This window comes from Podarcis cretensis, assembly GCF_951804945.1.
Source record: "Podarcis cretensis genome assembly, chromosome: 13".
NCBI lineage: Eukaryota > Metazoa > Chordata > Lepidosauria > Squamata > Lacertidae > Podarcis > Podarcis cretensis.
Genome location: NC_137182.1, coordinates 57,287,050 through 57,563,593, shown reverse-complemented (window position 1 = coordinate 57,563,593; position 276,544 = coordinate 57,287,050). Strand labels below are relative to the sequence as shown.

General features: G+C 49.9%; 17 protein-coding genes and 2 long non-coding RNA genes across 44 annotated transcripts in view; 10 read left to right on the top strand and 9 right to left on the bottom strand.

Moving 5' to 3' along the window:
- LOC307201468 (uncharacterized protein) overlaps window positions 1–5,308 on the bottom strand; it is an 18,147-nt gene extending 12,839 nt beyond the window's left edge. The window contains exon 1 of the mRNA XM_079950704.1: window positions 5,197–5,308. Coding sequence (XP_079806830.1) covers window positions 5,197–5,293 — 97 coding nt within the window. The 5' untranslated portion in view covers window positions 5,294–5,308. The remainder of the gene's footprint in view (window positions 1–5,196) is intronic.
- A 1,513-nt stretch (window positions 5,309–6,821) lies between these two features.
- On the bottom strand, window positions 6,822–38,274 carry LOC307201939 (NXPE family member 3-like). 3 transcript variants are annotated; one of them, XM_079951492.1, is made up of 6 exons: window positions 38,004–38,139; window positions 14,238–14,390; window positions 10,311–11,038; window positions 9,078–9,151; window positions 8,632–8,844; window positions 6,822–7,785 (listed from the first exon to the last, which is right to left on the bottom strand). In XM_079951492.1, the coding sequence occupies exons 2-6, from the start codon at window positions 14,316–14,318 to the stop codon at window positions 7,256–7,258; spliced, it is 1,626 nt and encodes a 541-aa protein (XP_079807618.1). In that variant the 5' UTR covers window positions 14,319–14,390; window positions 38,004–38,139; the 3' UTR covers window positions 6,822–7,255. The 3 variants fall into 3 exon arrangements, with proteins under 3 accessions (XP_079807618.1, XP_079807619.1, XP_079807617.1); XM_079951493.1 differs by lacking the exon at window positions 38,004–38,139 and adding an exon at window positions 14,519–14,835; XM_079951491.1 differs by lacking the exon at window positions 14,238–14,390 and having other exon boundaries at window positions 38,004–38,274.
- Window positions 38,275–38,451: 177 nt separating this feature from the next.
- On the bottom strand, window positions 38,452–57,548 carry LOC307202162 (glypican-6-like). Of its 7 annotated transcripts, none has more exons than XM_079951888.1 (10): window positions 56,977–57,544; window positions 48,685–48,843; window positions 47,830–48,140; window positions 46,457–46,537; window positions 45,217–45,382; window positions 44,631–44,761; window positions 43,619–43,759; window positions 42,959–43,095; window positions 42,273–42,448; window positions 38,452–39,408 (listed from the first exon to the last, which is right to left on the bottom strand). In XM_079951888.1, exons 1-10 carry the CDS (start codon window positions 57,224–57,226, stop codon window positions 39,128–39,130), a joined length of 1,833 nt encoding a protein of 610 aa, XP_079808014.1. In that variant the 5' UTR covers window positions 57,227–57,544; the 3' UTR covers window positions 38,452–39,127. The 7 variants fall into 7 exon arrangements, with proteins under 7 accessions (XP_079808014.1, XP_079808019.1, XP_079808013.1 ...); XM_079951893.1 differs by lacking the exon at window positions 56,977–57,544 and adding an exon at window positions 49,869–50,143; XM_079951887.1 differs by lacking the exon at window positions 38,452–39,408 and adding an exon at window positions 40,776–41,511 and having other exon boundaries at window positions 56,977–57,547.
- Window positions 57,549–82,511: 24,963 nt separating this feature from the next.
- Window positions 82,512–90,033, top strand: GAL3ST4 (galactose-3-O-sulfotransferase 4). Its single transcript, XM_079952024.1, has 4 exons — window positions 82,512–82,766; window positions 85,270–85,439; window positions 85,632–85,953; window positions 88,579–90,033. Exons 2-4 carry the CDS (start codon window positions 85,327–85,329, stop codon window positions 89,395–89,397), a joined length of 1,254 nt encoding a protein of 417 aa, XP_079808150.1. The 5' UTR covers window positions 82,512–82,766; window positions 85,270–85,326; the 3' UTR covers window positions 89,398–90,033.
- Window positions 90,034–97,183: 7,150 nt separating this feature from the next.
- Window positions 97,184–109,815, top strand: TRAPPC14 (trafficking protein particle complex subunit 14). Its single transcript, XM_079951933.1, has 11 exons — window positions 97,184–97,836; window positions 97,943–98,038; window positions 98,140–98,269; window positions 98,417–98,503; window positions 99,378–99,498; window positions 100,482–100,632; window positions 102,527–102,609; window positions 106,411–106,574; window positions 107,165–107,319; window positions 108,213–108,406; window positions 108,736–109,815. The coding sequence occupies exons 1-11, from the start codon at window positions 97,441–97,443 to the stop codon at window positions 108,887–108,889; spliced, it is 1,731 nt and encodes a 576-aa protein (XP_079808059.1). The 5' UTR covers window positions 97,184–97,440; the 3' UTR covers window positions 108,890–109,815.
- A 2,844-nt stretch (window positions 109,816–112,659) lies between these two features.
- On the top strand, window positions 112,660–122,813 carry LOC307202119 (uncharacterized protein). The gene is made up of 6 exons (XM_079951805.1): window positions 112,660–112,747; window positions 115,360–115,872; window positions 116,071–116,146; window positions 116,399–116,481; window positions 118,851–118,977; window positions 120,402–122,813. Exons 2-6 carry the CDS (start codon window positions 115,399–115,401, stop codon window positions 122,567–122,569), a joined length of 2,928 nt encoding a protein of 975 aa, XP_079807931.1. The 5' UTR covers window positions 112,660–112,747; window positions 115,360–115,398; the 3' UTR covers window positions 122,570–122,813.
- Window positions 122,814–128,340: 5,527 nt separating this feature from the next.
- On the top strand, window positions 128,341–134,923 carry LOC307202310 (uncharacterized protein). Its single transcript, XM_079952194.1, has 3 exons — window positions 128,341–128,745; window positions 132,136–132,262; window positions 132,864–134,923. The coding sequence occupies exons 2-3, from the start codon at window positions 132,229–132,231 to the stop codon at window positions 133,454–133,456; spliced, it is 627 nt and encodes a 208-aa protein (XP_079808320.1). The 5' UTR covers window positions 128,341–128,745; window positions 132,136–132,228; the 3' UTR covers window positions 133,457–134,923.
- Window positions 134,924–136,752: 1,829 nt separating this feature from the next.
- Window positions 136,753–148,092, top strand: LOC307202140 (uncharacterized protein). Its single transcript, XM_079951855.1, has 6 exons — window positions 136,753–136,830; window positions 142,108–142,520; window positions 142,673–142,754; window positions 142,960–143,042; window positions 144,909–145,035; window positions 146,008–148,092. The coding sequence occupies exons 2-6, from the start codon at window positions 142,125–142,127 to the stop codon at window positions 147,486–147,488; spliced, it is 2,169 nt and encodes a 722-aa protein (XP_079807981.1). The 5' UTR covers window positions 136,753–136,830; window positions 142,108–142,124; the 3' UTR covers window positions 147,489–148,092.
- LOC307202139 (uncharacterized protein) lies at window positions 140,415–189,569 on the top strand. 9 transcript variants are annotated; one of them, XM_079951854.1, is made up of 7 exons: window positions 178,860–180,671; window positions 181,173–181,879; window positions 183,510–183,928; window positions 184,084–184,165; window positions 184,373–184,455; window positions 186,282–186,408; window positions 187,221–189,569. In XM_079951854.1, the coding sequence occupies exons 3-7, from the start codon at window positions 183,527–183,529 to the stop codon at window positions 188,615–188,617; spliced, it is 2,091 nt and encodes a 696-aa protein (XP_079807980.1). In that variant the 5' UTR covers window positions 178,860–180,671; window positions 181,173–181,879; window positions 183,510–183,526; the 3' UTR covers window positions 188,618–189,569. The 9 variants fall into 9 exon arrangements, with proteins under 9 accessions (XP_079807977.1, XP_079807979.1, XP_079807973.1 ...); XM_079951852.1 differs by having other exon boundaries at window positions 183,510–183,943; XM_079951851.1 differs by lacking the exons at window positions 178,860–180,671; window positions 181,173–181,879; window positions 183,510–183,928; ... (2 more) ...; window positions 186,282–186,408; window positions 187,221–189,569 and adding exons at window positions 140,415–141,001; window positions 162,728–163,158; window positions 163,299–163,380; ... (1 more) ...; window positions 164,865–164,991; window positions 166,264–168,233.
- A 4,277-nt stretch (window positions 189,570–193,846) lies between these two features.
- On the top strand, window positions 193,847–262,552 carry LOC307202165 (uncharacterized protein). Of its 7 annotated transcripts, XM_079951900.1 has the most exons (7): window positions 256,466–256,612; window positions 257,985–258,457; window positions 258,654–258,735; window positions 259,087–259,169; window positions 259,961–260,087; window positions 260,745–261,600; window positions 261,685–262,552. In XM_079951900.1, exons 1-7 carry the CDS (start codon window positions 256,555–256,557, stop codon window positions 261,746–261,748), a joined length of 1,743 nt encoding a protein of 580 aa, XP_079808026.1. In that variant the 5' UTR covers window positions 256,466–256,554; the 3' UTR covers window positions 261,749–262,552. The 7 variants fall into 7 exon arrangements, with proteins under 7 accessions (XP_079808029.1, XP_079808031.1, XP_079808030.1 ...); XM_079951903.1 differs by lacking the exon at window positions 256,466–256,612 and adding an exon at window positions 193,847–194,013 and having other exon boundaries at window positions 258,039–258,457; window positions 260,745–262,552; XM_079951905.1 differs by lacking the exons at window positions 256,466–256,612; window positions 257,985–258,457 and adding exons at window positions 252,361–252,417; window positions 255,214–255,636 and having other exon boundaries at window positions 260,745–262,552.
- On the top strand, window positions 193,986–198,306 carry LOC307202315 (uncharacterized protein). Its single transcript, XM_079952198.1, has 2 exons — window positions 193,986–194,129; window positions 195,950–198,306. The coding sequence occupies exon 2, from the start codon at window positions 195,971–195,973 to the stop codon at window positions 196,544–196,546; it is 576 nt and encodes a 191-aa protein (XP_079808324.1). The 5' UTR covers window positions 193,986–194,129; window positions 195,950–195,970; the 3' UTR covers window positions 196,547–198,306.
- LOC307201690 (ceramide-1-phosphate transfer protein-like) lies at window positions 200,407–207,001 on the bottom strand (the record flags this gene model as incomplete). 2 transcript variants are annotated; one of them, XM_079950989.1, is made up of 4 exons in its annotated part: window positions 205,279–207,001; window positions 204,822–204,913; window positions 203,386–203,576; window positions 200,407–200,941 (listed from the first exon to the last, which is right to left on the bottom strand). In XM_079950989.1, exons 1-4 carry the CDS (start codon window positions 205,379–205,381, stop codon window positions 200,407–200,409), a joined length of 921 nt encoding a protein of 306 aa, XP_079807115.1. In that variant the 5' UTR covers window positions 205,382–207,001. The 2 variants fall into 2 exon arrangements, with proteins under 2 accessions (XP_079807115.1, XP_079807116.1); XM_079950990.1 differs by having other exon boundaries at window positions 204,822–204,910; window positions 205,279–206,999.
- LOC307201346 (transmembrane protein 176A-like) lies at window positions 208,556–217,823 on the bottom strand. 2 transcript variants are annotated; one of them, XM_079950454.1, is made up of 7 exons: window positions 217,674–217,823; window positions 215,881–216,161; window positions 212,569–212,676; window positions 211,592–211,645; window positions 211,025–211,240; window positions 210,762–210,872; window positions 208,556–208,848 (listed from the first exon to the last, which is right to left on the bottom strand). In XM_079950454.1, exons 2-7 carry the CDS (start codon window positions 216,118–216,120, stop codon window positions 208,762–208,764), a joined length of 816 nt encoding a protein of 271 aa, XP_079806580.1. In that variant the 5' UTR covers window positions 216,121–216,161; window positions 217,674–217,823; the 3' UTR covers window positions 208,556–208,761. The 2 variants fall into 2 exon arrangements, with proteins under 2 accessions (XP_079806580.1, XP_079806581.1); XM_079950455.1 differs by lacking the exon at window positions 212,569–212,676.
- LOC307201909 lies at window positions 218,748–227,071 on the bottom strand. Its single transcript, XR_013832786.1, has 2 exons — window positions 226,959–227,071; window positions 218,748–219,889 (listed from the first exon to the last, which is right to left on the bottom strand). It is a non-coding gene; the product is annotated as an uncharacterized lncRNA (long non-coding RNA).
- Window positions 223,669–227,613, top strand: VMO1 (vitelline membrane outer layer 1 homolog). The gene is made up of 3 exons (XM_079950496.1): window positions 223,669–224,662; window positions 226,153–226,274; window positions 226,913–227,613. The coding sequence occupies exons 1-3, from the start codon at window positions 224,480–224,482 to the stop codon at window positions 227,214–227,216; spliced, it is 609 nt and encodes a 202-aa protein (XP_079806622.1). The 5' UTR covers window positions 223,669–224,479; the 3' UTR covers window positions 227,217–227,613.
- On the bottom strand, window positions 228,461–234,138 carry LOC307202313 (transmembrane 4 L6 family member 5-like). The gene is made up of 5 exons (XM_079952196.1): window positions 233,862–234,138; window positions 231,358–231,438; window positions 230,065–230,204; window positions 228,815–229,007; window positions 228,461–228,607 (listed from the first exon to the last, which is right to left on the bottom strand). The coding sequence occupies exons 1-5, from the start codon at window positions 234,033–234,035 to the stop codon at window positions 228,590–228,592; spliced, it is 606 nt and encodes a 201-aa protein (XP_079808322.1). The 5' UTR covers window positions 234,036–234,138; the 3' UTR covers window positions 228,461–228,589.
- On the top strand, window positions 237,132–247,134 carry LOC307202171 (uncharacterized protein). Of its 2 annotated transcripts, none has more exons than XM_079951919.1 (6): window positions 237,132–237,204; window positions 238,806–239,300; window positions 239,480–239,561; window positions 240,254–240,336; window positions 241,059–241,185; window positions 244,059–247,134. In XM_079951919.1, the coding sequence occupies exons 2-6, from the start codon at window positions 238,899–238,901 to the stop codon at window positions 245,135–245,137; spliced, it is 1,773 nt and encodes a 590-aa protein (XP_079808045.1). In that variant the 5' UTR covers window positions 237,132–237,204; window positions 238,806–238,898; the 3' UTR covers window positions 245,138–247,134. The 2 variants fall into 2 exon arrangements, with proteins under 2 accessions (XP_079808045.1, XP_079808044.1); XM_079951918.1 differs by having other exon boundaries at window positions 238,806–239,315.
- LOC307202375 lies at window positions 241,121–255,975 on the bottom strand. The gene is made up of 3 exons (XR_013832864.1): window positions 255,656–255,975; window positions 251,871–251,936; window positions 241,121–241,217 (listed from the first exon to the last, which is right to left on the bottom strand). It is a non-coding gene; the product is annotated as an uncharacterized lncRNA (long non-coding RNA).
- Window positions 262,553–262,750: 198 nt separating the features above from the next.
- ZMYND15 (zinc finger MYND-type containing 15) lies at window positions 262,751–276,303 on the bottom strand. Its single transcript, XM_079951880.1, has 14 exons — window positions 276,192–276,303; window positions 274,633–274,971; window positions 273,150–273,378; window positions 272,452–272,607; window positions 271,390–271,550; window positions 271,090–271,245; window positions 270,206–270,292; window positions 269,060–269,176; window positions 267,984–268,072; window positions 267,285–267,386; window positions 265,526–265,655; window positions 265,278–265,336; window positions 264,331–264,491; window positions 262,751–262,998 (listed from the first exon to the last, which is right to left on the bottom strand). The coding sequence occupies exons 2-14, from the start codon at window positions 274,967–274,969 to the stop codon at window positions 262,815–262,817; spliced, it is 1,968 nt and encodes a 655-aa protein (XP_079808006.1). The 5' UTR covers window positions 274,970–274,971; window positions 276,192–276,303; the 3' UTR covers window positions 262,751–262,814.
- Between the last annotated feature and the right edge of the window lie 241 nt (window positions 276,304–276,544).

Below are 276,544 nucleotides of genomic sequence, written 5' to 3'. Positions count from 1 at the left end.
TAGGGGCAGCTCTGACAGCACCCCATAGTCGCCTTTGACTGGACTTAACTGTCCAGGGGTCCTTTACCTTTACCTTACCTTTGCGAATTTATGTAAAAATCAGGGTTCAAAGTTTGATCCTTGTCAAATTTCCGCATAGAAAATAGTGTCAAGATTAGTAAATATAATTCTCTAGAAAACATCAAAAAGCAATTAAGTTGTAAAAAATATGCCCTGTTATGGTTCATAGAATCATAGAATCATAGAGTTGGAAGAGACCACAAGGGCCATCGAGTCCAACCCCCTGCCAAGCAGGAAACACCATCAGAGCACTCCTGACATATGGTCGTCAAGCCTCTGCTTAAAGACCTCCAAAGAAGGAGACTCCACCACACTCCTTGGCAGCAAATTCCACTGTCAAACAGCTCTTACTGTCAGGAAGTTCTTCCTAATGTTTAGGTGGAATCTTCTTTCTTGTAGTTTGGAACCATTGCTCCGTGTCCGCTTCTCTGGAGCAGCAGAAAACAACCTTTCTCCCTCCTCTATGTGACATCCTTTTATATATTTGAACATGGCTATCATATCACCCCTTAACCTCCTCTTCTCCAGGCTAAACATGCCCAGCTCCCTTAGCCGTTCCTCATAAGGCATCGTTTCCAGGCCTTTGACCATTTTGGTTGCCCTCCTCTGGACACGTTCCAGTTTGTCAGTGTCCTTCTTGAACTGTGGTGCCCAGAACTGGACACAGTACTCCAGGTGAGGTCTGACCAGAGCAGAATACAGTGGCACTATTACTTCACTTGATCTAGATGCTATACTCCTATTGATGCAGCCCAGAATTGCATTGGCTTTTTTAGGCTGCCGCGTCACACTGTTGGCTCATGTCAAGTTTGTGGTCAACCAAGACTCCTAGATCCTTTTCACATGTACTGCTCTCAAGCCAGGTGTCCCCCATCTTGTATTTGTGCCTCTCATTTTTTTTTTGCCCAAGTGCAATACTTTACATTTCTCCCTGTTAAAATTCATCTTGTTTGTTTTGGCCCAGTTCTCTAATCTGTCAAGGTCATTTTGAAGTGTGATCCTGTCCTCTGGGGTGTTAGCCACTGACTGACTGACAGGTGTCATCTGCAAATTTGATCAGGATGCCCTTGAGTCCATCATCCAAGTCGTTGATAAAGATGTTGAATAAGACGGGGCCCAAGACAGAACCCTGTGGCACCCCACTAGTCACACTTCTCCAGGATGAAGAGGAACCATTGATGAGCACCCTTTGGGTTCTTTTCACCCTTTGTTTATTTCCCATGCTTTGCGCATTAGTGTACAGACATTAAAGTCCATTAATCATTCCCCCGTGTCTCTTATTTGAGGATTTTTTCCTCCCACAACTAGGTCTGCGTGCTGTTTGCTCCATTTGGTCTATGACATTTGGATGCTCATCTTCATCAATTGATAGACTCCTACCTTCAGGAGCACTGTCTCCCTCCCCCACATTAGTCAGTTTAAAGCCCTCCTGATGAGGTTTCTGAGATTTTTGGCAAAAACATTCCTCCCAACCGTTGTGAGGTGCAGCCCATCGCTTGCCAGAAGTCCATCTTCAAGAAACTGCAGTCCGTGATCTAAGAATCCAAACCGTTCCTGTTTACACCATTTGCGAAGCCAGCTGTTCACTTCCACTATTTTCCCCTCTCTCCCTGGGCCACGTCGTTCAACTGGGAGGACAGATGAGATGACAATTTGTGCATTTAATTGGTTCAATCTCCTGCCCAGAGCCTCATAGTCTCTTTTGATCTTCTGGAGGCTATTGCTTGCAGTGTCATTGTTTCCCACATGAACCAAGAGGAAGGGGTATTTGTCAGTGGGTTTTATGATTCCTTGCAGTCGTTCAGTTACATCTTGGATCTTAGCCCCGGGGAGACAGCACACTTCCCGAGACATTTTGTCAGGCCCACAGATCACTGCTTCTGTTCCCCTCAGTAGGGAATCCCCTATCACCACTACACGCCTCCTCTTAGGTTTGGTCGGGGTTCTTCCGTGAGCTGTCCATTCCAAGGTCGCCTGCACATTCCCTGAGGACTGACTTTGCTGCTCGTCTTCATATACCTGATCGACTGTAATGAGGGAGAGATCCTCAAATGGAGTCTGCTCTTCGTCTTCCATGCTAGGGGAGAGGACCTCAAAGCGATTGTGTAATTCTAAACAATCAGAGCGAACCCTGGGCCTCCTACTTCTTTGAGTCACGTTTCTCCATATATCTGGCTCCTGTGTTGGTGAACTAGCCTCCTTCTCAGGGGAGTCCCCTGTCTCCTCCTTGGTGGAGACGGTGTGCTCTGTTGCTTCCAAGAAGAGCTCCAGCTTTTATCCTACATCTACACTCTATTCCCAGCTTCTTAATTTTCCTCTCAACCTCTTCCTTTTTTTCTCCTAGTGTTTCTCCCTCTAACGTCCAAAGCCTGCCCAAGCCTGCCCTGGATTTTATTTACCATAAATTAACTAATTACAGATCAGAAATCTGACTTTTCCAAGGAAGCACCTTCTTTCACGGAACTGTCTGATATTATTGAATATTGTGGGTCCCCAGTTTGAAAAGTAATAAATGGGTGGCTAAAGGCAAAATTCTTTTAATTCACTACTAAATGCAGGAAACCTCCCCCAGTGTATCACAGTGTTTTTTTGCCCTGGGGAGCAGGCAGAAACCAGAAAGCCCCTGAAATGCAGGAATCTTGTGCACTCAGACCTCCAACTCTGATATTAAGCCTCTTAATAGATAAGGTTCTATCCCTCAGGTACATCTATCCCAGTAAATATTCCTATTGATTTTTAATTGCATTTTAGTTCCTTCTCTTATTCTTTGTACTTTATTGTATTACAGTTTGAATTGTGTAGCATATGGTAAAATACAATGTGTAAGATATAAAACAAGCAATAAAAATGCAAGGAAAGATCACACAGCATCTAACAAAGAACATGGTAAAGGCTGCAATAAGCTGAACAAAAGTGGTCTGCTAAATCCCTCAGCCATTTTCAAACAGCCCATGAAGAGAGGAGTTTGGGAACCCTTCCTGCCATAAGCTTCTTTGAGGACTTTGGATGGGAAGTAGCAGGCAAATCTTTTCCATGTATCCTTGTATCTCTGTCCAGCTGTTGCAGCTCAGGATCTTTGTGAATAAAACAGGCATCTCCTTCTGTCCTAGTTTGGGAGCGTTACTTGAAAGGGGTCAAAGCAGACACCAGCAGGCAGGGGTGTAGCCTGGGGGTGTCAGAGGGGCCATGGTCCCAGGCACAGTTTTTTGAGGGGCCATGAAGCAGGAGCCCCCTCCATGCAGGCGCCATGCTGGGGGCCTGCATGGGACCCCTTGCTCCATGCCCACCAAGTGCTGTGTTTGCTGGGGAGGGGGGGGCAGCACAGGGCGGCCCTGCTTGGCTCCAGGGCAAACGGTCACTCTGGCAATGAGGGCAAGGGTGCCACCACAGGCTCCTCCACCCTCTGTGCCCCTGATGCGCTCACACCCCCTCCCCTGGCACACGCACCCCCGGGTGCCAGGAACGCACGCTCTGCTGCTGCCAGCAAGTGTGAGCGGAAGTTTGAGATCAAGTTGCTGTCCTGGCTGAAGCGGAGCAGGTCTGGGCGTGATCAGGGCTGGCTGGGTGATTGTCTGGGAGCCATGGTCCCTTCCAGACCAGAGCACAAGAAGAGCCCTGCTGCTCAGACCAGAGATTTGTCCACAAACCAGACAGTTTGAATGCTCAATATGCAGTTCATTGAGTTGTTCTACCTCCCTAGTTAGGGGCAGCAATGCTTCTGAACATCAGTTGCTGGAAGCCACCAGAGGGAGAGTGGCTTTTGTTCTCCCATCCTGCCTGTAGGTTTCCCTCTGGGGGCACCTGGTTGGCCGCCGTGAGAACAGAAGGCTGGACTAGATGGGCCCCTGGCTTGATTCAGCAGCCAGGCTCTCCTTAGGTTCTTAAATAAATAGGAGGAGGAGGAGGAGGAGGAGGAGGATGTTTCATTTCCTAATATGAAGTCTTTGGTTTGAAAAGCCCTTTATGTATTGACAAAGCAATTAAATTATTCTGAAAGGAGAAGGTATTCAGTATATGGTCCCTCTTGGGGAAAGAGACGGAAAGGATTAAAACTTCTCACACAGTGTGAATAGTTACAGATTGGTAGCCGTGCTGGTCTGCCGTAGTTGAAACAAAATAAAAAATTCCTTCCAGTAGCACCCTAGAGACCAACTAAGTTTGAAAGGAATTTTTTAATTTTGTTTCGACAAAGGCTCATCCACACTTGGCTTAAGCCGTGATTTCGAGTCACAGGTCCAAGATGTTCTTCTTACTGTTGAATTGAAACAAACGTCAAAACATATTCTTTTACCTCCTCATAGGGCTTCATTTTCCATTTATTTCCTTCCTCTTGTATTAATTTTTCATACATAACCCAATTTTTGCTCATATTCATCTTTTTCAAGTGTTAACTTGAAAACTTTCAGGCTGTTTATATTTTGATGCAGATGTTTAGATGCAGGCCCTCCACTAATCCTCAGATGATGAAAATAGGGACATTTCTTTCTCCCAACTGACCCTCCTCGATGCCAATTTTTTGTTCCTCCCCCTGTAGAGCATTTCCTATCAGAAGAAGGGTGAGTGCCACCAGCACCACACCAACAGAACCCAGCACAGACACCCTCCACCATCCTGAGAAAACCCCTTAATTCTGATTTGATTTGATTGGTAAATTTACAAGAAGACAAACACTCAGCAATAACAAAATTTTAGAAAGGGGCAAGATTAGACACGGATGCACAAAGCTTTTCTTTTTTGAAGTCAAAATTCCTTGTACTCCGCTCTTTCTCCCTTTAGTCCCACCCAGGGTGGCCCTTCCCTCTGCCTGCTGCTCAGAACCAGTATGTCATGCAGGACTGGGCAGCGGCAGCCTCTCCTCCTCCTTCCCTGCTCTCCAGCAACTGAGAGGAGCTGCCCAAGCTGCCAGGGGAAATAGGGATGTTCTGGGCAGTTGCGAAGCTGCAAGGTCCGGCACCTGGGACGGATAACAGGCGGTGGCATGGCTGGCACGTGTCCCGAGGGGCATGGTGCGTTGCCCATGGGGGCATGGCACACGTCCCGGGGGCGTAGCTCATGGCGCAGTGGGGGTGTGTGTGTGTCCGGGGGTGGCCGCGATGGTACCCCCCTCCCCGATGGTGCTGGGGGCTCTGCGCTCACCCCGCTCCTCTGCCAGTGGTTCTGGGATCACATCAGAAACCAGGATGGCTTCAGGACACTTGAATGGTGTGTAGATGTTAAATATTTTCTGGAACATATGCAGATGCCTTTCTTCATGGACTCATTGACCCCTGGGTGACATTGAAGGGCTTGATGTAACCACAACAGAATATTATTATTATTATTATTATTATTATTATTGTCAGGGACTCAGCGGGAGCGCAGGGAGGAGAGGAGATGGAAAGCGAGGGGGAGCAATCCGAGGGCAGCGTAGGAGAATATGACAGCAGCCCGATAGATTCCATGAGCCTCTCCAGCGAATCGGAAGATTCACAGAAGGGGGCGCCGATGGGCAGGGCAAGGGGCGACCCAAGGGGGACACCCCAGAAGCAAGGGGCCAGCGGGGACTCCCAGAGCACCAGTTGCAAATCAGGACCAGCTTCCCCACCAGAGCGTAGTGGGGGGGAGGAGTCCCAGGTGTCAGAGCCCACATATGCACCACCAGCGAGAGAAGATGAGTCAGGGTGGACCACGCCTCCATCGGAGAGCGAGTTAACGGTTAAGAGGAAAGTTGCAGGCTGGGCGCGCGCGCCAAGTTCAAAGGTACAGGCGAGCGGCACAGAAGGTAGCCCGGATAGGGAACCAGGTCCTAAAGCCCGCCGGAAGGAGGGGCAAGAATCGTCAGGGTCAGCGTCAGAGGAGTCGAGGAAGGATGAGACCCTAGCGGGCAGGAGGGCCCAGAGGAGAAAGGAATTTAGGAAGAGGTGGAGCAAAGCGAGAGTCTTAAACTGGTGTGGAGGGGGAGGAGACTCAGACAGGACTTCGCCGGTCTAAGCTCGGGACGTAGAGCTGCACGCTGCGGCTTTGAAATGGAGACTGAATCTCAATAAAGACTTTTGTACATAACTACAGCCTAGCGTTGGTCCTCTGTGAGCTGGGACCTGGAGGCAGCTCTGACAATTATTATTATTATTATTATTATTATTATTACCCCTCCCATCTGGCTCGGTTTTCCCAGACACTCTGAGTGGCTTACAGCACATTCCTCAGGGCAGGTGCCATTACCGAGAAGGCCCTCAGAGCTGGACCTCAGTGTCTGGGCAGAAGGATGGGGGTCGAGATGCTCCTTCAAGTATACTGCGCTGAGGCTGTTTAGGGCTTTAAAAGTCAGCGCCAACACTTTTAATTGTGCTCAGAAACATACTGGGAACCAATGTAGCTCTTAGGACATACTGGGAACTCAATGATGTCTCCAACATCCATTAAGTATTTCCAGGCAACTTGACTGACAGACTTGAAATATGTTGGAGAAATATGGACTCTGAGCATGATCTGATTTCCATGTGCAGCCAATTTTGTGATGTACCGGTGATGTGTGTTGGGGTGTTCTTTCTGTGACAGGGCAGTCACTCTCTGAGGGTTTAAAAATTGTAACATGCTTTTGTTCAGGGCTCCCTCACCTCCTTGCAAGGGGGGCAGGCGGGGATGAGTCTATTGCAGGGCTTGGCAAGGTTTACCTCGCCTGGGCCGGTTCACTCCAGCAGAGATCCCTCCGTGGGCTGGATTGCGTTGCATGTGCCTGTGATTTCTGGCATCTGCATCTGCGCACACAGTTTCCAGCGTCTGCACAGATGCAATTTCCAGCATTGGGAAAGCAAGTCCCCGTGCTGCGCTACACCAGTTTACCGCAGCGTGTGGGGACTTGCCAAGTGGGCGGCTCGGTTCAGGGGGGCTCATGGGACGGTTAAACGACCCCTGTGGGCCACTTGTGGCCCACGGGCCTTAGGTTGCCGACCCCTGGTCTCTTGCAACAGACCAATACAGATCAGCAGCTTGCCTTGCTTCCTTCCATTTGTATCTCTGACCACAGCAGACCTCCAGGGACCCAAAGTCCCCCCATTTTCCCCATAACATTTGTGGCTGGGGGGAAAGGGTGCCCCCCACTTTTCTGGAGGCCCCTTTCCCCACTGTAGGGGATCTTCAACCCGCTGTGCAGAGTGTGGCAAGGCATCTGGCGACCCCCGCCTGGGGCTCCTTCCCTCTCCCTCCTGGCTCAGTCTCACGGGCAGACGTAGGAGAGGAAGGAGGCAACTTCATTCCTCACCACGACTTTGCCAGGGTGGATGTTGTCGGGCAGGTAGTGGCAGGAGGTCATGGCCCAGGCATCCACAATGGCCACACGCAGGCCGGCGAACATGGCGCGCAGCAGGTGGTCCAGCTGCAGGGAGAGCCAGTCGCTGCCGTAGACAGACTTGTAGCCGGTGTTGGCCGTCTTGATGACCACGGTGGTGAGGGGGCTGCGGGCCAAGAGCTGGGCCACAGCTTGCCGCACCCGGCGCAGCCGCCGGACATAGACCTCCAGGGGGAAGGTGGTGAAGTGCGCCCAGAGTGTGAAGGCCACCACGGTGTCAGGGCCACCGCCCAGCGCATCCAGCTCGTTGGCCAGGTAGTGCAAGTCAGCCATCATGGTCTTGCCAGTGCGCAGAGGGAGACCGTGGGCACGCCAGCTCAGCACCAGGCCCCGGGTGGCTTCCACAGCCAGGAGAGGCCCCGACTGGTAAGTGACGTGGAGGTTGATCTGCTGGAGTGCTGGCAAGAGGGGCAGGGAGAGAGGGGGGACAGAGAGAGATTCAGACCCCAAACATCCCTGGGTTCTCCTGCTCTGGGTCCTGCCCACCCTCACAGGGACAGGGGGTGTAGCAGCTAGAGTAGTGGTTAGGATCACAGAGTAGGAAGGGATCCCCAAGGGTCATCTACTCCAACCTTCTGCAACTCAGGAGTAAAGTTCTGAAACTTTATTCTCTGGGCTGCACTTTTGGAATAAAAATCTACTCCCACCACACCAAACTTTTTCATTAATAAGAAATGTGTTGGAAAACCCAAGTTGGATTGTCCTCAGCATTTCTTGAGGCTCTTGCTCTCATTTGGAAAAAAAATCTATCCATATTCTGCAAATGCAAAAAATGATTTTGATGCTGTATTATACTATAATTTAAGTATTTCTCGAATTGCCCTTGAATCTTCTGCCACACTTGCTATCCTCTCCTGCTACCCCACTATGGCTACCCACACCCTTTGAGAACCCGCTCGGTTAGAGTGTTGGACTCAGACCTTGGAGAGACCAGGGTTTGAAGAGTTGCTGTATAGCTCAGTTGGTAGAGCACAAGAATCTTTCACTCAGGGTCATGGGTTCGAGACTCATGTTGGGTAAAATATAGTTCTTTGGCCCCTTCCATGCTTCTCCTAGCCCCAGCCATCCATTCCTCCTCTTTCCACCCGGCATGACCAAATGGGACCTCCCCCGTACCCCCCTGCTCATTGTCCTCTTCCCTCCATTTCTTTTTGCCTGGTCTCCTCAGCTCAGCCCTGCCTCCGGTTCCACCTGAATGCCCAAAGTGTCCCCCCTGCCACTACCCCAGGGGAGCAGGCACTCACAAGGGATGAATCCCACCAGGAACTCCCACCACTGGCGCAGGGTGGAGTCTCCAACCATGTGGACGATCTTTCCTTTCAGGCAGCTGAGGGCCGAGTCTGGAGTAGTGAAGGGCCGACTGTAACACAGCAAGGAAACCCAGGTGTCTTCGTAGTAGAAGCCCGCTGGGTTGGTGGGGGCAAGGCCAGGGCGGCACGGCTGAGGGGGTGGCGTCACTGCAGGAAAGTGGGCAAAGGAGAGAGATGGTCAGCTCCCACCAGGCCCGAAAAGTGCCACTCTGTCCAAAGAGACAGGAACTCACCATTTCGAAAGGATGTCTCCGACATCCATTATCAAGTATTTCCGGCCAACTTGATTGACAGACTTGAAATATGTTAGAGAAATATGTGACCAGGTAATAAAGGGACCAGGAACCAGCAGGGAGCAACTGACCCCCCTGGCAACTCACCGATGGCCTGCTGGGGCTTGGACAGCACCTGGATAACCGGCACACTCCCTGGGATGGGTTGGTCTGTCACAGCCCTGTGTGGACAGAGAGAAATGAGAAGTGGGGGAGGGGAAGGGGGGTCCTGCAGGTGCTGCTGCCTGGGCTGCGCTTCTCCTGGGAAACTCCTGGCTCTAGGGAAGAACAAAGGGCATCAAGGACCCCCAGAGCCCCTCCAGCAGCTGGTTCCGGCTACTGACTGACCGTGCTGGTGCATCTCCCTCAGGCACCTCCACCTGCCTCCTCTCAGCCTTTCCTACCTGCTGCTTTTACACGAAAGGGTCACAGGATGGCTTTGGAGTCAGGGCCCAGAGAGACACTCTGCCGAAGCCACCCAGGTGGCCCCTGGGAGATGGAGGGGCACCTCCCCTCCCCTCCCCTCCCCACCCTGCTCTTTGTTGTTTTTCTCCAAAAGATTCTGTTGGGGGTGGGGATATACAAAAAATAATATCAAATACATTTTGAGAATATCAAAGATAAAAGAAACAGATCTAAATAAAAACACAAACAAAAAATGAAAAAGAAAAATAGGAGGGAAAGAAAAGAAGAAAGAAAAAAGGAGAACTTCTGATTCTTTGTCTGTCGACTGCATATAAAAATTATTCAAAACATTAGAAAAGAACTGTGGAATTTTTTAAAATATATGATTACAGCAGAGAGACTCTTGTGTGGACAAAGATGGAAGTATTTATTATTGTTTAATATGGAGGTTGTTGAAGTTGCTGGAAACAAAGCTGATATGTCTGATTAGAGAAAAACGATTGCTAACGTTTATTAATAACAATAATTAGAGAACACCTTCCTTGTGTAAAAAGGAAAACAAATTAATCTATGACATTTGTGTTGGAAGTTTCGGGAAATATTGCCAGTTGTAGGTCATTCTAGAGTGAATATTTTGAATACTTTCTTTTATGTAACTGACAGCCGAAAAATAAGAAGTCTTTTTTACTTTCCCTCTGTTTTCCTCTTTTCATTTCCCCCTTTCCTTTCCTTTTCTCTTTTTGTTTTCCTTTGGTGTTTTCTCTTCTCTTTCTCTCGCTGTTTGTTTTCATCTAGTTTATTTTCTCTTACTCTGTTATGAAAATGCTTTAACAAAACCTTATTAAAAGCAGAAACAAAACCCCCACCTCTCTCTTTGAAAGACCTGTCTAACAAGCCTCCTGGGCGACTTGGCACCCTCCCCGCCGCCCCCCTCACCTTGCAAAGAAAGCCTTCTGCCTGGGCGCCAGAACGCTTTTGTAGCGCCCCGACGAGTGGCGCACAAGGGCCGCGCAAGGGTGCGCCTGGGGCCGCGCGCAGAACCAGCGCTCGCCGGTGCCCGGGTCCACGTACTGGCAGGCCGGCCCGGGCGGCGGGTGGACGTTGCACTCGGTCACCTCTTCCTTGCCCGGCTGGTCTGGCTGCGCGAAGTAGCCGGAGAAGGCGACCGTGGAGGGCTGCGAGCGGCGGATGCGGCGCAACAGCGCCACGGCCTCGCTGGAGTGGATGAGGCGCACCGCCACGCGCACGGCGCCCGCCCACAGCAGCGGGAAGGCCAGCGTGTAGGAGCCGTTGCCGTGGTCCTGCACCGTCCCGACCGCGGCCGCCTTCAGCTCCGGCGAGTGCACCTTGGCGCGCACGAAGTCGCCCCCGTAGCGCTTGAGCCGCCAGGCGTGGTCGCGCGCCTCAAGGCGCACCAGCAGCGTGTCGCCCACCGTGTAGTTGCGCAGGGCGTGCAGGAGCGCGTAGCCGCTCTTCTCCGGGCTGGTGGAGCTGGCGAACGCCACGTCGGCGGCCTCGGCGGGAGCCGGCCACGCGATCAGCTGGAGCAGCGCCTGCATCTCGCGGGCGTCTGGGGAGGGCATCGGGGCCGGGCGGGGGTCGCGCGCGGGCGGGGGCGCCGACTGGGCCCGGGGCTCCTCGGTGGCGATGATGTAGTACAGCACCTGCGGAGACCAAAGGAGAGCCGTCAGGCGGGCAGCAGAGCGGCGGAAGAGCCTGTGGCTGCCCCGGGTCTTTCCGCGCTCCCCACGATGCCCGCTGGATACGGAGGAGAGACCCCAGACCCGGGCTTTGCGCAGGGGGGTGTCTATTCCCTCTGTGCGCCAGGTGCCTCCAGTGAGGCTGAAGGGCAGATGGATGGGTGCTCCTGACAGATTTGGATTTGTATGACCTTTTTGTATTAGGCTTCTGCATTCTGGCCATCTTTTAGCGCAGTGTTTCTCAACTGGGGGCCATATGGCTCCCTGGGCCCTCCCCCAGGATATTCCAAGGGGGCCACAGATGAAAATCGTGTAAATGGGGCGGGTACGGCACGAGACTGGGGGGGGGGGGGCAGAAAGAGAAGTGAGAAGTGAAGAAAACAGAAGTGACCTAGAGAAATAAACAAGAAAAAGACGTTGCTGTTTCTTTGCAAGAAGTGCTGCTAGAGCTGCAGAACGAAGTAGCAGCCAGAGTAACTTTCAGTCAAGAAAAACACCGTTTTTGGATAAAGTGTGCAATATCTTTAAAGTTTCCACAGCTTTGGGATAAAGCAAAATTGTTTTAGTGGCGTTTCCTACGTCTTACTTAGTAGAAGAAGGTTTCTACCTGGCTTGAGCAGTCTGAAGGGCGGGAGGGGGGCAGCAGAGCGTAGAGGAGAGGGTCCCTGCCTAACCCTTTCCCACCAGCCATTATCCAACTCAATATTATTCCAGGCTGACCCTGCTTCTCCTTAGCCCCGGGAAGCAATGAGTCAAGAGAGAAGCAAGAAGGGAGGAAAGCTGAGCTCCCTCAAGGTTCAGCGGACCCCCCCAACCCTGAGGATGGGACCCTTCCCCAGCCCACTGGGACCCCAAGCCCTGCAGGAAGGAGGGGCAGGGCAGAGGGGGGCAGGGCATCTCCTGGTTAAGCTCCGCTGGTGCCCTTGTGGGGCTGAGTGAACCATGGAAGGCAGGGAGGTGCAATCCAAACATCTGAGGCTGAGGTGCGGCTCCGGAAGTGGAAGGAGCATCCATCATACTCCCAACAACCGCTTATTATATTTGCTGCAACCCAGCAGGAACAGAGTCTTCCAAGAAGGATCTGGGAAGAGCCAAAGGGAAGGAGGGGAGGGGAGTGCCCGGAGGCAGAGCTCCTGCTAACACACACACACACACACACACACACACACACACACACAAACTTCCCAGTTTCCTTTGGGGGAGGGAGCAAGAGACATTTTCTCTCAAAAAAATGACCCTGCACAAGAAGCTACTGTAAGGAAGTTTTTGATTTTATTTTTAAAGCAAAGCTACCTTTTCCATTTTTAATCTTAACTCCCAATTTGGACTGCTCTTACTTTGCTCCTCACACACACCAAACACACAGCAACACCCATCAATTCTGCAAGTCCTCTTCCTACAGAGGGAGAGGGAAAGCAGGGGGACAAATCCCCTCCTCCAAGCTCCAAATCCAGCAGGGATTCTGAGGGCAAACCACTGCAGAGTGTGTTTGACCCCAAAGGAAGAGGTTTAAGTAACTTCTGCCAACTTAGATAGAGGCACCACACGACTCCCCTCAAAGATTCCTGGATTTTGTTTGGGTGAGGGGAAATCTGGTCCAGTTGGGGGTGAACTATGGCTCCCAGGATCCTTGGGGGGAAGCCGTGTCCCTTAAATGTGCACATCCAGAACCCTGGCTGAGAAGGGCTGGAGGGGGAGATTAAGCAGCACTTCCCTCTCATCTCCACCAGTCAGTCAAGCTTTTTGCATTTCCCCCCTCCCCACCCAAGTGGCCAGCAAAGCACAAGGTCCCCCCTCAGAACTCAGAAGACCACCCAGCCCAACCCCTTTCCCCGAGAGATGGGCTCTTCCACATCTCATTCCCTTTGGCACCCAGCTCACTTGCCCCTGAAACATTATTGAGCAAAATGTGAGCACTCCAGGCAAACCAAGAAGCAGCTCATAGAATCATAGAATCGTAGAACTGGAAGGGACCCCGAGGGTCATCTGGTCTGTAAGGAATAAAAATGTCTCTTTTTCATAAAAAAGGTCAAAAGGCCTCCAATAGTTGCAGCTTCTGAGCAGAATGTTGCAACAACTCAGAAACCATAGACTCGCTTGGGGACTTATCTTTACTGGCTTGGGGTTAGAATGCTAGAAAACAGGGTGGCTTACTGCTGGAATGTGGTTTAGACACTTCAGCAGGGTAGAACTAGATAGAAATCATGTGTGCCTAAGGGGTGGTCAGGATGTGGCTTCATCGCTTGGGTAAATGCATGAGAACACACTTCCTTATTTGGTTAAAAGTAATTAAGAGTGATGGTCCCTGGATTTAGAGGGATGGGAGATGTCAATAGGGGCAGAGAGTTTAATATTTTAATTAGGCGGTCCTGATAAGACTGTAACCCCTGTGTGCCTCCACCCAATGGGGAACAGGTGATATAAACTTGTGTTTTACTAAACTGGGGTGTGCCTGCTTTTGGGACACCCAAATCTTGAAAGAAACATACATGTAATCAATAAACTAACTTTTTGCTGCTTCACCAATTTTGCTCAAATTTTTATTTAAAGGTCCCAGGACCCAGAGTTTTGGGGCCGGTGTTTTATATCTCACATAGTCCAGCCCGCTGCAAAGCAGGAATCTCAACTACAGCATCCAAGACGGATAGCCAGACACCTCTGCTTAAAAACCTCAGAGGAAGGAGAGACACCCCCCCTGAATGGGTCTTTTGTAAGTTCTTGTGGGAACTTCAGGATGGGACCCCACCCCACCCCGCTCAGGTTGCACGTCTGTCTGACACTGTCTGGCTTGATGGCGAATGCAAGTAGTGGGGCTGAGCAAGGACAGACCAGGAACAGGCCCCACAGAGGCAAGATGTCCACTCTTGACCCACATCGCCATTCCTTTTCAATCACATGCACACCCCAAAGTCAACCCCACTGAGCCCTCCTCACTCCCTGCAGGGGCTTTTTAGTTGGGGGCAACATGGCTTAGCCCAGTGACCAGCAGCATCCCCAGGAGATGCACAAACCACCATGATGCTCCCCCCCAAAAAAAACACCCACCAGCCCCTCGAAAGACTGCATCCTCCCAAAGGGCTCCATTCAGCTTTTACCCCCCACCCAGGCCTGGTATTTTTAGAGAGCATGTTACTCCCCCAGTCAACCTGCCCCCTTGACTCACCACCAGCAGGAGGGTTAGTCCAAAGCAGAAAAAAGCAGCTGGTCGGCAGCCCCCAGAAGTCTTCTTGGCCAGGTGCCTCATTGCTTCCTCTGCAGGACAGTCTGTGCTGACCGGGCACTAAGGTGGCTCACCCTCAAAGAGGCCAAGCGCAACCTGCGAGGGGCAGAGAGCAGCCCAGGTGAAGGGAGGAAGGGAGTGGAGCAGTGAAGCCCTGGGTCCAGGGACATGCGTGTCTCCCGCTCTGGACCTTGCAGTGGGACTCTGACAGCCAGGCTACGGACCTTGAGAGGAGGACTCTCCCTTCCTGCACTGGATCTCCACCTCAATGGGCACCTGCCAGGGAAGGGACTTCTGCAAGCAGATCTCCTCCTCCAGGGCCTCCTCAGAGGCCCCTTCCCAGCCCCATCTCTGGTGCCATCACAGCAACTGAGGCAGAGCCCATGGAGGAGGAGCAAGAAGAGGAGGAAGGCCCCAATATTGTCTGCAGGGCAAGCAACTCTGAACAGTTGCAGAAGGGGCGGAGGAGGAGAGGGTGTCTCCTCCTGGACTGCCTTCTCAAAAGGAGCACCTGAGGAGCAAAGCTCCATTTTCCAGGGAACGGGAAAGCCACTCCTCTGGCTGGGCAGGCAGCCACATGAGTCAATGTTGTACATAAGTAGCCAGGGCTCACCTCCTGTGGACCTCATTATTATTATTATTATTAATCTCTGAGAGGCAGGTTGGGCTGAGAGGTAGAGACTGGCTTCATGTGAGGATTTGAACCCTGAGCTGTGTGGTAATCCCCCCTCTTGCTGTGGGCAGGGGCGGGGGGGGGGGCAGAGAGAGAGAGAGAGGCCAGCAGATGCAGTTAGCAGTTAGGCTTGGCAGAAATTCAAATAAAAGCAAGAAACCTCAGAAATAATTTTCTGACAGGAAGAGCTATTCAACAATAGAACAGACTCCTTCAGGAAATTGTGGACTCTCCTTCCAGGAATTTTAAGCAGAGGCTGGATGGCCCATCTGGATGCTTGAGTTGAGATTCCTGCATTGCAGGGGTTGGACTAGATGACCCTTGGGGGACCCATCCAAATCTATGATTCTATGATTTTAGGACCCATTAAAACAAGCTGTTTTTATAACCAGCATATCCCACATAAAAGGGGGGGGGCTGTGGACTTGGTCTGGCATTCTGGGGCATCCTCAAAGCGTATCTGTCCTGGCAATGCTTGGATAGTGGCCCTGGCCCAAAATACCAGGATCAAGGCAGGTTTTTAATGTAGGTAATAAAAGGGACAGGCTGGCAGAGCAGATGTCTTGCATGCAAGAGGTCTCGGGTTCAGTCCCTGGTGTGTCTACGGAAAGCCCTCTAGAGAGCTGCTGCTGCCCGTCAGTGAAACTGATACTGAGCTAGATAGAACCATGGAATTGGGAGGTGGAAGGCCATCTAGCCCAACCCCCCCAATGCAGGATTCAAGATTGCCTGTCTCTGCACAAGGCAGCTCATGCCTACAGCTTCACCTCCAACAGGAGATCTTCCAAGAGGAAGAAATGAGTTGTTTGAGGAGGGATCAGTTTTATACTACCTGTATTTAAGAATCCATTAAGTGGATTGCAGTGTACAGTGAAAATATCGCATAACAAAATATATAATAGAAGTAAACACATACATAGCAGTTTGAAAGCAAATCTTTAAAAGATCAGATCACACAAATTCAGTCTGGATCGTAAAACAGCTAAGTCACACTTCAGAGGAAGCTCCGTCAGAGAGAAAAGATGTCTGAGGAAGCTTCTGGAAGCAAGAGCACCAGATCAGTCAGGAGAGGGTTGCAGGCGGCTGGAGCCACAGCACGAAAGCCCCAATTTCTAGCTAAGAACATAAGAAGAGCCTGCTGGGTGCTATGTGAAGAACTGACAGTAAATTCCAGGGAAAGGGATAACTCTGGAAAATGTCAAGATTTCAGGTGGCCCCTTCCAAAGTCACTCATTTAATTGTGGATAATGAAATCAAACACCAACTGACTCCTTTATCAAGTGGCATCTCTGTATTGTTGTGATTTAATCAGGGACTTGCAAGCTTTTGAGCATTAACCCTGAATGACGAATCCAGCTCTTCTTAGCTGTTGGCGATGAGCCCAAAGAACCCGCCTTGTGGCAGGTGCTAAGCATCCTCTGTGCTGCGCAATCCTGTGTGTGCTGGCTTGAAGGCAAGCCCTGCCAGACGCAGCAGGACTTGCTCCCAAGAAAGTGCACATTGGACTGAAGTCAGGCGGTGTAACATTTCCTCCTGGGCCTCTAACAGCAGCCGGCTTGGCAGAAATTCAACAGCTGAAGCTCTTCATGTCAGTGTGGTGGGGAGGGGAGCAACTTCCAACCTGAGTGTCTTGCATCATGCTCTCTGCTAGGACCCCAAATTCTTGTTCCTGGTTGGTCATCGCCAATTCAGACCCTGTTCACATCTATATGAGGGTCAAATTTTTTGCTCTGGTGTGCATGCACTGCACGGTCTGCATTTGCCATTTGACTCCCAATTCACCCCGGTTTGGAGCTATTCATTGGGAGGACGGTCCATTTATTACTGCTCTCTGCTTCCCATGAAAAACTTTTTGAAAGCCTAAAGACCATTGCTATTTTCCTAGAAAAAGAGGTGCTGGAACTCACTCTGAATGCGTCCCTTATTATCTTATAATGGCAATGGTGCCCACTTGAGAGGTGCTGGAGCTGAGTTCTGGGTGAAAGAAAGCCCTGCTAAAGACAACGTTGACAGAACCACCTCTGCCAGTATACTTGTTGACACATCAAAGAACTTCAAAAGGTTTGCAGGACAGGACTTTCCAGGCAGAGGCCATGCTGGCTCTGCTTCAGCAAGGCTTGTTCTTCTATAATAATGCTTTCCATCAGTTTTCTCTAGACAGTCATTAAGCTAACAAGCCTGTAATTTCCAAAAGCCCCACCCATGGATCCCTTTTGAAATATGGTGTTACACTGGCCACTTCCCAGTCCTCAGTGATGGAGGCTGATCTGAGGGGCCAGTCGTACATTTTTGTTTTTTAAAAAAGCAGCAATTTTGCATCTGAGTTCTTTGGAGTGGATGCCATCCAGGCACAGGGATTCATCGGTGTCTATTTTGTCCATCAAGTCTAGGACCCAGTCCTTTGCCAAAACCATCTGCCTCAGCTCCTCAGGCTCCCTTCCTGCAACAGGGACTTTGGGATAGGGACCTGTCTGGCAGCTGTGCATCAGCTGAGCTAGAAAAGAGGGAGCAGTTGTTCAAAAATATCACTAAGATCTTAAACTGCCACATTATCCCAGTTTCTCAGTTTTAGCACTTTTACCTACATCTGATGAGGGTAACCAAAATCTGCATTGTAAAGACTTGAAAGACCACCTGCTTATAGCGGTTAGGACCACCGCTAGAGTTTTGGGAAAAACTAGATGGGCAATTTTACTACTTGGTACACTGAAGCATGGGAGATTGCCCTGCTGGGAAAACTAACTGATAAGCTGAGAGTCCTCAGGGTCAAAGGAAAAAGGACTATTTCGTACCTGTTTGGTCTGACTTAATTTATTTTTTAAGCAAAGAGGAATATATTCGAAAACCCACAAGTGAATCTGGCTGATACAGTGACTTTGGGCATTTGAATACTTTCATTTACCTTCCCTTGCTATAGGGAAGGTAGCTTTGCATTCTTCAGTAAATAATTACAGTCCCTCCCTTCTGCACATTCACATGCCTTTAGTTTATTTATTTTGGTTTTATTCCATGAGACCTCCCCCCCCCCCCAGCTTTGCCTCTCCGCACTACGAGGCAACGACAAAGAGCCACCGCTGCACATTACCAAATGTAACAATTCACTGATAAATGTATCTATGTACTGGCTCAACGGGAAAACTTGAAATTCATATAAAATTCATATGAAATCACTATAGTTATGGATTTACACCATTCCAACATTGTTCTAATCAGAAGGAAAATGGCTACCAGAGGAGAAGCTTGGGATATGGCATGGGACAGCCATAATGCCTGAAGTGTGAAACCACATACTCAGCAGACCACTCCCTGGGTGATAATTGCTGACATTCTGGTACCTGAGTGGCAGACAGGTATTCATTCCGAGCCCAACAGCACATCCAACCTCAATGGATTGCACTGGGGAAAAGGAACATGTAAATACTTACCTTTGTTTTACCTAAAGGGTGTGTTAAAACCTTGGGGGGGGGCAGCTAAATGACTTCCCCAAAATCCCAAGTCCCCACCACAGCCTCTAAAAAGTAGTGTATAAAACTGTAGCAATAAGTGGATTGTATTGTAGTGTTTCCCCTGACTATCCAATATAGAATCAAATAATCACCAAAATTCAACAGTTTGCCCCATTTCCTTGGTTCCAATGGCTAATGACTCCTCTGGAAGTGGGGAATCCAGGGCTTCCCCAGCCTCCAAAATCCCTGAGGCACAGAGTCACTTACACCTCCCACCTCACAAGGGAAAAGATAACAATGGACCAGACAGATATCCCTTGATGAAATTTGCAGAAGCCAGGTGTTCACAAAGCCCATCTTCAGGAAAGGATAGGTCTAAATAGTTTTATTGAATAATGGACTCCTGTTACCATGCAAGATTCCCTCCTTCTTGGTGACTGTTACGGTAAAATCTGGGTGCGAAGCTGCTCTGCCACCCAGCTTGTCGGACTAAGTCCGCGGGTCCCTGTGGAGGAAAATGAGCTCAGCCGGAGACAGGAGCAAGCAGCAGAAGATCCAAGTTTATTGCGCAACAGGTTCAAGGCGAGATTGAACAGTGAGAAAGGGGTGACATGAGTTTTTGAAACTCCCTCCATGTCCCAGAATACAGTGCAAAACACGTCATGAATACATTAAAGAGAGGTTTGGTTACACAGATTACATCATGAATATATTAAAAGGGAGGTTGGGTTACACAGATTAACATATGGAGGAGGGAGGGGGAATATGCAGAGCTGGAGATATGCACAGATAAACACTTCCTGGGGATGAGAAAACAATGGTCCCAAATATGCATAGTCTGCCACCTGACATTGCCTGGAGGAAAGGCTGATCAGAGCGATTTGACAGGATTAGGGTCTTAACACCTTGCTTGAGGGATTATGGAGGACAGGGGAGGTGTGATGGAGTCCTAGAGAAATTGAGCAAATTGGCACATTGATTTTCTATGAATTTTATAGATTTTAGTCCCTTTTGACATTGACTGTCAGGGACTCAGCGGGAGTGCAGGGAGGAGAGGAGATGGAGAGCGAGGGGGAACAATCCGAGGGCAGCGTAGGAGAAGGTGACAGCAGCCCGAGAGATTCCATGAGCCTCTCCAGCGAATCGGAAGATTCACAGAAGGGGGCGCCGATGGGCAGGGCAAGGGGCGACCCAAGGGGGACACCCCAGAAGCAAGGGGCCAGCGGGGACTCCCAGAGCAGCAGTTGGAAATCAGGACCAGCTTCCCCACCAGAGCGTAGTGGGGGGGAGGAGTCCCAGGTATCAGAGCCCACATATTCACCACCAGCAAGAGAAGATGAGTCAGGGTTGGCCACACCTCCATCGGAGAGCGAGGGAACGGTCAAGAGGAAAGTTGCAGGCTGGGCGCGCGCGCCAAGTTCAAAGGTACAGGCGAGCGGCACAGAAGGTAGCCCGGATAGGGAACCAGGTCCTAAAGCCCGCCGGAAGGAGGGGGAAGAATCATCAGGGTCAGCGTCAGAGGAGTCCAGAAAGGATGAAACCCTAGCGGGCAGGAGGGCCCAGAGGAGAAAGGAACTTAGGAAGAGGTGGAGCAAAGCGAGAGTCTTAAACTGGTGTGGAAGGGGCGGAGACTCAGATGGGACTTCGCCGGTCTAGGCTTTAAGACGTAGAGCTGCGCGCTGCGGCTTTGAAATGGAAACTAAACCTCAATAAAGACTTTTGTACATAGCGACAGCCTGGCGTTGGTCCTCTGTGAGCTGGGACCTAGAGGCAGCTCTGACAGTAAGTCCCGTCTCCTTTAAAAACCTCGCAACGTGAGGGGGCGCAGCGAGGGGCGAAGATTGGTACTTCGCGAGCTCACGGAAGCAGCACAAGATGACTACCGAAGAACGAATAGCAACCCTGCAAAACGCAGTGACACAACTCAACGCAGAAATACTAGCGTCCAGGCGGAGAGAAGAGGAAGCGGCTGATGTCTGCAAGGATCTGCAAGCCAGGTTGGAAATGTTGACTAAACAGGGGCTACCGGGAGCCAGACCAGAGGGGATTGGGCTGGGAAAGAGAGGAGGCAGCCTTGTGTCTCATTTCGATGGGAGTCTGCAGCACTATCCTAACTTCAGAGCAGACGTGGTTTTTGCGCTAAATTTACTGGAGAAGGACTTTAGAGATGAGCAGGAGAAAGTAGGCTTCATACTAACGCATCCCCATGAAGGGTTGAATATCTCCTCGCAAGGGAAGGTACCCCGGCCAGCGCCAACAGCTGGGTACCGTACTATGCGGTGGAGGAGCACTACCTCAAAGACGAGTTCCACGCACTCTTCCCACACAGGCCCATGCCGGAGGATTATTTCGACGAATATCTTTTCACACCCACACTTTCAGCCAGCACGTTCCGGGGTTTCTCTTCAGAGGAGGACACGGCGCCGGAGACTAGCTCCCCAGAGGGGTCCCTCTCAGGGTTTGGCACAGGCGGCTCTTATTGGTGGGAAGATCAACCTGAGGTGGGGTGGCGCAGAGAACTGCCGAGCGGGCCCGCGCACGCAGCGTCACCCCAGGCGACAGGGGGAGAGGGAGTCATGGACGTGTTGGGGGAGGATCCAGGGTTCAAACACACCGGCAGAGAGATGGAAGCTGAGGAGATCGATGTCGACGAGCCCGTTGAGGACTGGCCGGATCTAACCGGCTGGAGGCACACCGCGGGGGAAGAACTGTATCCTGCACTCACGCCCACAACACTGGAGCACCCAAAACCCACGCCAGAAGAGGGGGAGGGGGGAAGGGGGGGCTTCAAGGGGGGGATGGATGTCAGGGGCTCAGGAGCAGAGGCACAGGGAAGAGAGGAGATGGAGAGCGAAGGGGAAGAATCCGAGGGGAGCGTAGGAGAAGAGGACAGTGGACCGTGGGATTCCATGAGCCTCTCCAGCGAATCGGAAGATTCACAGAAGGGGGCGCCAGTGGCCAGGGGTAGGGGGTTCCCAAGGGGAATGCCCCAGGAGCAAGGGGGCAGCAGGGACTCCCAGAGCAGTAGCTGGAAATCAGGACCAGCTTCCCCACCAGAGCAGAGTGGGGGGGAAGAGTCCCAAGGATCGGGGCCAGTGCATTCCCCACCAGGGAGAGAAGATAAGGCAGGGCTGACCACGCCTCCATCAGAAAGTCGGACAACGGAGGAGAGGTCAGATCCGGCCAGTGTCCCGGAAGAGGGAAGCAGTGACCGAAGTACTGTAACGGTTAGGAGAAAGGTCACTGGGCTGGCGCGAGAGGCAAGTTCAAATGTACAGGAGCGCGGGACAGCAGAGAATGAGGATTGGGAACTGGGTCCTAAAGCCCGCCGGAGGGAGGGGGAGGAGCTAAGCGACTCAGCGTCGGAAGAGTCCAGAAAGGGCAATGCCCCAGTGGGCAGGAGGACCCAGAGGAGGAGAGAGCAGCGTAAAAGGTGGAGCAGGGCTAGGATCTTAAACTGGTGTCATAGGGGAGGACACTCAGATGGGACTTCGCTGATCTAGGGTTTAAGACATAGGGCTGCACGCTGTGGCTTTGAAATGGAAACTGAACTTCAGTAAAGACTTTTGTACATTACTATAGCCTAGCGTTGGTCCTCTGTGAGCTGGGACCTAGAGGCAGCTCTGACACACAGTTATGACAAATGTATGGTGGTGTTATGAGAAAAAACTGCTCCTTTTCCCTTATAGGGTACCCAAGAGCCCATACAGAGTCCTTTTGTAGGTTCTCTATTGGTAGGAGAAAATAACAGAGACCAACCAGTGAATATTGAGAAGCAAAGCAGCTAGTAAGCCTGATCTTTGTTAAAGCTGTTGCAACAGGGTGCTCCCCCCACACGCAGGAGGGAGGAGGGACCCAGAACAAAGGTGTGCCCGCCCTTATATAGACTTTTTAAATTGCCCACCCTCAAACTCCAGACCACCCCCAGAAACATCATACATACATCACAGAAGGGGTGTAGCCCAGGACCACCTCCCCCAATACATCATTGTCAGAGCTGCCTCCAGGTCCCAGCTCACAGAGGACCAACGCTAGGCTGTAATTATGTACAAAAGTCTTTATTGAGATTCAGTTTCCATTTTAAAGCCGCAGCGTGCAGCTCTACGTCTCGACCTTAGACCGGCGAAGTCCCGTCTGAGTCTCCTCCCCTTCCACACCAGTTTAAGACCCTCGCCTTGCTCCACCTCTTCCTAAGTTCCTTTCTCCTCTGGGCCCTCCTGCCCGCTAGGGTCTCATCCTTCCTGGACTCCTCTGACGCTGACCCTGACGATTCTTGCCCCTCCTTCCGGCGGGCTTTAGGACCTGGTTCCCTATCCGGGCTACCTTCTGTGCCGCTCGCCTGTACCTTTGAACTTGGCGCGCGCGCCCAGCCTGCAACTTTCCTCTTGACCGTTAACTCGCTCTCCGATGGAGGCGTGGTCAACCCTGACTCATCTTCTCTCACTGGTGGTGCATCTGTGGGCTCTGACACCTGGGACTCCTCCCCCCCACTACGCTCTGGTGGGGAAGCTGGTCCTGATTTCCAACTGCTGCTCTGGGAGTCCCCGCTGGCCCCTTGCTTCTGGGGTGTCCCCCTTGGGTCGCCCCTTGCCCTGCCCATCGGCGCCCCCTTCTGTGAATCTTCTGATTCGCTGGAGAGGCTCATGGAATCTATCGGGCTGCTGTCATATTCTCCTACGCTGCCCTCGGATTGCTCCCCCTCGCTCTCCATCTCCTCTCCTCCCTGCGCTCCCGCTGAGTCCCTGACATCCATCCCCCCCTCGAAGCCCCCCTTCCCCCCTCCCCCTCTTCTGGCGTGGGTTCCGGGTGCTCCAATGCTGTGGGGGTGCATGCCGGATACAGGTCTTCCCCCCTGGCATGCTGCCAGTCCGTGACGGGTACATCGATGTCGCTCTCCTCCGCTTCCATCTCGTTGCCGGCGTGCTCGAAACCAGGATCCTCCCCCAACCCGTCCATGCCCCCTTGTTCCCCCATTTCCTCTGGGGAGTCTGCGTGCCAGGGCCCTCTGAGCAGTCTCCTGCGCCACTCCTCCTCAGGTTGAGTGTCCCACCAATAAGAGCGTTCCGCACCCAAGTCTGAGACCGACCCCTCCGGCGAGGTAGTCTCTGGAACCGTCTCCTCAGCCGAGGAGAACCCCTGAAACATACTGGCTGAGAGTGTGGGGGTGAAAAGATATTCTTCAAAATAATCCTCCGGCATGGGCCTGTGTGGGAAGAGTGCGTGGAACTCGTCTTTGAGGTAGTGCTCCTCCACCGCATAGTACGGCACCCAGCTGTTGGCGCTGGCCGGGGCACCTTCCCTTGCGATGAGATATTCGACTCCCTCTTCCCCCCATCTCGAGTCCAAAATCTCCGTCACCTCATTGAGTGGCCCCGCCCTCGGCGACCCCCCTGTCACGGGTGCGTCCCTTAGCGGACTGGGAGCTGTCCCTGGCTCCTGAAACCTGTGAGGTGCCTTGTAGGGCGTTAGCACCGATCTATGAAAGACCGGGTGCATTCTGGAACCCTCCGGTAGTGTCAAACGGAAAGCCACTGGGTTGATCTGTGCCTCGACTAGGTAAGGGCCCAGCTGCTTGTGTCCTAGCTTCTTCTTAGCTAAGGATCTGGCTGGCACTGCCTGGGCCGCTAACCAGACCCAGTCCCCTACCCGTATGTCCTCCCCCACTCTTCTGTGTTTGTCTGCTTGCATCTTGTATACGTGTTTTGCTAGGTCTAACTGTCTACGGAGCTGTTCATGGACCGCCTGTAACTCCTCTGCCAATGCCTCTGCTCCCTGTGGCTCCCCCTCCCCCTCTTTCTCTAAGCCCGGGAAGGTCCTGGGATGTCGCCCGTGGTTGGCGAAAAACGGTGTCACCCCCGTGGACACGTGTTGTGTGTTGTTGTAGGCAAACTCGGCCAGGGGCAGGTAGTCCACCCAGGTCGAGGGCTGCTGGTTGGCGTAACATCTCAGGTACTGCTGCATGACGGCGTTGACCCTCTTGTCCGTTGGTCTGCGGGTGTCTTGCCGACGCTAGGTTGACCTTGACGTTCAGGATCCCCATCAGCTTCCGCCAGAAACTCGAGATGAACTGGCGCCCCCGGTCGGACAGGATAGACCGTGGCAGGCCGTGTACCTCGAACACGTGGTCTATGAACAGCTTGGCTGTCTGTTCTGCTGTGGCCACCTTCGCGCAAGGAATGAAGTGCGCCATCTTGGTGAACATGTCGACTACCACGAGTACTGCTGTTTTGCCCCTCGAGCTGGGCAGGTCAGTGACAAAGTCCAAGGCCACCCTCTCCCACGGTTCGGACGGGGTCTGTAGCGGTTCTAACAGTCCCGCCGGCGGTCTGTGTACTGGCTTGGCCCGTTGGCAGGTGTCGCACCTCGTGACGTAATCCGCGACTTCTCCCCGCATCTTGGGCCACCAAAAGTCTCTGGCTACTAATTCCACCGTCTTTTCCTTGCCGAAATGTCCGGCGCTGGGTGCGTCGTGTAGCTGTTGCAGTACTGTCGCGCGGAGTTCATCTCCCGGTACGTAGATGGCCCCCTTGCGGAGGAGCAGTCCGTCGCGTATCTGGAACTCGTCGTCCTTTGCCGTGCCGCTGCGCACCTCCTCCATCTTGGAGCGCGCGAAGGAATCTGTTCGCAGCTCGCGCCATATCGCTTCCAGGTCTACGGTGGCTGAAGCGCATGCCCACGCCTTGGGTGCGAAAATGTGTTTGGCCGCTACCGGTGCTGCTTCCTCCAGATACTGCGGCTTCCTGGATAGCGCATCAGCCATGATGTTGTTGTCTCCGGGGATATATTCTATCCTGAAGTCGAAATCCGCAAAGAACTCCGCCCAGCGGATGTGTCTCTGGTTCAGGAACCGCGCCGTGCGCCAGTACTCCAGGTTCTTATGGTCCGTGCGAACTTGCACCGTGTGTTTGGCTCCGATGAGGAAGTGCCGCCACGCCTTGAATGCTGCATGAATGGCCAGCAACTCTCTGTCCCAGATGGTGTAGTTCTGCTCCGACTTGCTGAGTTTCCTGGAGTAGAAAGCACACGGCCTCCAATCCCCTTGTGGGTCTTGCTGCAACAGGACTGCCCCCACGGCTCTGTCGGAGGCGTCCGTCTCCACCCTCATGGGTTTGCTGGGGTTCACATGCAGCAGTTGTTCCTCGGAAGTGAAAAGACGCTTGAGTTTCTGAAAGGACTGCTCCGCCTGCTCCGTCCAGATGAACTTCTTCTTCTTGGAGCTGAGGGTGTCCGTGATGGCCGCCGTCTGCATAGCGAAACCCTTGATGAACTTGCGATAAAAGTTAGCAAAGCTGACAAACCTCTGGACCTCCTTCCGATTGCGCGGGCTCTTCGAGTCCAGTACTGATCGTACCTTGGCGCTGTCCATGGCGATTCCCTTGTCGGACAGCTTGTAGCCCAGGAAATCCACCTCCGTCATGTCAAACTGGCATTTCTCCAGTTTGGCGTAAAGCCTGTGCTCCCGTAGTCTTTGCAGGACTTCCTTGACATCTCTCTCGTGAACCTCCTGCGATTCCGAGAAGATCAGAATGTCGTCCAGGAAGCAGACGCACTTCTTGTAGAGGAGCCCCGCTAACACGTGATGCATGAAGGCTTGGAAGCAGTGGGAGCCATTTTGTAAACCGAAGGGCATAACCCTATACTCATAGGTGCCCAAAGGTGTGAACATGGCCGTCTTCCACTCGTCGCCCTCCCGCATGCGTATAAGATTGTACGCCCCTCGTAGATCCAACTTGGTGAAGATGCGTCCCTTCCTCACCGTCGCGAGCAAGTCGTCGATCTTGGGCATCGGGAAAGCCATGGGCTTGGTTTTCGAGTTTAAAATTCTGAAATCAACTACTAGCCTCTTCTGGGGCGTGTCTTTTTTCTTCACAAAGAACACAGGACTGCCCCCCACTGCTTTGGATTCTCGGATGAAGCCCCGCTTCAAATTGTGATCTCTGAACTCCCTGAGCTCTTGCAGTTCGTCTTCAGACATGGAGTACAGTTTTCCGGTCGGCAGCGTTGCCCCCGGCAGGAGGTCAATCTTGCAGTCGTAGGGTCTGTGGGGAGGCAGCTTGTCCGCTTCCTTCTCGCAGAAGACCTCCAAAAATGCCTTGTATTTGTCGGGTACCGCTTGCAGCATGCCCAGTTGTAGCTGTGGGTCATCCTCTTGCCCCTCGTCCTCCTGGTTAGTCATGATGCAATGTTCTGCGCAGTAGGAGGAGCAAAAGGTCAATTTACGCTGGTACCATGCCAATGCCGGGCTGTGCCTGTCCAACCAGCTCATGCCCAACACTATGGGCGTGTCTGACAGGTGGGTGAAATTGAAGCTGATGACTTCGCGGTGATTTCCAATTCGCATCACCATTGGCGGCGTTTGCTGTACCACCTGTCCCCCCAGCAATTCTCTTCCATCGACTGTCACTACCTTCAGGGCATCGCGGCAGGCAGGAGCGCTATGCTATGTTGCTTGATGAAATCCACTCCTATAAAGTCTGCATTGCTACCAGAGTCAATGGTAATAGGGACTTCCATGGTGAGCCCATTGGGAAGCTGGAGTGTTGCGGTGAGCTGCACCACTGGTTTGGGCGGGAGGGGGTCTGTGGGCTGTAAGATTCCTGGGGACTGCTTCACTGACTCGTCTGGCTGGGCCCCAGCGGCTCTGCTTCCAGCCAGACTTCGTCGTTTCCCTGCTGCGGTTCCCTCTGCTGAGCTGCTTCTGTTACTTTTGCTGAGGCTGCATTGTGCTTGCGGAGCCTCTGGGGGCACTCTTTTGCCATATGCTGAGCACTTTCGCAGATGTAACACTTCCTGTTCCCTCTAGGAGGCTTCACCTTGGCTGCTCCTGGTGTGAGGGCTCTGGTTGCTGACTGAGCCTTGGCACCACCTATCTCCATCGGCTCCTCTCCCCCTCCCAGTGGAGGCGTGGATTGAGCGCGCGCTGAGTCTCTGGGAAAGAAAGGAGGTGCCCTTGCTGGTGTGCGTCCCCAACGCCCTTCATCTTTGCTCCAGGGACGTTCTTCTAGCCGCACACCAATCGTCAGCGCCTTCTGGACCACCTCTTGAGTGCTCCTCGGTCTCTCCCCCCTTGCGATTTCGTCTTTCACAGCTCCGTTCAGCCCCTCCCAGAACAGGTCCCTGACGGACGCTGAGTCTTTTTCCCATCCCAGCGTGTTGACCAATGCAAAAAAGCGGGAATGATATTGCCTTACAGTGGCTCTGCCTTGTTTCAAACCGTGAATCTCTTTTCTAGCGACATCCACATCTATCTCCGATAAAAAACAATCGTCCATTGCCTTAATGAAGGCTTTTGCATTTTGGAGGGCTGGATCATTATCTCTCCACAGATTGCGCAACCACGCTTTAGCTTCTCCATGGAGATGCGTTAGTATGAAGCCTACTTTCTCCTGCTCATCTCTAAAGTCCTTCTCCAGCAACTTTAGCGCAAAAACTACGTCTGCTCTGAAGTTAGGATATTGCTGCAGACTCCCATCGAAATGCGACACCAGGCTCCCCCCTCTCTTCCCGAGCCCGATCCCTTCTGATTTGGCTCCCGGTGGCCCCTGTTTAGTCAACATTTCCAACCTGGTTTGCAGATCCTTGCAGACATCAGCCGCTTCCTCTTCTCTCCGCCTGGAAGCTAGTATTTCTGCGTTGAGTTGTGTCACTGCGTTTTGCAGGGTTGCTATTCGTTCTTCGGTAGTCATCTTGTGCTGCTTCCGTGAGCTCGCGAAGTACCAATCTTCGCCCCTCGCTGCGTCCCCTCACGTTGCGAGGTTTTTAAAGGAGACGGGACTTACTGTCAGAGCTGCCTCTAGGTCCCAGCTCACAGAGGACCAACGCCAGGCTGTCGCTATGTACAAAAGTCTTTATTGAGGTTTAGTTTCCATTTCAAAGCCGCAGCGCGCAGCTCTACGTCTTAAAGCCTAGACCGGCGAAGTCCCGTCTGAGTCTCCGCCCCTTCCACACCAGTTTAAGACTCTCGCTTTGCTCCACCTCTTCCTAAGTTCCTTTCTCCTCTGGGCCCTCCTGCCCGCTAGGGTTTCATCCTTTTTGGACTCCTCTGACGCTGACCCTGACAATTCTTGCCCCTCCTTCCGGCGGGCTTTAGGACCTGGTTCCCTATCCGGGCTACCTTCTGTGCCGCTCGCCTGTACCTTTGAACTTGGCGCACGCGCCCAGCCTGCAACTTTCCTCTTGACCGTTAACTCGCTCTCCGATGGAGGCGTGGTCAACCCTGACTCATCTTCTCTCGCTGGTGGTGCATCTGTGGGCTCTGACACCTGGGACTCCTCCCCCCCACTACGCTCTGGTGGGGAAGCTGGTCCTGATTTCCAACTGCTGCTCTGGGAGTCCCCGCTGGCCCCTTGCTTCTGGGGTGTCCCCCTTGGGTCGCCCCTTGCCCTGCCCATCGGCGCCCCCTTCTGTGAATCTTCCGATTCGCTGGAGAGGCTCATGGAATCTATCGGGCTGCTGTCATATTCTCCTACGCTGCCCTCGGATTGCTCCCCCTCGCTCTCCATCTCCTCTCCTCCCTGCGCTCCCGCTGAGTCCCTGACAATCATACATACATCACAGGGGGCGGCCTAAAACACAATCCTGAGTGTGTTGTTTATTTCCTGTCCGCCATTTACCTGATTGCATTATCTGGGTTTTGGCCACTCTTTTGTTATTTTAACTACTTAATTCCTGAACCCAGGTCACAGGCTCACCCTTTTCACACCTTAAATGTGCCCTTAAGGCAGGATTTGTGAGCACAGAGACAATGGGGAGGTTTCCCATTTTGTTTGACCTTGCAGAGAAATATTTGAGGTCATTTTGGGAGACAGAAAATGGTTTCAGGACTTTTCTGTGGGTTTCAGACATGTGATTTACAATGTTACGGTAAAATCCGGGTGCGAGACTGCTCTGCCACCCAGCTCGTCAGACTAAGTCCGCGGGTCCCTGCTGAGGAAAATGAGCGCAGCCGGAGACAGGAGCAAGATGCAGAATCATAGAATCATAGAATCATAGAGTTGGAAGAGACCACAAGGGCCATCGAGTCCAACCCCCTGCCAAGCAGGAAACAACATCAGAGCACTCCTGACATAAGCCTCTGCTTAAAGACTTCCAAAGAAGGAGACTCCACCACACTCCTTGGCAGCAAATTCCACTGTCAAACAGCTCTTACTGTCAGGAAGTTCTTCCTAATGTTTAGGTGGAATCTTCTTTCTTGTAGTTTGGAACCATTGCTCCGTGTCCGCTTCTCTGGAGCAGCAGAAAACAACCTTTCTCCCTCCTCTATGTGACATCCTTTTATATATTTGAACATGACTATCATATCACCCCTTAACCTCCTCTTCTCCAGGCTAAACATGCCCAGTTCCCTTAGCCATTCCTCATAAGGCATCGTTTCCAGGCCTTTGACCATTTTGGTTGCCCTCCTCTGGACACGTTCCAGTTTGTCAATGTCCTTCTTGAACTGTGGACACAGTACTCCAGGTGAGGTCTGACCAGAGCAGAATACAGTGGCATTATTACTTCCCTTGATCTAGATGCTATACTCCTATTGATGCAGCCCAGAATTGCATTGGCTTTTTTAGCTGCCGCGTCACACTGTTGGCTCATGTCAAGTTTGTGGTCAACCAAGACTCCTAGATCCTTTTCACATGTACTGCTCTCAAGCCAGGTGTCCCCCATGTTGTATTTGTGCCTCTCATTTTTTTTGCCCAAGTGCAATACTTTACATTTCTCCCTGTTAAAGTTCATCTTGTTTGTTTTGGCCCAGTTCTCTAATCTGTCAAGGTCGTTTTGAAGTGTGATCCTGTCCTCTGGGGTGTTAGCCACCCCTCCCAGTTTGGTGTCATCTGCAAATTTGATCAGGATGCCCTTGAGTCCATCATCCAAGTCGTTGATAAAGATGTTGAATAAGACCGGACCCAAGACAGAACCCTGTGGCACCCCACTAGTCACTCTTCTCCAGGATGAAGAGGAACCATTGATGAGCACCCTTTGGGTTTGGTCAGTCCGCCAGTTACAAATCCACTGAGTGGTAGCATAGTCAAGTCCGCATTTTACCAGCTTCTTTACAAGAATATCATGGGGCACCTTGTCAAATGCCTTGCTGAAATCAAGGTAGGCTACATCCACTGCGTTCCCTTCATCTACCAGGCTTGTAATTCTGTCAAAAAACGAGATCAGGTTAGTCTGACATGACTTATTTTTCAGAAATCCATGCTGACTATTGGTGATCACAGTATTCCTTTCTAGGTGCTCACAGACTGTTTGCTTAGTGATCTGGTCCAGAATCTTCCCTGGTATTGATGTCAGACTGACTGGGCGGTAATTATTTGGGTCCTCTCTTTCCCCCTTTTTGAAAATAGGGACAACATTTGCCCTCCTCCAGTCTGCCGGGACTTCGCCTGTTCTCCAGGAATTCTCAAAGATGACTGCCAGTGGTTCTGAGATCACATCTGCCAGTTCTTTTAATACTCTTGGATGCAGTTCATCTGGCCCTGGAGACTAGAATACATCTAAACTAGCCAAGTATTCTTGTACTATCTCCTTAGTTATTCTGGGCTGTGTTTCCTCTGCTGAATCATTTGCTCCAAATTCTTCAGGTCGGGCATAGTTTTCTTTATCGGAGAAGACTGAGGCAAAGAAGGCATTGAGGAGTTCAGCCCTTTCTGTGTCCCCTGTTTGCATTTCACCATCTTCTCCTCTGAGTGACCCCACTGTTTCTTTGTTCTTCCTTTTGCTACGAACATACCAATAAAAGCCTTTTTTGTTGCTTTTAACCTCTCTAGCAAGCCTGAGTTCATTCTGTGCTTTAGCTTTTCTGACTTTGTGTCTACATGTGCTGGCTATTTGTTTTAATACCTCTTTGGTGGTTTCCCCCCTTTTCCATTTTTTGTACACATCCTTTTTTAATCTTAACTCAGTTAAAAGTTCTTTAGATAGCCACCCTGGCTTCTTTAGGCTCCTTCCATGTTTCCGTCTCATTGGTATTGCCTGAAGTTGTGCTTTTACTATATCCCTCTTAACAAACTCCCAGCCATCATGATCTCCCTTTCCTTTTAGTATTACTGTCCATGGGATCTCACCCAGCACTTCCCTAAGTTTTATGAAGTCGGCTTTCTTAAAGTCAAGAAATTGAGTCCTAGTGTGCTTGGCTGCTCCTTTCCGCTGTATAGTAAACTTCAGAAAAGCATGATCACTCGCGCCTAATGATCCTTCCACTTCTACCCCACTAACCAGGTCATCAACATTGGTTAGGACCAGATCTAAAATGGCTGTTCCTTTTGTTGCTTCTCCCACTTTCTGGACAATGAAGTTGTCTGCAAGGCCAGTGAGGAATCTATTTGACCTTATGCTCTTGGCTGAGTTTGACATCCAACAAATATCCGGATAATTGAAGTCCCCCATTACTACTATCTCCCTTCCTTTTGCATGCCTGGCCATCTGTTCCAGGAAGGCATCATCTATGTCCTCCGTTTGGCTTGGGGATCTATAGTAAACTCCCACAATGAGGTCTCTGTTATTCTTCTCTCCCTTAATTTTGACCCAAATGCTCTCACTTTGGCTTTGAGGTTCTAAATCTTGGATCTCTTCACAGGTATACACATCCCTGACATATAACGCCATTCCTCCTCCTTTCTTGTCTGGTCTGTTTCTCTGAAATAGATTGTATCCCTCCATTATTACATTCCAATCGTGAGACTTATCCCACCAGGTTTCAGTGATGCCTATTACGTCATATTTAGTATGCTGTACCAAGAGCTCAAGCTCATCTTGTTTATTTCCCATGCTTTGCGCATTAGTGTACAGACATTGAAGTCCATTAATCATTCCCCTGTGTCTCTTATTTAAGGATTTTTTCCTCCCACCACTAGGTCTGCGTGCTGTTTGCTCCATTTGGTCTATGACATTTGGATGATCATCTTCATCAATTGATAGACTCCTACCTTCAGGAGCACTGTCTCCCTCCCCCACATTAGTCAGTTTAAAGCCCTCCTGATGAGGTTTCTGAGATTTTTGGCAAAAACATTCCTCCCAACCGTTGTGAGGTGCAGCCCATCGCTTGCCAGAAGTCCATCTTCAAGAAACTGCAGTCCGTGATCTAAGAATCCAAACCGTTCCTGTTTACACCATTTGCGAAGCCAGCTGTTCACTTCCACTATTTTCCCCTCTCTCCCTGGGCCACGTCGTTCAACCGGGAGGACAGATGAGATGACAATTTGTGCATTTAATTGGTTCAATCTCCTGCCCAAAGCCTCATAGTCTCTTTTGATCTTCTGGAGGCTATTGCTTGCAGTGTCATTGTTTCCCACATGAACCAAGAGGAAGGGGTATTTGTCAGTGGGTTTTATGATTCCTTGCAGTCGTTCAGTTACATCTTGGATCTTAGCCCCGGGGAGACAGCACACTTCCCGAGACATTTTGTCAGGCCCACAGATCACTGCTTCTGTTCCCCTCAGTAGGGAATCCCCTATCACCACTACATGCCTCCTCTTAGGTCAGCTTGGCTGCCCTCCTCCACGCACATCCCAGCTGGTCAACATCCTTCTTAAATTGTGGTGCCCAGAACTGGACACAGTATTCCAGACTCTCCAAGTGTCCCTATTTTCCAGGGACATCCCTGATTTAACCCTTCCCAGTTTCTGATTTAATCACGGAATGTCCCACTTTTCCTTAAGATGTCCCTAATTTCATTGGAGAAAAGTTGGAGGGTATGGAGTTATCTGACCCCCTAAGCTGTCTGAAGGCAATCCTGTATAGGGAAGCGGCTTTTTTAGTATTAAATGTTTTATTATGTTTTTATATATGTTGGAAGCTGCCCAGAGTGGCTGGGGCAACCCAGTATGATGTCTGGGGTATAAATAGTAAAAATATCATTAAGGGACTTCCGGGTTAGCGCCATCGGTGAATGGCGGAGTTCCTCCAACTGGAGGAGCGGGCTCCCTGAAAGTTGGGTCTTCCCACCGCGGCGAAGGTGGGGGCCCGCTAGAAACCCCAGGCGGAGGAGCCTGGGGATGTGGGGTTCGGCAGAGCGCCAAGAGCGCCTCCCCTACTCGCCGGGAAACCCCTTTTCGGGACTCCGGAGCGAAGTGGGGTGAGCAGCGCGGTGCATCGAACCGACTGTTACTTTCACGGAGGGAAGCCGCGCAGCCATCACCGGAAAGCGCTGACTTTTTCCTGATGATAATTGGACTCAAAAAATACCCGTGAGTAAAAACGGAAGATTTGATTAAGAAAACTACAAAATTTACGAATTAGGTACGAAGCGGGAAGGTCTAAACAGGAAGTCCGCCTTCCGCTTTGTAAATAGACTGAAGCAAAGACCTTATAAGCTAACTAGCCTGGAAAATTGACTTAAAGACTGAAATTTCCTGCATTCATAAACAACAAAACCCCCCTTGACAGCAGGGGAAAAGGGGGAAAAATCTCCGATTTCCTAAGCCTGCGAGGAGAGAGTAAAGGAACATAAGTCTCTGTCGTCCCAAACCTGGGGACGGGGTGTCAGGACAGAAAGTTTTGGAGATGCCCATCGATTGAAAGTGGTTTACTTTTGACAGATAGTAAAAAGAAGAAAAATAAATTAACTTTAATGCCGCTTTTTGCATTTTGTATGTTAAGGAAACAAAGTATTCGAAAACCGAAAGTAAATTTTCCTTTGTTGGATACATTTTAAAGATGGATGTGAACTGAAATTGTGTCCCCTAGAGGGAGCTTGTCAATTTGTTGCTGCAGTTTATAGTGAAACTCTACAATTCTGGGAATTAGACCGTGGGACCGGCCGCCTGACCTTGAACAGCAATGTGCTGGGAAGAAACCTTGTTGTCTGACCTTGGCAGAATAAATGCTAAGCTACAGCAGCTGCATGAGAAAATGGACTTAATGAACGAAAAGCTAGACTCTATGTCTGTTGTAGCCAGTAAATATGAACTAACAGAAAATAAGGATAAAGAAGCTCCACAACAACTAACTCAGGAAACTGGTTTGACAGGGCAAGTTCAAGGGCAGATGATGACGGAAGAGGTTGTGATTGCACTTCAAAAGATACAGATGGAGAAACCTAAAGTCCTGCATGACCAAAAGTCGCAGTACTGCACGTTTGAATATGACAGCTCTGACAGCTCTGTTTCAGGAAGTGTTTGGAGTTAAGGAAGCTTTCAGCTCTGGCGGGACTCTGGAACGGGTTGACAACTACTTCTGGAACAACTACTTTTTGGATTACAAAATTAACCTGGGGGAGTGGGACTCTGGGGAATGGGCTAGCCTGATGAAAGAAAATGGAGACTATTACTGGTTGGAGTTCCCCGGAAGCCCACCTCCCAAGGAGAAAGGGAAGAAATTATGAAAGAAACCAACAAGGGACAGGGAAGGGTGTAAGAATAAACAGGAACAAGAAAATCTGCAGAGGGAGCATGGAAGTGACTTAAGAGCCTCGGATATCAGAACACCAGATTGATGGACTGGACGTGAGACTGAAAGGACTGACATAACCCGAAACCAGGAAGAAGGGACGTTGGATAAAAACTTGAGGAGAATTTCTTTTTATTTTTGGAATTAGTTTGATATTAATGAAATAACAGGGAATTTGCTGGAAAGGAAATAATTGGCATTAGTAGAAAGGTTTGAAGAAGTATAAATATGGTTTAAATTTTGAGATTTTATGGGAAGAAATTTAAGGACTATTTGCAGAAACAGTGTAAAATCAATGGATGTTAAAATGAAGTAGGAATGAAACGAAGTGATTTCTAACAATAAGGTTAAAAAGGAATATGCAAAAAATGGCTTGATAATTAGATGAGAAATAGAATGATGTAACATGTTTAAGATAAAGAATGAAGATAAAATAAGGAGGGAAAAATTTGCTGAATTAACTATTTGAATTGGAATACAAAGGAGGGAGGTGTGAGGAAGTCATGGAAATAAGTAAATGAATTATAGGACAGAGAAAGAGGGATTTGTTTTTAATTTGTCCTTATTTTTCTGTACTTTGTATTTTTTTTTCTTTTTTTGGATTATGTAATTTCTTTTTTTGTTCTTTTTATTTTTTCTCTTTTTTCTTGGAAATTTCAATAAATATTATTTAAAAAGAAAAGAAAAGAAAAAATAGTAAAAATATCATTATGGAATGTGATGTCCCTATTTTCATCAGTGAAATGTTGGAGGGTATGGCATTCCAGGTGTGATCTGACCAAGGCAGAAGGCCTTGCAAAAACCTTTAGTAAAAGCTAAGTTTGTTTTGGTTTCACTTTGCCTCCAGCCTCATTATTCACCTCGTGCTGAATTGCCTTTTCCAGAACAGGCCAGGGAGGAAGGCATAGGTGCCAACTCTCTGGGGCCCTCGGACCCAAGCACCCACAAAATTCCCCTGAAGGGGCACAGCACCTACAAGTTTCGGTGCCAAGCTGGCACTCCTGGAGGAAGGTAAAGAGTTTGGCATCCACTTGGGGGCAAGAGGCAGCTCTGTCCTGGATGCTCTCCTCCTGAAACCAGTGTTTCAAAGATGGCCTTCCTGCGGGGACCTGCCTTTTCACTCCTACTCCTCACTGCCCTCCTCAACAAACTGCAATGTGGAATATTTGGCAGCTCCAAATAATATCACAGCCCATGCCAGTTACAACCCTAGACTTGTAAAGTTGGAAGGGACCCCAAGGGTCATCTTGTGAGGAGAATCAGAACTTACAGGGTTAAACAGTTCTGTGTGACGTCTCACATTCTGAGGCGTGGTTTGGTTCACATACGGGAATCTTTCTTTGTGTGTGAGTTTCCTTTCGTTTTTGGCTGAGAGACGAAAGGATGTCCACTCTCTTGCCGGGCTGATTTATGATGTTTTTCTTCTCATTAAAGGCTGTTGGAGATTAGCAAGAAGCCTGCATTCAGTCTGATTTATTATCCACACACAAGGCAACACTTTCTGCCACTGCAAAACTCTGCTAAGGACTCTGCTAAGAGAGCGAGAGCTCAAGTTTTTTCTATCGGCACAGGCGTCCATTGGCACAGGGGAAGCGTGCCGGGCGCCATCTTATCTCACACATCTAGCCCAACCCTCTGCAATCACAGCTAAAGAATCTGTCACAGATTCTCAAATTAGTTTCAGGAGCAAATTCAACCACATGCCAGCAAATTCAGGGTGTGCAATCAAGCCCACCTGAACAGCTTGCCAAACAAGCCCCCTTCTCCCCAGAGTCCAGGCTTTTTCATAGAATCATAGAATCATAGAGTTGGAAGAGACCACAAGGGCCATCGAGTCCAACCCCCTGCCAAGCAGGAAACACCATCAGAGCACTCCTGACATATGGTCGTCAAGCCTCTGCTTAAAGACCTCCAAAGAAGGAGACTCCACCACACTCCTTGGCAGCAAATTCCACTGTCAAACAGCTCTTACTGTCAGGAAGTTCTTCCTAATGTTTAGGTGGAATCTTTTTTCTTGTAGTTTGGAACCATTGCTCCGTGTCCGCTTCTCTGGAGCAGCAGAAAACAACCTTTCTCCCTCCTCTATGTGACATCCTTTTATATATTTGAACATGACTATCATATCACCCCTTAACCTCCTCTTCTCCAGGCTAAACATGCCCAGCTCCCTTAGCCGTTCCTCATAAGGCATCGTTTCCAGGCCTTTGACCATTTTGGTTGCCCTCCTCTGGACACGTTCCAGTTTCTCAGTGTCCTTCTTGAACTGTGGTGCCCAGAACTGGACACAGTACTCCAGGTGAGGTCTGACCAGAGCAGAATACAGTGGCACTATTACTTCCCTTGATCTAGATGCTATACTCCTATTGATGCAGCCCAGAATTGCATTGGCTTTTTTAGCTGCCGCGTCACACTGTTGGCTCATGTCAAGTTTGCGGTCAACCGAGACTCCTAGATCCTTTTCACATGTACTGCTCTCAAGCCAGGTGTCACCCATCTTGTATTTGTGCCTCTCATTTTTTTTTGCCCAAGTGCAATACTTTACATTTCTCCCTGTTAAAATTCATCTTGTTTTGCTATATGGAGATGGCAAAGCTATAGAATCCTAGAACCGTAGAGTTGGAAGGGAAGTCACCCTGGCAAGGGAGGGGTCTCCAATCAAGCATCCATGGCAGATGGTCATCCAAGGGATCCCCAAGGGTCATCCAGTCCAACGCCCCACAACACAGGAAATGCAACTGCCTGGAGGCCCCCCAAACCCTAGCCCCCCAAACCTTTGGGGGTTCCTCCACAATTCTATGATTCTAACTCGATTCCTGGGCCACTGTGGCCTGATCCAGTAGAGCTCTTTTTGGTTCTCACAGAACCTCCCCATCCAGAGGCAGTCTACCTTGATTCCTAGGGAGATTTGGCCACTGGGATAACAGGATGCTGAGCTAGGGGCCCCCCTTTGGTCTGATCCAGCAGGCTCTCCTGACATTCTTATAGGGGGAAGCCCCTTCCAGCCACACCCTGGAGCTGCTCAGCCTCACAGAATCATAAGTTGGAAGGGACCCAGAGGACCATCTAGTCCAACCCCTGCAATGCCAGATTCTGCAACTGCCCAATACAGAGATCGGACCTGCAACCTTGGCGTTATCAGCACCACACTCTATCCAGGCCTCCCTCCCCTTCCAGTCCCGCAGACCCACCCAAAGCCCCTTTGCCCACCTTGGTCTCATGCTTGGCAGAATCAGGGCCATGCACAACAGTCCTCACAGCCCTGGGCAGGGCAGGGGGGGTCGGGGGTCTGTCCACACGCCTTCCTGTCCTGGATGAGGCAGGCAGAGGCTTCTCGCTCAGCTGCCTCACGCAGCATCTGTACCGGCCTAAAGCGAAAGGGAGACTGAGGCACATGTTGCCGCCCACTATTTTCCCGGCTGCAAAGAAGTCATCTCACTTCCTCTTCCCACAACCAGAAGGTGGGGGAAGAAGAGCAGAATCTGACCCAGCCCTCGCCCTCCATCCAGTGTTTAGGGTGGGGGCAGGAAGGAGAAGGGCAGAATTGCAGAGCACAAGCTCCCACACTCCCCTCAGACCCTTCCTGGAAGCCATGAAGTGAGAGGGGGGGCAAGGAGGCCGCTGCCAGAACCCCAGGAGACAAGGCAGAAGCAGGACATCAATAAATTAAATATTTTATTATTCCATAATTTAAGAAGAAACAGATCCAGAAAATAAGACAAATTCCTTTCTGCTTAAAAAAGGGGGCTTCTCAGTGCTTTGGGAACCCCCTCCCCAATGCCCTGGAAGGTCCACAGAAGGATCGACAGCCTATGGGGTGGGGGCAGAAATGTAAGTCTGGTCCCTGCCCTAGTTGGAGGGGGCTGCCTCTTCACCTACAAGCTGCTAGCCCCCCTCCTCTGAGAGGGAGAAAATAGGGGGCAGCTGTCTGCCCCCCTCTCCCCCCTTCCCTTCACCCACCCCACCCCCTCTTAGATCCCCACCAAAAAGAGAGGCGAACTCAAAGGTATAGAAAAGAAGTGAAAGTCCATTGCTAAGCCTCTCCTTACAGCCCCCATTTTTAAAAAACCCTGGTTTCCCTCCCCAGGTAATAAAAAAAATCACCCTACAAGACTTGACTCCCAATCCCCCCCCCCCGACTCTCTTTGTCATTCCCATAAAATGAAACCCCCACCCTACAAGTGAGTGGGGGTTTATGCATGGGGGAGAATGAGAGCCCCAGCCCAGCCCCCCTTTGACTGGATGCAGAGGGAGATTCCCCCTTCCTGGTGGTGTTGGGGGAGGGGTGATGCCAGAGGAAGTCAGCCATTTGAGATGCCAAACCACTGTGGGGGTCACCAGCCCCCCAGCAGGAGGAGCAGGAAGAGGGGGGAAAAGACCTTGGCTTGCAAAGTGGCCCCTGTGGGGGGCAGCCCAGCCCCACTGCTAGGCCGCCCCCCACTCTGGTTCTGTCGGGAGGAGGAGGAGCCCTTCCCAGGCCGCTCCCTGCGAGGTGGGCGGGCATCGGAAGAAGGGCGGGATCCCGCTGGGGAACCCCCAGCCCCCCCTGCTCCAGCCCCCAAGGCCGGCCGGTCCTCGCTGTACCCAGCACCTGAGCCGCTGCCGCCATCCTCATCTGGAACAGAAAACAGAGGGGAGGGTGGAAACGTCTCGTTCTCTCAAGCGCCAATCTGCAGGTGTTACAGAAATTGCGGGGGGGGGGGGACACATCTTTAAAGTTAAATATTACAAATATTATGCCTGAATATATCCTTCCAACCTGACAGCTCAGGGAGGTCACCTAACTTTAAAAATAATATAAAATCATCTCCTTTCCCAGTTCCTCCCATTCCAAAGCTATTTTCCCCTTGAAAAAGGACTCCAGGAAGTTCTCAGAGGTGACAATTGCTGGGCTCAATTTTAGCCAAGGGAAGCCAAATCTCATCACCTGACTTGCTTCACGCTCCAGACATGCAAAGGAACTTCTATTGTACTTTTGGGTGGTGGGTACTTAAGACATATTTCTCTATCCTAATCTTATACCTGACTCTTGCCCCGCCATGTCTGCTTATGCTAATCTTGTACCAAGGACTTGTCTGGGCATGTTTGCCAAGGTTAACCCCTCCCCTTCGAACTGTATTCTGGGATGTGGTGGGAAAGTTTTAAAAGTCTTTGTCACCCCATCCTCGGGGTTCAAAATTTGCTCTTTGAACCTACTGCACAATAAACTTTGGTCTACAGCTATTTGCTCCGGTTGGCTGGACTCCTTCCTTTATTCCGCAGGGACGGCTGGGTGACTGAGCAGCCTCACACCAAGATTTTTTTCCTAACACAGGAAACCCAGCTGACATTCCCACAACCATGGGGCAAATGGATATGTGGATGAGCCCTTGCTGGGAAGCCCCTGCCAGAGAGGGACGGGGGTGGGGCAGGTTGCTCCCACCCCTTTCTGTCTTTGTTGTTGTTGTTTAGTCGTTTAGTCGTGTCCGACTCTTCGTGACCCCATGGACCAGAGAACGCCAGGCACTCCTGTCCTCCACTGCCCCCCGCAGCTTGGTCAGACTCATGCTGGTAACCTCGAAAACACTATCCAACCATCTCGTCCTCTGTCGCCCCCACCAACTGATTGCTAGACAGCTATGCTAGGGGTTGGGCTAGATGACCCTTGGGGTCCCTTCCAACTGTACGGTTCTGTGATTTTAAGAGCCAGAGGCTTCCCTAGGAGCTGGGGTTGGGGGGGGGGAGTGTTGGAGGGCTTAATTTATTTTCCCCCTTGTAGGTGCAAGGTCAGTCAGCTGTCTTCATCAATATTTCCCATTTGGGAGCCATATGGCCCAAGGCCCCCCAGGATATTGCAAGGTTGGCACAGGTGAAAATCATGTAAATGGGGGGCCAGAGCGTGAGGTTAGGGGGCCACAGAGGGAAGTGAGAAGTGAAGGGGGGACTTTTTAAAAAAAAAATCCTGATTGGCTGGCTATCCTCTTAGCCCATCCCAAGTGGCTTGTTTCTGATGTGAGAGGGCGGTCGCTGAGGCTCCTGTTTTGACCAGCAGAGCCTGCAATCCAGAACCCCAGCTCAGGCAAGTGGGGTGGTGGGGTGGCACTGGGGAGGGCTGGGAGCTGCAGAGCTGCTTGTTGCTGCCACCAGTGCTGGGCCCGCTGGTCGCCTGGGCCTGACTCTGCAAGGTGCAGGGTGCAATCCACCCCAGTGCCTGATGGATCAGGGCCTTCAGATGTTGCCAAGGGCTGCAGGGCCAGTCGGCAGTGAAATCCACCCAGCACCTAACCAAGGGGGCTTGTCTGGTGCTGCTGACTTGCAGCTGGTAAATAACTAAGGGTCTACTCAGAGGAAAGCCACAGTGAAGGGTGTGGGAGGCTAGAGTGTTTTATCTAGGCAGCCAGGGCTCCTCCAGATGTCAATATCTTTTTGCACCAGGTCAGTGAGGACCACTTGCTTTTAAACATTCTCCCATATATATAGAACTCCCTGTGCGCCTTTTGGACTGTATCCGTGGGTTTCCCCCTTTGTGTCAAATAACGGAGGCCAAATAAGTGTTTACTTTTTATAATACATGGAAGATGGATCTGTCTCAGGAGGTTCTGGACTCTCCTTCCTTGGAGGTTTCTAAGCGGAGCTTGGATGGGCGTCTGTCCTGGATGCTTGAGCTGAGTTTCCTGCATAGCAGGGGGTTGGACTAGATGACCCTGGGGGTCCCTTCCAGCTCCATGATTCTGTTTTTCTGCTCCAGCAATATTTTATTATGTTCCTATCATTTTATGTGATTCTATTTTGTATAAATTATAAACATCATAAATAAAACATGTTCTATTTACAAACAAAACATTTAAATAGCTACCTTTCTACTGGTAGACGGGGGCAGGCATGGCCATAGCCAGGATTTTTAATGGGGGGGCAGGCTTTTGTTTGTGTTGATTTTTTCTTATTGGGAGGTAGCTGCCCCCCCCCCAGTCTCCCCTTGGCTACATCTATGGGGGGCATAGGAAGGAAACAAGGCTGGAAGGGGACTACGGTCAGAAAACAGCTGGGAAACACTGGTCTACACCAGCGCTTCCAAAACTTGGGTCTCCAGCAGTTTTTGGACTACAACTCCCATCATCCCTAGTTAGCAGGATCAGTGACCAGGGATTATAACAACTGTAGTCCAAAACCAGTTGGAGACCCAAGTTTGGAAACTTGGGTCTACCTCAATGATCAAGGCACATCAGCTCATTGGTCAGCCAGTGAGTCCAAGTTCATGTTACGTTTGAAGCTGCAGCTACTCTGTGCTTTGATTTATCTGTATTTGTATCTGCAAAGCCTCCAAGCTGAGTGTATATCTATGAGCATCATGCACTGTATTACTGAAGCCTTATCTTCTGGACTTTAGGCTGCCAGTGTGGCGACTGGAACTGGGGGCAACTCCTGCTGTGTGGGTCTCTCCTCCGATTCCCAACAAGGAGAGGGGGGAGTGGGTGCCCGGAAGGGGCTTGTAGGCCTCACCTGCATCCTGGAAGTCAAGGTCCTGCCCATTGCAGGCGCCCACCAGGCGGGAGGTGGCACTGCGTAGGGCCAGGACGTGCTGCCGCGTGGGCATGTCAGGGCGCGAAATGTCCACCTCCACCTCGGGGTTGTTGATCTGGTTCACCAGCCCATCACCCGTCACATCTGGGAGGTACCTGGGAGGGGGGAAAGGGAAAGGTGCGGGGGGGGGAGAGCCTTTAGGCGGACAATGCACCGAGCACCCAGCCTCAAAAGAACCTAAGGAGAGCCTGGTGGCTGGATCAGGCCAAAGGGGCCCATCTGGTTCACAATCCTGTCCTCACAGTGGCCTAGTACTTCTAAGAACCCAGGAATCAAGAGAGACTGCCGTTGGACCTGGAGGATCTGTAAGAATTTAAGGCCATTCCGCTGGGTCATGTCAAAGGCTTATCTAGTCCAGTCTTCTGTTCTCATGGTGGCTGTAAGATGCCCTGAGCTCTGCATGGGGAAAGTCTTGCCGCACCCACTGACCAGGTTCACAGGCATGCTCAGGGGCTTGGGTGCAAATGTATCCCCAAAAGCCTCAGGGGTCAAGTGCCCCCTGTCCCCTCCAGCCTCAAGGCCACCCTGCTCCCCATCTCCCCTTGAGTCCAGCCTTGTCCTTTTTTCCCTGCCTGCACCCTTAGCGGGGTCCAACCCCACCCCACCTGCCCCTCGCCTGCCCGTTCCAGCAGCTGTCCTCGTTGGTGATATCAGCGGCCACCTTCTCGTCGCTGCAGAGGGCGTGGGGAAGCATCACCCAGAAGCGCCGCATTAGATGCAGCTTCTCCTTCACATCCGACACCTGGGGGGGGGGGAGAAGGGGGTGGAATTAATTCGTCCAGTCCTCCTTTAAAGCAATCCAGGTTGCCGTCCATCACAGCCTCTTGGGAGAAGACATTCCAGAGATTAATGCAGAAGGGCTTCCTTTCCTCTGCCCCAAATTTTCTGACATTCCCCTTTATAGGATGCCCACAAGCTCTGGCATTAGGGGCGAGGGAGAAAAAGCTTTTCTCCATCCATTTCTCCATGACTTGTATAATTTTATAAACTCCTATATTTGCGGCTTCTTTGCCCTTTCTCTAAACTAAGAAGCCCCAAGTGTTGCAACAAGCTGTCTGCTTGTTCTTATACACACCACGAGATGCAGGGTTGTGGTGCTGAGTTGTCCCAGGGTGGACAGTACGCCCCGCCCCCAAAGGGCAGCATCTCCTGGAATGCAAAAGGCTAAGGCTGACAAGGCAGAAGAGGCGTGAGTTCAAGGCTGAGCTCTGGGGGGACGCAGCATGCAGGTGGAGCCGGGGGGGGGGGGTCCCCACAATACCTACCAGCCTGTCCAGGTTGGTTCCTGCCGCGGTTGTGGGCTTCTCCTCGGGCAAGTAAGTGCGGAAGCGGCGCTTGGCCTCCTCCCGGGGGGAGCGGCGAGAGCGGGCGGGGGCTGGGCGGGGGCTGCCACAGCTCTGGAACACCTGAGGGGGGAAGAAGGCACAGGTGACCCCCACAAGCACCCCAGAAACACTCACCCTGAGCTGCTCTCTCAAGTCCGCATGAAGGCCAAAGGCATTCTGCTGCCAGAGCTGGTAGGAGACCAAAGCTCGGATAGGAGATTCAGACGGCAAGGAAGGGGAAGCAGACTCTGTCCTGGATGCTTCAGTGGAAATTTCTGCATTGCAGGGGGTGGGCTAGATGGCCCCTTGGGGTGCCTTCCAACTCTTCAGGTCTATGATTCTATAACTTAACCTCAGGAAGGACTTTCTAAGGGGAAGAGCTGTGGGGCATTAAAAGGGACTACTTCGGGAGGTGGTGGGTGGGCTCTCCTTCTTCAGAGGGTTTTAAGCAAAGGTTGGATGGGCATCTGGCAGGGAATCCTAGGATTGTAGGGTTGGAAGAGAACCCCCAGGATCATCTATCCCAACCCCCTGCAAGGCAGCGATCACAGCTAAGCATCCCTGACAGATGCCTGCCCAACCTCTGCTGGTCTGTCTGTCTGTCTCAAGAGATAATGGAGTGCACCTCCAGGGGTGAAGTCAAACCACTGTGCTAGTGCTGAAGTGACCTCCCCAGGGCGCAAGCCAGGGCCGTCTGCCTGGAGGTCCTTGTCCGCCCTGACGAAGAGCCCCCCTCTCAGCCTTGCTGATGGGCTCCAAAGGAAAGCAGAGCAAGATGTTTGGTACCCGCTTGGCTGCAGGAGATGCTGGAATGAGGCATACGAAGTGCCATCCAAGCATCTTGGGGGCTCCACTCTGGATTTGTGTCAGGTGTGCTCCTGAGCCTGCCTGCAGGTGGGTTGGCATAATAAGAAGCAGGGGAGTCAGATTCTCCCTGTCCCCCCATACACACCTTGGCTGAGATTTGGACACTGTGCTCCTGCAGGAACATGATCGCCTCCGAAATCTTCACTCCGATGGAGTCAGCCGCCAGTTCGAAGTTAAAGGGCCCCCCGAGGCGCTCGGCCAATTGGGTCAAAGCATCTGGGAGGGAGAAAGAGGGAGTGGGCCAAGGGGGCTAGGTTGGGGCAAGGGGAAAGAGCTCCTCCCACCCAAAGACCCTGTCTACTTGCACTGAGCGGAACAGCCAGCCAGACTCAGGCTTTCATTTTGCCTTTCTACCAATAAACCCAGGCTGGCATTCGTTTTGGTTCCCGCATGGCAGGGGGTGGACTAGATGCCCCTTGGTGCCCCTTCCAGCTCTACCAATCTAAGACGCCCCCTCTAGATATATGGCAAGCTGACCCTCAAGGCCTCCAGGGAGCTCCCCAGCTGATCAGAGATTTCTCCAGCTGAAGCCCAAGACTCGGCTATGCCCATTGCACCACTCTGCCTCGCACTTCAGGGCAAGCTCTCCCCTCGTCCAACCCTGCCTCCTGCCATTTCCCACTGCCAGCCTTTCCCCCAGCCCTCTTCCCCTCCCCTGGGGGTGTGCTCACCGAGAAAGCGCTCCCACTCGGGGCCCAGCTCCGCTGCGCTGGCAAAGCAGCCCTTCATGACGTTGAGGCAGAATCCGTTGCAGGGCTTGAGGGCCGGAGTCCCACGGCAAAGTGGACAGTAGGAGAGGCGCATGTGGGCACGGCGGCATTCTCCACTGGGAGAGAGCTGGGGGGAGAAATGGGGGGGAACAGATTGAGCATTTGGCAGCCCGAGGATTCTCCCAGGATGGCCGCAGGCACAGAGGAGGCGCAGAGAGGTCACCCTTTGGAACTCCCTGCCTATTGACCTTCACTGCATTCTCCATTAGGCAAGCCTGGCATTTGACCCTCCCTGTCGTCAGAGCTCCGATGTTTTGCCCACTGTCTAGTGCAGGTTCCCAGGGAAAGAGGGCCAAGGTGCTAGAAGTACCACCTGTGTCAGGCACGCTCTCCCAGGTACTTCTGTTGCCTGCTTTAGGGCAATTGCAAGGTTTGCAGGAGCCTTGTGGATCAGGCCAGTGGTGCCTCCAGTCCAGCCTCCTGCTCTCTCAGTTGGCCAGCCAGAGTCCCCCAAGGGAGACCTGCAATGGAACCTCTCTGCATGTGCTCAGAGAAACTCTTTGTGATGGCAGCAAAGGAAAAGTGCTCTCTGCATTGTCCATTACATCCCCCACCCGTCTCTCTTTTCTCATGTCTACAGATGAAACCCTCAGAAGAACATCATAAGATCCTTCTGCATCAGGCCAAAGAGGGACTTCTGGTCCAGCTTCCTGTTCTCATGGTGGCCAAGCAGATGCCTGCAGGAAACCCAGAATCAGGATTCGGACGCAAGAGCCACTCTCCCCCCTTGCAGTTTCCAGCAAGTGGTATTATTGAGAAGCACCAGAGCAGGATTCCTGCACTGCCCTTGGGGATCCCTTCCCACTCAAGGTTAACAGTTCCTTGTGAAGTAGTCCTTCCTTTTCCCTGAAGATATTTGCAAGCCAGAAGCGACTGATCTGATATCCTCCCAACATTGCTGCTCCTTTGGAGAGGACTTTGGCAGCAATGTGGGGTGTGGGGAGAGGGAAGGTGGGGGCAGTGGAGCAAAGCTGACTGCTAGGGAGCACAGCTGGGTGGGGGCAGGTAATAATAATAATAATAATAATAATAATAATAATAATATCCTGCCCATCTAGGCTCCTTCCCTCTAGCAAGATGCTTGCAGAAGTGTAACCTTCTTCCCAGGCAGGGGGCAGCTCACCCATGTCAGGCTGCTCACCTTGACCGCCTGGACCACCACGTCTCGTCCGGTCGCCAGGCCCTGGACAAAGGCTCGAGCAGCAATGAAGGCGCGAGTCACCTGCAGGGGAGCAGGACAGATCAGCCAGGAAGGGCAGCTGAGCAGCTGGACACATGCATGCATGCACACAGCCCAGGATGGCCCACCCCAGAGGCAAGGTGAGGCAGGACCCACAGGGGCATCAGATCCGGACTCCAAGGAATGCATGGCCCACTGCTGCCACGAATGTGGTGCACTTCCTGGAGGCAGGTTCTGCCCTCCACCCAATGCTGCAGTGACCTCCTGGCCACTTGGAGGCGCTGCTGGTCTCTCCCCCTGCCTTGTTCCCAATGTAGATCTTCATCCCCAGCTCGTTCCAGCTGTAGATCTTTGCTCACCTGCCTTCTCTGGGCAAGAGATGAGAGGCAATTTTGCATTTTGCCTCAGGTGCCAACATGTTGGGGGCCAACCCTGCACCACCCACCCACACCCAACCCTCCCACCCACCTGTCCCACAGTCATGCAGGGCTAAGGTTGCCATACGCCCATGAAATCCCAGATATGTCCTCTTTTGGGGGTCAACAAGCCCATCCGGGGGAATTTTTACATTTTAAAACAAAGGTTCAGGGTTGGGGGAAATTTATTTATTTCTGGGTTGTGCGGTTTTGTTTGTTTGTTTGTTTGTTTGTTTTTGGCTCAGGTGCGGGCTGCACCCCACGGCCAGCCCCAGCAACTCAGGCTGTCCTCTTTTTTGCTCTTCAAGATATGGCAGCCCCACCCATGCAGGAATGAGTGTGTGTGTGTCAGTGGCTGGGAGCTGGATCCATGGGTAATTCATCTGCGCCCAGAGTTGGTGGAGAACTCAGGCACAGCTGGAAGCCAACTGTTTATGCTCTTGATCCTGCACACAAAGTCAGGGACGCCTCAGTCAACATTTCTGGACTCCTTCCAGCCCGAAATTGCCTTTTGCCCCACAGCTGAGGGCTGACATGAGCCCCAGAGAAGAGGGGGTCCCTGTGGCCTGAGCCCATCCCTTGCAAGTGCATGAGGAGAGAGCTGCTGGATCAGGCCAGGGGCCCAGCTAGATGCTCGTAAGAGGTCTGCCAGCAGGATCCAAGCACAATAGCCTTTCTCCCCTCCTGCTGCCTCTAAATGGGGAGGCAAAGCAGGGTCAGTCTGGCCAGTGGCCCTGAGAGCTCTCTCCTCCTCTGTGCATCTGTCCAATGCTCTTTGGAAGCCCTCCAAGTTAGTGGACATCCCTGCCTCATGTGGGAGGGAGTTCCATGGGTTCACTATGGGTCACATGAAGAAGCAAGAGGGTGTTGTGGCGTCCTAGGGAGGGTGGGGAGAGGAGGGCCAGGGGGTGGACTCACCTGCACGCGGAGCTGGCGGGGGCTGTCCCCAAAGGCCCGCAGCCCCTCTGCCTGGTGCCCCACACACTCCAGGTAGCCTTCGGGGAAGCTGTACTGGGGGTTGAGCAGGGGCAGCATCCGCTCCAGCAGGCGGGCCCAGAAGTCGCTCAGGGCCTCATCCAGCCCAGGTCGTGCTCCCTGCAGGTGGCGCCGCAGCTCCACAAAGAGCCCCTGGAAGAGGCGGGCATGCTGGGCATAGAGGCGCCCATAGGAGCGGGTGAACATGGCTTGGAGGGACTGCTCTGCCCCTGCCAGGAGCTCCCGGAAGAAGTCTGTGGGGGCAGGGAGATGTGGGGAGGAAGAGGAAGAAGGAAAGGAAGAAGAAAAGGAAGAGGAGGAAGAAGGTAGCTTGAGCCAAAACTCTGCCTCCGAAAAGGAGCCTTCTCCTGAGCATGTGCACATTGCGCTTCCCTCACTACTCGCCGCCTTTGGGGTGCAGGACAAAGGCCTCCAGGCAGCTGCAAGCTGCAGCGCCCCATTGCACAACTTAGGGGTGCAAAGTGGGTGTGCAGTTGGGTGGAAATTGGAAACTAGGAGAGTGGGGAGGCAACAAGCCAAGTTGGGGGTGGCAGACCAGCTTCCTCTGCTGCTCAGGGCAAAAGGCCCCCCACCTCACCCCAGGAGCTCCCTTGGCCAAGAGGTGTCTCCCCCCCCCCCCCCCCCCCCGCTTTCTTAAGGATCCGGAGCAGATTCTGGCATAGAGTGGGGGATAACTTTCATCCAGCCCTTCAGGACCTCCAGTGGGTTGGGGGTCCCACAGCCTCTGGGGTTTCTCAAAGTGAACAGGGAGGTGCTGGAACCCTCCCTCCACCTCACCTTGGAAGCGGCGCTGACGGGAGCCTAGGGTGCTGAGCAGGAAGCCGGCTGCCTCTCCCACCAGGCCCTGGAGGTCCCCCCGGCTTTGCTCACTCAGACGCTCCTCTGTCTCGCTGGCGCAGCAGGTGTACTCCTGGGGGCAGATGCGCAGGTGCTCTCCTGGGAGGGAGGAAGAGGATTGCTGTTAGCCTGCCTGGCCCCACAGCTGGAGGGAAGTGCTCCCCACCCCTCATGGGGGAACAAAGGCGGTGGCAGCCTCCGCAGTCCAGCATTGTAGAGTCGGAAGGGATCCTGAGGGTCATCTAGTCTAACCCCTGCAACACAGGAGTCTCAGAGAGTGGGGTTTTTTTGAGTGTGTGGCAAAATTGCAGCCAGGAGCAGTTTCCACATAAACACATGAGAGTGGTGGCCTAGTGATTAGCGTGTCCATCTAGGACCTGGGAGAGACCAGGGTTCAAATTCCCCCACTCAGCAACCTCCAGAGCCAGTCACTGCCTTCTCGCAGCCTAGCGGACCTCACAGGGTTGTTGTGAGGAGAAAGAGAACTAGGGGCATCACCATGAACTTGCCTGGAGAAAAGGAGGTGGTCTGGAGGTACAATAAAGAAGCTACGAGAAATGGAGGGGGCTGGGGGTGCTCCTCCTTGCTAGCACAGGGGATGCCCCCCCAACTCCACAGAACACGGAGAGCCCTTCCAGAGGACAGGAGAGGTGGAGAGGGGCTTCTGAAGCACTGAGGAGGCAGAGAAGAGGCAGCGAACGGGCGCGGGGGGCGTTGGCTGCCTGTGAGGGGTCCCTCGGTCGGGGAAGCGCCCCTCCACGAGGCTTGAATGGGCTGACGGAGAAAACGTCCCGTCGGACTTGGGAAAATGGGGGGGGGGGGGGCTTCCCCGCAACTTCTGCCCGAAAGACCCAGAGAAAAGGGGCAATGGCGGGGCAGGGGACAGTCCCCACGGGCGCGAGGGGGGAGGGGTGGCGCGAGCCCTGCTGCTCGCTCTGCGGCCGCCTCGTCCGGGCTAGGGGGGCGTGGGGGGAGCCTTCCCCGCAACTTCCTTCCGAGACCCGGAGAAGAGGGGCGGTGGGGACCCACGCGAGACGCCCCTCTCCCTGATCCACGTCCTGGAGACGGCCAGGAAAGTTTGCTGCCCGTGCCCCCAGCGGTGCCAGGACGGGGTGCCCGCTTACCGGAGATGAGGCTGGGCGGCAGCGAGGCGAGGGCGAAGCCGCGCCCGGCCAGCGCCTGCCGGCTCTCCGCGCAGCTCCGCGCCGCCCCGCGCGTCTCTCCGCCAGCGGCGGCGGCGGCGGCACAAAGGAGCGGCAGGAGGAGCAGGCGCAGCGGCGCCATGGAGGGAGAAGCGCCCCTGCGGGCGAGGCCGGCCGGGGAAGGAGCGCGCCGCCGCCGCCGCCGCCGCCGCCGAGAAGCGCGCAAAGGAGCGCAGCGCGGCGCAGCAAACGGCCGGAGACAATGGCAAGGGCCAGCCCGCGCCCGCCGCCGCCGCCCGGCCCTAGCGCCGCCCGGCCCGTCGGGCGAGAGACAATGGGGGCCGCGCGGGGGGCTCGGAGGGAGGGAGGGGTCCTAGCGCCCCCCGCCTCTCCCGCCGGGCCAGAGGGGCGGATGCAAGACGGCGGGGGCGGAGAGAGACTGCGATCCTGCGGGGGGGGGGGGAGCGGGGGCGAGGGACGGAGGGACCCAGCTGCTTCCCCCCTCCCGGTCCGTGAGTGACAAGCGGACCCCGAAGCGGTTGGATGCCACTTGTCTGGAAGGCCCCTCGCCAAGGCGCGTCGAAGCTGTATCTGAGCGACGGGGTGGCTTCTGTGCTGGGGGCTGGACTAGATGACCCGCGGGGCCCCTTCCCACTCTTTGTTGTTGTTGTTGTTTAGTCGTTTAGTCGTGTCCGAGTCTTCGTGACCCCATGGACCAGAGCACGCCAGGCACTTCTGTCTTCCACTGCCTCCCGCAGTTTGGTCAGACTCATGTTTGTAGCTTCGAAGACACTATCCAACCATCTCATCCTCTATCATCCCCTTCTCCTTGTACCCTCCATCTTTCCCAACATCAGGGTCTTTTCCAGGGAGTCTTCTCTTCTCATGAGGTGGCCAAAGTATTGGAGCCTCAGCTTCACAATCTGTCCTTCCAGTGAGCACTCAGGGCTGATTTCCTTCAGAATGGAGAGGTTTGATCTTCTTGCAGTCCATGGGACTCTCAAGAGTCTCCTCCAGCACCATAATTCAAAAGCATCAATTCTTCGGAGATCAGCCTTCTTTATGGTCCAGCTCTCACTTCCATACATCACTACTGGGAAAACCATAGCTTTTACTATACGAACCTTTGTTGGCAATGTCTCTACTTTTTAAGATGCTGTCTAGGTTTGTCATTGCTTTCCTCCCAAGAAGCAGGCGTCTCTTAATTTCGTGGCTGCTGTCACCATCTGCAGTGATCATGGAGCCCAAGAAAGTAAAATCTCTCACTGCCTCCATTTCTTCTCCTTCTATTTGCCAGGAGGTGATGGGACCAGTGGCCATGATCTTCGGTTTTTTGAAGTTGAGCTTCAGACCATATTTTGTTTTTGTTTTTTTAAAATAATATTTATTACTTTTAAACACTTTTAAACACAAAGAAAAAGAAGGAGAAGAGAAGAAAAAAAAAGAAAACAATACAATACAATATATAAACAATACACAACACAACACTAGAAGAAGAAGAAGAAGAAGAAGAAGAAGAAGAAGAAGAAGAGGAGGAGGAGGAGGAGGAGGAGTAGTTTGGATTTGATATCCTGCCTTTCACTCCCCTTCAGGAGTCTCAAAGCGGCTAACATTCTCTTTTCCCTTCCTCCCCCACAACAAACACTCTGTGAGGTGAGTGGGGCTGAGAGACTTCACAGAAGTGTGACTGGCCCAAGGTCACCCAGCAGCTGCATGTGGAGGAGCGGAGATGCGAACCCGGTTCCCCAGATTAGGAGACTACCGCTCTTAACCATTACACCACACTAACACAGTAAACTAAACTAAACCAAACAAAAACAATTTAAAACACACATCTTACCATACCAATATCTTAACTTTCATTCCCTTGTTTCAACGACCTCCTCACACCTCCCTTTTTGTATTCCACTTCTATTGTTTCAGCAAATCCTTTCCATCTTCCTCTATTTCTGTCATATAATTGTCTTAACATAGTTTAACCTTATTTTCCCTTTAATACTCTAGTAATCTATTTATACTTAATTCCTTATAACATTTCTACTAAAGCCGTATAACTTCATTCCAACATTTTTCTAACACTCATTAATTTTACATTATTTCTATAAATAGTCTTTAAACTTTTTCCAATCTTCTTCCACCGTCTCTTCTCCCTGGTCTCAGATTCTGCCAGTCCTTTCCGCCAATTCCATATAGTCCATCAACCTGGTGATCTTCTGTCCAATGCTCTTAACTCTTTTCCAAGTCCCTTCTGCGAGTCTTCTTCATACTTATACAAGAACTTTGCTTTGTCTTCTACTGATCTTATTTTTATTTTCCTTCCTTTGAGGCTGAAGAGTAGATCTCAGGGAAACTCCCACCTAAAGATGATTTTATTCCTTCTCAACAGGGCAACCAAATCTCCGTAGTTAAACCTAAGATCCAAAAGGTATTTCAGGACGTCTTTAAAAATTTCCTCTCTTGACTGTTGTTCTTCTAAGTTCTTCTGGTTGAGTCTGAAGGCCCTCACAATTTTAGTCTCTTCTTGGCCCAAGTCCAGGTCCCAAAAATCAGCAAATTCCTGTGTGAGAAAGTCCATCAAACCTTCCCTCTCCAGTTCAGGCAGGGCTCTGATCCTCAAAGTCTGTTTTCCTTTAGATTCAATCATAACAGGCATCATAACTTAGGATCATCAAGTTGCATGTGTGAGGCTGGGACTCTTTCTCTCTCCAATTGTGTTACTTTAGGTTCAACAGCAACAGCTTTCTCCCTAGCCTTCTCCGCAGTTTGCCATGTCAAAGTAGATTCCTGTGTCAATTTCTGGATAGTTTCTGTATTGGTGTTCACCTTTTGTCCTAAATTATTTATACTTTCTATAGTTAAATCCACCTTCTTGTGAAGCTGTTCCAATGAATCATTTATCTTACATAATACAGCCACTAAGGCCTCTTCTGTCAACATTCTTAACCGATTCAAGGTCATTCCCAAAGTCTCACAGCTTTATCTTGCAGCTGGAAATTCCCCCAGCTCAGCTCTTGTAACAGTTTCAAAGGCTTCCTCTAGAGGGAAACAGTTTCTATTTGTACTAGTCCTTTTAAACACAGTTCAAACAATAAAATAAAAAAAATTCCTTCCAGTAGCACCTTAAAGACCAACTAAGTTAGTTCTTGGTATGAGCTTTCGTGTGCATGCACACTTCTTCAGATACACACGAAAGCTCATACCAAGAACTAACTTAGTTGGTCTTTAAGGTGCTACTGGAAGGAATTTTTTTAATTTTGTTTTGACTATGGCAGACCAACACGGCTACCTATCTGTAATTCAAACAATAAAGTTAGTTTCAATTTTCAGTTACTTTTACTCCTTTTTAAGAGCAGATGGAGAGAATAGAAACAATGTATCTCTCTTATTTAGCTAGCTGTCAGCGAACGTTCTATTCACTGTCAATGAACAATCCAAAAATGTCAGTCTTACTAGCAGCCCGTTTCCAGGTTCGGAGCGGTGGTATTTTGACTTTCTTCACTCTCTCCTGCAGGCACACACAATCCAAAACTTCCCCCCTCTTCTCCTGCTTCCAAGGGGGGTTTAGTGTTTTCTACCAATGGAAATTTAGTCCTTTACAGTAGGCTTTCCAAGACTTTAGCTTACAGCCTCTTTGCTGCGATCTATTTACAAAAGGGGGAGGCGGACTTCCTGTTTTGAACCTCCCCATTTCGGTGCCAAATTAAGACGTTTAAAAATCCAATTCTCCGCTCTACTCATGGGTAGTTGCTTTAAGATCAAATTGTCCTCAGGAAAAAGTCAGCGCTCTCTGGCAACAGCTATGCGGCTTCGCTCCGTGGAAGAAGCTGTCAATTCGAAGCACCGCGTCACTCACCCCACGTCGCTCCGGAACCCCGGAACCGGGTTTCCCCGCGAGTTGGGGAGGCGCAAAAGGTGCCAGCCGAATCCCAGGTTCACAGGCTTCACCCGCCTGTGATTTTTAGTGAGTCTCCGCCTTCGCCGTGGCAGCCAGACCCAAATTTCCACGAGGCAAATTCCTCCTGATCAGAGGAATTCCGCCATTACCGGAGGCGCCAACCCGGAAGTTCTGAGCTTCAGACCATATTTTGCGCTCTCCTCTTTCACCCTCAATAAAAGGTTCTTTAATTCCTCCTCACTTTCTGCCATCAAGGTTGTGTCATCTGCATATCTGAGGTTGTTGATATTTCTTCCAGCAATCTTAATTCTGGCTAGGGATTTATCCAGCCCAGCTTTTCGCATGATGAATTCTGCATATAAGTTAAATAAGCAGGGAGACAAAATACAGCCTTGTCGTACTCCTTTCCCAATTTTGAACCAATCAGTTGTTCCATATCCAGTTCTAACTGTAGCTTCTTGTCCCACATAGAGATTTCTTAGGAGACAGATGAGGTGATCAGGCACTCCCATTTCTTTAAGAACTTGCCATAGTTTGCTGTGGTCGACACAGTCGAAGGCTTTTGCATAGTCAATGAAGCAGAAGTAGATGCCTTTCTGGAACTCTCTAGCTTTCTCCATAATCCAGCGCATGTTTGCAATTTGGTCTCTGGTTCCTCTGCCTCTTCTAAATCCAGCTTGCACTTCTGGGAGTTCTTGGTCCACATACTGCTTGAGCCTTCCTTGTAGAATCTTAAGCATAACCTTGCTAGCGTGTGAAATGAGTGCAATTGTGCGGTAGTTGGAGCATTCTTTGGCACTGCCCTTCTTTGGGATTGGGATGTAGACTGATCTTCTCCAATCCTCTGGCCACTGCTGAGTTTTCCAAACTTGCTGGCACCTTAACAGCATCATCTTTTAAAATTTTAAATAGTTCAGCTGGAATACCATCACTTCCACTGGCCTTGTTATTTGCAGTGCTTTCTAAGGCCCATTTGACTTCACTCTCCAGGATGTCTGGCTCAAGGTCAGCAACCCCACTACCTGGGGTGTATGAGACATCCATATCTTTCTGGTATAATTCCTCTGTGTATTCTTGCCACCTCTTCTTGATGTCTTCTGCTTCTGTTAGGTCCTTACCACTTTTGTCCTTTATTATGGTAATCTTTGAACGAAATGTTCCTTTCATATCTTCCATTTTCTTGAACAGATCTCTGGTTCTTCCCATTCTGTTGTTTTCCTCTATTTCTTTGCATTGCTCGTTTAAGAAGGCCTTCTTATCTCTCCTTGCTATTTTTTGGAAATCTGCATTCAATTTCCTGTATCTTTCTCTATCTCCCTCGCATTTTGCTTGCCTTCTCTCCCCCGCTATTTGTAAGGCCTCATTGGACAGCCACTTTGCTTTCTTACATTTCCTTTTCATTGGTATAGTTTTCGTTGCTGCCTCCTGTATAATGTTGCGAGCCTCCATCCATAGTTCTTCAGGCACTCTGTCCAGCAAATCTAAATCCTTAAACCTGTTCCTCACTTCCACTGTGTATTCATAAGGGATTTGATTTAGACTGTATCTTACCGGCCCAGTGGTTTTTCCTACTTTCTTCAGTTTAAGCTTGAATTTTGCTATAAGAAGCTGATGATCTGAGCCACAGTCAGCTCCTGGTCTTGTTTTTGCTGACTGTATTGAGCTTCTCCATCTTTGGCTGCAGAGAATATAATCAATCTGATTTCGATGCTGCCCATCTGGTGATGTCCACGTGTAGAGTCATCTCTTGTGTTGTTGGAAAAGTGTGTTTGTGATGACCAGCTTATTCTCTTGACAGAACTCTATTAGCCTTTGCCCTGCTTCATTTTGCTCTCCAAGGCCAAACTTGCCAGTTCCTTTTATCTCTTGATTCCCTACTTTAGCATTCCAATCCCCTATAATGAGAAGAACATCCTTCTTTGGTGTCACTTCTATAAGGTGTTGTAAGTCTTCATAGAATTGGTCAATTTCAGTTTCTTCAGCACCAGTATTTGGTGCATAAACTTGGATTACTGTTATGTTAAAAGGTCTGCCTTGGATTCGTATCAAGATCATTCTATCATTTTTGAGATTGCATCCCAGTACTGCTTTCGCCACTCTTTTGTTGACTATGAGGGCCACTCCATTTCTTTTGTGGGTTTTTTGCCCACAGTAGTAGATATGATGGTCATCCGAACTGAATTCGCCCATTCCTGTCCATTTTAGTTCACTGATGCCCAGGATGTCAATATTTATTCTTGCCATCTCATTTTTGACCACATCCAACTTACCCAGGTTCGTGGTTCTTACATTCCAGGTTCCTATGCAATATTTTTCTTTACAGCATTGGACTTTCCTTTCGCTTCCAGGCATATCCGCAACTGAGCGTCCTTTCGGCTTTAGCCCAGCCGCTTCATCAGCTCTGAATCTACTTGTACTTGTCCTCCGCTCTTCCTCAGTAGCATGTTGGACACCTTCCAACTTGAGGGGCTCATCTTCCAGCATCATAACTTTTATATGCCTGTTGTCTTTGTCCATGGAGTTTTCTTGGCAGGGATACTGGAGTGGCTTGCCGGTTCCTCCTTCAGGTGGATCACGTTTGGTCAAAACTCTCCACTATGACCGGTTCATCTTGGGTGCCCTGCTTGGCATAGTTCATAGCTTCTCTGAGTTCTTCTTCTATTTTTTTTAATAAAATTTTTATTAAGGCTTCTCTGAGTTCTTCAAGCCCCTTCGCCACGGCAAGCAGTGATCCATGAAGGGGCTTCCCACTCTACAAGTCTGCGATTCTATGCTTCTACCTGGGGAGGCCCAAGGAGATCTGTCCACGGAGTCCTCTCCATCCATTTCTGTCCAGCCAACTGCTTCTGGGAGTCCAGCGGGGGCAGCCCTCCCCTCCCTGCCTGTCTGCCTGTTTTCTGCTAGGGCTTGGCAAGCAGATGCCTCCTGCTGCCTCTGATCATGGAGGCTCCATTGTGCTGCTGCTCTGGCCAATGAGCCGCCGACGCTGGCCAGACCCACCTAAAACATTCACCTCTGCAGTCTCTCATTCTCCACACCTGGGCGACGAATTATAGACTCGTAGAGTTGAAAGGGACCCGAGGGTCATCTAGTCCAACCCCCAGCCACTGAGAAGCTGGAGCATGTCCAGAAGAGTCGGCCAGGGTGTGGGTGGGTGACCTTTGGAGAACACCTGAAACAATTGGGTGTGTTTACCGTGGAGAAGCAGGGAGACGGGAGAGGGCTCACCCGATATCCCTGGAGGGTTGTCAGTCACGCAGAAGACAGAGCGGGACAGGTCACATCCAGGCGAGTGGCCCTCGCTGCTTCCCCTGTTTGCCTGCGTGAAGAAGGACTTCTTTTCATCTGTCACGAATCCTCCAGCCTTCAGCTTCAATGGATGCCCACGAGTTCTTGTTCCTGGAGAAGGAGAGAGGAAAGTTCTCCGCTGTCTCCACGTTCCCATGCCATACACTAGTTTATACACTTCTATCGTCTTATTCGCCTTTTATAAACTATAAAGCAGCCTTTCTTCACAGGGGCGTCATTTGGGTTGCCTTTCCTGAACCCCCTCCAACTCTGCAACATCCTTCTTGAGGCGAGGCGAACAGAACTGGACCCAGCATTATTGCACCTGCCGTCGCGCCCGAGATTTCTGCTATAAGCGCGTTGCGATGCTTCCTGGGGCCGGAGCCGCTTCCACAGCGGAGCAGGCGCTGCCTTTGCTGGAAGTGCTTAAGGAGCGGCTGGAGCGAGGCCTGTCGGGGTTCTGTGGGGGTCGCATCCTTCCTGTCCCGCGTGACCTCACGTGCCTCTTCCAGCCCCGAGCGAGCGAGCGAGCGCCAGGCTCTGGATCCCAGGGGAGCGGAGGGGGCCCGGAGGAGTCTGCGGTTGCGCTTCCCCGCACAAGCGGCAAGGGGCGCTGCTGCGACAGGGAGGACCCAGCGCCGGAAAGTGCGCTTCCCCCGTAGGAGAGACGTACAGTATTGGAATCACAGAATGGCAGAGTGGGAAGGGACCCCCAAGGGCCATCTTGTCCAGCCACCTTCATTAATGCAGGAATCACAGCTAACGAATTCCTGACCTCTGTTTTTAAAACCTTGCAATGAATCACGGAATCATAGAATCCTAAGGTTGGAAGGGATCCCCAAGGACCATTTAGCCCAACCCCCAGCAACGAAGGAATCACGGCTGCCGGGTGGCCTCGCGACTTCTCTTGAAAAGCCTCCAGAGAGAGGAGAACCCTCTTCTGCCTTTGCCCGGGCAGCCCAGGAGGACAACCTCCGGGCAACGAGAGAAGTGTTGAGTCGAGCCATATTCCACGCGGAGCAAAAGCTCCCGCTGTTCCTTCGAGAGTCTGCCTGGGGGGGTTGACTGCCTTGCTTTCAGTGGATTAACGGCCCCGTCCTCCTTCCCTATAGTTTGAAGTAAGGCGCTGAGCGATCCTACAGCCGATTAAAATGCAGGGGCGAGGGGAACGGGGGCAGGAAGAAATGTCGCCCCTGCAGCAGCTTGGCTCTTCTCCACCCCCATGGCAGCTCAGCCTTGAGATGGGGAGGGGGATATACTGCTTGGGAAATCCCCCTCCCACAAATATTATGCAAGTGGGAGGCGCCCCCTGTTGGAAAGTGAGAGTTGGAAAAGATATGCCTATTCTCCAGCAGCAGAGTTCAGCGCAATGGCGTTTGGTCCAGACACATTTAAACTTGGTTAGATTTCGTCACCTGCCTTTAAACAAACGCTTAGGCTACAATAAATCACACACTGAACTTTGCAAATAAGGCATTATTTCACTCGCAGAGTTGCCAGAAGTTACAGCAAACATGTCTCTATTCGCTGGCAGTAAAACAAAGAACAAAAAAAAGAGGCTCCAAACGACTTAAAAAGAATAGTACTTTGTTTCCTTACGAAAAAGATCATGCAATATTAGGGTTAGCAAAGATGCAGGCTTTAAAATCTCCCTGAGAAGCAGGGCGCGGAGGCTGCTGAGAGCCGACTAAACCCTTGCAGCCTGAGGTCTTATATCCGCTTAACTCTTTCATACATGGAAGTGTGGGGCAGTGGCCATATATTGCAGCACCCTCAGTATCCAATGCTCTGGGAAGTATGTTGTGACTGTGCCAGGGAGCGAGATGCCCACGTGGGGGCCACAGACATGGAAGGAGCAGGTGAGCTCACTGGGGGGGGGGTCTCTTCTCCCAGTACACACACCCCAGCACCACCAGACACGCAAAGCATTAACCATTAACCCAGCACACCATTAAAATGTGAAAGTCCCTCCCCTAGGAGGAAGCAGTGGTGGTCATAAAAGATTAGACCAATTTATGGAGCAGATGGCTATCAATGGCTTCTATCCGCAATTGCTCTGCTCTGCCTCCACCGTCGGTGGTCGGGATCTTGTGTTCTGAATCCCAGTTGCTCAAAACCGAGGCAGGAGAGAGTTGCTCTTGAGGTCAAATCCTGCTTGTGGACAACTCTTTGGCCACTGTGAGAAGGAGATGCTGGACTGGATGGGCCACTGGCCTGACCCAGCAGGCTCTTCTAACATTCTTCTGTACAATGGTACCTCGGTTTAAGAACAGTCCTGTTTACAAATGATTTGGTTTACAAACTCCGCAAAACCTGAAGTAATGTTCCTGTTTGAGAACTTTACCTTGGTCTAAGAACAGAAACCAAATGATGGAAGGGCACTGACAGCGGGAGGCCTCATTAGGGAAAGCGAGCCTCGGGTTAAGAACAGTTTTGGTTTAAGAACGGACTTCCAAAACAGATTAAGTTCGTAAACCAAGGTACCACTGTATATACATACATATGTACATAGGAGCTGAACAAATGGATTCAAACAGCAAAAAAGGAGATTCTGACTGAACAACCAAGTCAAGCTGGATACTTTGGGGATTGTTTTCATGAGGAAAGAGAGTCACAGGCCCCACAGCAGTGACTGTGCAGAGCAAATGCCATCCCTGGAAGCCGTCCAGGTCCCATTCTGAGGTGCACACGCCACTCATCACCGCCTGGCTTCTCCTGCATCCGGGAAGGACTTTGCCCCAGGGAGTGGTAGGGAGGGGTTCCTTTCCAGCACTCGTGTGAGCGGGGTTGTGGGGGAGAGAGACGCCTCCCTCCAGGCCCCACATGCAGCCTCCCAGGCCTCTCTGCCCAGCCCCTCCTGAGGACTCTCACCAGCCCCCCACCCCCCGGATCCAGCCCCGCTGTGCACCAGCTGTCAAGGGAAAGAGCCTTGGCAGGTGACCGCCTCTTCCCAGCCTGGATAGAGAGATGGGGGGGGGGGGAGATTTCTTGGGATTCGAATGCAGTGCACTGTGCAACAGAGTCTTGCTGTCTGATCATCCAAAGATCATATGTGGTGGACCTGTCCCAAGGTGAAAGACTTCTGGGAAAAGATTTATAATGAATTGAAAAAAATATTGAAATATACATTTATAAAGAAACCAGAGGCCTTTCTTCTTGGAATAACAGGTTTGGAATTGCCCAAGAAAGATGTTACATTATTTTTGTATGCCATAACTGCTGCTCAAATTTTACTAGCTAAAAAGTGGAAAACACAAGAATTACCAACGGTGGAAGAATGGCAGATGAAGATGGTGGATTTTTCAGAGCTAGCCGACCTAACCAGAAGAGTCCGCAACCAGAAGGAGGAGTACCAGGAAGAAACTAAATTTAATGATTACTTAGTTAAATATGTCAAGTTAAATTAACTGGAAACAGCTTGAAGTTACTCAATTAGCTTAGGATTTTATATAAGTTAAGTGATGAATTAATATGTTTATTTTCAAAACAAAAAGATCTAAGGATGTTAATGTTCAAGTTAAACTTTATAAGAACTGTGATTTGGAAAACCGTTAAAAGGATATGCATTGAAATTCAACCAAGGGGAAGCGAGGAAGTCACTTAACAATGTTAATAAGTGCAATTTTAATAAGGTTATGATTTATGTCTGTTTGTTTTATGTGATTGTTTGTTTATAATTCTGTGAAAACCAATTAAAAAAATTGGGGGGGGGGGAGAAAACTCCATGGACATAAAAAAGGAGAAGTTTTGAGTGAGAGTTTCCAAGGCATGCTCTGGTTCATGGGGTCACGGAGAGTCGAACACGACTAACAAACAACAAAATATACAACTTAAGCATAGGATGGAGGGGCTCACAGCATAGAGACCCCCAAAAGGTATATCTTCTCCCATAGACAGCCTTTGCATCAAGCAGGAATCAAGCATGTCTCTGCCTGCCGGCTTCCAGCTTTGCTCACACGCTGTTTTTCCAGTAACCTGGCCAGGTGAGCAGGTGAGCCCATCCATTAGGCCACCATCAGTTAACTGCAGCCCTGACAACCCAGCTCCTTCCTTTGGGAGGCTGATCAGTGTGCTTAACTCCCTGGCCAACAGCCTTTGTCTAGACAAAGGGAATGCTTAGGGGGCAAACAGGGCTTAGGAAACTTAACTGACTAGCCCAGCAATGGAATCCTCCATTACATATTAACCCTTGCTGGATCCGAGAATCATCTCCTTTCTTGTAACCCAAATCCATTGGTTTGGGTCCTACCCTCCAGAGCAGGAAAAAACAAGCTTGCTCCCTCCTTCATGCAACAGGCCTTGAAATATCTGAAGAGGGCTATAATCTCTCCTCTCAGTCTCCTCTTTTCAAGAACCACAGGAATCAGAACACCATGCAGACTGACACCCCCATCTCCACCCCCCAAAAACTCACAACAATGTGGAGTGATGGGTCCTAGCTTACATCAAAATGAAATCAAATCAGAAACCATACTCTTAAAGACCTATACAGAGCTCTTCATCTTAAGCTGTGTGGGTTCTTGAAAACTTGCACACTCCTACTCAGACAGAAACTGACCCACAATTTCAAAGAAAATGTCCCTTCCTTATTTTATTCAAAGCAATTTGCAACTTCGAAGTGGCCAGGAGTCTGAGGCATCCCTGCGAAGCATTGCCAGGACATTTCCAAGTGAGGTGGGGGGACATCCACGTTGGGCTCTGCTTGGAAGTCTTCACTACGTGTTTTGTTTTCTTTATGGCTATTCAGAGCAGTCCAAGCCACAGTCTCCTTAGCGATGGCTTTGCGGCAAACTGTTTCCAAAGGCTGAGCCCAGCTGGGTGCTTTTGCCTGGGACAAATGCTGCTCAAAGCAGAATTTCCTCCCGCTGGTTTCCTGTGGCCTTCCCAGGCCAGCCACTGCTATTCCTGGTGGCCATGAGCTGAGGCATCAAAATTAGAGTATTCTGGGAGGGGGGGAGAGAAGTGGGGGGGTGAGCTCTCCATCAGGTGGATTTGAGGGCAGGAAGACCCAGCCAGGGAGAAGAGGAGCAAACTCTGCACAGAGCAGCTGGGAGACGCACTGTGTCCAGCCCTACCTACTCTTGCTGGTGCCACACAACAATCCCTACTCCACAGTTGAAAGCACTGGATTGTTTAGTGCGGCAGCATCTGCACTTTGGAACTCCCTGCCAATTGAGAGAGAGCAGGCGCCTTTGCTCTGGCAGAGGGCCTTCTCGGTGGTGACACCTGCCCTGTGGAACTCCCTCCCACCAGATGTCAAGGAAATAAACAACTACCTGGCTTTTAGAAGACATCTGAAGGCAGCCCTGTTTAGGGAAGCTTTTTTTAATGTTTGAAGTTTTATTCTGCTTGATATTCTGTTAGGAGCCACCCAGAGTAGCTGGGGAAACCCAACCAGCTGGGATTATTATTAATATTATTTTCCAGCACCTGCTAAAAACATTCTTGTTAGACAAATGTTTAGAAATGCTGCTGTGCTTCAACTTGGAGCTCTTTTATTAGTTGTGTTCACCAGCGTCCGGTATTCAGACCGCAGGGAGAAGGAGGAGGCCGAGTGCAGAGCCCGTCTCTGCGATCCCCATTCCCCACCTGGTGCGCAAGTGCCGGCATCAGAGTGGCAGGAGTAGGATGCCCGCGTGGCTTGACCTGGCCCAGCGCACAAGTGCTCAGACGCTGGGTGGGGGCAGAACGCATCCTGTGACATCATGCCATGTGTCCCCCAATCTGGCAAGTCGGTGCCCCCGGTTGTGTTAATAAACACTATACACAGCATCTTCCCTCATACTGTGGAACACTTAACACCTGTATTTATATTTCAGTACTTTATTACCATCTTGTTCATTGCATTTACTGTGAGATTTTGACCAGCTTCTGCCTATCTGAAGCTGATACAGGCTCGTCTTATCTTGAGCCCAAACAGAGTAGTCCACACAGCAGAAGGATAAGCAGTATGTGCCACATTCTTAACTTTATTTACACTTCTATGCTGAGAGAATACAAACATGCATCTTGCCTCTGCGAGAGCAGAGAAACAACTCCTCTCGGAAACAAAGAACACCGAGAGAACAGTGAAAAACAGGAAAACCAGTGAACGTCACATCCATTCCCGTGGGAACCCATTCCCGTGGGAACCCAACAGTAACTCTGACTGTGGAATGCAAGACAATGCCTTGTGACTGCGGTTGCTGCTCAGTGAGGGAAATAGAAACCAACATCCTCCCCCTTTCTGTGAACATCACTGGGCAGTGTGTTCGTACAATATCAGTACAACCCCAACTTCTGCACATAGGTACAGTGTTGATCCCTTGATACAACCTTGGACAATACATCAGCAGGAATTTCATTACCTGGCATATAGGACACCGTTACGAGTCCCTTCTGAACACGATCCCTAGCATGTTGCAACTTCAATTGCAAGTGCTTCGTGCTTTGCTTACAACTTTCAGAATTCAGCAAAGCCAAACATGATTTGTTGTCCTGGTAAACCTGGATTGGACATTTGACAGGAATTTTCATGTCTTTGCACAATTGTAACAACCATTCACAATCCTTAAGTGAATGAGACAGTGCATTCAGTTCAGCTTCACAAGTACTTAAGTTAACTGTTGTTTGCTTCTTGCATGACCAATCAAATAGACCCTGATTGTACATGTAGCAAACTCCAGACGTACTTTTCCTGTCTGTAGTGTCACTTCTAAAACTTACATCTGCAAATATCTCAAGACCACCAGACTTCTGATTGTTAAATTTCAGTCTGTAATGCATAGTGCCTTTCAAATACAGTGGTGTCCCGCAATACGAACGCCTCGCAAGACGGAATACCCGCTAGACGAAAGGGTTTTCCGTTTTGGAGGCGCTTCGCAAAATGAATTTCCCTATGGGCTTGCTTTGCAAGACGAAAATGTCTTGCGAGTTCCTGCGGGGGGTTTTCCCCTCCCCCCCCCTTTTCCTAAGCCCTAAGCCACTTATCAGCTGATCCGCTAAAAGCCGCTAAACCGCTAATAGTGCTAATCCGCTAAGCTGTCAACGAGCTTGCTTCGCAAGACGAAAAAACTGCTATACGAAGAGCCTCATGGAACGGATTAATTTCGTCTTGCGAGTCACCACTGTAGCGTGCTATGCGTTTCAGAGCTTTCCAATCCTTAACAGTAGGATTGTTGACTTGTCTGCTTAGCAAATTACAGCTAACAGCAATGTCTGGTCTTGAACATCTGGCAATGAAGTTTAGTTTGCCTAGCACACTTCTTTACAGTGTAGTGTCAGAAAATGCCTCTTCAGTGTCATCTACCTGATAACCTGTTGTCATCGGTGTGTCTACAGGGTTAGCATCTGTCAGAGCTGCCTCCAGGTCCCAGCTCACAGAGGACCAACGCTAGGCTGTAGTTATGTACAAAAGTCTTTATTGAGATTCAGTTTCCATTTTAAAGCCGCAGCGTGCAGCTCTACGTCTCGACCTTAGATCGGCGAAGTCCCGTCTGAGTCTCCTCCCCTTCCACACCAGTTTAAGACCCTCGCCTTGCTCCACCTCTTCCTAAGTTCCTTTCTCCTCTGGGCCCTCCTGCCCGCTAGGGTCTCATCTTTTCTGGACTCCTCTGACGCTGACCCTGACGATTCTTGCCCCTCCTTCCGGCGGGCTTTAGGACCTGGTTCCCTATCCGGGCTACCTTCTGTGCCGCTCGCCTGTACCTTTGAACTTGGCGCGCGCGCCCAGCCTGCAACTTTCCTCTTGACCATTAACTTGCTCTCCGATGGAGGCGTGGCCAACCCTGACTCATCTTCTCTCGCTGGTGGTGCATATGTGGGCTCTGACACCTGGAACTCCTCCCCCCCACTGCGCTCTGGTGGGGAAGCTGTTCCTGATTTCCAACTGCTGCTCTGGGAGTCCCCGCTGGCCCCTTGCTTCTGGGGTGTCCCCCTTGGCTCGCCCCTTGCCCTGCCCATCGGCGCCCCCTTCTGTGAATCTTCCGATTCGCTGGAGAGGCTCATGGAATCTCTCGAACTGCTGTCATATTCTCCTACGCTGCCCTCGGATTGCTCCCCCTCGCTCTCCATCTCTTCTCCTCCCTGCGCTCCCGCTGAGTCCCTGACAGCATCCATCAGGTTTAGTTTGCTTAACACATCAGCAATTTTCCGTGACTGGTGTACTAGAATGTTACCGTCTTGATCTCTCTCTATTTCCAGAGATAGGTAGTTGTTTACCTCACCAAGATCTTTCATGTCAAAGTGCTCTTTCAGTTGAGCTAGGGCGTTATTGTACATTGTGACATCTTTCCAAAAGAACAGAATATCATCAACATAAAACAAACAATACAGTTTCTTTTGCCCCTCCTCTTTGACAAATACACATGTGTCAGGGACTCAGCGGGAGCGCAGGGAGGAGAGGAGATGGAGAGCGAGGGGGAGCAACATGGATCAGCTTTCCCTTGCTTAAAACCTAGACTTCGCCAATCTAAGGTCGAGACGTAGAGCTGCACGCTGCGGCTTTAAAATGGAAACTGAATCTCAATAAAGACTTTTGTACATAACTACAGCCTAGCGTTGGTCCTCTGTGAGCTGGGACCTGGAGGCAGCTCTGACAACATGGATCAGCTTTCCCTTGCTTAAAACCTAGAGAAAACAATACTTCAGTGAGTTTTGTGTGCCAACACCGTGCACTTTGTTTGAGACCATAAAGGGATTTCTTCAGAGCACAAACAAATCCCTGTTTTACCTGTACGCCATCAGGTGGAAGCATATAAAGAGATTCACCTAGAGATCTGTACAAAAATGCTGTATTCACATCGTGGTGACTAACGTGTAGATTCTCCTCTGCAGCAAGCTTGAGCATAAGCCTAATACTCTCATACCTCATGGTGGGTGAGTAGGTCTCATGATAGTCTTCTCCTGGTACCTGTGAAAAACCTCTGGCTACCAATCTGGCTTTGTGTCTGACTCTCTTGCCATTTTGATCAGTCTTCGCTTTGAAGACCCATTTGCTTCCAAGCAGTTTCATTCCTGGAACTACTGGAACAAGCTCCCATGTTTTGTTCCTCTCTAAGGAATCAAGCTCAGCCTTCATGGCATTTAACCATGGCTCAGCATCCTTTGAATCCAAATCCTGGATTTCTTGGAAACTTGAAGGTTCAAATACCTTCTTGGAGCTTTTAACAGCTGCTACTGCTGTCTTAGCAAACTCATCAGCAAATCTCTTTGGAGGTCTGCCTTTTGTGGCTCTTTGTGACCTGCGAATTAGCCGTAGGTCTTCAACACTCTCCTCTTCCTTCTTAGGAGAAAAGTGACCTATTGTGAACAATGGTTCCTCCAATTCTTGATCAGAGCCTTCAGAGGGTCGCATAGAGGCTTTTGCACTCTTGAAATCCTCTGAATCACCCGATTCAGTCTCAGACTCAGAATCAGGACCTTCATCAGTGGGTGTGGGTTGTTGCGGCAGCTGTGGCTGTTGCTGCTGCTGTTGCTGTTGCCTATCCTCAGTCTCATCACTGTCATCAGGATAGCATTGGAAAATTCCCACATTCTCCCCCCACTTGGCATTGTACTCAACACTTCTTGTGAGCTTAATTGTCTTAGAGTCAGTCATCAGTATTCTGTAAGAACCTTTCTGATAACCTAGAAAGATACCATGCAATCCACGCTTGCCTAACTTGGAGCTTTGTGGTGTGTGAACCCACTTGTCCGAACCAAAAATTCTCATGTGTTTGATGTATGGCTTCTTGCCAAACATCTTCTCATAGGGGGTACAACCAATCGCTGAAGATAACCTGCGATTATAACTGTAAACAAAACAAGAGAGAGATTCGGCTCAATAACTCTCTGGAAGATTTGCATCATGCAGCAAAGGTTTTTAACCCTTGAAGCAATGTCTGATTTGCCCTCTCGCAAAGTCCATTCTGCCATGGTGAGTGAGGACTAGACAAATCGTGTTGAATTCCTTTCTCAGTCAGAAAAGCTTCAAATTGCTGAGAAGTGAATTCCCCCCCCCACAATCAGTGAAAAAAGTCTTTATCTTTTTACCATGCACATTTTCCAACCAAGCACAGAATTACTTGAACCTTGGAAAAGCCTCTGATTTCTGCTCGAGATTGTACACATAAATATACCTGGAAAATGCATCAATGAGAACCATGAAGTACCTGTTTCCACCCAAAGAGGGCGACAGTGGACCAACTAAATCAGCATGAACAACCTGGTATGGTTCTGTAGCTTGCCTACTAGACACCTTACCTTTCACAGCCATTTTCACCTTGTTTGCTGCGCATGCCTTACACTTCATGTGGTACCTGCAGGGTTTAAAAGTCATACCTTCAACCAAGGCAGGCATTTTAGATACTGCCTCAAAATGCAAATGACCAAATTTCCTATGAAAATCATGAATACATCCTGCATGCAAACTTTTGTTAGAACCTGCAATGCAACAAGTTTCATCCTGCACAACATCATCATAATACAAAACAAACAAACGATCAACATATTCAGCATGCAATACATAATCGTTTTTCTTTGTGATGGTGCACTTCTTGTTCTTGAAGGAAATGACAATTTTCCATTCATTTAGCTACGCAACGCTGAGTAGATTGTGTGAGGCATCTTGTATCGATAAGTCCAAACTGTGAAGAACAACAGTTCCGTAGCCTTGACTGGGGATTGTGTGGTCATCCACCTGATGAATCGCACCTTCCTGCGGTGTAAAAGACACGAACAGTCGCTTATCATTGCATAAGTGTCTGGTGGCACCCGACTCAATCACGAAGAAAGATCTAAACGTCTTCTGGAACTTTGCAACCTTTGGAGTGAAGCGTGAGACCATTGCCTTGTGCTGCGTTGTCCTGGACACCGGACCTTTGCCTTTGCCTTTTCCACACGATGAGCTTTCGCTGCGCTGCTCTGTCTTGGCCCTGGGAAATCTGCATTCCCTCTTCATATGGCCTAGACGTCCACACAAGTAGCATTTCACTGCCTTCAAAGCTTTGGCGCCATCTGGTGGTTCCACTGCATTCTGGGATGACATCTGTGAAGACTACTCCTTACCCATGCAGCTAGCACCTCGGTGGTCTGCTTCATTCAGAATCATGGCAGTAACATGCGCTACTGTGATCTGAGCAGTTGGCTGAACAGCAATCTGAGTGGCAACGGACTCCCAACGTGAACCCAAAGAATGTAGTATCATGAAGGAATACACAGCCTCTGGAAAGGTGAGTCCTCTCTGTTGCAGCTCATGTCTCAGATTCTGCATCTCCATCAGATGTGTATGCACATCTGCACCTTCAGCAAGTGCCATATCATGCAGCTTGGCATAGTAGAAAAAAGAAGCACCAGCTTCTGTCCTCAAATGAGAATCTCTCAAAGTGTCCCAAATTTCTCTGGCTGAGGTCTTATCACACAACAGACAGAGCTCTTCTGGGGAGACTATCAATGTAAGAGTTCCCCTTGCTTTGGAATCCTTAGCTGCCCATTCATCTGATATTGGAGCTGGGGGGGGCGTCTGTAATAACTGTAAACAGACCTTCTTTTCGCAGAAGAGCCTCTGTGTAGAGTACCCACTCCGCATAATTCTTCTTATTGAGCTTTGGAATCCCAAAAGCATCAGCCAGTCCTGCATTAGCCATCTCTGCTGCTTTAAACAAGCTGTGTCTGTGTACAGCTGCTTCCAAAAGCACTTGTAAAAGTACTTTCGGTTTTCAAGCCTCCCAAGCCTGTGAGCCCGTGCCGCGGCAAACGGCTTTAAAAGTTCAAAGTCCAGCCATAAAGCCATTAATTAGGAGCTGGCAGGCTGCCCGGAGCATGAGCAAATACCTCTCATCAATCATCTTGATGCGCAGATAACGTCCGATCTGTCCCTCTGCCTCTGCCGGCATTCTGATCCTCTGTCTCTTTGTTCCTCTGCCAGCAGCCATTAGTTCAGTCCGATTCCGTTTTCCTGGGCCTGGAACCAAAAATGTGAGATTTTGACCAGCTTCTGCCCATCTGAAGCTGATACAGGCTCATCTTATCTTGAGCCCAAACAGAGTAGTCCACACAGCAGAAGGATAAGCAGTATGTGCCACATTCTTAACTTTATTTACACTTCTATGCTGAGAGAATACAAACATGCATCTTGCCTCTGCGAGAGCAGAGAAGCAACTCCTCTCGGAAACAAAGAACACCGAGAGAACAGTGAAAAACAGGAAAACCAGTGAACGTCACATCCAGTCTCCCATTCCCGTGGGAACCCAACAGTAACTCTGACTGTGGAATGCAAAACAATGCCTTGTGACAGCGGTTGCTGCTCAGTGAGGGAAATAGAAACCAACATTTACTGGCGATGATCTTATCCTTTTATATTCTTCATCAAAAGATTTCAGGGCCTGGTTGAAGAGGAGCATTTTTGCCGGGCACCTAAAGATGGTTAATGATGTGTTTAAATATTATTTTCTGGTCTTATTCTTATACTTTGTCTCGCTTGTAATAGAGTTATGCTGTTATTCTAGAGAATGCACTGTGTGTGGATTGCAAACAAAAAATAACTATGTGGGAGTCAGGGGGGGGGGTTAAAAGTTATATTTCCTGTTGTTACTTGACTCAGAAATAACCAATATCTGTACTCCTGGAGACATTCTTATTATTCTGTACCTAGATATCATTTTTCAAAATAAAATAGAGCATACAAAGAAAGAAATGCTGGTGTGAAACTTAGTATTTTAACTTTTTTGTAAGATTTAACATATTGTGAATTTTTCCCAATTTCACTGTTTTATATTTTATTGTTTTTATTTTTATGTTTAATCTTTTTGCAAGCTGCTTTGAGAGGCGCTTGCTTTTACCATCAAGCGACATTTTGTGAAGCAAGTCAGCAGATACCTCCCCTGTGGAGAGGCTGGTCTCCCACATGCAGCACCAAGGAAAGGACTGCGAGGTCTTCCTTGCGGAGGCTCCTCTTAGCAGCAGAGGTGGGCGATTTGGGGAAGGACCTCACCACCCACTGTGGCAGAGCACCCACTTTCCGGGAGGAAAGCCCCAGTTCAACCACGGCTGGCATTTCCTGGTGGGAAAAGGCTCCACCCCAAACCCTGGAGAGCAGAGGAGACTGAGCTCGTAGGAAAATAACTGAAAATCAAGCTGCCAAGATCATGAGGCTGTTCTACAACGGAATGCAGTGTGCAGTTCTGGTCACAAGAATGATATTTTGGAGCCGGGAAAGTTTCAGAAAAGGGCCACTGAAAGGGTCGTGGGGAATGAAGTGATTTCCCTGAGAAGGAAGGTGGCAGCGTCTGGGACTTTTTAGTTTAGAGAAAAGAATAAGAGGCGACACAATAGAAGTTTGTAAAATGATACCTGGCACAGAAAAAGAGGACGAAGTTTTCCTTGTGGGAAGTTTTCCTTGTGAAGCTGAAGGTTGAAAGAGGCAGGACTTCTTCATGAAGCACAGAGTTAGACTGTGGAACTCCCTCCCTCAGGAGGACTGGACACATCCATGCAGAAGGAAGGGGCTCAGGAGGGCTGCTAGGCCATGGCTTGGCTCTGCTTCCAGATTCCAGGTCCTGGAAGCCGCAGGAGTGGAAGGAAGAAGCTGCCTGTGCTCGGATGCTGGGCAAATGGGTCTTTGGCCGGATCCAGCGGCCAGGCTCTTCTAATGTTCTAATGTTTTTAGAAGGCCTCTCTGGAGCCATCTGTGCCCTGATTTTCCTCTCCTGCTCCCCCGCCCCGCCCCGCCCCACAGCAGACAAACCCCACAGCGCTATAATCCCTTTGAGGGATTAGTAGGGGACAATCGGAAAGAGACTCGCCATCCGACGCCCTGCCGGGAAAAGGATTAAATCAAGTCTCGGGAGGCTGAGCCCAAGGCGGGCAGGAGGAGGAGGCCCTTCCCGGGACTCCTTCGAAGGCTGGCGCTCTCCGTCCCTGGAGCCTGCCCCCGCCAGGGAGACTTTGGCTGCTATTCCTGCCTTGCAGGGGGTCGGGCTAGATGACCCTTGGGGTCCCCTTCCAACTCTACGATCCTATATGGAGGGGAACCACACACACACACACACACACAGAGCGGATGAATGAGCGGCACGGCCTCCCTCCCGCCCGGATCCCGTTCCCAGGACAAAGGCGGACAAAGGAGCCTGTGTCTCGGTGCCAGCGGAGCGGGAGGCGGCCCTGGAGCCTGGGATGGGGCAGGGGAGAAGAGGAGCTGCAAGGGGAGGAGCGGCGCCCACCCCCAGAGAGGGGCAGGCAAGCAACCAGTGCCCCTCCCGCCCCCCGCCGGGGCCAGACGGTGAACCTGCCGGGGCCTGTTTCTTCCTCTGCGTCTCTGTCTCTCTCTCGGATGCCTCGTCAGCTGCCTGCAAAATTGCTGACTGGGGTGGCGGGCGGGGGTCTGGGCGGCTTCGACAGGCCTCCACTCGCCCTGGGGCAGCCACCTGCTTTGCCCTTCCCCCACGCAGCCAAGTCTTGACCCCTCCGGGTCAACCAAACACCGCTGGGCACCCGAGGCAGACTCTCCCCTTACCCTGGAGAGCAGAAGAAACCAAGCCTGTTGAGGAACGGTTGAAGGAGTGGAGTATGAGAGGCAATAGGACAGCCATCTTCAAATATCTCAAGGGCTCTCCCATGGAAGAGGGAACAAGGTTGTTTTCTCCTGCTCTGGAGGGTAGGGCTCGAACCCAAGGCTTCAAGAAAGGAGATTCAGATTCAGCGTCAGGAAGAACTTTCTGGCAATAAGAGCTGTTTGAGAGTGGAATGGGCTCACATGAGAGGCTGTGGACTCTCCTTCCTTGCAGGTTTGTAAGCAGAGGTTGGATGCCCATCTGTCATGGGTGCTTTCACCGAGATTCCTGCATTGAAGGGGGTTGGACTAGATGACCCTTGTGGATCCCTTCCAACTTTACAATTCAGTGATTCTAACAATCATAGAAACATAAAGTTGGTAGGGTCCCCCAAAGGTCATCCAGTCGAACCCTCTGCAATGCAGGAATCGCAGCTGACCATGAGCCCTGTAAGAAGAGCCTGCTGGATCAGGCCACAGGGGGCCCATCTAGCCCAGCATCCTCTTCTCACAGCGGCCAACCAGATGCCCCCCAAACAGGACTGAGCACGAGAGCAGCTCCCCCCTCCTGGGGTCACTGGCAACTGGGATTCAGAAGCACGGCTGCCGATCAGAGCCACCCCAGCAGAGCCACTGAGGGCCCTCTCTTCCACCATTAAAGTCATCCAGGTTGGTGGCCATGGCTGCCTCCTGTGGGAGGAAGTTCCACAATTTGCACTGCATAAGGAAGGCCGTCCTTTTACCTTTCCTGAATCTTCCAGCATTCAGCTTTCGGTGTTGGGAGAGAGGGAGGAGAGCTGAAGATGGAGTGGTCATCCAGTCACATCCCTGTCCTCTTTTGCTGCCCACTGTGCTTGGACCACAGGGCATGTGAGGCCACAGCTGGCCATCGGGTGAGACGTGAGGGGGGGTGGCAAGTTGCCCTGGCCCCCAACTGCACCAACCCCCCCACCCTTGCACGACAGGGGCAGTCAGGGCAAGTGTCAGGAGCAGGTCACTCAGTGCAGCTAGCTCTCTTTAGTCAAAGAAATGGAACATCTCAGAAGGCCAGGCTAGGGAGCATGTCAACTCTTCCTGGTAGGTCTTGCCCCAATGAGGCAGTTGCAAGGACTGAAGGTCTTTCCCCAGTTGCCTCAGTCTCCTCCTCCGTGTGCTCCTTCCCAAGCAGTCTGAGGCTCCTTTGTCTCGCTTGTCTTTGCTCTACCCTCTTAATGCCTCTTCTGGTTCAGGGAAAGCAACTGGACAGGAACTACCCCACACAGGAGGGGGAGGCACCTTCAAGTCTTCACCAGCCCCACTCATCTCTGCCTCTTGGCTTTTGTCCTCCTACTCTCCTGCTTCTGTTTCTGCCTCTCATTCTGGACTTCTTTCTGCCACAGACTCTTCCTGCTCACTTAAACCCTGTTACTCCTTCAGCTTCTGATACCTCCTCACCCCCGTCTTTTCCCCCTTCTCCCTCTGACCCTCATCGTTGTCTCACTACCCCTTTCCAGGCTCTGCGCCTTCTTCCGCTGGGAATTCCCCACCTGGTTCCTCCCACCATTCCTCTGTAGGCACCCACTTCATGACAACACCACTAGCATCCTTAGGTCTGCAGGGGCTCCTCCTTGCCCCCCGCCTGCCCCAATCCCAGAGCTTACCTGGTTTGAGCTGGGACCATTTTGCAAAAGAAGTGCTCTGCCACTGAGATACAACCCTTTCCTTTTTCTTTTAAAGTGGCTGGGGGAGGTGGAAGCCCCTCTCTCTCTGGGCTGCCGTGGAAAATGGGGGCTGGTGCTCTTTTGTGGGGACTTGGCCTGGAAGGTCCCTCTGTCCCTTTGGCGCCAGGCTCCCTGCTCAGGGAATGGAAAGGTACAGACTGGGCTCCATCCAGGACACCTGGCATCCAGAGTGGGTGCCTGCCAGGAAAGGTCCTTTGGGGTCAGGAGGAACCGTGACTCAGCAGGTGAGACACCGGAGTCTCCTCGCTCCCATCATCAACAGAGGTGGGGGTCCTGGCCCCAGATCCTTTTCCAGCCAGGATTGCATCTGGGAGGTGTCAGGCTACAGCTGCTCTGCACATTGATTGTAAACTTCCAAGTTTACAATTCTGTGATTCTACAATACCCACCCTGCTGCTCCTCCCAAAAGAATCCAGAGCAGCCTTACAACATAATTTGAAAAATACAAAAAAAGGAAAAGGAAACACATTTTCTGTGCAGCAATTCTTCTGTCCTCACCTCAGAATACAGACCTGGGTGAACAGGAATGCTTCTATAGAGTCATCGAATTGTAGAGTTGGAAGGGACCCCCAAGAGTCATCCAGTCCAACCCCTGCAATTCAAGGATCTTCACTACAGTATCCAAGGCAGAGGGCCATCCAGTCTCTGCTTAAAAACCTCCAAGGAGGGAGAGTCCACTGCCTTCCGAGGGAGACTTTTCCATTGTTAAACAGCTCATGCTATCAGAAGGTTCTTCCAGATGTTTAGTCAAAATCTCCTTTCTTTCATGCCCAAACGATGGTGACAAACACACATCACCAAGGGGGGACCCCCAAGGGTCATGTAGTCCAACCCCCTGCAATGCGAAGAATCCGTCATCATGGAGCCTCCAAGAAGGAGAACTTGAGTCTTGTCTCTCTCTCTCACACCCCACCCCCACCAGCGGTGGAGGCCGGGAGATGCCGTCTTTAAAGCACTGAGGGTTCCCTGGCCATTGCATCACCAGCACCTCACAGTGCTTGGGGGTTTTGCAACAGCTGCAGCTGCTTCCAGGGCAACTTCATCAGAACATGAGAACAGCCTGAGGCTGGATCAGGCCAATGACCTGTCTCACAGCAGCCAACCAGGCATAGGATTCACAAAGAGCATGTTGCCGTGGTCTCAGCAGGAGGACATTACAGCAGCAGGCCCCAGACTTCGTTGGGCTGCTCCCGGCTTAGTCCCATAAAATCACCCTCTGTGCTGCCTCCCTACCCTATAAAAAGCATTATTCAGAAGTGCGGGTTGCACAAGCTGCTCAGGAAGATAACAACACAGTCAAATTTGGAACAGAAATGATTAATTGCACATTTCTTCAAAACCCAGTTAAAGCTAGTTTAATTAAGTCGGCCAAATGGGTGAACTTGGTTGAGGGATATCACCTTTGGCAAAGCCTGATGGTCCTATACACTCCCACCCCACTAGGGAATCCCCCAGGGGGCTCTGCCACCCACTTTGGGAACCGCTGCATTAAGGCATGGGGTGGGCAGGGCCAAACTGCCTGTACCCAGGAAAGACCATGAGTAGTGTGCCAGTCTCATACCTGGGCATCAGCACTCCACACCACCCAAGCCAAGCCAACCGTCTGTCATGGCCATCTGTCAGTTGAGATTTGGCATGGCAGGTTGTTGTGCTAGATGACCCCTGGGGTCCCTTCCAAGGCTACAGTTCCATGAACCTCCAGCCACAAATTTCAATCAGGGACTCGTTCCTTTGCAGCAGGGGCACAGCCTCTCCCACAACAGGCCATCCCTTGGACACGAGAACCACCTCCTGGCTCCAGACTCAGTCTGCTGACTCCACTCCAACCTGTCACGGCCTCTGGGCATTGACTCAAGGCCTGCACACCTCCCCTGGTTCAGAGGGAGGAGCAGATACACACGGAGGACACCATGCCCCTCATCCCCACATGATGGAGCCCCCCAAGTTGGCAGCGGTCATGGCTGCATCCCACGGCAACAGACCACAGAGTTTTAGATGTACATACTCATTGGGTGAGCCCACTGTGATTAGGAGCAGGGGGAGAAAAATGTCTCCCCACCCACATTCCTCAAGCCATGCACAACTTCTTCTATTGTGTTGCTTCTTCTTACCAGCCTTTTCTCTAAACTCTCTGGATTCCTGCATTACATTCTATGATTCTAACAGCCCACCTTTCTTCATAGGGGAATTGCTCCACCCCCTGAGCCTTTTGGTTGCATCCTGGATAGCTCACTTGGTAGAGCAGGAGACTCTTTTTTTTTTTTTCCCAAATACATTTTTATTGAGGTTATACACATAACAAACATACAAACAGATACAAAAGAAAAAAATTATAACAAAACAAAAAACAAAAAAAGCGTCAGGATATACAAGCCAACTTTTTCCTCTCTCTAACTATACAAAGATAGATTAATCTGACTGTTTCACAAAACAGTAAACGATTAAAAAAAAAAACACACACACACACACACGCAAAAACCACCTCCTGGACTTCCTTCCATCCTTTTGGTAAGTATCAAATATCTGCTTCCATTACGTATTTGATTTTTAATCTATAGGCCTAAATTCACACGCTGGTAGTATTGTTCTGACCCCGCCAATCACATTAAGCATTTATTCCAATATAGTTCCAGTATTTACTCCAATTTTTCAGAGATTTCTGTTCATCGTGGTCTCTTAATTTACCTGTTAATTTATCAAGCTCAGCATAATTTATCATTTTAATTTGCCAATCATTTATATTGGGGATAGTTTCCACTTTCCAATATTGTGCCAATAAAATTCTCGCTGCTGTGGTGGCATAGAGGAATATCGTTCTATCTTCTTTCTTAATATCTTTACCCGTCATTCCCAGCAAAAAGGCTTCGGGTCTTTTGGGAAAAGTGTATTTAAATATTCTTTTAAGCTCATTGTAAACCGATTCCCAAAAGCCTTTCACCTTTTTGCATGTCCACCATAGATGATATAGGTCACCCTCCACCTCCCCACATTTCCAGCATTTCTTATCTTTTAGTCTATACATTTTGGCCAACTTCACAGGGGTGTGGTACCACCTATATAGCATCTTCCAAACATTTTCTCTCAGAGACATACATGCTGTAAACTTTATATTACAATTCCACACTTCTAGCCACCTTTCAAAATCGATATTATAACCAAAGTCCATTTAATCATTGCCTCCTTCACCTCCTCGTCCTTTGTATACCACTCTAAAAGTATGTCATAGATTCTAGATAGGGTTTTGTTTTTACCTTCTATTACTTCTACATTGAATTTTGATTTTTTGTCATCAAAACCCAACTTCTTCTTGTCCTCTTTTAGCAAATCATTCACCTGGTGGTATTGCAACCACCCAGTGAATAGGTTTTTTATCTCTTCATAAGGTCTAAGTCTTGGCCCTTGGTCTGTTTTTCTTAACATTTCCTCATAGGTGGCGTTTTTTCCCTCCATGTTTGTTTTCTTCACCGTTAAAGCCTCAATTGGTGAGATCCACCATGGGGTCTTTCTTTCAAGGAGATTTTTATTCCTTTCCCATGATTGGTATAAAGGTCCTCTAAAAATATGATTTAGAAAGCTCTTGTGGACCTTCACTTTCCCATACCAAAGGTACGAATGCCATCCGTACCAATTATTAAAGCCTTCTAAATCCAGTAGATCTCTATTCTCCAGTTTTATCCAATCTTTTAACCAAAGTATGCAGGCCGCTTCGTAGTATAGACTTAGATCCGGGAGAGAAAAGCCCCCTCTTTCTTTTTTATCTATCAAAATTTTCATTTTTATCCGTGGCCTTTTCCCCTGCCAGATATACTTTGCCAAGACTCTCTGCCACTCTTTACATTGTTTTAGGTCTTTAAGTATGGGGATGGTCTGGAATAGAAATAGCATTCTAGGCAGAATATTCATTTTGACAACAGCTATCCTCCCCAAAAAGGAGAGTTTCATCCTCCCCCAAAATTCCATGTCTTTCTTTATACTCCTCCAGGTGACATCATAGTTATCCTTATATAAATTTATGTTCTTAGCTGTGACCCATATCCCGAGATACTTCACTTTCTTAATTACTGCAATTTCCGTCCTTCTCTCTAAATCTATTATTTCTTCCTTTGTTAAATTTTTAACCAACATTTTGGTTTTATTTTTATTTATCTTAAGTCCTGCCACGGCTCCAAATTCGTCAATCTTTAGTAAAGCTTCTTTTACACTCTTTTTTGGGTCTTCTAAAGTTAGTACGATGTCATCTGCGAAGGCCTTGATTTTATATTCCCTCTTTCCTACCTGCACTCCTTTTATTTCTGTTGCCCCCCTCAGTCTCTCATTCAGTATTTCTAGTACCGTTATAAACAGTAAAGGGGACAGGGGGCAACCCTGTCTAGTTCCTTTATATATACCAAAATATTCTGTTGTGGTGTTGTTTATTACCAATTTTGCCTTCTGTTCCTTGTATATTGCTTCTATCCCTCTTCTAAATTTCTCTCCCATTCCCATCGTTTCCAGACTTTTCTTCAAGAACTCCCATGAGATGTTATCAAACGCCTTTTCAGCGTCTATAAATACCAAGGCCGCTTGTCTGTCTATACTCATATCCAAATATTCAATAATATCTATCAGATTCCTTACATTTTCCCTTAATTGCCTCCCTGGAAGGAAACCCGTTTGATCTTTATGTATTTTGTTGTTCAAAACCTTTTTTAGTCTTTCTGCCATTATATCTGTGAATAGTTTATAATCATTATTTAATAATGAAATTGGCCTATAGTTTTTCACTTCCAGAGTATCTGCATCTTTTTTAGGAATCAAAGTAATATATGCTTCCTTCCAGGTGTTCGGGATCCTTCCTTCCTTTAATATATTATTCATCACTTCTCCTAGCACTGGGGATATTTGGTTACTTAATGTTTTATAATATTTGGCCGAAAGGCCATCTGGCCCTGGGACTTTCCCACTTTTCATCCTTTTAATAGCCTTTTTTATCTCTTCTTGAGTAATTGTCTGGTCTAATATCTCATTTTCTTCTTTTGAAATTCGTTTTAGGTGATGCACTTGTAAAAAGTGGTCTATTTCTTGCTTTGTTTCCTTTCCTCTTTTATATAAATCCTTGTAATATTTTTGAAATATCTTTCTTATCTCTTTTGGCTCTTCCACAATCCTTTCTCCTTCCCTTATCCTACTAATCGTATTTTGTTTTCTTCTTTCTCTTATTTGCCACGCCAGGTATTTTCCTATCTTATTTGCTGACTCAAACGTTCTCTGATTCATCATTTTAATTTTCCATTCTACCTCTTGGTCGATTATTGTAGAAAATTTAGCTTGTAATATCTTTATATTCTGTTTTGCGATCTCCTCATTGGGGTTGATAGTCAACTTTCTTTCATTTTCCATAATCTGTGTTAGGATCTGTTCCTTCTTTGTCTCTTTTTCTTTTCTTACTTGACTATTTTTCTGTATTAAGAAGCCCCTCATAACTGCCTTTCCTGCGTCCCACACAGTCTCTATAGCAATTTCCCCATTTAAATTCCATTTAAAATAGTCTTCTATTGTCTCTATTGCCTTATTTACAATCTTCTGATCATTAAATAAAAATTCATTCATCCTCCATCTAACCGTTCGGATATCTCTGCCTTTTAGCTCAATGGAGACCGCATTATGATCAGATATAGTTCTTGGAAGAATTTCCGATTTAGTTAGATTTTGAGTTAGTTCCTTCGAAATCCAAATGCTGTCTATTCTCCCCCAACTCTGATTTGGGTTTGAGAAGAAAGTATATTGTTTTGTAGTGGGGTTTTTAAGTCTCCACGCATCAATCAGTCCCAGATTTTTTACCATATCAAAGAAGGATCTCGGTAATTTACCTTCCTTCTTCTCCTGTTTTTTTGTTGACATATCTAGGTTTGGGGACACCACCCCGTTAAAGTCACCCATCAATATCATTTTTTGGTCCATCCATTCCATCAATTTGTCTCCTAATTCCAAATAAAAGGCTGATTTTTTATCATTTGGGGCATATATTCCCACAACAATTATTTTTTCTCCCTGAAACACCATTTGAACAATGACTACTCTCCCTTGGTCATCTTTGTATAATAATTGTGGATCATATTTTTCCTTTATGTATATTACCACCCCTCTTTTCTTCACTCTATCTGATGTCACAAAATCTATTCCCAATCTCTTATTGCTTAGTAATCTCTTATGCTTATTTATTATGTGCGTCTCTTGGAGACATATTAAGTCACAGTTCTTTTTCAGTAATATGTGAGTAATCTGATTCCTTTTATTTTTATTGTTCAATCCATTCACATTCCAGAGCAGGAGACTCTTAATTCCAAGGTCACAGGTTCAATCCCCAAGTCGGGCAAAAGATTTCTGCATTGCAGGGGGTTAGACTAGATGACCGCCATGGTTCCTTCCACTTCTACAATTCTATGATCCTCATGGACATCCAATGAACCTGAATTTTGGAAGATTCAGGACACCTAAAAGGAGATGCTTCTTCATGCAGCACATAAACTACGGCACTCCCTCCCATAGGAGGCAGTGATGGCCACTGTCATAGTAGTCCCTGACAGCCACCAACTTGGGTGACTCTAAAAGATGATTCTGCAAATTTATGGGGAGGAAATAAGGCTCTGGCCATGCTTGGAGGCAGCCATCTTTCTGAACACCAGTTGCTGGACACCCCAGGAGGGGCGCGTTCTTCTTCTGCTCGGACTCTGCTTGCTGGTTTCCCACAGCAGGCAACTATTCAACCACTGTGAGGTCAGGATGCTGGGGGTCAGGGCGGGGGTCAGGAGCAGCTCAGCAATAACTCACAGTGTCAGCAAAGTTAACCCTTTTTATTCCAAGAGGAGGCCAGCCTAGTGAGCACAGCAACTCTTCCCCCCAATGAGGTGGTCTCCTCCTCCCCGAGTCCTTCTCAAGCAACTGGAAACTTTTTCACACTGTCTGTCTCTGCTCCACCCTCTTCATACCTCTTCTGGCTCTGGGAGACCAGCAGGGGAGGGGAGTGTTGGTTTCTGCTCTCTTCACTGTGCAGCGAAGTGCTTGTCACGAGACAGGTGTTTACATTCCACAGTCAATTGCTGTTGGAGTTTCTCACGGGAAAGGAGACTGGATGTGATGTACACTGGTTTCCTGTTTTTCACTGTTCTCCCAGTGTTCTCTCCGTGCTTTAGAGGAGAGAGGATGCTTTCTCTGCTCCGGCAGAGGCAAGATGTTTTTCTGTAATCTACCAGCTTTGGAGTGTAAATAAAGTAATATAGAGTATGTGGCACGTACTCCTCATCATTCCGCTGTGCTTGGGACTCTGCAAAATCAACAGGGAGGTGGTTGCAGCAGGAGGAGACACTCTGGCTTCTTCAGCAGCCTTCCTCCTCTCCAGCCTCTGCATCTGAGCTGCTCTCTGCTCCAGCCTCTTCCTGCTCGCTGAACCCTGTTGCCTCTCCAGCAGTTGACACCTCTTCCTCCCGGGCTGCCCCCTCTTCTCCCTCTGACCTCTCATCGTTGTCCCACCACCAGTCCTCTAGTTCTATGCTTTCTTCCCCTGGGGGCTCCCCAGCTGGTTCCTCCCACCACTCCTGGGCTCTGGCCAGATGACCCTGGGCTGATTCAGGAGGGCTCTTCTTACGTTAATCATTTCTGCAAAAGGGCTCTGGAGAGCTGCTGCCCCTCCCCACTGGCCACATCTGCTTTGCGCCATGAGAGACCATCCCCAGGGGTGGGAGTGGAGGGGGCTGGCTCCCCTCCCCTCCTTCCTAGGCCAAACTGTTGGGTGTGCCTGTGTGAGAGAGAGCGGGGATGGAGGCAGCCAGCTCCTAGGAAGGAGCCAGAGAGGTTGCGAAAGAGCCTGCAAGGGCAGGGAGCCAGAGTCCCACCTCTGGGGGTGCTGGGGGGGGGGGGAGAGATGAGCCCTGCACATTGGTGGGGGGGGTGAGTTAGTGGGGGGGTGTTGAGGCAAGCAGGCATCTCCACAGCTGACAGCCAGCCTTTGCTTGCCAGGTATAATTTGCTGCCAAAGGTGGTTGTTTTGGGGGTGACGTTTGTTTGTGCAAGAGAGGGGGGAGTGGAGAGGGGGTGGGGGTAAAAGAGAGGCCTGGGGCAGGCAGTGGGTGGGGGTGGCCTTGCCTCTTGAGCTCAGGCCCAGCTGCCTGAGGGGGGAGGCCAAGAGGGTGCCCCCTCCAGACTGAGATGGAGTCACACCCCTGGGGTCCACTTGCAACAGCAGCTCCTCGGGGTTTATGAGGCCACGGGGAGGGTGCTGCTCTTGCACCCAGGTCCTGCCTGTGGACTCCCCACTGAGGCACCTGGGTGGCAGCTGGACTCAAGGGGCCACGGCCATGATGCAGCTGCAGGCTCTTCTGACTTGCTGTGTTAACCCTGACATGAGATGCTGGGGGGGGGGCGGTGTTGGACTTGAGGCCTCCTGTTGCAAGGCGGAAGCTCAGCCTCTTCCCTCGGTGTGGGTCTCCCTCTGTGTGTCCCTCCCCAGAGCAGGCCCTATAGAGCGGAAAGAAAGACAGTTGCAGGATCGTAGTGTTGGAAGGGGTACCCAAGGGTCCTCTAGTCTGACCCCTCCGCCATGCAGGAATCTTCTGCCTCTGGGGCGGGGACACTTTTGCCCCAGCAGGAACCCCTCACCTTGCAGGCCATGGAGCCTCCAAACATTTAGGGCCCAAAGAGCAGCTGATAGAATCATAGAAGGGACCCCGAGGGTCACCTCCCCATCCCTCTGCAATCCAGGAATCTTTTGGCCCCAAGTGGGGCTGGAACCCATGACCATGAGATTAAAAATCCTAAAATATCCGGGGGGGGGTCAGGGAGGGGGCGTCTGGGTTGCTGAAGGAGGAGGCACTGAGCCGGGAAGAAAGCGAACCCACGCACCGCAGCATTCAGCCCCGAAATCCAGCAAAAGAGAGAGAGACTCCAGAGCATGTGCAGAGTGCGCTTCCTGCCCCCTGAGGACCCGCAGGAGACTGGCTTTGGGAGCAGCGTGCCCAAGGAAGGGGAGGGGACGCGGGGCGAGCCTCTTGCAGGGCGCGGGACGGCGGCGGCGTTTCGCTGCTCTTTTCGAAGCGGCGGGGGAGAATCGTGCACAGCTCCGTCTCCCCCCGCCATTCGGCCGTCGGCCGGGGAGAGGGGCCGGAGAGGGGCTGGGGCGGCGCAGACAAAAGACGGCCGGCGGGCGGCGGCGGGGGAGGGGAGAGAAAAGTTGGGAAGGCAGAAGGGGGCGGAGAGAAGGAGGGAAGGAAAAAGTTCGGGAGGAGAAAGAGGAGAAGGACAACGCAGGGAGGGAAGGAGAGAGGTGGCGGAGCTCCGCCACGCCAGTCTGCCCCCCACCCTCGGAACGAGGGGTTCCTCCGAAGAGGCTCGGATCGGGCTCTTCTCCCCAGCCCCCCAGGATGGAATTGAGGCGCCCGGGCAACCGCGGGGGGCGGCTCTGAGCAACACCCCCAAACACACACTGCCCTTCCCAGGTGAGGCGGGAGAAGCTGCGCTTCGGGTGGGAGTAGATGGGTCTGATTCATTGCAGGGGAGGGCAAGGCGGAGGAAGGAGGGAGCCCCCCCCCCCCGCATCTCCGGTGGTTAGAACTCCCCTCCCGGCTGGTTGCCCTCTCATGCATTTTCAGCTAGTCTGCATGGACAGATGATCCCCCCACCGGAAAAAAAAAAGTCCGGGGCAGCAGAAGCGAAGCCGGAGCTGCGGGGGGGGGGGCTGGGGGGCTGGTGAGCAGAGCCAACTTCCGCAGCTGGGTCCAGACCCAGGGGCGGGGGCAGTTTAAAGCGCAGAGAGGGAGAAGGCGCTCTGCACGTGCCCAGAAGCCGCTGTGTTTCGCCTTCTTCCGGAGGGTAGCCTCGGCAGCGGGAGGGCGGGGCGCCAGGCCCCCGGGCAGGGCGTGTGTTCCCGGGACAGCTGGCCGGCAGCTGCTCCGCTGCGGGTGCCAAGGGAGCCACGTGGGGGAAGCCGGCCCTCGCCCCCGGGGCGCTCCGAGAGGGGTTGCGGGGGGAAAGGGCAGGCGCACGGCGAGGAGGCGACAGCGCAGAGTCACACAACTGTGGCACTGGGCGGGACCCCCAGGGGTCTTCTAGCTTAACCTCCGGCAGCACAGGAGTCACCGCTAAGGCATCTCTGAACGCGGGCCAATCGACGTCTGCTCAAAAACCACCCGAGAAGGCGAGTTCGCAACCTCCCGAGGGATCTTACCGTCGGATGTTGAGTCGGAATCCGTTGGTTTGGGTCCTCTCCTCCGGAGCAAGAGAAAAACAAGCTTGCTACCTCTTCCATGTGGCAGCCCTTGGGATATTTGAAGATGGCTATCTCGTATCTCCTCTCGGTCTCCTCTTCTCCAACTCCCTCAAGCCTTCCTCACTCTGCTTGGTTTCTAGATCTCCTGGACAAGCAGACCCTCCTTTACCCCACTGGAGACCGGGGCAGGGGGCAGACAATTGCTCAGGACAGGGCTGGTTTGGGGAGCCCTGGAAGGACATTCAGAAGAACCTCAGAAGAGCCTTTCAGGAAACCTGCAAGCAGGATCTGGGCCAAACCATCCTGGCTACTAGCCCTCCATAGCCCTCTCTTGCAAAGCCAGGCAGGTCGTGGCTATTGTTTCCTCCTGCAGGAGGGAGTTCCCCAGTTTAACTAAGAAGGGTTTTCTCTTGTCTGCCCTGAATCTTCCCACGTGAGCTTCGCTGGCTGCCCACCAGGGAGGAAACTGCTTCTCTGCCCATTCTTTCCATGCCAGGGCCCTCAAAGACACTCCTGGAACTGGCTCTCTCTCGGCTGCCACAAGGACCAAGGAGCAGCCTTGGGAGGGGAGGGTGGAGGATGCGATCCCCTCCCACTTTCCTTGCAGCAGCAGGGCCCATTGGGCTGTCCCAGCCCCGACCCACAGAGGCCCCTTCCTCCCCTGGTGCCGCCTAAGCCTCCTCCGCAGGGCTGCTGCCATCTGCCAGGCTGCTCCAGGCCTTCTAATCCTCCTAGTCCTTAATGAGGAGTGGCAGGCGGAAGGCAAAGGGCACGCGCCAAAGAGGAGGCAGCAGCAGTAATGGGGTGGCTGAGGCTCTCCCAGCCGTCCTTCCCCAGGGACATGGAGCCCCTGACTCAGTGGAATGCCAGCCTACCCATCTACCTGGTTTGTCTGGGGCTGGGACGTTTGTTCTTTTGAGGGAGGGGGCTTCCTTCCTTCCTGCCGCAAGCACAGCCTGGCTGCTTCCTCATCCTTCCAGACACCGCAGCAGCAGCAGCTGGGTTGGGCCGAGATGTGTGCAGAGTGGGAGGGAAGGCCAGGTGTGGGGCGGGGAGGGCCAGGACCAGTGTTGGCACTGACCAGGTGTTGCTACTGCACACCCCAGAAATGGCTGCCTCTTCTGTGCTGGGCTCCAGGATGCAACTGTGGGGAGTGTGACACGGGTGTGGGGTGAGGAAGGCCAGAAGCAGCTCTGGGGAGGAGCCCCATGACCATCCTCTGACTGCCCCCCACAGGCCAGGCACCTCCAGGAACTGAGCGCAGAATCTGCCTCTTGCTTCCCTCTGGAGTTTCAGCAGCCCTGGATGGTCCTCAGGTGAGCTCTCCCTGTGGGTGAGGCTGAGCAGAGGTTGTTGCCCATGCCTGGGAGGGATGGAGCAAGCTTCTTTTCCACTGCTCTGAACCAATGGATTTATAGCATGATAGAGTTGGAAGGGATCCTGAGGGTCATCTAGTCCAACCCTCTGCACTGCAGGATTCAGATGACAAGGAAGGAAGGGACAAATGGCAGAGGAACAAGCTCCCTCAGAAGGTGGTGGACTCTCCTTCCTTGGGCTTTTTTTTTTAAAGCAGAGACCACCTGCTTGAGCTGAGATTCCTGCATTGCAGAGGCTGGACTGGATAACCCCCAGGGATCCCTTTCAGCTCTCCAGTTCTATGAACTTGAGACAAATGAGGGGCATGATTTGAGGGTCTGTTTTCTTCCATTTACAAACCTCCTCCTCCCCTCCAGGGTTGTGGCGTCCTGGCCTGCCCCTCTCTCGCCCTGCCCCCCAGAGACCAGAGGACCATGAGGGTCCTCTATGGGCACTGCTGCCGCTTCCAGGTGCTGTGGGCCGCCCTGGCTGTCTCCATGACCATCGGCTTCACCATCCAGCTCTTCGGGGTCTCCTTTCAGAAGAGGTAACTGTTCCACCTTCCTTGCCTTCAGAACCACCCAATGCTCAGCAGTGCCCCCGGTGGCCACTCAAGCCAATGCCATAGAATCCTAGAATTGGAAAGTCAGACGAGAGACCCAGAGGTCATCCAGCCCAACCCCCTGTGACACTGAGGCTGGCCAGTGAGGGCTTCTCTGATCTCCTCTTCCTCCTCCAGGGCTTCCTTGTCCCAGCTGCCTCCGACCCCCTGGGCTCCCCCTCTGCCCAAAGCGGAGCAGGAGGAGGCGGAGGGGCGGCCAGGACACCGCTGCCAGCCGAGACGCCACCTGGTCTTCCTGAAGAGCCACAAGACGGGCAGCAGCACCATCATCAACCTCCTGCACCGCTTTGGGGACGCCCGGGGTCTGCGCTTTGCCCTCCCCGCCCGCTACCAGTTCAGCTACCCTAACCTCTTCCAGGCACGGCGGGTCAAAGGGTGGCATCCCGGAGGGCGCCCCTTCGACATCCTCTGCCACCACATGCGCTTCAACTTGCCAGAGGTGAGACTAGGTGGGGCTCAAAGAGTGGGGCTGGGGGGCATGTGGGGGCATGTGGAACACTCTGTCCCAAGAGACTAGGGCCCTGCGGGACTTGACATCTTTCCACAGGGCCTGCAAGATGGAGCTGTTCCGCCAGGCCTTTGGCCAAGGCGCAGTCTGACCCCTTCTCTCCTTCTGTAATCCTCATAGAGCTCTAGCCCAATGGTTAACATTAATTTGATTCTGAATTGATTTTGGAATGTATTTTAATTAATTGACTGTGTGGTTTTATGTACACTGTGCTATTTTTACTTATTGTTAGCTGCTCTGAGCCCAGCTTTGGCCAGGGAGGGCGGGATACAAATAACATTTGATGATGATGATGTGGAGGCTGGTGTCTGAACCAGTGCCTCTGTAATGCACCCTCTCAAACTTGTGGGCATCTAAGGAGAGTGAATGTTGGAAGATTCGGGGCAGATGAAAGGCAAGTCCTTCTTTGTTAAACTGTGGAACTCCCTCCCACAGGAGGCAGCAGTGGCCACCAATTTGGGCAGCTTTAAAGGAGGATCAGACACACCCATTGGGGAGGAGAAGGGCTATTGATGGCTACTAGTCAGTCGGAGTTGAGGCTCCAATACTTTGGCCACCTCATGAGAAGAGAAGACTCCCTGGAAAAGACCCTGATGTTAGGAAAGATGGAGGGCACAAGGAGAAGGGGGCGACAGAGGACGAGATGGCTGGACAGTGTTCTCGAAGCTACAAACATGAGCCTGACCAAAGTGTGGGAGGCAGTGGAAGACAGGAGTGCCTGGCATGCTCTGGTCCAGGGGGTCACGAAGAGTCGGACACGACTAAACGACTAAACAACAACAACAGTCAGTCGGAGGCGGTCATGCTTCTGAATCCCACTCTTCTGCTCAGACCTGGCTTGCAGCTTTCCCATAATGGGCATCTGGTTGGCCACCGAGAAAAGGAGGCTGGACTAGATGGGCTTCCATTGCTCTGATCCAGCTGGATCCCCCAGGGCCAGATAGTCCAGCCCCTGCAAGGCAGGATTCCCCAGAAAACTGGTGGCTATCCATGAGTAGGTGCAGGCGAAGAGGGTTCCCAGCCTAAGCCCCGTGCAAGAGTGGAAACTTGGGTTTCAGATTTGGGGGACTGAATGAGGAATGGCTTGACATCCACCTAGAAGTGGGCTGTTCCAATGGCAGTTTTAAAAGTCTTTCAGACCCTGTGATGCAGCAGCAAAAGAAATAAAGGCGTTTCTAGGCTGCCTCACCAGAAATCGAGCGTCCAAGGGAGTCCATTGCACTGTTGAATGGCTCTTCCTGTTCAGCTCCCTCTACCATTCCTCATAGGGCTTGGTTCCCAGACTCTTTGTCATCTTGGTCACCCTCCTCTGCACACCTTCCAGCTTGTCAACATCCTTCTTAAATTGCGGTCCCAGAATTGGACACAGTATTCCAGGCATGGTCTCACCAAGGCAGAATACAGGAGTACTATGACTTTCCTTGATCAGGACACTAGACTTCTGCTGGTACAGCACTGGTTTATTTCTTTTCTAGATCCTTTTCACATACACAGTCATACCTCGGAAGTACGAACAGAATCCTTTCCAGAAGTCTGTTCTACTTCCAAAACATTCAGAAACCAAGTGCAGCTTCTGATGGGCTGCAGGAAGCTCCCCCATCAGGCATTCAGGTTCCAAAGAATGTTTGCAAACCAGAACACTCACTTCCGGGTTTGCAGCATTCGTGAGCAAAAACGTTCAACTTACAAGGCGTTCGGGATCCATGTGTTAGTTTCTGTTTGCCACTGAGCAGCTGCTTAGAGTCACAGGACTCTGTTTACATTCCAGAGACCTTCCAGACTGTTGGAAGTCTCACGGGAGACGGATGTGACGTTAGTGGTTTCCTGTTCCTTTGTTCCTTTGTTTCAGTTGCTCTCATAGAGAGAGGATGTATATTTCTTTGCTGTCTGCGTAGTAAGAAATAAAGCATAACGATGTAGCCATAAATCTCATCACTTCCGCGTGCTGCTTTGATTCTCTGCTGAATCGGAATGTGCCTGGAAGCCTCATCAAAGGCTCAGGTCGTTAATTATTCGTCGGAGGGCGATTCCGAAGGACTCAGCCAGAAGATGAACTTTATCAGCTCGGCCGAGTGGAGAGTCCGACACCAAGGTACAACTGTAGTGGTACCTCAGTTTAAGAACAGTCCAGTTTAAGAATAATTTGGTTTACAAACTCTGCAAAACTGGAAATAGTGTATTGGTTTGAGAACTTTACCTCTGTCTAAGAATGGAATCTGGATGGTGGAAGGGCACCGGCGGTGGGAGGCCTCATTAGAGAAAGCACACCTCGGTTTAAGAATGGTTTTGGTTTAAGAATGGACTTCCGGAACGGATTAAGTTCGTAAACCGAGGTACCACTCTATTGGCAAATGCAGCTTGGTTTTCTACCCAAGTGCAAAACTGGACATTTCAAAGACTCATAGAACTGCAGACATGTGTCTCTGAGCAAGTGCCGAGAGCCTGTCTGTTGCCAAAGGGCAAATTGGGCCTCAGACACACATGAGGCTGGGGGATTTGGAGGACCAGACTCTGCCCCACATACTCCCTCCAACATGTCTCCTTCTCCTTCCTCAGGTCCAGAAAGTCATGCCCCCGGACAGCTTCTACTTCTCCATCGTGAGGCACCCCGTCTCCCTGGCCGAGTCGGCCTTCTCCTACTACCGGAGCGTTGTCCCTGCCTTCCGCCGCGCCGGCACCTTGCCCCAATTCCTGGCCTCGCCACAGCGCTTCTACCGCCCCAGTGAGAGGGGCAACCACTATGCCCGCAACCTGCTGTGGTTCGACTTTGGCCTGGACCCACCAGCAGCCCCGGGCCTGGCCCCAATCCAGGCTGCCCTGGCCACGCTGGAGCACACCTTCCACCTGGTCCTGCTGACGGAGCACATGGACGAGTCGCTGGTGCTCCTGCGCGATGCCCTCTGCTGGGGAGAGGAGGACATCCTGGCCTTCCGCCACAACTTCCGCAACCCTGAGTCCATCCGCCCACTGGCGCCCGTGGAGGCTGCCCGACTCCAGGCCTGGAACAACCTGGACTGGCACCTCTACAGTCACTTTAACCGCAGCTTCTGGGAGCGTGCAGAGCGCTTTGGCCGTGCACGCCTGGCCCGGGAGGTGGATGCCCTGCGGCAGCGGCGAGCAGAGCGGATGCAGCAGTGCCTGCAGGGAGGGGGCCCTCTGGAGGCGGGGCAGATTGCGGACGAGCGCATCCGTCCCTTCCAGTTTGGGCAGGCCCCCATCCTGGGCTATGTGCTGAGGCCCAGCCTGGACCCCGAATGGCAGGCGCTGTGCCAGCGTATGGTGACTCCCGAGCTCCAGTACAAGGACCTTCTGGATGCCAAACAGTTTCCTCCGCCCCCCCAGGGCAACGGCTCTCAAGCCGGCGGGGTGAGGTAGCAGTGGCAAGCGGAAGGGGGTGCAAAAAGGCCAACTGGCCCCCAACAGGCTTGGCATGGGCTGGGTGCTGAAAGCACTGAGGACCAGAGCTACCACGAAAAATCTCATTCTGCCCACATTTCTGGGATTCCCAGAAGAAGCTCCCTCTGGATGTTGGGAGATTCAGGTGGAAGGAAGGGCTTCTTTGTAGAACTATAGTATTGGAAGGGACCCTAAGGGTCATCCAGTCCAACCCTGGCAATGCAGGAATCACCACTAAAGCATCCGTGGCAGATGACCATCCGACCTCTACGCAGAAACCACCAAAGGAGAGGAGGGACTTTATGCAGCCCATCAATGGCAATAAATAAAAAAAATAAAATAAAAAAAAATAAAATAAAATAAAATAAAAAAAAATAAAATAAAATAAAATAAAATAAAATAAAATAAAATAAAATAAAATAAAATAAAATAAAATAAAATAAAATAAAATAAAATAAAATAAAATAATTCCTTCCAGTAGTACCTTAGAGACCAACTAAGTTAGTTATTGGTATGAGCTTTCGTGTGCATGCACACTTCTTCAGATACGAAAGCTCATACCAATAACTAACTTAGTTGGTCTCTAAGGTGCTACTGGAAGGAATTATTTTATTATTTTATTTGTTTTGTTTTGTTTTGTTTTGTTTTGTTTTGTTTTGTTTCGACTATGGCAGACCAACACAGCTCCCTACCTGTAGCTACATCAGTGGCATAGCATGGGTTGCCAGTGCCCAGGGCAAGGCAAGTATTTTGCACCTGGGGCAGGTGCCCCGGTAGCACCCCCACATGCTATGCCACTACAGCCCATAGTTAAATGTGGCCACTGCTGGGTCATCAGCTTCATTTTTTTTTTTTTTAAATAATTTTTATTGCATTTTTCACAAAAAAGAACAAAAAAAGCAAATTTTCACAAACATTACAAAAAGAAAAGTTTTCACAAACATTGCAAAAGAAAAGAAAACATAGACAAAAAAAAAAAGAAGAGAAAAAAGGAGATTTTAACATAAAAAAAACAAAAAGAAATCCCTCACTTTCCAATTATAACCTTCAAAACCTTATTTTCCTTACTTCCACCCGCCTCCCGATCTTGTATTCTATGTAATAATTAGTTCAGCAAGCTCAATCTTTGTTCATTTTGATTCTTGATCCCTCCCTTTGTGCTCTTATTTAACTCAGTCACTAGAACCCCTTCTTTCCTTTTCAATGTCCTCAACATTCAAAGATTTTACAGTGTTTTTGTAGATAGACTTTAAACTTCTTCCAGTCCTCTTCCACCTGCTCTTCTCCTTGATCTCGAATTCTGCCAGTCATTTCAGCCAGTTCCATATAGTCTATTACTTGCATCTGCCATTCTTCCAGAGTGGGTAGATCTTGTGTCTTCCAATACTTTGCGATGAGTATTCTTGCTGCTGCTGTAGCGTACATAAAGAAAGTTCTATCCTTCTTTGGCACCAATTGGCCGACCATGCCCAGAAGAAAGGCCTCTGGTTTCTTCAAGAAGGTATACTTAAATACCTTTTTCAGTTCATTATATATCATCTCCCAGAAAGCCTTGATCCTTGGGCACGTCCACCAAAGGTGAAAGAATGTCCCTTCAGTTTCTTTGCATTTCCAACATTTATTATCGGGCAAATGGTAGATTTTTGCAAGTTTGACTGGGGTCATGTACCACCTATATATCATTTTCATAATATTCTCTCTTAAGGCATTACATGCCGTGAATTTCATACCGGTGGTCCACAACTGTTCCCAGTCAACAAACATAATGTTATGACCAACGTCTTGTGCCCATTTTATCATAGCAGATTTTACCGTTTCATCCTCAGTATTCCACTTCAACAGCAAGTTATACATTCTCGACAATATCTTAGCATTGGGTTCTAACAATTCTGTTTCCAACTTTGATTTTTCCACCTGGAAGCCAATTTTCCTGTCCAAATGATAGGCCTCTCTTATTTGAAAATAATGTAACCAGTCTCGCACCTTATCCTTAAGTTTCTCATAGCTTTGCAATTTCATTTTATCTCCCTCCTGCTCCAGAATTTCCCAATATTTTGGCCAATTAGATTCCATATTAAGCTTTTTTAAGGCCTTTGCTTCCATAGGTGAGAGCCACCTAGGGGTTTTATTTTCCAATAAATCTTTGTATTTCATCCAGACATTAAACAATGCTTTCCTGACAATATGGTTTTTAAATGTCTTGTACACTTTAGCCTTACCGTACCACAAATATGCATGCCACCCAAAAACGTTATCATATCCTTCCAAATCCAAAATATCTGTGTTTTCAAGAAGTAGCCAATCCTTCAGCCAGCAAAAAGCTGCTGCTTCATAATATAACTTAAAGTCCGGCAGGGCAAACCCCCCTCTTTCCTTTGCGTCAGTAAGAATTTTGTATTTTATTCTGGGCTTTTTGCCCTGCCAGACAAATCTAGAAATTTCTTTTTGCCACTTCTCAAAACAGTCCATTTTGTCAATGATTTGTAGCGTCTGAAACAAAAACAACATTCTTGGCAATACATTCATTTTGATAACAGCAATTCTACCCAGTAAGGAAAGTTTCAAGTTTGTCCAAATTTCAAGATCTTTTTTCACTTCTGACCAACACTTCTCATAATTATCTTTAAATAAATTTACATTCTTCGAAGTCAAGTTCACCCCTAGATATTTCACTTTTTTCACCAATATTAAACCTGTTTCTTCCTGAAACCTTTCCTTCTCTACTGCTGTCAAATTTTTCTCTAAAACCATAGTTTTTGATTTATTCAATTTAAAACCTGCCACCCGACCAAATTCTTGTATTATTTCCAGTGCTCTTTTAGAACTAGGGATTGGTTCCTGTAGCGTCAGTACTAGGTCATCTGCATAGGCTTTAAGTTTATAGTGTTTAACTCCGACCTGTATACCCTGAATCTGTTGGTCCCTTCTAATCATATTCAGCAAGACCTCCAGGACTGAAATAAAAAGCAAAGGGGAAATTGGGCAGCCTTGTCGTGTCCCTTTCTCTATCTTAACTACTTCCGTTACTGCATTATTCACTATTAATTTCGCCTTCTGTTCTGAGTAAATCGCGCCTATACCGTTTCCAAACCTTTCTCCAACCCCCATCCCTTGCAAATTTTTCCTCATAAAGCTCCACGAAATATTGTCAAAGGCTTTCTCCGCATCAATAAATATTAAAACAGCTTTTGTATTTATATTAACTTGTAGCTTTTCTAAAATGTCAATTAAGTTTCTCGTGTTATTTGACAATTGTCTGCCTGGGAGAAAGCCAGCTTGGTCTTTATGAATCATTGTTGCTAAAACTTTTTTCAATCTTCTAGCTAAAATATCAGCAAAAATTTTATAATCCACATTAAGTAGGGATATGGGGCGGTAGTTCTTTAGTTGTGTCTTTTCTATCTCATTTTTCGGTATAAGCGTGATGTAAGCTTCTTTCCACGACTCCGGCGCTCTTTTCCCTTCCATAATTTCATTGCCAACCTCCATTAGAGGTTGAATTAAGTAATCTTTCATGTCTTTGTAGTATTTGGAGGTTAGCCCATCCGGGCCTGGAGACTTGCCTAATTGCAGGTTCTTAATGGCACCTTCAACCTCCTGTTCAGAAATTTTGTCGTTCAATATTAATTTATTCTCTTGAGAAATTTTTTGTAATCCATTTGTTTCCAAAAATTTCTCGATTTTAATCTCATTCTGTGGCCCTTGTGAATACAGTTGTTTAAAGTATCTCTGGAAGCAGTCTTGAATCTCCCGTGGGTTTTGTATGTTTCGTCCATTTACTTCAAGATTGGTAACAGTATTTAATTTCTGTCTTTTCTTCAGCTGCCAAGCTAGCAGCTTTCCACACTTATTGGCCGATTCAAAGGTTTTTTGTCTCATTTGTTTAATTTTCCATTCTATATCCTGGTTAACCATTTTCAAATATTGTGCCTGATGTAATTTAATTTCTCGTAGAATGTCCTGTGACTTAGGTTTAGTCCTTAATCTCTTCTCGCCTTCTCTAATTTTCTCTAAAATCTTTTCTTTCTTCTCCTCTTGAAGTTTCCTCTTTATAGCATTTTGCTGGATCAAAAACCCCCTCATTACGGCTTTACTTGCATCCCAGATTACTCTTTTCTCCACGGTAGTCTTCAAATTTATCTCAAAGTAGTCTTTTAGTGTTTTTTGGGCCTTTTTCACAATTTCAGAGTCTCTAAACAAGGTGTCATTCATTCTCCATCTAAAGGAACCGGTGGGTGTTAGTTTCATATCCATCTTCACTGGGTTATGGTCGGAGCAGATTTTGGGGCAGATTTCCACCTTTCGAATCTTGGGTGCCATCTTTCGAATCTTGGGTGCCAATTGGTGCTGGTTAGAGGGCAGAGCCGGGCATGCTCTGGCCATGAGGGGGGGGGGCTCTTTGGCTGGGGGCTGAGGCTGGTCCTGCAGGTGGGGTGGGGGGAGGGCATGTGTTTCCTGGGAGCCAGAAGTGTTCATGGGCCCCAGCATGCCCCAAGGGGCTGGTGACAGATGCCCACCTGGTCCTATATGCCAAGGCAGGAGTGCCAACTTGGCCCTATGATCATGGGTTCCCAGGGCCGTGGGTGCCATGCAGCATGCAGGGCCCTGGCACCAAAATTGGTGGGTGCCCAGCCCCTTTGTGGGGAATTTTGTGGGTGCTTGGGCACCCAGGCCTCAGGGAGTCCCAAGACATCCTTTGGAGGCGAGAGGCTGCACATCAGCAGGTATTCCTTTGGTCTTTTAGGCTCCAGCTGCCACAGCCCCAGCCTTCATCCAGGCAGTGACCTCAAGACACGTTGGACTACAGCTCCCATGATGGGAGTTATAGTTCAAAATGTCTGGAAGGCACCAGACTGGCCAAGGCTGCTCCCTTCTCTCCATAGCCAAGGAGGCCACATACAAAGAGCTGCTAGCTGGGCTGGAGGGAAAGGAAGACCCCCAGTCCAACCTCCCCTCCCCCACCCAAGCCACCATTGATCAGTTTCGATTGGGGACTGTGGAGCTTCTTCCCACCAGCAGTGGGCGCTGTTGGGCTCTTCCTCCCAGCACTTATGACACGGCTGGATCCACTGATCCCACCCCAAGGCAGTTTAGGGCTTGGTGTTTGTTGTTCTCTTTTTCAAGGATGTTACTCTTAACCATTTTTTTTAAAGGGGGAAAATCCTTTTTTGTTTCTTTTTGGTCCTTTTTCAATAGATTGAAATGCTATTGGCTGCTTGGTGTGCTCCACGTTTCATCTTCTTTCCATCCTTCCTGCCTGCATTTCTGGAGTTGCTCAGCAGTGACCTGGAGTTTGTTTGTTTGTTTATTATTACTTACTGCATCTGTATTCCTAGAATCAGAGTTGGAAGGGACCCAAGGGTCATCTAGCCCCACCCTTTGCAATGCAGGAATCTCATCTCGGGCATCCCTGACAGGTGGCCGCTCCAAGGAGCCCAAGGGGATGGATGTACAACCCCCCTGTGAGGGAGACTGAAAGGCAGGGACACCCAGGGAGCATCATGGCTAGGCTTGACCATTCCTGACAGGTCCTGGTTTCCGGGTGCAAAAATGGTGTCAGGGGGGAATTTTGCTGAATTGACAAAATGTCAGGGCAAACACAGGTGTATGGCAACGTGATGGTAAAAGCAGCAGAAGCTCCAAAAGTTAAATCCAGACAAATGGGACTATGGGGTGCGGTGCTCATCTCACTTCAGGCCGAGGGACGAGGCTGGCACTGGTCTAAACCACTGCGCCTCTTGGGCTTGCCAATCAGAAGGTCCAGAAAGTCTGCAGTTCGAATCCACATGACAGGGTGAGCTCCCATTGCTTTGTCCCAGCAGCTCATGCACTGTATATATTGCATCAGGAGGGCACCTGCGCCGGGTCCTTGAGATGCCCGACTGGGCCACAGCTGCACTTGCCTTAGTTGCCTCAGACACGTCAGCCGGCCCAAGTTGCTGCAGCCAGACTGCTGACCAGGGCTGGTTACTGGGTTGCCACAGTCCCAATGACCGGTCTACAGTTTTTCCAGGCACAAGTCAAAGTGCCGCTTTTGACGTAGAAGCAGGCTGTCTCAAAGACCCTGTTCCCCATGGGAACCTGCCCTGGTTTTGAGATCTTCCAGGAAGACCCTTTTCCTGCTCCTGCCATCCTCAAGGCACCCTTGGTGGAGACTTGGCAGGTGGCTTTGTCATGGTGGCTGCTGCCAGACAACTTTGGAACTCCCTCCCTAGAGAAGCCAAACTGGCTCCCTCCTTGCCCTTCTGCTGGCAGGTGAAGACCTTGTTCCAACAGGCTTTGGATAAATGGCTGCTTTTAATGAAACAGCTGGTGCTATGCAGTTCTCACTGGGATTGTATGTTGTTAATAAACGTGTGTGTGGTACAGACACGCACATAAAAAGGCGGGGCATAAATATTTTATCCTTTAGCTTTATTTTATCCTCATCATAAGGGATAACTTTATTCTGATTTTAGAAGACATCCACAGAAGCCCTTTGACCTCTAATTGAGGATGACAAAGTGTCCATTCCTTGGACTTCTTGTGGCTGCTCCGCACACTCATATATTTTCGTTCCCTCACAAGTGAATGTGCATCTATGAATCTGTAAGCAACCCTAGAAAGATGCAGAGCATTAAGACGCAGAACAGCTCAGGTCATGAGAGCAGCAGCGCTTGAATGTAGGAGAGATACAGTTTCCCTGCAAAGGCCTGGACTATCCAAAAGGTCTTTGGTGGATTCTGGAAAGGTGTGTGGTGGAGCACCCTGGGAAGAGCATCCCACAATTTGGGTGGGGGTCACCCCCAGAATGCCAACCCCACATGAGTGAGGGCTGGATAAGGGCACCTGAGGAAGCCCCATTGGACTAGGGCAATAGGAGAAGAGCCCTACAACACCTGGATGCGACCACCAGGATGCTTTGAATCAGGCATCCTGTGACCAGGCAGAGGGAAGCCCACCAGCAGGCCATGAGTGCGAAAGCTGCTCCAGGCAGGTGTGTTGCCAGCTCAAGTCAGGAAGAGCCTCTAGGCTCACTATTGCACCCCCAGGATCTCTGCCTCTGAAAGTTGCCGCTCTGGGACCCCCTGCAACCCCCCGATCAAATCCTGGAGTTTTTATGCGGCAAATATTCTGGCATTCTGCCCCATCCCCCACCCCGCAGATGACCCTCCAGGGGGCAGAAGGGGTCCAGGAGCCTGTAGGAAGCGGAAGGAGGCATGGACCGCCCGCCAGGAATCCATCGCGAATGCGAGATCTCCTTTATTGCCGTTGTTCTGACCTTCACGATCATATCACCCGCAGAGGAACGCAATTATTAATACCTGCGTGGATGCAACGATGAGGCCAAATGCGTCTCTCCATTAAAATGCACCAGAAGAATACAGGAATGAGCTGCGGTCGCAAAAAAGGGGATGTTGCAGAGGCACCCGGGAAACCAGTCCCACCCGGGGCCGCGCTCGCCTGCCCGCCTCCGGGGAGTCCCTGGCACCTGCTCAGAGACTCCAGCCCCGAGGCCGAGGGTCCCCGGAGGGAGCAGCATTGCCGTAGGGGAGGGGCCGACAGAGCCAACGAGGAGGAGGAGGAGGGGAGCGCATCCCCTCTCCCCCCTCCCTCCTCCCCCTTCCTCTTTCTTTCATTCTCTCCCTTCCTCCTTCCTTCTTTCCTGGCTCGCTCCGCCCCGCCCCGCCCCGCCGCGCCGCACAGCCCGGCCTCCCCCCGCCCCCCCCCCCGCCGCACCGGCGCCTCCCTCCCTCCCTCTCTCGCTCTTCCTTCTTGATCTTTGCCCCCCCCCCCCGCGCCGCCGAGAATTTGCCCCCCTTTCCCCATCTCTGCTCCGCATCTCTTCCACCTCCCTCGGAGGCGGATCCCCCTGCCCCTCCGAGCGTAACCCCCCTCCCTTCCTTCTCTCCCTCCCCCTCCCCCTCCCTCTTCCTTGCTGATCTCTCCCCCCCCCCCCGCCGGGAATCCGCCCTCCGTCCCCGCATCTGTGGGGCTCCCTCTCCTCCGCCCCCCTCGGATGTGGACCCCCCTGCACCTGCTATGGAGTCCCAGTGCGACTACTTCATGTATTTCCCGGCCGTGCCCTTCCCGGCGCGGGAGGTGCTGCTGGGCGAGCCCGGGCGCTACCGGGCGCTGCCGCGACGCAACCACCTTTACCTGGGCGAGACGGTCCGCTTCCTGCTGGTGCTTCGCTGCCGGCCCGGGGGCGCCGGTGGGGAGGGTGGCGGGAGGGCGCCCTGGGGGGAGCTGGCCGGGTCCCTCTCTGCCCTGGCCAGCGTTAGCCCCGGGGCCAGCCTGGGCGGCGAGGCGACGCTGGGCGGAGAGCCCGAGCCGACCCGCGAAGACGACGAGGACACGGCCCCGGGGAGCCTCTTCCGCGACTGCCGGGCGCTGCTGACCCACGGCCAGGGGACCCCCGGGAGACCCGCCGCAGGAGTAAGGCCCGGAGCGGACGCGGGTGGCGGGGCGGTGAGGCGGAGTGCCGTGCGGGAGGGAGGAATCTGGATCCGGCCCGCTGACGCTTCCCTCCCGGCCCGCGCAGGTGCCCATGGAAGAGCCCATCGTGTCCACGGACGAGGTCATCTTCCCCCTGACCATCTGCCTGGACAAGCTGCCCCCCACCACCGTCAAGGCCAAGGTGAGACCCGGGCGGGGAAAGGAGAGGAGGGGGAGGCGCACCTGGGTGGACACCCCACTCCCACCCCTCTAAACACCCACGGATCGTTTTTGCGCTTCCAGATCGTGGTGACGGTTTGGAAGCGGGACCAGGAGAAGGCGGAGGTGCGGGAGCGCGGGTACCTCAGCATCCTGCAGGATCGGGCCCCCTCGCAGACATTCCGGGAAGAGCAGGGGGCTTTCAAGGCGCAAGGTGAGCGCTCAAGACCCAGAACCCACTCCCCCCAGCACCTCTGAACTGAGAGGAGCGTGGGGGTCTCTCTCCACCTGCCTTCCCAAAAATTCCTCTTAGGTGCGTGGGGCGGGTATCACCCTCTGACCTTTGACCCCCTCCCTGCAGTGAGCACCATGCTGACCGTCCTGCCCCCTCCGGAGCTCAAGTGCCAACCCCTGAATGTGTCGGGGAAACACCTGACGGTACTAAAAGGTGCGTGGATGGAGGGAGCAGGGGGGAGAGCCAACGTGGGGGCATTTGGGGGAAATGTGGGGAGCAGCTGGAGCAGGGGCATGATGGGGGCGGGGGGCCTCTCCATCTTCCAGGGACCTGCCAATGGCCAGGCTCTGCCCTTTCCTGGGGATGGTGCCCCCCCCCATATGTGTAAGCAGGGCTGGAGGACCGACATCCTCTCCCCCACCAACTGGAGGGTCTCTAAGGGAAGGCTGGGTGCAGAGAACCTCTGGAGAGCTGAGCACCTGCAGGCTCAGGCCCAAGGCTCAGGCCCCACCTGGAGTCCAGCCTTCTCTTCTCACACTGGACCAGCCAAGCATCTAATATGGGGAAGAGTGAAAGGAGGGCCCCATTCTAGGTTCCTCCTCACAAGATCATAGAGACCCATGCTGAATCAGGTCCAGGGGGGCTCACCTAGGCCAACACCCTGTCCTCACAGTGGCCAAATGCCCCTTGGAACCAGGAAATCCAGATAGACTGTCTCTGGACCTGGAGGTTCCATTGGATCATCAGAAGAAGCTGCTTGATCAAGCACACAGGTGTCCTGGAAAGTCCAGCTGATCACGGTTTCTCTCTCTCTCTCCACCCCCAACATTCCTGCTGTGATGATGGGGGCCGCCAGGCTGATGATCCAGGGACTCCCTCGGAGGAGTTGAACTCCTGACTAGAAGCCACCAGTAGCCCTCTCCTCCTCCATGAATGTGTCCAGTCCTTGCCATCCAGGTGGGCAGCCATTGCTGCCTCCTGTGGGAGGGAGTTCCATAGATTAATGATGCACGCCATCTTTGGATCCCAGGACCTTTCCCCTGCCTTTAATCTTTTGCACACCCACCCTCTTTTCCCCCACCTCCAGTTTTGAATGCAGCCTCGCAGGAGGAGCTCTCTGTGTGGGATGTGCGGATCCTGCCCAATTTCAACACCAGTTACCTTCCTATGATGCCAGATGGGTCCGTCTTGCTGGTTGATGATGTCTGGTAAGGGAACAGTTCATGGGAGGGCAGTCAGCTGGAGCTGGTGACCCCCCAATCTGCCATTGTGGCCTGGAAAGGCCTCCATTCAGGGGCTTTTGACCTTTGGTCCCCACCCTGCACTCAGGTCTCACCTGTGGCTCCTAGAAGCTGTCAGCAGGTGACAGCAGCCACACTCTGGGAGTGTCTTCGACTGGCCAGCTCAGACAGGTGAGGTTGGCTAATGGGTCTCAAACCCCCAGAGAGTTAGGGGCTTCCCCTGTGTGCCCTCAGGCTCTGGTAGATTGAGCAGATGGGATCAAGAAGGGGTTCAACGGTCAAGAAGACAGTTTCTGCTCCTGCTGTGGATGAAGAAGGTGAGGGGCAGGTGGGGCTCGTCCGCCTGGGAAGGGAGCCCCTCTAAGGGAAGGAAAACTCTGATCCTAAACCTCTGCTGCCTTGCAGGATATTTGAGGGGGAAGAAATGGCTAAGGAGTAAACCCTATGCAAATCCAGAGTAGAGTCCCTAAGATGCTTGCATGGCGCCTTGCACTGGCGGAGGAAAAGGGGTGCTGGCGCCACGCCCCCGCAGGCAGCACACCACATTCCTGGGCGCGCACACCATGCCCCTGCGGGCAGCGTTCCACACCCCCAGGACCACTGGTGCTTTGTATGCCTCCTTCTGGCAACTCCTGCAGCCCAGCTGGTGGCAAACATCTTGCTCTGCTTTCCTTTGGAGCCCATCAGCCAGGCCAAGAAGGGGGTGTTGTCGTCTGGGAAGCCCAGGCCCTCCAGACACACAGCCTTGGGGAGGTCACTTCAGTGCTGCTGACGCAGCTTACTCAGGATTGCAGGGGGTTGGGCTGGATGACCCTTGGGGACCCCTCCAAATTCTTCAGTCCTACAATTCTACAGGGACGGGGCAGTTGGAGGGATGGAGGCAGGAGTCTTGGAAGGTGGGGGCCTCTTTCCTCCCCTGTTTACCCCTCTTTCTCCCCCTTTCTCTCCAGCCACCAGTCGGGTGAGGTGTCCATGGCCTCCTTCTCCCGGGTGCCCTCGGCCACAGCCTCCTGCCCCTGCTCCCTGCGGGCCCTGGAGGAGCAGAACTTCCTCTTCCAGCTGCAGGCCCCCGAGCAGCCCCCGCCAGACAGCGCCAAGGAGGTGAGGGTCTGCCCACGCGGCTGGGACCCACCCCACTGGCACCCGGTGGAGGGGGGATCAGGGGGGGTCTGCCTTGCTGCCAGGATTGCTGCCACCTCCTCAAGGCAGACACTGGGCTTCTCCAAGAAGCATCTCACATTTCAGGGCAGGATAGGATAGTCTTGTATGAAGAAAATAAGGGGTTCTTTGGTCCAGTGGTCCATTCTTATTAAGTTTCGAATGCATTACACAAGCAATATGTTTACTGATGCCTTATCTATTCAGCAATCCTCTCCACAAGTTCTGGTGTTGGGGGTGGAATAAAAGTATCTTCTGTCTCATTTATAAAGGAAAAGAAAGGAAGCAAAGTTCACCGAAAGCAGGTCTCCCTGCAGCGCGTTTCGTTCCCCTTCTGGGATGAGTGAGGCATTCTGATACAGCCCCATTCCAAATATTATTTAGCCAGACTTCAAGGGGGAATTCCATAAATTGTTGCCAGTTTCAGGCTAGTGTTAATTGCACTGCTGATTAAAAAAAAAAATCAATTTCTGCATTGACAGTTATTGTTTAAATTTGAGCCTAATGATAACAAGGCAAGAGCTGAATTGGAAAACATTTATTTATTTATTTGCAGAATATAGATAGGTATATTTTCAAAACAAGAGCAAGAGTAAGGCTTTTGTGTTGACGAGATGAAAGTTTGTCCACCTTAAATTAGACCTCATATAAATGAGAAACATGGACAGCTTCTCTGTTGCCAAAACATGAGAAATGCAACACGGGAGCATGCCTCTGGGCTCTTGTGGCATATACGACCAGAAACAGTATCCCAGCCTCTCTTCGAGAGCACTGGCTGTTCTTCAACTCTGACAAATATGAAAGATCAGAGAAGAGAAAGGCTTCTTTGTGTCAAGGAGGAGAGGAGGGCTTCTTTGTCTCAAATTAGGCCTAAGATAAATGAGATTGCCCAGCAAAGGCAGGCTCACGCCTCTCACTGACTTTGTATACCTCCTGAAGGTACATATGGAATAGACTCATTTATAAATATATTTTGGGGAGGATGCATGTATTTTCTCTAGCTCCATTGCTTTATGCTTTCTAGGTGTCCCGTGATCACACTACAAAGTAGTTGCCTGGAGCTGCTTCTTTTTGTATTTCTTATCCATAAAAAATTCAGTGCAGTGCAAGAACATTTTTGTTCTGAACATCTGACCCAGAGAAAGAAGTCTGAGAGCCATTGGACTAAATGTCCCTTGGGAATCCCTTCCTTCTGGGATTCTTTGAAGGAGGGGCCATGGGGGGAGAGGCGGGATGTGCTGCATGGGGTGGGTAGGACCAGCATGTCTGCCAATCATTTCCTGCCTGCCAATAATTTTAAGGGGTGAAACTTAATTTTTGCAGCGAGGGGTCTTAAAAATATATTTGGGTGCGAGGAATCCATATCTGCTATTATTTTAGGGAGATTGGATGACAGTTAGCTTGGTAAGTCTATATTTGATTAAGAAGCACATAAACTGTTCTCAGAAAACCAAATAATTTTTAATTTTGCCTTCTGAAAGGTAGGCAACAAGTAATATAAAATATGCAATGCATACTATATAAATAAAAGTAATAATTTTAGTATATAATATAACTGCAAGTACTTGACACTCATTTTTAATTATCTCTAGGGCATTTTACATGTTTTACTAACCAAGCAGAACTAAATTGCTTTAATTTAACCAAAATATCTCTTGAATTCCTAAGTCCTGTCACACCTCATTTTTGCGCACCTCATTTTTGGAAGTTGCCAGTTGAAAAATGCAGCATGCCCTCCTGATTTGTTTGAGATTCCTGCCTCGCAGAGGGTTTGACTGGATGACCCTCAGGGTCCCTTCCCACTTGACCATCCTATGGCTCTCTGGTTTAATCGCAGGGCCTGGAAGTCCCTCTCATCGCTGTGGTCCAGTGGTCAACCCCAAAGCTGCCTTTCACCGCCAGCATCTACACCCACTACAGGTAAGGGACCTTGAAAAGATGATCAGACATGATATCTGAAACCGCTTCTTAAAAAAACATCTTTAGACCCGGCCAATTTGGCCAACTATCGCCCAGTCTCAAATCTTCCATTCTTGGGCAAGGTGATTGAGCGGGTGGTTGCTGAACAACTCCAAGCACGCCTGGAGGAAACGGACCATTTGGATCCCTTCCAATCGGGATTCAGGCCTCACCATGGGACTGAAACTGCCTTGGTCGCGCTGGTTGATGATCTCCGGCGGGCTAGGGACAAAGGTGAGAGCTGTTTCCTAGTTTTGCTGGATCTCTCAGCGGCCTTTGACACCATCGACCATAACATCCTTCTGGACCGTCTAGAGGGGCTGGGAGCTGGGGGCACTGTTATACAGTGGTTCCGCTCCTTCCTCCTGGGCCGTGTTCAGAAAGTGGTGGTGGGGGATGAGTGTTCAGACCCTTGGGCCCTCACTTGTGGGGTACCTCAGGGTTCCGTCCTCTCCCCCATGCTTTTTAACATCTATATGAAGCCGCTGGGAGAGATCATCAGGGGGTTTGGACTGGGTGTTCATCAGTATGCAGATGACACCCAGCTCTACCTCTCCTTTAAATCAGAACCAGTGAAGGCGGTGAAGGTCCTGTGTGAGTGCCTGGAGGCGGTTGGAGGTTGGATGGCGGCTAACAGATTGAGGTTGAATCCTGACAAGACAGAAGTACTGTTTTTGGGGGACAGGAGGCGGGCAGGTGTGGAGGATTCCCTGGTCCTGAATGGGGTAACTGTGCCCCTGAAGGACCAGGTGCGCAGCCTGGGAGTCATTTTGGACTCACAGCTGTCCATGGAGGCGCAGGTTAACTCTGTGTCCAGGGCAGCTGTCTACCAGCTCCACCTGGTACGCAGGCTAAGACCCTACCTTCCCGCGGACTGTCTCGCCAGAGTGGTGCATGCTCTGGTTATCTCACGCTTGGACTACTGCAACGCGCTCTACGTGGGGCTACCTTTGAAGGTGACCCGGAAACTGCAATTAATCCAGAATGCGGCAGCTAGACTGGTGACTGGGAGTGGCCGCCGGGACCACATAACACCGGTTCTGAGAGATCTGCACTGGCTCCCAGTACGTTTCCGAGCACGATTCAAAGTGTTGGTGCTGACCTTTAAAGCCCTAAACGGCCTCGGTCCTGTATACCTGAAGGAGCATCTCCACCCCCATCGTTCAGCCCGGACACTGAGATCCAGCGCCGAGGGCCTTCTGGCGGTTCCCTCATTGCGAGAAGTGAGGCTACAGGGAACCAGGCAGAGGGCCTTCTCGGTAGTGGCGCCCGACCTGTGGAACGCCCTCCCATCAGATGTCAAAGAGATAAAGAATTACCTGACATTCAGAAGACATCTTAAGGCAGCCCTGTTCAGGGAAGTTTTTAATATGTAATGCTGTATTGTTTTTAACACTGATTGGGAGCCGCCCAGAGTGGCTGGGGAAACTCAGCCAGATGGGCGGGGTATAAATAATAAATTATTATTATTATTATTATTATATCAAAGCAGAAAAGAAAGTCAAATATTTGGGAGTGTGGTTTGACCCAGAAACTTGAACCTATTTCAAGTTAAGTATGTAGAGACTTGGCTTGAAATTTTAAAAAGACCTCGAAAAGTTTTCCTCACCCCTCCCTGATTTCTTAAATAATAATAAATAAATAAAAAGATCTTGAGAAATGGAACCGAATGAAGCTTTCGTTTCTAGGGAGAATATCTGCGATCAAAATGAACTTTCTCTCCAAGATGCTTTTTCTGTTTCAGGCCTTCCAGTATTTAGTGGCACTCACTGCTTAAAGCAATGGAAAAAGGACGTAGCTAATTTAATCTGGCAGGGGGAAAAGCCCTGGACTAAATATGAAATTTTAATTGACATAAAGAATAGGGGGTGTGGATTTGGGCTCCCAGACTTGAAAATGTATTATGAAGAGGCTTGTTTATGTTGGATGAAAGAGTGGGTAGAGTTGAAAAACACAAATGTTCTGAACCTGGAAGGATTCGACCTGATGTATGGATGACACACTTGCCTGTGCTATGACAAAGCCAAAGTTCACAAGAGAGTTCATAATCACGTGATAAAGAATAATCTATATAAAGTGTGGGTGAGATATAAAGACCTCCTAGAAAGGAAGACCCCCTGGTGGATCTCCCCTAGGGAGACAGTTGCAGTTAAAAAACTAAAGCTGAGTAACAATTGGGGTACATACAGGGACCTCCTTGAAATCAAAGAGGACTCTATAGGACTTTAAAAAACAAAAGAGGAGCAAAGCTGGATTCCAGACTGGTTCCAGTACTTTCAAATGCACTAGGACTTTAGGAAAGATAAAGACAAAGGTTTTTTTGGAAGGGAAAGAATTCAGGAAAGCAGTATTGGGAAATAATAAAAAACTAATATCTAGACTTTATCAAATTTTACTGGAATGGGAGATCAAAGACAAGATGGTCAAGGAAGTATTGATACACTGGGCTATTGATACTGGACACAACATTGAAACATTGAAATTTCAGCCTGGGAGAAGCTATGGAACAAAATTATTAATATTTTGGCTTGCTACCTGATAAAAGAAAATATGCTGTACAGGTGAAACCTGACCCCCAATAATCTTGCTAGTTTTACAGATGAGGGTCTAACCTCTGCTGGAAATACTCAGAGGTTGAGGAATCCTTTATCCATATGTGAGGGCAGTGTAAACTTGCCCCAAAGGTCTGGGGGATAGTCTATGACCAGCTTATAAAAATTCTCCAGATCACGTTTCCAAAAAACCCAGAAGCTTTTCTACTAGCGATGATTGGAGATGAGATCCCTACAGAGGTTCATAACCTATTCCTCTATGTGACGGCTGCAGCCAGACTAGAACATGCCAGAAGTTGGAAAGGAAAAGAAATTCCAGCTAAAGAACAACGGCTGCAGAAACTAATAGAATTTGCGGAACTCACAAATCTCACAGCCAAAATAAAAAACGAAGATGGGGGGAAAACAAAGGGATGGGAAAGCTTTGGGAAATATTTAAAAAAATATGATGCTAAAATCAATCTACAAGTAGGGGGTGTATAAACAACAAATATAACGAAGGACTACAAGGAGAAAACTAGGGTGGAGTTACAAATCAATATGCAGCCAAAACTAGGTTTATTAAGAATGCCATGGAAGGGAAGGTTGGGAAGTCTGTACAAAACCTCCATATGATGGTTTAAAAAAAGAGGATCAGGCATAGTCCTGCAAGAAGAGAAGGAAATACAGGGCTACTGGACTTGGTCACGTCACAGAGTGACAGCAGCAAAGGGGGGAAGGCCCACCCGCAATTGGCTGGACCTCCACCCACTTCGTCCACAAGGTGTTTCTCTCAGTCATGCAGAAATCTTGAGCTGCGATTCCTGCCCTGCCAGGGGTGGGTGGGCTAGATGGCCCTTGGGGTTCCTCTCAACTTCATGAAGACGATGGACGCTGCCTCCCCGCTGCTGGCTGCCCATCTTGCTGCCACATCTTGACTTCCGCGCTCATGTTCCCAGGGACGAAGGGGACCTGGCCCCCCAGGTGGGGTGGGGTGGGGTGGGGCAGGACCCTGCCCCTGACTGCACCTCCCTGCACCTCCCTGCCCTGACACTCAGCACAGCTTCCCTTACTCCCTTAAGCTGCTAAATGCTTTGAATGTTTGATTCTTTCTTATGTTTTTATATGTTCTGGAAGCCCAGCCAGATGGGTGCCGTCTTCTTCACCTTCTTCTTCTTCTTCTTCTTCTTCTTCTTCTTCTTCTTCTTCTTCTTCTTCTTCTTCTTCTTAGGCTCCCCAGCATCCGCCTGGCCCGCCCCCGATTCGTCATGACAGCCGAGTGCGAGTCTCCGGTCGCCCTTCACCGCCGCTTCACCGTCACCTACACCCTCATCAACAACCTGCAGGACTTCCTGGCTGTGCGTCTGGTGTGGACTCCAGAGAGTGCGGCTGCTGGTGAGAGCATGGTGGGCTGGGCTGGATGACCTTTGGTGGCCCCCACCCAGCCCAACCATTCCATAATTCTATGGCGGTCTCTCCTTCCTTGGAGGATCGCCACCTGTCAGGCATTCTTTTGTGACCCTTGGGGTCTATGATTCCATGATTCTTCCCTGTGGAGGAGGCTGGCTGGCTGACGGGGCGGGTGAGAGAGGCAGGGCTTCTCTGCGATCCCTGGATGACCCTGAGTCTCCATGATTCTATGAGTCCTGCCTGGAAATACTTTATTGGAAGGTCTTTAGGGAGATGCTGGGGAGCCATTTCTCAGGGATTCTTTAGCAGTGGACTAGATGACCACTGGGGATCCCTTCCAACTCTACAATTCTCCGGCCAGGAAGAGTTGTCTTGGTCCTGGGGGGAGGGGGGCTGGAGCATGAGCAAGTGGATGACAAAGAGCTCCTGGGCCATGCTTACAGGGAACAGAGCCTCCAAGCTCAGGGACAGTCTGCCCGCAAAAGCGGGAGCTGGTGGTTCTCGCTTATGGGCTTCTCTGGGGCATCTCAGGTGGGACAAGGCTGCTGCCCTTTCCTTTTCCTGACACCCCCCAGGCAAGAAGCTGTCCCGCGAGGAACGGCGCGCCATCCAGGACGCCCAGGATGCCATCGTCTGCCACACGCCGCTCAACAACTTGGGGTTCTCCCGGAAGGGCAGCGCCCGGACTTTCTGCGTCACCTTCCAGGCGCTGCGTGCCGGGTTGTACGAGGTAAGAAGCCCCTGTGCACCAGCACATGCTTCCATCCGGGCTCTGGGGCTCCTTTCTGCGGGGGGGGGGGGGGGGCTGGGCTGCATGGCCCTTGGGGGATTCTTGACAATGCTGTGGCTGAACGCGGGCAGATTTGGGAAAGGTAAAAGAAAGACCTTCTCCGCACAGCACAGTTAACCTGTGGAACTCCCTCCCACAAGAGGGATGGCATTAAGAGAGGATAGGACCCTGCAGGAAGATGGACTTTCCTTCATCTGTCCCAAATCTTCCCAGGGGCTGGTAGCTGTCACAGCCCCCTCCATGAATCTGCCCAACCCTCTTTTAAAGCCATCCAAGTGGATGGCCAGTGCTGCTTCCCGTGGCAGTGAGTTCCAGAGTTCTACTCTTGCAAGGTGGCCCCAGTTGCTGGAAACCACAGGCAGGGAGAGAGTGGTTATTGTGCTTGGATTTTGCTTGCGGGAATCTCACAATGGGCATCAGGTTGGCCACTGAGAGAAGACGCTGCCTGGTCATCTCTCATGGCTGCTTGAGCTGAGATTCCCCCCAGGGTCCCTTTCAGCCCTGGAACACTATGGTTCTAAGGGTCTGTGACTGGATGGGCCCCTTTGGCCCAGCAGGCCCTTCTGATGTCCTTCTGGCAGAGTGGAGATGGGATTGTGGGGCTCTGAGGAGGACCTTGCTGGCGTCTGTGCTCAGGCTGGTCTGATGGGCAGCCAAGCCCTTCCTTCTGGACCTGCTGAGTTGCAGGGAGATGGGCTGGATGACCCTCAGAGCTCCCTCCCAACTCTACAGTCCACTGCTATTGGGAAGCAGCAGCAGCAGCTCTGTTTGACACTGCCCAGCTGCAGAAGGAATGGACCTCTTTCTCTTTCTCCTTCTTTGCTCCCCGGAAGCTCTCCCAGCACATGAAGCTGAAGCTGCAGTTCACCGCCAGCGTCTCGAACCCACCTCCCGAGGCCCGGCCTGTCTCCCGCAAGAGCAGCCCAGGCAGCCCGGCTGTCCGGGAGCTGGTGGAGCGTCACCAGGCCAGCCTGGGCCGCTCGCAGAGCTTCTCCCACCAGCAGCCGGCCAGGGGCCACCTCATGAGGTGGGTGCAGGGGGTTTGGCTAGATGACCCTGTGGGGTCCCTTCCAATTCTACAATCCATGATTCTCACTCTTTCAGGGAACAGGAAGGGAGGGTAATGAAGGAGGCTGACTGAAGGGGCAGGACTCCGGGGGTTGGGCTAGATGACCACTGGGAGCAACACTCCAGTTCTGTGTCCTCCTCTTTGGGGACCCGGGAGGAAGGGTAGTGGAGGAGGGTGGGCTGAAGGGGGCAGACAAGAGAGGCAGGGCTCCTGGGTTCTCCTGGGGGTCGGCCAAGGCCCCCCTGCCCCCCCCCCACTGAGGCCTCTGTTTCTCTCCCCCTCCACAGGTCAGGCAGTGTCATGGAGCGCAGAGCAATCACTCCCCCCGTGGGCTCCCCTGTGGGGCGCCCCCTCTACCTGCCCCCTGACAAGGCTGCCCTTTCCCTGGACAAGATTGCCAAGCGGGAGTGCAAGGTGCTGGTGGTGGCCCCCGTCACGTGAGGTGGGGGGCAGAGACCCCACCCCCTTCCCTGCTCTCCTCCAAAAGGGAGACGCTGCCTCCTGCCTTGCAAGGGAACAAACCTCCTGTCACCCCCGCTCCCAAACCTGCAAACGCCCCAGTGCTGCCCCCCATGGAATAAAAGCCGCGCATGTGACCCCCCCAGGAAAAATCTCAGCACACCCAATAAATGTGGGGGGACCTTCCACTTCTCTCCGCTATTCCCTTTCCCTTGTGGGGGCTCAGAGCTGCAGCCCCCCCCATGAGACAACCCCCTCACTGTGCCATCTCCCACTCTCCTTCTGGGGTTTTTGGCTGCTCCCCCTCCCCACATTTGCTCCTTCAAAATGGGGGACACATACCCCCAACCTCATTGACTTCGTCCTCCACGGTGTGTGCAAATGAGGCCAAGCATCTGGGGGGGGGCAGCTCCCCCAATTGCCCCATGCTGAGGATCAGGAATCAGCTGCTGCTGCTAAACCTTGGAGCTTGACAGTACACCCACTGTACACCCACTGGACAGCTGCATTGCAGAGGGTTGGACTAGATGACCCTCGGGGTCCCTCCCAACGCTACAGGTCTATGGTTATGGGACGAATCTGTGCTGCCCCCTGCTGGTGGAGGGGTACCTTTGCTGCTGCGGATCTTCTGGATCACACTGGATTGTGCCACTTCTGAGGACTGGGAAGGGGGCAGATTTCTCTTACACCCCACCCCATTTCACACTGGCAGCTGCTACATCCACGGGAGAGGGGTGGGCAGGCCTCCACCCCAGCCCCTCCTGCCACCTCAGGCCAAAGGGCCCCATTCCATTGCACTTTATTTAATTTTTATGTTATTTATATATTTTTTTATTATTATTTGCCTCCAAAGCATCTCCGACTCCACGTTGTGTGTTTTGCAAATAAACTGCGCTGGCTGGGGGAAAGCGTTGGTGTGTTTTGGGGGGGGGGGTGTTGCAGGAGTGGGGAGAGAGAGACATTCCTCCAAGGAAGGACGCCTAGCGGACGCCCAATGAAGCTGGACGCTGGATGATGCAGGACAGATTAGAAAAAGCCCTTCTTCACACCGTAGGGTTAAACTGCGGAACTCCCTCCTGCAGGAGGCCCTGAGGACCTCCAACCTGGATCGCTTTAAAAGAGGACGAAACCAACTTGGGCAGGAGGAGAGAGCTAGCGGGGGCTCCTGGCCGGGATGTTCTGCCTCCACAGCTGGAGAGAAGGCGGCTTCTGGAGGAAGGGCAGTTGCAGGAGACCACGGGACGGGAGAGGCCTCTCGGGCGCCGAGGAGCTGGAAGCTGCGAGCTCCGGCCGGCCGGCCTGCCTGCCGCGCAGCTGCTCCGCCCACTGAGCCGCGCTGCCCTTCCCCTCGGACTGAGCGAGAAAGCGGGCACCTCGGGGGGGGCCCGAGAAAGACCTCCCGCCCCTTGCAGGTCAGCGCCGCCGGGAGGGCGAGGGGGGTCCGCGGGGGGGGGGGGTCGGGGCGAGCTCCCCCTTCCCCCCCCCCGGGCGGCCGCTTCCCCCAGCATAGCCTCTTCCGCCCAAACGCATCGCCCAGACGCTACTTCCGACGGAAGCGACCTGCGGACTAGAGGGGGGGGGAAGTGCCACTCTAGTCCTCCGAAGCGTCTCTATGGCGAAGGCCGGCGGGCTGCGGGGAGGCGCTCGGGCGACGCTGGGCCGGCCCGGGGGCGGGGCTCCGAAGCGCGCCTGCGCGAAGCGCGCCTTGTCGGCCTCTGGCCTTTTTTTTTTTCCCTTGAGTGGGAGAGAAGGGGAGGGAGGGAGCGCGAAACGCGGAGCGGCCAGGAGGAATTCAGGCCCTTGATGGGCCGCGGAAGAAGCAGCCGAGGGAGCGGAGGGGCTTCTCGAGCAGGGGCGGGAGAGGAGTGGGGGGCCCGGAGGGGAGCGCGAGAGGCGGAGGGGCCCCCGAGCCAGGCTGCAGACTTGGGTGGCGCCTGCCGAGAGCCGATGGCAAAGCATTTCAAAAAGAGAGAAAGGTCTTCCAGATGAGTCTCCTGTCGCACAATCCTAGTCTTGGAAGGAAGCCCAAGGCTCACCTGGTCGAACCTGAATCCCTTGGTTTGGTTCCTGCCCTCCGGAGCCCTTGAGATACTTGAAGATGGCTCTCATCTCTCCTCTCGGTCCCCTCTGTCCCAGGCTAAACATCCCCAGCTCCTGCGACCCTTCCTCACCAGGCCTGGGTTCCAGACCCTGGATCATCTTGGCTGCTCTCCTCTGCACACCTTCCAGCTCGTCAGCATCCTTGAGCTTGATCTGGACACTAGACTTCTGGTGATGCAGCCTGAAAGAGCAGTAGCTTTTTTAATGCTGCTGCATCACACTGCCTAGAGCAGGGGTCAGCAGACTTTTCCAGCAGGGGGCCGGTCCACTGTCCCTCAGGCCCTGTGGGGGGCCAGACTATATTTTTTTTTGGGGGGGGGAATGAACAAATTCCTATGCCCCACAAATAACCCAGAGAGGCATTTTAAATAAAAGCACACATTCTACTCATGTAAAAACACACTGATTCCCAGAATGTCCATGGGCCAGATTTAGAAGGCGACTGGGCCGGATCCGGCCCACGGGCCTTAGTTTGCCTACCCATGGCCAAGAGAGTACCCCCAAATAAAGCACCTCTGAGTGTGTGCAGAGTGACTGAGGTTCCTCCTTGACTCCTGCTTTGGAGAGAAGATGCAGAGTGGGAAGAGAGGGTGAGCTTTTTGTAAAAAGAAGACAGCTGCATGCCTAGAGAGGATAGGAAATGAAGGCAGTGGGGTGGAACAAGGTCCTCCAGAGCAAAAGTCCCTCCTTCCGAGGCCCTGCCTCACCCTGTTCAAGTGCTGAATCAGTGATGCCTCCAGGGACCTGGGGAGTCTGTCTTCATCTGACCCAGTGCTGAAGGGGAGGGTGCAGGGGGCCTGTTCAGCTAATCCCTGGAGGGACCCCCTACAACCCCCAAATCAGGGAGCAGAGGTTCCTCCCTGTCTGCTGTTCCTTTGGATCCATGTACTGCTTGCCACTTTATGGAGGGGTCTTTGGGTTGGGAAGAAGAGGGCGTGCAAACAAACCCCCATTTAGATGTCACATTTATTAACAGAGCCAGGCAGAAGCATTTGGACATAAAATATACACGTAATATAAAAACGACAATCTGACCTCTGCAGTAAATCAAGAAAGACTGTTGGAAGATTGAGGGCGGGGGGGGGGGGGCGCCTCTGCATGCGGTGCACTGTGGAAACTATGGAACTCCTTCCCACAGGAGGCAGGGGTGGTCACCAACCGAGATGGCTTTCGAAAGGGGATGAGGCCAATTCATGCAGGAGACAGAAGTCTGCCTAGGCTCCTTTGTGCCCTTGCCAGCCCTGACAGCGGCGCCTGGATGTCTGCCCTCCGGCTGCAGAAGCTCCTGCCCTCTGCCCTAGTCCCACACCAGCCTCCCCCCACCTGACGCTGACCAGGAGCTTTGGACTACAACTCTCGCCTGCCCACTGCATTTTGGACCAGTTCCCCAGTCATCATAGAATCATAATATTATTGCATAGAATAAATAATTATTGTTATTATTTTCAATTACCCACCTAAAGTTCACAGGGCAGATGACAACAGAGAAGCACAATATTAAAGAACAGTTCAAAACAGCCTACAATCATGGGGAAATGGTGGAGAGAAGGGTGAATTGGGTGTGCTCGGCTAGCCAAGGGTTAAAAGAAATGGGTGCTGCCTTCCTAGAGAGGACAGGTATTAAAAAGGGGGGGGGTCAGGTCCTCCAGAGAAAAAGCCCCTCCCTCCCTCCCTCCCTCCCCAGTCTTTTCGTGCAAGTGGAGGGGGCTCTTGTCTCGGCTCTGCATCTTCCGGGCTCTGGTGAGTCTCCTTCTCTTCTCCGGGGGAGAAGGGGGGGGGGTCCCAAGGCTGCCGGGGAGGGGGCGGGGGGGGCACCCCCAAATCCAGTGCCGGATGAAACCTGGCGGAGGCCTCTCGGTAGTCGAAATCTCAAGGGCCCCCCCCCTCGCAGATTCTTTTGAAGTTTCTGCCTCGGGTTGATTGTCATTTTCTTTCCAGATCAAATCCATGTTCTTTCGATCCACTGTTGTGGGGCCCCTCAAAGGCGCGGGGCCCCTAGATAGACCGGCGCCTACTCCGGCCCCATCCCTCTCTGCCAAGCCTGGGAGGGGCCCGCTCGCAGGGGGGCAAGAAAAGGACAGATCTCAAAGAGGCTGAAGCCGGACACAAATACACGCCAAAGAGAAAAACAAAAGCCTGAGCTAAGGAATCAAGAAAGAGGGAGCTTCCCTCTGTCCTCGGCTGAGCTGGGGAAGCCCCTCCTGCAGGAGGAAGGCTGGGCCGCCGGCCTGGGTGGCTTTAAAGGAGGGAGAGGCCAAGGCGGGGGGGCGGGCGGTGCTCTATAAAAAAAACCCCAGGACAGCAGCTGGGAGCTCCACCTACGCTTCCTGCTCCCCTTTTTCTTGCCATTCTGCAGTAGCTGTTTTTTAGCCGCTTCCATGCCCACTGGGACATTCGGATATGGAGATAGGAGAGCAGACACTCTGCACATGCTCAGAGGCACAATGGAGGTGAATTGGGGGGGAGGACCACCCATGCGCTTCCTTTACATCCTCCTTCCATCAGGTTTTGGGAGAGAACAAAGCACATTCCAAACAGACATAAGCAAAGGTCTGTCTCTTCCTACAGCCTCCATTTTCTCTGGAGCCGTTTTCTCTCACTTCAGGAGAGTCAGAGAAAACAAAAGACTCGGTCACCACCCTGCCAAGATGGCGAATTTGCTATTCAGTAGCCTCCCATGGGATCTAAGGTCACTCCCTGGCTGCTAGAGAACAACAACCAGTTAATTATCAACTAGTTAAAGCTCAAGAGACCGCTCTTCTTGCTTGTCTGAAGTCAGTGGAATCTTCCAGTTAAACCCTTTCACCAATATATTATTATTATTATTTCTTCAATTTATATACCACCATTTATCAAAAGATCTCAGGGTGCTCTACAACATTAAAAAATCATGACAGAACATCAATGATAAAAACATAATAAGAACTTAGTAAAAAGCATACTGACAAATAGCCTAATAATAAAATAGTTGTCATCGTAAGAGTTCTGTCCCCCATACTTTTACAGGCCATAGATTATTTAATAGCCAAAGGTCTGGGTAAAGAGGAATGTTTTTGCCTGGCACCTGAAGATATGTAATGAGGGTGCCAGACAAGCCTCTCTGGGGAGAGCATTCCACAGTTGGGAGCCACCACAGAAAAGGCTTGTTCTCTTCCTGGCAGTACACAGACATTCCCATTTCAGTGTGAATTAAATCAGTTATGCTTAACATCACCATCCAAGGCAGGAGAGCCCTGCTAGAAAGGCAGCCCACGTGGTGGTGTGGAAAGCAGTGGCATAGTGGAGGGGGCCGTGGTCCCAGGTGCAGAATCTGGAGAGGGGGGAAACCAGGCCTTCCCCAACCAAGGAATTGGCATTAGGATGCCCTCTTGGCCCCAAGTGGAGCCCCAGAGGGAAGCAATTAAGGCTCCCAGCCTGCCTCTGGGTGTGTTCAAATGCACGTGGGGTGTGTGGCAAACTGGCTGTTTGACCTGGGTGAAATAAAACCTAGTTTTGCTCCTGTCTTGAAGAAAAAGCAGGTATGGCAATGCTATGAATAGAAAGCGAAGCAAGCCCATTATCTGGCTGCTGCTTTTTGAACCAGTTTCCAAGTTGTCTTCAAGAGCAGCTCCACCCAGAGGGCATTGCAATGATCCCTTAGCATAGGAGTATCCCAAGCATATATGGCTGGGGGGGGGTTAAGGTCTGTTGTTGTTGTTGTTGTTGTTGTTGTTGTTGTTGTTGTTAGCCTGCCTTTCACTCTAAGTTCCCAGGGCAGGTAACAACATTAAAACACAACATTAAAAACAGCTTTAAAAAAGCTTAACAATCACAGAAAGAAGGAGAGTCCTGCTCTGCTTGCTTTTAAATGCTGTGCTTTGGCTTCACCCACTTGGCCCTCAAGAAGTTGGGCAGATCAGGATCTGGCCCTCAGAATAAAGAAAGGGGGACCCCATCCCAGGAGTCTTTCTTGAGAAGGTTGGAGGTTCCAAGTGCTAGAAAATGAGACGCAAGCAGGAAAAAAACATGCCCTGAAGTCAGAGTGGGAGGAAGAGCAACTCTTGAAAATCCCTTGGTTAGCACCCCCACAAATGACTTACTCATCACTCATAGTTCTGACTTCCTTCCTTGACTGAAAACATTGCAAGGTAGAAGCAATCAGGCCGTTTCAACTCACAGAAATCCCTTCTATTGCCTGCATATTTTTTATGGTCATTTTCCTTCCTTTCTTTATTAAAGAAAGCTCAGAGCCTGGACTGTGGTGCAATCCAGTCCTGGTTCCTAGCAAAACTCATCCATGCTTGCTCAGGAAACCTTTCTCTTCTCCTAACTGTGTGACAATTTTATAATGGAACATTATATTTGCTTTTTAGAAGTTGCTGGCAGCTCTAATTCAGACTGTCAGACAGAACATGACGAAAGGAAAAACAGATTCCTTGAGATCTCTGGAGGATTTCCTGGGAGCAGAGCTGGATAAGCAAAATTCAGCTGGTCCTGAAGCAGGAGGAACCCATGCCATTGGCACTGGGAGAAGTGGGGGATTCTGGGAAAACTCTGTGCAGCAGGTCCTGAGAGAAGAGGACACCCTCTGCTCAGATGTGCAGAGCCAGCAGTTCAGGCAGTTCTGCTACCAGGAGACTGAAGGACCACGAGAGGTTTGCAGCTGGTTCTACCACCTTGACCATCAATGGCTGGAGCCAGAAAGGCACACGAAAGCTGAGATGCTGGACCTGGTGATCTTGGAGCAGTTCCTGGCTGTCCTTCCAGCGGAGATGGAGAGCTGGGTGAGGGAATGCGGAGCGGAGACCAGTTCCCAGGCAGTGGCCCTGGCCGAAGGTTTCCTCCTGAGTCAGGCGGAGGAGAGGAAGCAGGTGGAGAAGATGCAGGTGAGAGAGACTTTCCTCTGGATGCTCCCAAGGGGCTCCAGACAGGAGGGAGAGTCTCCTAAAATCATCTACTAATGGCCCATCCTTTTTTGGAAAGCGTCCAAGGAAGAATATATGATACCCCCAGATTTTATCTCTGCCATTCGCTTTCTGATCTTTCTCCCCATTCTCTGTTTGGAATCCCTGTTTTTCTTTCAGGGAAAGGATCTGTTTGCAGAAATGGGCCCTGATTTGGCAGAGATGACTCCGTTGGACACCAGAGAGAGGCTGCTGGGTAAGGAGGAAGGAGTTTCTTCTCCATTTGGTCACATGCTGTGGATTTAGAAACTAATCTGTAAATTCTTTTCATATTTTGGGGGAAGACACTTGGAGGTCAGATGTTTCTTTGCACAATGAAAATATGAGATGGGTACAAACATCAGCAGGGGATAATTTCTCTAAGGCCTATCTGTAGCTAGATAAGCACTGCTTCACACCTGAGAGCATCATGCACTCATGGATTCTGACTTAACTTTGTCTCTTGCAGGTGACAAAATGATGCTGGCAAGACCTCCTCATCTATCCTTTCATGATGGTGGAGGGGAATCAGTGGCTGTGGAACCAGATCAGGTAGGGGAAGGAGGCTGAGGGGTGGGGTAGCCAGGGTGTCTCTGGTTCCAAACAAGTGTCTCTCCTCTAGGCTTGTGTCAACAAAGTTGTATTACTGGGAAATGAGGGAGGAAGTGATCATGTCCTTCTGGATTTCATGATTCAGAGGCAACTGAAAATGGAGTATATTCAGACATGCACTCTGGCCAATTTCAAAAGCTTAAGGAGCTTCTGGGTGAGATCCCATGGTCACAAATAGTCAAAGAAAAGGGTTTCCCAGGTTGCTGGGAGTTTCTTAAATGTGAGGTGTTGAAGGCACAAATACAGACAAGTCCAACAAAAAAAGGGGGGGAGGCATCTAGATAAATTGGTGTGGTTACATAAGGAGCTTACAGGTGAGCTGAAAAGTAAGAAGGGCACAAAAGCGGAGTAGACAAGAGGAGGCAACAGTTGTGGGGAGAAGGTCTGGTGGGCCAAAGCTCAGAATGAAGCTCAGGTTTGCAAGAGAGGTTCAAAATAATTTTTAAAAGTTTTATTTGGCTATGTTTGAAGCAAGGGGAAGAAAAAAATAGTAGTTCCCATGCATAGAGAATACAGAGAAATGCTTTTGGATGACAGACAAAAGGCAGAACTGCAGCAAAATCAGCTAATGCTATTCTAGGCTGTGTTAACAAAAGTTTAGTGTCCAGATCATGAGAAGTAATAGTCCCACTCTCTTCTGCCTTGGTCAGACCACACCTGGAAGACTGTGTGCAGTTTGGGGCACCAAAGTTTAAGAGAGATGTTGACAAGCTGGAATGTGTGCAGAGGAGGGCGACCAAGATGATCAGGGGCCTGGAAACCAAGCCAGATGAGGAATGGTTGAAGGAGCTGGGTATGTTTAGCCTGGAGAAGAGGAGACTGGGAGGAGATAACATAGTAAAAATGGATTCTACAAAGGAGATTCCAACTAAACATCAGGAGGAAGTTTCTGACATTAAGATGTTTGACAGTTGAACTGACCCCCTTGGAAGGTTGTGAACTCTCCTTCATTGCAGCTCTTTAAGCAGAGGTTGGATGGTCCTTTGTCAGGGACACTTTAGTTGAGATTCCTGCATTGCAGGATTTGGATTTGGATTATCTGACTCTCAGGGTCTCTTCCAATTCTTCCAGTTCAAGAATTCTATTATTTTATCAGTCATTTCTTCAGTGTCAGGGGCTCAGGAGCAGAGGCACAGGGAAGAGAGGAGATGGAGAGCGAAGGGGAAGAATCCGAGGGGAGCGTAGGAGAAGAGGACAGTGGACCGAGGGATTCCATGAGCCTCTCCAGCGAATCGGAAGATTCACAGAAGGGGGCGCCAGTGGCCAGGGGTAGGGGGTTCCCAAGGGGAATGCCCCAGGAGCAAGGGGGCAGCAGGGACTCCCAGAGCAGTAGCTGGAAATCAGGACCAGCTTCCCCACCAGAGCAGAGTGGGGGGGAAGAGTCCCAAGGATCGGGGCCAGTGCATTCCCCACCAGGGAGAGAAGATAAGGCAGGGCTGACCACGCCTCCATCAGAAAGTCGGACAACGGAGGAGAGGTCAGATCCGGCTAGTGTCCCGGAAGAGGGAAGCAGTGACCGAAGTAGTGTAACGGTTAGGAGAAAGGTCACTGGGCTGGCGCGAGAGGCAAGTTCAAATGTACAGGAGCGCGGGACAGCAGAGAATGAGGATTGGGAACCGGGTCCTAAAGCCCGCCGGAGGGAGGGGGAGGAGCTAAGCGACTCAGCGTCGGAAGAGTCCAGAAAGGGCAATGCCCCAGCGGGCAGGAGGACCCAGAGGAGGAGAGAGCAGCGTAAAAGGTGGAGCAGGGCTAGGATCTTAAACTGGTGTCATAGGGGAGGGGACTCAGATGGGACTTCGCTGATCTAGGGTTTAAGACGTAGGGCTGCACGCTGTAGCTTTGAAATGGAAACTGAACTTCAATAAAGACTTTTGTACATTACTACAGCCTAGCGTTGGTCCTCTGTGAGCTGGGACCTAGAGGCAGCTCTGACATTCAGTGATCATGATTAACCTAACCAGCCCCATCAGCTGCACAATAGGGCTTTCTCCCACTGTTTCTACCCCCTGAAAGTCTCCCCTAACCTCATCCCCAATAGCAGACAGAGAGAGAAGGGAATGGACTCTTCCATCTGGCAAATGGAAAGCTTGAGCAGACAATATTGGAGTTCCATCCATTTGCACAAAGATTGATAACTAGCATTAAAATACACAATAAAAGAATTCCATTAAGATGTTAAGATAAGTATCCATAATTAAAATGCAAACAATCCCATTAAACAATCCCATGAAAACAACAGGCAGAAAACAACAGCACAATGTGTAGTACTTCATTTTATACTGTCTAAGAGGAGGACCTTTTCCTTTCAGGGTTCATTGTGCTTTGAAGATGTCGCTATTCATTTCACAGACGAGGAGTGGGCGTTGCTGGATCCTGACCAGAGAGCTCTGCATCAGGAAGTCATGGAGGAGAATCGTGGGATCATGGCCTCTCTCGGTAAGGTTCCCTGTTGGATCATAATAATAATAATTTATTATTTATACCCTGCCCATCTGGCTGGGTTTCCCCAGCCACTCTGGGCAGCTTCCAACAAAACACTAAAATACAATAACCTATTCCAACATTAAAAGCTTCCCTAAACAGGGCTGCCTTAGGTGTCTTCTAAAAGTTTGGTAGTTATTTTTCTCCTTGACATCTGGTGGGAGTGCGTTCCACAGGGCGGATGCCACTACCGAGAAGGCCCTCTGCCTGGTTCCCTGTAACTTGGCTTCTCACAGCAAGGGAACCACCAGAAGGCCCTCGGCACTGGACCTCAGTGTCCGGGCAGAATGAAAGGGGTGGAGACGCTCCCTCAGGTGTACTGGGCCGAGGCCATTTAGGGCTTTAAAGGTCAACACCAACACTTTGAATTGTGCTCAGAAATGGGCTGGGAGCCAATGTAGGTCTTTCAAGACCGGTGTTATATGGTCTCGGCGGCCACTCCCAGTCACTAGTCTAGCTGCCACATTCTGGATTAGTTGTAGTTTCTGGGTCACCTTCAAAGGCAGCCCCACATAGAGCACATTGCAGTAGTCCAAACGAGAGATAACTAGAGCATGCACCACTCTGGTGAGACAGTCCGTGGGCAGGTAGGGTCTCAGCCTGCGTACCAGATGGAGCTGATAAACAGCTGCCCTGGATACAGAATTGACCTGCGCCTCCATGGACAGCTGTGAGTCCAGAATGACTCCCAGGCTGTGCACCTGGTCCTTCAGGGGCACAGTTACCCCATTCAGGACCAGGGAGTCCTCTACACCCACCCACCTTCTGTCCCCCAGAAACAGTACTTCTGTCTTGTCAGAATTCAACCTCAATCTGTTAGCTGCCATCCATCCTGTTTTGAAATTCCATATGTAATGAACTCCCAAGATTTTGATTAACTGCACCACCTACAGCATCTAAAGTCTTATACCCCCACAAGCCACCTTGAATGGAAGGATTATTGACTGTTTTGTCTATGAAGATTCTTTGTTATGCCTTTCTTAAGAATGATCTGGCTGTCCTGAACTGCCCTGGCCCTTTTAAATGTTGACTTCAGAGTGGTTAGGGAAGTTGAGGGAGCTTCTGTCAGGCATTGTGCTTGTCCTTCTGCTGTGGTCAATTTTTCGTCGACCAAATAGACTACTGACCTTGGAGATGGAGGGGATTCCATGACTGGGCCAAACAAAATCCATTCCAGAGGAAAGCCAGGCTCTTCAAATCTCAGGTTCCCATAAATACATCCATGAATGCACATCAACAAAGGATATGAATCCTGTAGTAGGATCTCCCATGTAAGATCTTTTAGTTCTTCCTCTGTCACAAGCATTAATCAACAATGTTCAATAATTTGGAGCTACATTTCTTCCCGATGCTCTAATCTGTTTCTCTTTTCATTGCAGGTGGTGATGAATTGGAAATGAAGAACAAGGGAGACCACAACAAAATCCGCAGAGTGGAGAAACCACAGAAATATTTGGAGTGTGGTGAGAGCTTCAATCAGAGCAGCAATCTCACTTCTTATCAAGGAATTCACACAAAGAAGAAACCTTATCAGTGCTTGGAATGTGGGAAGAGCTTCAATCAAAAGGGCAATCTCACTTCCCATCAGAGAATTCATGCAACGGAGAAACCCTATCAATGCTTAGAATGTGGAAAGAGCTTCAATCAAAAAGGCAATCTCACATCCCATCAAAGAATCCATACAGGGGAGAAACCCTATCAATGCTTGGAATGTGGAAACAGCTTCCGTCAGAGAACTGATCTCACTTCCCATCAAAGAATTCATACAGGGGAGAAACCCTATCAATGCTTAGAATGTGGGAAGAGCTTCAGGCACAGGGTTAATCTCACTTCCCATCAAAGAATTCATACAAGGGAGAAACCATATCAATGCTTGGAATGTGGGAAGAGCTTCAGTCAAAAGGGCAGTCTCAATCTCCATAAAAAAACTCATACAGGCGAGAAACTGCATCAGTGCTTGGAATGTGGAAAGAGCTTCATTCGGAAGGAAACACTCACTTTCCATCAAAGAATTCATACAGGGGAGAAACCATATCAGTGTACGGAATGTGGAAAGAGATTCAGTCAGAGTAGTCTTCTGACTTCTCATCGAAGGGTTCATACTGGGGAGAAACCTTATAAATGCTTAGAATGTGGAAAGAGATTCAGTCAAAAAGTCAATCTCACTTCCCATCATAGAATTCATACAGGGGAGAAACCGTATCAGTGTACGGAATGTGGAAAGAGCTTTAGTCAGAGTGGTCTTCTGACTTCCCATCAAAGAATTCATACAGGGGAGAAGCCCTATCAATGCTTGGAATGTGGAAAGGGCTTCAGTCAGAAAGGAAATCTCACTTTCCATCAAAGAATCCATACAGGGGAGAAACCATACCAATGCTTGGAATGTGGAAAGAGTTTCAGTCAGAGTGGCCTTCTTGATTCCCATCAAAGAAGTCATACAGGGGAGAAACCCTATCAGTGCTTGGAATGTGGAAAGAGCTTCAGTCAGAAAGGAAATCTCACTTTCCATCAAAGAATTCATACAGAGGAGAAACTCCACCAATGCTTGGAATGTGGGAAGAGCTTCATTCGGAAGGAAAATCTCACTTCCCATCAAAGAATTCATACAGGGGAGAAACCATATCAGTGCCTGGAATGTGGGAAAAGCTTCACACAGAAGGTCAATCTTACCTTCCATGAAATAATTCATACAGGGGAGAAACCATATCAGTGTTTAGAATGTGGGAAGAGTTTCAGTCAGAGGAACAGTCTTATTTATCATCAAAGAGTTCATGGCGGCGGAAAACTCTATCAGTGCTTGAAATGTGGGAAGAGCTTCAGTCAGAGGAACAGTCTCACTTCCCATCAAAGAGTTCATACAGGAGAAAAACCCTACCAATGCTTAGAATGTGGGAAGAGCTTCAGTCACAGCGCCACTCTCACGTCACATCACAGAATTCATACAGGGGAGAAACCATATCAGTGTACGGAATGTGGGAAGAGCTTCACTCAGAGGGGCCATCTCACTTTCCATCAAAGAATTCATACAGGGGAGAAACCATATCAGTGTACGGAATGCGGGAAGAGCTATAGGGACAGCCGCGCTCTTACTTCCCATCACAGAATTCATACAGGGGAGAAACCATATCCGTGCTTGGAATGTGGAAAGAGCTTTAACGAGAGTGCCATTCTCATCTCTCATCAAACAATTCATACAGGAGAAAAAGCATTTCAGTGCTTTGAATGTGGAAAGAACTTCAGTAAGAAGAGTAATCTTACTACTCATCAAAGAATTCATACAGGGGAGAAACCATATCAGTGCTTGGAATGTGGAAAGAGCTTCAGTCAGAATGGATCTCTCACTTCCCATCAAAGAATTCATAAAGGGGAGAAACCATATCGGTGCTTGGAATGTGGAAAGAGCTTCAGTCAAAAGGGAAGTCTCACTTCACATCAAAGAATTCACACAAGAGAGAAACCATATCTGTGCTTGGAATTTGGAAAGGACTTCAGACAGAGTTCCCATTTCAATTCCCATCAAAGCACTGACAGTGGGGAGAAACCATAGAGTCATGGAATCATAGTGTTGGAATGGACCTATGACAGATGGCCATCCAACCTCTGCTTTAAATGTCTTTAGCAGTTCATACTGCTGTCAAACAACTCTTATCATCAGAAAGTTATTCCTGACGTTTTGTCAAAATCTCCCAAAATCTTGTTTCTTAAAACTTGTAGCCACTGGTTTGAGTTCTACCTGTTGCAGCTGCAAACAAACAAATAAACAGTGGTCTCTGGCCACTATTCTCCATTCATTGTGAGGTGGAATTAATGTTAGAACCATTCTTAGTGAAGCCAATTGTCACATATGCAAGAATAAAACCTGACCACAAGACTGGCAAGAACCAGTTGAAGAGGAACCTCGTGGTGAATTGCCCAGTGAAAAGCACTAAGGAGGGTTCTGACACATACAGCGTAATCTGATTATCATGGACTGTGGTTAAATAAGGGCTGGGGAAGGGTTGTTTTGCCAGAAGGTGCTTGGGTGGAGGATGAATAGCTAATAAGACATCCATTTGCTAATAATAATAATAATAATAATAATAATAATAATAATAATTTATTTATACCCCGCCCATCTGACTGGGTTTCCCCAGCCACTCTGAGCGGCTTCCAACAGAACACTAAAATACAATAACCTATTAAACATTAAAAGCCCCAGTGGAAATGCTCTCGCATTTTTGAATAAAGTCTGGCTGATGGAGAATCTGGTGTGAGCTTCTCTACTTGAACCTCCCAAGGGGAATCTCCCCCCCCCCCCATGGAAAAATGCCCCATTGTTCCTTAGAACATGAGAAGAGTTCTGCAGCTGGATCAGGCCAAAGGCCCACCTAGTGTGTCATCCTGTCTTTGGATCCAGATGCCCATTGAGGAAGCCCAGAAACACACCTGAGAGCAACAACACTCCCCCTGCTACCTGTGATTCCAGGCAACAGATATAATAATTAACTTTAATGTAAACATTTTAATTGCTTGGTTAATTAATTAGTTAATTATACTTACTGTTTTGTACCCTACCCATATGACTGGGTTACCCTAGTTACTCTGGGCAGCTTCCAACATAATATATACAAACACAACAACAGAACACAACAGAACATCACACATGAAAAGTGTCCCGATACAGGATTGCCTTCAGATGTCTACAAAAGATGGTATACGGTAATTATTTATCTCTTTGGCATCTGATAGGAGGATGTTCCACAGGATGGGCATGGCTAGCAAGAAGGCCTCTGGTTCCCTGTAACCTCATGTCTGGCAATGAGGGACAGCGGTGAGTCCAAAATGACTCCCAGGCCACACAGACACCTGGTCCTTCAAGGGCACTGTTACCCCCTTCAGGACCAGGGAGCCCCCACACTCAGGCGTCCCATTTCCAAGAAACAGTACTTATGTCTTGTTGGGATTCAACCTTAATCTCTTGACCACTAACCATCCTCCAGACAATCACACAGGACATTGCTGCCTTCTCTAGTTCTCATTTAAGTGAGAGGTAGAGCCGGGTATCATCTACATACTGGTGAGCACCCAGTTCAATTCCCCTGGTGATCTCTTCCAGTGGCTTCATATACTGTAGATGTTAAAAAGTGTCAGGGAGAGGACAGAGTCCTGAGGCACCCCACAAGTGAGTGCCCAGGGGTCCAAACACTCATCCTCCCACACCACTTTCTGGACAGTTCAGGAGGAAGGAGCAGAGCCACTGCATAACAGTGCCCCCAACTCCCAACCCCCTTAAGTGGTCCCAAAGGATACAATGGTTGATGGTATCAAAAGCCACCGGGAGATCCAGCAGAACCAGGAAACTGCTTTCACCTTTGTCCCTAGCCTGTTTGAGAACATTGACGACTGCAACCAAAGCAGTTTCTGTTCCATGATGTGGCCTGAATCCCAACTGGAGGGGATCAAAATGGTCCACGTCCTCCAGACATGTCTGGAGTTGTTCAGCAATCACCTGCTCAATCACCTTGCCTAGGTATGGAAGACTTGAGATTGGGTGATAGTTGGCCATAATGGCCAGGTCCAAATATATATTTTTAAGACACTTCTTTAAGTGAGTCCATGAAGACCTTCCTCACAGAGGGAAGCATTCGCCACCACACAGAGCCCATTGCCCAGCCCTGTCTAGCTTCCTTTCATGAGCCGGAATGGGTAAGGATCAAGGAGATTGGTCAGTTTCACTCATCCAAGCAGTCTGTCCACATCCTTGGATATAACAGGTTGAAACTGATCCCATACAACCTGACTAGACAGAGCTCTGGCACTTTCTCACCCCAGCCCTGCTGCCATGGTGGAGTCTCCCTCTTTCCAAATTTGAGCACTTCTATCTGGAAAAAGCTTTGCAAAGTCATTGCAGGAGATCTTGGAGTCCTTACCCTGATAGCAAAGGTGTGTATCAACTTGTAAAGGCATTGGAGATTTGCCAAAGACCACCCAAAAGCATCATACATTTGTGGTCTACAACAGAAGTTTGACAGTATGACTTGTCTCCTGTCTGTCAAGATACCTGATAATAGCTTCAAACGGGGGGTCATAGGTATCCCCCCAGAAACCCAACATTGTCTGATTCACTCCCAACCTGTGCCCATTTTTTTTTTTTTTGTCCTTTTGTGCAGCAAAAGCCCCATGTTTGGCAGTGCTACCCAAAAGGCACAGTAACTGATAGGTCAAGGAAGGGGCAAAGCGCAGTGCAAGTCACTCTTACTTTTTGTCCCTCTCCTGAAGGCCTTTGGGGCGCAGGGTTGCCACCTTCCGTGCATCAGGAGGTTTGCCTTGCGCAAAGTGAGGGGGCGAAGTGCTGAGAGCTGCTAGGCCATACAGTGAAATGGGGGAGCAGCTGAGGCACACAGCTCCCCACTGTGGGGAAAAGGTTCCTGCACCCTTTCCCTAGAAAAAAAGCACTGGTCCTAGAACAGATAATTTGGCAGTCAGTCTGTGAGCACTTGGAAAAAGATGCAGTGATTAATAAGAGCCTGCATGGGTTTCTTAAAAACAAGCCATGCCAGAAGGATCTCATTTCTTTTTCTGGAAGGAATTACTAGCTTGGAGTGGGAATGCTGTGGACACAGTGTATCTTGATTCCTGTAAGACTTTTGACCAAGTCCCTCATGATATTCTTGCAAGGAAGCTGGTAAATTTGATTTGAATGAGGTAACCATTAGGTGGATTTGCAGCTGGTTGACTCACCAAGCCCAGAGAGTACTCCTCAATGGTTCCTCGTCATCCTGGGGAAAAGTAACAAGTGGGGTGCTGCAGGGTTCTCTTCTGGGCCCATTGCTCAATAACTTTATAAAGTACTTGGATGAAGGAATTGAGGGGATGCTCATCAAATTTGCAGATGACTGCAAATGGCACAGAAGACTGAATCAGGATTCAAGATGACCTTAACAGGTTGGAGAACTGGGTGCAAGCTAACAAAATGAATTTCAATAGGAAAAATGTCAGGTTCTGCACTTAGGCAGGAAGAACCAGATGCACAAAAAAGGATGGGGGACACCTGGCTTAAAGGTAAAGGTATAGGTCCAGTCGTGGACGACTCTGGGGTTGCGGAGCTCATCTCACTTTAGTGGCCGAAGGAGCCTGCATACACTAGCAGGTAAAATATAGTAGTTAAAGTGATACAGTACATACTTGCAGATACATGGATACAATGTAAAGATATAAGCACTTTGGACACAGTATAAAGTAAAAGATACAGGAATGTAATAAAAGATACAGGAATACAGTGATACAGTATAAGAACACAGATACAATGATACGAAATGATACAATGGAAACAAGAGGACCTAGAGACTTTATAAATCATATAACGGTCATTTAAATTTCTTATAACAATGACATCGCCCATTCAATGCAATTCTACTTATCAGCACGTGCCTGAGGTTTCTGCCGGGACTCTTCGGGCGCTGAGTGTCGGGCGCGCCCGCGAGGGGAGCCGCGGTTGGGTGGGCTGGCTGCCTCCCTGCCATCTTCTGGCCCGGGGAGGAGGGGGGGGGAGGATGTGTGTGGATGCAGGTGCGCTCTGCGTGCGCTCAGAAGTACACGCGTTGTGGAGAGCCTGGGGAATATTAGCTCAGGAGACTCGTGGCCCCACGCCCCCCCGGTCGGACTGTGTGGCGGGGCTTGGAGCGATGAAGAAGCCCACAACCTGCCCCCGTCGCCGCCGCCTCCTCCTCTCGGGGGCTCCCTGGGTGCCTGCACTTCGCGTCTCCTCTTTTGGAGAGCGCCAGCTCCCGCTTCGCGCATGCACTCGGCAGTGGCAACGTGGGGCGGGTCGGTGCCGCTCCGCCTGCCTGTCTCTCTCCTGGCCGCCACTCCCTTGGGGGGGCGGCGAGGTATTGAGGTCTGTCTGGGGCAGTCTTTTAATTTCGTGACTGCTGTCACCATCTGCCGTGATCATGGAGCCCAAGAAGGTAAAATCTGTCACTGCCTCCATTTCTTCCCCTTCTGTTTGCCAAGAGGTGATGGGACCAGTGGCCATGATTTTAATTATTATTTTTTTATGTTGAGCTTCAGACCATATTTTGCCAAGGGTTGCCAAGGTTTAAAAGGAGATGAGCTGGATTCCTGGAGAGGACCAGACGTTCAGCTTCCAAAAGAACATTCGAAAACCAGAATACTCACTTCCAGTTTTTGGTTGTTTGGGAGCCAAAATGTACGATTCCCAAGGTGTTCGGGAGCCGAGGTGTGACTGTACTAAAAAACAGACTGGGCTGAGTGATATCTGGTTTTCAGCATTGTGATGTATCAGCAGCTAAACCTCATGGTATTCCAATATATGAGAATGTCTGAAACTGGACCCCGGAACTGGTCTGTGACCGTAATAATAAAATTCTGATTCTGAAGCTGGAGATCAGGCGTGGAGCTGAGAGAATGGAGCTGCCAACAATCGGGGTTTGACTGTAGTAATAATTTTATCTTTTACAGTTCCAATTTCAGTTTTGCAATTTTTGCAATTATTATGAGGTGCTTTGTAGCACAAACCCTGTTTTCGAAACATTTGGCAGCACAGCAAAAACTGACCTCCACAAATTCCTGAAGTGTAGATGTGCGATGAGTGAATGAAAACAGAATAGACGGGTGGGGGGGGTGGAAGCTTTATTTCCACATATTCCATATTTTAAAAGCCCAGAAGACTTCCTGTGCTTTTTGGGGTTTCCATTGCATGAAATCAATTTTAGGGAGTGCTGCCAAATATGGGATTTTCACTGGAAACCCCCACAATATGACGACAGAGTGAAAGGGACTATGCTGGGCCTTGAGAGGATTCCTAGGACCTGTTTGAGGACCAATTACTCATGGGGGGGGGGCTACAAAACGAATACAAGGACTTGGAAAGGACTTGTTCCGTGCAGGTGTTACTGGTTAAAGTGATGTTTCACCAAGAAGGTGTTTTTCATCGGGATAACGGAGCTCAGTGAAAGCATCCTCTGTAAATAGGTAGGTACCTCTGGATGCTTCGTTTGCATTTAACGGAGTCCCGTGATACAGTCCCACTCCGGATTAACCTGTTGGGCTGCTCTTCGGCTTCCATGGAAATCTCCGGCCATGCTTCCCCGGTACAATACAGGAATAGTGTAGAATAACTTCCATACCAGAGTACCTTAAGCCATTGTGCTCAAAAGCGCGTGCCTGGGGCTATTGCCGGGGCTCGTCGGGAGGGTGAGTGGCGGGTGCGCGCGCGAGGGGCTGGGAAAGGAGCCGGGGGAGGGCTGGGCTGCCTGCCTTCGTCCTCCTCTCCTCGCGATCCTCTGGACTAAGAGGAGGAGGAGGATGGGCGCGGGTGCAGGCGCGCTCTGGGTATGCTCGCAAATCGTGGAGAATTCTCCTATTCTGCGATGGGCTTTCCTGCTTTCTGCAGAGCCTTCAACCCCCCCCCCCCCGCTGCTCCTCCTGTTTCTGTTTCCAAGGGAGGGAGAAGCTCAGCACGTCTGCCAAGAGCCCCCCCCCCCCATTAAACCCTCTCTGGGGGTGCGCAATGCACACGGCTCCTGCCGGGCTCCTGTTTGGAAAGGGAGAGAGGCGTGAGCTGGGTGCAATCGGCTTGCCAAGGGTTAAACGGAACAGAGCTGGGTTCCTAGAGAGGACAGGCAATAAAAGAGCGGGGGGGGGGGAATCAGGTCCTCCAGAACCAAAGCTCCCCCCTGCGTCCCTTCCTGCCAAAGGAGAGAGGCTGCATTCTGGGATGCGGTGAGTCTCGTCTCTTCGGTCTTAGGGCGCGCTGGGGAAAAGGGGGGGTCCCGGGGCTGCATGAGAGGATGCAGGGGGGTCCTGCTCAGCTCGTACATGGGGGCGACCCCCAAGTGAGGGAGCAAAGGGAGCTGCCCCCTTCCTCTCTGCAAAGCCACGTAGGTGGTAGTTCGTGGGTGGTCTGCAATTGTGTCCTCTTTTGGACTCTCCCTTTCGGGAGAAAAAAAAAGAGGAATGCCAATAAACCCCATTCAGACTGAGGAACGAGTCCCATTTATTAACAGAGATTGTAGCCGTACAAAGCAATTGGACCTAAAATAAAAACGAAACCCTGGCTTACGCAGTAAATGCACAGAGCGCGTTGAAAGGGGGGGCAGAGAAAAGAACGTGCTTCTTCCTGCAGTGCAGAGAGAAAACTCCGGAACTCCCTCCCGCAGGAGGCAAGGAAGACCGGCAGCCTTTAACGGGTGAATGAGGCCAAAGCACAGAGGAGGAGAGGGTGATGCGTGGATCCTGGCCACGTTGGAGGAGTAAGACGGTTTAAGCATTTAACACCAATCCTGGCCTGACTTCACCGGCTGCCAATTACTTTCCAGGCCCAATTCAAAGTTTCATCTTCCCATGAAGGACGGTGCTGTATACATATTTAACTTGTTTCCCATCTTCTGGTAAGTGCAGGTGCTGAGAGGGGCACTTGCGCTTCAGTCCTGCTGGGGGGCTTCCCATTGATGCCCCTGTGAGAACGGGAGAGGGGGAGAGACTCCAGAGGAGGCCCCACTGGCCTGATCCTGCAGGGCTCTTCTCCTGAAACAGGAATTAAATCTGGTGCTGAGCTCCTCCAGATGCAACAGACTCCTCAGTTGTCTTTCACTTGGAAGTAAAACTCCCCGCCCCCGCCCCATATGAATCAGACAAGGTTGCTATTCAGACTCCTGGCTGATAAACCTGCTCCAATTCAGGCATGCAAGCCTTCAGACAGGGGTCAGCAAACTTTTTCAGCAGAGGGCTGGTCCACAGTCCCTCAGACCTTGTGGGGGACCAGACTATATTTTTTTGGGGGGGGATGAATAAATTCCTATGCCCCACAAATAACCCAGAGATGCATTTTAAATAAAGGGACATATTCTACTCATGTAAAAGCACAATGATTTCTGGAATGTCTGCAGGCCAGATTTAGAAGGTGATTGGGCCAGATTTGGGCCCTGGCCTTAGTTTGCCTACCCTGCCGTCAGAGGATCTTTGGAGACTGAAGAGGAAGCCCTGTGGAAAAGCACTGCAGGTCTTCCCATCCGAGGCAGCAGAGGCCTTGGTGAAGAGGAAGCAAATCTGTGCTGTGGGAGGGGGTGAAAAAGACACCCCCCCCCAGTGCTTAGAGTTGCTGGGAGACCCTCTCCCCACAGCCTATGCACCTGTCCTAGTTCCCTGGCAAGAAGGAAGGATTGTTAAACTCTCTCTCTCTCTCTCTCTCTCTCTCTCTCTCTCTGTGTGTGTGTGTGTGTGTGTGTCCTAGCAAATCTCAGAATCCTTAACAAACAACTGTTCCCACTATCACGTGGACGAAGCCGTGGCTCTTTAAAATGTTCTGGACAGGGCGGACAGGACCTGGGTGCATGTGCTGCCTTTTTTTGTTTGTTTTTAGAATAACTTTTTACAGAATTAAATAAACAAGGATCATAGGAGTGGTAAATGATACAAAGAAATAGATGGAGTCTTCTCATGTCCTTTGTATATCAGAAAAATATCACAACAATTTTTCAGGAACATCTACATTGTGTGGTTCATTTTTAGTGCTCAGTGTATGCGGTAGGTTTTTGGTTCATGAATTGGTTTAAAGAGAAAAAGGGGGAGCAGGATAGAGCAGAGTAAACAGAACAGCCAACACTGCAGAGCCAAGTCAGCAGCCCTTGTGGTTGTGCAATAGTTATTTTTCCTCTTATGTCACCTATGAAACCATAGTATTGGTCTGTTGGTCTGTTGATGACTGTGGGAGTCAGCTTCAAAGTGAACAAAGTAATTCATGTGTGAATTTAAATTTAGATCAACCAGATTGAGCCAAATGCTGATGGTGTGTGTGTTCTGGGGGTTTCTTTTCTTCAACAGTCCCCCCCCCCCCCAGCTTTCCTCAGGTTCTTTTGTTGGGAAGTGAAGACCTCCTTGAACTGGGCCCGGAAATGAAGGGACAACCAATGCAGCTGTTTTGAAACAGGAATTAAATTTGTTCTCAAGGGTCGTTGTGGGGATTCAGTGAGGAGGGGTAGACCCATGGATGCCACCTTGAGATCCCTGGAGAAAAGGGGGGGGGGTAGAAATGCCATAAGTAAAGAGAGGGAAGCCAGCCCATAATCTGGCTGTTGCATTTTGCACCACTTTCTAAGTCAAATTCAAGGGTAGCTCCACATAGAGGGCATTGCAATAATCCCATAGGACTAGCTGCAAGCAGATATGGCTGTGTGAGGGTTAAACAATGTCACATTATTATTGCTATTGTTATTGTTATTTACCTGCCTTCACCCTAAGTTCCCAGGACAGATGACATAAAAACACAACATTAAAAACATCTTTTAAAAACTAACAATCACAAAAGAAGGTGAGTCCTACTTACTTTTGATAGCTGTCTTTTGAGCCTACCCACATGAACTCTGGCCCCTCCCACTTGGCCCTACAGCTGGGGAGGGGGGTTGGGATCAGGATCTGGCCCTCAGAACAAATAAAAAGTGGCTCACCTCAGGGGTATGGATTGAGAGCGCTGGAGATTCTCAGTGCTAGAAAATGAGACAAACGTGCCCTGAAGTTGGGTTGGCAGGAGAGCAGCTCTTGAAGACCCAGGAGGAGGAACCCAGCTGTAGCCAAGAGCCACTGTCTAAAGCGCTTACACATGGAGGGTGACGCAGGCTTGTTTTCTCTTGCTTTCAGTGGGAGGATCCGAACTAATGGCTTCAAGTTCTTGGTTGCAAGAAGGGAGAGTTTGAATCTTGGAGATTGTTTCGATGCTAAGAGCTGATTGACAGTGGAAGGGACTCCCTCAGAATGTGGTGGACGTTCCTTCATTGGTGGTTCTTAAGCAGAGGCTGGATGGCCATCTGCCACAGATGAGACTCCTATATTGCAGGGACTTGGGCCAGATGACACTCAGGGCCCCTTCCTACTCTACAATTCTATGACTCTTTAAATCAGTCATTGGATTTTTATTTCTATGTTTATTGTTGAAGACTAAAATAGGCTTCATTAAAATACACAGTAAAAGAATTCCATTAAGATGTTAAGCATCCATAATTAAAATGTCCAGCAAAACAACCCATTAAAGGGACACAGCAATTAATAGGTAGAAAAGAAAAGAACAATGTGTTTTCAGTAATATTATCTAAGAGGACCTTTCCCATTTTCTTTCAGGGTAAAGTGTGCTTTGAAGCTGTAGCTGTGCGTTTCATGAATTAGGAGTGAGCGTTGCTGGATTCTGACCAGAGAGCTCTGCATAAGGACGTCATGGAGGAGAATCATGGGATCATAGACTCTCTTGGTAAGGCTCCCTGTGGGATCATAATATACGTATTGAAATTCCATAATACTGTATCTCTATGTGACAAATGTCCCAGATTTGGATGGCGCTCAACAGCGCCACCTAGAGCACCTAGGATTCTAACACCCCTAAAGCTCACCTTGAATCAAGTGGTATTGACTGTTTGGTCTGTGAAGATTCTTCCTCCAGTTATGCCTTTGTAAACTATGGTCTGAAGTTCCCAGGCCTGGTCTGAAGTTCCCAGGCCTGGTCTGAAGTTCCCAGGCCTTTTTAAATGTAGTCTTCAGAGTTGTTAGGGAAGTGGATGTAGATTGTGTCAGGTTTTGTGTTTTTGTTTCTGCTTCTGTCTGTTTTTGGTTGACCAAGGAGGTGACTGACCAAGGTGGAGCAGATACTATGATTGCCCCAAACAATATTCATCCCAGAAAAGAGCCAGGTTTTTTTGGATCTCATGTTCCCATAAATATGTCTGTGAAGGTAGTAAGTGCTCACATTTAACTCCCCTTAGTTCATCCTCTATCACAAGTGGTCTTTAGCATTGTTCAATAATTGGTGGTCCATTTCTTCCTGAGGCGCTAATCTGCTTCTGTCTTTGTTTCAGGTGGTGATGAATTAGAAGAACAAGGGAGACCACAACAAAATCCACACATTGGAGAAGCCATATCAATTCATACAGGGGATAAACCATATCAGTGCCTTGAATGTGGCAAGAGCTTCAGTGAGAGAGCCCATCTCAGGGCCCATCAAAGAATTCATACAGAGGATAAACCATATAAGTGCCTGGAATGTGGCAAGAGCTTTAGACAGAGCATCCATCTCACTTCCCACCAAAGAATTCATACAGGGGAGAAACCATATCTGTGCTTGGAATGTGGGAAGAGCTTCCGTCACAGTGCCAACCTCACTTCCCACCAAAGAATTCACACAGGGGAGAAACCCTATCAATGCTTGGAATGTGGAAAGAACTTCAGTCAGAGGGCCAGTCTCATTTCCCATCAAATAATTCATACAGGGGATAAACCATATCAGTGCCTCGAATGTGGCAAAAACTTCAGTTGGAAAAAAAGTCTCACATATCATCAAAGAATTCATAGAGGGGAAAAACCATATCAGTGCTTGGAATGTGGAAAGAGCTTCAGATGGAGCGCCCATCTCACTTCCCATCAAAGAATTCATACAGGGGAGAAACCATAGAAGCATAAAATTGTAGAGTTGAAAGGGGCACTGAGGGGCATCTAGCTGAACCCTGTGCAGTGCAGGAATCTTAGCTGAAGCATCCATGACAGATGACTATCCAACCTCTGCTTAAAACCTCCAGTGAAGCAAAGTCCCACCATCTTCTGATGGATTCCATCCCACGGTTGAACAGCTCGTACCACCAGAAAGTTCTGCCTGATGTTTGAATTTCCTTTCTTTCTCTGTGCCTCTTGAATACAGTGGGAAGGAGGTGCCAGAGCACCTCTCAGAGAAGGCAGGGGTGGCAGAACATTGGGAGACAAACTAGAGCTCTGCATAGGCCATTCTGAAGCATTCAAAGCTATTCATAAAGACATTCTTACAGTATCCCTAGAAGGTGGAGCAGCAGCGTTTCTCCAGTATTGCAGGAAGTTGAGAGAAGGGATGGAGAGTGGAGATGGGTTCGAATCATAGACTCTGTTCTCTGCAAGTTGCACACACAAAATCCACTTTGAATTGCGTTGCTTATTGACATCTGTATTGGACACACACACACAGCCGGCACTGGCTGAACCAGTTTTAGGGTTTCATAATTATTGCTTTCTTAAATTGTGATTTCAAAGTGGGGGTGTTTTGGAAGGGGCATTGAGCTACGTATGCTGCCTTGAGCTGGAAAGGTGGCTGTGACTTTGCTCTAAGTCTGGAGCAGAGGAAAGGGAGTTGCCATGAAGAATGGGCAGGCAGACCCCTCCCAGGTCCCAAGTCTGTAGCCCTGAATATCCTGGGTGTGTCCAGGTTCTTTTTTGCTTGGTTTTTAGGAAGGGCTTTTCTTGAGTCCATTCTTGGCCACACACACACACACACACACACACACACACACACACTTCAAAAACAGGGATGTGGGCTGGAGACACATTTCTTATATTTTTATGGTTCTTTAGCTGCATTGCAGTTATACCTATTCCACTTCTCCTGCAAGTTGCTCAAAGAGGTATTCATGGGTCTCCTTTTACCAGTGTTGATCTCAAGCCTTGGGTGTCATGGACCAGTCCTGTGGAACCCCCTGCCACTAAAGATTCAGGGGGCGCCTTCTGTGCCAGCTTTTAAACACCTGCAGGCCATTAAGAGAACATCCCTCACAAGAGTCTATTGATGCTTGTGTTTTAGATATTTCCTTTTGCTTTTAACCTGTTGTTAAGTTTTAATGATGTTTTTGTTTGGTTTTATGTTTTTATATTGCTGTAAACCACTGGCATATTTTTCTGATGCAGCTGTCCACAAATATTAACATACAAACAAGCAATCCTGTGAGGTACTTTAGGCTGAGAGACAGGGACTTTCTGCTCCAAGGTCGCACACTGAGCTTTGTGGCTGAGTGGTGACACACTCTCCCCCCCCCCAGCTCCCTCTCTGCTTAATATGACCCATAATCACAACATCTTTAAAGTAAATGCATCAGTACAAATGATGGTTTATGCCGCAAAACTAACAGTCGCAAGGATACCTTTTTGCAATGGCCACGGTTGCATTTGAATGCAAGACCAAACTAGAGCACAGTCTTCAAAACAACCACATGAAATCAAAATTAAATGTTTCAGAAGTTCCTGCAAGGATGGAGCATTGCTCCAAAGACAGAGGCGAGGGGGCCAGGTTCTGAACCTGAACTAAGACACCCAGCTTCGAAACCGCAGTGAAACAACCGTCACAGAAATCCTATCCTGCTTAGAGATGGGCATTCCAGTTCTTTAGCTCAAGAAATCTGAGGCTGGGGAACCTGGAGAGCCATTGAGGGTTTGTCCTCCATACATTTAAAGCCCCTTTCTTCCCCTCCCCCCACACCCCATACTTGAATTTACTTTGAAGTTGTTGACGTAAAAAAAATGCTCCATTGCTGCAACATCAGTTTTGGGGTTTTCTATATAAGTACTTAGGTATCAGGACATAATACATACATTTTAAGGTGTCATGTTAGTGTTAGGGATTGTTTGTGTTAAAGGGGGAAAGAAACAACAAAACTTGTGAGCCCCAGTGAGAGGGGTTTCCCAGCTTCCATAGGTCTGGCTCTATGGGTCCCAAATCGGTCATGTTCAAACAAGGGACCGCAGCCAAGAAAAACAGCGGCAGCCACGCCAAATCGTCTATTTTGTTGCCACAAAGTTTCTAACTTTAAGCAAAGCAAAGAAGAACCAAGATCAAAGGTTACCTCCGTTTTTTAAAAATACCCAGAGTTTCCCAGCATGCATCTGCAAAAGCATCATGAAAGCCGTCAGAAGGAAGGTGTGGTGACAAACGGGAGCCCCGACACCCCCCTGTCCCTCAAGGCAGAGATTAGACATGTTTCACCTAGCAGAGAAAGTATTTACACTTCCTTTCGTTATTTTGTATCGCTTGGCACACCCAGGTTTGCTGCACCTCGTGAATCTCCACCCTGAGGTGGGTTTTCCTGCACTTGAAAGTCTGCCGGGCTCCCGTCTAGCCCTTAGTAAGGTGTGATCCTGGGGCCACGCTCCCAGGATTGGGGCCTACCTGCCCAATTCATCTCATGACTCAGCCCCCCTCTGCCTCTGCCTTGCAACCAAGTAAAAACATTTATTCGGCTCTTTCTAATGAGTTTCTGTGTTTCTTCCATTCAAAATACAGAGGAGAAAGGCTGGCGCTTCGGCGCGCGTCCCTTGGGGACCTCCTGCCCTTGGAGGGCGAGCGAGGTGGTCCTTGGCGGCTCTTTGCAGACTTTGACAGAGGCGATTCAGCCTTTTCTTCGGCCTGCCTCCCATTCTCCCCTAGAGGGGCTGCTGATTCGCAAGTGGGATTAAGGTTCAAAGGTCTGCTCTGCAGGCTGTGATTGGTCAGGTAAAGAAAAGGGGGTCTTTCCCTCCTGCTCCCCAAAGGGGACGCGCTTGGGCCTGGGCAAGTCTTCTTCTGTGCCGGCTGGGCAGCCTTTTCGCCTCGGCGTTTGCCCGCGGCCGGTCAGGCTGATCCGACCAGGCGGGCGGAGGAGCCCCTCTCCGCTTGGCCCGTAACATTACATTTCCAGGACCAGAATGCCCATATATGGATCGAGGGGGCGACCACACCGGGAATCCTGGGTCCAGTTCTGGTCCCCTCGCCTCGGAGCTGAGATAGTCTTGGAAAAGCGGGTAGACTATGAAGAAAGGCTGCAGCGGTTGCCTCTTTCTAGCTTAGAGGAAAGCCAAGGGAGACGCACCTTGAGCTGGGGGGGGGGGGCGTCGCCCTGCCAAGGTGAAAGGGAACAGAGATGCCTTCCTAGAGAGGCCAGGGGAGGGGGGGGGAGTCCTTTCTCCGAAGCTCCTTCCTGCAAAGGGAAGTGGGGGCTTTCCTCTCTCTGCTCTCTTCTCTGCACGAGCTGCCTTGGTGGCGCCTTCTGGAGTCCGGTGAGTCTCCTTTCTCTGACAGCGCAGGGTGCATTGGGGGAAGGCAGGGCGTCCCGAGGCGGCATGCGCGGGGTGGGGGGCGAGGTGCATGCAGGGACCCCCAAGTCAGGCAGCTGAAATCCCCGCCCTTTGCCTGCGCAGGAGATCTGCAACTTCATTTGGATCCATTCGCTGCTTGACACTTTGGGGAGGGGGCTTTGGCGAGGGGGGATCTTGTACAGTATTGGTATAGTATTAATTTTCTATACCGCTTAATATATTACAGTATAAATATAAACGGTGAACAGGAAATGGCAGCAACAACAATGTAAACAAATACACATTTGCATATAAAAATGTTACATTGATACAAAGTTTCTCTCTCTCTGGAGATACATCAGTAATGCAAATAAACTCAATTCAGATTAATGAATAAGTCCCATTTATTAACAGGGGCTGTAGCCCAACAGAAACATTTGGACTTAAAATAAACGCAAGAAACAAAAAGGAAAACCTGACCTATATATTTAGTGAATAAAGTCCATTGGAAGATGAAGGGCAGAGAAAAGAAAGCACTTCTTGGTGCGATGTGGAGTTAAACCTTTGGAACTCCCTGCCAAAGGAGGTGAGGCTGGGACCAGGGCAGGGAGGGGGAGGAAGAGGGGCTCTGCTTGGCTTCTTGTCTCCCCAGAGATGCTGCTGAATCCCAGTTGCTGGAAGGAAGCGCAGGGGGAGAGAGGGGCTCTTGCGCCCCATCCAGCTGGGGGGCTTCCCATTGAGGCCCCAGTGGGAACAGGGGTGGGGAGACTCCAGAGGGGCCCAGTGGCCTGATCCTGCATGGCTCCCCTCCTGCTCTGATGCTGAGCTCCTCCAGATGCAAGTCCTCTGTTGCCCTTCAGTTAGAAGTAAAGCTTTCCCAGTTCCCTGGATTCTTTGGAGGAAGCCATGGCTCTTTAAAGTGGTCTGATCCTGCTTTGAAGATGCTCTGCTTCCTTGAGGCTCCATGTGTATCTTGAGGCTTAATTTTCCACCCTCAGGCTTGAGGCTTTATGTTGTTGTTATTCTGGTTGTTATCCTTATTACTCTTATTACTGATACCCTTGATGGAATGCTCTCCCCAGGGAGGCCCACCTGGCGCCTTTGTTACAAATCTTCAGGCAACATTTGCCTGATCCACATCAAATGGCCTTTTAGATGTGTCTGTGGGAAGGGGGGTTATTGGTCTGGTTTGTTTTTGTTTTGCTTTTGTTTTGCATTTTATGTTTTCATTCTGTTTCTTTATGTTGTGAACTACCCTGTGATCTTCAGATGAAGGGTGGAATACAAATTAAATAAATAATAATGATGATGATGGCAATACATTTATTACCCAGAGCAGGTTAAAAGCATTTTAACATTCCATATTAAAAGGAGCTAGAACGAAGGACAGCCATAGGGAGGTAGGTCCTGAAAAGGCAAAAGTCGGAGGCCTTGGACAAGAGGGGAAGGGGCCAGGTGCCCCTCTGTGGGGAGGGAATGCCCCAACCGAAGTACTGGCCCCAGGATAGCCGCTCTAGGACCACCCCAAACTGCCCCCTTCTGCCAACCTTAACCCCCAAGAGGGTCTGTGGGGAAGGAGGCGGTTGTTCCGATATTGGGAGGCCTAAGTGGATCCCTCCTGTGAGCCCCTTGAATTGGGCCCAGAAATGAATGGACATCTGTGGCAGCTGTTTTAAGACAGGAATTAGATATGTTCTCAAGGGTTTGGGGAATTCAGTGAGGAGGGAGAAACACATGGATGCCACCTGGAGCTCCTTGGAGAAAAGGGGGAGATAGAAATACCGTGAATCAAGAGAGGGAACCCAACCCATGATCTGGCTGCTGCATTTTGGAATGGTTTCTGAGTTGTCTTCAAGGGCATTGCAATGATCCCATCCGATCCAGAGCATGGAATACCATGGTCAAGTACTCTCTGTCCCAAATGGACTGTGTCAGGGACTGGACATCAGAGGAGGAATAGTGGTGACCGTCCTCCCCCTTCTCCTGAACCTTTCCTAGAAGAGGAGGATAGTATAGATGTACAACAGTGGTTTGCAGAAGGTCATGACTCTAAGACAGAAGAGGGACAAAGCTGGTAGATAATGGGAGAAGGGGGGGGGGGAGCAGCAGAGCCGGAGCAGCTGGCTGACATGTTATCATTAGAAAGCATTCCAGACCCCCCTTCCCCCAGGACCCAGAGAGCAGTGAAAGTGGGAGAGCAGAAAGCGAATAGGCAAGGGGCCTTATGCAGCCACTGTAAAAGGGTGGAGCTGCTGACGACTGAGAGGAAAGTGGGGGAGGGAGGAGATTACGCAGAGCAACGCCATTATCCAAGAAACGGCATCTTGCATCTCTCTCTGTGAGCATTGAATAAAAGACTTTGGTAAGAGCTTCTTGTTTTTCCATTACTGGCAGCCTGCTGTGAGGGAGGGGGATCAGATTCCCTGAAGCCTGACAGACCAACTGGCAAACTACCTGAGCTGGAAATGGGCACTCCTAGTCACTGAGGCCACCTGAGCCTCAAATGACCATGAAATGAGATTTGTCCGGCATGACTTGTTCTTCAGAAACCCATGCTAGGTGTTAGTAGTCTCAGCATCCTTTTCTAACTCCTCACAGACCAACTGTTGAATTGTCTGTTCTAGGACCTTCCCTGGTATGTCAAGCTCACCAGTTGGTACATATCTGGGTCTTATTCCCCTCCCCCCCTTGAGAACGCTGGTCTGCAGGAGGTCACCTGTTCTCCAAGATTTCTCACAGATCATAGACAGAAACTCTGAAGTTACATCAGCAAGCTCCTTTGCTACCCTGGGATGCAGCTCCTCAGGTCCTGAAGATCTGAATTCATTTAAAATAGCTAGGAGTTCCCTTACTCAGAGGTGTAGCAAGGCCATGTGGTACCCGGGTGCGGAATTTTGTTGTCTCACACACACACCCCAAGTTGGGAGTCACGGACTTCTTGCAGTCCATGGGACTTCTTGCTTTTCCTTAGAATGTCCCTATTTTCATTGGAGAAATGTTGTTGGGTATGGAGTTATTTGACGCCCGAGCCGTCTGAAGGCAATCAGATGGCACAAGGAAGTATTTTTTAATGTTTAATGTTTTATTTTGATTTTATATATGTTGGAAGCAACCCAGAGCGGTTGGGACAACTCAGTAAGATGTATAGGTTATAAACAGTAAAATTTATCGGAGAAATTTTGGAGAGTATGAGTCACTGGTCTGATGAACCTTTCCCCCTGCAAGCTGCTCCTCTTTCTGTTTCCAGTGGAAGGAGCAGCTTGGCACGTCAGCCAAGAGGGTCCCCACCCGCCGCCCAAGATAACTTCTCGGACTGCGCAACGCACGCGGCTTCTGCTGGGCTCCTGCTCTGGAGGCGAAAACGCAGAGAGGGAGAGAAGGGTGAGATAGGTGCGCACGGCTTGCCAAGGGTTAAAAGGAGCTGCATTCCTAGAGAGGACAGGATATAAAAGTGTCGCGGGGGGGGGACGTCCTCCCTTCCCCCTCCCTTCCTGCAAGACGGGGAGGGGGCTGTCGTCTCCTTTGCAAATGCTGCCTCGTGGGGCGCCTTCTGCGCGCTGGTGAGTCTCCTCTCTCTTCCCCCGGAGGGGGCGTTGGGGAGAAGAGGGGTTCCCTGCCCACCCCCACCCACCCCCAAATCAGGGAGCCCAGGGTCCTCCCCCTCCATCTCTGCAAAGCCAGGGCGGGGGCTCGTTCCCAGGAGGTGTGCAGCTACAGACCCATGGATGCCCCCTTGAGCTCACTGGAGAAATAAAGGGGCGTATAACTATGCCATGACTCAAGAGAGGGATCCCAGCCCATAATGTGGCCGCGGGATGGTGGGCCCGTTTCCAGCTCGTCTTCCAGGGCTTCTCCACAGAGACGGCATTGCAAGGATCCCATCCGTGGAGAAGCAGAGCCGGGGAGCTGAGCCCTCCCCCGCGGGAGGGCGCCGTGTTCAGCTGATCCACCTGGGCAACCCCTCCCTCCACGGAGCCGACTTTCTTTCCTCTACCTGCTCCTTAAATCAAGCGCAGCTTGGCCTGGACGTTGGCAGCAGCAGTGCTGGTTTATTGGGGGGCTTCCCGAAATGGATTAACTGGATGGATTCTAGGCACTGACCTGATTAAAAGATCATAGCCGAGTTTCTGACGCAGGAACAGAATTTTGGAAGGTAGCTGAATGTAGAAAGTGCGTTTTTCCTGAACTGTTTGGTCCCTGAATGTGCTGCTTGTAAATACACATGGTTTTAGTCCACTCATAGGTTGCTTTATATAAGGAATAGAGGTCTAGAAATTCAAGTTATTGTTATAGGCCCAGGGTCTTTTGCCTTGCCATCCCCACTACTGACTCCCTGGATTCATTGAAAAAATCTGGTGACCATAGTGTAGGGTGGTATACAGATATAATAAATAATAATAACAATGGAAATATTTCTAAATGAAATGAATAAAAAAAAAGAAAAACTGGTGAAAGATTGGAACAAGGAGATCACAAATGTGTGGTATGGACCCTCCTCCGTATATAGAAATAGTCTACCAGACATCAGATGCCACAAATAAATGTTCCTTTGTTTTAAATTACATTATTAAATTATGCTTAAATAAGGGAAAATATATTTTCATCAGAAACCCAGGATATATGCACATATGCACTCAGTATATTAATAAAACAATGCTGTTGTGGTGGTTATAATATTTGTACCGCACCAATCTGACTGAGTTGCCCCAACCCAGCACAATATTATAAACACAATAAAACAGCAGCCATTGAAAACTTCCCGATACAGGGCTGCCTTCAGATCTCTTCTAAAAGTTGTGCAGTTCTTTATCTCCTTGACATCTGCTGGGAAGGAGGTTCCCCAGGCAGGGTGCCACTCCCAAGAAGGCCTGCTTCCCTGGGCATTTTGGGGCATCTCAGCCTCGCACCTGTGCAAGCAGAGTTACCTTTGCAGCAGAGTCCAAAAACAAAACAAAACTCCACAACCAGGTCAAGCACAGGCAATCTGGATCCCATCCTGACTGAAAGCAAGGTCAGAAAATAATGCAACCCCAATTCCACTGGGGGTTCACGCTAAGTACAACACAGCAAGATGGGGGAAGTAATATCAGGAACATGGAGCCAGAAAGCTGTGCTATTTCCATATAAACTCATACATTATGGCCTTCCAGACCACAAACTAGCCTTAGTCGTTGTCATCAGAGGAGTTTCAAGGACTGCATACTCATGAGTAGACCCCTTGCTCCTGAGCTGTAGAAGTTGTCTTTTGATCTCTTGCAGGCCTCCTGAGAGCACAGATGGATGAGCAAGACCCAGCTGGCCCTGAAGCAGGAAGAGGCCATGCCATGGAAACTGGAAGCCGTGGGGGATTCTGGGAAAACTCAGTGCAGTTGGGTGAGGTGGACACTCTTCGCTCAGATGTGCAGAGCCAGCAGTTGAGACAGTTCTGCTACCAGGAGGCCAAAGGACCCCGAAAGGTTTGCAGCTGGTTCTACCACCTTGACCGTCAGTGGCTGAAGCCAGAAAGGCACACGAAAGCTGAGATGCTGGACCTGGTGATCTTGGAGCAGTTCCTGGCTGTCCTTCCAGCAGAGATGGAGAGCTGGGTGAGGGAATGCGGAGCAGAGACCAGTTCCCAGGCAGTGGCCCTGGCCGAAGGTTTCCTCCTGAGTCAGGCAGAGGAGAGGAAGCAGGTGAGAGACACTTTCCTCTGGATGCTCCCAAGGGGCTCCAAACAGGAGGGAGAAGATCCTAAAATACGGTACTAATTGCTCATCCTTTTTAGGAAGCATCCAAGGCAGGACCCATAAAATATTTGCCTCTACCATTTTTGTTGCTCTTTCAGGAAAAGGATCTGGCTGCAGAAATGGGCTCCAATTACTCTGAGGCAGAGAGGACTCCATTGGACACCAGAGAGAGGCCCCTGGGTAAGGAGGAAAGGAGTTTCTTCCCCGTTTGGTCTTTCTGTTGCTTTTGAAAGTAATCTCTGAGTTCTTTCAATTTGGGGGAGGAAAACATTTGGGCCCAAGGGCCCAGAAGAGCACAACAAAACTATGAAATTTGTATGACCACCGAAATGTACATTTCAGAGAAGCATGCACTGCTGGCTTCCAACTAACCTTTGTCTCTCAGGTGAAAGAAGAATGCCGGCAAGACCTCCTCACCCGTCTTTTCCTGGTGGTGGAGAGGAAGCAGCAGCTGTAGAAGCAGATCAGGTAGGAGGGAGGAGCCTTGTGGGGAAAGAGGCTCAGGAGTGGGGCAGCCAGGGTTTCTCTGGGAATGAAGAAATCCCTCCTCTCTCCCTCTTTGCTTTCGTCAAAGCTGTTCCAAACAAAGGCTGAAAGTGTGATTCAGTAAAGTCTATCTGCTGAAAATAAGGAATAGCCAACTCACCTTAACTAGCCTTCTGTATGTCCGTCATGTTATTTATCAGCATTTGCAGTTATATTAATAAATTTATGATTGAGTGCTCTGCTGGGCTTCTAAGCAGTTGACCTAATACAATGCAGCATCCCAAAAAATGAAGCAGGCGCAGCAGATTCATCCAGTATTATTTGCTGAAGGCCAATGAGCAGAACAGTTCATGAATCCAACTCTCTGTCGGGGATCATGCTGAGATAGGCTGGACTGAGGACGAATGGTGGGACCCCTCTCCTTCCTCCTGAATCTTCCCAGGAGCAGTGGGACAACATACCTGTATTTTTCGCTCTATAAGACACACCAGACCACAAGACGCACCTCGTTTTTGGAGGAGGAAAACAAGAAAAAAAATATTCTGAATCTCAGAAGCCAGAACAACAAGAGGGATCGCTGCACAGCGAAAGCAGCAATGCCTCTTGCTGTTCTGGCTTCTGGGATAGCTGCGCAGCCTGCATTCGCTCCATAAGACGCACACACATTTGCCCTTACTTTTTAGGAGGCAAAAAGTGAGTCATAGAGCAAAAAGTACGGTAGATTTGGAAAAGTGGTTTGCAGAGGGACATAGTTCAGAAGGCAGAAATTGGGAAATACTGGATGGGGAACAGCTAGGAGAAGAAGCACTTGGAGAGAGAAAGTTAACAGACTCACTGTCACTGGAAAGTGTTCATCTACTCAGCCGAAGGTCAAGAAGAGCAGATAAAGTGGCAGCACAGGGAGCACAGTTGTTGGGAGATCAGGTTAGAAGATGTGGTGGTGACGTGGGTGACTAGGGCGGAAGTGGGCGGAACCCTTAATTGGGAGCACCTTCATTCCTAGGAAATGGATTCTTTGTTCTAACTGGTAGGAAGTCTCCGTTCCATGTATTCTGCTTATCTGCTGCCAAAGGGGGGAGTAAGCCGATTTCCTGAAGCCAGACACTCTTCAGGACTGGCATAGTTCTTAAGAATCCAGTTGCAGTAAAAAAACAAAAACAAAAAACTTAAGACTAAGAACTAAACAATTAGACATACTAGGTACAGATCACCCCACCAGAAATAGAGAGAGAGAGAAAGTGAAAATCAGGATTCCTCTGGCCTCTGTTTATAGGCAGCATGGCCTTGGGATAGAAAAATAACAGGGCCAGCTTCAACCAGCTGTACTCAGCTTCTCTGAAGGAATAACCCAAACCTTCTGCTTGTTTCCAGGCAGAATGGAAAAATTGCTGACCAGCTAGTCACTTGCCACTTGCAGCGTGTAGTAGCTTCTAGCTCATGAGACCCAAACAAGTTTCCAGAACCTTCTTGAATCAATAGAATAGGAAAGATCTTTGCATATTAGACAAATACTTTCTATAGCAAAAATTGCAAGCCATGTCAGTAATACCACCTCACTCTTACCTATCCACAAGCCTTATATTCTACCCCAGATCCTTTTTGGCTGGTCCAAGATTTCAGACTTGTCTACCAGTTTATGGTCCAAAAACATCAGTGGGGCCAACCCTCAGAGCGCCACCCCTGCAGGGACCAAGTGGTACAGCGTAGTGGACCTTTGCTCAGCATTTTTGAGTCTTCTCACTGCAATTAACACAACACAGCAATGAACAGGCAGGAAACCACACCGCAAAGTGTAGTAGATAATCTTTAGACTGCCTTAGAGGAGGACCCTTGTCTTTTTCCTTTCAGGGTCCTCTGTGCTTTGAAGATGTAGCTGTGCATTTCACGGAGGAGGAGTGGGCGTTGTTGGATCCTCACCAGAGAGCTTTGCATAAGGAAGTCATGGAGGAGAATCGTGGGATCATGGCTTCCCTCGGTAAGGCTCCCAGTTGGATGATAATATCTGCTTTGAAATTCCATAGCTATAATAATAATAATAATAATAATAATAATAATAATTTATTTATACCCCGCCCTCCCCAGCCAAGGCCGGGCTCAGAGTGGCTTACAAGCAATAATAAAAACAAGATGAATGATTACAACTTAAAAACAAAAATAAAATACAACATTAAAATAATGGAACATTAAAATATTAAAATATAGCCTCATCGCAGCGGAGAAGGAAAAGAAAAAAGAAAGAGAGGGAAGGAGGGAATCAAATTGGCTCCAAGCCAAAGGCCAGGCAGAACAACTCTGTCTTACAGGCCCTGCGGAAAGAAATCAGATCCTGCAGGGCCCTGGTCTTATGAGGCAGAGCGTTCAACCAGGCCAGAGCCAGAGTTGAAAAGGAAATGATATATGGATGGAGCTCAATAGAACCACCTACAGCACCTGGGATTCTAACAGGGCACAGGTCACCTTAAATGGAGGGGTATGGATTGTTTCATCTTTGAAAATTCCTCCTCCAGTTATTTTTAAAACCATGATCAGGCTGCTCTGAATTGCCCAGGCCTTCATAAATGTAGTTTTCAGAGTTCTTAGGGAGGTGAAAGTAGATTTTGTCAGGATTTGTATGTTTGTTTTTGCTTCTGTCTGTTTTTGGTTGACCAAAGAGACTATGGACCTTGGAAATGGAGCAACAAACAGGTGACTGACAATAGAGATGCAGATAATTCCATGACTGGGCCAAAAAAAAATCCATTCAAGAAAAGAGCCAGGCGTTCCACATCTCAGGTTCCCACAAATCCGTCCATGAATACCAGTCAGCAAAGGCAGTGAACCCTGTAGCAAGACCTCATGCCTAACCCTCCTCCCTTCTTCCACTATCACAAGAGTTAATTTTCATTGTCCAATCATTTGGGGCTCCATTTATTTCTGAGGTTCTAATCCATTTCTCTCCCCATTGCAGGTGAGGTTGAATTGGCAATGAGGAACAAGGGAGACCATGACAAAATCCACACAGTAGAGAAACCATATGAATATTTGGAGTGTGCAGAGAGCTCCATCTCCCTTTCCACTTCCTATCAAATAAATCCTATTGGGATGAAATCATATCAGTGTTTGGAATGTAGAAAGTGTTTCACCCGGAAGGAAAGTCTCACTGCCCATCAGAGAATTCATACACTGGAGAAACCATTTCACTGTCAGGAGTGTGGAAAAAGCTTCAGATGGAAGTCAAATCTCACTTCCCATCAAAGAATTCATATGGGGGAGAAACCATTTCAGTGTTTGGATTGTAGAAAGAGCTTTACCCACAAGAAAATTCTCATTTCCCATCTAAGAGTACATACAGGGGAGAAACCCTATCAGTGTTTGGAATGTGGAAATAGCTTTAGTCACAGCGCCTCTCTCAGTTTACACCGAAGAATTCATACAGGGCAGAAGCCATATCAGTGCTTAAAATGTGGAAAGAGATTCGGTCGGAGCTCCACACTCGCCAACCATCAAATAACTCATACAGGGGAGAAACCCTATCAGTGCTTGAAATGTGGAAAGAGCTTCACCCAGAAGGAAAGTCTCACTGCCCATCAGAGAATTCATACACTGGAGAAACCATTTCAATGTAAAGAGTGTGGAAGGTACTTCAGTTGGAAGGCAAGTCTCACTGCTCATGAAAGAATTCATACAGGGGAGAAACCATATCAATGTTTGGAATGTGGAAAGAACTTCAGTCATAGCTCCCATCTTGCTTCCCATCAAAGAATTCATACAGGGGAGAAACCATATCAGTGCTTGGAATGTGGAAAGAGCTTCAGTCAGAGCTCCCAACTCACTTCCCATCAAAAAATCCATGCAGCGGAGAAACCATATCAGTGCTTGGAATGTGGAAAGAGCTTCAGTCGAAAGGACAATCTCACTTCCCATCAAAGAATCCATACAGGGGAGAAATTGTATCAGTGCCTGGAATGTGGAAAGAGCTTCAGTCACAGCAACCATCTCACTTCCCATCAAAGAATTCATACAGGGGAGAAACCCTATCAATGTCTTGAATGTGGAAAGAGCTTCAGAAAAAGCGTTCATCTCACTTTCCATCAAAGAATTCATACAGGACAGAAACCATATCAGTGCATGGAATGTGGAAAGAGCTTCAGTAGAAAGGACCATCTCACTTGCCATCAAAAAATTCATACAAGGGAGAACCCATATCAATGCTTGGAATGTGGAAAGAGCTTCATTAGAAAGGACCATCTCATTTTCCATGAAAGAATTCATACAGGGCAAAAATCCTATCAGTGCTTGGATTGTGGAAAGAGCTTCAGTAGAAAGGACCATCTCACTTCCCATCAAAGAATCCATATGGGGAGAAACCATAACAGTGCTTCGAATGTGGAAAGAGCTTCAGATGGGCAAGCTCACTTTCCATCCAAGAACTCACAGCAGGGAGAATAGTTGAATTGTAGAATCATAGTGTTGGAAGGGACTTTGAGGGTACATTCACATGTATGTGGGTGCAGAAGGACACACACACATGCCAATCCCAGACACTACTGACAGCGATCCAGCCAGACCTTCCCCCTCCGGGGGTGGACTTGTGAGTGCCTTCAGTACTGTATGGGGGGGGGGGAGCCTGTGCCCTGTGGGTGGGTGTGTCAGCTTGCATTTTTTAGTGCAGAAAGTATTGATCTGATGTGTAGAGATCTCTCCTTTTCTTTCCTATTCTACTTAATTTTAGATGGTTCTGGAAGCTTCTAGAGGGTTCATGATGTTTGAGTTATACCTTCTGAGAAGCTGAGTACAGCTGGTTTAAACCATTTCTCTTATCTCTTTCTGTCAAGGTCATGCTGACTAAAAAAGGAAGGCCAGAAGGAGCCTGAGTTTCACTTTCTCTTTCTCTCCCTTCTGGTGTGGTCTTCTGTATATTGTGTTAAAGTATAGTCTTCTTGTTTTATTGAAGTTTAAGTTAAGTGTGCTGTAACTGGATTTCTGAATGTATTGGATTTGTGACCATTATGCTAATTTGCCTTCAGTAGCAGTAAAGCTCTGTTGAATGAAATATTAATTGCCTCTGGTCAATTTTTTTTGGAATTTTGCAACATTTAAGTTTTTACTCTGCTACCTATACATTGAAATCTACTCTGGATCACTAATGTTTAGCATTTCAATGACAGGTTGTAGCTGCACTACCTCCTTGCAAGAAGCGTTGGACCAGGCAGAGGGAATCCAGAGGGACTCCTGCTCACCTGAGCCCAAGGCTGCCCCGTGTGTGTGGAGGGTGTTGCAGAGGAGCCTTTGATCCAGGGCATCCTTCAGGAAGAGCAGGAAGTCCAGTACCTGTCCTGCTAAGGGATCTGCCTTCTTTCTACCTGCCCACCTGAGGGAGGCTCACCAGGTGAATTTGTGGGTGCTCTGGGTGGGCTGCCTGTGGGAATATCGGGGGGCAGGTGGACGATCAGTCAGTCCTAATTCCCTTAGGACCCAGGAGTCTGGAGGTTGGAACTCTCCCTGTGGCAACAGGTCCCTCCTGTAGGGCAGAGGTCAAGGGTCTGCCCCAGATAGGGCCATGAGTTCTGCAGACCCTCCTTGGCCAGAGTGGAGCTGCTACAATGATCTCTCCCCAGAGCGAATCTCCTTGCAGTTCCCAGAAGATTATGCTTCGCCCATAGAGTTGATTGCTTTTCTCCTATCTCCTTCTGCTTTAGCTATTTCATGCATTAATCATTTCATATACAGCGGTGCCTCGCAAGACAAAAAGAATCCGTTCCGCGAGTCTCTTCGTCTAGCGGTTTTTTCGTCTTGCAAAGCAAGCCCATTAGCGGATTAGCGGATTAGCGCTATTAGCGGTTTAGCGGCTTTTAGCGGCTTAGCGGCTTAGAAAAGGGGGGGAGGGGAAAAAACCCGCAGGAACTCGCAAGACATTTTCGTCTTGCGAAGCAAGCCCATAGGAAATTCGTTTTGCAAAGCGCCTCCAAAACGGAAAACTCTTTCGTCTAGCGAGTTTTCCGTCTTGCAAGGCATTTGTCTTGCGGGGCACCACTGTATGTGTCTCTTCGCTTTCATTCTCTTCTCTTCCACTCATGCCTGTGGGGAAGAACACTAGGAGGACCCAAGCGCAAGAGTCCTCTCTTTTTCCACAGCTTCCACAAACTCGTATTCAGAAGCATCACTGCCTTCAACTGAGGAGCTAGAGGATTGCGTGTAGAGTATTTTGTTTGCACAAAGCTTGCAAGGAGGTCAGCAGACCCTCCAAGTGCCCCTCCTTTCCAGGGACGTCCCTGATTTAGAGAAGCCATCGTGGTTTCTGATTTGATTCTGGAATATCCCGCTTTCCCTTAGGGTGTCCCTATTTTCATTGGAGAAATGTTGGAGGGTATGGAGTTATCCTACCCCCAAGCCACGTGAAGGCAATCTGTCAGGGAATTGGAGGCTGCAGGGGAAACCACGAGGGAGGGAGACAAATATAGAGAGAGCCCAAGCCGGTATTCAGCAGTGTCTCTTCCTCGTCAGAGGGGGAGACTGGCAGGGGGGAGCCTAAAGCAGGACCCAGCCATTCACAGGGCAAAACGAAAAGGAAGCGTCATTTCCGGGAATGGGCATGTTGGCAGCGTCACAGACGAAAGTCAGATGACTCATCTGGATAGCTGAGTATGGATGTATGTGTTTAATCTCTCGTAAACGGCTTTGAAGCTGAACAATAAATCTTGTGAAGAGATGGGGCGAAGCCCGGAGTGTTGCTTTACTAGCTTATCAGCACCCTCACACAATCAGACGGCATAGGGAAGTGGTTTTTTATGTTTCATATTTTATTATGTTGGAGGCAGCCCATAGTTCCAGGGGCAACCCAGTTAGATGTGTGGGGCATAAATAGTAAAATTATCATCATGGGATTAATGTTGGCGGGTATGAGTCACTGGTCTGATCCACCTTTTCCCCTGCAAGCTGCTCCTCCTGTTTCTGTTTCCAAACGGCGTGTGAGGATACTCAGCAGCCCAGCTTGTCGGGGTGCAAGTCCCCCACAGGTCTCTGCTGTCAGTAAAAGAAGGAGGTTCCAGCCAAGGAATGGAGCAAAACAGCGATCAGGAGACCACGGCCTTTACTGCTGCTCAACAGGCCCCACAAGGAGTAAGAACCCCGAACATAGCGTACACGCTCTTATAAGACCTTTCCTCCCTACCCAGAATACATTTACTGAGTTGTGTATGTGACCTCTCGCTTAGAGGATTATGGAGGAAGGTGATGGCGAAGTCCGCCTGCCTTTTGGAGCAAAGTGTAATTGAAATGGGGAGAATTGGTTAAGGCATGGATTTTATATGCTTTTTCAAAGCACTGTTAAATACAAAGAGATACAATTTGACACTTTCTAGCAATGATGTAAGAGGTTTTGGCAATCGAAACCAGAAGAGATACAATTTACCAGCTTTCTCCATTATCTACAAAGAAGACCGTGCAAAGGCTGAGCTGTTTGGCTGAAGGTTTTGCCGCATTCCCTGCTGCTGACCTACTTTCCACCCTATGGGTGACTGTTTGGTAATACCCGATTGGCTAGCTTTCAGATTTTAATGCTCCTGATTGATTGATCTTCGGTAATTCACAAATATGCAGTTCATTCATATAACACAGGGTTCATTCATAAAGCAGTAACATAATTTCAATATTATATATTGAGCGTATATTTGATCGATTGAACGTACGGGTTTATTTTTTTTAAAAAATAATATTTATTAAAGTTTCAAAAAAGTTACAAGAATAAGAAAAAAAAAGAAAAAGAAGCAAAAAATACAAAATACAGAAAAGTAAAAACAATTAAAAACAAATCAACCTTTCCATGTCTTGTCTTTCATTTGCTTGTTTCCCTGACCTCCTCACACCTCCCTTTTTTGTATTCTAGTTCAGTTAGCGATTTCAGCAAATCCTTTCCATTTTTGCTTTTATCTTAATAATATATCTTAATATATTATAACTTTACATTCTCACCTATTAACAATCCATTTTTACATACTCCTTTGTAACATTACTGCTAAAACCACATAACTTCATCCCAACATCCTTCTAACATTCCTTAATTTTACAATGTTTCTGTAGATAGTCTTTAAATTTCTTCCAATCTTCTTCTACCAATTCTGCCAGTCATTTCCGCCAGTTCCATGTTGTCAGAGCTGCCCAAGGTCCCAGCTCACAAAGGACCAACGCCAGTTCTTGCTATATACAAAAGTCTTTATTAAGGTTCAGTTTCCATTTCAAAGCCGCGGCGTGCAGCTCTACGTCTCAACCCTAGACCGCTGAAGCTCCATCTGAATCTCCTCCCCCTCGACACCAGTTCAAGACCCTAGCCTTGCTCCACCTCCTCCTCTGCTCCTTTCTCCTCTGGGTCCTTCTGCCCTCTGGGGTGTCGCCCTTTCTGGACTCTTCTGATGCTGATTCCCTGGATTCTTCCCCCTGTTTCCGGCGTGCTTTAGGACCTTGCTCCCAATCCGACCTCCCTGCTGTCCCGCGCTCCTGTACATTTGAACTTGGCGCGCGCGCCCAGCCGGCAACCTTCCTCCTGACCATTACACTGCTCCTGTCACTGCTTCCCCCTTCGGGGGGGTTGGCTGGGTCTAACTTCCCCTCCGTTCCCTCACTCAGCGATAGGGGCGTGGTCAGCCCTGCCTCATCTTCTCTCCCCACTGGAGGGGAAGCCGGCCCTGACGCATGGGACTCTTCCCCCCCGCTACGCCCTGGTGGGGAAGCTGGTCCCGATCTCCAGCTGCTGCTTTGGGAGTCGCCGCTGGCCCCTTGCTTCTGGTGCGTCCTTCCCGGGACCCCCCTTGCCCTGGCCATCGGTGCCCCCTTCTGGGAATCTTCCGAATCGCTGGAGAAGCTCATGGAATCTCTCGGCCCACTGTCATACTCCCCTACACTGCCCTCGGATTGTTCCCCTTCGCTCTCCGCTCTCTCTCTCCCCTGTGCCTCTGCTCCTGAACCCCTGACACATGTACTCCATCACCTTCTTCTGCCATTCTTCCCGGGTGGGTAGATCTTGTGTCTTCCAATACTTTGCGATGAGTATTCTTGCTGCTGTTGTGGCATACATAAAAAAAGTTCTGTCCTTCTTTGGCACCAATTGGCCGACCATGCCCAGGAGAAAGGCCTCTGGTTTCTTCAAAAAGGTATATTTAAATACCTTTTTCATTTCATTATAAATCATCTCCCAGAAAGCCTAAATCCTTGGGCACATCCACCAAAGGTGAAAGAATGTACCTTCAGTCTCTTTACATTTCCAACATTTATTATCAGGCAAATGATATATTTTTGCAAGCTTGACTGGTGTCATGTACCACCTGTATATCATTTTCATAATATTCTCTCTTAAGGCATTACATGCCGTAAACTTCATACCTGTGGTCCATAACTGTTCCCAGTCAGCCAGCATAATGTTGTGTCCCACATCTTGTGCCCATTTTCTTGTCCAAATTGTATGCCTCCATTATTTGATAATAATGAAGCCAATCTCACACTTTGTCTTTTAGTTTTTCAAAGCTCTGCAATTTCAATTTATCTCCCTCTTGTTCCAAAATTTCCCAATATTTCGGCCATTTGGCCTCCATATTGAGCTTTTTCTGAGCCTTCGCTTCCATCGGTGACAACCACCTTGGGGTTTTATTTTCAAGTAGGTCTTTATATCTTGTCCAGACATTAAACAATGCTTTCCTGACAATATGGTTTTTAAATGCTTTATGTGCTTTGACCTTGTCATAACACAGATATGCATGCCACCCAAATACATTATTGAAACCTTCTAAGTCCAAAATGTCTGTGTTTTCAAGAAGCAGCCATTCTCTCAGCCAGCAAAATGCGGCTGATTCATAATAAAGTTTGAGGTCTGGCAGGCCAAATCCACCTCTTTCTTTTGCATCCGTTAGTGTTTTAAATTTTATTCTGGGCTTCTTGCCCTGCCAGATGAATCTAGAAATATCTCTCTGCCACTTCTTGAAACAGTCCATTTTATCCAAAATTTGCAGTGTTTGAAACAAAAACAACATTCTTGGCAATACATTCATTTTTATCGCAGCAATACGGCCTAGCAATGAAAGCTTCAAATTTGACCATATTTCTAAGTCTTTTTTCACTTCCGTCCAGCATTTTTCATAGTTATCTTTAAATAAATTCACATTCTTAGCTGTCATATTAACCCACAGGTATTTCACTTTCTTGACCAATGTTAAACCTGTCTCCTTCTGAAACCTCTCTCTCTCAATCACTGTTAGATTTTTCTCTAAAACCTTAGTTTTTAACTTATTTAACTTAAAACCTGCAACCCGACCAAATTCTTGAATCAGTTCCAATACTCTTTTAGTACTAGATTCTGGCTCCTGTAATGTCAATACTAAGTCATCTGCAAATGCTTTCAATTTGTACTGTTTGGCTCCAACTTGTATACCTTTAACCAATTGGTCCCTTCTAATCATATTCATGTTCTGGTCCTCTGTCTGTTGGTTCTCTGTCCAATGCTCTTGACTCTTCTCCAGATTCTTTCTGCAAGTCTTCTCTGTGATCTTTCAAAAATTTTCCTTTGTCATCCATTGATCTTATTTTTATCTTTCTTCCTTTAAAGCTAAAAGATAGGCCTTGGGGAAATTCCCACCTAAAAACAATTCTATTCCTTCTCAGCAGGGCAACCAAATCTCCATAATTGGACCTAAGGTCCAAAAGATGTTTTGGAATATCTTTAAATATTTCCACTCTTGACTGATGTATTTCCAAGGTCTTCTGAAAGTGCAGGCTCAAAATTTTGTCTCTCTCCTCTTTTGTTCGAAGGGTAATCAGACAGTCTCTCACCCTGTTCTTCTTCCCCCCTCTTCCAAGTCTAAAAGCACTCACTATCTTAAATTCTTCTTTCTCCAAGTCCAAATCCCAGAAGTCTGCAAATTCCTGCATAAGAAAGTCTATCAGACTGTCCTTCTCTAACTCAGGCACAGCTCTGATCCTCAAGTTCGTTTGTTTCTCCTTAAGTTCAGTCATAGAAAGCGTCGACCTGTGATCCTCAAGTTGCCTCTGTATGTCTGGTATCTTCTCCTCTACGGCGGCTGCTTTTCCCTTAGCTTCTTCAGCAGTCTGTCGAGTCAGAGTAGATTCCTGTAGAAATTTCTCAGTAATTTCTGTATTAGTATTCACCTCTTGACCCAAATTGTTGATGCTTATAGTGTTTTGATCAATTTTAGTTGATGCTTCAACCACTTGTTTACTTAATTTTTCCAGTGATTCATTTATCTTACCTAATGCAAGTGCTAAAACTTCTTCAGATGACATACCTTTTGACTTAGGTTGTGTAAATGCAGCCGCAGATGAGGCAGGAGGACCAGATGTTGATGCTCTTCGCTGAAAAGATTTCCCAGACCTCGTTGTTTTGTCTTGGAGAGAGTCTACTTTTTCTTTTCCATCTGCCATAACACTTTAGCTGAATGCCCAAGGTCAATCCCACGGCCACAATTTGTTTTGAAGTGGAAAATTCCCCTGGCCCAATTATTGTAACAATTTCAGAAACTTCCTCTAGGGGGACACAGTAACAGTCTGTACTTGTTGCATTAAATAGTAGCACTTTTTAAACCCCCATTTCACAAAGTAAAAACAGTTTCAATTTCAATTACTTTTCAGTTACTTCTCCTTCTTTCTAAAATCAGGAGGAAACAGCCAGAAACAATGTATCTCCCTTGCAGAGCTAGCTGTCAAAAAGTATTCTATTCACAAACAGTGCATTTCACAATGCGGCAGTCTTATTGTCCATTGGCAGTCCGTTCCCAGGTTTGAGCAATAGATTTTTATTTCCTTCCCTCTCTCTTGCAGGCAAATATAGTCCAAACCTCTCCCCCCTCCTCTCCTGCAACCAAGGGGGGAATTCACTTATTTTGATGTTGGGATTTTAGTCCTTTCCGATCAACTTTCCAAGGTGATACGGAAGGGGGGGGCATGTCTTCTTCACCTTCTTCTTCGCTACAATATATCAATTTATTTCCAACTGTCAATGTCAAAAGGGACTAAAATCTATAAAATTCATAGAAAATCAACGTGCCAGTTTGCTCAATTTCTCTAGGACTCCATCACACCTCCCCTGTCCAGCATAATCCCTCAAGCAAGGTGTCAAGACCCTAATCCTGTCAAATCGCTCTGATCAGCCTTTCCTCCAGGCAATGTCAGGTGGCAGACTATGCATATTTGGGACCATTGTTTTCTCATCCCCAGGAAGTGTTTATCTGTGCATATCTCCAGCTCTGCATATTCCCCCTCCCTCCTCCATATGTTAATCTGTGTAACCCAACCTCCCTTTTAATATATTCATGATGTAATCTGTGTAACCAAACCTCTCTTTAATGTATTCATGACGTGTTTTGCACTGTATTCTGGGACATGGAGGGAGTTTCAAAAACTCATGTCTGTTATTCTAAAGCAGCAATGCAGCAGCAAGCAAAGGCTATAGCAGCCAAGTCTGCTGCTTGTGGCTGGAAAGCCAAACAGGAAGTATGTGACTGTTGCCATGGAAACAAAGGGGCAGTCCATTCTGTACTGAGCACCGGATGTTAGCTCAGTGTGTGTGTCATATGACCTGTACAGGATGTACATGGGTGGAGTTTGGAGTTTCTCTCTGTTTGTTGAAGAGAGCAGACATGTTTTCTCTTTTACTGTTTGACTGCTGAAGACAGGAATAAAACATGTAGATACATTTCTGTCTGAGTCTGATTCCCCTCCCTGGGGATATGCAGGGAGCAGGGAGAAGAGAAGCAGTTGGTGTGTTTTTCTCACAGCCTGAGAAAAATCGCCGGAACGGACCTCGAGTGTTTTTACTGCCGGGAGTCGCCGGAGGGAGGTCGAAAGAATTCAGCCGGTGCCTGGAGAGATAGGCACATACCTCTGACCGGCCCTGAATTCTGACATTGGTAGCAGAGGATGGTTTCGATCCATCGACCTCTGCAGAAATAGGAGCAGAGCTGCTATTTTCATCCCTCTCCATGGAAGCCTGAGATGGAAGCTGATTCTCTGCAGCCAGAAGCTGACCAGAAGAAGCTGAAAGCCAAGCTACGGAGCCCAGGTATGAGATTTTCGGGCTTAAAAGTGTGAATGCAGATGGATTAATTCTCTGCTTCATGGGAGCAACGTTTGGGAAAAACAGCTCCGAGAGAGAAGAGTCTGCATTCCAAACATTCCTGTGGTTTTTCCTGTCCAAGGAAAGGAATGTGGTTGCTTAGCAACGCAGGCCAGTTTCAAGATAAGGGCTGGAAGTCGTGTTTTGACTAGGCCTTTACACAGGAACTGTTGGAAAGGGACTTTCCAAGCGGCCAGTGTTAATGCTGCCAGGTGCACAGAGTGTAAACAAGCCAGCTATTGGATTTTAGAGGCTTGTGTTTGAGAGTCAATGCAAGGACTCAAAATGGATGTCAAGAAGGGAAGTCTGCCTTCTCCACCCCTTTTGACCAGTGACAATTATGCATCTTGGTCTATTAAGATGAAGGCTTTGCTGCAGAATCAGAGACTGTTTAGGGTGATTGAGAACCCCATCCCTGCAGCACCAACGCCTGTTTGGGAGTCACAGGATATGAAGGCCAGAACTGCTATAATTCTGTGCGTGTCAGACTCTCAGCTTGTTCATATACAAGATTTAGAGCACGCGAAAGATGTTTGGGACACGCTGAGAAGGACACATCAGAGAGATGCAGGTTCTTCAGCGTTGTTGTATTTTGAGAAGCTGACTAACCTGAGGCTTGCGCCTGATGGAGATGTTCAAGCGCACCTGACGGAAATGAAATTTCTGCGTCAGCAGATGGTGGAACGCAATTTCCGTCTGCAGGAGGAAGTGTTTTGCTTCATGGTGATCAACAGCCTGAATCGGACTTACAAAACGGTTGCCAGTCAGCTGGGGTCTCTCCCAGCGCAAGATCTAACGTCGGACAGGGTCTTTGCCGTGGTCCTGAACGAACATGACAGACTTGCCGCCCTGGAAGTCAAGGACAGGGGGAGGGAAGAACGGAGTTCAAACACCCCCACTGCTGTAGCTACTGGAGGAGACGCTGTAGCTTTGAACGTTGTCCGATGCCACAATTGTGGACAGACTGGGCATCTTCGGCGGAACTGCAGGAAGCCACGTCAGAACAAAGGAGCCAAGGGAAGCTCCACGAAGTCTGAGGCGTCAGGCAGAAGTCATGCCAAGTCACAGGCGAAGCCTGCAAAGGCTTTGATGTCCCTAAAAGCCACACCACAAGTGGGGAATTCCTTCATTTTAGACACGGGAGCGACGGTTCACATGACCCATCGCAGGGATTTGTTTTCGTCGTTTAAGAAGCAAAGCTTCGTTGTACAACAAGCCAACGGTCGAGAGCTGGAAGCCACCGGAATTGGGACTGTGTATCTTAAAAGTCTGAACTTGACTATAAACAATGTTTATTTGGTTCCAGAGTTGAAGTACAGTCTGCTCAGCGTTTCGCAGATTGCCAAGAAGGGACTAAAACTGTCCTATGATGATCAGAACTGTGAGATCTACAAAGATGGAGAGTTGTATCTTTCTGCCAAAGAGAAAGATGGACTGTATTTGTTGACTTTTGATCAAAGTGATTACATGGAATGTAATTCTTGTGATTCTAACATGATTTCTTTTGCAGGTGTAGCTGAGAAGAACGCCAAGCAGGTCACCTCAAGGGTCGACAGGGCATTTCAGCGGGTGTATGCTGATGTGATTGGTCCTTTAGCACCATCTAGAGGCAATGCAAAATATTACCTAATATGTGTTGATTCTTTTACAGGTTTTGTCTGGATTTATCTTTTGGAGAGACCGAAAGAAGCCTTAGAAAGGTTTAAAGAGTTTTGTGATAAGGTTAAAAATATGCATGATGCTGACATAGATTGTCTTTGCACAGATGAGAAGCCAATTTTTCTCTTACAGGATTTCCAGAGGTTCCTGAAGAAGAAAGGGATAAGACACAAAATTGCAGCTTCCGAAGAAGCTTGGAACAGATGTGTCTGTGTTAGGGTGAACAAAGAATTGCAAAAGGGAATGCATGCGCAATTGCTTAGTTCACGTCTGCCACATGAGTACTGGGCTGAGTCACTAATGTCATATTGTTACACGTGGTTGAGAAAGGTTTCAAAAGACTTGGGATGTTCTCCTTTTGAGAAACTGTTCCAAAGAAAACCTTCTGTTGCCCATTTCAAGGTTTTTGGGTCTCATGTGAGAACAGAAGCTCCAGGTGGAGTAAAGAATGCCAGAGGCATTTTTGTGGGTTATGAAAAGGGTCTCTACAGAGTAATTTTGTCTGAATCTGGTAAGGTGATTCTCACAAAATTTCTAGAGAGTGCTCCTGAACAGGAGCGAGTGATTGTTCACACATTTCCCACAGGAGATGATGATGATTCTGATGATGATGATGATGATGAGTTTGATCTTATTGAGTTCAGTAGTACTGATGATGACAGCGATAGCTCAGACAGCTCAGTTGTCACAGTCATTGAGAGGAAATCTCACATAATGACTAGACCCTCAGAAGAGGAGGATGAACCACTGATTAAGCTTAGTACTGGTTCTCCAGAGAGTTCAGAGGCTGAACCAGAAAGCAAGGGAGAGCAGCACCTCTTACGTAGGTCTGAGAGAGCAACGAAGGGTGTACCACCCAAGAGGTATTCAAAAGAGTTTGCCAACCAAGCTATTGCATGTGTTGCTGTTGTAAACGACCAAGGTCAAATTGAAGCTGTGTCTGAGTCAGAGACAAAGGCACAACAGAGAGTTGCTAACCAAGGTAATGCAGAAGCACTCATTCCTTGGAAGTCACACAACCAGAGAGGTACATTGGTAAAACCAGTGGCGTGTAGTTCCAAGGGTGGAACTGAAACAACAGGGGAGTGTTATACATATAACAACTGTTTGTTTTCTTCTCTGGATGACGCTTTGCTCGCTGCACGCATTGATACTTTAGGGGGAGTATGTTATTCTAAAGCAGCAATGCAGCAGCAAGCAAAGGCTATAGCAGCCAAGTCTGCTGCTTGTGGCTGGAAAGCCAAACAGGAAGTATGTGACTGTTGCCATGGAAACAAAGGGGCAGTCCATTCTGTACTGAGCACCGGATGTTAGCTCAGTGTGTGTGTCATATGACCTGTACAGGATGTACATGGGTGGAGTTTGGAGTTTCTCTCTGTTTGTTGAAGAGAGCAGACATGTTTTCTCTTTTACTGTTTGACTGCTGAAGACAGGAATAAAACATGTAGATACATTTCTGTCTGAGTCTGATTCCCCTCCCTGGGGATATGCAGGGAGCAGGGAGAAGAGAAGCAGTTGGTGTGTTTTTCTCACAGCCTGAGAAAAATCGCCGGAACGGACCTCGAGTGTTTTTACTGCCGGGAGTCGCCGGAGGGAGGTCGAAAGAATTCAGCCGGTGACTGGAGAGATAGGCACATACCTCTGACCGGCCCTGAATTCTGACCCCTTTCTCACTGTTCAATCTCGCCTTGAACCTGTTGCGCAATAAACTTGGATCTTCTGCTGCTTGCTCCTGTCTCCGGCTGAGCTCATTTTCCTCCGCAGGGACCCGCGGACTTAGTCCGATGAGCTGGGTGGCAGAGCAGCCTCGCACCCGGATTTTGCCGTAACAAAGGCTTTGGCTTAAAACTTCTTTGCTTTAGTCTATTTACAAAAAGCGGAAGGCGGACTTCCTGTTTATGCCTCCCCGCTTCGGTATCGAATTAGACCTTTTTTTTCTTCCTTGTTTCAATTTATCCTACTCACGGGTAGTTGCTTTTGTAGTCGAATTGTCCCAGGAAAAAGTCAGCGCTCTCCGGTAACGGCTGTGCGGCTTCGCTCCGTGGAAGAAGCAGTTGACTCACAGCACCGCGCCACTCGCCCGCTTCGCTCCGGAGCCCGTAGTCGGGTTTCCTTGCAAATTGGGGGGGGGGCGCAAAGGGTGCCCGCCGAGTCCCGCGATCAGGCTTCACCCGCCTGTGATTTTTGAAGGGTCTCCGCTTCGCCGCAGCGGTACAGACCCGATTTCCGCAGAGCTGGTCCCTCCAAGTCAGAGGGAATCCGCCGTTACCGGTGGCGCTAACCCAGAAGTCTACTGAACTGTGGGTTGATGGCCAAGGCGTAATGTAGTTCGTGCTTCTGCGACTCTGGACAAAGGTGGCTGGGCTCATCGTCCAGGGGTTTGGAAGGGAGGCGGAAAACGGATATCTAAGATGTGCCCCCCCTTCATTTCCGTAACACAAGGGAGGGAGCAGCTTAGCACGTCAGCCAAGAGCCCCCCAGCGAAGAAAACGTCTCTGACTGGGCGCAACGCACGTGCCTCCTGCTGGGCTCCTGCTCTGAAGAGAAGGGTGAGATGGGTGCGCACGGCTTGCCAAGGGTTAAAAGGAGGTGAGCGATTCCTAGAGAGGACAGGAAATAAAAAGTGTCGCGGGGGGGGAGGTCCTCCCTTCCCCCTCCCTTCCTGCAAGAGGGGGAGGGGGCTGTCGTCTCCTTTGCAAATGCTGCCTCGTGGGGCGCCTTCTGCGCGCTGGTGAGTCTCCTCTCTCTTCCCCCGGAGGGGGCGTTGGGGAGAAGAGGGGTTCCCTGCCCACCCCCACCCACCCCCAAATCAGGGAGCCCAGGGTCCTCCCCCTCCATCTCTGCAAAGCCAGGGCGGGGGCTCGTTCCCAGGAGGTGTGCAGCTACAGACCCATGGATGCCCCCTTGAGCTCACTGGAGGGAAAAAGCGGGGCGTATAACTATGCCATGACTCGAGAGGGGGATCCCAGCCCATAATGTGGCCGCGGGATGGTGGGCCCGTTTCCAGCTCGTCTTCCAGGGCTTCTCCACAGAGACGGCATTGCAAGGATCCCATCCGTGGAGAAGCAGAGCCGGGGAGCTGAGCCCTCCCCCGCGGGAGGGCGCCGTGTTCAGCTGATCCACCTGGGCAACCCCTCCCTCCACGGAGCCGACTTTCTTTCCTCTACCTGCTCCTTAAATCAAGCGCAGCTTGGCCTGGACGTTGGCAGCAGCAGTGCTGGTTTATTGGGGGGGGGGATTCTAGGCACTGACCTGATGTAAAGATCATAGCCAAGTTTCTGACGCAGGAGCAGAATTTTGGAAGGTAGCTGAATGTAGAAAGTGTGCGTTTTTCTCTTGTGGGAAAATGTTTGTAATAAGAAAGGAAAATATTGTTATTATTACTGCTTCTGCTACTCCTACTCCTGATCCAGGCAGCTGGCTGAACTGTTTGGCCCCTGAATGTGTTGCCTGTGACTACACATGGTTGTCGTCCACTCCTAGGTTGCTTTACATAATGAATATAGGTATAGAAATTCAAGTTGTTGTTATAGAGGTGATGAATGTTTTAACTTGGGAGGGTTCTGTTTTATTTGGGGGTGGGTTTGTTTTCAATTGTTTTTGAATGTTGGGTGTTAATTTGGAATCTTAGATTTCTTTTCTATTTGTGGCTTTTGTTGGCGAGTGTATTCCCCCCCCCCCCAGTTTGTATACATTAGTTTTTTAAATTATTTTTAATCTGTATTTTGTGCCTTTTATATTGTAACTGTGTGTTGTGAACTGCCCTAAGACCTACAGGTGTAGGGTGGTATACAGATATAATAAATAATAATAACAATGGAAATATTTCTAAATGAAATGAATAAAAAAGAAAAAAGAAAAACTGGTGAAAGATTGGAACAAGGAGATCACAAATGTGTGGTATGGACCCTCCTCCGTATATAGAAATAGTCTACCAGACATCAGATGCCACAAATAAATGTTCCTTTGTTTTAAAATACATTATTAAATTATGCTTAAATAAGGGAAAATATATTTTCATCAGAAACCCAGGATATATGCACATATGCACTCAGTATATTAATAAAACAATGCTGTTGTGGTGGTTATAATATTTGTACCGCACCAATCTGACTGAGTTGTCCCAACCCAGCACAATATTATAAACACAATAAAACAGCAGCCATTGAAAACTTCCCGATACAGGGCTGCCTTCAGATCTCTTCTAAAAGTTGTGCAGTTCTTTATCTCCTTGACATCTGCTGGGAAGGAGGTTCCCCAGGCAGGGTGCCACTCCCAAGAAGGCCTGCTTCCCTGGGCATTTTGGGGCATCTCAGCCTCGCACCTGTGCAAGCAGAGTTACCTTTGCAGCAGAGTCCAAAAACAAAACAAAACTCCACAACCAGGTCAAGCACAGGCAATCTGGATCCCATCCTGACTGAAAGCAAGGTCAGAAAATAATGCAACCCCAATTCCACTGGGGGTTCACGCTAAGTACAACACAGCAAGATGGGGGAAGTAATATCAGGAACATGGAGCCAGAAAGCTGTGCTATTTCCATATAATCTCATACATTATGGCCTTCCAGACCACAAACTAGCCTTAGTCGTTGTCATCAGAGGAGTTTCAAGGACTGCATACTCATGAGTAGACCCCTTGCTCCTGATCTGCTGAAGGACTCTGGAGTCTGTAGACAAGGGCTATGTTGTCATTCTGGGACCTGGAGATTGTGGTGCTGACAGCTTGGGCTGTGGTACAGTCCAGCCCTGGTTCCTAGCAAGACTCAACCACACTTGCTCAGAGAACATTTCTCTTCTCCTTACAATGTGTCAATTTTATAGCAATAAAGTGTGTTTGCTTTGTAGGATTTGCTAGCACCTCTAATTCAAACCTACAGAAAATGGCAGAAAAAAAGGTTCTTTCCGATCTCTTGCAGGCCTCCTGAGAGCACAGATGGATGAGCAAGACTCAGCTGGCCCTGAAGCAGGAAGAGGCCATGCCGTGGAAACTGGAAGCCGTGTGGGATTCTGGGAAAACTCTGTGCAGAAGCTCTTGCATGAGGTGTACACTCTTCGCTCAGATGGGCAGAGCCAACAGTTCAGACATCTCTGCAACAAGGAGGTGAAAGGACCCCGAGAGGTTTGCAGCCAACTCTACCACTTTGACCGTCAATGGCTGAAGCCAGAAAGGCACACGAAAGCTGAGATGCTGGACCTGGTGATCTTGGAGCAGTTCCTGGCTGTCCTTCCAGCGGAGATGGAGAGCTGGGTGAGGGAATGTGGAGCGGAGACCAGTTCCCAGGCAGTGGCCCTGGCCGAAGGTTTCCTCCTGAGTCAGGCGGAGGAGAGGAAGCAGGTGGAGAAGCAGGTGAGAGACACTTTCCTCTGGATACTCCCAAGGGGCTCCAAACAGGAGGGAGAAGATCCTAAAATACGGTACTAATTGCTCATCCTTTTTTAGGAAGTATCCAAGGCATTTTGCCTCTACCATTTTTGTTGCTCTTTCAGGAAAAGGATCTGGCTGCAGAAATGGGCTCCAATTACTTTGAGGCAGAGAGGACTCCATTGGACACCAGAGAGAGGCCCCTGGGTAAGGAGGAAAGGAGTTTCTTCCCCGTTTGGTCTTTCTGTTGCTTTTGAAAGTAATCTCTGAGTCTTTCAATTTGGGGGAGGAAAACATTTGGGCCCAAGGGCCCAGAAGAGCACAACAAAACTATGAAATTTGTATGACCACCGAAATGTACATTTCAGAGAAGCATGCACTGCTGGCTTCCAACTAACCTTTGTCTCTCAGGTGAAAGAAGAATGCCGGCAAGACCTCCTCACCCGTCTTTTCCTGGTGGTGGAGAGGAAGCAGCAGCTGTAGAAGCAGATCAGGTAGGAGGGAGGAGCCTTGTGGGGAAAGAGGCTCAGGAGTGGGGCAGCCAGGGTTTCTCTGGGAATGAAGAAATCCCTCCTCTCTCCCTCTTTGCTTTCGTCAAAGCTGTTCCAAACAAAGGCTGAAAGTGTGATTCAGTAAAGTCTATCTGCTGAAAATAAGGAATAGCCAACTCACCTTAACTAGCCTTCTGCATGTTGCTAGTATTATTTATCAGCATTTGCAGTTTTATTTATATATTTATAATTGAGTGCAACGAGGGGCTTCTAAGCAATTGACATATCATAAAAACAGTGCCCAATATTCCCCAATGCACCCCCCTCCAAAAAAAAGCAGACGGGGTGCGGAGAGAGGAGAGCCTTCCATTTGTGACCCTTCCATACCGATCCAGACTAGACTTCAACAAATTGTTGGCAGATTAAACACAATGCAGGATCCCCAAAAATAGACCAGGCGCAGGAGTTTCATCCAGTATTATTTACTGAAAGGAAATGAGCATAACTATTCACGAATTCACCTCTTTGGGATTTACATAGTACTTAACAATCCACTTGCAATATATATATAAAAAACTCACATCCATGACGGAGGAATTATGGTCTCTGTTAATAGGCAGCATGGCCTTGGGATAGAAAAATAACAGGGCCAGCTTCAACCAGCTGTACTCAGCTTCACTGAAGGATTAACCCAAACATCAGGAACCTTCTGCTTGTTTCCAGGCAGAATGGAAAAACTGATGAACAGCTGGTCACTTGCCGCTTGCAGCTTGTAGTAGCTTCTAGCTCATGAGACCCAAACAAGTTTCCAGAACCTTCTTGAATCAATAGAATAGGAAAGATCTCCGCATATTAGAGCAATACTTTCTATAACAAAAATTGCAAGCCATGTCAGTAATACCACCTCCCTCTTACCTATCCACAAGCCTTGCATTCTACCCCAGATCCTTTTTGGCTGGTCCAAGATTTCAAACTTGTCTACCAGTTTATGGTCCAAAAACATCAGTGGGGCCAACCCTCAGAGCGCCATCCCTGCAGGGACCAAGTGGTACAGCGTAGTGGACCTTTGCTCAGCATTTTTGAGTCTTCTCACTGCAATTAACACAACACAGCAATGAACAGGCAGGAAACCACACCGCAAAGTGTAGTAGATAATCTTTAGACTGCCTTAGAGGAGGACCCTTGTCTTTTTCCTTTCAGGGTCCTCTGTGCTTTGAAGATGTAGCTGTGCATTTCACGGAGGAGGAGTGGGCGTTGTTGGATCCTCACCAGAGAGCTTTGCATAAGGAAGTCATGGAGGAGAATCGTGGGATCATGGCCTCCCTCGGTAAGGCTCCCAGTTGGATGATAATATCTGCTTTGAAATTCCAGAGAGAGAGAGAGAGATAGCAAACTGAAAAGCCTGCCAGATTTGGATGATGCTCAACAGAACCACCTACTGCACCTGGTATCCTAGCAGAGCACAGGTCACCTTAAATGGAAGGGTATGGATTGTTTCATCTGGATCCTCTTCCAGTTATGCTTTTTAAAACCATGATCAGGCTGCTTTAAAACCAACTGCCCAGGCCTTTATAAATGTACAGCGGTACCTTGGGTTACAGATGCTTCAGGTTACATACGCTTCAGGTTACAGACTCCGCTAACCCAGAAATAGTATATCGGGTTAAGAACTTTCCTTCAGGATGAGACCAGAAATCGTTCTCCGGCAGCGCGGCAGCAGCGGGAGGCCCCATTAGCTAAAGTGGTGCTTCATAATAATAATAATAATAATAATAATAATAATAATAATTTATTATTTTTACCCCGCCCATCTGGCTGGGCCTCCCCAGCCACTCTGGGCGGCTTCCATAGAAACCAAAAATACAGTAAAATATCACACGTTAAAAACTTCCCTGAACAGGGCTGCCTTAAGATGTCTTCTGAATGTCAGGTAGTTGTTTATCGCTTTGACATCTGCTGGAAGGGCATTCCACAGGGCGGGCGCCACTACCGAGAAGGCCCTCTGCCTGGTTCCCTGTAGCTTTGCTTCTCGCAATGAGGGAACCGCCAGAAGGCCCTCGGCGCTGGACCTCAGCGTCCGGGCAGAATGATGGGGGTGGAGACGCTCCTTCAGGTATACTGGACCGAGGCCGTTTAGGGCTTCAGGTTAAGAACAGTTTCAGGTTAAGAACGGACCTCCAAAACGAATTAAGTACTTAACCCAAGGTACCACTGTAGTTTTCATAATTTTTAGGGAAGTGAAAGTAGATTCTGTCAGGATTTGAGTTTTTGTTTTTGCTTCCGTCTGTTTTTGGTTGACCAAAGAGACCATGGGCCTTGGAAATGGAGCAACAAACAGGTGAGTGACAATAGAGATGCAGAAAATTCCATGACTGGGCCCTATGAAATCCATTCAAGAAAAGAGCCAGGCTTTACACATATCAGGTTCCCACAAATATGTCCATGAATACCAGTCAACACAGGCAGTGAACCCTGTAGTAACACTTCATGTCTAACCCCCTCCCATTCTTCCACTATCACAAGAGTAAATTAGCATTGTCCAATCATTTGGGGTTCCATTTATTTCTGAGGTTCTAACCCATTTCTCCCTTCATCGCAGGTGGTGATCAATTGGAAATGAAGAACTGGAGAGACCACAACAAAATCCACACAGTGGAGAAACCATATAAAAATTTGGAGTATGGAGAGAGCTCCATTTCCCTTTCCACTTCCTATCAAATAAATCATATTGGGATGAAACCATATCAGTGTTTAGAATGTAGAAAGAGATTCACCCGGAAGGAAAGTCTCACTGTCCATCAGAGAATTCATACATTAGAGAAACCCTATCAGTGCTTGGAATGTGGAAAGAGCTTCAACAGGAAGTATAGTCTCACTTCCCACCAAAGAATTCACACCGGGGAGAAACGATATCAGTGCCTGGAATGCGGAAAGAGATTCACCCAGAAGGAAAGCCTCACAACCCATCAGAGTATTCACACAGGGGTGAAACCATTTCAATGTCAAGAGTGTGGAAAGAGTTTCAGTTGGAAGGAAAGTCTTAATTCCCATCAAAGAATTCATACAGGGGAGAAACCGTTCGAGTGCTTGGAATGTGGAAGGAGGTTTAGTGAAAAGGACACACTTAGAGCCCATCAAAGAATTCATACAGGGGAGAAACCACATCAGTGCTTAGAATGTGGAAAGAGCTTCACTCAGAGGGGCCATCTCACTTCCCATCAAAGAATCCATACAGGAGAGAAACCATATCAGTGCTTGAAATGTGGAAAGAGCTTCAACCGCAAGGGAAGTCTCACTGCCCATCAGAGAATTCATACACTGGAGAAACCATTTCAGTGTCAAGAGTGTGGAAAGAGCTTCAGTTGGAAGACAAATCTCACTTCCCATCAAAGAATACATACAGGGGAGAAACCACATCAGTGCTTGGAATGTGGAAAGAACTTCTCCCGCAAGGAAAGTCTCATTTTCCATCTAATAATTCATACAGGGGAGAAACCCTATCAGTGTTTGGAATGTGGAAAGAGCTTCAGTCAAAGGGGCAATCTCACGTTCCATCAAAGAATCCATACAGGGGAGAAACCCTATCAATGTTTGGAATGTGGAAACAGCTTCACCCACAAGCAAAGCCTCAATTCCCATCAAAGTATTCATACAGGGCACAAGCCATATCAGTGCCTAGAATGTGGAAAGAGATTCGGTCGGAGATCCTATCTCACTTCCCATCAAAGGCTTCATACAGGGGAGAAACCATATCAGTGCCTGGAATGTGGAAAGAGCTTCATTCACAAAGCCAGTCTCACTTCCCATCAAAGAATTCATATAGGGGAGAAACCTTTTCAATGCTTCAAATGTGGAAAGAGCTTCACCCACAAGGCCAGTCTCACTTCCCATCAAATAATCCATACAGGGGAGAAACCATATAAATGTTTGGAATGTGGAAAGAGCTTCAATCAGAGCTCTGGACTCACATCCCATCAAAGAAGTCATACAGGGGAGACATCCTATCAAATGTGGAAAGAGCTTCAGTAGAAAGGACCATCTCATTTCCCATCAAAGAATTCATACAGGGGAGAAACCCTATCAGTGCTTCAAATGTGGAAAAAGCTTCAGACACAGCAAGACTCTCACTTCCCATCAAAGAATCCATATGGGGAGAAACCATAACAGCGCTTGGAATGTGGAAAGCGCTTCAGATGGGCAAGCTCACTTTCCATCCAAGAACTCACAGCAGGGAGAATAGTTGAATTGTAGAATCATAGTGTTGGAAGGGACTCTGAGGGTCATCTAGATTAACTCCCTGCAATGCAGGAAGCTCAATTAAGAGGTTTTTTTTCAACTGGCGCTCACCAGAGCGAGGGAGAAGTTCATGCTGTGTTCTGGCACTTTTTTTCTAGAAAAATAGCACTGTGTATGATGGGTGGCCATTCAGCCTCTGCTGAAAAACCTCCAATCAAGAACAGGCCAGCACTTTCTGGTGGAGTCTGTGCTACAGTGCTATTGCTCTTACTGACAGAAAGTTATGCCTACTGTTTAGCTGGAATCTCCTTTCCTGTTACTTGAATCAATGGCCTCAGTCCTTGTTGGGGGGGGGGGCGTTTCTTCTGGTGGCAGACGACAGAACCACGAGACCATGAGACCGGTGTAAAACACTCAAACAAAGGTTTTATTACAGCTATACAAAAACAACAAACACAAAGCATGTGGCTGTTCTCTCTCCGTAGACTTCTTTTCTTTTATACACATCACCAGCTGTGTCTAATCAGCCCAGGAAACCAAACCCAGAACTCACAGAAAAGGTTCTTAAAGTTACAATCATCTTTTCTGTTTCTTTCGAGAATGACTTCAAACAGTCCTAACATCTGCGGCAGGAAAAAATCAGTTTGCTCCATCTTCCATGGCATAGCCCTTTAGCTATTAGAAGATGGCTCTCGTATCTCCTCTTAGTCTCCTTTTCCATGATAAACACCCCCAACTCTTCAACTTTTCCTCATGAGACTTGGTTACAAGACCCTTGATCATCTTGCTCACCCTTCTCTGCACGCCGTCCAGCTTCTCAATATCCTCCTTAAATGAACACAGAACTCCAGGTGTGGTCTGATGAAGGCAGAATAGAGGGGTAATGTGACTTTACCTGGACACCATACTTCTGTTCATGTCCCCCATCTTTTACTGGTGCATTTGTTTCTTCCTGCCTAAGTGCAGAACCTCACATTTGTCCCTATTGCAATTCATTTTTGGTTTGGGACCAGTTCTCCAGTCTGTTAAGGTCATTTTGAATTCTGATTCTGTCTTCTGCAGCATTAACTACCCATCCCATTTGGTCAGCATCCCCCCTCAATTCCTCCGCCCAAGTCATGTATAAAGATGCTGAACAACAGCAGACCCCAGACAGTACACTGTGCCCCCCCCCACATGTCCCTACCACTTGCTTGTTCTTCCTCTTACTTTGGACATTTTTTAAACTTCTCTTGCAAGCTGAGCTCATTCTGAGCTTTAGTCCACCTGACATTCGCCCTGCTAGCTACTTGTACGTCCTTTCTTCCATTTCTTATAAATGCCCTTCTTAAATCTGAGCTCATCTATCAGCTTCTTCTGCAGCCACACTGGTTTCCTTTTATGCCTCCCTCTTTTCTGCATTTGCGCCTTCAGTATTTCTCCTTCAAGAAACTCCCCTCCATCTTGGACTTCCTTCTTTTTCAGCATTCCTGACCATGGGATCTCTCCCGTACTTATTCCTCTTTGAAATTGGCCTCCTTAAAGTCCAGACTACACTCAGATTTCTCTTTTCTCTGTATCATGAAACCCAGGAGAACATGCTCACTTCCTCCCAAGTGTCTGAATACTTCCACTTTGTTGATCAGTTCCTCCCTGTTGGTGAGGGCTGGGTCAAGATAGATTATACGCCTTTAGGTGCCAGGCAAAAACATTCTTTTTTAACCAGGCCTTTGGTTGACCTTATTGACATCCAGTACCCTTTTAGAATATGGCTCTTTGGGGGGGGGGTTGTTGGGTGGTGGTTTGTTGCTGTTGTTGTTGTTGTTGTTTAGTCTTTAGTCATGTCCGACTCTTCGTGACCCCCTGGACCAGAGCACGCCAGGCACTCCTGTCTTCCACTGCCTCCCGCATTTTGGTCAAACTCATGCTGGTAGCTTCAAGATGCTGTGGTTTTTAATTTGATTTTATATATTGTGATCTTGTTTATGAACCGCCCTGAGACCTCTGGGTATAGGGTGCTACATAAATTCAATAAACAAGAAATATTAATAAATAATAGATGGTCCCCTTGTTGGTTCTTCCACCTTCTGGGAACTGAAATTGTCATCAAGACATGGAGGAAAATGTCACACCTTACATTCTTGGCAGAGTTTGTGTTACAATGGATATTGGAGTAGCCGAAGTCTGTGTGTGGGTCCTTCTGCACCTGTGTATGTGTGAATGCACTTATCTTTGATCATTTATTCATAACACACTTGAGGTGGAGCTTGAGGGCTTGCACCCCTCTAGAGAGAGCCCTTCTTCCTCCATCTCTGACTTTGGCTGACTTTGCCTTAGAGAAAAGCAGGGACCACCTCCTGAGCCCTATGGAAGATGAAATTAGCCTTCAGGGTGAAGGGGGGGGGTCTCATCACAGCATGACAGGATCCCTCTAACTCCTTGCAGGTTAATGGTCACCCATGAAAGAGCCTTCCAGCTCAGAAGCTTCAGGGGGACCTTCTGCAGGGGCTCCAAGGGGGGACCTGTGGGCACCTGCAGTACTGTGTGGAGGGAAACCTGTGCCCTGTGGGTGGTTTTAGTTGTGCTTCCTCCTTGCAAGAAGCGTTGGACCAGGCAGAGGGACTCCTGCTCACCTGAGCCCAAGGCTGCCCTGTGTGTGTGGAGGGTGTTGCAGGGGAGCCTTTGATCCAGGAAGAGCAGGAAGTCCAGTACCTGTCCTGCTAGGGGATCTGCCTTCTTTCTACCTGCCCACCTGAGGGAGGCTCACCAGGTGAATTTGTGGGTGCTCTGGGTGGGCTGCCTGTGGGAATATCGGGGGGCAGGTGGACGGTCAGTCAGTCCTAATTCCCTTAGGACCCAGGAGTCTGGAGGTTGGAACTCTCCCTGTGGCAGCAGGTCCCTCCTGTAGGGTAGAGGTCGAGGGTCTGCCCGCTAGTCGATATTTGGTAATTCCCAAAATACCGATCCATTCATAAAACACAGGGTTCATACATAAACCAGTGACATAATTTCAAAGTTATATATTGAGCGTATATTTGATTGATTTAATGGGGTCTGGGTAAAAGGCGGATCTACACGATCCTCCAGTTTTTAAAAAATAACTCCAACAAATGCAGTGTCAAATCAGACCTAGAAGGCACGTGTCAGAGCTGACCCTAGGTCCCAGCTCACAGAGGACCAACGCGAGGCTGTCGTTATGTACAAAAGTCTTTATTGAGGTTCAGTTTCCATTTCAAAGCCGCAGCGCGCAGCTCTACGTCTTAAAGCCTAGACCGGCGAAGTCCCGTCTGAGTCTCCTCCCCTATGACACCAGTTTAAGATCCTAGCCCTGCTCCACCTTTTACGCTGCTCTCTCCTCCTCTGGGTCCTCCTGCCCGCTGGGGCATTGCCCTTTCTGGACTCTTCCGACGCTGAGTCGCTTAGCTCCTCCCCCTCCCTCCGGCGGGCTTTAGGACCCGGTTCCCAATCCTCATTCTCTGCTGTCCCGCGCTCCTGTACATTTGAACTTGCCTCTCGCGCCAACCCAGTGACCTTCCTCCTGACCGTTACACTACTTCTGTCACTGCTTCCCTCTTCCGGGATACTGGCCGGATCTGACCTCCCCTCCATTGTCTGACTCTCCGATGGAGGTGTGGTCAGCCCTGCCTTATCTTCTCTCCCTGGTGGGGAATGCACTGGCCCCGATCCTTGGGACTCTTCCCCCCCACTCTGCTCTGGTGGGGAAGCTGGTCCTGATTTCCAACTACTGCTCTGGGAGTCCCTGCTGCCCCCTTGCTCCTGGGGCATTCCCCTTGGGAACCCCCTACCCCTGGCCACTGGCGCCCCCTTCTGTGAATCTTCCGATTCGCTGGAGAGGCTCATGGAATCCCTCGGTCCACTGTCCTCTTCTCCTACGCTCCCCTCGGATTCTTCCCCTTCGCTCTCCATCTCCTCTCTTCCCTGTGCCTCTGCTCCTGAGCCCCTGACATCCATGTTCATTTTTTTTTTACTGTAAATGAAAAATTCTTAATAAATTTAAAAAAAAAAACACACCACGTTTTTGAGCCATGGAGTGGCGAGGAAGCCGTGGATCCGAGTTTTTTGTGGTGCAAGCTGTGCCCCAGGTTATGATATGTGATTTGACGTGATTTAGATGTGGCCCAATGCAAAAAGGGTGATGATCCATGAGGATCCGTGCTGCAAAACCACATTTTTGGGCTACGCTACGGCCAGGAAACCGTGGATTTGTGATTTTTATGCTGCAGGCTGTGCTCCTGGCTATGATATGGGATTTGCCGGTGAGTTTGGTTGGCCAATGCAAAAAGCGTTAGGATCCATGAGAATCCGTGCTACAAAACCACGTTTTTGGTCCATGGCCTTGCCAGGAAACCGTGGATCCGAGTTTTCTGTGGTGCAGGCTGTGCCCCTGGCTATGATGTGTGATTTGACGGTGATTTAGGGATGGCCCAGTGCAAAAAGTGTGAGGATCCATGAGGATCCGTGCTTCAAAACCACGTTTTTGTGCCACGGTTTCTCCAGGAAGCCGTGGATCCATGATTTTTATGTTGCATGCTGTGCCCATGGCCATGATGTTTGATCTGATGGTGACTTTAGGATGATCTAGTGCAAAAGGCGTGAGGATCCATGAGGATCCGTGCTTCAAAACCACGTTTTTGGGCCACAGTTTCTCCAGGAAGCCGTGGATCTGTGATTTTTGTGGTGGATGCTGTGCCCCTGGCCATGATGTTTGATTTGATGGTGACTTTGGGCTGATCTAGTGCAGAAATCATGAGGATCCATGAGGATCCGTGTTTTTTAATATGTTTTTGCGCCCCTGCGGCCCCCCGAAACAGTGGATGCGTGATTTTTTTGATGCTGCCTACAGAGTAAGACATGGTCTACAGTATCATGGTGGTTTTATTTAATTTGAATGAAAAAATCATATGAATTCACGAGGATCCCTCTAGATCCGCCTTTTACCTTTTCCGATTTAACGTGCGGGTTTATGGCCATGGTCTAATGTAGCGCTTCTGTGACTATGAACAAAGGTGGCAGGACTCAATAGATGGGTGTGCACGGCTTGCCAAGGGTTAAAAGGAGCTGAACTGCATTCCTAGAGAGGACAGGATATAAAAGTGTCGCGGGGGGGGGCAGGTCCTCCCTTCCCCCTCCCTTCCTGCAAGACGGGGAGGGGGCTGTGGTCTCCTTTGCAAATGCTGCCTCGTGGGGCGCCTTCTGCGCGCTGGTGAGTCTCCTCTCTCTTCCCCCGGAGGGGGCGTTGGGGAGAAGAGGGGTTCCCTGCCCACCCCCACCCACCCCCAAATCAGGGAGCCCAGGGTCCTCCCCCTCCATCTCTGCAAAGCCAGGGCGGGGGCTCGTTCCCAGGAGGTGTGCAGCTACAGACCCATGGATGCCCCCTTGAGCTCACTGGAGAAATAAAGGGGCGTATAACTGTGCCATGACTCGAGAGGGGGATCCCAGCCCATAATGTGGCCGCGGGATGGTGGGCCCGTTTCCAGCTCGTCTTCCAGGGCATCTCCGCAGAGAGGGCATTGCAAGGATCCCCCTCGTTTTCCAGAGCCGGGGAGCTGAGACCCCCCCCCCCCCGAGGGCGCTGTGTTCAGCTGATCCATCTGGGCAACCCCTCCCTCCACGGAGCCGACTTTCTTTCCTCTACCTGCTCCTTAAATCAAGCGCAGCTTGGCCTGGACGTTGGCAGCAGCAGTGCTGGCTTATTGGGGGGGAGGGCGCTTCCCGAAATGGACTAACACACTGAATGGATTCTAGGCAGATGAAAAGACCAGATGAAAAGATCATAGCTGAGTTTCTGAAGCGGGAACAGAATTCTGGAAGGTAGCTGAATGTAGAAATTGTGCATTTTTCTCTGGTAGGAAAATACAGTGGTACCTCGGGTTACATACGCTTCAGGTTACAGATTCCGCTAACCCAGAAATAATACCTCGGGCTAAGAACTTTGCTTCAGGATGAGAACAGAAATTATGCTCCAGCAGCGCAACAGCAGCCCCCATTAGCTAAAGTGGTGCTTCAGGTTAAGAACAGTTTCAGGTTAAGAAAGGACCTCCAGAATGAAATGGGAAAGAAGTTTAACAGGGAGGGTGCCACTACCGAGAAGGCCCTCAGCCTGGTTCCCTCTGACTTCACTACTTGCAGGTGGGGGGGGGGCGAGCCAGAAAAGGCCCTCCTGTGTTTCCATAGGTAATATCAGGAACATGGAGCCAGAGACCTGTGCTATTTCCATATAATCTCATACAATATGGCCTTCCAGACCATAAACTAGCCATAGCTGCCATCATCAGAGGAGTATCAAGGACTGCATACTCATGAGTAAACCCCCTTGCTCCTGAGCTGTAGAAGGCGCCTGGAGCCAAGCGCTATGTTGTCATTCTGGAACCTGGACCTTGTGGTACTCACAGCCTGGGTTCTGGTACAGGCCAGCCCTGGTTCCTAGCAAGACTCATCCACAATTGCTCAGAGAACATTTCTCTTCTACTGACAATGTGTCAGTTTTATAGCAAAAAAATGTATTTGCTTAGTAGGATTTGCTAGCACCTCTAATTTGGATGGATAGAAAATGGCAGAAAAAAGAGAGTTTTCTTCTGATCTCTTGCAGGGTTCCAGAGATGGCTGAGCAAGGCTCAGCTGGCCCTGAAGGAGGAAGAGGCCATGCCATGGAAACTGGGAGTACTGGGGTATTCTGGGAAAACTCAGTGCAGAAGCTCTTGGGTGAGGTGGACGCCCTCCACTCAGAGGTGCAGAGCCAGCAGTTCAGGCAGTTCTGCTCCCAGGAGGCCAAAGGACCCCGAAAGGTTTGCAGCCAACTCTACCACCTTTGCCATCAATGGCTGAAGCCAGAAAGGCACACGAAAGCTGAGATGCTGGACCTGGTGATCTTGGAGCAGTTCCTGGCTGTCCTTCCAGCGGAGATGGAGAGCTGGGTGAGGGAATGCGGAGCAGAGACAAGTTCCCAGGCAGTGGCCCTGGCCGAAGGTTTCCTCCTGAGTCAGGCAGAGGAGAGGAAGCAGGTGGAGAAGAAGCAGGTAAGAGAGATTTTCCTCTGGATGCTCCCAAGGGGCTCCAAGGAGGGAGAAGATCCCCAAATGCTCTAGTAATGGCCCTTCTTTTTTGGAAAGCATCCAAGGAAAGATATCTGATACACCTAAAGATTTTGCCTCTGCTGTTACTTCTCTAGCCTTTCTCTAAATTCTCTCCAGTTTTGAATTCTTGTTGCTCTTTCAGGAAAAGGATCTGGTTGCAGAAATGGGCTCCAATTACTCTGAGGCAGAGAGGACTCCGTTGGACATCAGAGAGAGTTCACTAGGTAAGGAGGAGGGAGTTTCTTCCCTGTTTGGTCTTTCTGTTGCTTTTGAAAGTAATCTGTGAGTTTTTTCAATTTTGGGGGGAGACATTTGGGCCCATAAGAGCACAACAAAACTATGAAATTTGTATGACCACCGAAATGTACATTTCAGAGAAGCATGCACCAGCAGGCTTCCAACTAACCTTTGTCTCTCAGGTGAAAGAAGAACAAGACCTCCTCATCCGTCTTTTCCTGGTGGTGGAGAGGAAGCAGCAGCTGTAGAAGCAGATCAGGTAGGAGGGAGGAGCCTTGTGGGGAAAGAGGCTCAGGAGTGGGGCAGCCAGGGTTTCTCTGGGAATGAAGAAATCCCTCTCTCCCTCTTTGCTTTTGTCAAAGCTGTCCCAAACAAAGGCTGAAAGTGCCATTCAAGGAGGTCTATCTGCTGAAAATCAGAAACAGCCTCCTCACCTTAACTAGCCTTCTGCATGAATTGGCCTTAGTAAACATCTTCCAAGACAATAATGCCCACTTACACCACAAAGAACTTATAACCCACCCCTCCCCCCCCCAAAAAATAGCAGATGGGGTGAGGAGAGAGGAGAGCCTTCCATTTGTGACCCTTCCAGTCACCTTGCAATTGTCAAGGATGTGCCCCATAAAAATCCAGACTAAGATCCAGACTAGACTTCAATGAATTGTTGGCAGAGTAAACACAATGCAGGGTCCCAAAAAATAGACCAGGCGCAGGAGCTTCATCCAGTATTATTTACTGAAGGCAAATGAGCATAACTATTCACGAATTCAACTCTTTGGGATTTGCATAGTACTTAAGAATCCAGTCGCAATATAAAAATAATAATCTTAAACTGAAAATGAGACTAAGAACTTGACAATCAGACATACTATGTACAGATCACCCCACCAGGAAGAAAGATAGAGAAAGATGAAGCCCAGGTGTCAGAGCTGCCTCCAGGTCCCAGCTCACAGAGGACCAACGCTAGGCTGTAGTTATGTACAAAAGTCTTTATTGAGGTTCAGTTTCCATTTTAAAGCCGCAGCGCGCAGCTCTACGTCTCGACCTTAGACCGGCGAAGTCCCGTCTGAGTCTCCGCCCCTTCCACACCAGTTTAAGACTCTCGCTTTGCTCCACCTCTTCCTAAGTTCCTTTCTCCTCTGGGCCCTCCTGCCCGCTAGGGTTTCATCCTTCCTGGACTCCTCTGACGCTGACCCTGATGATTCTTCCCCCTCCTTCCGGCGGGCTTTAGGACCTGGTTCCCTATCCGGGCTACCTTCTGTGCCGCTCGCCTGTACATTTGAACTTGGCGCGCGCGCCCAGCCTGCAACTTTCCTCTTGACCGTTCCCTCGCTCTCCGATGGAGGCGTGGCCAAGCCTGACTCATCTTCTCTCGCTGGTGGTGCATATGTGGGCTCTGACACCTGGGACTCCTCCCCCCCACTACGCTCTGGTGGGGAAGCTGGTCCTGATTTCCAACTGCTGCTCTGGGAGTCCCCGCTGGCCCCTTGCTTCTGGGGTGTCCCCCTTGGGTCCCCCCTTGCCCTGCCCATCGGCGCCCCCTTCTGTGAATCTTCCGATTCGCTGGAGAGGCTCATGGAATCTATCGGGCTGCTGTCATCTTCTCCTACGCTGCCCTCGGATTGCTCCCCCTCGCTCTCCATCTCCTCTCCTCCCTGCGCTCCCGCTGAGTCCCTGACACCAGGTTTCCTCTGGCCTCTGTTTATAGGCAGCATGGCCTTGGGATAGAAAAATAACAGGGCCAGCTTCCACCAGCTGTACTCAGCTTCTCTGAAGGAATAACCCCAAAATCAGGAACCTTCTGCTTGTTTCCAGGCAGAATGGAAAAATTGCTGACCAACTAGTCACTTGCCACTTGCAGCGTGTAGTAGCTTCTAGCTCATGAGACCCAAACAGGTTTCCAGAACCTTCTTGAATCAATAGAATAGGAACGATCTCTGCATATTACACCAATACTTTCTATACCAAAAATTGCAAGCCATGTCAGTAATACTACCTCACTCTTACCTATTCAGAAGCCTTGAATTCTACCCCAGATCCTTTTTGTCTGGTCCAAGATTTAAGACTTGTTTACCAGTTCGTCATCCAAAAACACTTAGTGGTGCCCAACCAACCCTCAGAGCGCCACCCCTGCAGGGACCAAGTGGTACAGCGTAGTGGACCTTTGCTCAGCATTTTTGAGTCTTCTCACTGCAATTAACACAACACAGCAATGAACAGGCAGGAAACCACACTGCAAAGTGTAGTAGATACTCTTTAGACTGCCTTAGAGGAGGACCCTTGTCTTTTTCCTTTCAGGGTCCTCTGTGCTTTGAAGATGTAGCTGTGCATTTCACGGAGGAGGAGTGGGCATTGTTGGATCCTGACCAGAGAGCTTTGCATAAGGAAGTCATGGAGGAGAATCGTGGGATCATGGCCTCCCTCGGTAAGGCTCCCAGTTGGATAATAATATCTGCTTTGAAATTCCATTTATTTCTGAGGTTCTAATCCATTTGTCTCTTCATCGCAGGTGGTGATGAATTGGGAATGAATAACAGGGGAGAACATGAAAAAATCAACACAGTGCAGAAACCACATAAATATGTGGAGTGTGGAGAGAGCTCTATCACCCTTTCCACTTCTCATCAAATAATTCATATAGGGGAGAAACCATATCAGTGCTTGAAATGTGGAAAGAGCTTCAACCGCAAGGGAAGTCTCACTGCCCATCAGAGAATTCATACACTGGAGAAACCATTTCAGTGTCAAGAGTGTGGAAAGAGCTTCAGTTGGAAGACAAATCTCACTTCCCATCAAAGAATACATACAGGGGAGAAACCACATCAGTGCTTGGAATGTGGAAAGAACTTCTCCCGCAAGGAAAGTCTCATTTTCCATCTAATAATTCATACAAGGGAGAAACCCTATCAATGTTTGGAATGTGGAAAGAGCTTCAATCAAAGGGGAAATCTCACGTTCCATCAAAGAATCCATACAGGGGAGAAACCCTATCAATGTTTGGAATGTGGAAAGAGCTTCACCCACAAGCAAAGCCTCAATTCCCATCAAAGTATTCATACAGGGCACAAGCCATATCAGTGCCTAGAATGTGGAAAAAGATTCGGTCGGAGATCCTATCTCACTTCCCATCAAAGACTTCATACAGGGGAGAAACCATATCAGTGCTTGGAATGTGGAAAGAGCTTCAATCAGAGCTCTGGACTCACTTCCCATCAAAGAATTCATACAGGGGAGAAACGTTTTCAGTGCTTCAAATGTGGAAAGAGCTTCATTCACAAGGCTAGTCTCACTTCCCATCAAAGAATTCATACAGGGGAGAAACCATATCAATGCTTCGAATGTGGAAAGGACTTCAGAAAAAGTGTCCATCTGACTTTCCATAAAAGAATTCATACAGGGGAAAAACCATATCACTGCTTGGATTGTGGAAAGAGCTTCAGTAGAAAGGACAATCTCACTTCCCATCAAAGAATCCATACAGGGGAGAAATTGTATCAGTGCTTGGATTGTGGAAAGAGCTTCAGCAGAAAGGACCATCTCACTTCCCATCAAAGAATTCATATGGGGAGAAACCATAACAGCGCTTGGAATGTGGAAAGAGCTTCAGAGGACCAAGCCCACTTTCCATCCCAGAACTCACAGCAGGGAGAATAGTTGAATTGCAGAATCATAGTGTTGGAAGGGACTCTGAGGGTCATCTAGATTAACTCCCTGCAATGCAGGAAGCTCAACTAAAGGTGTTTGGGTTGTTTCAACTAGAGTTCACCAGAGCTTTGCTCTGGCACCTCTCAGGTGGGTGCCATTGCCATTATCAAAGAACAAGGGAGAACTTCGTGGTGTGTTCTGGCACCATTTTTCTAGAAAAATAGCACTGTCTGTGACAGGTGGCCATTCAGCCTCTGCTGAAAAACCTCCAATCAAGAACAGGCCAGCAACTTCTGGTGGAGTCTGTTCTGTAGTGAATTAGCTCTTACTGACAGAAAGTTATGCCTACTGTTTAGCTGGAATCTCCTTTCCTGTTACTTGAATCAATGGCCTCAGTCCTAACCTCTGCAGCAGGAGAAAACCAGCTTGCTCCATTTTCCATGCTCCAATTTCTCCTACAAGCTGCTCCTCCTGTTTCTGTTTTCAAATGTTAGGGGAAATTCCGGGGTGCGAGGATACTCAGCAGACCAGCTTGTTGGGGTGCAAGTCTCCCGCAGGTCTCTGCGGTCAGCAAAAGAAGGAAGTTCTAACCAAGTAAGAAAGCAAAACAGCAGTCCGTAGACCACGACCTTTATTGTTACGCAGTAGGTCCCAGCAAGGAGTAAGAACCCTGAACACAGGTTACACACTGCCCAGAATGCATTTCCAGAAGCATCATTCATACATCACTGATACAACATCATCATCATCATCATCATTTATTTATATCCCACCCATCTGGCTGGTTTTACCCAGCCACTCTTGGCAGCTTCCAACAAAAGATTAAAAATACATTAAAAACTTCCCTAAACAGGGCTGCCTCTATATGTCTTCTAAAGGTCAGATGGTTGTTTATTTCTTTAACATCTGATGGGAGAGCGTTCCACAGGGCGGGTGCCACTACCGAGAAGGCCCTCTGTCTGGTTCCCTGTAACCTCACTTCTCGCAGGGAGGGAACCACCAGAAGGCCCTCAGAACTGGACCTCAGTGTCCAGTCTGAACGATGGGGGTGGCGACGCTCCTTCAGGTATACTGGGCTCCTTCAGGTATCCTTCGAGGATACTGGTATACAAGGAGGGAGGAGCGTTGTGAGGATACCCAAGTTTGTCAAGTTGCCCCGCTTATCAGATTAAGTTCCAGACACCTAAGTAAAGGTAAAGGGACCCTTGACCATTAGGTCTAGTCGTGACCGATTCTGGGGTTGCGGCACTCATCTCACTTTATTGGCGGAGGGAGTCGGCGTCCAGCTCCTGGGTCATGTGGCCAGCATGACTAAGCTGCTTCTGGCGAACCAGAGCAGTGCATGGAAACGCCGTTTACCTTCCCGCCAGAGCGGTACCTATTCATCTACTTGCACTTTGACTGCTTTCAAACTGCTAGGTTGGCAGGAGCAGGGACCGAGCAATGGGAGCTCACCCCGTCGCAGGGATTCGAACCGCCGACCTTCTGATCGGCTAGTCCTAGGCTCTGTGGTTTAACCCACAGCGCCACACGCGTCCCTACTGACACCTTAAGTAGCCGCCACCTAAAGAACAATAAAAGTATCAATGCATATCCTTGTCTTCTGGCCTTTTCAAGGAGGGGAGGATGGGCTTTGGGAACACCTGGCCTGAGCAAACCCATCAGCAGATGTCCATTGTTTCCCTCAAGGGAGGGGTGCTGTGTACGGGACTGTATGTCTCAGGGATTATGGAGGAGGGTGGTGTCCAAGTCTGCCTTCCCTTTTGAAGCAAAACGTCATTGACATGGGAAGAATTGGTTAAGGCATTGATTTTATGTTGTTGTTGTTGTTGTTTAGTCGTTTAGTCGTGTCCGACTCTTCGTGACCCCATGGACCAGAGAACGCCAGGCACTCCTGTCCTCCACTGCCCCCCGCAGCTTGGTCAGACTCATGCTGGTAACCTCGAAAACACTATCCAACCATCTCGTCCTCTGTCGCCCCCTTCTCCTTGTGCCCTCCATCTTTCCCAACATCAGGGTCTTCTCCAGGGAGTCTTCTCTTCTCATGAGGTGGCCAAAGTACTGGAGCCTCAGCTTCACAATCTGTCCTTCCAGTGAGCACTCAGGGCTGATTTCCTTCAGAATGGAGAGGTTTGATCTTCTTGCAGTCCATGGGACTCTCAAGAGTCTCCTCCAGCACCATAATTCAAAAGCATCAATTCTTCGGCGATCAGCCTTCTTGATGGTCCAGCTCTCACTTCCATACATCACTACTGGGAAAACCATAGCTTTAACTATACGGACCTTTGTTGGCAAGGTGATGTCTCTACTTCTCAAGATGCTTTTTCAAAGGTTAGTACTCCATCAGCACTGTCAAAGACAAAGGAATACAATTTGACGCTTTCTTGCAACAATGTAAGAGGTTCTGGCAATCGAAACCAGAAGAGATACAATTTACCAGCTTTCGCCATTTTCTACACAGAAGCTGGTGCTCAGTCAACCGTGCAAAGGCTGAGCTGCTGGCTGAAGACTTTGCGCCGCTCCCTGGTAGTTACCTACTTCGCACAATAGGGGCGCTGTTTGGTAATACCCGATTGGTTAGCTGTCGGATTTCAGAGCTCCCCGCTGGTCGATCTTTGGCAATTCTCAAAATACAGACTCCATTCATAAAAAACAGGCTTCATTCATCAAGCAGTAACATAAGTTCAGTGTTATATATTTGTGGGATGTGAAAGACACAGCAGTCATGCACAACATTCCTAGAATGGACATGCAAGGGGATGTTTTGTACAAACTTCCTCTGCATGTGACTAGAGGTGGGCGTGGCCTTACCTGCCCAGGTAACAAAAGGGCTAGGCAGGGAGCACACTTCCTCTCTTGAACTGTCTTCTCCATCTTGCTTTTATCGAAGAAGCAACAGCTCTTCAGCTAGAAACGCCCTGTTTCCTTCCAGCCAACGGAGCACCCAGTATGGGATAGTGCCACTTGTATATATTTTGTAACCTAAGTCTGCCTTGAGAGATGCAATTGTGAACTGATGATACTGTGAGTAAACTTGTTTTTGCTGACTTTAAATAAGATTGTCTTGTCTATTCTTTCTAAGAGGGACAAAAGGGAATTACCAGAAATCCTATATTTAGAAGCTCAAAGGAGCTGGCAACAAGTTAACCGCTGTGCGTTTAAAGGGGGAGTGTTTAAACTCTGCTAAGTCATTGAACTTGCTTAGGCAAGTTAGGAAGGATATTATTAAACAATATATCCTCTCCTGCCTCCCTGAACATTCCGACAATATTGAGCTTCTATTTGATCGATTGAACGTGCTGGTTTACAGCCATGGTTAATGCAGTGCTTCTGCGACTATGAAGGAAGGTGGCAGGACTCATCGTCCAGTAAGATGTGCCCCCCCCCTTTCATTTCCGTAGCACAAGGGAGGGAGCAGATTAGAACCGCCGCCCCCCCCCCCCGAAAACTTCTCTGACTGCGCAGCACACATGGCTTCTGCTGGGCTCCTGCTCTGGAGGCGAAAACGCAGAGAGGGAGAGAAGGGTGAGCTGGGTGCGCACGGCTTGCCAAGGGTTAAAAGGAGCTGAGCTGCATTCCTAGAGAGGACAGGATATAAAAGTGTCGCGGGGGGGGGACGTCCTCCCTTCCCCCTCCCTTCCTGCAAGACGGGGAGGGGGCTGTGGTCTCCTTTGCAAATGCTGCCTCGTGGGGCGCCTTCTGCGCGCTGGTGAGTCTCCTCTCTTCCCCCGGAGGGGGCGTTGGGGAGAAGAGGGGTTCCCTGCCCACCCCCACCCACCCCCAAATCAGGGAGCCCAGGGTCCTCCCCCTCCATCTCTGCAAAGCCAGGGCGGGGGCTCGTTCCCAGGAGGTGTGCAGCTACAGACCCATGGATGCCCCCTTGAGCTCACTGGAGAGAAAAAGCGGGGCGTATAACTATGCCATGACTCGAGAGGGGGATCCCAGCCCATAATGTGGCCGCGGGATGGTGGGCCCGTTTCCAGCTCGTCTTCCAGGGCTTCTCCACAGAGACGGCATTGCAAGGATCCCATCCGTGGAGAAGCAGAGCCGGGGAGCTGAGACCCCCCCCCCCCAGGGCGCCGTGTTCAGCTGATCCATCTGGGCAACCCCTCCCCCCCCCAGCAGACTTTATTTCCTCTACCTGCTCGCAAAATCAAGCGCAGCTGCGTTTGTAACCTGGACGTTGGCAGCTGCAGTGCTGGTTTAGCGGGGGAGGGGCGCTTCCCGAAATGGATTAACTGAATGGATTCAAGGCACTGACCTGATGAAAAGATCATAGCCGAGATTCTGATGCAGGAAAAGAATTTAGGAAGGTAGCAGAATGTAGAAAGTGTGTGTTTTTCTCTGGTGGGAAAATATTTGTAATGGGAAATGATAATATTGTTGTTATTATGATTATTATTACTCCTGAACTGTTTGGCCCCTGAATGTGTATTTTATAAATGCACATGGTTTTAGTCCACTCATACGTTGCTTTATACAATGAATAGGTGCCTAGAAATTCCAGTTATTGTTGTAGCAGGGATCGAGTTTTAACTCCGGTGGGTGCTGTTTTATTTGGGGGAGGATTTATTTTAAATTGCTTTTGAATGTTAGGTGTTAATTTGGATTTTTGGATTTCTTTTGTAAAAAGTTTCCTTCTGATCTCTTGCAGGCTTCCTGAGAGATCAGATGGATGAGAGACACTCAACTGGCCCTGAAGGAGGAAGAGGCCATGCCATGGAAACTGGGAGCAGTCGGGGATTATGGGAAAACTCAGTGCAGAAGCTTCTGGGAGAGGAGGACACCATTCGCTCAGAGGCGCAGAGCCAGCAGTTGAGACAGTTCTGCTCCCAGGAGGCCAAAGGACCCCGAGAGGTTTGCAGCCGACTCCACCACCTTTGCCACCAGTGGCTGAAGCCAGAAAGGCACACGAAAGCTGAGATGCTGGACCTGGTGATCTTGGAGCAGTTCCTGGCTGTCCTTCCAGCGGAGATAGAGAGCTGGGTGAGGGAATGCAGAGCAGAGACCAGTTCCCAGGCAGTGGCCCTGGCCGAAGGTTTCCTCCTGAGTCAGGCAGAGGAGAGGAAGCAGGTGGAGAAGAAGCAGGTGAGAGAGACTTTCCTCTGGATGCTCCCAAGGAGCTCTGAACAGGAGGGAGAAGATCCTAAAATACTGTACTAATTGCTCATCCTTTTTTAGGAAGTATCCAAGGCATTTTGCCTCTACCATTTTTGTTGCTCTTTCAGGAAAAGGATCTGGCTGCAGAAATGGGCTCCAATTACTCAGAGGCAGAGAGGACTCCGTTGGACACCAGAGAGAGGCCCCTGGGTAAGGAGGAAAGGAGTTTCTTCCCTGTTTGGTCTTTCTGTTGCTTTTGAAAGTAATCTCTGAGTTCTTTCAATTGGGGGGGGGGGCGGACATTTGGGCCCAAGGGCCCAGAAGAGCACAACAAAACTATGAAATTTGTACGCCCGTCAAAATGTACATTTCAGAGAAGCATGCACTCCTGGCTTCCAACGAACCTTTGTCTCTCAGGTGAAAGAAGAATGCTGGCAAGACCTCCTCACCCGTCTTTTCCTGGTGGTGGAGAGGAAGCAGCAGCTGTAGAAGCAGATCAGGTAGGAGGGAGGAGCCTTGTGGGGAAAGAGGCTCAGGAGTGGGGCAGCCAGGGTTTCTCTGGGAATGAAGAAATCCCTCTCTCCCTCTTTGGTTTCGTCAAAGCTGTTCCAAACAAAGGCTGAAAGTGCCATTCAAGGAGGTCTATCTGCTGAAAATCAGGAACAGCCTCCTCACCTTAACTAGGCTTCTGCATGTTGCTAGTATTATTTATCAATACTTGTAGTTTTATTTATATATTTATGATTGAGTGCAACGAGGGGCTTCTAAGCAATTGACATATCATAGAAACAGTGACCAGGATTCCCCAACACCCCCTCCCCCACAAAAAAACAGACCATGGGGTGAAGAGTGAGGGCGTTCTTTCATTTTTGCCTCCATATGACCCGTGAAGTTGACCTTTGGTCATTGTGAGGTTCCCCCACCCCAAAACAGAGCATGGGGAAAGTACAGAGTGGATCCTCATCCCCAGCCTTTCCCCACCTTTAAACCAGGCCAAAACAGGGTCCCAGTGCCATTTCGGAGACAGAGACCTTGACTTACCTCCATTTTGTCAATGGGGAACCCCATAGCCAACAAGCCCACCCGGGGCTATGACACTGATCATGGATCCTAGTGCCTGAAGATTTTTAAGAAAACCATCCTAGATGCCATCAAACCTGCCAGTCAGCAAACCGTGTAATGTCGTAAACCGTTGTACAAGGACTACACAGATGAACATCCATCTGAATGCTACGTCCGTCTGGTAGCCTCCATAAAACATAGGCAGGGATTTACCTGGAAAACCTCCCAACATGGAGGGAGTTATAAATGGGTTCTTTAAGGACAAATCCATGTTTGACATCAGGAATGCCCTAAACCCGCATATTGGTTATGATGGGGAAAGCATTAGCAAGTTATTTTCAATAGCCAAATCAATGTTCAACACCTTACATGAGAGAAGTCAAAGGAGACCCCAGGCAGATCCAGGCAAGTATTAGCCCATAATTATTAAATGCTTAAGTTTGAAGGGATAGTGCAGGAGGCTAAGCAGGAAAGAGAGTTTAGAGGCCTCCCCCTTGAGCTGAAGAACAAGATACCCCCTTGGTTGTGGGGGCTGGAATCTAACCCTGTGCAACTCTTGAATCTGCCATAGCAGTCAAATTAAAATATAGCAAAGACCTGCCATTTCCTTGTACCAAACAGTATCCTCTTCCCAAGGAAGCCATAATTGGATTCACATCCATGACAGAGGAATTCTGGCCTCTGTTTATAGGCAGCATGGCTTTGGGATAGAAAATTAACAGGACCAGCTTCAACCAGCTGTACTCAGCTTCTCTGAAGGAATAACCCCAAAATCAGGAACCTTCTGCTTGTTTCCAGGCAGAATGGAAAAAATTGCTGATCATCTAGTCACTTGCCACTTGCAGCTTGTAGTAGCTTCTAGCCTGTGAGACCAAGACAAGTTTCCAGAACCTTCTTGAATCAATAGAATAGGAAAGATCTCGGCATATTAGACCGATACTTTCTGTCCCAAAAACTGCAAGCCATGTCAGTAATACCTATTCACAAGCCTTGAATTCTACCCCAGATCCTTTTTGTCTGGTCCAAGATTTCAGACTTGTCTACCAGTTCGTCATCCAAAATCACCCAGTGGTGTCCAACCCTCAGAGCGCCATCCCTGCAGGGACCAAGTGGTACAGCGTAGTGGACCTTTGCTCAACATTTTTGAGTCTTCTCATTGCAATTAACACAACACAGAAATGAACAGGCAGGAAACCACACCGCAAAGTGCAGTAGATAATCTTTAGACTGCCTTAGAGTAGGACCCTTGTCTTTTTCCTTTCAGGGTCCTCTGTGCTTTGAAGATGTAGCTGTGCATTTCACGGAGGAGGAGTGGGCGTTGTTGGATCCTGACCAGAGAGCTTTGCATAAGGAAGTCATGGAGGAGAATCGTGGGATCATGGCCTCCCTCGGTAAGGCTCCCAGTTGGATAATAATATCTGCTTTGAAATTCCATAGATCAATCTATGTATCATCTATCTATTTATATCTATCTATCTATCTATCTATCATCTATCTATCTATCTATCTATCTATCATCTATCTATCTATCATCTATCTATCTATCATCTTATCTATATCTATATCTATATCTATATCTATATCTATCTATCTATCTATCTATCTATCTATCTATCTATCTATCATCTCAAAAGGAGAAACCTCCCAGATGTTTTTGGAGCTCAACAGCATCACCTACAGCACCTGGGATTCTAACACTTCACAGGTCACCATAACTGGAGGGGTATGGATTGTTTCATCTGTGAAAATTCCTCCTCCAGTTACGACTTTAAAAAATCCTGAACAGCCTGCTCTGAAGTGCCCATGCCTTCATAAATTTAGTTTTCAGAATTTTTAGGCAAGTGAAAGTAGATTCTGTCAGGATTTGAGTTTTTGTTTTTGCTTCTGTCTGTTTTTGGTTGACCAAAGAGACTATGGACCTTGGAAATGGAGCAACAAATAGGTGACTGACAATAGAGATGCAGAAAATTCCATGATTCGGCCAAACAAAATCCATTCAAGAAAAGAGCCAGGTTTTGCACATCTCAGGCTACTACAAATCCGTCCATGAATACCAGTCAGCAAAGGCAGTGAACCCTGTAGTAAGACCTCATGCCTAACCCTCTTCCGTTCTTTCACTATCACAAAAGTTCATTTTCATTGTCCAATCATTTGGGGCTCCATTTATTTCTGAGGTTCTAATCCATTTCTCTCTTCATCGCAGGTGGTGTTGAATTGGAAATGAAGAACAAGGGAGACCACGACAAAATTCACACAGTAGAGAAACCATATGAATATTTGGAGTGTGGAGAGAATTCCATCTCCCTTTCCACTCCCTATCAAATAAATCCTATTGGGATGAAACCATATCAGTGTTTGGAATGTGGAAAGAAATTCAGTCAGAGCTCCAATCTCACTTCCCACCAAAGAATTCATACCGGGGAGAAACCATATCAGTGCTTGGAATGTGGAAAGAGATTCAGTCAGAGCTCCAATCTCACTTCCCACCAAAGAATTCATACCGGGGACAAACCCTATCAGTGTTTGGAATGTGGAAAGAGATTCAGTCATAGCTCCGGTCTCACTTCCCATCAAAGAATTCATACCGGGGAGAAACCCTATCAGTGTTTGGAATGTGGAAAGAGATTCAGTCAAAGCTCCAGTCTCACTTCCCACCAAAGAATTCATACAGGGGAGAAACCCTATCAGTGCTTCGAATGTGGAAAGAGCTTTAGTCACATGGCCATTCTCACTTCCCATCAAAGAATTCATACAGGGGAGAAACCTTATCAATGCTTTGAATGTGGAAATAGCTTCAGAAAAAGCATCCATCTCACGGTCCATCTAAGAATTCATTCAGGGCAGAAACCATATCAGTGCTTGGAATGTGGAAAGAGCTTTGGTACAAAGAATCATCTGACTATCCATCAAAGAATTCATACAGGGGAGAAACCCTATCAATGCTTTGAATGTGGAAAGAGCTTCATTCACAAGGTCAGTCTCACTTCCCATCAAAGAATCCATACAGGGGAGAAACCCTATCAGTGTCTGGAATGTGGAAAGATCTTCAGCCACAGTGGCTCTCTCAGTTTACATCAAAGAATTCATACAGGGCAAAAGCCATATCTGTGCTTAAAATGTGGAAAGAGATTCGATCGGAGCTCCACTCTCACCAACCATCAAATAACTCATACAGGGGAGAAATCATATCAGTGCTTGGAATGTGGAAAGAGCTTCACCCAGAAGCAAAGTCTCACTGCCCATCAGAGAATTCATACACTGGAGAAACCATTTCAATGTCAAGAGTGTGGAAAGAGCTTCAGTTGGAAGGAAAGTCTCAATTCCCATCAAAGAATTCATACAGGAGAGAAACCATACCAATGTTTGGAATGTGGAAAGAACTTCAATCATAGCTCCAATCTCACCTCCCATCAAAGAATCCATGCAGGGGAGAAACCCTATAAATGTCTGGAATGTGGAAAGTGCTTCAGTCGGAAGGACAATCTCATTTCCCATCAAAGAATCCATATGGGGAGAAACCATAACAGCGCTTGGAATGTGGAAAGAGCTTCAGAGGGCCAACCTCACTTCCCATCCAAGAACTCTCAGCAGGGAGAATAGTTGAATTGTAGGATCATAGTGTTGGAAGACGGAGACAGCATCTTAAAAAGCAGAGACATCACCTTGCCGACAAAGGTCCGTAAAGCTAGAGCTCTGGTTTTCCCAGTAGTGATGTATGGAAGTGAAAGCTGGACCATAAAGAAGGCTGATCGCCGAAGAATGGATGCTTTTCAATTATGGTGCTGGAGGAGACTCTTGAGAGTCCCATGGACTGCAAGAAGATCAAACGTATCCATTCTTAAGGAAATCAGCCCTGAGTGCTCCCTGGAAGGACAGATCCTGAAGCTGAGGCTCCAAGACTTTGGCCACCTCATGAGAAGAGAAGACTCCCTGGAAAAGACCCTGATGTTGGGAAAGATGGAGGGCACAAGGAGAAGGGGACGACAGAGGATGAGATGGTGGGACAGTGTTCTTGAAGCGACCAGCATGAGTTTCACCAAACTGCGGGAGGCAGTGGAAGACAGGAGTGCCTGGCGTGCTCTGGTCCAGGGGGTTACAAAGAGGTGGACACCACTAAACAACCAAAACAGTGTTGGAAGGGACTCTGAGGGTCATCTAATCTAACCCCATGCATTGCAGGAAGCTCAGCTAAAGCATCCATGACCAGGGCTGATATTTTTCAGCTGGAGTTCACCAGAGCTCTGCTCTGGCTCTTCTCAGGTGGGTGCCATTGCCATTCTAGGAAAACAAGGGAGAACTTCGTGGTGTGTTCTGGCACCTCTTTTTCTAGAAAAATAGCACTGTCTGTGACAGATCGTCATTCAGCCTCTCCAATCAAGAACAGTCCAGCACCTTCTGCTGAAGTCTGTTCTACAGTGATATCACTCTTTCTGTTAGAAAGTTATGCCTGCTATTTAGCTGGAATCTCCTTTCCTGTAACTTGAAGTCAATGGCCTCAGTCCTAACCTCTGTGGCAGGAGAAAACCATCTTGCTTCATCTTCCATGGCACAACCCTTTAGTTATTAGAAGATGCCTCTCAAGGTTTCCTGTTTCTGGCGGTGGGAAATGGCGGACTCCCACAAGATCGGACCCCAGCCGTTCCAATAATTCAGGGCTGATATGGGGGTAATTAGCCCTGGCAGCCTCCGCAGGGTAGAGGAGGACTGTCTCAAAGACCCGCAGATTGTCCGAGATTGCCGATGTGCACTAAGGTGCAGCCGGCAGGACACTTGGTCAACGAGCACGGAATGACTGGCACTCCTTTGATGTCATTCTCATAGCCGGGAGCATCTGTTTGGGAATATTAATAGATTTGGATGATAAACAGACACGGCTGGATTGAAGGAGCGTGAGGAAAAACCTGCAGAAGTGTACAGCTCCTGGGGGTTAAGTTCGGACTTCAAAGAGATTCTCATCATGGTGTTTGGATTACATTTGCTATGTTTTCTCTCTATATATACTCAACAATTATAATTGGTCTTTTATGCCAAGCCTCATTAAGAATTTAAACTTTTTAAAAAAGAGTACAGATGTACTTTTATTTATAATTAGGTGTTTAACCGCTAGGTTTCATTTCGGATTTGAGAGCTCTGACGGAGATGCAGGAAGAGACAAGGTGGTTTCCACTAGTTTCTACTAGTGACACAGCATGAAATTTTATATCTCTTCCTTTCTTTGAGATAAGAGGAGCTGTGTGCTGACTGACTTTGTGATGAATCAAGATATCTACTTGGAACAATACACAGTGCAGCTGTTTGCAGAAGCTTTTTATATTCATTATGAGTGAAAGAAAAAGCTAAGGGATGTCTAGCAGCCCCCCCCTGGGCTCGGGGGGGGGGGAGAGTGCGGTTTCCAAAGGCCGATCGATCGCCAAATGACTGATACCATGGAACACAGTTTAATATTGCAAACAGTTTTGCCTAATAACTTAATTTGGAAGGTACTGGTTTAACAAAGTTCAAAAGGAAGGTTGGACAATTAAGGAGTTGCTGCCCCATCAAAGATAACAGACTTGGACAACATCCTAGAATTGGAACGGAATCAGACGAAGCTGAGCTGAGAAAAAGGCAGTTGGAAAAAAAATTATATTAACAAAGTTATATTCGGACGATGAAAGTACAGTGGTACCTCAGGTTAAGTACTTAATTCATTCCGGAGGTCCATTCTTAACCTGAAACTGTTCTTAACCTGAAGCACCACTTTAGCTAATGGGGCCTCCAGCTGCCGCCGCACCACCGGAGCATGGTTTCTGTTCTCATCCTGAAGTAAAATTCTTAACCCAAGGTAATATTTCTGGGTTAGTGGAGTCTGTAACCTGAAGTGTATGTAACCTGAAGCGTATGTAACCCGAGGTACCACTGTATATGGTGTTTGACATGAATGAGAATCCTGGGCCCAGGAGCAAAAAATTACCAACTGTTAATATTGAGATGTGGAAAATAGGAAACAAGGAGAAGCAGGACTAAGATATGCTCCAGAGATCCAGACCATGGGGAGCCCCAAGAAATTAATAAATACAATTTGGACTATAATTTGATCTTTTTTATTTTAGTTTTTTTTTTGTTTTTAATTGAAGTATTATGATCAGATGTTTAATTGGATGTTTTCTATTGGAAAATAAATAAAAATGATTTTTAAAAAGAAGAAGAAGATGGCTCTCATATCTCCTCTTATTCTCCTTTTCCATGATAAACACCCCATCTGGCTGGGTTTCCCAGACCCTCTGGGCAGCTTCCAACAAAATCTTAAAATACAATAATAGAATACCATATTTTTCGCTCCATAAGGCGCACCGGACCATAGGGTGCACCTAGCTTTTAGAGGGGGAAATTAAGGGGGGGGGGAATCTTATTCAGTAGATCAGTAGACCACAACCTTCATTGTTGCGCAAGAGATCCCCACAAGGAGTAAGAACCCTGAATATAGGTTACACGCTACCCAGAATGCATTTCCAGCAGCATTATGGATACATTACTGATACATCATCCACATGTCACAGAGAGGGAGGGGGGGTCATGAGGTTACCCAAGTTTGTCAAGTTCCTCCGCTTATCAGGTTAAAGCTTCAGGTAGGTAGCCATACTGGTCTGACGCACTCAAAATAAATTAGAAAATTAAAAAATTGTCCAGTAGCACCTTAGAGATCAACTAAGTTTTGTTCTGGGTATAAGCTTTTGTATCTGAAGAAGTGTGCATGCACATGAAAGCTATGAAAGCTTATACAGTGGTACTTCGGGTTAAGTACTTAATTCGTTCCGGAGGTCCGTTCTTAACCTGAAACTGTTCTTAGCCTGAAGTACCACTTTAGCTAATGGGGCCTCCTGTTGTCCCTGCGTCGCCGGAGCACAATTTCTGTTCTCATCCTGAAGCAAAGTTCTTAACCCAAGGTAATATTTCTGGGTTAGCGGAGTCTGTAACCAGAAGCGTATGTAACCCAAAGTACCCCTTGTACCCAGAACAAACTTAGTTGGTCTCTAAGGTGCTACTGGACATTTTTTTAATTTTTAAAATTTATTTTATCAGATTAAGTTCCAGACACCTTAGGTACCCACCACCTAAAGAACAATCAAACTGTCTATGCATATCCTTGCCCTCTGGGCTTCCTGGGGCTGAGTGTTCACCTGGCCTCCTCAAACCCTTCAACAGATGTCCATTGCTCCCCTTGAGGGAGGGGTTCCCTGTATGTGACTGCATATCAGAAGGATTATGGAGGAGGGTGCTGTGCAAGTCGGCCTTCCCTTTTGGAGCAAAATGTCATTGAACTGGGGAGAATCGGTTAAGGCATGGATTTTATATGCTTTTTCAAAGGTGAGTACTCCATCAGCACTATTAAACACAAAGGGATACAATTTGACATTTCTTGCAACAATGTAACAAGTTTTGGCAATCAGAACCAGAAGGGATACATTTTACCAGCTTTCTCCATTGTCTGCAAAGCAGGGGGTGCTCAGTCAATCCTGCAAAGGCTGATCTGCTGGGCTGAAGAGTTACCTACTTCGCACACAATAGGGGCCGCTGTTTGTAATGATGTACCCGATTGGCTAGCTCTCGGATTTCAGAGCTCCCCACTGGTTGATCTTTAGTAATTCACAAAATACAGAGTCCATTCATAAAACACAGGGTTCATACATAAACCAGCAACATAATTTCAATGTTATGTTGTTGTTACTTAGTCGTTTAGTCGTGTCTGACTCTTCGTGACCCCCTGGACCAGAGCACGCCAGACACTTCTGTCTTCCATTGCCTCCTGCAGTTTGGTCAAACTCATGCAGGTAGCTTTGAGAACACTGTCCCACCATCTTGTCCTCTGTCGTCCCCTTCTTGTGCCCTCCATCTTTCCCAACATCAGGGTCTTTTCCAGGGAGTCTTCTCTTCTCGTGAGGTGGCCAAAGTATTGGAGCCTCAGCTTCAGGATCTGTCCTTCCAGTGAGCACTCAGGGCTGATTTCCTTCAGAATGGAGAGGTTTGATCTTCTTGCAGTCCATGGGACTCTCAAGAAGATGTTATATATTGAGCGTATATTTGATAGATTGAAGGTACGGGTTTATGGCAATGGTGTAATACAGGCGAACTAATATCAGTGTACTGGATGAAGCAAAGATCACCAGTCTTGAAGCAATGATTCTTCAACAGCAACTTCGTTGGACTGGTCATGTTGTGCGGATGCCTGATTATCGTCTTCCAAAGCAACAATATTCCGAACTTAAAAATGGAAAACGTAAAGCTGGTGGTCAACAAAAGAGGTTTTAAGACTCTCTCAAGGCAAATCTTTAATAACGTAGTATAAACACTGACAACTGGGAAACACTGGCCTGCGAGCGCTCCAATTGGAGAACAGCCTTGACCAAATCTGAAGATGCTCGAACTCAGGATGCAAGGGAGAAACAGACAAAGAGGAAGGCACACTTGGCAAATCCACACAGTGATCAACTCCCACCCAGAAACCCGTGTCCCCACTGTGGAAGGACATGTGGATCCAGAATTGGCCTCCACAGTCACTTACGCACTCTGTTATAACCATGTTTATGGAAGACAATCTGGCTCGGCTACGAGGGATCGCCAAAGAAGATGAACAAAGGTGGCTGGGCTCATCGTCCAGGGGTTTGGAAGGGAGGCGGAAAACTGATATCTAAGATGTGCCCCCCCTTCATTTCCGTAACACAAGGGAGGGAGCAGCTTAGCACGTCAGCCAAGAGCCCCCCAGCCAAGAAAACTTCTCTGACTGTGCGCAACGAACGTGCCTCCTGCTGGGCTCCTGCTCTGAAGAGAAGGGTGAGCTGGGTGCGCACGGCTTGCCAAGGGTTAAAAGGAGCTGAGCTGCATTCCTAGAGAGGACAGGAAATAAAAAGTGTCGCGGGGGGGGCAGGTCCTCCCTTCCCCCTCCCTTCCTGCAAGAGGGGGAGGGGGCTGTGGTCTCCTTTGCAAATGCTGCCTCGTGGGGCGCCTTCTGCGCGCTGGTGAGTCTCCTCTCTCTTCCCCCGGAGGGGGCGTTGGGGAGAAGAGGGGTTCGTGTTCAGCTGATCCATCTGGGCATCCCCCTCCCCCCACGGAGCAGACTTTCTTTCCTCTAAAGGTAATGGTAAAGGGACCCCTGACCATTAGGTCCAGTTGTGACTGACTCTGGGGTTGCAGCGCTCATCTCGCTTTACTGGCCGAGGGAGCTGGCGTACAACTTCTGGTCATGTGGCCAGCATGACTAAGCCGCTTCTGGCGAAACAGAGCAGCGCACGGAAATGCCATTTACCTTCCCGCCAGAGCGGTACCTATTTATCTACTTGCACTTTGACGTGCTTTCAACCTGCTTGGTTGACAGGAGCAGGGACCGAGCAACGGGAGCTCACCCCGTCACGGGGATTCGAAGCGCCGACCTTCTGATCAGCAAGTCCTAGGCTCTGTGGTTTAACCCACAGCGCCACCCGCATCCCCTTCTTTCCTCTACCTGCTCCTTAAATCAAGTGCAGCTTGGCCTGGACGTTGGCAGCAGCAGTGCTGGGTTAATGGGGGGGGGGGGCTTCCTGAAATGTATTAAATGAATGGATTCTAGGCACTGACCAGATGAAAAGATCATAGCCTAGTTTCTGACGCAGGAACAGAATGTTGAAAGGTAGCTGAACGTAGAAGTTGTCTTAGTTTTTATCTCATGATAATGATAATGTTGTTGTTATTATTACTCTTATGATTCTTCTTTCTTCTTTGGCAATCACTCGTATCTGAGTAAGATTGTCTTCCATAAACACGGTTTTAACAGTGAGTCCGTAAGTGACTGTGGAGGCCAATTCTGGATCCACATGTCCTTCCACAGTGGGGACATTGGTTTCCGAGTGGGAGTTGATCACAGTGTGGATTTGCCAAGCATGCCTTCCTCCTAGCACGTTTCTCCCTTGCGTCCTGAGTTGGAGTGCCTTCAAAGTCTATGACACCTTTGGTCAAGGATCCAAACTACAAGAAAGAAGATTCCACCTAAACATTAGGAAGAACTTCCTGACAGTAAGAGCTGTTAGACAGTGAAATTTGCTGCCAAGGAGTGTGGTGGAGTCTCCTTCTTTGGAGGTCTTTAAGCAGAGGCTTGACAACCATATGTCAGGAGTACTCTGATGGTGTTTCCTGCTTGGCAGGGGGTTGGACTCTTCTATGATTCTATGTTCTCCAACTGGAGTACTTGCAGGCCAGTGTTTCCCAGTTGTCAGTGTTTATACTACATTTTTAAAGATTTGCCTTGAGACAGTCTTTAAACCTCTTTTGTTGACCACCAGCGTTACACTTTCCATTTTTAAGTTTGTAATAGAGTAGTTGCTTTGGAAGACGATCATCAGGCATCCGCACAACATGACCAGTCCAACGAAGTTGATGTTGAAGAATCATTGCTTCAACAATGGTGATCTTTGCTTCTTCCACTACACTGATATTAGTGTACAGATCCAGGCAGCTGGCTGAACTGTTTGACCCTGAATGTGCTGCTTGTAAATACACATGGTTGTACTCCACTCCTAGGCTGCTTTATATAATGAATAGGGGTCTAGAAAATAAAGTTATTATTATAGCGGTGATGCCCTGTTTTAACCTGGGGTTTTAATTACTGAGAAGGCCCTCTGCCTGGTTCCATGTAACTTCACTCCTGATCTGCTGAAGACTCTGGAGTCTGTAGACAAGGGCTATGTTGTCATTCTGGGACCTGGAGATTGTGGTGCTGACATCCTGGGCTGTGGTGCAGTCCAGCCCTGGTTCCTAGCAAGACTCATCCACACTTGCTCAGGGAACATTTCTGTTCTACTGACAATGTGTCAATTTTATAGCGGGGAAAAATGCATTTGCTTTGTAGGATTTGCTAGCACCTCTAATTCGGATGGACAGAAAATGGCAGAAAAAATAGAGTTTCCTCCCTGTCTCTTGCAGGCTTCCTGAGAGCACAGATGGATGAACAAGACTCAGCAGGCCCTGAAGCAGGAAGAGGCCATGCCGTGGAAACTGGGAAAGAACTTCAGATGGAAGTCAAATCTCACTTCCCATCAAAGAGTTCATATGGGGGAGAAACCATTTCAGTGTTTGGATTGTAGAAAGAGCTTCACCCACAAGAAAATTCTCATTTCCCATCTAAGAGTACATACAGGGGAGAAACCCTATCAGTGTTTGGAATGCGGAAAGAGGTTCACCCAGAAGGAAACTCTTACTGACCATCAGATAATTCATACAGGGGAGAAACCATTTCCATGTCAAGAGTGTGGAAAGAGTTTCACTTGGAAGGAAAGTCTCACTTCCCATCAAAGAATTCATACAGGGGAGAAACCGTACGAGTGCTTGGAATGTGGAAGGAGGTTTAGTGAAAAGGACAGACAAGTGAAGAGAGAGAAAGGACAGACAAGTGAAGAGAGACAAGGGTTCTCTGCTCATCCTACCTCAAAGTTGGTTGGGATCCTGACCCAGCACAGTTTGTCTGCTTCAGCCAACTCCAGTTCTCATTGTCAGACATCCAAAACATGGAAGAAGGCTTAGATTGAGCTGAGACTCCAAACAACACAGCTCACCCCGGGGCAACATCTGACACTCTTTTCCATGCCAGGTGGACAGAGCGCCAGATCTTGACCAATGGGACATTTTTGTCAGTGCCTCACATATATTCCTCAAGCAGGTGACCCTGCTCTACTTTCTCCCCAGTGTGAGACTCTGCTGGATGAGGGATTTTTGAAACCGCGCAGGGTGCCCATGTCTCCAGCCCAGGCCTTGCAACCCTCTTCACACGAGGCCTTGCACCCCACAGGTCGTCAGGTATCACGTCCTCAACAAGTCTTGCTCTTCTTTTCAAGATTTGGAAACCATTTCGTCCAGCGTGTGACACTTGTATATGTGTGTCCTGCAGCCCTTCCCCTCAGCTATTACTGACTACCAATGTCTCTATATTAACATTAAAACATATTGCAAAATCCATTGAAGGTTCTGGTTCTATATCATGTTTGTGTATTAAGGTGGGAAGCTGTCCAGCCACCCCACCTCTCCCAAGCACCCTCCAAAGGATGAGGTCTCCAGAGACACTGGCTGAGCCCTGATCTCAGAGTTCCCCTTCTTGTCAGGATAGGACCATGTCTGAACCGATATCCCTCTCCGCCTCGTGACTTGAGACAGGCCCCTTGGCTTCATTCTTTTTGGTGCCTGCTTAAAATACGTTTTTTCGGGTGAGCCTTTCCAGATGCAGAGATATTGATGTGCTTTAATCTTATGCTGTTATTCTTTCAATCTCTTTACTGTTTAATTTTTGATTTTGCTGCTTGATTGTGATGTTTTAAATGGTTTGCTGCTGTTTTTAATTGACCATATTAACATTTCTACTAACGGCTTAGATGTTTTGTTACCATCAAGTGGCATTTTACTCAGTGGAAATAAATTTATTCCACACCCACCCACCCTTGTGGGGCTTTTGAAACCTACGGGACTTTTTTGCAGAATGCTTGCAATTGTGACTTTTTGCCGAGCCAAAGTATGTAAAAAATAAGGACTGCTTTCTTTGCCTGTGTGTGCCTGTCCCCTGCCATAAGCACAGCAACTCACTGCAACCTCTTCCTTGGATCCTATCTTGTTTGGGGGTTGCCCTAAGCAGTGAAGCATGCTGGGATCAGCCTCTTCTTTTCACCCTGCCTCTTGTTTCTGGACATGAATTCAAAGGCCAAACTTCCTGACTCCCAAGTTGAAATGAAGCAAGAATGGATCATCACTGGCAGTACAGAGGCTGACCACGTGAAGATCCCGGAGCCAATAACTGCCCCTCTTTTTTTTTACATGCATTTCAGTTTTGTTCAATAGCCAACTTCTGTTGAAATGTCAGGCCAACCCCCTGCAACGCATTACTCTCAACTAAAGCATCCATGATAGATGGCCTTCCAACCTCTGCTTTAAAACCCCCCAAGGAAGGAGAGTCCACAACCTTTCATGGGAGCCATTTCTGTTGCCAAACAACTCCTACTGTCAGAATCTTCTTCCTGATGTTTAGTCAGAACCTCATTTCTTGTCATTTGAAGACCTTGGTCCGAGTCCTATGCTCTGGAGCAGGAGAAAACAAGCTTTCTCCATCCTCCATGTGGCAGCCCTCCTCCCAGCCCCCCAAGCACCATCTGGCCATATTAGCTGGAGCTGGTGAGGCTGGCAGTCATAGAACCGTAGATTTGGGAGGGACCACAAGGACCATCTAGCCTGACCCCCTGCAAAGCAGGAAGCTCTTTGTCCAATGTGGGGCTCAAACCCAGGACCCTGAGATTAAGAGTCTTGTACACTACCAAAATACCCAGAGGGCACCTGCTTGGAGAAAGCAGTTCATTCCCAGAGTGACGCTCCCTTTCTTGGCTCTCCACCTGCAGCTGCTGGGTGACCTTGGGCCAGTCCCACTTCTCTGAAGTCTCTCAGCCCCACTCACCTCACAGAGTGTTTGTTGTGGGGCAGGAAGGGAAAGGAGAATGTTAGCCGCTTTGAGACTCCTTAGGGTAGTGATAAAGCGGGGTATCAAATCCAAACTACTACTACTCTTCTTCTTCTTCTTCTTCTTCTTCTTCTTCTTCTTCTTCTTCTTCTTCTCTTCATGGGGCAGGGAATCTCAAAGTAATCCATACTGAGTCCCAAATCCCAGAAGACCCTTAACCTTAACAATCTGGATTGTTGGTAACTCAGTGGGTACAGCATGAGACCAGGGCTGGATTGAGGTTTGGTGAGGCCCTGAGCTACTGAAGGCCATGGGGCCCTTTATATGTCCAGCTGTCCTTTGTCCACAACAAATTGTTGCTGGTTTTTGTGTTGACTATATGCTACTGTATATGGTAATTGATGGACCTAGTAGGTATCTAAAGCCATTTGCACATAACATAATATGTATTTTATCAAAGTAATTGTGGAACTGAAATACAATTAAGAAGAAGTTTATCTTATATTTTGGAAATGTACATCCAGGTTTTTTTCCTTTAATTTTTTCTGCCCCCCCCCCCAGAAAGTGGGGCCCTAAGCTATAGCTTGTTTAGCTTATAAGTAAATCTGGCACTGCATGAGACTCTTAATCTCAGGGTTGTGGGTTTGAGCCTCACGTTGGGCAAAAGATTCCTGCATTGCAGGGGTGGACTAGATGACCCTGGGGGAGCCCAATCCGACGCTATGATATCCAAGGGTTTGGGAAATTATTGAAAAGATATCCCATAAATTAAATATATATAAAGGGCAGAGCTTGAATGACATATATCTATCTAGCAATATATATAGCATGATTTTATTTCTTATTCAAATATCAAGGCAGAGTCACGAGTGGCACCAGTCTCACCCTGTGTGTGTGTGTGTGTGTGTGTGTGTGTGTGCACGCGCACACACAGAGTATGTCTGGCTCATTTAAGCCTATTTAGCACCTTTATGAGGGGACGCGGGTGGTGCTGTGGTCTAAACCACTGAGCCTAGGGCTTGCTGATCAGAAGGTTGGTGGTTCGAATCCCCGAGACGGGGTGAGCTCCCATTGCTCAGTCCCAGCTCCTGCCAACCTAGCAGTTCGAAAGCACGTCCAAGTGCAAGTAGATAAATAGGTACCACTCTGGTGGGAAGGTTAACGGTGTTTCCGTGCGCTGCTCTGGTTTCACCAGAAGCGGCTTAGTCCTGCTGGCCACATGACCCGGAAAAACTGTCTGCAGACAAACGCCGGCTCCCCTGGCCAGTAAAGCGAGATGAGTGCCGCAACCCCAGAGTCGTTTGCGACTGGACTTAACTGTCAGGGGTTCTTTACCTTTTTAGCACCTTTATATTAAGCAACGATGGAGTCCACAGGTGAGGAATACTTTTATTTTTTGTCAGTCTTCCCCCCGTATTTGCCCCTAAAACCCGGGCTTTTAGGCGGCGGAAGCGGAGCTTGCAGGTGCAGAACTCGGAGCAGCCAGCAGAGGGAGCCACGAGCATCTCATTCCCCCCCTAAGATCGCTTCCTTCCGCTCCCTGGTCAAGAGCTGCATTAGGGGACTGAGCAGGGGCTGCGATGCTGGCGCCTCCCGCCAACCCCCCCCCCTCCCCCAGGCGTCCACCGAATAATCCTGGCACTGCAGAGTCGGGAGGGACCCCCAGGGGCCATCTAATCCCACCCCCTGCACTGCAGGCATCTCAGCTGAAGCATTCCTGGCAGGTGGCCGCCCAAGCTCTGCTCGAAACCTCCCGAGGAACCCTGGATCCGAAAGGCATCCCTGGGGATCAGCCTGGCAATCAAGGCAGCGTCGCCTCGCCTGGCGCCACCAGCCAGCCTTGGTCCCTTCTTCCCTGGGCCTGGGTGCAGAGGCGCTGCCAGGGAAGGGACCCGCTGCTGCTGCTGCTGCTGCTGCTGCCCTCCCCCCGTGGGTCCCCTCCTCGGCCTCAGGGCAGCGCCAGCATCCCGTGCGCGGCATACAGCTCCTGGGTGGCGTTGTAGACGTGGGCGATGCTGCGGACGGTGTCCAGGAGCCTGCGGGGGCCCTTGCCCTCCTCCTCGCCCCCTCCGGCGCTCAGGATGCGGTAGAGTCCGCGGCGGGAGGGCATGGCCATGAAAGCCAGAGCGGCCGCCTGGCGCACCCACCAGCTGTGGTAGGGCGCCAGGGCTTCCTGGTAGGCGTCGGCGCACATGCGGGAAGGGTCCGCGTCCTCCGGGCTGGTCCCCAGCTTGCGCAGAAAGAGCTCCAGCCACTTCAAGGCCCGGTGGAGGCGCAGGAAGGTCCGGCAGCCGGAGGGGGGCCGGCCGGCCGGCAGGGACTGGAAGCCCACCAGCCCCCGGGCCAGCTCGAAGCGCACCATGGACTGGAGGGTGCGGTAGTGGGCTCCGTGGGGGCCGCGCTGCTGCTCCTGCAGGATGGCGATCTTGGTGCGGGTCTCGCCGGAGATCAGGCCGAAGGCGGCGCCCAGCGAGTCCATGAGTCTGCGAGGAAGGAGAGAGCGGGCCGGAGTTTCACAAGAAAGAAGCGGCGGAAATCGTGGGCTCCCACCCGCTTGTCTCGGGAGACAGTGGAGGCCTGAGCCTTTGGGGGGGGGGGCTCGCAGCGCCTGCTGTGACGCTGCTGCCTCTGGCATTGTTCTTGCTGCATTTGCAGCACCGAAGTGACCTCCCCGGGGGCGCAAGTCTGGGCAGTGTTTGGAGGGCCTAGGCGGCCCAGAGGACAAGATCTCCCTCTCCTCCGCCTCTCTCAAGTGGTCCAAAGGAAAACAGAGTAAGATGTTGGGCACCAGCTGGGCTGCAGGAGTTGCAGGAAGGAGGCGGACGAGGCGCCACCCAACCGCCTCAGGGACTCCACTTCGGAGCTGTGGAGGGTCGCTCTGTAGCCTTTTCTTCTCCCGAAAATATCCTGCCTGCCAGTACCATAACGCCTTCATACCAATCTAAGGTGCCAGGAGTCCTTAGGAAAGGAATTGAGTTTTAACCACTCAGTGGTTAAAAATGAAAACTAATAAAAAAAAATTGGCAAAAAAGGAAACAGGAAAAGAACTGAGAATAAAACAGCCAATGCCATTGTACAAATCTGTGGTGCAACCACATTTGGAGTACTGCGGGTGGCACTGTGGGTTAAACCACAGAGCCTAGGACTTGCCGATCAGAAGGTTGGTGGTTCGAGGTGAGCTCCCGTTGCTCGGTCCCTGCTCCTGCCAACCTAGCAGCTCGAAAGCACGTCAAAGTGCAAGTAGATAAATAGGTACCGCTCTGGCGGGAGGGTAAACGGCGTTTCCGTGCGCTGCTCTAGTTCAGCAGAAGCGGCTTAGTCATGCTGGCCACATGACCCGGAAGCTGTACGCCGGCTCCCTCGGCCAATAAAGCGAGATGAGCGCCGCAACCCCAGAGTCGGCCACGACTGGAGCTCATGGTCAGGGGTCCCTTTACCTTTACCTGTGTCTAGTTCTGGTCGACTCATCTCAAAAGGGATATTGCAGTTTTGGAAAAGGTTCAGAAAAGAGCAACTGAAATGCTCAAGGGGTTCCTCTATGAAGAAAGGTTGTGAAACTTGGGAGTTTTTAGTTTAGAGAGAAAAAGCAAGTACGTAAAAACTCATTCACGCTTCCCTTTCCCCCATGATTCCTAGTCAGGGGTCCAATAGAGGTTGGCTTGTGTGTTTGTCCTGCTGCTTTTCCTGGAAAATGCTCTTTTTATTACTGAGGGCTCCGCACACTGAGAGAGGGAAAACTCAGTAGGTGCAAACAGCAATTCTGTTTTTTTCTGTGGATTGCTGTTTGTTCTGATTTAGCACTACAGAGCAGCTTTTACCTGGGAAAGGAGCGTGTCAAGGGGGGGGGGGAACTACTTGAACCCATACTTTCTAGGCACGGAACAAACAGGTGGCTCCTAGCCATAATGGCTAGGCTCTGCCCTGTGCAGTTAGAGGCAGCAATGCTTCTGAATATTATTTGCTGGAAACACAGGAGGAGAGAGGGCTGCTCTTTTCTTCATTTGGAACACCTGGCTGCCCCCTGTGAGAAGAGGATGCTGGGCTAGACGGGCCCATAGCTGTCAACTTACAGATTTGAAAATAACGGACCAGCAGCCTTGAAAATAAGGGACCAGCAGCCTCACCTGTTCCAGGCACTCCAGTCTTCCTGTCCTCCTGCAGTCTGGTCAAACTCATGCTGGCAGCTTCGAGAACACTGTCCAACCAACTTTGTAACCAGAGGTTCGACTGACTAGAATCTGAATCACAAAGCCTATGCAGCCTCAACTTAAGATGGCTCCCCGGCCTGGCTTTGCACTGCAAAGTTTGCAGCAGCACGTGCAACAAAATGGCGTCCAGCATTCAAGAACCCCCTCAGCTTGCATTAACTAGCCACACACAAGGCATGCAAGCTCCACCCCCCCCAGTTGTTCTTAGACTTCTTATTGGGTGAGGAACACAGCCAAGCAACACAGTTGGAGCCTCCCTCCTCCCTGGCCGGCAGGGAGGGAGGGGGGGGAGAGGAGCTGCTTCCTTTGAAATTTAAGGGACATCATTTAAGGGACATCCATCAATAAGGGACAGCAGCGGGACATGGCGCTGGAATAAGGGACTGTCCCTTCAAATAAGGGACACTTGACAGCTATGGACAGGCCCCTTTTGGCCTCATCCAGCAGCCAGGCTCTTCTGATCCTCTTATGGAACCTCCAGGCCCAGGCCCAGTCTATCTGGATTCCTTGGTTCCTGACTCCCTTCCAGCTCTAGGATTCTGCGAAGCTGCTTCATCGGTTTCTGTTTCCTGTGGGACCTGGAAACCTCCTTGCTGCCTTTGCCAAGCCTGTCCCAGGAACTTAGTATCTGGGCCAGAATCTCTCACCTGGGAAATGTGACTCCTGCTTCTACAGAGCCCCCCTTGGCTTTTTTTGGGGGGGGGGCAGCTCTTACTCACTTGATCAGCTCTTTCCAGCCGCTGAGGTATTCCCGGATGAGGATTTGCCTGCTGGGCGTGAGGCTGGCAGCGAAGGCCCTCTGAAGACGTACAATTCGGAAGCCCTCACCCAGGTCCTGGGGCTCAGATGGGGTGTGCAGAAGGAGGGCGGCCCCAGTGGTGGCAGAAGGGGGCGAGGCGGAAGGAGGGGGCTGTGAGCAGAGCAGAAGAGCAGAGTCACTGGGGTGGGTGAGCTGGTGGGACTGGGGTGCCTTAGGGGCAGAAAAAGCAACCCTCTGACCCTCGTGCTCACCCCACCCCAAATCATCACTCCAAATGTAACAAAGAAGTCTCCACTTTTGGGGGGACATACAGCTGCACAATTTAGCCTCTGGCAACTTAGAATCTAGAACTGTCAGGGGCCATCTAGTTCAACCCCATGCAATGCAGGGATTGCAGCTAGGCATCGCTTCCAGGTGGCCACCCAGTGCTTGCTTAAAAACCTCCAATAGCAACCAGGGAGGCTTAATTGCTTCCGTTAAGATCCCTGCATTAGAGGGGGTTAGATGGGGCCCCTCCCAACTCTGCCACCCACAGTTCTAGGACTCTCTCCAGCTGGGATCCTGGTGTGGGGATGTTGTGGGTAACAGGAGAGGATGTATGGATTAATATTATCCTTCTGAACTCGCCTTAGCAAGTTTCTTCACTTGGCAGAGTGCATTCCCCTATCACGCAGCAGGAAGCTGGTTGCAGACTCGTCAGAATCTCTTAAGACAACAAGCAACTCAGTCTGGCTTGCCCAGATGGAGACATGTTCTAGTATTCCGGATAAGACCCCCTGAATCCCCCTGAAAAGAATAAAGACGCCACAGTCCTATTCATAAGTAACAAAAAGTAGTTTTGCTCACAACCAGGCAGAGCACAGTGTGATCCCTGAAGGCAGGTTTTAGGGTTAAAGTTACAAAGATGTACAAATAGGTTTAGCCCATATGGGAGATAACCCAGGAACTACTGGCTGAGAGCCAGCAGTGCAGTCCAGGTGAAGCAGGAAGCAGGCAGGATGGAAAAGAAGGGAGGTGGCTCAGTGACTTGACCTTTTACCAGGTCTGGAAAGGTCTGGCCCACCTACTTGGCTGTTGTTTAGCCCTTTAGTCATGTCCGACTCTTCTTGACCCCAGGGACCAGAGCACGCCCACCTACTAATCACATGCAAAGGATGGACGCTCCAGCCAGGAGTGGCAGGAAGTTCAACTGGCTGGACCAACATCCCCTGCATGTCCACTCTAGCACACCAGGGAATGTACTTGACTGCTCCAGTAGATGACATCGCACACCTAGTTGAAATCCAAGCACTGCAAAACTCTCGGCATTTTTGGATTTTAAAACGTGAGCAAATTCCCACTGAACTCCATTCCAAAACTGGGAGCAGCTGAGCTGGGGGCGTTCCGGGTTCTCACCTTCCTCTCTGCATCCTCCTTGCTGGGCGGCGTCCCCCCAAACCAGCGGCACGGACGGACCCCCCAAACGCAGGTGGAGTTCGGCAGCTCTGCTGCGGCCCCGAGAGCAGGCAATGCGAGACCCACAAGGGCCGGGAGGCAGAGAAAACACACGGATTGATTAGGTGAAGACTCAAACCCAGAACAAAGCAATTGCAGGAAGACAGCGGAAGGTCGGAAATGAGACCCCTGTTAGGGCGGGGGGCTCCCAGAGGCCCGCTTGCAATATTGACCTCCCTCACCCCTGGCAGCCTGGAAGAGACCCAGTTTTAGTAGGAAAGCTTTTGTCTGCGCCCCCCCCCCTTTAAATAACAATTGCAAATGGCTGCAAAATGAATCTGAGAATTGGAAAAGGAGATTCCAGGAGAAGCGAAAGGGCACAGCACGCCCCCCCCCCGACCCCCGACCCTCGACTTACGGAGGCGGAGACTGGAGAAGCAGAGGAGGAGGAGGAAGAAGAAGAGCCCCACGGTGCAGGCCAGGCGGCAGAGACGGGTGCGAGTCCACCCCGTGGCCCCCATGCCCGCACCCTGGCGCTCCTGCCGCGGCCGCGTCCTTCCCCGGGCTCCCTTTGCACCCTGACCGGGGCTGTCTGCTCAGGTGGGGAGATAAGGCTTCCTTATCAGTCGGGGACGAGAGGAGGGTGGGGGCAGCGGGTGGGGAGGGGGCGGCGACCTCTGTCCAGCCCCCGTCTCCAGGGACAGGGTCCCACGCAGGGACACCCGGCAGCACGCTGCCTTGGGCCTGACTCTGAGCTTTGGCAAGGGCGCTTTGACATCTCCGCCGGGATGGGACTGGACCTGCCAAGCTCAGGATGTGGCGCGGACCCGTCTCGGGAGACACGTGGCAGCCGCCCCCGGAATGGAGCCAGGAGGCAGAGCTGTCAACTTTTCCCCCCCTTTTATTGCGAGGAATCCTATTCGGAATAAAGGAATTTCCCTTAAAAAACGTTGACAGCTATTGCCAGGAGGGAAAGACCCAGCAGCATTGGAGAGTTGGGCGAACGGGACGAGAACCTTCAGGCACTTTGGGTACGATCCGGCGTTCCTGAATACAGCAGAAGAAGCATCGTGTTCAGGGCCAGCCTGGCAAACCTTGAACGAGACCCGATCATCATCAGATCCCGCTGATATCCTTTGATGGACTTTTCGCCCACGTGCAGCCGGGACTTGTTTCAAAGTTTTCGTTTCTCGCCTTTAGATCTGTTGCTTTCTCTGTTCTCTCTGTTTTATATACGTTACAAAAGGAAGTCTTTGCACACGCGCCGCCATCACAGAAAAAAAGGACACGGGCAGCAATAATTGGGCAGGTTTAATATTTTGCTATGTTTTTATATAAGCTGGAAGCCGCTCAGAGTGGTTGGGGCAACCCAGTCAATGGGCAGAGTACAAATAATAAAGTATTATTCTTATTCTTCTTCTTGTTGTTGCTGCTGCTCCTGAGCATGTCCGGAGTGCTTTTCCTTCCACACTGAGCGATAGCCACCAGCTCCTGCATTTTTCAGGGTTAGTGGAAGAAGATGCAAGAGTTGTGTCATTCCCTGACGTCACTCCCTGCGGCGGGCTGCATTCTATGCTCTCGCTTTCCATTTCCCGTCGCATGTGTTTGATTTTTACTCGTTAGCCACCCACACGATCTTTGTCATTAGGTGGCATATTGGAAATGAAGCGACATGAAATCAATTTGCCGTGTGCCTCCCTCCCTCCACCCCCAACCTGGAGGAGCAAAACACAGGTGCGCCTCGTTCCCTTTGGGGTTTACCTTGCAAACAGGCAGCCTGTGGGGTTGGGGTTAATGATTGACGTGCTGGGAGACCTTTGCTCCAGCGGAAAGCAAACAGGTCCCGGACCGAGTATGGTCTCCCTGAATGGGGCAACTGTGCCCCTGAAGGACCAGGTGTGCAGGAGTCATTTTGGACTCGCAGCTCTCCATGGAGACACAGGTCAATTCTGTGTCCAGGGCAGCTGTCTATCAGCTCCATCTGGTACGCAGGATGAGACCCTTCCTGCCCGCAGACTGTCTCACCAGCGTGGTGCATGCTCTGGTTGTCTCCCGCTTGGACTACTGCAATGCGCTCTATGTGGGGCTACCTTTGAAGGTGACCCGGAAACTACAACTAAACCAGAATATGGCAGCTAGACTGGTGACTGGGAGCTGCCACCGAGACCACATAACACCTGTCATGAAAGACCTACATTGGCTCCCAGGACGTTTCTGAGCACAATTCAAAGTGTTGGTGCTGACCTTGAAAGCCCTAAATGGCCTCAAAGGCCCAGTAGACCTGAAGGAGCATCTCCACCCCCATTGCTCAGCCCGGACACTGAGGTCCAGCTCTGAGGGCCTTCTGGTGGTTCCCTCCCTGCGAGAAGCCAAGTTACAGGGAACCAGGCAGAGGGCCTTCTCGGTAGTGGCACCCACCCTGTGGAACGCCCTCCCACCAGATGTCAAAGAGAAAAACAACTACCAGGCTTTTAGAAGACATCTGAGGCAGCCCTGTTTAGGGAAGCTTTTAATGTTTAACAGCCCACTGTATTTTAATATTTTGCTGGAAGCCGCCCAGAGTGGCTGGGGAATAAATTATTATTATTATTATTATTATTATTATTATTATTATTATTATTATTATTTATTGGGACTATAGTTGCCCTTGTTGTCCATGTGTCTGGCATGGATCCCTACTTATCCAACCCTTTGCTGATTAGCCAGCAACAGGGTCCACCAGAGAGGGTTTAATTTGAGTTCTTTGGAACCTATCGCATCTGGGCCAGGTGCTTTCCCTTGATTTGGCTGGCCTATAAGTCCTTTTATTTCATCAGGTGACACTCAGTATAGGAGACCATGCCTTGCTTGAGGATTTCCATGTGTTTTTTTACTCTGTTGTTTATGAGGCCACATGGTCTATGCCTTTCCTGGCTGTGTTGGAGACTGTGGCATGTAGGGAGGGTTCTGTGGGGGCCAGCCTCTCCCCTCCCCACTGCACTGAAATTGAGCTTCCTTATCCTGTTAGCAATTGGGAAAGGTGGCCAAGCCTCTTCCTCACCATGACCATGAGGACCCAGGTTTTCCATGTCCCCAGGAAGTGTGGGATGTGCTACATAAATAGCAGTCAAGTACAACATTCCTTGTTTTCCTAGACTGGGCATGCAAGAGAATGTTTGGTTCAGCCACTCGAAAACTTCCTGTTTCCTCCTGGCTGGGGCTTATTTCCTTTTGCATGTGACTAGAGGTGTGCATGACCTTACCTGTCCAGGTAACAAAAGGGACGAGGCATGAAGCCCCCCCCCTCCTTTTGACTTCCTCCGTCGTTGGAGCAGCTTTCAGCCAACAGAGGACACTGGAACTGTCTCCATATGGGATAGATCTACAGGTATATACTTTGTAACTAAGTCTGCCTTCAGGGATCCAACTGTGAACTGAATGAGTGAGTAAACTACTTTTATATACTTTACACAAGATTGTGGTGTGTTTGTTCTTTTAAGAGGAATATAAGGGAACTTACCAGGAACCTAATAGTGAGAGGCTGACACGAGCCTGCAACCAGCTATCCGCTGTGCATTTAAAAGGGGAATGTAGAACTCTGCTAAGAGTGTGCTATCGGAAGTTAGGAAGCATATTAATAAACAATATATCCTCTTCTGCCACCCTGAACATTCCAACAGGATGTCATGGAGAAAACCAACCACCCTCAAACAGAATTACAACATAGCTGCTTTAATAGGTTGAGATGCAGGAGGAGCTTTCAACCGCCCCGCCCCCCACTCCCCAGGAGAAAGGTCTTGGCAAGCACTGGGTCACAATCCGCTGGGCTAAGTCGGGTGAAGCAGAAGGCAAGCCTAGTGTGACATTCCCCTTGAAGGCTGCAGCACAGCTCCTTCGCCCTGAAGGGCCAGCACCACCCCACTCAGGCTATGTTCTCAATAAGGGCCTCATCCTGATACAGAGGGGCCACATCCGGGTCCGCGACCACACCAGAGTCTGCACTGCTTGCCTGCAAAGCAAGGGGGAGAGGAGAAAGAAGTGTGAGGGGGCAGTTTGGGGGAAGGAGAGAAAAGTCCTGTGGCCGAGAGAATGAAACTCCCAACTCTCCAAATCCACCTCCCTCCTCCGTTCCATAGCCACAGGTGAGGCACCACAAGCAGGGATGCTGCCCCCTCCCTCACAGGTTTGTCCCCCCTTCTCCTTTCATTTTCCTGGGGTGTTGGAAGGTGCCAGGAGCCCAAATCCCCAGAGGCTTCTTTGCCCATGAGTCACATCCCAGGTATCAAAGCTCTGCCCCCTCTGCAGGTGGGCCCAGGCCCATGCCAGAGAATCCCAGAAGGGACCGCCAGGGGTCATCTAGTCTGAGGGAATCCATTCAAGTGTTGAGCAGCTCTTCCCGTCAGAAAGTTCTTCCTGATGCTTTGTCAGAATCTCCTTCTTTGCCATTTGAATCCGTTGGGCAGAAAACAAGCCTGCCCCATCTCTCACGTGACGGCTCTTTTGACCAAGCAGTCAAAGTTGGAGCTCACTCTTCATTAGCAAAGCCATGATCTTCCTAGACTTGGCTGAGCGTCATGCCTAATGGGCGCAGCAGCTCGGCCCTGGTGGGTCTTGCCCCAAGAATCAGTTGCTGAGAATGAAAGCTCCCAGCTCCCCACAGGCCCCTCCACGTTCCTTCCTCTCCAGGGCTTTCTCAAAGCAATCCGAGACTGCACTTGGCCTGCCGCTGCTTCGCCCATTTCAGCTCTCTTCTCACCCCCCCCAATTCCCTAAGGTTATAAAACAACAACAGGCAAGGTTATTCCCTAGCTCTACTGAACATCACAGGTGATGCTAAATTCCGGAAGGAAGTGTGAGATGCTTTTTAAAGACTACAGTTGTACCTCGGGTTACATATGCTTCAGGTTACAGAAGCTTCAGGTTACAGACTCCGCTAATCCAGAAATAGTACCTCGGGTTAAGAACTTTGCTTCAGGATGAGAACAGAAATCGTGCTTCGGCGGCGCAGCGGCAGCAAGAGGCCCCATTAGCTAAAGTGGTGCTTCAGGTTAAGAACAGTTTCAGGTTAAGAATGGACCTCCGGAACGAATTAAGTACTTAACCCGAGGTACCACTGTAGTTCATTTAGGTTTCTGAGAGTGCAAACTGTTCTGCTTCTTTTTAAAAGGTAGCTATGCTGCTGGCATCTCCGGTCTCTATTCCTATTCCACCCCCTTTCCTGCATCAAGTCCAGTCTTTGCTAGCACCCATTTTTGCCCTTGTTATGGAGTAGGGAGAGAGATGGATTCAGAACTCGGGGTTTGGGACTTCGTTTGCTCAAAGGAGGAGACATGAGAGTCTTCTTCAGATATCTAAAGGACTCTCCCATGAAAGATGGAACAATACTGTTTTCGGCTGCTCCCAGAGGTTTCGACCTCAGTCAGTGGATTGAAATTACAAGAAAGGAGATTCCAGCTAAACATCAGGAAGAACTTTGTGACAGTTGTGGGATGTGAAACACAAGAGCAGTCAAGTACAACATTCCTAGAGTGAACATGCTTACACATGGGAAGGAATGTTTGTCCAGCCAGCAGGTAAACCTCCTGTTTCCTTCTGGGCTGGGACAGACTTCCTCTGCATGTGACTAGAGGTGGGTGTGGCCTCACCTGTGCAGGTAATGACAAAAGCACAGGGCAGGGCAGACATCTCTCTCTCTTTTGACTACGTGCATCGAAGAAGCAACATCTGCTTAGCCAAAGATGCTCTCTTGGCTGGAGGACAAAGGGACTGTCTTTTTATGAGATAGTTGGAAAGGCTATAATCAGACAACATATCCTCTCCTGCATCCTTGAACATTCCCACAACAGTAAGAGCTGTTCAACAGGGCAATGGACTCCCTCGGGGTGGGGGACACCCTCCAGCCCCCCAGTCCCTTCCAGCTACCTTCCGGGCACAGCAGAGGATGTGGAGGCTGTATGCAAGGCAGAAGAGAGCAATCGCCAGGGCAGCAACGGAGAAAATGAGCAGCAAGACCCTCACAGCAAAGGCGACGCCCTGGGGAGGAAAGGAGAAACAGAGGAAAATCCCACATTCAGGCCATTGTTCCAAACTGCGGGAGGGCGCAGCAGGTTTAGGGGAGGCTGCTGCTCCGGCCCCCCAATCTTGTAACAGGGCAAGCGCCTGATCCACAATGGGACTCTGCTCACCATGAGATCCCATAAGACTCGCTCGCAGTCTCTCTGTCTCCAGTCATAGTCATAGTCTGGGCTGGGCCCGGTTGAAGAAGGTCCCCATCTGGTCTGGCAAACATCCTTTCTCCAGTAGAAGGTCTGGTCAAGGTTTGGGATCCAAGCGATGCCTTTCGTCAGAGCCACAATTCCGGCCACAGCACTGGCCAAATTGAAGATGGTGGCCACATGGACCTGGTTCCAGAAAATGTCAGGTGAGCTGCCTGGAGTCCAGCAGACAACCTTGGGTAGGGCTGGGGCAGGGGGCAAAGCTGCTCAGGCTTTCAGCTTTTGGGGGACTGGAGGTGGGGGAGAGACTGAGCCTCAATTTCTCAGCATAGGTCTACCAGTCACTTCCCTTTTCCCCTTACACGTAAGCTGAAACCTCATACAATCACAGAACTGTAGGGTTGGAAGGGGTTCCAAGGGTCATCTAGTCCAACCCCCTAAAATGCAGGAATCACGCAGCTAAAGAATACCTGACTGAGGGATCTTTGAGACCAAAAGCAGGCAACACAGGCTTTTCCTGGAACCTGCCACACTTACCCAGAAGCCAGCACGTCTCTCGCCCACGATGGACAAGGCACCAGAGAGCATAACCTGTGAAGGAGAAAAGGTCAGAGTGCCTGAAGGCTGTGTGGGGCAGAGGGTAGGGAGATGCCCAACTCCTGCTGCTCCTGGAACCACCAGAAGTGGCCTGCACCACTTCTGAGTGGATCTTCCTCAGCTGCTTCAGTGGCCAGGGCACTGAATCACAGAACTGTAGAGCTGGAAGGGACCTCAAGGATCACCTAGCTCCACCCCTGCAATGCAGGAATCTCAGCTAAAGCATCCTTGAAGGACAGCCACCCCACATCTGCTCAAGAAGCTCCAAGGAAGGAGAGTCCACCACCTCCCAAGGGAGTCATACTGTCAAACACTGTCAAACAGCTCTTGCTACCAGAAACCAGCCAGGGATCTCTGTAAACCTGGAAGTAGGTCTGGGATAGGAAATAAAGGCCACATGGAGGACCAGCTGTCTGCCTAGTGGAGGACTGGGAGATGTCTAGGGCTGCTGCAGGTGCCACTGGACTCCTTACTCGCAGCAGCCAGCATGCCCAGTGGTCAAGAATCCAGGCTTATTTCTGCTCCTGCCCACCCACCACCTGCCATATCATAATGGCCCTTGCTCTTCTGAGCTTCACAGTAGATGGTGACCTTGTGTCGTCATGGGAGGTATAACTGCATGTACCCAGATCGGTCATTTCTCTCTCCCTCCTTCCTGTCAATTTCTCTTTCTCACCCCCCCCCCCCCGCCTTACTGCTGTTTTCACTATTGGATGTTTTAGACTGTAATCTCCTTGGGGGCAGGGACCTGCCTGTTTGTTGCCTATCTAGCTGACTTGTGCCCTGCTTGCTCATGCCAAGGTCTTGGTTCTCATCAGCCACAATCCTCGGGAGCCTTGTTGCCCCAGCTGCAGTACGGGAAGAAGGATCCTGAAGCTGAAATTCACTTCCAAGCATGGCAGCTGCCCAGGACTCACCAGACCTCCCGTCCAGTAAGGCGCTCCGGACCGTATGTAGAATAAATGTCCATAGTCATTCACCACCCCAAGACTGATGACCACAAGGCCCAGCAGGATCTGGGCCCCCTGAAAGGCAAATCCACCAAGGTTAAGGTTTTCTCACAAAGGAAGCAAGATGCATGTTTCATAGAACTGCGGCATTGCAGAGTTGGAAGGGACTCCCAGGGGTCATCTAGTCCACCCCTGCAATGCTGGAATCTCAAGCATCCATGACAAATAGCCACCTAACCTCTGCTTAGAAACCTCCAATGAAAGAGAGCTCGCATCCTCCAGCTCTTACGGTCAGAAAGGACTTTCTGATGTTTAGTCAGAATCTCTTTTTTTGCAACCTGAAGCCATTGGGTTGAGTCCTCTCCCCCCCCCCCCCGCCCCCCGAGCAGCAGAAAACAACCTTGTTCCATCCTCCATGTGACAGCCCTTGAGATATCCGGAGATGGCCATCGTGTCATCTCTCAGTGACACATACAAGACACAGTAAGTGGCTCTGTCAACTTGGACTACTGCCATGCGCTCCATGTGGGGCTACCTTTGAAGGTGACCTGGAAACTGCAATTAATCCAGAATGCAGCAGCTAGACTGGTGACTGGGACTGGCCGCCGGGACCACATAACACCGGTCCAGAGAGATCTGCATTGGCTCCCAGTATGTTTCTGAGCACAATTCAAAGTGTTGGTGTTGACCTTGAAAGCCCTAAATGGTCTCGGTCCAGTATACCTGAAGGAGTGTCTCCAGCCCCACTGAGGTCCAGCTCCAAGGGCCTTCTGGTGGTTCCCTCCCTGCAAGAAGCCAAGTTACAGGGAACCAGGCAGAGGGCCTTCTTGGTGGTGGCACCCGCCCTGTGGAACACCCTCCCACCAGATATCAAAGAGATAAACAACTATCTGACATTTAGAAGACATTTGAAGGCAGCCAGGTTTAGGGAAGTTTTTAATGTCTGACATTTTGGTGTATTTTTAATCCTTGTTGGAAGCTGCCCAGAGTGGCTAGTGTGGTTAGTATAAATCACATGAGATGTCTGAGAAGAGTGTGGGAACGGAAGGCTGTTGTATCTCTTCAGTCTGAGAGTGCTGTGTGCTTTCTGTTTTCTGCCAGAGTTTGGAGGGCAGACGTGATTATGGATTCTCTGTATATATGGTGAATAAAACGTAGTTTAGAGCTACAGATGTCTCTATCTTCTTGCTGCGTGATGCCAGAAGACTGGTGTGCACTTTTCGTATGAGAAGTGTTGCACGGGGGGGGGGGGGGGGCACTCGGGAGTGAAAGGACATGACATTCCAGAGACGAGCCCACTAGGAGACGCTGGGAGGTACTGGGGGCCTGCCGTGCCCCCAAGGAGCATTTCCCAGTCTTTAGTTTGGTTTTCCGTGAGTGTGTGTGTGTGTGTGTGTGTGTGAGAGAGAGAGAGAGAGAGAGAGAGAGTTCCATAGTTTAACTCAGTGGTTTTCAATCAGTGTTCCATGGCACCCTGGGGTGCCTTGAAGGATGGTCCGGAGTGCCGCAGGCAACACTGTTCTCTGGCCTCCTCCCCTTCCTCTGATGTCTCTGCCTCCCAAAAGCTTGCACAGCTGTTTGCTGCAGCAGAGGCTGCCAGAAGGACTCCCAAGGAGACGTGAGAGGAGGCTGAGGAAACACTCCACAAGGCAGGGTGTTCAAAAAAGGGTGAGAGGCTGCAGGCAAGGGGGGACACAACCCCTGAGCCCCACAGGGGTGCAGCAGAAAGAATGTACTTGGCCAAGGGAGGTGTGGACTCAAAAAAGTTGAACTATATTCTGCATGTTCTGAAAGAAAAGACTTCTGTCATGTCACCTCTTGCTCTTTGTGAGCCTGTATCATTTTATAGGCCTGGGGACTCCACTTTTGTGGGTTCCTCAGCGACCGACTACTGCTGTTGGAAAAAGTAAAGCTGTCTCAAACATCACAGTGTTGTGTTGATGGAAGAAATCCACCACACACACCCATGGCTCCATCCTTATCTCAGCACACCTGAGATGAAGGAAAAGGGGGGAAACTGCAGTGCTCAGACATCATTGGTGCATCTTTTCGCTCCCACCTCCTCCTGCAAACCCATTTATGTAGGAGAATCTCCCCATTTTATTCCACCTCTGAATCCATTTTGCACAGTTAGAGCTTTGCAGTCTGAAATCTGTGTATGCACTTTCCGGATAGAAGAGGCAGAAGTGTGTGCAAGCCTTGCACTCTTTTAGCTCTTAGAGCAATGAAAAGGAATGAAATGCAAGTAGACGTGGAGGTGGAGAATGAAGCACTAGGCAATCGGCCAAGCATTGTGATTGCACTAAGTCTCAGGTCAAGAAGGGAAGAAAAGTATCGACAGAGAGAACTGAAAGCAAACATTGGCAGACCACTAATATGAGGAGCAATCGCTCAGAAGACAATGACGAAAGACACTCAAAGATGTCTGTGTATTTGTAGATGTTATTACAAAGAGGAGGTTGGGGTGGGCCAGTCAGAAGAAACAAAGGGTCTCTGAGTGGTTTAAGAATGACAACATGTTGTAACTGTGCAACCGCGATGGGAAAGCATTGATGCAATTGTCTGGTCAGGTCTTCATTGACTGTGTAGTTGGACGGGCATCATCAAAGGTAGCCTCTCTGATATTCTGGGAAGGTTATCCTACATAGGTAAAGGGACCCCTGACCATTAGGTCCAGTCACGACCGACTCTGGGGTTGCGGCGCTCATCTCACTTTATTGGCCGAGGGAGCCAGCATGTGGCCAGCATGACTAAGCCGCTTCTGGTAAACCAGAGCAGCCATGGAAACGCCGTTTACCTTCCCGCCAGAGCGGTACCTATTTATCTACTTGCACTGTGACGTACTTTCGAACTGCTAGGTTGGCAGGAGCAGGGACCGAACAACGGGAGCTCACCCTGTCGCAGGGATTCGAACCGCCGACCTTCTGATTGGCAAGTCCTAGGCTCTGTGGTTTAACCCACAGCACCACCCTCGTTCCTTAAAAGCCTAATTCTTCCCTTGAAGCCTGTGTCTATTGGCGTGCCTTCAGGGAACTCCGCTTAAGGCAAACCCTTTAAACTTTCTCCAACCTTTACATTCTGCAAACACAATTGCTTGTCCTGAATTCTATTTTTGTGGGATTGGCCTTCAGGGCATGTGGCTCAATCCTGCACATGCTTCCTTGGAAGTGAGCCCCTTCATTTAATGGCCCTGCTCCCTAGTGAGTGTCCATCAGATTATGTAGCCAGTTAGTACGCACACGCACGCACGCATGCGCACGCACACACACACACACTTACCCCCAAAACTTTCTGCTCCCCATTGCAATGGAGCGAGAAATGATGGGCTGTTGTGGGGTCAGAGGCTGGTGCCTGCTGGGTCTTCTGTGGGGGCTCCTGTTGCCTTGCCCAGCACTGCCCCACAGCCTTGAACAGGTAAGAGAGAGAAGACTCCTGGTTGATGGTGATGTTGATGACATTCTTGTCTGAGATCTCCGCAGGGACCTTTTGCTTGTTCAGCGTGAGCAAGCCAGTCGACATCTTGGCCTCTCCCAGTGAGTACAGGTGACAGCAAGATGCACCTGGAGGGACACGCAGAGCAAAGTGTTACTTTGTATATTGCAACATTTATTGGTAACGATGGTTGCACGCCACTCCAATCTCTGTGTGCTGTGAGACTCCATGGGTTCATGTTTCCTTTGGAAATGAGGCGCAGCAGAGACTGTGGTGTCTTTATGATATATGGTTTACTTACACATATATACAACCTGATGGGGCAGATGGGGCTTAACCAGCTGGTTAGGTGTCCCGTCTGGGAGAAGGAAAACTGATCTGAAACCTCTGCTGCCTTGAGGGATATCTTTGGAAGAAGACAAGGCTAAGGAGTAAATCCTCCACAAATCCTGATGGAGTCCCCAAGATGGTTGGATGGCGCCTCGAATGCCTCATTCTGGCAACTCCTGCAGCCCAGCTGGTGCCAAACATACTGCTCTGCTTTCCTTTGGAGCCCATCAGGGAGGCTGAGAGGGGGGTCTTGACATCTGGGCCGCCCAGGACCCCCAGACACACGGTCCAGACTTGCGCCCCAAGGAGGTCCCTTCAGTGCTGCTAATGCACCGGTTGTACTTCACCCCCAGAGGTGCACTCTGTTGTCTCTTGAGACAGACAGATGTCAACAACAAACAACCTGAGCCTATGATGGAGGGGCTCATAGCATTAAACCCCCCCTTTAAAAAATGGTATTTTCCTCCATAGCCACAACCGTGAATTCATTCAAACAGAAATCCAACATTTCTCTCAATTCTTGCTTGCTGCTTGACCTCTAGGTCACATCGCTTCCACCTTCAACTCTGATCGATCCTTCTTACTACCTTCTGAGTTGAGGGAGGGGCCTTACATTTCAACACTTGCTGGATCCAAAGGGTAGAAGGAGCTCACAAACAGCCTACTTCATCCCCTGGCCCAAACGCATAACACTATTTTAAGACTGTTTCCACAAACATTTGAAACTTGTGGTGAGGTATGTTAGGTTGATAGGCAATAGCTGGCCTAAGATTACACCCAGTGAGCTTCTCGGCTGAGTGAGAATTCGAACCCATGTCTCACCTGGGTCCTATGCCAAAGCTTTAACCACTGCAGCCCACTGGCTCTGGGAAGTGAGTTTATGAGAATTCACCCAAATTCAGCCGAATGATTCCCTGCAAGATACATGAGGCTGGTACTGCCTAAACTGTCTTGCTCTCCATCACACACGAGGGATTTGCTTGCCGGCTCAGTGCTCACAATTGCAAACACAAACTAAAACCTCAGCTTTTAAAAAAATTCCCTGAAGGAGCCACCGCTTCTTATCAGCCCAATATGTATGGTGTGGCTCTGCCCTATAGGTAGGATCAAGAGGATTATAATTGTGGAATCCAAGCACTGTGGACTTGCAAGGAACCCCAAGAGCCATCTAGCCCTTGGCCAGGGCTCTGCCTCCATGGCATTCTGTGGGCACCATTGTGATGCCTGAGGTACGATGAGCCAGATTTCCTGTTTGGATCCACAGCCATTCTGGCGGGATTCTCAGAGAACCAAACCCCGGGGACACTCACCCTTGGCAGAAATGCGGACTCACGCTGGGCTGGCTGCTGGCTGCTTGGGGGCCCAGAGAGGCTCCTGGGTGTTGGCGATGGCAGCAGCTGAGGCTGCGCTGCTCCGAGGTGCTCCTCTTCTGCGCAGATGCTGTGGCAGGAAGCAGCCAGCAAAACCAATAAATAAGCCTCTTCCTGTAACAATTGCCTCGGAGGGGATTTCCAGCCTTGAAAGCGCTGGAGCTGAGCGTGCGAGGAAAGATTTTGCCCTCCTGCTGAACCCGCCATGCAGCTGGCCAAGAGAACAAGCCAGATCTGTCCTTGGAACCCTGGGAGGATGTCAACAAGCTGCTACTCTGGACATTGAAATGGAGAAGGGCATTTGTGACGGCAAGAGTCTGTATACCAGCTGCTGGTGGTCACAGGTGGGAGAAGCGGTGCTCCTGCTTGTGGGCTCTCTCCCATTGGGGCACCAGAAGGAGAAGGTGCTGGACTGTTTGGCTTGATCCAGCTGCTGCAGAGCTCTGATTAGCTTCTTATGGTTCCTAAACAGTCCCTCAAGACTTCGTTGGGCTGCTGCTCCCACCATCCCCAGGCACCGTATCTGCAGGAGCCGCGGTCCAGCAGTGTCCACAGAGCACCAGGTGGGCTTCCTCCGCAGGATCATGGAGTCGTTCCTCTGACTTACTGCGTTTCCAGTTTGTCTCCTTGCTCAGTAAGCTTGTCACCCTTGGGCTCCCTAGCAGCAGATAGAGTTTGGAAAATGTGGCAGAGAAGAGCTCTGTCCACTAGCAGAATCCTGGAGAGCAGAGCTGAGCCTCCATGTCCAGAGGTTTTCTACCTGTGAGCAAAGCAGCTGTCCAGAAAGAGCTCTTGGAAAGTTCCCGCCAGGGGGATCCGATTGGCCATCAGGGAGCTTCCCTGGGATCAAGGAGGCATTGAGGTGACGGGGGATGTTTTGTTTTGAAAGCTCCTTTCAAGGTGTACTGATCACTTACACCTCTGATCTTAAACTCCCAGGGGCCCAAATGTCAAGTGTCTGGGCATGTGTGGACCCTAAAACCCAGAGACTGGCAACCCAACACACTTCAGCAGTCAAATTAAGGAGTTTGATTGGGAATAAAAGGGGAAGCAGGCAGAAGGCAAAAGCAGCGTAGGAAAGAAACCTGAGTGCTGTGGCTCCACAACTAAGGACAGAAGGAGAACCTGCAGGATCAGGCCAGGGCTCACCTGGCCCAGCGTCCTGTTCCCACACGGGCCAAACAACCCTAATAATGATGATGATTTTATTATTTATATGCGGCCCATCTGACTGGGTTTCCCCAGCCCCTCTGGGCGCCTCCCAACTTAATATTAAAAACACAATAAAACATCAACCATTAGAAACTCCCCTGTACAGGGCTGCCTTCAGATGTCTTCCTAAAGTCAGATACAGTGGTACCTTGGGTTACATACCCTTCAGGTTACATACACTTCAGGTTACAGACTCTGCTAACCCAGAAATAATACCTCGGGTTAAGAACTTTGCTTCAGGATGAGAACAGAAATCGTGCAGCAGCGGCACGGCAGCAGCAGGAGGCCCCATTAGCTAAAGTGGTGCTTCAGGTTAAGATGAGTTTCAGCTAGAGAAAGGACCTCCGGAACGAAGTAAGTACTTAACCCGAGGTACCACTGTAGTTATCTCTCTGTCTTATGGTAGGGCATTCCACAGGAGTAGAGGTAGACTGGTCTGCCCCAGGGAGGTTCCATAAGAAGACCATGAGGAACCAGGCCAGTGGCCCACCTAGTCCCGCCTCCTGGCCTCGCAGTGGCCAACCAGATGCCCCTGATGGGAAACCAGCAAGCTGAAACTGAGCACAAAAACAACTCTCCCTTCCTGCAGATTCCAGGAACTGGGATTCAGAAGCATTTGCTGCCTCCAGCTGTGCAGGGCTGCGCTCATGGCTTTCTCCTCCATGAATTGCACTTTTTGTGGGCATGAGTCCTCTTTTGTCTGGCTGCCTAAAGGGAGGCCATTGGGAGGTGTGTGTTTTAAAGTCCAGGGCCTCGGGTTTCCATCCATCCCCAGTTGCCGTCCTCTTCGTGGTCAGGATAGGTGCCGGGGGAGTCACAAAGCAGGATTCACAAAAGACCCAGGACCTAGCAGGCCCAGACTCCGGGAGCAGGCGGTGCAAAGACGCTGGGTTGCAGCAAGAATTGCGACTGCCAAATTCTGGGCAAAACAACAAACTCCAGCCCTGGAAGAGATGGGAACAGGCTGTTAGGCAGACGACTCCAGCGCAGAGAGCTTCACGTTATGAGAAAACAATGAGAGGGAACATGAGACAAGCAAAAAGGCCACCTTAAAACCCTGCAAGTTTCGCATACAGACTCCTGGTGTCTGAACGGGAGGAGCCAATGTTTGGGGGAGGGGGCGAGAAAGGCACTTCCCATTATAAAGGATCGTTGGGAAAATCAAACTGCCGTGATACAAATCTGTGGTGTGACTGTACCTGGGGTGCTGTGGACATCTCTGGTCACCTCACCTAAAAAGGACACTTGTATAGCTGGGAAAGGTTCAGAAAAGGACCACCAATATGACCCAGGAGGTGGAGCGACTTCTGTCAGGAACAGTCGCAGAGTTTGGGAAAAGCGAGTAAGGGGCGCCAGGATAGAAGTGTGTAAAATGATGCCTGGCAGGACGAAAGTGGTTGGCGAATATGCGCAGCCTGCGGACTTGACATATAGAATTAGAGAACAAGAAGAACATACGTTTAGAGAAGATTGGAAAATGTTTATTGAATATATGGGGGGAAATTGTGTGCACTTGAAAACGTTGGCAGCATTAAGATAAATTCATCAGTGTAAAGAAGTTTTGATGGATGTAATAATGGAATGCGGAACGGTTTAGTTTACCTAAAATATGCAGGGATTTAAGATATGCAAAATGAACAATGGAAGGAGAGGAAGGGAAGACTTTGATATTTTAAAGGTAAAGGTAAAGGGACCCCTGACTGTTAAGTCCAGTCGCGGTTGACTCTGGGGTTGCAGTGATCATCTCGCCTTATTGGCCAAGGGATCCGGTGTTTGTCCGCAGACAGCTTCCAGGTCATGTGGCCAGCAAGATTAAGCCACTTCTGGCAAAACCAGAGCAGCACACAGAAACGCCGTTTACCTTCCTGCCACAATGGTACCTATTTATCTACTTGCACTTTGACGTGCTTTCGAACTGCTAGGTTGGCAGGAGCAGGGACCGAACAACGGGAGCTCACCCCGTCGCGGGGATTCAAACCGCCGACCTTCTCTTCTGATCGGTAAGCCCAAGGCTCTGTGGTTTAGACCACAGCGCCACCCACATCCCATATATATGTGTGTGTGTGATTTTTTATTCTTAAATATATTTTAAGGATGTTTAAATGAGTATTGTAAATTGTAAAACAGATGATAGATAGTGATTGATAGATAGATGATGATAGATGATAGATGATAGATGATAGTTATAGATAGATAGATAGATAGATAGATAGATAGATAGAGATAGATAGATGATAGGTATGGGAAAGTGGTTAGTAAAAAGTTTTCCTCCCTCTCTCATAACACCAGAACTTATGAACAGCCCATAAAGCTGAAGGTTGGAAGATTCAGGACAGATGAAAGAAAGTGCTTTGTAGTTAAACTGTGGAACTCCCTCCCACAGGACCTGCCTAGCTTTTTAAGAAGGATTAGACAAATTCGTGGAGGAGGAGGAGGAGGGTATCAATGGCTCCCAGCCAGGGTGGCTCTGTTCTGCCCTCCCCAGTCGGAGGCAGGAAATGCTTCTGAATCCCAGTTGCTGGAAACCAAGGAGTGGAGAGTTCCTCCTGTGCTCAGATCCTGCTTGCTGCTTCCCCTTTGAGGCCACTGTGAGAACAGGATGGTGTACTAGATGAGCCACTTTGGTCTGATCCAGCAGCCAGGCTCTTCCTCTGTTCTTATGGAACCTCCAGGGCCTGAGGCAGTCTATCCTCCTGGGTTCTTAGGGTTACTTGGCCACTGTGAGAACAGGAGGTTGGAGTAGACTGGCCTCATCTTCTGTTCTTGTGGAAGGTGGGCTGGCCTATCAGCTGCAGCCAGCAGCTGCCTCCTCCTTTTCCCCAGGGTCTCTCTGCCCAGGCATCACCTCATCCGGAATAAAGGCGGAAAGAGCCCAGCGAGGGCCTTCCCCACTGGGCTGGGATAAGAGGGAGGAAGTGAGCCAATAAATGCCGCCAGGCAGCCTAAGGGATTATCCCTTGATAAGGGGAGATATGCAGGCGGTTTACTCAGGGAGCCCAGAGGAAGTAAAGGGCTGGGGGATTTCAGCAGCTGAGATGGCCAGGCTACCCAGAAAAGGCAATTGATAAGGCATGATCAGGTATCCTGGCAGACAGGAGAGAAGCAACACGCTCAAATTTCTGCTGGGGACCACCTCTTTCTGGGATGTATGGATGATATTTTGGGGGGCGGTCTTGAGCTAAAGGGAAGGCAATCTCAAAAGTCTATATAAGAGCTTGCACACCATTGTTCGGGGTCCCTCCTGTGTGTGGCTGTGAGCACCCTGCTGCAACAGTTTAATAAAGATCAGACTTACTAGCTGCTTTGCTTCTCAATATTCTCTTGTTGGCCTCTGTTATTTTCTCCTACCGATAGAGAACCTACATAAGGACTCTATGCAGGCTCTTGGATACCCCATAAGGGAAAAAAGAGCTGTTTTTCCTTATAACAGTATGAAGCTGAATGTTGGAAGATTCAGGCTGATAAAAGCAGGCAGGTCATAGTTAAACTGTGGAACTCCCTCCCACAGGAAACAGCGATGGTTGCCCACCTGTGGGGCCTTTAAAGGGGGTTGTGCATGTTCCTGGCAGAGGAGAGGGCTGTGGGTTTCTGTTTGGATCATTCGCCTGTTTTACGTGCACGGAAAACAACAGATCTAGCCGAGATCTGTGCTGAACATTGCAGCGCGTCCCTGACTATTATTTCTGTGCAATTATAAGATTACTGGGTAATCTTAGACGGTTGCATAACATTAGAAGGGGCGTGGCTGTGTCTCTCTTGCCAAGCAATCCTGCCCTTCAAAGTCTTCCCCCTTCACCTCCATGCTGGGTAACGGTGAATACACAGGTTTGGGAGGTGAGACAAAGCTTTCAGGGTGAAGAGTTCAATTTCAGGGCACTTCTTTCGTGGCATGGTCCCAATCCAGCTCAGCTAAGAGCCAGGGTGGGTAGCCTACCATGCTGGGACAAATCCCCAGCCCAGCCAGTTGCAATCTATTAACTTCCCCTCCCTTGCAGGGCTGTTGTTGCAAGGACTGGATGAAAAGTGGGAAGAGCGTAAGATAGATAAAACTTTATTCGCATTAGCAAATGACCCAGGCAACATAAAACAAGCAATATATACAAATAAAAAGACAGCAATGGGTAAAAAGGGCAGTCAAATGACCAAGATTATCCTTCAGATAGTGTCTCTTAATCTCATTGCGCCCTCGATCAACCCTGCAACCTTTGCTGTTGTCTGATCATTTTGATCTAATAAAAGAAAGAAGAATGTGGCCGCAGATGGACGGCCTGGGATGGTAAGAAAGAGTGGGGTGATGCGCTCATTCCTCAGATCTTTATAAAGGGGAGAGGACAGGAGAAGGTGGGAGCGTAAGAACATCAGAACAGCCTGCTGGGTGAGGCCAGGCCAGGACATGAGAAGAGCTCTGCAGGATCAGTCCAGCATCGTGTTCTCACGGTGGCCAACCAGAGGCCCCTTATGGGAAGCCCACAAGCGGGATCCGAGCAGAAGAGCAACGCTCTCCCCTCCCGTGGCTGCTTGTGAAGCACGGCAGCTTCTGACTGGGGAGGCAGAGCCAGCAGCCTCCTAGGTGAAATGGGCTGGCCCTCTTCTGAAGCCATCCAAGTTGGTGGCCACGATTGCCTCCTGTGGGAGGGAGTTCCATAGATTAACTCTGTGCCACATGAAGGAGGACTTTGTTTTATCTGCCCTGAATCTTCCAGCATTATTCAGCTTCGCTCCTGAGTTCTAGTGTCAGGAGAGAGGGAGGAAAACTTCTCTCCATCCACTTTCTCCATGCCAGGCGTAATCTTACAGTATTCTACCATCCTCTCACCATTCCTCCTCTAAACTAAAAAGTCCTAAATGCTGCATGACTTTCCTCCTGGGGGAGCCCCCCCCCATTCCCTGGATCATTCCACTGGCTCTTTTCTGGACCTTCTCCAGCTCTGCAATATCCTTTTCCAGATGAGGCGACCAGAACGTCACACAGTACTCAAAGCGTGGTTGTGCCACAGATTTGTATAATGGCATTACGATATGGACAGTTTTATTTCCAACGCCTTCCCTCACGATCACTGGCATGAAATCCGCATTTCTTTGCCGCCGCCACATCCCAGCTCAGCCAGTTAGTTCCACTCCCTTCCCCTCCCTCGCAGGGTTGTTGTTGCGAGGATAAAATGGAAGGAACTTGCTGGCCACTTTGAGCCTCTCAGAGGATGAAACCAGAATCAAAGGCCAACAGTAAAAACGAAGGAGGAGAGAGGGGCTCAGAAAGGAGGCCACAAATTGCCCTTTCTCAGGTGGCTTCCTTCCACCAGAGTTCTGGTTTCCCCTTTTGTCCTGAGATAATCCGAACTGGATGGACCGGTCCTCCTGCTGCGGCAGCACCCATGGGTGCCTCAGAACAAGCTGCCGCCACCTGGCCTACGCCCTCCACCCCCTAGTGGAGCCAATCGCTGGGCAAGGAGGAGGCCCACCCCACAGCCACAGCCCAGGGGATAAAAAGCCAAGGGGCACATCTACCCACCAACAGGCACCTCCTGAGCATTGCGATGTGGCCAGTGGGGCGCACAGGCCTGGTGGCCGTCTTGCTGGCCACAGCCATGGCGACGGAGGCCAAAGAGGTCCTGGAATTCAAGCCTGAAATTGGGGTGTCCAACGGAGGCCTCTGGGGCGCCTGGGCCTGGCAGGAGATGTGCCCGGAGGAGACCTACGCCACAGGATTCAGCCTCAAGGTAACACCCCCTCCCCACCCAAAATAAAAGCCCCACCCCTCCTTTGTGCCTGGTCTGGCTCTCCCAAACAGGGGGCCATCCCAGCTGAGCCCAGAGGTGCACGAAGGAGCAGGGGCGGACCTACATTGGGGGGCCCTGAAGCCGGAACTGCCATGGGGGCCCCTTCACAACGAGGTCTGTGTCCCCACTGCCATCACAGCCTTCACAGCATCTGGGCTACCGACTCTCAGACTTGGAGATTGTTGAAATACATGAACAAACAGTAATCAATTTGAGTCACACAGCTCCAATTGGGTCTACTAGACCCATTTTTTTTAAGCAGTGTGAAATGAGGTCACTTCTGGGGCTCCTCTGGGATTGGGGCCCTGAAGATGAAGCTTTGTTAGTTTCATAGTAGATCTGCCCCTATGGAGGAGTGGAATTTGGGCAGTGCTCCTGAGCATGTACAAAGCGCCTTTCTTCCTGACAGCCTCCCGTGCTCCCCTAGTGGCCAAAAATGGAATGGATTCATTTCCCCCCTCCACTTATTAACACTTTTATACAGCTTGATAAGGGGGGAAGAACCCCCCTCCATTTCCACGATGTTTTGTGATGATGCTCCTTGGAGAGGGAGCGATGGCACTCCCAGTGGGAAAACAGTAAGCAGGATTCGCACACAAGACTCCCTCCCCTCCTTCAGCTTCCAGCTGCTGCTGCTTCTTCTTTGGAGATTAGGGGAGTAAGATTGTCTTGCACATCAAAGGGTGGCTTCCGGCAACTGGTGTTCAGAGATGCAGAGCATGACTGTTATGGCTAGTTGCCATCGATATCCCCCTCTTCCTCTGTGAATTTGTCCCATCTAGGTTGGTGGCCCTCACTGTCTCCTGTGGCAGGGAGTTCCACAGTTTAACTGTGACGCCCTTCCTTTCACCTGCCCTACATCTCCCAACATTCATTATTTCCCTGGATGCCCTCGAGTTCCCCTGTGTCCTGAGAGAGGGAGGTGACTTTTCTCTAATGTTTTCTCCAGGTCGAAATGATTTTATACATTGCTAATAATATAATAATAATTTATTACTTATACCCCGCCCATCTGTCTGGGTTTCCCCAGCCACTCTGGGCGGCTCCCAAGAGAATATTAGAAGCACGAGAAAACATCAGATGTTAATAACTTCCCCAAGCAGCACGTTTGTTATAGCCCGTTGCGCTGCCTGCCTCATTCCAGAGGGGAGTCCCCGAGATGCGTGGATGGCGCCTCGTTCGCCTCCTTCCGGCAGCTCCGTCCTGCAGCCAAGCCGGTGCCAAACGTCTTGCTCGGCTGGAGGCTGGGAGGGGGGTCTCGTCGTCTGGGAAGCCCACGACCTCCAGGCGCACGGCCGAGACTGGCGCCCTGGCGAGGTCCCAGGGGCGCTCCGCTCCCGGCTCTCCTGCGCCTTTCCCCCCACTGTGTGTGTCTTGCTTCATCTCCGGGACCTTTTTGGCCGACCCCCCTTCTCCCCCCCCCGCCCCAGGTGGAAGCCTATCGGGGCCCGATGGACGACGACACGGCGCTGAACGGGATCCGTCTCTTCTGCACTCGGGGCGGCCGCGGCGACAAGCACGAGGCGCACACCGTGGAGTCCCAGAGCGGCCCGTGAGTGGCTCCCTCTCCCTCTGCCTGGCCCCTGCGCCCCACACCCCCGCCCCCAAGCTCGACCCAGAGGATTGCGCAGCTGCCCCGGCCCTTAGGGCGCTTTGCTGGGCTAGGATCTGGCCACTCGGTCTTGAAGCTCTTCCTGGGCGACCGGGGGCAGTCACTGCCTTCTCTCATCCTGGCCTACCTGGCAGGGTTGGGGTGGCGGTCCCTTGGGGAGCTTCGTGACCGAGTGGGGAGTCGAACTCTGGCCTCTCCAAGATCCTAGTCCTCATTTAATCCCTGCGACATGAAAGGGGGCGGGCTCTCCTTCCTGGGATGGCCGGAGATGCTTCGGCTGGATGACCCCTGGGGGTCCCTGTCTGCATCTCCCATCCGCCCCAGAGAGCACAACCATTTGTGACCTCGCGGCGTGCCTTGCAGGGGGCTGGACTAGATGGCCCTCGAGGGCCCTTCCAGCGCCGCCATTCGAGGATCCAACCGCCCTGCAAGGCCGGCGAGGCGGAGAGGCGTTCACCCGGCGAGAGGGGATTCGAAGCCTGGTCTCCGCCAGGTCCTGGCCCGGCGCTCCAGCCACTGCGCCGCACTGCCTCTCTCTCGGAAGGGCTGGCCCTGGCCTGACTCTTTCTCTCCCCCAGGTGGGGCCGGTGGTCGCCGCCCAGCTGGTGCCCCGAGGGCACCTACCTGACCAGGTTCTCGCTGCGGGTGGAGCAGACCCGGCGCGGCCTCCACGACGACATGGGCGCCACCAACGCGCGCTTCGCCTGCTCCGGGGGCGCGCACCTGGAGGGGGGCGGCCTGAGCTGGGGGGAGTACGGCGAGTGGAGCCCGCCCTGCCGGAAGGGCCTGTGCGGCATCCAGACCAAGCAGGACCCGGTGCGCGGAGCCCTCAGGGACGACACCGCCCTCAACGACGTGCGCTTCTTCTGCTGCAGCCGCTGAGCAGGGGCCCCGGCCCTCGCCCCCGCCCCGCCGCCCCACACATCCAGGAGGGGCCTGGGGCAAAAGACCCCGGGGGAGTCTTCAAGGGGCCTTTCTGGGGGGCAGGGGGTCATGGCCCGGGGGGGCCCTTAATTTTTTAGCTGTGCTTCCTGATTTGCAGGGAGTTGGAATGGGTGACCTTTGGTGGTCTTCTGTCCTGGATGCTTTAGTCGAGATTCCAGCATTGGAGGGGGCTGGACTAGATGACCCCGGGGGTCCCTTCCAACTCTACAAGTCTATGATACTTCCCTCTCCAGCACCTGTCCCGCCAGGTCTCCATCAGCAACTGACACGCCCCCTCCTTCTGAACCCAGGCTTTGTCTCAGAATACATTAACAATGAAAATTGCCTCTGAGTATGTGCAAAGTGCTTGCTTGTTTGCTTTGACAGTCCACCTTCTTCTCTCTAAGGAACTCAAGGGGGCGCAAATGGTTCACTCTTCCTCATTCCATTCCTGCGAGGGAGGTTAGGCAGCGACCAACCCCTCAAGGTAACCCAGGGGGCTGGGATTTGTACCCCGGTCTCCCAGGTCATGGTCTGACCCTACCCACTACTCCACATGGCCCTCCCCGCTGGCTGTTCCCCAGGTATATGAGCCAAGTGCCTCTGAGGAGCGCCTTTTGAAGGCACTGTCCATCCTTTGCCACCACCTCCAGTCCACCCTGACCACTGCTCCTCTTCCTCCTCCTTTGACGACCGCAGAACTTGGAGGTGCCAAGCCATGCTCCAGCCCTTGTGGCTGAATGGAACCTCCCTTCTCAGAGGCACTCTATCCCCAAAGGCCACTTGCTGAGGATCTCATAAGTACGCAAGACGAGCCCCGCCGGATGAGGGCACGGGAGCCAGATACCCCGACGGACCTGGGACTCTGCCTCTGCACCTGGAGGCTCCACAAGGACACCAGCAGAGTCTGCTGAGCCGCCCAGTCCGCCCAGAGCCCTTGCCTTCTTCGTAGATCTGTCTAGGCCTCTCTCTCAAAGCCACCGCTCTTTCCTGTGGGAGGGAGTTCCGCAGTTTAACGAGGCGCTGCAGCTCCAAAGTGAGCGAGAATCTTCTCCCCTTGCAGTCCACCCCCCCCCCCCCCCCGCGCAGCAGATCCCGATCCCCATCCCTCTCTCCAGGGTCCCCCGCCCAGCCCCTCCACCCAAAATATCCGACACCCCCCGCCCGCCGCACAGCAGCCCTGCAGAGCCGGACTCAACAACGGGGGGAGAGCTGGTTTATTCCAACTTTTGCAAACCGTAGAGATGAGAAGTGAGTGGGAGGGCTGCGGGGGGGGGGCGCTTGTACGGAGTGTGCGTGTTGCGGGTGGGGGTCCAGCCCAGTCGGGTCACTCAAAGGCCCCCGTCGCCCTACGAGAAAAGGAGAGAGAGAAATTGGTCACTGAAGCGGCAGGCTCGCAGCGGCCGTGGCTTGTAGCACCTGGACTTAGCACCCGATCGGGGGGACAAGAGAGGGCGCGACCCCCGGGGTAAGCCTGCTTTGCCGGGCGGGGGGCACCGACTCTCCTTCCCGCCGCCCCCCTCCCCACGCTCCCCCCATTTCTCAGGCCCCCTTACCGCCCGGTCCTCAGCTTTGCGGCAGTCTCCACACACGGTGCCCACCAGCCCATTGACCACCTGAAGTCCGCACAGCGCCAGCTCCACCAGCCCCAGGCCCAGCAGGATGGCAAAGAGGACCACGTGCCACATCACCACGTTGGGGGGGTTCAGGCACTCCTCCCACAGCGTCCGGTTGCCCAGGTAGCTCTCACTGCGGGGGAGACGGGGGGCACTACTTATATCATGGCATTGACCGCCCTCTTCTCCAAGGAGCTCGGGGAAGATGGCCAGCCTGGGTCTCTTCCAACTTCTTCGGAGGTTTTTAAGCAGAGGTTGGATGGTCCTCTGCCAGGGATGCTTCAGTTGTGGTTCCTGCCTTGCAGGGGGTTGGGCTGGATGACCCCAGGGTGCCCCTCCACAGCCCTGCCAGATATCCTAGGCTGAGAGGTGGTCATACCCACAGATAGGGCCAGATTGAGGTTTGAAGAGGCCCTCAGCTCCTGAAGGTCAAGGGACCCTTTCTATGTCCAGCTGTCCTTTGCCAACAAGAAATTGTCACTGCTTTTTGTGTTGAATATATGCTATAGGGCAATTTATAGACCTAATAGGTATTTAAAGCCATTTGCACATAACATAATATGTACCTATTTTATCAAAGTAATTGTTGAACTGAAATACAGTCGTACCTTGGGTTAAGTATTAATTTGTTCTTAACCTGAAACTGTTCTTAACCTGAGGTAACACTTTAGCTAATGGGGCCTCCCGCTGCCGCCACACGATTTCTGTTCTCTTCCTGAAGCAAAGTTCTTAACCCGAGGTACTACTTCCGGGTTAGTGGAGTCTGTAACCTGAAGTGTATGTAACCTGAAGCCTATGTAACCCAAGGTACCACTGTATTATTAAGAAGAAGTATATTAATAATGAAATACAATTAAGAAGAAGTATATTCATAGTGAAATACAATTAAGAAGAAGTATACTCATAGTATATTCATGGGGGGGGGCCAAGAGAGTGGGGCCCTAAGCTATAGCTTGTTTAGCTTCTACATCAATCCAGCATTGCCCACGGAGCTTCCTGGCCCCGTGGCAGAGATTTGAAGCCAGGTCTCTCCAAACCTGGATCTTTCCCACCCATGGCCAGGATCCGAGCGCAGGAGTGCTTCCTGCCCTCCTGAGGTTTCCAGCAACTGGGATTCAGAAGCATTTGTCTCCCAGGGGGTGGGGGCTGTCCCTCCCTCTCTACTGCAGCCCCTCCCCCCCGCTCCTCACCTGAGGTCCTTGAAGGGCGACCCCCACGTCCTGTCCTGCACCTCGCACCAGGGTCCCTCGGCCAGGGCAGTGGACGACACCACCAGGCAGTAGAAGCCCCCCAGGCCCCCAAAGATGGAGCAGAAGACGGAGCGCAGCATCTGTGGGGGAGGAGAAGGTGAGGGGGGCTGGTGCTGCCCAACACACGCCCCACTTGCTCAGCCCCTCTTCCGCTCTCGGGACTCCAACCCAGAGCCCTCTTGGCACAGACTCCATAGGAAGCCCCCACCCCCTTCTCTCCCCTCGGTGGGACAAGGTGGGAGCTACCAGTCTCCCTCCCTAGAAACAGGACTCTGCACCCCCAAACCTCTACCAAACCCCCAGGCTCTGTTTGCGAAAACATCAAGGGGGGCACGTGCAGAGGGTCTCCGTGTTGCTACTTGCAGGCCGGGCAGTGCATATGCCTCTGTGCCTGGGCAGAGTGCCTTTGCCTCACTACTGGGCCGGGTGGGGAGAGGAACCCGAAAGTGTGTGTTTGTGTGGAACTGGAGGGGGGTCCTCCAGGGCAGACAAAATAAGCAACAGTTTGTGACCTGCTTGATTCCCCCTCCTTTGCCAGAGCTGAAAATAGGAATAAAGGGTTCAGGGTGCAAGGTGCCCATTTTCACAAAGGAGCAGCTCCTTGGTTCTAGGCCTGGATCAGATTACTGGGGTTTTTTTTTAAAAGGGGAAATGTTTGGGACTGAGGGCCAGGAATGAAAACACCCTCCAGCCCCCAGCCCCAAAGAACAGGCTCAGCCTCAGCTGAGTTGCTGGCTCCTTCTCACTTTCACACACACACACACACACACACAGAGAGAGAGAGAGAGAGAGAGAGAGAGCAGAGAAACATGACCCTGTTCAGAATATGAGAACTGCAGAGTTGGAAGGGATCCCTTCCACACACACCCTGCCTGCCAACCTGGAGTCCTCCAGAGGTTTCCATAGAATCACAGGAATGTTGAGATGGAAGGGACCCCCAGGGGTCATCCATCCCAACCTGCTTCAATGCAGGAATCTTTTGCTCAAACCCACAATCCTGTCTCATGCTCTACCAACTGAGTGATCACCAATTATTATTATTTGGGGGGGGGCACTACAGGTCCCACTAGCCCCTAGCAGGATGTGCTGGCTGCCTGGGAACTGTAGTTCCAGAGACCTGGCTGCCTCTAGCAGGCGCCTTGCAGGTGGCGGCTCAAGGGGCCGAGAGAGTGCTGGGCCCCCTGGCAGATGAGGCAGAGGAAGAGACGGGGAGGAGGGCCCAAGGATCCCTACCTGGCACCTGTTCCCGCAGCATCCGTATCCGCAGCAGCCTTTCCCTCCGGCCCTCACGGCAGAGCACCCGGTGCAGAGGACCTGGGGGAGGTGGAAAGGGAGAAGGGGGAGGTCAGAGAGTTGCTGGATCAGCCCCAAGGAAGACGCCCCCCCCCACACTCCTGGATTTTCAGCCTCCTGTCCTCACAGCAGCCAAGTGCCCCAGAGAACCTAGGAAGACAGATAGACTGCCTCTGGCTCAGGAAGCTCCACAAGGACGTAAGAAGAGGCTGGATGCTGGATGAGGCCGTCTTGTCCAGAATCCTGCTCCCGCCGTGGCTGAAAGGGGAAACCCAGCAAACAGGAACTTGCCCAACCCTCTTTTCAAGAGATCCAAGTGGGTGGCGCCACTCATTCCTGCGGCAATGAGTTCCAGAGGTTAACTCCTCCACGGTGGCCCCTGGATTGGCCTGGCTGCCCACACCACTAATAACAACGACAACAATCTGATGGTTTATATGCCACCCCTCTGGGTGGGTTGCAGATTTGGGCGGCTTCCAACAGATATAAAAACAGAATGGAACGTCAGACATTAAAAACTTTCCTAAACAGGGCTGCCTTCTATTGTCTTCTAAAAGTCAGATACAGTGGTACCTCCGGTTGAGAACTGAATTCGTTCCGAAGGTCCGTTTTTAACCTGAAACTGTTCTTAACGTGAAGCACCACTTTAGCTAATGGGGCCTCCCGCTGCTGCTGCGCCGCCAGAGCATAATTTCTGTTCTCATCCTGAAGCAAAGTTCTTAACCCGAGGTACTATTTCTGGGTTAGCAGAGTCTGTAACCTGAAGCGTATGTAACCTGAAGTGTCTGTAACCCGAGGTACCACTGTAGTTGTTTATTTCCTTGACATCTGATGGGAGGGCGTTCCACAGGGCGGGTGCCACCACCGAGAAGGCCCTCTGCCTGGTTCCCTGTAACCTCACTTCTTGCCACTGCCCCCCCCGGCCCTCTCCACCTGATGCCACTGGGCTGGGCTTCTCGAACTCAGGACCTGCCTTTACCTGAGCAGCTCTCAGGCTGCAGGATGCCAGAAGCACACATCTGTCATTTGACAGAAAAGGCAGGTGGATCTGAAGGTGCCCCCCCCCGAAACATGGGCAGTGGCACACCCCCCGGCAAGAGCTGTGACCCCCCCCATCAGGTCCCTCCAGCAAACCTTTGCCACTCCTGCCTTCTCTCCTGATGCGCCTCATTTCCCCTTTCGGGGAGCAGAGATCACCTTGTTTTATTGACCCCCACTCCATGCCAGCTGTCTCCCTTGCAGATAAGGCCCTGTTATCTCCCACAGAGTGTGCGTCAGGGGGAACTTTGCACAAAGTTCACCATGAGAGAAACTGAGGCTGCCTGTGGGAAGAAAGTGCTATGGTGGGGGGCCAGACCAGGGGATGGGGTTCCTCTGGGTTCTCCAATGGTGCCCCCAGCCCCTTGGGGAATGTGCTTGGCACCCCGTTGCCAGGAGAGAGAGCCGGGGGCCTGCTGTGGGTCTGGGCTGTCAACCTCCCCAGACCAGTCCCGGATTTACATATAAGCTAAACAAGCAATAGCTTAGGGCCCCATTTTCTTGGGGGGCCCCAAAAAAATTAAAGGAAAAAGAAGCTGATTGTACATTTCCCAAATATAAGATAAAAAACAAATAAAATACAGTGGTACTTTGGGTTAAGAACTTAATTCGTTCTGGAGGTCTGTTCTTAACCTGAAATTGTTCTTAACCTGAAGCACCACTTTAGCTGATGGGGCCTCCTGCTGCCGCTGCGCCGCCAGAGCATAATTTCTGTTCTCATCCTGAAGCAAAGTTCTTAACCCGAGGTACTATTTCTGGGTTAGCGGAGTCTGTAACCTGAAGCGTCTGTAACCCGAGGTACCACTGTAAAACCTACATACAGCAGCAGTGTTTTAGATACCTAATTAGGTCTATAAATTGCCCTATAGCATATATTCAACACAAAAAGCAGGGACAATTTGTTGTTGACAAAGGACAGTTGGACATATAAAGGGCCCCATTCCCTTCAGGAGCTGAGGGCCTCATCAAACCTCAATCCGGCCCTGCCAGAGTCGCTCTGCTCCTGAGCATCCAATGCAATCAGGCCATGCTGGGGGGGGGGGGCTGTGGTTGGTACCAGAGATGTCCCTGGGCAGACAACTCGAGGAAGTGAGTCAGGCTGTGCAAGGCAGGAGGAAGCAGTGTCTCTCTCACCACCGACATGTCCCCAAGCCATGAAGGGAGGCTCTTCCCGGCTGCAAGTCCTGAGAATCATAGGGATGGAGGGCACCCCCGGGGTCATCTAGACCAACCCCTGCAATGCAGGAATCTCAGCTCATGAACCCCTGGCAGGCAGCCCCCCCAAGCACTGCTTCAACGCCTCCAGTGGAGGAGAACCCACCCCCTCCCTTAGAATCACAGAACTGGCGAGTTGGAAGGGTCCCCCAAGGGTCATCTAGCCCCACCCACCAGCCCTGGGCACTCACCATCAGCCCCCCGCCGACGAGGCCCCCCATGAGCCACACTTGGGTGGTGATGTTCTGGGGGGTCCAGTCCCGCTGCATGTTGGGGAACATCAGGAGGATGTTGGCCACAATGCAGGCCAGGCCGGCGGTCACCAGGCTGAGGCCCACCAGGCGGGCGCACTTGCCGGTGCACATGGTGGGAGACGAGGCCCCAGGGGGAGACGGGCGCAGGTGCGGCCGGACAGCGGAAGCGGAGGAGGAGGCTGCTGCTGCTGCTGCTGTCGTGCGGAGGAGCCAGAGCAGGAAACTGTTTGCTCGCAGATAAGAAGGGCAAAGGGCTGGCCAGAGGAGAGGGAAAACATCTCCCAGCCTGGCATCCCTGCCCCCTCCTCCTCCTCTTCTCTGCTGCACAGAAACTCTGCCTCCCTCCCTGGAGGGGTTTAAGCAGAGGTTGGGGGGGCCCATCTGTCAGGGATTGCAGGGGGTTGGACTAGATGACCCTTGGGGTCCCTCCCAGCTCTGCAGTTCTAGAATTCTATTTATTTATTTATTGAATTCATGTACTGCCCTTTTCCCGGAGGCCTCAAGCCAATTCACAAAACAAAATCAGAATATGAAGCCACAAAATATATCATCAAAATAGAAACAACAACCCAATAACACCCCCCCCCAAAAAAGAGCCACATTTTAAAAAGGCTTAGGATGGCAACCAAAGCAACCAATGTTTTTGTCTGGTGCCTCAAGGTGTATAATGAAGGCGCTGGGCAGATTTCCTTGGGGAGAGCAGACGGGGAGCCACTGCAGAGAAGGCCCGTTTCTTTTTTGGAATCCACTGTGTCCCCTGTACATATAATCATATTCTGTAGTTGGAAGGAGCCCCCAAGAGTAATCTAGACTGCAGTGAAGGAATCACAGCTCAAAAATCCCCCAGAGACGGCCACCCAACCTCTGCTTGAAAACCTTTGGTGAATGGGGGAGAGTCCACCACCTTACAAGGAAGGGACCCCGGGAGTAATCTAGTCCAGCTCCCTGCAAGGCAGGAATCTCAGCTTGAGCATCCCTGGCAGGTGGCCAGCCAACCTCTGCTTGGAAACCTCCAAGGAAGGGGAGTCTACAACCTCCACTGCCAAACGCCAAACTGCTGGCAGGAGCCCAGAGAGAAGAAACGCCCTGGTGCATCTGCAGCAGCCCAACCGGACGCCTTCCTCTGCCCCGGCTGCAACAAAACATGTCTCTCCTGTCTCTCCTGCATCAGTCTCTGCAGCTACAGCAGGCGCTGCAACCTCCCCTTTGCTTGCCCCCCCCCCAAAGGGATGCTCCTCCAGGGTGTCCCAAGGCTAAAAGGGGCTGAAATGGCGGAGGTGGAGGCAGGGGGCAAGGAGATGCTAAAAGAAGCGGGGGAGGAAATCCCAGGAGTGAGAGGGCAAGTGAGGTGGAAAGTGGGGGTCCCTGAAGTGGAGGGTCGCTGAAGGCAAAGAGCTGCACACACTTCAGTTTATGATATGGAAAAATCAGTGCATGACCTCCTGTGGCCCTGTTGGACTGGAGCTTGGACCGCCCTGATACACATAGATGGATACAAAACGGCTACCTACCTGGAAACAGTGTTTTTTTTCTAGGGGGTACGCAGGGGTACACATACCCCTAAACATTTTGTGAATCTTTGTACTTTTGTCCACCTACTGTACTTATTTTCCCCTATAAAATGGTGGTTTTCTTGAGTCGAAATGAGATAGAGATCGATAGATATGAGAGAAAGTGCTTTTTTTGTATTATGTTTTCCCCATTCTCACACATCTTCTTTCTGTGTTTATCAGCTGCCACCATTTGTAGGCAGTAATGCCAATAAGTATCTCACCTTTAATTTACCGTATTTTTTGCTCTATAAGACTCACTTTTGCCCTCCTAAAAAGTAAGGGGAAATGTGTGTGCGTCTTATGGAGCGAATGCAGGCTGCGCAGTTATCCCAGAAGCCAGAACAGCAAGAGGCATTGCTGCTTTCACTGTGCAGCGATCCCTCTTGCTGTTCTGGCTTCTGGGATTCAGAATATTTTTTTTATTGTTTTCTTCCTCCAAAAACTAGGTGCGTCTTATGGTCTGGTGCGTCTTATAGAGCAAAAAATACGGTACTTGTGACGTTGACTCTTTTTCTGGTTTTGCACTCCTTCTTTTCCAGGACCGAACCCAGAAACGAGTCTTTCAGAACTTGTCGCCTTTGCCGTGTTCTCTGCTAATTGTATGTTTATAGCTTGTTTTATATCTTACACCTCGTATTATATCAAACTCCACAGGATACAAACTGCAATGCAATATAGTAGGGGAAAGAAGGGCAGGAACTAAAATGCCATTAAAAATCACTAGGAATATTTCCTGGGATGGATCTACCGCCTCCTCTCTCCAGTCCCAGAAAAGGCAGGAACCAGGAGCCTCCTCGCTCAGCTGAGATCCAATTCTCTGACGGGGGAAGTTTGCTTTCTCCTGCTCCGGAGGGAAGAATGTGAACCAAAGGATTAGATTCCAAGCAAACATCAGGGAAAAAAGATTAGGATGGGAAGAATGGGGTGGACTCTCCTTTCTTGGAGGTTTTTGAGCCGAGGTTGGGCGGCCGTCCCTCGTGGATGCCTGAGTTGGGAATCCTGCATTGCAGGGGTTGGACTAGATGACCCTCAGGAGTCCCTTCCAACTCCACAGTTCTAGGATTCCAGGATGGGGCTTCCGGATTCTTGCAGGGCCTTTTCTCCTGCTTGCTGCTCCTCCAGCTCAGAAACCTGCCAGCCAAGAGGCCACCCCGGTGGAGGGAGGTGGGGGGTAGCTGCCCCTCCCACAAAGAAATAATAATAATAATACTTACCCCAAACTCCCCTGGCGTGCTCTGGTCCAGGGGGTCACGAAGAGCCGGACACAACTAAGCGACTAAAGAACAACAGCAACCCCAAACTACAAATCGTAGAAAGGTTTTTCTGAGCACTTGGGGTCAAAAGAAAGTAATTTGAAGCAACTGTTCCTGACCCATGTCATTCCGAATCTGCTGGACAGAGCCAGAAAGAGGATGGTGACAGGTGGGAGACCTGCCCCCCCCCAAAAAAACATAAATCCTGGTTACTCCCATGGCTCCCCCCCCCCCCATGAAGCAGCTCTGGGTGTGCTCAACACACGTGTCTCCTGCTCTGCAGAGGGAGCTGAGTGTGCCTGGCTTTGCCAGGGTTAAAAGGAGCTGACCAGGATTCCTAGAGAGGAAAAGCAATGAAGGTGGGGGGGCAGTCCTCCAGATGAGAAGCCCCTCCTCCCTGCCACTGACGTCCCTTCCTGCAAGAGAGGGGGAGGGGAGCCTGCTGTCTTTCTGCTTTGCACCTCCTGCAACCTGGTGAGTCTCCCTTGTCTTCCGCCATGGGGTGCAGTGGGGAGAAGCGGGGGTGGGGTGGGAATGCACCAAGGGATCCTGTTCAGCTCATGCAGGCGGGGAGCCCCCACCCAGCCCCATCCACACCCCAAGACACAGCCACCCAGTTGGCCCTGCAAAGGAACCGACAGGCAATGCAGCTGCTTGAAAACAGGAATGAATGGTGTTCTCAAGGGCTGCTGTGGGGATTAAAGGACAGCAGGGAGACCCCTGGATGCCCCCTTGAGCCCCTGGGAGAACAATGAATGAAGAGAGGGAGCCCAGCCCATCATCTGGCTGTGGGATTTTGGAGCTGATTCTGATTCGTCTTCACGGTCAGCTCCACACACGTAGCAGGCATTGCAATAATACCTGAGCATGGAGTGCCCTGTCCACGTCCTCTCTCTCTCAAAGGGACTAGCAGCCTAGCCCAGCTGGAAATGGGGCGGTAGAGAAGGGGCAGTATCTGTGGTGGGGAAATGACGGGCTCCTTCTGGCTTGCTCCTCCACCTTTGTTCTCACATGTGGTTCCTAAAAGCTGGCAGTATGGGTCAGTGGCTGGTCCCTGGCAGCAGATTTGAATGGCTGGCTGAACAAGGTGAGGGTAGCCAATGGGTCTTAAACCCTCAGTGATTTAGGGACTCCCGGCTCTGGTGGATTGAGCGGACAAGACCCACAGTGGGCTCAACAGTTAAGAAGGGAGTTTCTGCAGGTCTTGTCATCTGGTCAGTCCAGGACTTCCAGGCACACTGCCCAGGCTTGCGCCCCAGGGCAGTCACTTTGGGGCTGCAAATGCAGTAAAATCTATGCAAGAGGCAGCAGTTGTGAGTCGCTGGCATCATCTGAGACTCCAGTGACCATGTTGGATCCAGGAGTATTCCCAACATTTTTGATCCGTGTCGGAGCTGTTGCTGCTGTTGCTGCTGCTACTGCTGTCAAATACCTGCCCTTTCCCTTAAGTTCCCATGGTAGATGGCAGCAGTAAAATACAATATTAAAGATGTTTAAAACAAGTACAAGCATAGAAAGATTTACTTGCTTTTTAGCGCTGTCCTTTGAACCCACCCAAATGAACTTTGGTCTTGCCCAGTTGACCCTCGGGGGGTTGGCCAGATAACCATCTGGGCCCTCAGAAAAAAAGAAAAAGGTGCCCTACCCCAGTAATTGGCCTTGAGAACCTTGGAGCTTCCAAGTGCTAGAAAATGGGACAGAAGCAGGGAAGAAATGTGTCCTGAAGTGGGGGTGGGAGAGAGCAACTCTTGAGAACCCTGGAATTAGGACCCCCACTGTTAGCCTAGTGTGTACATTACATTTGGTGTAACTGGCACACCTGTCAGTCACAGGTCTGACTTCATTCCTTGTCTGCAAACACTGAAAGACAGGATCAGCCAGGCTGATTCATCTCACACTTTGGCATGCTCACTTTCCTTCTAGGAGAGCTGGAGGCTGACCTTTTCTTAAAGAAAGCTCAAAATCTGACCTGTGGTAGAGTCCAATCCTGCTTCCTAGCAGGACTCATCCACACTTGCTCAAGAAACAAATTGACTATGTCAGTTTAATAACGGAACAATGCATTTGCTTTGTAGATTTTGCTAGCACCTCTTTTCGGACACACAGAACTTGGCAAGAGGGGGGGAAAGGATTCCTTCCGATCTCTTAGAGGCTTCCTGAGAGCACAGATGGATGAACAAGACTCAGCTGACCCTGAAGCAGGAAGAGGCCATGGCATTGACACTGGGAGCCGTGGGGGATTCTGGGAAAACTCCATACAGAAAATCCTGGGTGAGGAGGACACCCTTCGCTCAGATGTGCAGAGCCAGCAGTTTAGGCAGTTCGGCTCCCAGGAGGCCAAAGGACTTCGAGAGGTTTGCAGCCAACTCTACTGCTTTGACCGTCAATGGCTGAAGCCAGAAAGGCACACGAAAGCTGAGATGCTGGACCTGGTGATCTTGGAGCAGTTCCTGGCTGTCCTTCCAGCGGAGATGGAGAGCTGGGTGAGGGAATGCGGAGCAGAGACCAGTTCCCAGGCAGTGGCCCTGGCCGAAGGTTTCCTCCTGAGTCAGGCAGAGGAGAGGAAGCAAGTGGAGAAGAAGCAGGTGAGAGAGACTTTCCTCTGGATGCTCCCAAGGGGCTCCAAACAGGAGGGAGAACAAACCCAAATGCTCTAGTGGAGCCCATTAGTGGAGCATTGTCGGATATTCTAAAATTGTTGCCTCTCATTCCTTTTCTATAATTCTATGAATTCTTTTCGTTCTTTCAGGGAAAGGATCTGCTTGCAGCAATGGGCCCAGATTACTCTGAGGAAGAGAGGACTCTGCTGGACACAAAAGAGAGGCCACTGGGTAAGGAGGAAGGAGTCTTTTGTCCCTTTGATCCCATTCTGTTGGTTTTGAAACTAATCTTTTCATCTTTTTGTGGAAGACATTTGGGACCAAGAGCCTCAAGGAGGGGAAATGTATTTTTGCACTGCTGAAATAGGCAATGGGTACAAATGCTAAAATGCACTCAGCATGTGAGGCTTGTTATAAGTAGATTCATTTCAATCAGGGTTTAGGCCCGGTTTTGGCTCAGAAACTGATTTGGTTGCCCTGTGTGATGACCTTTGCCGAGAGAGAGATGGGGAAAGATGCCCCTGTTGATTCTGCTGGACATCTCAGCGGCTTTTGATACCATCGATCACGCTCTCCTTCTGGAGCAGCTGGCTGAGTCCGGAGGAGGTGGCACAGCTTTGCCGTGGTTCTGGTCCTCCTTGGATGGTGGTTCCCAGAGGGTGATGCTTGGGGAGTGCTTTTTAGCCCCATGGAGCCTTAAGGGAGGAATTCCTCGGGGCTCTGTTTTATCCCATATGCTACTTAGCATCTACATGAAACCGCTGAGTAGGAACATCCAGAGTTTGGGAGGACGTTGCTAGCAATATACTGATGACACACAATTCTGCTTCTGTTACATCCGCAGGTGAAGCAGCGGATGTAGAGGCTTCACCTCTGAGAGAGGCAGGCATTCCTGTCTCCCCACTTACCTTTGTCTCTTGCAGGTGACAGAATGATGCCAGCAAAACCTCCCACTCCATCTTTTCTTGGTGGAGGAGAGGAAACAGCGACTGTGGAACCAGATCAGGTAGGGGGAAGGAGCCTTGTGGGGAAAGAGGCTGAGGGGTGGGGCAGCCGGGGCATCTCTGGGCGCAAATGAATCTCTCTCCTTTTCCTCTTTGCTTCTGCCAAAGCTGCCCTTAATGAACACTGAAAATGCCATTGGAGAAGGCTTATCTGCTGAGAGTAATGAACAGCCACCTCACCTTAACTCTCCTCCTGAATGTTGCTAGCGTTATTGATCAGTTGTTGCAGTTCTATTTCTATGTTTATTGGTCAATGCTAAAATATAAGGAACTTAAAAAAAAAAACCAGTGGTGAGAATTCACCTTCCCAGCCCCTCCAGTTGAGGGCTCCCCCCCCCCTCTTCTCCACCTCCCCAAGCCCCCAGGCATCCCTTGAAGTTGGCTTTAGGGAAAGCGGAGAGTTGTCTCTCTGCACCCTCCCAAAATACCACATAAGGAGAGGAGAGAGGGGAGCCTGCCATCTCACAAGCTAAAATGCTTGTGCAGACATACGGATCTGAAGAGCACCATTTGGCGTTTCACCCCTTTGTACAAAGATTAGTACCCAGTTTTAAAAATACAGAATAAAATCATTCCATTAAGATGCTTAGATATGCATCCATCATTAAAACGTGCAGTGAAACATTCCCCTGAAAACTACACAGCAACTAACAGACAGGAAACAACAGAACAATGTGTGCTAGATAATCTTTATGCTTTCTGAAAGGAAGACCTTTTCTTTCAGAGTCTAGTGTGCTTTGAGGATATAGCTGTGTGTTTCACGGAGGAGGAGTGGGCGTTGCTGGATCCTGACCAGAGAGCTCTGCATCAGGAAGTCATGGAGGAGAATCGTGGGATCATGGCCTCTCTCGGTAAGGCTCCCTATTGGATCATAATATCTGTCCTGAAATTCTTTACATTAATTTTTGTGACGAACCTCTCAGATTGTGATGGAGCTTAACAGCGCCACCTACAGCATCTGGGATTCTAACACACACACCCTCATCTTACCTTGAATAGAGGGCTATCAGCAGTGTTGTCTGTGAACGTTTTTTTCTCTGGTTATGCCTTTTGATTAGGCTGTCAGTTTTTTGTTCTTGATTCTGTCAGATTCTGGTTGACCAAAATGATGACTGACATTAGAGATGGAACGGATTCTATGATTGGGCCAAACAGAACCGCAGAAAGGGCTGGAACACAGCAGGAGGGGCCCCTTCTCAGGAGGAGTCCTTTTTCTGGGAAATAGATCTCTTGGCTGACTCCTCAGAGAATTCTGTGGGAACCCAGGCCAACTGGGCAAGGGGACTTCTTGAATTTAGCAGCAGCCCAGGCCGAGGTTTTGGTCGACCTGCAAAGGCCTGATCCAGCAGCTCCAGCACGTCTGGAAGGTCTGGAAAACCAGGAAAGGGGGGTAGGGGGACAACCCTTGCCTCCCCCCACCCTCTGAGAGGCCTCCATTTGCTCTTGAGTAGGTCACCTGGCTAGGACAGGCTCTGGGCCTTCCCACAGCCCCCCAGCCCCGTTCAGCCAGGGGCAGCAGTGGAGAGGGGGCCTTAGAAAAACACCCATGGTTCCAGTTCAAGCAGGGCTAGGAACCAGCACGATGGCCAGGGTGCCAGGGAGGATGAGAAGGAGAGCTGATCCCTCCCCTTCCCCCTCAGAGCATTCCTCATCTTGGAGCATCCTCTCGCCCCCCTCACAGGGGAAGGGCTCCTCAGAGGCAGGGGACCCAGCAGAGGAGGCGCCGGGCGCTGCTGAGCAGGGGAGGAAGGGGCTCTGGCAGAAGGGCTTCCAGAAGAGCTGAGCCTTCCCTTTCCCCATGGGCAGCCAGCTCAGAGGATGCCTCAGGCTCTCACACCCCTTTCCTCAACATCCAGGCCTGCCCCCACCTCCTCAGACAGAGAGGACAGTGAGCTTTCTCCAGGTGAGGAGGAAGGGGAGCATTCCCCCAGACTCTTTATGAGCCGAGACATAGAGCAGCTCCTGGGAAAGGCTGTGAGGACGGTCCATGTCCCTGAGCAGGTCCAGGAAGCCAAGGAGCAGCTCCATGGCCTTTCCCAAGCACAAGGCCTGCAAGAGGGTTTTCCGTTTTCTAGAAGAGTGTAAGGAGAGCATCTTGCAGGAATGGTGGATTCCTGGGGCTGCTAAGGCAGCAAGCTTCTCCCTAAGGCAGCTAAATCCATTTGATAAGCCTGCAGTGGGATTTCTTAGTGTTCCTCTCGCAGATGCCCCCATAAGTTCCCTCGCTCATGGACCCATGGTTTCCAGAGATGGGCAGGATCACCCCAGGAACCCTGAAGACAAAAGGTTTTGTTGCTCAGATCACATGAAGCTTGTGCACAAGCCATTGAGCTTCTTCCATGGCCAGTGCGACTTCCATCTGAGCCCAGGCCCTTCTGGCAGAGGTTGGACCAGGGTTCATCCATATCCAGCAAGGAATAGCAAAGCAAGCTAGGCCTCTGCCCATGCGGCTGATGCCTCGTTGGATGCTTGTTCAATTCGCAGCAGGAGCCGGGGCAGCAGATGTGGCAGTGCGCAGGCAGCTCTGGCTTAAACAGTGGCAGGTGGACACCAAAGCCAAGACCAGCCTGGCCAGCGACCCCCTCAGTGGGGGGCAGCTATTTGCAGAGGGGCTGGAAGATGCCCTGGTAGAGACCAGGGACAAGAAGAAGGCCCGGCCTCATAAGAAGACAGAGAGAAAGAGTCAGAAAGGAACTGATTCTTCCTTTCGTCTCCACAGGGGCTCATTCAGTGCTAGAGACGTTAAGGCACCAAACCCTCCAGGGGAAGGGGGCAGAAGGAATGGATGTGCGCAGGGCCATCAGGGTTTACCTCAGGAACACAGAGGAGTTCCGCATAGCAGGGGCTCCATTTGCTTCTTTCCAGTCTAGAACCAAGGGGCACAAGGTTCCCCCAGCATCACTGGCAGGCTGGATCCGGGGGTGGGGTGGGGTGGGGTGCCCTTGGGAATCACTGCCCATTCCACCAGGAGCACAGTCACCTCGGCATCATTTGGGACGTGAGCTCCCCTGGGTGATATACAAGGCAGCCACTGGGTCCTCTCCCTCCACCTTCATGAAACTCCATAAGTTAGACACCTATATCTCAGCAGAGGCCTCCTTTGAGAAGAGGGCTTCAACAGGTGGTTAACAATGAGGAGGTAGGGCCCACAGTGGCTGCCACCTGATCTGGACACTGCTGAAATACTTCCTACATCATGGAACCCAGTTTTCCCTTACAGGAGAAGTGAACATTGATACTTACCGTGATATGTTCCTTCTCTGTACAGAGAATTGGGATCCGGCCCTCTCGGGTACCTCTGTGTGCATGGGGGAGGCTATCAAACACTGGATTTCAGAGGGTTGCCTAGAGGGACATGGGACACCTTCCCCCAAGGTCCAGGGGCCTCTTCTGTCTTTCCATCCCAGCCTTCTTGCTCTTCAGCACATATCAGAGTTCCCCCTCCTTCACCTGTGCTAGTTACAGGTGCCAGTAGGAATTTTCATTCAGTGAAAAGAGCGGCATGCCCCACTGAAACCACTGTTCTGTTCCTATTCCTTAGTCGTTATGTTGTGACTATACAGTTACTTGCTTAAGCATGAGTTGAACTGGAGATAGGGAGTTGTCCTGCCCCTGATTCCTCAAAACCTTATTTTCAATGGTGATATTGGCAGAGACCAATTCTCCCTACAGAAAAGGAATTTATCTCGTTAAGTACCAATGTTCGCTTCTCTCTTCATTGCAGGTGATGAATTGGAAATGAAGAAAATGGGAGACCACGACAAAGTCAAAACAGAGGAGAAGCCATATCAATATTCGGAATGCAGAGAGAGCTTGAGCCAGAGCTCCAGTTCCACTTCCTATCAAAGAAATTCCACTGGAAAGAAACGCTATCAGTGCTTTGAATGCGGAAAGAGTTTCGCTTGGCACGACTCTCTCAATTTCCATCAAAGAATTCATACAGGCAAGAAACCATATCAGTGCTTGGAATGTGGAAAGATCTTCAGTTACAAGAACAATCTCGTTTCCCATCAAAGAATTCATACAGGGGAGAAGCCATATCAGTGTTTGGAATGTGGGAAGAGTTTCAGTTACAAAGCCAGTCTCACTTCCCATCAAAGAATTCATACAGGGGAGAAACCATACAATTGCTTGGCATGTGGGAAGACCTTCCGTCATAGCTGTCATCTCAAGTCCCATCTCAGAATTCATACAGGGGAGAAACCCTATCAGTGCATGGAATGTGGAAAGAGCTTCAGTAAGAGTTCTGTGCTCACTTCCCATCAAAGAATTCATACAGGGGAGAAACCATATCAGTGCTTGGAATGTGGAAAGATCTTCAGTTATAAGAACAATCTTACTTCCCATCAACGAATTCATACAGGGGAGAAGCCATATCAGTGCTTGGAATGTGGAGAGAATTTCAGTTACAGAGCCAGTCTCACTTTCCACCAAAGAATTCATACAGGGGAGAAACCATATAATTGCTTGGCATGTGGGAAGAGCTTCCGTCACAGCTGCCATCTCAAGTCCCATCTTAGAATTCATACAGGGGAGAAACCGTATGAGTGCATGGAATGTGGGAAGAGCTTCAGTCAGAGGTCCAATCTCACTTCCCATCAAAGAATTCATACAGGGGAGAAACCATTTCAGTGTCTGGAATGTGGAAAGAGCTTCAGTCAGAGTTCTGCTCTCACTTCCCATCAACGAATTCATACAGGGGAGAAGCCATTTGAGTGCTTGGAATGTGGGAAGAGCTTCAGTCAGAAGGGGAATCTCACTTTCCATCAAAAAACCCACAGTGAGGAGAATGGGAGAAGCTAGTCCAACCCACTGCAGTGCAGAAATCTCAACTGAAACATGCATGACAGATGGCCACCAAGCCCATGCTTGAGATCTTCCAGGAAAGGAGAGTCCACCACCTTCCAAGGGACTTGCTTCCACTGTTGTACAGCTGTGAGCATTAGAAAGGCCTTCCTGATGTTTAATTGGAATCAACTTTCTTGTAACTTGAAGCTATTGGTTCAGGTCCTCCTCCACAGACCAGGAAGAAACAAGCTTGCTCCATCCCCCATGGGATAGCCTTTAGATATTTAGAGGTCATTATCCTATCTCCTCTAAGTCTACAATTCTGTGGACTAAACACCCCCAGTTTCCTCAGCTGTTCCTCCTAAGTCTTGATTTCCAGAGCCTTGATCATTTTTGTCACTCACCTGCCTCTGCACACGTTCCAACTTGTCAATATCCTTCTTGAATTGGGGTGCCAAGAACTGGACACAAGACTCCAGGTGTGCTCTGACCAAGGAAGAATAGAGCAGTGGTATGATTTCTCTTGATCTGGACCGTGTGGAGATTCATTTGCCCCTTTTGAGGTTACTTTGCAGTGTTGAAATTCATTTTGCCCTACTCACAGCCACAGTTTGCTTGGCCTTCACCCAACTCAGTTGTGCCAGAGAGGAAACTGAGGCACATTTTGCCCATTCCTGTTCATTATTCCACATTGCCCCCTCTCTCCTGTGCTCCCACCTCCCCTCACTTGCACCGCCGCCCTGCTGCCTGGATCTGCCTCTTCTCCTTGCACCAGCTCCAGACTGCCTCCAGGGGGTCAGTGTTCCTAGTGAGCGGCAGGAGCTACGGCTGAGGGGAGGGGTCTGCTGGTGGTTTCTGGCCAAGGACGCCTTGTAGATGGGGTGGAAGATGAAGGCGTTGGGAGCTCCAGATGGGGAGGGGGGCAGGTGGGTCAGTGGGAGAACTCCTCCTAACATTCCTCCTCCCCCTAAAATCTGTGTGTCTTGAGCCAGCATGATTACTTGTTAATACAGTGGTACCTTGGTTCTCAAGCGCCTTGGTACTCAAACAGCTTGGAACCCAAACACTGCAAACCCAGAAGTAAGTGTTCTGGTTTGCGAACCTTTTTCGCAAGCCGAACCTGCTCCGTTTTGAGTGCCACACTCCCTTTTTGAGTGTTACGCTGAGGTCTGCCTGTTGTTGCTATTTATTTTGCGTTTTTGTTTCTGCAGCTTTTTTGTTTGGTTTTTGTAACTGTGTAGAACCCAGTTCAGCTACTGATTGACTGATTGCGTGACTGAAGTACATTGTTTATTGCTTTCATTTTATGGATCAATGGTCTCGTTAGATAGCAAAATTCATGTTAAATTGCAGTTTTAGGGGTTGTTTTTTAATGTCTAGAACGGAATAATCCATTTTGCATTACTTTCTATGGGAAAGCGTGCCTTGGTTTTGGAACGCTTTGGTTTTGGAATGGACTTCCAGAACGGATTAAGTTTGAGAACCAAGGTACTACTGTACTAATATTAGCACTAAGAATAAAAAGCTTCAAAGGCTTCCAATCAACACGCCATGCTGATTGTAAATAATGTGCTAACAGAAAAATGTAATATAACAATTATTGTTTATACTAGTATTAGAGGTTTTGGCTAGCAGAATCAGATTGGATGTCAAGATTGAAGGGATAGCAGTGGGACACAGGACATATAAACAAGGCATTTGCTGGTGATGATGTGGTGATATTGGTAGAGGAGCCTCTGGTCAGGGTTCCAAAGGCTCTGGAACAGATTCATAATTTGGAGAGGTAGCAGGCTTTAAACTTAATCGGTGGAAAAAATAAATACGAGAAACAACTGGGTAACTTACAAAGAACTATTAAAAGAGGTAGATCAAGACTTAAAATTAAGGAGTTATGAAGAAGTAAGAGGACTAATAACCAATTGGTTGCAATATCACCAGCTTAATGAAGTTGGATAAAAAGAAAGGTTTTTCTCATAAAACCTCCCAATTTGAAAGAGTTGCTGAAATAAAAACTAAATGTATAATTTTTTATCGGATTGGTAAACAAAAGATGGAACAGTTACAGATAGGTAGCCGTGTTGGTCTGCCATAGTCAAAACAAAATAAAAAAATTCCTTCCAGTAGCACCTTAAAGACCAACTAAGTTAGTTCTTGGTATGAGCTTTCATGTGCATGCACACTTCTTCAGATACACTGAAACAGAAGTCACCAGACCCTTCTATATAGTGAGAAGGTGGGGAGGGGTATTACTCAGAAGGGTGGTGGGATTGGGTGATTGGCAGATAGCTGTGATGAGCCTGTTGACGACTCTTAACGACGGCAATAGGTCTTACAGGAAAAAGCAAGGGGTGAGAAGGTGGAAAATGGCTTTGTCATGTATAATGAGATAAGAATCCAATGTCTTTGTTCAGACCAGGTCTCTCCATGGTTTTAAGTTTGGTAATAAGTTGCAATTCAGCAGCTTCTCTTTCCAGTCTATTTCTGAAATTCCTTTGTAATAGAACAGCTACTTTAAGATCTTGTATAGAATGTCCTGGGAGATTGAAGTGTTCTCCTACTGGTTTCTCTGTCTTGTGATTCCTGATGTCAGATTTATGTCCGTTTATTCTTTGGCGTAAGGTTTGGCCTGTTTGTCCAATATAGAGAGCTGAAGGACACTGTTACAAAGGAATTTACAAAGGAATTTACAAAGGAATTTACAAAGGAATTTCAGAAATAGACTGGAAAGAGAAGCTGCTGAATTGCAACTTATTACCAAACTTAAAACCATGGAGAGACCTGGTCTGAACAAAGACATTGGATTCTTATCTTATTATACATGACAAAGCCATTTTTCACCTTCTCACCCCTTGCTTTTTCCTGTAAGACCTATTGCAGTCGTTAAGAGTCGTCAACAGGCTCGTCACAGCTATCTGCCAATCACCCAATCCCACCACCCTTCTGAGTAATACCCCTCCCCACCTTCTCACTATATAGAAGGGTCTGGTGACTTCTCTTTCAGTGTATCTGAAGAAGTGTGCATGCACACGAAAGCTCATACCAAGAACTAACTTAGTTGGTCTTTAAGGTGCTACTGGAAGGAATTTTTTTTATTTTGTTTTAAAAGATGGAACAGTTCAAAGCAGTGGTGATACACTGGGCAAGGGATTTTGGTTATAATATTGAGTTAGCAGTGTGGGAAAAATTATTGGTTACAGATCTGAAATTTACAGCATGTTATACTTTTAAAGTGGGACGCAGGTGGTGCTGTGGGTTAAAGCCTCAGCGCCTAGGGCTTGCCGATCGAAAGGTCGGCGGTTCGAATCCCTGCGGCGGGGTGCGCTCCCGCTGCTCGGTCCCAGCGCCTGCCAACCTAGCAGTTCGAAAGCACCTCCGGGTGCAAGTAGATAAATAGGGACCGCTTACCAGCGGGAAGGTAAACGGCGTTTCCGTGTGCGGCTCTGGCTCGCCAGAGCAGCGATGTCACGCTGGCCACGTGACCCGGAAGTGTCTCCGGACAGCGCTGGCCCCTGGCCTCTTAAGTGAGATGGGCGCACAACCCCAGAGTCTGTCAAGACTGGCCCGTACGGGCAGGGGTACCTTTACCTTTACCTTATACTTTTAAAGATAACTACATGAAAATGATGTCCCATTGGTACTTAATTAGCTAAAATGTATAAATCAAATTCTAACGTGCTGGAAATGTAAAGAGAAAGAGGGCATCGTATGTGGTAGTGAAAAAAGCTTCATGGGAAATGATATACAGTATAATGCGGTGGAAAAAATGTTTACTAAGCAACCAGAAGCTTTTCTTATAGGAATTTTAGGTGTAGAGATGCTGAAGGACCAGAATAAATTGTTCATGTATGCAACCACAGCTGCCCGAATGTTGCTGGCCCAGGGATGGAAAGAAAATACAGTTCCAAACAAGGAAGAGCAGCTGTTAAAATTAATGAACTATGCTGGATTGGCAAAATTTACAGGAAGAATCAGAAGAAGAGGAAGAAGAGGAGTTTGGATTTGATATCCCGCTTTATCACTCCCCTAAGGAGTCTCAAAGCGGCTGACATTCTCCTTTCCCTTCCTCCCCCCAAGTGGGGCTGAGAGACTTCAGAGAAGTGGGACTGGCCCAAGGTCACCCAGCAGCTGCAGGTGGAGGAGCGGGGAATCGAACCCGGTTCCCCAGATTATGAATCTACCACTCTAGGCAGAAAGAATCAAATTTTAATAAAGAATGGGGGAAGTATATAATGTATTTGAAAAATTATTGTAAACAATTACATTCATTAGTAGGTTTGACAGAAAACTTGTAAAAATCTGAACCATGGATTGATTAAGGATTTACAATAATTGGAGTTGGTGATAAGATGCAGAATGAAAATGAAAATATAAGGATCCACAAAGGGGGGGTTAAATGGGTATGATGTCTGAATTTTGTTTCGTTTTTGTTGTTATGGTTTGTAAAATGGAAAATGCAAAAATAAAATTAAAAAGCTTCAAAGGCTTCCTATCTGAACCTGCGTGTCTTTCTTTGGTTATAGCTCAGTCGGAGAGCACACAACTCTCAATCTCGGGGTGATGGGTTTGAGCCCCACGCTGGGGAGAAGATTCCTGAGATGACCCTCAGGGTCCCTCCCAACTCTACAATTCCATGATCCTTTGAGCCTAGGAATCAGTGCTAGGCTGCTATGATTGCTGCCTGTTGAGAAGAGGGTCCATGGAGCTTTTGATGAACAGATGCCTGGGGGGAAAGGCTGTGGATTTGGGGGGTGGGGGCTGCAGAAACAGGGGGTGCAGTCTTGGGAAAGGGGGAAGGGGAACCATAGTTGGAAGGGACCCCAAGGGTCATCTAGCCCAATGCCTGTCAATGCAGGAAGGGTGTGTGTGCCATAAAGATGGAGGCAGAAAGACAAAGGTGGTTGGGAAGCCTTTCCCATGTTGGAGAAAAACTGACCAGGCTGGGGGTCAGCTGGACACTGGTCAGAAGACAACAGGTCATCCCCTGTGGGATGTCATAAGACAGCGATGGCCAAACTGTTTTGGGAATACAACTCCCATCATCCCTAGCTAACAGGACCAGTGGTCAGGGATGGTGGGAATTGTAGTCCCAAAACAGCTGGAGGGCCAAGTTTGGCCATCACTGCCATAAGAGTCCTCTATATTCTGTTGGTGGGGGGCATCCAAAGTTAGCTGTTTGGGGCAGGGTGGAGGGTTTCTGAGAGTGGGGGAGGTCACCCTATAATGATCCATGACAGGGGTCAGCAAACTTTTTCAGCAGGGGGCCAGTCCACTGTCCCTCAGACCTTGTGGGGGGCTGGACTATATTTTGGGGGGGGGAGAGACAATGAACAAATTCCTATGCCCCACAAATAACCCAGAGATGTGTTTTAAATGAAAGGATACATTCTACTCATGTAAAAACACGCTTATTCCCGGACCGTCCTCGGGCCGGATTGAGAAGGCAATTGGGACAGATCTGGCCCCCGGGCCTTAGTTTGCCTACCCATGGTCTATGATTAAGCCTTTCTGCTAATTTTTCTGTGGCCAGATGCTCATTTCTTGGCAGAGGGTAATGTTACGACTCTCAGGATGCCAGAAACCCAATAGGTGCTAGAATTTAGTTAAGGTTTGGGGCATCAGAGTCATGAGTCTCTATGATAGAACCAAGTAAGACGTTCCCAAACCCTTTGAAATTAGCCTGATCAGGGCTGATTAAGGCAGGCTGGTGCTAATTAACAGGGACTCATTTCCTTTCAGGTATTAAGCACCAGGTAAGGCTGCCAGGTGGGACGCAGGTGGCGCTGTGGGTTAAAGCCTCAGCGCCTAGGGCTTGCCGATCGAAAGGTCGGCGGTTCGAATCCCTGCGGCGGGGTGCGCTCCCGCTGCTCGGTCCCAGCGCCTGCCAACCTAGCAGTTTGAAAGCACCTCCGGGTGCAAGTAGATAAATAGGGACCGCTTACCAGCGGAAAGGTAAACGGCGTTTCCGTGTGCGGCTCTGGCTCGCCAGATGCAGCTTTGTCACGCTGGCCACGTGACCCGGAAGTGTCTCCGGACAGCGCTGGCCCCCGGCCTCTTAAGTGAGATGGGCGCACAACCCCAGAGTCTGTCAAGACTGGCCCGTACGGGCAGGGGTACCTTTACCTTTACCTTAAGGCTGCCATGCATCCGGGGTTTCCTGGACATATCCGGGATTTGTCCGATGATAATAGTGTCCAAGGAGAATTTTTGGCAAGCGTGAAAATGTCCAGGATAACATGGCAACCCATTCCAGAAGTACTGATTTTTCATTTTTTTAAAAAAAGCTGAAAAACATCAAATTTCTTGGCAATTGTGCAAAAAAAAAAAATGTCAACAACGGCAAAGACAACAAAGAAAGATAAACAACTAAACAATTCTGATTTTCACTTTTTGAAATATGGCAGCCCTGGCACCAGGCAAAAACATTCCTCATATACAGCCCTTTGGCCATTAAATAATCTTTGCAGTGTTAAAGGAGGGGAGGGGCGACAATTGTTATTAGGATTGTTTTTATTCTTATGCTGTCAATCACTATGCTTTGTTTTATGTTTTCATTGTCATGCCCTGTAAAATATGTTATTAATGTGTCACACTGCCCTTTTGATAATGGGTGGTGTATAAGTCAAATAAGTAATAATAACAAAAATGCCCTAGAGTTCATTGCTTCTTCTTTTATCAGCTTCCCCTTTACCTATTCCACACACATATTTTTTTACCTTTACCTTTATGCTGTAATTTGTTTTACCTTTACCTTTATTCCATGTATCCATCCTTTTATATGTGTTGCAGGTTCTCTTCAGATCTCTTCATATTCCACCTTTATACACACAGAGAGAGACGTGCTCAGCATCTGGCCCTCGTGGCCCCTTCTGGTGGCCCTCCAGAGCCCTATTCCCACAACGGAAGAGAGTTGGGGGGAGAAGGGGAGGCTCCGGAGACGGGGCTCGGCCTGGGCAAAACCCCCAATTTAAAAATGTCCCTGCCAGTTAACTGAAATTGTTATGTATTGAAGTTCTCACTCAGGCCACCAGGAGTATTGTGTATGTAGTTTTCACTCAGGCGGGAAACCCTGGGTTGTTCTTGCTACAATGTTTGACAGCCAGCTGCCTATAAAAGCAGGCCGGCTGAGCTGTTTGCTGTTCAGTTTCTATTCCAGCTTACAAAATAAAGAGCTGCTTGGAGAAATCGCTGTGTCGTCTGTCATGTCTACCCACTATTCAACAGAAATGAACACTGTTGCTGAGCAAAGGAGAGGGAGAGGGAGACGCCTGAGATTTGGCGGGAAAGGAGAAGCTGAGGTAAAAAGTGGAGAGAGGAAGGAAGGAAGGGAGGGAGGGGGAGACGCCTGAGATTTGGCGGGAAAGGAGAAGCTGAGGTAAAAAGTGGAGGAGAGAGGAAGGGAGGGAGGGAGGGGGAGACGCCTGAGATTTGGCGGGAAAGGAGAAGCTGAGGTAAAAAGTGGAGGAGAGAGGAAGGGAGGGAGGGGGAGACGCCTGAGATTTGGCGGGAAAGGAGAAGCTGAGGTAAAAAGTGGAGGAGGGAGGGAGGGAGGGAGGGAGGGGGAGACGCCTGAGATTTGGCGGGAAAGGAGAAGCTGAGGTAAAAAGTGGAGGAGAGAGGAAGGGAGGGAGGGGGAGACGCCTGAGATTTGGCGGGAAAGGAGAAGCTGAGGTAAAAAGTGGAGGAGAGAGGAAGGGAGGGAGGGGGAGACGCCTGAGATTTGGCGGGAGAGGAGAAGCTGAGGTAAAAAGTGGAGGAGAGAGGAAGGGAGGGAGGGGGAGACGCCTGAGATTTGGCGGGAAAGGAGAAGCTGAGGTAAAAAGTGGAGGAGGGAGGGAGGGAGGGAGGGAGGGGGAGACGCCTGAGATTTGGCGGGAAAGGAGAAGCTGAGGTAAAAAGTGGAGGAGAGAGGAAGGGAGGGAGGGGAGACGCCTGAGATTTGGCGGGAAAGGAGAAGCTGAGGTAAAAAGTGGAGGAGGGAGGGAGGGAGGGAGGGAGGGGGAGACGCCTGAGATTTGGCGGGAAAGGAGAAGCTGAGGTAAAAAGTGGAGGAGAGAGGAAGGAAGGGAGGGAGGGAGGGGGAGACGCCTGAGATTTGGCGGGAAAGGAGAAGCTGAGGTAAAAAGTGGAGGAGAGAGGAAGGGAGGGAGGGGGAGACGCCTGAGATTTGGCGGGAAAGGAGAAGCTGAGGTAAAAAGTGGAGGAGGGAGGGAGGGAGGGAGGGAGGAGGAGACGCCTGAGATTTGGCGGGAAAGGAGAAGCTGAGGTAAAAAGTGGAGGAGAGAGGAAGGGAGGGAGGGGGAGACGCCTGAGATTTGGCGGGAAAGGAGAAGCTGAGGTAAAAAGTGGAGGAGAGAGGAAGGGAGGGAGGGGGAGACGCCTGAGATTTGGCGGGAGAGGAGAAGCTGAGGTAAAAAGTGGAGGAGAGAGGAAGGGAGGGAGGGGGAGACGCCTGAGATTTGGCGGGAAAGGAGAAGCTGAGGTAAAAAGTGGAGGAGGGAGGGAGGGAGGGAGGGAGGGGGAGACGCCTGAGATTTGGCGGGAAAGGAGAAGCTGAGGTAAAAAGTGGAGGAGAGAGGAAGGAAGGGAGGGAGGGAGGGGGAGACGCCTGAGATTTGGCGGGAAAGGAGAAGCTGAGGTAAAAAGTGGAGGAGAGAGGAAGGGAGGGAGGGGGAGACGCCTGAGATTTGGCGGGAAAGGAGAAGCTGAGGTAAAAAGTGGAGGAGAGAGGAAGGAAGGGAGGGAGGGAGGGGGAGACGCCTGAGATTTGGCGGGAAAGGAGAAGCTGAGGTAAAAAGTGGAGGAGAGAGGAAGGGAGGGAGGGGGAGATGCCTGAGATTTGGCGGGAAAGGAGAAGCTGAGGTAAAAAGTGGAGGAGAGAGGAAGGAAGAGAGGGGGAGACGCCTGAGATTTTGAGGCATCTAACCATAAGCCTGCATTTTTATCGAGGCTTGATCAGGGCCTGTATCTTAAAATGAGCTTAAAGATCTTCAAATGTTCATGCCAGGCAGAAGAGCAGCTGCCTAAGAACCTTGGCAAAATGTTTTTCCTCCTAGACAAGGGGGCCCCCTGATTTATGGCAGAAAACAATTCTCAAAGTCAAAGGGAATTACAGGCTGACAGCCAAGGTTACACTGACCCTACATATTACAGAAGATAAAAAAGCAGAGAAAAACATAATTAAGAGTGGGTAAATAGTAAAATAAAACCATGTGCCTCCCATTCAACTTGAGCCATATTTTCCTAAGGTTGAAAGGTCAAGAGCAATGGAAAAGCATCTAGCTGGCAGAAAGGAAGAGAATATTTTGGGAAATCTTTTTCTAAAGTTGTTTCTTTCTTAAACTGAGATCCTTTTAAGATTTCTTTTCCTTTTAAAAGGTTATTTATGTTATGTATTAAATATATTGGCTTAAATGTAATTATGCAAAGGAATTAGAAGCTAAGAAATGTTAAATCCTTATGCTAGATTCTTATTTCATATAGTTGGAAGAGATCACAGGGGCCATCAGCCACCAGCCCAGCCCCCCCTTGCCAAGCAGGAAACATCATTAGAGCATTTGTCAAGCTTTTATTTAAAAGACCTTCAAGAGAAGGAGATCTTTCAATGATGATCCTTGACATCTGTTTAAGATAAAAATTTAAGATTAACCATCTGTTTTGGAGGGCAATAGGGCGAGGTGAGCTGGTAATTAAGGTTCCTTGTTGAGACACATGTAAGATAAATGACTACTCATTTGTCATTTATAGATAGAAGAATATATAGCTTTTTGATTTCCATAAAAGGACAGAAGGAAATGGGTGTATCTTTTGTGATTGGCTCTAGCAAACAGCCAATAGGAATTTCAACCAGGCTGATTGGACAGAGGCAGCCACAGGAGGAGCAAGGGGGCTGGATTAAGGAAATATAAGTGCTGGCCAGAATGGCAGGAGGCCAGGCCAGAGCTTGGTAACCATATACCACTGTGCCTCATATTTATTTGTCTGACAAATAAATTACTATTTTAATTTCTCTATTGCTGCGTTGAATATTTCATTCCAGCTAAGCGTTAACCACAAGCAGGGTGCTACAATTTGGCGGGAAAGGAGAAGCTGAGGTAAAAAGTGGAGAAGCTGAGGAGAAAGAGAGCGGGAAATATAACTATAAACGGGGCATATAAACAAGGGCGAAGGCTGAGGTCGGGGAGAAAGAAGAAGAGGGAGGAGGGAGCCCAGAGATGAGTCTGAGGGAAAAGGGGCTGAAATGGGGGAGTCTGGGGGAAAGAGAAGCGCCTGAGGAAGAGAAGAAATGGCGGCGGGGGGGGGGGGGAAGGCTAAAAGAAAGGGAAAAGAGAGGAAAAAATCCCCGGAGCGAGAGGGCGAGGGAGGTGGAAAGTGGAGGCCCTGAAGGCAGCAAAGCTCAGAGGCGTCTCTTCTCCTCACGGAAGAAGGTGTTGGTCATGAAACAGGCTCTCGGCATCCTGGATTACTACTTCCTTTTAAATCTGAGGTGTCGCTTGATAGGTTTGCGCTTCCTCTCTGTAAGAAATTCCTACTCACTTGTTCCGTGTTTGATTATACGTACTGTATACCCAATTAAATATATTCTTTGTGTACATTAGATAGTCTTAGCTCTACTGCGGCCCACACTTCAGTTTACTTCAGCTTAAAGGGCAGCTTCTGTGTCCAAGGGCTCCGGGCTCCTGTGGCCCCACATGGCCCTTCCTGGGGTGGAGGGGGCCTTGGGGACGATGCTTCCCCATCCTCGCCCCTTTTTGTGGGGCATCAGGGGCAACTGGGAGGTGGGGATGCTGGCCCAGGGGGGCCACGGGCCTGTTTAGGGAAGTTTTTACTGTTTGATGTTTTATCGTGTTTTTAATATTTTGCTGGAAGCCACCCAGAGTGGCTGGGGGAAGCCAGCCAGATGATGGGTGGGGTATTATTATTATTATTATTATTATTATTATTATTATTATTACGACCCAGCAGCCAGGCTCTCCCAAGGTTCTAGGTTTGGCTAAGATTCCTGCCCTCAAGGTTCTGCAGAGGGCTGGTTTCAGTAAAAACAGGCCTTCTGCCAGACTGGGGCAGGAGGGGGGCAACTACCCCACCCTAAATCAAGAAGGTAAATAAAAGCGCTTAACTAAAAGTAGAAATTGAAGGAAGATTTTGACATATTTTTCTGAGCACTTGGGGTCAAACGAAAGGAATTTAAAACAATTGTTGCTGTCACATTTCATTTTGAATCTGCTAGACAGAGCTGGAGAGAGGATTTCAGAGCATGAGAAGTCACCCAAAGATATATAATGTGGCATTGAATATTTATGGCTCCCCCCCCCCCAAATGAAGCAGCTCTGGGTGCTCAACACACATGTCTCCTGCTCTGCAGAAGGAGCTGAGTGTGCCTGGCTTTGCCAGGGTTAAAAGGAGCTGAGCTGGATTCCTAGAGAGGAAAGGCGATGCAGGGGAGGGGGAGGGGAGCCTGCTGTCTTTCTGCTTTGCACCTCCTGCAACCTGGTGAGTCTCCCTTGTCTTCCGCCATGGGGTGCACTGGGGGGAAGCGGGGGTGGGGTGGGAATGCACCAAGGGATCCTGTTCAGCTCATGCAGGCGGGGAGCCCCCACCCAGCCCCATCCACACCCCAAGACACAGCCACCCAATTGGCCCTGCAAAGGAACCGACAGGCAATGCAGCTGCTTGAAAACAGGAATGAATGGTGTTCTCAAGGGCTGCTGTGGGGATTAAAGGACAGCAGGGAGACCCCTGGATGCCCCCTTGAGCCCCTGGGAGAACAATGAATGAAGAGAGGGAGCCCAGCCCATCATCTGGCTGTGGGATTTTGGAGCTGATTCTGATTCGTCTTCACGGTCAGCTCCACACACGTAGCGGGCATTGCAATAATCCCTGAGCATGGAGTGCCCTGTCCACGTCCTCTCTCTCTCAAAGGGACTAGCAGCCTAGCCCAGCTGGAAATGGGCGGTAGAGAAGGGGCAGTATCTGTGGTGGGGAAATGACGGGCTCCTTCTGGCTAGCTCCTCCACCTTTGTTCTCACATGTGGTTCCTAAACCTGTCAGGATTTGACAGTGGCTGCACCCCGAGAATGGCTTTCTCTCGCCAGCTACACCAGGTGATGATAGCCCTCGGTGAGTTCGGGACTTCTGTTGCACGTGAAGACTGCCTCGGGTGCATTGAGTGAATGAGACCCAACCGTGGCTTCAACAGTTAAGAAGGCAATTTCTTCAGGTGCTGTAGAGGAGCAGCAGATTGGGCTCATCCACCTGGCAAGGTAGCCTGTCAAAGGAAAACTCTGATCCCAAACCTCTGTTGTCTTGAGGGACATTTTCAGGAGAATAAAAGGCGAAGGAGTAAACCCTACAAAAATCTGGAGTGGATCTGGCCCTCAGAACAAAGAAAAAGGGACCTCACCCCCGTAATCTGCCTTGAGAACATTAGAGCTTCCAAGTGCTAGAAAAAGGGGACAGAAGCAGGAGAGTAATGTGCCCTGAGGGAGGGGTGGGAAGGAGAGCAAGCCCTGAGGATCCCTCTAGCTGAGCATCCACATTATTAAACTTGGTACAAATGACTCACTTATATTCCCTGTTCTGAATTCATTCCTTGACTGAAAGGAGCCACCAGGCTGATTCATGTCACAGAAACCCTTTCAGTTGCCTCCACTTTTGGCCTGCTCACTTTCCTTCTAAGAGGGCAAGAGGCTTACTTCTCCTTTTTTGTAGAGAGAGAAGGCTCTGTGGTGCAGTCCAATCCTGGTTCCTACAAAGACTCACATACATTTACTCAGAAAACCTTTTTCTTCTCCTGATAGTGTGTCAGATTTATGGGGGGGGGCAGGATGCATTTGCTTTAGGATTTCCTAGTACCTCTTTTCAGACACACAGAACACGGCAGAAGAAGAAAAAGGGGATCCCTTCCAATCTCTTAGAGGCTTCCTGAGAGCACAGATGGATGAGCAAGACTCAGCTGGCCCTGAAGCAGGAAGAGGCCATGCCATGGAAATTGCGAGCAGTGGGGGATTCTGGGAATACCCTGAGCATAAGATCCTGGGAGAGGAGGACACCCTTTGCTCAGAGGTGCAGAGCCAGCAGTTGAGGCAGTTCTGCTCCCAGGAGGCTGAAGGACCACGAAAGGTTTGCAGCTGGTTCTACCACCTTGACCGTCAATGGCTGGAGCCAGAAAGGCACACGAAAGCTGAGATGCTGGACCTGGTGATCTTGGAGCAGTTCCTGGCTGTCCTTCCAGCGGAGATGGAGAGCTGGGTGAGGGAATGCGGAGCAGAGACCAGTTCCCAGGCAGTGGCCCTGGCCGAAGGTTTCCTCCTGAGTCAGGCGGAGGAGAGGAAGCAGGTGAGAAAGACTCTCCTCTGGATGCTCCCAAGGGGCTCCAAACAGGAGGGAGAAGATCCCCAAATGCCCCCTCTTTTTTGGAAAGCATCCAGATAATGATATGGGCTACTTCTAAAGTTTTTGCCTCTGTCATTCCTTTTCTATGACTCTAACACTTCTCCCCATTCTCTGTTTGGAATCATTTTTGTTCTTTAAGGGAAAGAATCTGCTTTCAGGAATGGGCCCAGATTACCCTGAGGAAGAAAGGACTCTGCTCAGCGCGAGAGAGAGGCCATTGGGTAAGGAGGAAGGAGTCCTTTTTCCGTTTGGTCCCATTGTGTTGGTTTTCAAATTAATCCATGGTTTCTTTTCATCTTTTTGTGGAAGACATTTGGGACCAAGAGCCCCAAGGAGGAGAGATGTCTTTTTGCACTATTAAAATAATCATTTGGTAAAAATGCCAAAATGCACTCAGCATGTGAGGCTTGTTATAAGTAGATTCTTTCAATCGGGGGTTAGGCCCTGTTTTGGCACAGAAACTGATTTGGTTGCCCTGTGTGATGACCTTTGCCGAGAGAGAGATGGGGGAAAGATGCCCCTGTTGATTCTGCTCGACCTCCTGTCTCCCCACTTCCCTTTGTCTCTTGCAGGGGACAGAATGATGCCAGCAAAACCTCCCACTCCATCTTTTCTTGGTGGAGGAGAGGAAACAGTGACTGTGGAACCAGATCAGGTAGGGGGAAGGAGCCTTGTGGGGAAAGAGGCTGAGGGGTAGGGCAGCCGGGGCATCTCTGGGCGCAAATGAATCTCTCTCCTTTTCCTCTTTGCTTCTGCCAAAGCTGCCCTTAATGAACACTGAAAATGCCATTGGAGAAGGCTTATCTGCTGAGAGTAATGAACAGCCACCTCACCTTAACTCTCCTCCTGAATGTTGCTAGCGTTATTTATCAGTTGTTGTAGTTCTATTTCTATGTCAATGCTAAAATAGGCTTTAGGGACGCGGGTGGTGCTGTGGGTTAAACCACAGAGCCTAGGGCTTGCCAATCGGAAGGTCAGCGGTTCAAATCCCCGCGACGGGGTGAGCTCCCGTTGCTCGGTCCCTGCTGCTGACAACCTAGCAGTTCAAAAGCACGAAGTGCAAGTAGATAAATAGGTACCGCTCCGGCAGGAAGGTAAACGGCATTTCCGTGCGCTGCTCTGGTTCGCCAGAAGCGGCTTAGTCATGCTGGCCACATGATCTGGAAGCTGTACGCCGGCTCCCTCAGCCAATAAAGTGAGATGAGCGCTGCAACCCCAGAGTTGGCCACGACTGGACCTAACGGTCAGGGGTCCCTTTACCTTCACCTTTTAAAATAGGCTTTAAATCAGCTAAGAAGCTTTAAAAACTAGTGGTGAGAATTCGCCTGCCCAGCCCCTCCAGTTGAGGGCTCCCCCCTCTTCTCCACCTCCCCAAGCCCCCGTGCAACAGAACAAGGTGTGCTAGATAATCTTTATGCTTTCTGAAAGGAAGACCTTTTCTTTCAGAGTCTAGTGCGCTTTGAGGATATAGCTGTGTGTTTCACGGAGGAGGAGTGGGCGTTGCTGGATCCTGACCAGAGAGCTCTGCATCAGGAAGTCATGGAGGAGAATCGTGGGATCATGGCCTCTCTCGGTAAGGCTCCCTGTTGGATCATAATATCTGTTTGAAATTCTTTACATTAATCTGTGTGCCGAATCTCCCAGATTCTGATGGAGTTTAACAACGCCACCTACAGCCTCTTGGATTCTAACACCCCACAGCTCACATTGAATCAGCTGCTCTGCCTTGCGCCTGCGATTGCACATTGCGGGGCATGCTGATGTGTCATATGGGGCCACCGCAGAAGTTTGGAGGGGCCCAGACCCTTCACTGAAAATTGGGGGAAGTCTTTACCACCATGGCCCCACATAGATGGCACACCAGCCTTAAATGGAGGGCTATCTACTGTTTTGTCTGCAGACATTTTTCTCTGGTTATACCTTTTTAAACTATGATCAGGCTGTCAGCATTTTTCTTCTTGATTCTGTTGCAATTTCATTGAGCAGAAATATGACTGGCATTTGAGGTGGAGCGGATTCTGTGATTGGGCCAAACAAAATCACAGGTTCTCATAAATATGTTTGTGAACACTAGTCAACAAAGGCAGTGTACACTGTAGGAAGACTTCACGCTTAACTCCCTTCCATTCTTCCACTATCAATGTTACTATCAGTGTTAATTAGAATTGTTCAATCATTTGGGTCTCCCATTTCTTCCTGAGGCTCTAATCCAGTTCTCTCTCCATTGTAGGTGATGAATTTGAAATGAAGAACAAGAGAGACCATGACAATATCCACATACTGGAGAAGTCATATAGATATTCAGAGTCCAGAGAGGACCTGAGCCAGAGCTCCCATTCCACTTTCAATTCAAGGAATTCCATTGGGAAGAAAGCATATCAGTGCTTGAAATGTGGAACAAGTTTCAGTAAGAAGGCTCATTTCACTTACCATCAAATAATTCATACAGGGACGAAACCCTACCAGTGCTTGGAATGCGGAAAGAGTTTCAATCGGAAAGATCATCTCACTTCCCATCAAAGAATTCATAAAAGGGAGAAACCACACCATTGCTGGGAATGTGGAAAGAGCTTCAGTCATAACTCTGATCTCACTTCCCATCAAAGAATTCACAAAGGCGAGAAACCCTACCAGTGCTTGGAATGCGGAAAGAGTTTCAATCGGAAAGATTATCTCACTTCCCATCAAAGAATTCACACAGGTGAGAAACCCTATCAGTGCTTGGAATGTGGAAAGAGCTTCATTTACAGGGCAAGTCTCATTCACCATCAAAGAACTCATAGTGGGGAGAAGCTATATCAGTGCTTGGAATGTGGAAAGAGATTCATTCACAGGACAAGTCTCACTCCCCATCAAAGAATTCATACAGGGGAGAAGCCATATCAGTGTTTGGAATGTGGAAAGAATTTCAGCTACAGAGTCAGTCTCACTTGCCATCAAAGAACTCATAGTGGGGAGAAACCATATAATTGCTTGGTGTGCGGGAAGACCTTCCATGACAGCTGCCATCTCACGTCCCATCATAGAATTCATACAGGGGAGAAACCATATCAGTGCCTGGAATGTGGAAAGAGCTACAGGCAGAGGTCCAGTCTCACTTGCCATCAAAGAACTCATAGTGGGGTGAAATCATATCAGTGTATGGAATGTGGAAAGAGCTTCATTCAAAGGTCCAGTCTCATTTCCCATCAAAGAACTCATAGTTGGGAGAAACCATATCAGTGCTTGAAATGAAGAAAGGGCTTCAGTCCGAACTCCCCAAACTCCCTTTCAAAGAGCTAGCTGGGAGAATTGTAGAATCTAGTCCAGCCACTTGCATTGCAAAAATCTCAACTGAAACCCATGACAGATGACCACCTGCTTCAGACCTTCCAAGGAAGGAGAGTCCACCACCTTTCTAGGCAGTCCTTTCCACAGCTGAACTGTTCCTACCATTAGAAAGTTCTTCCTGATGCTCAGTTGGAATCAACTTTCTTCTAACCTGAAGCTTGCTCCATCCTCCATGTGAAGATACTTGAAGGTCACTCTCCTATCTCCTCTAAGTCAAGAATTTTGCAGTCTAAACATCCCCAGCTCCCCCACTGCTGCTCCTAAGTCTTGGTTTCCAGACCTTTGATCATCTTGGTCACCCTCCTCTGCTCACATTCCACCTCAAATGATGGTGCCCAGAACTAGACACAAGACTCCAGGTGAGTTCTGGCCAAGGCAGAATAATGTGGGACTATTACTTACACTTATTTGGAAGATATACTTTTGTTGATGCAGCCTAGCTAACAGCAACAATCTTTTTGGCTGCTGCCGCATCACACTGCGGACTCATGTTAAGCTTGTGCTCACAAGACCCCTAAATCCTTTTCACATGTACTGCTAGTAAGCCAGGTGTCCCCCATCCTACCTTTCTGCATCTGGTTCGTCCTGCCTAAGTGCAAAATTTCACATCTGCCCCTATTGAAATTCATTTCTCCCTTCCGAAATTCATTTGCTCGTTTGAGATTCATTTGCCCCTATTCTTAGCCACATTCAAGGAACCGGAAGGAGCTTGGGGGCTCTTGCAAAACTGATCCAAAACCTTGGAAGACGCAGAACGTGCAGGGATCATGGCCTCCCCCCCAAATGGCAGCTGTGCTGCTTTTGAAGCACAGAGGGAGGTGCCCCACAGATCTCTCAAAGGCGCCACCCTTTGTGCGGCCCCCTCACCCAGAGGGCAGTTGTGCCAGAGAGGAAACGGAAGCGCCCTTTGCCCATTCCTGTTTATTATTTTGCCTGCCTTGCCCTCTCCCTTCTGTGCTCCACGCCCCGGTCACTTGCGCCGCCGCCCTGCCGCCCGGATCTGCCTCTTCTCCTTGCGCCTGCTCCGGGCTGCCTCGGGGGGGTCAGCGTTCCCGCTGGGTGGCAGGGCCTGGGGCAGAGGGGCGGGGGTCTGCCGGTGGTTGCTGGCTGAGGATGCCTTGTAGATCAGGTGGAAGATGAAGGCATTGGCGTACCTGGCAGCGAGAGGCGGCAGAGGGGGTGAATGGGAGAGCAGGGCCCTCTCGGTGGCGGCCACACATTTCTGGAATCTTGGGTTAGGACTTGCACTGCTTTGGGAGAGGATTAGGCAATTTCATGGACTGGAGGAAGTGGCTATCAACCATTATGAGCCACACTGGTCTCCTCTGCCAGAGGTTATCATAGGATTTATCACTGAGTTGGAAGGGACTCTGAAGATCAACCAGTCCAACCCCCTCCAATGCAGGAATATGCAGCTGTCCCTTGCGGGAATTGAACGGGCAACCCCTGGCATTATCAGCCCTACGCTCTTAAAGAATGAGCTATCCAGTTTTGTTGGGAACTGTTAGGAAAGCAGAGAGCTGTTGCGCTCAGATCCCACTTGTGGGCTTCTTCCCTTTGGGGCGCCTTCTTGGCCGCTATGGGGACAGAATGCTGGGCAGGGCGGGTCCCCTGGGCCTGAGGCAAAGGGACCCATGGGACCTCCAGGCGCAGAGGCAGTCTATCCAGATTCCTCAGTTCCTGAGGGTATTTGGCCACTGCAAGGACAGGCTGGTCTGGCCCAGGTGGGCCCCCTTGGGCCTGATCCTGACGTTCTTCCTCCCCCTTGAAATCTGTGTGGCTTGAGCCAGCATGATTACTTGTTAATACTAATATGAATTAGCACAAAGCATAAAAATGCTGCAAAGGCTTCCTTATCGGGAACTGCGTGTCTTTCTTGGGTTCCAGCTCAGTCAGAAACCAATCTCGGGGTCCTGGGTTTGGTTCTCACGTTGGGAAAAGATTCCTGCAATGCAGGGGGTTGGACTAGATGACCCTCCCAGCCCCTTCCAACTCTACGGTTCCATGATTCTGTGAGTCTAGGAATCCGTGCTGTTCATTTCAAAAGGTGCTGTTGGACGGGGGATTTCTAGTCTGCTACCCTAGAGGGTGCGGGGAACTTTCGATGAATGGATGGATGTCGGCAAAGGGTGCAAATTTAGGGGAGTTGCAGAACCAGAGGGTGCGGTTCCTGGAAAGGAGGAGAGAGAACCATAGTTGGAAGGGTCCCCGAAGGGTCATCTAGCCCAACCCCCAGCATTGCTGGAGGTGGGGGGGGGTGCCATAAAGATGGAGGCAGAAAGACAAAGGTGGTTGGGAAGCTTTTCCCATGATGGACAAAAACTGACCAGGCCAGGAGTCAGCGGGACATTGGTCAGAGGTTAAGAGGTCGCCCTTTTCCATCGCTTTATGGACTGGGGTCAGGGGCATCCAAAATTACCTTCTGGGGCAGAGGGGGGGAGGTCAGAATTGTCAGGCTTTGCCAGAACCGCAGCTGGGGTACCCACCAGGGCATGGCGTTGTCGATTCCGGCCTGGCGGAAAGGCGAGCGGAAAGGGTTGATCTGGGCAGGGCTGGCGCTGCCCCCCGTCGCCATGGAGACAGCGGCCTCATCCACGGCACAGCTGTACTCGCTGCATTCGGTGAAGTAGGCCGGCACCCGAAGGGACTGCAAGGTAGAAGAAGAAGAAGAAGAGTTTGGATTTGGGCTGAGGGTGGCATGGTTCTCCTGCCCTGTGAGGTCGGCTAGGCTAACAGGTGGCGCCTCGAGGTCACACCCAGGGAGCTTCATGGGGGGATTTGAACGCTGGTTTCCGCCTGCAATCTAACCAGTATACCCTACTGCCTCTGCCATGGCTTCTGCTGCCCCAGGAGATATTTTGTATAGAGCTGTTATGTCCCAGAAACCATGAATGTTCTATGCTGAGACCAGGAGCTCTCAGACTTCAGTTTTGAAAAGGAATAGGGTGTTTTTGTACGTGTGCCTTCCGTTTCCCAAATAACTCTGCTGATAAACAGCCAGAGCTGACCATTTACTACTCTTTTCTCTGAATCTTCTAAATTCAACTGCATTCCTAATTTGGAATTCTGCAAGATTTTCAATGCCTACATTTCTAGAATCAAAATTCAGCCTGGAAGACAAATGCCTGTGAATTTGCCGCCAACCCTGGGGCAGTTATTTCACCAGCTCTGAGTTGGTCACAGCATCATAGCAAAGGCCTGATGACATCACAACTGGAGAATTGGGCTCGGGAGACGGGAGACGCCATCACTTCAGAAGCAGAGCAAAGGCATGCCTGACGTCACAACGCTGCATGCTGAGCCAAAGTACTGTATCCAATGGCCGTGATGTCAAGAGATGATGTCACAGCGATGTCATTCCACAGGAGGGAGGGAGGAGTTTTGAGGGGAGATCCCTTTTCTAAGTACTGCGTGATGAGTGGGCTCGGCTTACCTGAAGTCGCGGCAGAGAACTCCGCCAAGTCTCCTTGAGGGCAAATCCAGAGTTGAACCCTGGACAAAAGGGGTGTGTTAACATGGGGAACTCTCTGCATCAGATAGAGACAGCTCCTCACCCCATTCTTCAGCTGGATTCTTTCTTACCCCCGCCCCCACCATTCTCTGGCCAAGCGGCCCAGCCCATCCCTGCACCCCCCTCCCCCTTTCCCGCCCTCTCCTGGCCCCTTCCCCCTTTACTCTCACCAATGACCAGGTCCGGTTTGGGCGCCTGCAGGAGGTGGTAGGGGCGGGCGCTGAACCCAAACTGCAGTTCACGCCGCCCCCCTTTGCATCTGGGGGCCAGGCCAGGCCGGACAGAGACGCCTTGCTCCTCCTGGAAGGGGGGAAGAGAAGGAGGGGATTCACAAAGTGCTTCTGTCAGATCGAGTTAGCCACTGGAACTCCCTTCCACTGGAGGCAGCAGTGGCCACCAACTGGGATGGTTTTCCATGAGGATGCGGCAAATCCATGGAGGAGGAGAAGGCTATCAATGGGCTCCTGGCTGCAACGGCTCTGCTCTGCCTCCACGGTCAGAGGCAGCAAGGCTTCTGAATGCCACATGCTGGAAACCACAGGAAGGGAAATCCTGGCCTTGCGTTAAAATCCTGGTTGTGGGTTTGCCATGGGCAACCCAGCCGTTATTGTTGCTGTTACAGGAGGCAATTGGTCACCTGCTATGAGAACAGGATGTTGGACTAGCTGGGCCCCCTTTGGCTTGATCCAGCGGCCAGGTTTTTCTGAGCTTCTTTAGTGAACCCCAACTCTGCTTCCCATAAAAAGTGGGAAAGAAAACCCAGCAGAGGCAACAGATGGCTGCTGAGAACAACCAGGAGGAAGTGAATAGAGAGAAGTTTCCTGCCCTCTCTGGTGCCACGAGAATCCGTGGACACCCAGTGAAGCTGAACGTTGGAAGATTTAGGTAAGATTAAAGAAGGACCTTATTTACTGGAGCTTTTAATACAGGATGGCAAATATGATGCATACAGTAGCTACTTTAAGTGAATTCAAATCTCCAGGGCCTGATGAGCTGCATTTAAGGGTAATAAAGGAGCTCGAGGGTGTAATTTCAGAGCCTATGATCTTTGAGAATTCTTGGAGAACAGGTGAGGTTTCCTACAGACCTGAGGCGGGCAAATGTTGTCTCCATCTTCAAAAAGGCGGGGGAAATAAGTCCCTACCAGTGAACTTGACATAGAACAGATAATCCAACAGTCTGTGAACACTTAGAAAACAATGCTGTGATTACTAAGACCCAGCATGGGTTTCTCAAAAACAAGTCAGGCCTCCCTGTGAGAAGCCAAGTTACAGGGAACCAGGTAGAGGGCCTTCTTGGTAGTGGCACCCGCTATGTGGAACACCCTCCCACCAGATGTCAAAGGAAGAAACAACTACCAGACTTTTAGAAGATGTCTGAAGGCAGCCCTGTTTAGGGAAGCTTTTAATATCTGAAGGACTATTGTATTTTAATATTTTGTTGGAAGCTGCCCAGAGTGGCTGGGGAAACCGAGCCAGATGGGCGGGGTATAAATAATGAAAAATAGTATTTATTTATTTATTTATTTATCTATCTATCTATCTATCTATCTATCTATCTATCTATTTATGGAGTTACAAGCCTGATTGATCAGGGGAATACTGTGGGGTTGTTCCATGACAGATCATCACGTAAAATAAACTACTACACCTAAGATTTGGATTAAAATGGCTGTAATGGATTATCTCACATGTCCAAAGTCCCTGGTGTAAATAAAAAATTCCTATGCCCTACCGTTTTTGATTTGTGCGACTCAAATTGGGACTACCAGACCTAAAAAATTTACGCAATGTGGTCTAAAGTTACTTTGGGAGGGGATGAGGGTCCCTGAAGCTGAAGCCTCATTGGTGGCATAGTAGCTCTGCCCCTGGTGGCCTCCCTCCCTCCCTCCCTCCCTCCCTCCCTCCCTCTCCCCAGAGGCAGACTCACATCCCTCTGAAGGAGAAACTGCTGGCCGTCCAATTGGGGGGGCAGGGCGTCCCCCACAAATAAAAGCTCCAGAGAGACATGGGGCAGCAGCACCGACAACTCCTGCAGGGGGGGGAAGGGGGGTCAGAAATGAGAAAATGGATGGATGTTAGCAACCTTCCTGTAATTCCTGTTACATATAATTGGTTAAATTCACATTGAAATGGGAATGTCTGTGTATTGAGGAAATGGGAGTGTCTGTGGATTTTCCATGAAGCTATAGAAAAGCAGGAAGAGCTCTCTGAGCTTTTTGCTGGCTGATTGTTCTTTACTCTAAACCAGTGATGGCCAAACTTGCAGAAAGTCTATGAGAGGTTTCCAATATTTAGTAAATGTTGGCAATGATTTTTCTCAAATTAAACATGTCAATTTTGCCCTCTCTGCTCTGTCCAATTATTTTAATAACCGTTCTTCCCGTCTTGGCAACGGTGAGTCTTTCCACTTTTGTGCATATTAAAAGTCTTGATGCCATAATCATATATTAGAACAAAGATGCATGATCTTTTTTCCAATTGTGTATCCGCAAGTTTCAATAAGAAACAGATAAAAAGGAATTCCTGCTCAGAGAACCCTTGGGCTTCAAAACCAGCGGTACCAGTTTGCCCAGCTCTCCCTCGACACCCCCCTCCCTCGGCCCCGCTGGGGAGACCCTTCACATACCCAGAAGACCATCAGGACCCCAAATTCTTTGCCTGCCTCTACCACGTGGATCTTGAGAGACTGCTTGTTCAGGATGTTCAGCTCGGGAACTGGAGGGAGAAGAAAAGGAGGGGGGAGACCAGGAGTCACAAAGGACCTTTGGAAAGCGTTTGTTGACTTGAAGAACATCAGAAGAACCTGCTCCATAAAGCCTGTGGCCCATCTGGCCCATCACCCTCCTCTCACAGGGACCAAACGCCCCTGAGAAATAGAGGATTTTCAATAGGGCCCATTATGGGAAGACCACGAGGAGGATCTGAACTCATGAGCAGACTCCCCTTACAACTGGGATTCAGAAGCATCACTGCCTCTGACCTTGTAGGCAGGGCAGAGCTATCCTGGCTAGGAGCCACCGACAGCCCTCTCTTCCTCCATGAATTTGTCCCGGACTCTTGTGGGAGGGAGTTCCACAAGTTAACTCTGAGCCGCACAAAGAAGGTTGGGCTGAGAGAGGCAGTGGCTGGCCCCCAAGGTTCCCCAGTGGGCTTCATGGCCAGGTGAGGATTCTGACCGGGAGGATAAGTATTACAAAAGAAACTATGGTTTGCTGTCCCAAATTAATGCTACTGAATATTTTTGATGATGTCAATGTTGGTATAAAGTCAAAAGAATTGGCCTTATCTACAATCTTGGCAGAACAAACAGCAATTGCAAGTCAGTGGGGAACAGCATCCGAATCTTACAGCTTAGTCGCCGGAACAGAGGTACTATGGAAAGAATCAAACGTAATTTGGTATATCGATGAGGACTAGAACTGGCAGACACTTTTTGTATGACCTAGAATTCCCTTTACAGCATAAATGACAGAACTGCCCATTTCAAGACAAGCCTGGAAGACCTGGAACCAGACCTGATAATGCTGATAATTCTCTTTACTTGTTCCTTTGACTTCTGTGTGGACGCACTTATTCCATGCACCCATTTTACAGCTTTACTTTTCGTCTTTTAATTCCCTCCTTGTCTTACACTTGTTCTCTGTTTCATGTATGTTACAAACCCTGTAGGGAGGCTGGGGGGCTGCCCCCCCCCATACTCACAGTGCTGAGGGGCCAGTTGGGTGATGATGTAGTAGGCAGTGAGGGGGTAGCTCAGGAGGACGGCCAGAGGGGCTCCAAGGGGCAGCCCCCGCCACTGGTAATACTCCTTCCAGGACCCTGTGGGAGGGGGAGGCAGCAGCGAGTCAGAGAAGTGAGCCCGTCCCCTTTCCCCAGATAGTAAGGTAAAGGTAAAGGGACCCCTGACCATGAGGTCCAGTTGTGACCAACTCTGGGGTTGCGGCGCTCATCTCGCTTTACTGGCCGAGGGAGCCGGCGTACAGCTTCCGGGTCATGTGGCCAGCATGACTAAGCTGCTTCTGGCGAACCAGAGCAGCGCACGGAAACGCCGTTCACCTTCCCGCCGGAGCGGTACCTATTTATCTACTTGCACTTTAACATGCTTTTGAACTGCTAGGTTGTCAGCAGCAGGGACTGAGCAACCGGAGCTCACCCCGTTGTGGGGTTTTTGAACCGCCGACCTTCTGATCGGCAAGTCCTAGGCTCTGTGGTTTAACCCACAGCGCCACCCACAATAGTAGGATTGCTATTAATCAGATTTAGCCATCGCTCTTTTTTTGTCAGGGCGATTCAAAGCAACTTGCATTATTTTAAGCAAAAAACAGACACATATGGATGTTAAGACCGGCATATAAATCTAAAAGACAATCTTCTTCTTTTAGAAAACCTAGAATCCTAGAGTTGGAAGAGACCACAAGGGCCATGGAGTCCAACCCCCTGCCAAGCAGGAAACACCATCAGAGCACTCCTGACATATGGTTGTCAAGCCTCTGCTTAAAGACCTCCAAAGAAGGAGACTCCACCACACTCCTTGGCAGCAAATTCCACTGTCAAACAGCTCTTACTGTCAGGAAGTTCTTCCGAATGTTCAGGTGGAATCTTCTGTCTTGTAGTTAGATCAAATCATTTCACCCAGGCAAAAAGGCCATTGATGATTAAAAGCTGAAGGCCTGATCTGAAAGGATTCCCCCACAGCACCCCAGTGCCTATAGATGTGTAATTATGGTACCTGGCAAGCCTCCCTGGAGAAAGCTTGCCGCAAGTGGGGAGCCACCATCGAAAAGGCCTTGTTGTACATCAGTTGCAAGATGCAAGCTCTGACTCCCCCCCCCCGACCCCCTGTCTCACCAAAGAATGTCCGGGGCATGGGAGGCTCTGGGGGGGCTGGTGGAAGAGCCGTCCCTCCTTCCGGCCGTAGCGCCTCAAAGGGGTTCCCTAGGGGGGTCAGAAAAAGGCTGGTCAGGGCAGGGAGGGGTATGTCAAGGTTGTAGGGCAAAGGAGCCACCCCAGCCTTAGGCAGAGCGAGCTGAGAGATGGCAGAGAGGAGATGGGGGCAGGAGTGGCACCTGCCAATCATTTGCCTCTGTTGGAGAGAATTGTGGGTGCCATACAGCTGGCTGTGCACCCCACAAGCAAGTGGAATCCCCTCAGCCCCACTCCAGGGGGCCAGGAGGTGCTGCCCCATTGCCCCCGCAGAAGTGAGTTTCGACCGTCAGTCCAGGCAGCTTCTGTGCAAGGAATTGGGGGGAGGAGGAGGGCAAGGAGAGGCGCCATCTTCTCCTCTGCCCCAGACGGCCCAGATGTCTTGGACTGGTCCTGAAGAGCCATTGGCCCATCTAGTTCAGCCTCCAGTTCTCACGGTAGATAAATACCCCCATGAATCTAGGAACAGAGATAGACTGCTTCTGGGCCAGGAAGCTCCACAGGGCCAAAAGAAGCACCCTGCTGGATCAGGCCAATGGCCCACCTAGTGCGCTGGGAAAACCACGATCAGGATCCAAGCACAAGAGCCGCTCTCCCTGCAGTGGGCATCCGGAAGCAAGACTGCCTCTGGTGGGAGGGAGTTCCACAGTTTCACAAGCAAGGATTTCACCCAGCTGCTTCGATGCCCACCAGTCCTGCTGTGAAGGAGGCTGGGTAGAGGCTCCTGGCCCCACTTCTGTCCACCCCACCTGGACTCCATGGGTCTGCATCGCACACACGCCCGACCAACAGGCCCGCTGCCCCCTCACCGCTTTGAAGGAAGGGGATGGGCTTCTCAGGACCCCCCTGGAGCCCCACGCCATAGTCGGGTGCCCTGACCAGCATGCTCTCTCCGGCCCAGTAGCCGCGGGTCAGACCCCTGGCAGAGAGGAAGCCCTCTTTGTTGAAGTTCTCGCTGGTCACCTCTGCAAGTGAAACAAGCAGGGAAGATGAGGTGGGGGCTCAGCCTCTCAGAACCCCAGACTCTGCCTCCCCCCCCCCAGTGCCTGACCCCCTGACCCTAGGCTGTGTCATGAGGGGCCCCTCGCCCTGGCGCCCGGGCTGCCCACCTGCTGTGAAGGTGAAGGGAAGGTTGGCCAGCTCCCGGGTGCGACTCATGTACCCAGCCATGCGCTGGCACCAGAACTGGTGCCCGATGTCCTCGGGGCTGCGGTTCCAGTCCAGCTTGCGGCAGCGCTCAGAGCAGTACAGAACGGCCCTGCAGTGCTGGCTGTAGGGACAGAGAGGGGCTGTTCAGGCCGGGAAGGGGCTGGGGGAGCAGAGAGAGAGAGAGAGAGAGAGAGTCGGAAGGGACCCCCAAGGGTCATGCAGACCAACCCCCGTGTGTTCAGGGATGCAGGAGATGATATATTGTCTGATTATAGCCTTTCCAACTTGTGTTAACAAGTTCCACAATTTAGCAGAGTAACATTCCCCTTTTTAAACTCACAGCGGATGCGTTTGCTCAGGCTTGCTAAAGCCTCTATAATAACTGTTCTGGTATTTCCCCCTTATTCTCTCATAAAAGATAAGACACAACACAGTCTTCTATAAAAGTATAAAAAGGTTTACTCACACAACATTCTGTTCACAATAGGATCCCAGAAGGCAGACTTAGCTTAGAAAAGTAACATATACCTATAAACTATCTCATAAGGAGACAGTCCCTCTGTCCAAGAGAGCATCTTTGGCTAAGCAGATGTTGCTTCTTCGATGCATGTAGTCAGAGAGAGAGAAGGATGGCTGCCCTGCCCTGTGCTTTTGTCATTACCTGCACAGGTGAGGCCACACCCACCTCTAGTCACATGCAGAGGAAGTCTGTCCCAGCCCAGAAGGAAACAGGAAGTTTACCTGCTGGCTGGACAAACATTCCTCCCCATGTGTAAACATGTTCACTCTAGGAATGTTGTACTTGACTGCTCTTGTGTTTCACATCCTACACCCCGGCCCTGCAGGAATCCCAGCAAAGGGCACCCTGGTAACAACTTCTGCAACGCACCCACCAGGCTCCCACTGCTTTGCAAAGGTGTGGCAGAGCGAGAGTTGCGGTTTTGCACAAGCGTCTTTGGTGTGTGCCGACGGGCATGCCTGGATGGAAAGAGGGTGGGAGCCCTCTCTGGGGTGCTGCTCACCATGCCGTGACTTGTCCCTCGAAGCTGTACCTCTTGCAGACGTGGCAGGCCCTCACACGGGTGGTGGGGAACGTGAAGGCCGGCTTGGGGCCCCAGCCGCGCATCGGGCCCTTGCTCATCTTCACCCCCAGCCTCGAGAGCAGCGGCTCCAGGGACCTAGAGAGGAGGACACCGGCTGGATCAGGCCCAAGGGGGACCAGCGCTCAGTGGCCAAATGCGCCATGGGACCCGGGACCCAGATAGACGGCCTCTGGGCCTGGAGGTTCCACAAGAGCACCTGTTCTCCCAGTTGCCCCCATTGGAAGCTTGGGGGCAAGAGGACCTGTGGGCAACAGCAGCAGAACTGGCTGCCCTTCCCCCAGCTATGGGTCACCCCCTTCCCTCTCCGGGGTGGATCTGGCCAACTCTAGCTGGCCCAGGTGCCTCAAGGAAGTTCCAAGGCAGGGCGAAGTGCAGGTAGCCCCATGTTTGTACGCTCTTTGGGCCTTGGAGGTACACTGCCCCTGAACATGGAGTCTCTGTTGTCAGCTCCTCTCTTGCTACTTCTTTAAAAAAGGGTGGGGGGCAAATGTATTGCACAACCTATTTTACAACATGCTTATTCTTCTCTTTGCGCCCCACCCCCCCACTCTGCCGCCAAAGGAGGAGCCCCTTGGAAGCTGCGTCATGCGCTGCAACCAAGTGGCGCAGCCTCTCACTTGTGCAAGGCCGCGTCTCCCACGGTGAGCAGCTTGGGCCTGCGCGGCTCCCCTGCGCCCAGAGGGCAGATCATGCTGTGGCAAAGGAGGGCGACGGCACGGGACTCCAGGGGCTGCTCGGCCCCCGTGGCCCCTGCGGAGGACCCCCCCAGCTGGAAGTCAAAGCCCAGGATGCTGCCGTGCTCGTCCGTCACCAGCAGGAGGTGGTCCACGCGCCAGAGCAGCTGGCCTGCAAGAGAACGAAAGGATTATCATCATTATAATTTATACCCCCCCCCCATCTGGATGGGGTTCCCCAGCCGCTCTGGGCAGCTCCCAACAGAATATTTTTTAAAAAGAATAAAACATCAAGCATTTTTTTAAAAACTCCCTAAAGAGGGCTGCCTTCAGATGTCTTCTAAAAGTCAGGAAGTTGCTTACTGTATTTCCTTGACATCTGATGGGAGGGCGTTCTAAAGGGCAGGTGCCACCACCGAGAAGGCCCTCTGCCAGCTTCCCTGCAACCTCGCTTCTTGCAGGGAGGGAACTGCCAGAAGGCCCTTGGAGATGGACCTCCATGTGAGGTGAGCCATTGGCTGGATCCGGCCAACGACCCACCAAGTCCAGCCTCCTGCTATCCCAGTAGCCAAATGCTCCTAAGGACCAAGGAATCAGGATAGACTGTTCCTGGGCCTGGAGGCTCCATGGGAATGTGAGAAGAGCCCTGGATCAGGCCAGTGGCCCACCTGGTCCAACATCCTGTTCTCCCCGTTGCCTGTAGGAAACAGGCAAGCAGGATCTGGCCACGAGAGCAGCTCTTCCCTCCTTTGGCTTCCAGCAACGGGCATTCAGAAGCACGGATTCCCCCTCCCTCTGCGGAGGCAAGTGTGGGAATGTTCAGGGCGGCAGGAGAGGGTATCTTGTTTGTTAGTATCCTTCCTAAGTTGCGCTAGCAAGTCCCTTTCCTTAGCAGAGTGCATTCCCCTTTACGGAGCACAACAGAGAGCTGCTTGCAGGCTTGTTTAAGCCTCTCACTATCATACAATCCAGTATTGTCACAACAATCTTATTTAAAGTCAGTAAAAGAAGTTTACTCACATCATCAGTTTACGGTTGGATGCCTGAAGGCAGACTTAGGTACAAAGTATATACATGTGGACCTATCCCAGATGATCTTAGCTAAAAGCTGCTCCAACGATGGAGAAAGTCGAAGAGAGAGACAGAGAGAGTTCTGCGTGTCCTGTCCTTTTGTGTTACCTGGACAGGTAAGGTCACGCCCACCTCTAGTCACATGCAAAGGAAGGGTGTCCCAGCCAGGAGGAAACAGGAAGTTTTTGACTGGCTAAACCAAACATCCCCTTGCCTGTCCACTCTAGGAAAACAAGGAATGTTGTACTTTACTGCTACTTAGGTATCCCATCCCACACAGAGCAGAGCCCTGGTGGCCCTTCCGAGGATGCTGTGGCTACCTGCCCCAAGCCCCGCCCCCTCTGGCGCCCCTCACCTGTCTCAGGTGTGGCCTCCTCGTCGTCCTCCTCACCGGCACCCACGAAGGTGATGAAGCGCTCCAGGTCCCCCAGGGCCAGCGCCTCCTCGCTGTAGAAGCGGCCCCCCACCTGCTGCCCCGGGTCGGCCACGGTGAAGGCCAGCGCCCGGTTGGGCAAGGCGTGCAGCACCCAGAGGGCCGGATCCGGGGGCAGGCGCCGGATGGAGCCCTCCTGGCGCTTACGGCGCTCGCTGCCTCGCCGGCAGGCCGAGTCCAACAAGAAGCGCCGGTACCAGCTGAAGAGCAGCTCGGCAAAGTCCAGGATCTCGGCCCGGTAGCCAGTGACAAACTCCATGCCTGCGGGGAGAGCGGCGGGGCCAGGCCTCCGTCAGCCACCAAGGGAGCCTCTGAGCATGTGCAGAGTGTGTCTCCCTCAACCCCCAACAAACTCCCATGCATCTACCTGCCTTGCAGCGGGTTGGAATGGATGGCCTTTTGGAGTCCCACCCGAATTGACAGTTCTAAGTTTCTATGAAACAGGCGATTCCTGGATGGCTGGGGGTTGGACTAGATGACCCACAGGCCCCTTTCAACTCTCAATACTATGATTTCTTGGAGATTTCTAAGGAGAGGTTAATTCCTGCAGGGTGTGTCATTTTAGGGGTGAAACTTAATTTTTGCACTTTTCTTCAGTGAGGGGCCTTAAAAACGGTTTTGGGTGTGAGGAATTTAAATTACTATTTTTGGAACAGGACAACATTTAGTTTGGTAGGTTTGATAAAGAAGCAAACCAGAAAACCAAAGAAAATTTGAAATTGACACGTCATATAAGATATGTATAATATATTAATATGAATACATAGTATATAACTGCAAGTATCTGCCAGTCATTTCCCATGATTTCTACACAAATTTACACACATTTTATTTACCAAGCAAAAATAATTTATATTATAGTATTCTAACCAAAATATATTTTGGGCTGCCCTCATTTTTGGAATTTGAAAGGTGAAAATCCAACAGGTTAGGCCTGCGAATACTTGAAATAAGATGAAAGTGTAATGAAATTTGGAACCCGTTTATACAAAATATACTGGGGGTTTTGTGTTTGTGTGTTTTGATAATAATAATATCTATATATTAGATAACTTTATATGGAATTGTAATTCTTAATTCTTGTATTGATATATTATACCTTCCTTTCTGTGTTCTCACTTTTAATTTTTATTCTATATTATTAATTTTCAGTGCTGTTTAAAATTATTATTATTATTATTATTATTATTATTATTAATGAAATGAAATGAAATGAAATGAAATGAAATGAAATGAAATGAAAGTGCTTCCCCCGTCTCCCTCTGTCCCTGCTTCCCTCGTCCACAAAGGGGGTCGTCTTTGGGGGAAAAGTGGCCTCCATTCAGGTGAGTCCCAACTGTCACCAACAGTCAGGTGAGGTCGTTTCCCCCCGCCCGGTCATAGGGCTCCCTAGAGGGCAGCTGTGCCCCCACCAGCCCTGCCCACCCCCTGGCATGGGGTCCTGCCCCCCACCTAGGGCCCACCTAGGCCTCCCCACCTACCTGACCGCTTTGGAGGTCAGTCGCTGGATGGGGGGGGGTCCCTCTGTTCTGCTGCAACATCAGAGGAATCTGGAATCCTGGCCAGGCCAACAGACGGAGGGGCGGCCGGCAGCCTCCTCCTCTGATGCCCCCTCGGACACCTGGGTCCCATCACCACCGTGGGCAGCAGAAAGGGAGCTCCCTGCAGAAGGCCATCGCTGTGGTCCAGCAAGGTCAGGAAAAGATGTCGGGGTGTAAAAAGAGGCAGCGGCAGTGTAGTGGTTAGAGTGTCAGCTAGGACCCGGGGGAGACCAGGGTTTGAATGCCCCAGCCAGCCATGAAGGTTGCTGGGTGTGAGCTCAGGGCAGTGTCTG

Bases quoted from the DNA above. Each gene is read 5' to 3' on its own strand.
- LOC307201939 (XM_079951491.1), bottom strand. From the start codon at position 38,189: ATGTGCCTCAGTCTCCCTTTCGCTTTAGGCCGGTACAGATGCTGCGTG. The intron at 11,039-38,003 runs GTGGGCAAAGGG...TGGTCTCCGCAG, and splicing joins CTGCCAAGCATGAGACCAAG to GTGCTGTACTACATCATCGC. The intron at 8,845-9,077 runs GTGAGTTGCCAG...ACTTTCCTGCAG, and splicing joins CAAGCCCCAGCAGGCCATCG to TGACGCCACCCCCTCAGCCG.
- LOC307202162 (XM_079951887.1), bottom strand. From the start codon at position 57,226: ATGGGAACGTGGAGACAGCGGAGAACTTTCCTCTCTCCTTCTCCAGGA. The intron at 48,844-56,976 runs GTAAACACACCC...CCTCCCTCCCAG, and splicing joins CGTCTCCCTGCTTCTCCACG to GAGAGCACCTGCGCATCTGC. The intron at 44,762-45,216 runs GTGAGCACACCC...TCTCCCTCCCAG, and splicing joins CGAGTGGGAGCGCTTTCTCG to ATGCTTTGACCCAATTGGCC.
- GAL3ST4 (XM_079952024.1), top strand. From the start codon at position 85,327: ATGAGGGTCCTCTATGGGCACTGCTGCCGCTTCCAGGTGCTGTGGGCC. The intron at 85,440-85,631 runs GTAACTGTTCCA...TTCCTCCTCCAG, and splicing joins GGGGTCTCCTTTCAGAAGAG to GGCTTCCTTGTCCCAGCTGC. The intron at 85,954-88,578 runs GTGAGACTAGGT...CTCCTTCCTCAG, and splicing joins TGCGCTTCAACTTGCCAGAG to GTCCAGAAAGTCATGCCCCC.
- TRAPPC14 (XM_079951933.1), top strand. From the start codon at position 97,441: ATGGAGTCCCAGTGCGACTACTTCATGTATTTCCCGGCCGTGCCCTTC. The intron at 98,039-98,139 runs GTGAGACCCGGG...TTGCGCTTCCAG, and splicing joins CCACCACCGTCAAGGCCAAG to ATCGTGGTGACGGTTTGGAA. The intron at 102,610-106,410 runs GTAAGGGACCTT...TCTTCTTCTTAG, and splicing joins AGCATCTACACCCACTACAG to GCTCCCCAGCATCCGCCTGG.
- LOC307202119 (XM_079951805.1), top strand. From the start codon at position 115,399: ATGACGAAAGGAAAAACAGATTCCTTGAGATCTCTGGAGGATTTCCTG. The intron at 116,147-116,398 runs GTAAGGAGGAAG...TGTCTCTTGCAG, and splicing joins CACCAGAGAGAGGCTGCTGG to GTGACAAAATGATGCTGGCA. The intron at 118,978-120,401 runs GTAAGGTTCCCT...TTTTCATTGCAG, and splicing joins TGGGATCATGGCCTCTCTCG to GTGGTGATGAATTGGAAATG.
- LOC307202310 (XM_079952194.1), top strand. From the start codon at position 132,229: ATGGAGGAGAATCATGGGATCATAGACTCTCTTG. The intron at 132,263-132,863 runs GTAAGGCTCCCT...TCTTTGTTTCAG, and splicing joins TGGGATCATAGACTCTCTTG to GTGGTGATGAATTAGAAGAA.
- LOC307202140 (XM_079951855.1), top strand. From the start codon at position 142,125: ATGGATGAGCAAGACCCAGCTGGCCCTGAAGCAGGAAGAGGCCATGCC. The intron at 143,043-144,908 runs GTAGGAGGGAGG...TTTTCCTTTCAG, and splicing joins CAGCTGTAGAAGCAGATCAG to GGTCCTCTGTGCTTTGAAGA. The intron at 145,036-146,007 runs GTAAGGCTCCCA...TCCCCATTGCAG, and splicing joins TGGGATCATGGCTTCCCTCG to GTGAGGTTGAATTGGCAATG.
- LOC307202139 (XM_079951846.1), top strand. The intron at 163,668-164,864 runs GTAGGAGGGAGG...TTTTCCTTTCAG, and splicing joins CAGCTGTAGAAGCAGATCAG to GGTCCTCTGTGCTTTGAAGA. The intron at 164,992-166,263 runs GTAAGGCTCCCA...CCTTCATCGCAG, and splicing joins TGGGATCATGGCCTCCCTCG to GTGGTGATCAATTGGAAATG.
- LOC307202315 (XM_079952198.1), top strand. From the start codon at position 195,971: ATGAACAAGACTCAGCAGGCCCTGAAGCAGGAAGAGGCCATGCCGTGG.
- LOC307201346 (XM_079950454.1), bottom strand. From the start codon at position 216,120: ATGTCGACTGGCTTGCTCACGCTGAACAAGCAAAAGGTCCCTGCGGAG. The intron at 211,241-211,591 runs GTAAGTGTGGCA...TTCTGGAACCAG, and splicing joins AGAGACGTGCTGGCTTCTGG to GTCCATGTGGCCACCATCTT. The intron at 208,849-210,761 runs GTAGCTGGAAGG...CTTGCTTTGCAG, and splicing joins TCCTCTGCTGTGCCCGGAAG to GCAAGCAGTGCAGACTCTGG.
- VMO1 (XM_079950496.1), top strand. From the start codon at position 224,480: ATGTGGCCAGTGGGGCGCACAGGCCTGGTGGCCGTCTTGCTGGCCACA. The intron at 224,663-226,152 runs GTAACACCCCCT...CCCCCGCCCCAG, and splicing joins CCACAGGATTCAGCCTCAAG to GTGGAAGCCTATCGGGGCCC. The intron at 226,275-226,912 runs GTGAGTGGCTCC...TCTCTCCCCCAG, and splicing joins GTGGAGTCCCAGAGCGGCCC to GTGGGGCCGGTGGTCGCCGC.
- LOC307202313 (XM_079952196.1), bottom strand. From the start codon at position 234,035: ATGTGCACCGGCAAGTGCGCCCGCCTGGTGGGCCTCAGCCTGGTGACC. The intron at 231,439-233,861 runs GTGAGTGCCCAG...CACCTCCCCCAG, and splicing joins TCGTCGGCGGGGGGCTGATG to GTCCTCTGCACCGGGTGCTC. The intron at 230,205-231,357 runs GTAGGGATCCTT...CCTCCCCCACAG, and splicing joins GCTGCGGGAACAGGTGCCAG to ATGCTGCGCTCCGTCTTCTG.
- LOC307202171 (XM_079951918.1), top strand. From the start codon at position 238,899: ATGGATGAACAAGACTCAGCTGACCCTGAAGCAGGAAGAGGCCATGGC. The intron at 239,562-240,253 runs GTAAGGAGGAAG...TGTCTCTTGCAG, and splicing joins CACAAAAGAGAGGCCACTGG to GTGACAGAATGATGCCAGCA. The intron at 240,337-241,058 runs GTAGGGGGAAGG...CTTTTCTTTCAG, and splicing joins CGACTGTGGAACCAGATCAG to AGTCTAGTGTGCTTTGAGGA.
- LOC307202165 (XM_079951899.1), top strand. From the start codon at position 256,555: ATGCAGGGGAGGGGGAGGGGAGCCTGCTGTCTTTCTGCTTTGCACCTC. The intron at 256,613-257,984 runs GTGAGTCTCCCT...ACCTCTTTTCAG, and splicing joins TTTGCACCTCCTGCAACCTG to ACACACAGAACACGGCAGAA. The intron at 260,088-260,744 runs GTAAGGCTCCCT...TCTCCATTGTAG, and splicing joins TGGGATCATGGCCTCTCTCG to GTGATGAATTTGAAATGAAG.
- ZMYND15 (XM_079951880.1), bottom strand. From the start codon at position 274,969: ATGGAGTTTGTCACTGGCTACCGGGCCGAGATCCTGGACTTTGCCGAG. The intron at 269,177-270,205 runs GTGAGACAGGGG...CCCCTCCCACAG, and splicing joins CATGCCCCGGACATTCTTTG to GGTCCTGGAAGGAGTATTAC. The intron at 267,387-267,983 runs GTATGTGAAGGG...CCCCCCCTGCAG, and splicing joins GGGTCCTGATGGTCTTCTGG to GAGTTGTCGGTGCTGCTGCC.